We start from the raw sequence: 288,358 nt of genomic DNA on the forward strand, positions 1-288,358 counted from the left end.
ACAAATCAAACTTTCCAAACTCTTATTTTCTTCAGTAGAAGTTAGGCTCAGCTGAGCCAAAACCAAACAAAAACTCTGATCAAATACCTCTCTGCTGGGGCACAGCACTGGGAAGTAAAACGTGGTGTGCATCAGAAATCTGCACCTGGCACACACTTCCCAGCACAGGCTGAATCAATGTCCAAGATTCAAATACCTCTGGTGTGTAGCCATGAAATACTCAACAAAAAGATTCATAACCAAATGGTTTCCCTTGGAGCTCATTTCATTCCTAGTCATGCTTTTCCATTGCTTTGCTGAGTATCTGACACAACTTGCTGCATCCTACAAAGAGAAATGCAAACAAATAATGCCCATATATCCAGGCTTCACTCTTCAAAATGCAAAAGCTACAAGTTGGCTAAATGCCTTTAAGGGAAATGAACCTATAAATGAAAAATTTCCTTCTTCTTTCAACATAACAGAGTACATTCAATTTCCAGGACTGATAGCTTCACTAATAGAACTGAAAATTACTTTTGTCATTCGGCTTTTATTGATCTTGCTGTTGGACAGGAGCAAAGAAAAAGCAATTTTCTGCATGGAACGTTATTTTCTATATATGGTCTTTTGGAGCTCCAGCAGTGTGGTTAAGAATGAAAATTAAAAGACAAACCCCAAGCCAAATCCTGTGTATATGTATTCTCAAATGTGAAAATTACACCCACACTGGAAAGACTATAGTTATTTTAAGTTTGGGACAGAATCCAGCATTCATTTGAGCTTCTGGTCAAGCTCAGCTCTGTTATCCTAATAGTTATTTAATAAACAGTATGAGCAGTTTACATGCAGATAATTTAAAAGTCATTTATATTTTAGCATTTCCTGAGTTCCCAAGTGACACAAGATCTGTGCTACACATGAACAAAGAGAAACAATGAACTCTTGTCGGTTTACACTCTGGAGGTTGAAATCATAGTTAAGATTTGAGGAAGAAATAAGTGCAGCCAGAGAATTTAACACAGAAATTAAAGTTGGCCAACATCTCCAAAGAAATCCAAGAACTGAGCTCACATGCCCAACCTCTCCATGTTTTCTGAACCTTTTCTGAACCTTTTCTGAACCATCTTCCTTTACTACAAGGCATCAAATCACAACATTTAAATAAACATGTATCTCAACAAAACATCAGGAAGCTCCATGGTTTTGAGTTTGAAATTTATCTTTTCAATGATTTTCAGACACAGCCTGGATTACATAGTTAATGTGGCTTAAAATTAATGTTCTCAGTTCAGGTCCTACAAGAGATCTGCAGCTATCACAGAACTAAAGTTGAGTCAGAAATGTGTTGGCACCCTGAACAGAAAGATGGTGGATTAAATAGAGAATTAATGACTTGAAATACAGAAAAAAACCCCAGACTGACAGAAATCAAAACAGTTGGTAAACTGAAATTAGTAAACTGAGCATTCATAGCAATAAACAGGGGCACACACACACCCACACCCACACACAAACTCTTTAAATAACTCACACTTCCAATAACAGTGTTCCAAGTTTGTCCCAACTGTTACAATGAAATCAAGTGAGTAATCTGGACAAATACTGGTCTTGATTACTAAAGCATCAAATAACTTTTTCACTCAGAAATGGTGAAACAGTAATTTTGTGACAAATTAATGCTGACATAGTTTGATTATGTCAAACTTTGATCCCTTTCTTAGGAAAGAAAGTGATTATGGTGTTAAAGGACTGAGCCTCCCTACCCAGACTATCTCTGCTGGTTCTGTGGCCTTTGGAGCAGGTCACAGACCAATAGTTTTTTTCTCAAAACTGTAATTTCATGAAGCTTTGTGAAAGTAAAATTCCTTTTCAAAGTAAAGAAAAGGCAAAGAAAATATGAAACAAACAGGTAGATAGGCATGTTTATCTACATGTTGCAAATGTAACCTAGTTTTCCACTGACGTCCCTTTACATCTTATTTCTCTTACTCCTGACTGTTTCCATTTCACAAGAAGTCAGTTCCCTACTTCATTAGTTCATTATGTCTATTAGAAATGAGACATCAAGTTAGATGCTGGCAGCCACCAGCACATTCAGTAGGTGACTGGAAATATTTTGAAAGCATTTTGATTATGTAAAATTGATTTCCAGAGGGACAAGGGCAATATTTCTAACTCAAGGAAAAATCCCTTTTTATGTTTGCCTTGGAATTTTTCTATAGGATGCAGACTGGTTTTGGTTTTGCGGTAAAGCACTAACTATTCCAAATTCAGTTGTTTTTAACAGATATTCATTTATGTGGGAGCTTTCATTTTTTCTCTCCTTCCTTTGTCATTTGTTTCTCACTCCTCTGATTCATCTGCTTCACACTGACCTCTCTTTTTCTTCAATGAAATGCTCTCTTCCTAAAAATCATGGTTTGCTGCTGTGGATTGCTCTGCAGCTTTGTGCTTTTGTTTGCATATAGGAACACAGATAGAAACCCCTCCAACGTTTTGAAAGTTCTGAAGAGCCACAGCACACGTTCAGAGTTCTGAGAAATAGGTGTATAAATTTAGGCATCACACAGGAAGATTTCACTTTCCTGTGTATTTTAAAGTCATTAATGAGACCAATTATAAATAGGAAATCTCAGGAAAAATGCTAACCAAGTAAATTCTCATTGTGATTTAGAATTTGCTAAACAATATGCACTAAACTATTACTTCTACTTCCTATTAAATTCTGCTCTTGGAAGAAGAGAGAAAAAGCAATATACATGTGTGGGAGGAAGCCACCAATCCCTTTCTGAAGCACACTGGGAAAGGTCGAGGGAAAAAGTGAAAGAAAATCACCTCCAGAGAAAAGTGTTATTTTATTCTTGTGGAACAAAGAACTCCATTCTATCATTTCACAGAAGACATGATTTAACAACAACAACAACAACAAAAAAGGAAGAAATTTCTCTGAAAAATAGTCTCAGGTACCGAGACTATTAAAACTCATGTAGTGAACACCATCATAGAACCCTAGGATGCTGGGGATGGAAGAGACCTTAAAGATCATCCAGTTCCAGCTCCCCTGCTATGAGCAGGGACACCTTCCACCAGACCAGGTTGTCCAAAGGTCCATCCACATCTGGTCTGGCCTAACACTGCCAGACATGGGGCATCCCCAGCTTCTCTGGGCAACAGGTGCCTGTGCCTCACAATACTCATAGTGAAGAATTTCTTCTTCATATCTAAACTAAACCTTCCCCCTTTCAGTTTAATAATAGGGCAGAGATTCACAGAAATAGCTGTTTTTCTCTAAATAAATCTTATTAATTTTTAATTACTGTCCTTCATTAAAAATGAAGAAAGAACTTATGAGTAAGCAGATCTATCTTCGAGTGGAAGCAAAATACAAACTCTTTGTTCGGAAATCTTCTTCAGGCAAACACTCAGACAAGTGTTTTGGATTGGAACAGCTTATCTTTAAGTGTGTTCAGACATCTTGTGGCTTCAGCCACACCAGTGACCTCTATCATTAAGTCATTTTATGAAGCACATTCTCCAACATCCAATATAACATTCAGCCAATTAATCTCACATTGAACTAGCTCCTCAGTGCAACAGCTCCTGGTTCAATAGAGCCAGAGCAGTGCTGAGTTGGCACCTGAAACCTGGTAAAAAATCTCCCTTTTCTGTTCATTCACTCTCCTTTGCAGTGTTAAACAAACATTGACACATTTGGGGCTACCTGGCACAGCTCAGGGTGAATCACCTGAAGGGCTGCAGGCTATTTCCCTTACCAGCCTGACCTAAGGATATTCCTGATGCTCCCCTGCCTTCCTGAATCACCAGGATTCTCCACAACAACGCTAAACCAACTTTCCATTCACTCCTGACTGTCTTTGTGCACAAATGAACTTTTACAATCTCTGCATGATCTCACTGACCACCTCACACCTTAGTTTCATCTCCAGTATCTAAATAATGTGTTGAGTACTCCCTGTGTAGTACTTGCAGTACAAGTGTTGTGTTTTCCTCAGGGGAATAAGCTGAGTGCTGTGAACTAACCCATGCCAGTAAACAACTCGCGTGCTGGCTCCAGTGTGGTACTCTTCAGCAAATATTATTTTAGTTACTGATTTGGTTCAGGGCTGTTATGATGCTTGCCTTGTATATGGGCACTTGTATATAAAAGATTATTCTGCCTGTTTATACTAAAAGAATTACACACACTAACGAATAACCATAACAAATATCCAGCATTAATTTCCAAAAGATAGCCGGGCTAAAAGTCATTGGCCTTTCTTGGAATTCTTTCAAAAACCACAAATTAGACTGAAAACTAAGATTTGAATTGTTTTTTAAAGATTATTAGAAACAAACCAAAGATATCATCTTTCCTATTCAGAATATAAAAGAGTTTGCTGCTCAGGCATACAGACTTTTAGTTAGTTGATTTGTTTATTGACTACCAGGAATTGTTCCAGGCTACCCTCAATTTCTCCAGTGGGTAAAATTGACACAACAATTAGAGAGAAACAAAGCTATCAGTTCAGACTTGGATTTGGAATGTGTTTATCTTATGCTGCTATTTGTCAAAATTCTGCAGAAAATTAACAAAAAGGGTGCTGTAGTTTAATGAAGTTCTGCACTTCAAAATTTTCTTCTATTTATTTTTAATAGGTTGCAATATGGCATTTATTCCAGCTCCTAAAATAAGGATAAAATCATATTATGGATTCACAAAAACCCCAGAACTTGAGTAAGCACAAAGGTTTGTTCCTGTATAGCAAATACTGTTAATTCCCTGTTGTGATTTATCACATACCTAATTAATTTTAAAAGGCCTATTTCAGGAGACATTTCTCTTGAGTTCAGCCCACATGCAGGCTACATTTGGGATTTTCAGAGGCTCAAGGGAGTTAAAGCAAACATTGCTCATAAAAATATAAAGAAAATTAATTTAATAGTTTAGTAACAACATACAGTCAGTAGTATTTTTTCTTTTTCCTATTTTCATGATAACTTGAACCTGAAGCTCATTATCTCTTGGAGTAGATACAGTGTTGTTTTTTTGTACAGCAAAGTGCTGTACCTGGATTTGTAGGTGTGAAGCTCTGCAGGAGATTAAATTGGCTATGACACTCTTACCTGGCAGCAGTAATTCCTGAATATCCTCACTTAGGGCAGATGTCCACAGCCTCGGGCCTCAAACCAGCCAGAGATCCTCTGCTCTGGGTAGCTATTCTATATTCTGTCAGTATTTAGGAGGAGTAGCTTTTGTCAAAAGACAGAAAGAGATAGCTGTACAACTCCTTCCAGTATTGAAATTTGGCGTTATTTTTCACTCTCTACAGCAAGAGAAAAATTTATTTAACATAATTTATACATTTTTATAGTATAGTTAAAATTTTGTAATAACAATAAATAAGACTAACTGAGTAGCAAATCTTCAAAAATCTCCTTAAGCTGAGCAAAATAATGCAGAGTCAATGCAGCTAAAACTATTTGCAAGTTTGGATCACATTTAATTAGTGTTTTTAGCCAAAGAAAAGAGGGAAAATTCTAAACTCCTCCTCTAAAGGAGCAAAAGCAAATAACAGAAAATAACACCATGGCAGTCATGTTGGGACACAGGAAACAGGCTTTGCTGAGACAGGCCAGGCTTCCAGCCTCAGGATAACAAATAGGTTGTCCTCAGGATTCAGGGTCGTGGAGTGTCTCAGCTGTTCATACAAATGCCACAGGTCCTTCACACTGTGAATAGTGCAGAGGAGTCACCTCACGGACTGATAGTACCCTGGTATTTTGAACATACTCCACACTTACAATTAGGAATTCCTTAAGTGGCTGAAATAATGGGCAGATGGGAGTAGTGGATATTCAGAATGGTTTTAAAGTGTTACACAGTGCATTTACAAGTTGCCTTTTTAAAGAGCAAATAATAGAAACAAGAGCTTTGTACAGCCACAGCATCCCTCTAAACTGAGTGTAGTAGAAAATGGGTTGAAAATAGTTGAGAGATTACACTCAAGCAGCATTTAAAATAAAATACTACAGCTATCAGCAGTCCTGGCTCACCACGTTGACTGGAGGTTGGCGTATGTGACACACACCTACAAGAAGGTCAGGAAGGAGGATCCGGGGAGCTACAGACCTGTTGGTCAGGTGTCAGTGCCCAGGAAGGTCATGGAGCAGATCATCTTGAGTGCCATCATATGGCACAAACAGGACAACCAGGGGAGCACACAGGGGATCATGAAAGGCAGGTCCTGCTTGACCAACCTGATCTCCTTTCTTGACAAAATGACCTGCTTAGTAGATGAGCTTGTTAATGTTTCCTACCTGGACTTTAGGAAAGATTTTGACACCATTTCCTACAGCATTTTCCTGGAGAAACTGGCTTCCCATGGAGTGGGCAGGTGTACTCTTCACTGGGTAGAAAACTGTCTGGATGGCTGAGCCCAGAGACTGGGATGCGTGGATTCCATCCAGCTGGTACCAGCGGTGTTCCCCAGGGCTTGGAGCCGGGCCCAGTCCTGTTTAATCCCTTTATCAGGGCTCTGGATGGGGGATCGAGGGCACCCTCAGTCACTTTGCAGACACTCCAGGCTGGGGGGCAGTGCTGATCCCTGGAGGGCAGGAAGGCTCTGCAGAGGGATCTGGACAGGCCGGATCGATGGCTGAGGCCGCTTGTGTGAGGGTCAGCCAGGCCAAGGGCCAGGGCTGTCCTTGGGTCACAACAACCCCAGACAGTGCCACAGGCTGGGGCACAGGGCAAGTGGAAAGGACCTGGGGCTGCTCTTTAACAGCAGATGAACACCAGACAAGAGCGTGCCCAGGTGGCCAAGAGGGCCAGGGGCATCCTGGCCGGGATCAGCAATGGTGTGGCCAGCAGGGCCGGCCGTGATTGTCCACCCGTACTGGTGAGGCCACGTCGTGAGTGCTGTGTCCAGCTTTGGGCCCCTCACTGCAAGAAAGACATTGAGGGGCTGGAGCGAGTCCAGAGAAGGGAAATGGGAGCTGGTGGGGGTCTGGAGCACAAGTCCTGTGAGGAGCGGCTGAGGGAGCTGAGGATGTTCAGCCTGGAGAAAAGGAGGCTCAGAGGACACCTCATGGCTCTCCACAGCTGCCTGCAAGGAGGCTGTAGATGGGGGTTAATCTTCTCCTAGTAACAAGTAATAGGATGGGAAAAAATAGCCAAATGTTGTGCCAGGGAAAGTTTAGATGGGATATTAGAAAAGATTTCTTTACTGAAAGGGTTTTCAGGCCTGGAACAGGCTGTCCAGGGAAGTGGTTGAGTCTGCATCCCTGGGGTTATTTAAAAGCCTTTTAGATGTGGCACTTAGGGACATCGTTTAGTGGTGGACTTGGCAGTGCTGGGTTGAGGGTTGGACTTGATGATCTCAGAGATCCTTTCCAAACTAAATCATTCTGTGATTCTGCTTTTATTCTTACATAGGATTATTCTGTCTCTGAAAACAAGATTATTTGGAGGTGGGGCAGTATTTAAGACATATCAGGAATCTGATGCTGAATGGCACTTACATGCACTATTATGATACAAGAGGTAGCAAACAATTCTAGGTACCCACATCTGTTCAGGATATAAAGCAGCTGCAGATGTCTCTGTAAGAACTGCTTTAAAGAAAGTACAAGCTATTGGTAGGAATATGATGTGCCTATTATGAAAACTCATGTAATTAAAAAAACCACCCCTACACTGTTGTGGTAAAGAAAAAAAGTTGGAAAAGTTCCTTGTGTTCCTGATAATGGTTATTAAGAGAATAATTCCGGTTTCCTTGAGAAGTAGTTTTCCCCTTAGCTACTAACACGTATTAGTTTTTCCTGACTGTCAATACCACAAGGCTGAAGATAATGTTCTATGTTGTAAATCTCTTCTTAAAAGAGAAGTATATTCTTTGTTGCAGATTTTCTAAAAAAAAAATAAAATTCTCAAAGCTGAATGTTTTCAAACAGCATATGTTGCACTGTCTGAGTCTGTAGCATTAGATACAAAAACAATGCTGACTGGTGAGTGCAGCAGTCAATTTGTAATGTACAAAACCAGTAAACACAACTGTGATTGACAGAGTTGAAATCCCAGCTCTATCAGGATATAAGGATATAATGAGAATTGACCAGTAACATGAATGAATGTCATGTTCTATAGTTTTTTGAATAAATAATCTGTGAGACCAGTTTGTAAAACATAGTAGATAGAAATGCCTTTCTTTACAGGAATTAGTTTGTAGAGAGTTTGCAGAGTCTCTTAGGGTAGAGACTCATCCTAAAACAGTCTCAGGTACTTCCCAGCCTAGGTCATGGCTCCCAGTAGGTACCTGGGCAGCCATGCGATGGCACAAACACCCTCGGCTGCCCACCTGGAACTACCAGGGGATGTGTCAGAACCATCTATGTAGGGCATAGTTCCCACACTCTGATCTTCCCTCCCACATGGAATTATTCCCGATTCTCTCTTTCTCTCACGGCTGTAGGTAGCCTTTCTCAGCATGCTTTCCCCAGGCTATATTTGTCTCCTGTGATAAGGCAGCAATACGAGCCAGTGGAAACGTTCTGCACGTCTGCATTTTGGCAGCCCAAATGTGAAGGGCGATGTCAAGTGCTCAGCCGTGGAGGTTTTTCACGTGCAACTCTCAGCTGTCTGTTTTCATCTGCAGCATAACAGCAATGCAGTGGAGACAAGAACAACCACATCCAGCTGGAGAGCACTGACAAGGGATGATCCTCTTGTGTGTGCCAGGGACACATCCTCAGGACATGCTCGCAGTTACTGGGAGGAAAAAGTAAGATTGTTATATATTCCCAGCCCTGGAACTGGCCATGGCTTCTTTAACAAACTGAACTTAAGTTCTGAATTGACTGTTCTTTTCACCACGTCATAAAAAAGCACTTGCCATTTCCCCATTTGCTCATAGTTTGGGCAATGAAGGCTCAAGATATTGTAAGATAAGGAAAGGATTATGCTACAACTGGATAAAAACCCCTCTCTCTTCCACAATTAAGAACACAGCCGACTGTATTCATTGTGATCATTGCCCTGTGATTAAGAGACCAGATCAATATTATAAAAAGAATAGTTGAGATTTCATACTCAGGTGTTATCTACTTCCTAGGAAAATGATGATGTCCCTTGTATAAAAGTCACTTGTGTTGTCCTAGTGCAAAGAAGGGTAAGTATTTTGTCCCTTTGTATCATTTATAAATCTAGCCACTTTCCCCCATCTATTTACTATGGTATTTTAAACATCTGTTCATGTACTCATGGGTTTAAAGACATCACTAGAAAAGGCAATACCAGGTAATTTTACCCTTGAGAAGTTATACTATTCCTGATGTACTTCAATAACATAATAGAAAACACCCATCTCTGCATCTGTTTATCTGGCTAGAGGCAAAGAAATGTGAATACTGTCACAGTTGACAACAAACAAACACAGCTTTCCTGCAGCACTACAATATGGGACAAATCATTACAACTTAATGGCGACTTAATACACTCAATTAACTTTTCTCTCTGAATGATCCAACCACAAAATATGCCCACCACCTCTGTTTCAATCAGCCCTATGAATGTTAACAGAAATTTGTTGCAATCAAATTCTCCAAGAAGAAAAACAACATTATAAATTATGTTGCACCCACCTTTAAATTCTGAAATGACTGATGAGAAATTTATACTTCAGTTGGAGAAAAGACTTGTGTGTCCTCTCAGTCTGGATTCTTGCTATGTATGTCAGTCCTCTGCATTTAGATGGAGCTGCCTGATTTCCACTAAGGGAGAGTATGCAATTTCTTCTGTCCTAGTAGGTTAATAACATTCAGAGATCTGCTTCACCACAATTCTTTGTGAATAATCAAACTGGGAACATGCATTTCTCTTACTTTCCCTCTGTCCTTCCTTGAGGTTGGAGTTGCTGCTAATTAAAATCTGTTAATGGGTGTCTCTGCTCTGAAACTTCCACCTTTTATCCTGGGGAGGAGAAAGAATAAAATAACCACTGATATTTGCAAACTTATAATCTACTTAGTTTCGAAGGATAACCCTGAAAAGTTATTTCACCCTGTCAGAGAAATACTTATTACAAGATTTTAGTCACAGCTTAATTTTCTCTGGACTGTTTCTAAAAATGTTTCTTTATCTAGTGTTCTTTGCACTCTGTTAAGTGGCATTAATCCTCAAGAGCCTCAAACTGTTGCCAGCATGAACATGGGGTCTCAGTGCTTAAGTACCCACAACTGTTTAGGGGAAAGGCAAAGGGAAGTAAAATAATTTTCAGGAAAAGTAGTTTGAAATGCTCTTGGTTTTACATGAGTATTTGTAGCTTTGCATAAAGAATAACCATTAGCAACTTTCCCTCTCAGTTCCTTACTGTTTAGAAAAGTCCTTGTCTTCAAAAAGGCTGTCTGATTTCTATCTTGCTTAGTTTATGTTGGGAGAATCTCAGCCTCTTTCTCCCAAACTTTACTCTAAGCACCATATAAACAAACTCTGTTAGAGCTATTGAAGACTAATGAGTTTTACTGATGTCTGAAAGAGAAACGGTGAGAAAAGATAAGATGAGGACAAGCCAAAAAAATGGGCAGTGGGAGCTGGTGGGAGGAATAACCTTTAAAGATTATTTGAGAAAGTGAGGAGGAACTAAAATTCAGTATGAGTACTAGAACTTTAGCATTAACAAGTTTCCATTCTAAGCATGTCCAGGACTAAGGCATCAATTGCCTTCAGATTTTGACTTCAGGCCTCCATCCAGCAAAACACTTAAGCCCGAGTAGGATTACTGAACTCAACCTGTGTCAATGGGATTGGCTCATATGCTTAAATTTAAGCATGTACTTACATGCTTTGCTTGTTCCAGTCTATGATTGCTTTCTAAGTGGCAAACATCTATCAAGCACAATTCAGGTGCTGCAAGGCATTGCTTGCTAAACCATTGCTAATCATGCAGCAGGTTTTGTGAGCCATGAAGCAATTCTGTGCAGGACATCAGACTCCACATTTTTTTCCCACATAGACAAACACTCTGAGTTCAACAACAGCCATTCAGACTTACATATCCAATATGTAATATACCCTGCCAGTCTGCAACTTACTTAATTTCTTAAAACTTCCTTCTCGTGGCTTTTACACTATTATGGTATGCATCCATCATCACAGTTTGGAGAACACTTTTTTTCTTAACTGGAAGCCATGATTCTCTGAAGCTTCACTTGTCAAAAACTTCCTTTCTAGAGAACAAAAATTTTATTGATTGTTTTCCCTATGTTTGTCTCTACTTCCTCTTTCATCCTAGTTTTCAGTAGAGACCAAAAATAGCCCAAGTTACCTTGTTGCAAATATAAGTAGACCCTGATTCTTATCAAAGTGATGTGCTATTATGTGTGTCCTTCAATAACACATCAAATGTGGATCTCGTGATAGAGGAAGAAGTATTCCAGCTGAGGCAAACCTTTAGATGCCTTCCCTAAGAAGAAGGAAAGAAAGCATCCTACTCAGTCTCCTTAAAAATTTTGGATGACCTGTGAACAACTCACCTGGAGTCACCTCAGATTTCAAGTCTGCAGAAAAGAAATTTTGAACACTGTTACAGAAATTTCTGTCAGTCAAAAAGCAGAAGCCTCCTGACAAGGACAACAGCAAAAGATAAAATTGACAGACAGCAGAAAAACATCGAAGGTGAAACTCAGTATGAGGATCAAGCACTTATTACCTTATCATAAAATGATTACAAGAGACTCATCTGATTTATAATCCTAAAGGTCAGGTTCTTACATTTAAGACATTAGCTTCTCTACACTAGACCTGGTCCTTCAATAGTGTAAAGGTGTCTGTTCATATCAACAGAGATCCCAGGGGGATATTTCTGAGGTAGCTAAGATGGCTAAGAATTCCACAGCAGCTACCCAAAATGTCACACACTTTATCAGGGTCAACATACAGCTGAAGCAAACAGAAGGACCTGTATCAACTATTGCACATCAAGCTCCTTAAACCCAGATAGGCATCCTTTGACACAAAGCCATCATTTTTCTTTTTTTTTTTTTTTTTGTAGAGAGGGATTATAACAATTTTTATATATTCAGAGGTTATGTCTCACATTTGTGAAGTGCTGAGATTATTTGTACATGTGTGCTCCCCAAATTAATTTTTAAAAACCTTACTATGTACATGCATACACCCCTCCTTATGTTGTACATTTGTTAGTGAATAGGGCACTTGTTAAAAACCATAGCTTCTCTGAAATGTGTGCACCATTTCTAAAAGATGCCATGGCCACGTGAAAAATAGTAGCTAAATTATGAATTAGCAGAATGGCAGTAATAAATAGATCAAAGACCTCACCATGCTGATATCCATATGAGCAATAAAACATGATATTTCCTATCCTGTAATGCATGCCATGGTTCTGATCCACAGGGTCTCACACTTTTTGCCTGCACACAGGCACGCACAGGCTCACAGAGCAGATGTGAAAGTCACAAGTCTCTAATGTAATTCATGCTCCAGTTCAGCAACTGTGAGGGGTTTGCTAAAGACAACGTGGCCAAGAAATTCCTGAGAGAATAAGAATGGTTGTTAACAGTTCTGAGAAAGTCTTCCTCAGGGTTATTATCCCATAGAGAGAGAGCGGGGTTTGGCGGTCTTAACCAAACAAATAGCTCTGAGAAACTACACATATTCCCTCTGAGATTACAGCAAATGAAAAACAAAAAACCATCTTCTCTTAAAAGTGGTTTGAAGCATTCGTGATACTATCAGTGAAGTACTTGGACTTCTTCCTGCTTTGTGCATCAGGTCACAGTTTCCATACTCCCAAAGGAAACAGCATTGGCTGAACAAGAGAAAGTCCCATTTACTCTGTTATCTTTCCAAAGCTGGCCTTGTTGAACAGGGGTGAGGCACATACACATGTAATGACTGACAGCCACCAAAGAACAATGCAGTAGCAACTCAAAATGAGCACTCCTGTTTAAATTATTTACACCTGGGACACTGCTCACACACATCAAAGTAACTGAAAGAGAAGTTGCTTGGAAAATGTATTTTCGTGTAGCATTTTCCATCTCCTTGAGCTAGCTGGCAAATGAAAGATGGGATGCAGTTCTAGGGCACTGAAAGTCAGAAATACAGTAAAAAACTACCTGGCTAATGGCTTCAGATCATTTTAAGATTTCAGAAGCGTCAGGCTTCTTTCTTCTGACACCACCTCCTTACATTGCCTAAAGCAACACAGGTTAAACACTCAAAGCAACACTTTCTTAATATACCTGGAGTACTGAGCAGGAACTCTCTTCTCAACTGCCTCTCATGCATTTTAAGCTATATCCAAGCAAACCAAGTTAACAGGGTAGATGGGGGGAAGAAGATAGTTCTGTGACTAAGAAGCAAGGCTACAACTCAACTGCGGGTACTCCCACAGATTTCCCAGCTCAGTCTTCTGCGCTCCTTCTGTTTCTGAAAAAACAACACCACTAGAAATAGCTCTAATAACTAAACTCTAAGTTTTGTTGTGTTATGTTTCTTAGTGTGCTGAGACAGTGTTTAGCACAATCAAACAGTGAAGTTCTTTGCTGGTGCATTACTGTGGCTCTCTATTTGCTGGTACAAAACATTGGAGCAGTCCTTGGAGAACATTGGATAGCACCACTCATCTCTCTGATGCATTGTCATATGGTCCAGATGGTTGCAGTATGTAGGCAACTGAGAACCAAAGCAGCAGGAGAAGTACATCCTGCTGCAATCTCCTTCTGGTGCTGATCTTGATGCATTCAGCATTTAGATTAGTTTGTGGTTAGGAAGCCTAAAGGCCTGGCTAGACAGGTGCTCAATATAGCAAAAAATACACTGTAGCAATTGTGGTAGGTTGCCAACTACCAAATTACCAGATTTGCCCCCCAAAATGGTGTAAAAGATTACTGCAGCTCAGCCAAGGGAAAATTCCCTTCTATGCAGACTGAATTTCGAGTTCCACAAAGGTGGCAATCTCTTGCAAGTCGGTCTGTTATTGAAGACAAGCTCAGAAATCTGTCTTCTTTAGCAGATTACCTGTTACTATCATGTACAAATCCAGAGACAAATAGGAAACTAGACTTCTTCCATTTGGCAAATGCAATTTTATTTCTGGATTAGTTGTAAGAGTTCAACATTTTAAATATTCTAACATATATACCCTGTCACACACATTTATTGGCATACTGCAAGAATACTGCAAATAAAGAAAGTCAACATAAGTAAGCATCTGCATATAAGTACAGAGTTCTCAGGGATGTAATTGTTATTTTTATGTGCTGGAGAAGAGGAGGAGTTCCAATACTTGAAAAAGCAAGGCTTCAGTGGGAATGTGATATGCCAATGAACAGCTTCCTAGTAGAACAGGTGAGAAAAATCTAAACACAACACAAAAACCAGAACACAAACTGGGAGGTAAATGAAAGGAAGAAAATGACATTTCTAAGGAGGTATCTCTATAATATAATTACTATGTCTACAATTGTAATAATACTTAAAGCCAAGCTGGTATCGATTTTATGGTCTGGAGGATTTACTCAAACCTAAGGTACAGAGTCACCAAGAGCAGAAAGTTACACTTGGTGGCTTCCTGCACAGTTTAGTCACATATATAGGCTCACTGAGAACAAAGTACAAAACAGCAAACTGTGAATCACACCCAAATTTTCCACCCATGACTGTATGAGGGAGGAATTTTTGCCACCAATACAAATACTCAGGAGTATGAATGTGACTATGCATAATGATTTTATCTGAGCTACTTGCTAGTTATTTACTCTGCTGGTACAGAAGATTCTCTATACTGTATGAGCAACACAATCAAAATCATTCCTTATAATACTTGCATTCCTGGTATTACCAGTTCTTCCACCAGCAAGGTTTTTACGCTCAAAAAAACCTCACAACTGAGACACAAAAATGGACTTTAGGAGAGTTACAAGAATATGAGAACAGAAGTTACCTGTGCACTTTCCCATTTTCCCAGGAAAATCACTATCTAGGAAGCAAAAATATAATTCTTTTCACACCCAAACTGGCCTGTGAATATTTATTCAAGAGTGCTGCATGTGGGAACAGACATCTGTGTTCTATCTTCATTTGTCATTTTAGAGTCTATTTCCAAGAAAACTGAAAGATGATCTGCAAAATTTGGCCCCTCAAAATAGCAAAAAGAGATTGAGCGCTCACAGACGGAACTATGCTGGTCAGCAGTTCTTTTCAATCATCTTGCAAAAAAAGTTTTGCCGTATGTCTATAGAATGATAATAAATTATTCAAATTATCTGAAGAATCTGATGTCTCTAGTTCAGTTTACAGGTCAGTCAATAAAGATGCATTTCATGTGGTTATTGATTTCCTATTAATTTACTGAGCAGCGGGTATCTGCTGAGGAAAGATTCCATTTCAATAGTTGTAATCTTCCTTAAAAAAATGTCCTGTGGGAAAAAAGAAAAAGATAGTGAGAAACATACTGTTAGCTCTCGTGAAGCTTTTCATCTTTCTAGTAAGCGCAGTTTTTAAACTGGATCTTAAGTAGTTTTGATTTGTATTGTAAGTAATAATTGAGAAGACCCACATGCAACAAGAACCTTGGTATTTCTAGAGATCTATGACTATACTTACAGCAATTACATCCACAGAGAAACCATACAGAGTAAACTGAATCTCTAAGACAAGGATAATTTCAGAACAAACCTATTGTATATGTATATGATAAATTAACAGAGACAAACTTCAGTGAAAACCAAACACCCATGAATACTTGTTTACAGGCACACTGTGAATACTTCAAATAGAAACTTGTTCTTTGGACAAGCCTTCACAAGAATATAATTTGAAGTTGCTTATATACTTAGGAACTCACAAAGCCACAGCAGTGGTCCACAAATAAGGAAAAAACTTTAGGTTAATCCTACTTGTTTAGACAGGGCCTATTTATTCAATAGTCTGGCAGGTGATAAACCAATTCGGCAGAGGTTCTCTGAGAGACTTTATGAAGTAGAAACTAAATACTTATATTTTTATAGCACAGGCATGGCAAAAGCCCAAAGAACACTCCAGCTCCAGCATGCCAGGAACAAAAGCAAGGATGGCAAGCGACGCACAGGCAGGCACATGCTGAAAAAATAACGCAGGCTCACAATGGCCAGTCATATTAAGCCAGGTGTGCTATTCACCATGAGGGGCACTGCAGTGGCTACAGCTGCAGAAGATACCCTTGTCTGTACACAGGTGCACTGCCTTCAAAAACTTTCCTGTGTGTGTTGGGACTGACTGCTGATGAGGGTATGGTAGGGCTAAACATACAAGATATGAAAACAAAAATAACAGTGACAGTTATTTCCTTGCCCGTTAGTTTATGCACAGGCATTAAACAAAATTTCACATCAATCTACAGTTGGTGTTAGCCAGTAAAACTGATTCACAGCAACTAATACTCCAGTATTCTGCATAGAACAAGAGCCCAGGTTAACAGTGACTACAAAATCTTGCTCTGGCATTTTACTATCTTCTTCTTCAATCAAACTAGAAAACATGGGTTTTGCTTTTGAAACTTTGTCCAAAGTAAAGCAAGTTGTATAGACTTGATACCTCTATCACACTTGTAGCTGTAGATTCTTCTGTTTCACACTTATGCTGATTATCTTTAAAACAAGGATTCTGTGTACATTGCCAAGACACCCAAATCACTTAATCTCTTTTGAAAATGTTACATAAATTTGCTTAGACAAGAACAGTAACAAAAATCTAATTAAAAAAAAAAAACAACCCAAAAAACCAACAGCTCCCCACCTCTCCCCAAAAAAACTAAACCAAAGAAACCCCTGCATGCCCCACCCTCCCCCCCGCCCCCGAAAAAAACAAAACAAAACACCAAAAAAACCCACCAAACCAAACAACAGAATTAAATGTCTTTTGATGCAGGATGCTTATGGGGATTTGTTTCCCTAAATTATGATCTATGGGAATATACTAAATGATTCAGACTGAAGTTAAATGTAACTTTAAAAAAAAAAAAACAACAAACCAAATCCTTAAACTTTAAACTGAAAGTATGAGTGCATAGTCACGTACAACCAATTCTGAGAATCCCAATTTTGCAGTCTGGGAACCACTGCTGTAATGCATGACACCTACTTATAACTGTCAATTTAGCAACAATGTAAAGCTGGAGGTTATGTAGTCCATAAGAAGAAGATACTTGAAAAATGTGGAACAAAAAAGCAAACTGGCTATTGTTACTCAGCTTTTAATCCCCAGAGAAAAAAGCTTATGCACTTACATTTCATCATCATATTCTTTTGGTGGTGACGCTGCAATGACTAAGTCAATCCAATCCTGAAAAAGAAAAGCACAGGCAAACATCTGCTGCTAAATACTGCTTTTAGAGGTGGCCAGTGGATCACCTTGGAACATCAGACAGAGAATCAGGGAGGTAATCTATTCCTGAAAAACCACAGGGAGCAACAACAAGGTCTCTATTAAAACATTCTATAGGAAGACCATTTAAAGATTGAGTTGTTTGATTTCTATCTTGAAATTAAAGAAAAACCTACTGCCGCAACAAGATTTGTTTAAAAAACTTATTCTAAGAATTATCTTGTATTGGTCATCTGAGCAATGAGTACAGTTCTTGCTGTGGAAACACCCACTGTAGCTGAAGGGCAATGTTGCTTGTACATGAAGAAATCAAAGATAAGCTATTATCAGAAAATTCCAACCAGCTTGCAAGTAATTTTCAATATCAAAGAGTGATTCTAGATATAACGGTGTTATAAACACTCCGAATGTAATATGTTTAAATACCAATCTTGATGTGGCTAAATGCCACAAAATTTCCTAGTAAATTGCACACAAGGTTTTCAGAAGTGCTACATACCAGCACCTTCTGCAGATTTTAGCTTACTTTTAGAGCACCTGACATACCCACTACTTTTGACAAACCTCGTTTGTGTTGACGTGACAATGTCATGATAGGAAAGCAGCTCTCATATGAGCTCTGTAGAGAGAATGAAATAATATTCCAGATTACTTACCCCACCCATGTTCCAAGCTTTTGCTAGAGTTGCCTGTGCTTCTGCCAGCTTGCTGTCAATTAGTATCTTGCCATTTACAGCCAGTATTTCATCCCCTTTCACTATGCCTCCTGGGAAAAAGACAAACGTGTTACACATATATATAAGCAAAACAAAATTCTAGGAGTCTTTTCTGTGCCATATTTGTGCAGTACTGACTATAATGAAAAGTATTCTCACTGGATGTAAAGGTCTGCACTAAAAATTGTAGGAAGTTTGCTACAGGCAAAGTCAAACAAATCTCTTATTGATCATCACCAGTAAGAAACTAGTTCAATGTGATTTTCTACAGTTTGCCTGTTTGGGTAATCCAGCTATACAGCTTACACACTGTGACTGATTGTAGGATGTTACTACTATGTCCCATCCCTGGAAGTGTTCAAGGTCAGGTTGGATGGGGCTTTTCAGCAACCTAGTCTAGGTAAGATGTCTCGGCCCATGGCTGGGTCTTGGAATTAGATGATCTGTAAGGTCTCTTCCAGCCCCAAAAATTCCATGATTCTATGAAAATGGCAAAATTCATTAAATTCCTGAAGGAATAAAATGGCATTTGTCGAGGCTTTGCATGATGGTCATTTCTCTGCAAGTGTATGTGTAGTGTTTGTTCCTTAGAACTGATTTTGACTTGCCAATCTGCAAAGAATCACCACCAGTTACTGGAACTGGATTTGAAGAGTGGCAAGAGCCACCTTCAGCCAGCCTTAGTTATGTGAGATCCTGAAAAGAGTACTGAGGAGATCAAATGACTGAGATGCTTTCACAGCAAGAGTGACTTGAACTCAGGCGCAGGCTGGGACAAGGACAGCAAAGGCAGTATAAGGGAATATTGCCCTCTCTGCTGACCTGGTCATCACAAGTTCTCAAGAAAAGGATGGCAGATACTTCCCAATAGATGCAAAGCCCAGATGTGTTGGTTAGCATGTTCTTGTGCCTTCAAGAGCTAAGCTTCAGAGGCTGTGACCTTTATTTGGGTTTTGGGAATACAGCCAGCTGCTTAACTAGACAAATTACTATTTAAAGTAGCATAAAAACCAAAATTAAGCAGTGTAGTGTAGCTATGGTCAGGTAATGCTTTGCACGTGGAAGTACTACAAATGTCATTGCTTGGAAATTGTGAAATAGTGGAGACCGTATTCCTTGATTAAAGTATACACCCAGAGAATCAGATGTTGGGTTTACATACAAATTTTACATAATTATTAATTTAAGCAGCACATGTGGGCTGCCCCTAAACTTGAGACAGAACTTGGGTCCTTGGGCAATCTAAGTGAGCCTTTCAGTACCAGGCTATGAAATCAGCCAACCATTCTCAGCCAGTGTAAGGAGACACTTTGCAGCGGCATTCAAATTCCCCATTGCTGCTCACCATGTTTGTCTGCAGCACCATCCTCGTAGATGGCAGATACAACTATCTTTCCAACTGGAGAATCAATTCCTCCCTCGACTGCAAGGTCCAGTGATCCTTCCTATGAAAAAACCAGTTCTAGTTCAGAAAAGTCTGTTAATTTTTGCCATTAACAAAAGCTTAATCTTTCCTTCTTCCCAGTAAGTGGTGCTGTACATCAAATGCTTACATGAACCTTTTAAGTGTCAATCAACCAACACAGTATTTACCTTTTTTATTCGTAATAGCCGTACATCTTTTCCCATAATCTGGTCTGGGGTAAACTGTGAAAAGATATAATGATTAATCATTTCCACTTTGGAAACACACAAAAAAATAGGCTGATCTATGTAGTTTCTGGGGGAGAAGGGACCTTTCCCTCCTCTGAACTACTGTAAGAGGAAGATCAGAACACCACATGACCTTTTCCTGTAAGAACACTCCTGTTCAATATGACTAGACAAGACAAATACACAACACCCAGAAAAGCAACAGGCAAGAATCTTACCTACTCCCAGCCCTCAAAATCAAGGATTTGGCTTTTTTTCCAGAGTATTTCATATTAAACAATGAGTTATGTTTAAGTTCTCTCCTTACCATTGAATATGGGTCAAAATCTTCCACATATTTCTGGAAGCCCTGAGAATAAAATGATATTTAATTGCAAAAACAGCAACTCAAACATTTAACACAAAAATTCCACCTTATTTAGTAGTGAGAGAACATGTCATTCTGTAAGCTATGAAAGAAGACAGTAACTGGAGAAAAGCCCAGAGAGACAGCAGAGTCCATCCTGACAGTCAGAAGACATTTCAAAACCTCAAGACAGATCAACAATTTGAGTTGGTCATATCATGGAGCATTTCTGAGGAAGAACCTGTCAGCTCCACAGTTCCTCCGTACACCTGACGGAACAGAAACAAATCTTGAAAGCACCACAGGCAGGTATGTTCTGCCACACTCTTTGGAGCAACACTTCTTGGGATTATGAACATGTTGGATACTAATAGGTAGAAATGACAGGCTCCAATTCACCTGTCACCAACATTACTTCACACTGTCTGGGTTTTAGGATTCTTTTTCAGCCCCCTTCTCTCCTTCTCGATGTGGAGTTTCAAGGAGTTGGCTCCATACCACAAGCAAGTGCAGGACAACAATTTGTTGGACAATTTGCAGGACAACAATAGGATTTTTGTTTTCATATGGTTCTGTGGAGGACTGAAAAGTTTTGTCAGGGAATTCTGAAATGCAGATGATACTGCAGTTAGGCACAGCAAGATTTGAGTTTTGAGAGGACCCACAAACGTAGTGCTTAACCCCTGACAGACCAAGCCTGCAGGGAAAAGCAGGAGTTACCTTTTCTGCAAAGATGGGAGTTCCCACACCAGCAATCAGGAGTCAATGGTGTTTGGGTGGCAGTTTCTTGAGGAGAATTAGTAGCTGCTGGGTGAGACTGTATGGCCAATGCTGGGGATTCATGAAAGCACTGCACTTATCCTGCATGCTAAACTAAGGACTTCAGAACTTTAGAAAATCTCTGCTGAGGCACCTAGCTCCCACTCTTGTGGCCTCAAGCTGCAATCATCTGGTGACAGGGGAACACAGAACCACACAACCCTTTGGAGACACAGCAGGCAAGTCAATACCTTACACAGACTACTGGTTCAGTGCATGATCAAGCTTAATATATTCATTATTGCCCTCTTTTCTACTGGATCCATTTGACAACAAAGACTATTCCATGGTCAGACTCAGCTTAGCCTTTTTCCACTTGTAAACCAAACACACAAATATTCCCGTGGCATATTTAAGGGTGGCTGTTAAATGGCAAAGCTGCAGCAGAAAATACTAATGCCTCCTCTGTTATAGTCTTTATCACCTCTTTCAGTTGCCCAATTTTGATGTGACTATGAACCTCTGGGGTCTGATCTCGCCCATAACAGCACTGCCTTACATTAAGTTTGTTACACTGCATTACATTTGTTAACTGGATAAATGGGAATTTCATCACAGACACCAGCAAGAGCAGAATTTCATCCTGGGGGAAAAACTTCAATCAAGAATTCACTAATTTACAAAATGTATTAGTATTATGAACCATTTAACTAAAATTGTAAGAGAAACATTTTACAATGAAAGTTACTTAAACAATTAATACTTTAAATAACTGAATTAGTAATGCCTTTTGGAACCATGGCTAAAGTAGATATCTATGGGTTTGGAGCAAGCAATTCAGAGAAAAGAACTCCAATCTCAGCCAAGTCACTAAGTCATTATGTAATCTAATGGAAGGCAATGAACTCTGTCCCAGGTTGTCCTCATGAAAAACAGATGTTGCCCTTGAAGGAAGTCTTCCTGGGAAAATAATCATTAAACAGGAAAAAACCTCCAAAATACCCCACAAAAACAAACACACAAAATAAAAAAATCACCAGAAAAACCAATCTGCAAGCAAAAGTCACAGAAACATAGAATATCTCGAGTTGGAAGGAACCCACAAAGATCACCAAGTCCAACTCCTGGTCTGGCACAGAGTGACACCATGTGCCTAAGGGCACTGTCCAAACAGTTCTTGAGCTCCGTCACGCTGGTGCCTCTGCAAACTTCTTCCAGTGCTCAATCACCCTGTGGGTGAAAAACCATCTCCTAACATTCACCAAAACTGTTGTCCCCTTGGGTTCATATCACTGTGTACCAGAGATATGATCTGGATCCAATAACACAGAAATATTGTTAAGACAGAAGGAAGACATGCACTGAACTGTAATAGATCTTCCCTGAAATGGGCACCGCAAACTCAGAGGTCAGAGAGTGCACTCCATATCCAACCAGGGACCAATGAACCAAGGAATACCAAGAGGAAAGCACAGTCCTAAGCCAACCCTCCCACCACTCAGGATGTTTCAGGTGAAAGAGTCAAGACCATCCAAATCCCTTCTTGACTTATAAAAAGCATTCAGAGGACTGAGCATAAGTTGAAAATGAAACACTGAAATATTTGATTGCACCGAAACAACTCTCCGTCTGGCCTTCCAGGGGAAAGCTGAAGCTACTATTCAAAGAAAAAACAACCTCCAAAACACAAGCACTTATACTAATGATACTGCTTCCCTGGTTTCTAACAACAATAGTCAAGAGCAATGGAGACCTGAAATAACAACAACAAACCACAAACAAACAAACCCAAAGCAACAACCACAACAAATAATTGAAAGAGAAACTCACCACCAGAAATAACAAATTTTTCAAAAAACCACCTCTTTTGAGAACACAATTGTATATTCAGAACATGCTAGCATTTACTGGTAAATAAATAATCTCAAAGCTGAATCTTTTTCAGTCTTCCCTTCTAGATTTAGATTGAAACTGATTCAAAGAAGAAAAAAATATTATTAATCCTAATGTTTTACCACTCAAAAGCTCACACTGAGCTCACTACTGTGTGCCAACTTTTCATATAACATCAATGTATCTAACTTGGCTTGCACTAACAAAGGAGTTTTGTACAGAAACTGGCACATTTTACAGCAGCAGAGAAGTTTAGCATAAAGTTCACTTCTTCAAGGAAGCATCTATTGAACCACCAGCTAACCAAAGACAAAGAGATGAAAACTTCATCATTATGACAGAGGAAAGCAACAAAAGTAAAAATGCAGCAGGAAGATCCTACACAAAACAGGAAGGCTGAATGAACAAGGCTTTCTACCACTAGTTCCTATGATTTCCAACCAGTAACCATGTTGTGATGATAGCTCTATTTGTTAAACTGATAAAATATTTCATTACTGAAAGCATTGCAGCTGGACACTGAAAGAACCAAGGAAATCTTAGGAGTATCAGATCAGTTATCAGAGTTCAACTATCTTAAAGGTTTCACTTAACCATATAAGTAGTTACAGATGGTTTAATTTGAAGGATTAATTCTCATTCTTCCTCTGCCTAGACTAGCAGGAGTCATAGGCACACACTTAAAGCTTACAAAGACTAGCAGTTCTCATGCACTAGGGCTGTCTTGCATCTTCTGTTTTAAAAACTGAGCAACAGAATTGGAAAGGAAAGTTTAAAATCTATGATCAGTCAAACAAGAAGTACCACACAAAACATGGAAAATGGTTTTTTACTTGTTTTTTGTTAGATCTAAATGATGAATTGTAAACCACCATCCTTTTAAACATCTCTTGTGGCTGCAAAAGAAAAAAAAATTGCCAAACCAAGTATTAAATTCTCACTATAAAGAAGTATCACCTACTCATATATTATCTTACTGCTTATTTTGCTCTCCTAGGGACTGAATCACACTGGACTTGTTAGTGCTTGTTCCCTGTATCATTTCAAAATGGGAGAACACACACAGTGAAATAGTACTGAATGCAAAGTGGAAAGAATTCTACAGAACTACATAAATAATGCACATTTCCATACCACAAGATTTCTTAAAAATATTTTCCATGACTGCTTTTGCAACTGATTTCTAAAAACAGTGCTTGGGTCTCTCATCCATGATATTTGAGAAAAAACTGAGAAAAACCCCAACCTTAAACACAGACAAAATGATAGATAATAATTCCTAAAATATTGAGAAGTCATGATAAATATATGTTTATGCATTTAAGATTTGCTTTCCTACCAGGGATTTCCTACACTGAAGACGTGAATTCTATTATTAAATGGATTTGATTTTATTGTGTTTGGCTTCAAGGTCTTAAATTGCATATTCATTCTGTTTTTCTGTCACTTCCACTATTCTAAGAAAATGGTATGCTGTCGTTTGGAATCACTTAGAATACAGAATATCTAATTAGTCAACAAAAATTTTCAAAAATGAAATGGGCTAACCCCCATATTATTATACAAAACACTACTGACACTTCCCCAGTCTCCACTCAAAACCTTGCAGGAAACCAGGTGACACATTTGAGTCTTCTGAAATAAGAAGAACTTTCCACAGACCCAACTCTGGCATTTACCTTTTCAAATGTAATTTGCTTTAACATAAATTACTATATATCAGTTTCACTAATGTTTCCCTCAGTGTCCTACAGTCCTACCATTACTTGGAAAAATATAATCTAGAGTTAATGAAATGTGGTTTGTGTTTAATTAATACAAACTGAGTTTTTGTCTTGGAGGATGTATGGGCAAGTTTGGAATAATTTTCCACAAATCTCTTTAGAACCTCTTAAAAAAAAATTAAAAAAACATTTTCATAACAGTCCCCTCCTGTTCTCTGAGCTAAAATTTAATTTGCTTTGCCATGTATTGTCATGAATTCACTCTAGTACAGCTCACACTGATTTTGACTCAGAGCAACCCTCAGTGTTCAAGGCCACACTTCAGGTTTAAACATCTCCTGTCATTTCCTTATTTTTAAGTGAAAACAATTCCATTTTCATCAGCTGTAAAAGACCTGATAATTCTGACCTGAATTTAATTAATAAGATTACCTAAGCCACAGCAGAGACTATATGGCCCAACTACCCTCCATGTAACAGAAGAATTTTACCCATTCTTGCATGCCTATTTTATTTTTAAGTGCATGCTTTTTCATCTTCTTTACTAGTCAATTGCTTGAATACAGGCCAACTGGATTAGTTGCTTGAATCAAATAAATTCATCAACCTCAGTTTCTTGAGCTTGGTACTCAGGACAGTTAAACTCAAGTAAAAACAAGGTAGAAAAAGTGGTGTGCATTATGTCAAATTAAGATATAAAAGCTGGAGTTCTATAAAGTGTGTGGAATCTAGGAAGATGAGAAACCAGACAGCAAATGGTACATTGGCTTTGGTGATACCGTCCTCCACCAAGAGAAAAAGAACTGGTCCTCTATCTGAACAATGAACCTAAACTCACACACACAAAACCACACATAGCAACCAACCAAAACCCACTACTCTTTTGAATCAAGTCTAATTATAATTCTTATACACTTCTGGAGACAGACAGGTACTGTCTTGTTTTTTTGTCATACATAGACTTTTCTTTTTTTGACTAATAGGAACCATTTCCCTCTTCAGTATCCATGCAGGTTTTACTTTACATACCACTTGTGACTTCACTGCAGGGAGGATGAATAAATACCCTGAACTGCAGTAAGTCATCAATGGAAGTAAGAGGTATAAGATCTACCAAACCAATTTATAGACTGATCTTTCTCTCAAAGTCCTACCAGAATATTGCTCCCAAGTAAATTTTGATCTTCCAACTAATATAAGGCAGTTTGGGAAGGAAGACGGTTGAATCTGAAAGATTTTAGCAGACTTGTGATTTGGAAAATGTGCATGCATGCATAACAAATCGTAAGACGTTTCCCATGGAGGTGGATCTTGTTGCCAGTTTCTTAAACTAATTGTATGCAGTCAGTAAAAAAAGTGCCTTTTAAAATTCGTACCAAGACTGTTAGATCACACATAAAGGTATTATCCATTTTCCAAACTAGTTCACATATACACACTTTTTCAAGAACTAGATGATATTAACTGCAGATTATGACTTTGTTCATTCCTCCTCTAAGGGATTTCATATTGCTTAGAGAAGTTAAATTACTGAAGACAATAAAATGAGAGCTCAACTGAAGGAAACAACTCCACTAGAGGGATCTGAATTTATTTTTAGCTCATGTGCCTGCCTTCTCTTAAGCAACTTATTAAAACTGCTTCCAATTTACATTTCAATTCATTTATAATGTAGAAGCTTCAAGATGACTCTGGCTGTGGGAAAAGTGGTTACTAAGTATCACTTAAATTTGTTCCAAGTATAACTGGGGAAAATAAAGGAACAAGAGTATCTAAATTATTAAAGTGAAAAATGACAAAGAAATCCATCGTGTGTTAATAAAACACAGCTAGGAATATTGTGCACATAATTTATTGCCAGAAATAGCTTTTAATTAAATAAATAAAACACAAATTTGATGGTTTTTTTCTGTCACTTACTATCTTACAAATGCATATATATGTTTCCACACAGGTGCATGCAACAAACACAGAACTCCAAAACTAACAGCTTAAATCATGATGATCCTCAAGAAATAAATACTACCAATTAGTCTACCAGCTATTTTAGGTGAATTTCAAGGACTGTGAGCTGGGAATTATCACCTGTCTGAGCAATATTTCTCCTTTTTTTGATCAGTAAGCCCTGGCTCACCCCCTGTCACAAACTACAGTTCCCAAGGACACTATATGGTTGGACCTAAAATGTTTAGCCTCTGACTTTTCTCTTGCATTTGAAACAGAAATGGAAAAGAAATAAGAAAAAGAAGCTGATTGTGAGTTAACTTCGCAGAAACACTGCATGACCAGTATACTGGAGTCTGATATAACAACACAACTTTCCCCCCAAGAAATTAAAAGATAGACTTAATTATATATATATACATATACATATATATGAGACAAATGATATAATAAGGCATCTATCTTCAAGTATGTTCAAGACAAAGGAAAACAGTTGGACTATCAACTACAGTTCACTTAATTTCTATTATTTAATTTCTGATGAATTCAGAATTTTCAAAAATAAAACCCAGCAGCTGAATAAATGAGAAATAAGATGTACAAATTCTAGGGCTTTATGCTGCTCTAGAATTATGCACCCCTGTATAAAAATTGTCACTAAAAGTGGCTTTTCCACCATAGGAAAAAAAGAAAAAATACAGTTCTGTACTTACCATTAATGACTGCTTGAAAATATACAGGAATTTTAGTTAGCAGAAAATAGGACAAAGATTGATTCTTTGATGACATCTCAAAGAACAACACCAAAACCAAACCCCCACAGTACTGGAGCACTCACAAAAAGCATATGAAAAGGCTTACCAGGGCCTCTGATTTGATTGTTGGCCTGACCACGAAGTTTGGGTCAGGATGAAGCATAACTGGTTTAGAGACTATTGGTACCCCTGGATGACGCTGGGTAGGTGGACTTGGAGCAAGTTGCTATGGAGTTAATTCAAGAAAATTACAGTTCACAACCTAATTTGTGTAAATCCATCATTTCAACAAGACTCCTCAATTCAATGCTTTAGCATAAGGAATTTAATGACACTAATACAAAAAAGAGCTGACAGAGTTATTTTAACTAAGGCTTACAAAGTCAACAAACCAAAACACAATTTCTCTTATATCCAAGTAGCAGCTTTTCACCTAAATTCTGGCTTTACCAGCAAGTGTATGGAAAAATCTCAGCCCTGCTTTTGGCATTTTTCCCATAAAGGCAACAAACTGAATGAGAAGTTAGAGGAAAAAAACCCCAAAACTGCCAAAGTTGAGTGTAAGAACACAGTGAACCCAAAGTAAGATTTTAACTAATCCATGGCTAAAAAGTTCTTTTAAGATGAAATTCAGCAGGGCTGCAGTGAACAGCTTTCCTTAAGGAATTTCAAGTCAAATTATGTTAATTTAACAGCGAGGGTTTGTTAGGTTAATTCTCTACCCTTAACTCCACAAAGTAGAGATACCCAGAGGCATCTGAGACCTAATCATTCAGCATGTCATAGTCCAATCCTACCCTTCTCACTCAGCCAAAACTCCCACTGACATCAAGCACAGTTTTATTCAAGGAAAGAGTTCAAAAGTGAGCCCTGTGGGTTCAGTTTCTGACAACCCCAGCAACTCTTGGGACACTTTCCTCAATGTTTCTCATAGGACATGTGATGTATTCCAGAGACTGTTCCTATGGTACAAGCTGTAACCTCTGAAATTATTTATCTGCTTCCAGCAAATGGATTAAGCCACTTTTTGGATCTGGTTTTTTGTTCTTTTTTTTTCTGTGTGTGTGTGTGTATTTTTTCCCCTGTGAGTATTTCCCCCCCCATCCTTTCCTTTCTTAAATAATTTTTTAAAAAGTTTGAATCAGATATTTGAAAGTCCCTGTGTATATCACTGAACAAATGTTGTTCCACACTGCAAAATTAATTGTATCATTAAGCATTCTGAACTTCGAAGAATCAGAATCAACACAATCACAGATAACAAGTTGTTAAGCTGCATTGGAAGTGCATAATTTAGCAACAGATTTTTCTAGAGTGCAGAATGGACATCTGATCATTCTGACTCAAAATCAGTGCAAAGAGATATCAAACTACTGGCGGTTCTGAGATGAAACTTGCATCTTAGCACCCATAATATTTAAAGGATAGTTTGAACCTAGCAATTTTTGCCTTGATGGAAGAAAAAAGCACAGTGCTGTGACATACAGACATTCACAACATGCAAATATGGACTGCATTTTGCTAAACTGTTGAAATACAAAATCCTTGGACCATTATCAGTCACTTCCACCACTTGTGCCTTCAGCAGAGCAATGTTTCCACAAAGATGTGCTGAATTTTAAATAAATTAGCCCTGCAGAGTGAAACCCTTGACGATTCCTTGCCATTAGCACTACATGGGAAGTTCATGAAACTACAGCCATGATAAATATTACGTGACATACCAGTGGGTTGCTTGTCACAGGGGACGCTTTGCCAACGTGGGAGGTGTTTCTTACAACCTAAACAGCAACACACTTAGTACTGGGTTCATATAAAGTGTAAAGCTAATATTAATTTTTACAGAAACAGACAATTTATACCAGATATTTTAATAGCTAGTTCTCAAGAATGTCTCTGACAGGATTTTAATTCCTTTTGTCAGGTTTTGTTCAAGCTGAATTGAAAATTAAATTATCTGAGTTAAAACCAAAAATGGAGCTATGTAGAGATTTACCAGATTGAGTAATATTAGAAAAATGAACTTATGGGACAACAGTTGTCTTATTTTTTGGCTTTGGCAGGCATAAACACAAGATTTTTAATCCATAGTCACACAAATGCACTGCTTTTGCTTATCTGTGGGGTTAAAAATGGGATTAAAAATTGACTTTGTAAAAGGTAGTATGAATAAATTGTCAAGCTTTGTATTTTTCCTCCATTTCTGAAATGACATCAGCAGCTTTGGCTCAATTAATTTTACTAGGAGCCTAGTTATTTCCTCATATACAATAACTATATTCAGTGAAAACGGACATTAATTTTAAAGGCTAGGTTATTTGTTGTTACCTAACATATTTTTCTTAATTATTAATTTGTTTTCTCTAACATAGCTAGCAGTGACCAACTGCGAGAAACAGATATTAGAATATATTGATTTGGGGTCAGATCAGTATGGCAGTGCCTTTATTACTCTTTCTATCTGAATATTCTCTGCTTTCTTTAAAAGAGTGCATTTCTCCTCTCAACACAAGTTTTTTGTACACTTGCATTGGTTCATGTCATTTTTATTTTGCAAATAACTTGGGAAACCTGCTATCCATAAGAACATGATATTTCCATTTCAGTAGATCTAGCACATTCTTGGCACTTCAAATGTATGAACCACATAGATCAAGCACTATCAGAGGTCCACATAAGTTTACAAGAGATTCGTGGGTCACATCAGGGCATTTATTCACGGAGAGAGAATTTACCAGTTTCCACTAAGAAGTGATAAATTTGCATATCCTTCCCCACCCAAGGAGAATCATGCAAATACAAAGACTATTTAGTAAACATGCAAAACTCCCAAAACCAAACAGTGCAGTCAGTCAACCCATGCAGAAAACTGTGTAGGAAGGAAGTGACCATATGGGATCCTCTTCTGCTGCTTGAAACACGTAAGCAACTTTTGCCAAAAGAACAAGCACACGATTCTCACTACAGTGCTTAGCAAAGGGAATTATGATGAATCAGCTGCCATTTCTTTCCTAAAGTGAGATTTGCCAAAAGATTTCTTTCATTTGATCCTCTTTTGGACTCTAACTGCAATAAGGAGCTGATGTTTTCTCGAAGTGCAAAAAGTCAAACCAGGTTACCAGCACTTGCTTCTTCTTTTACATCATTTTGACCTTTCAGAAGTTTGACCTTCTGACTTTAAGTCAATTTTCTTTGTCCACTCTTCTCACTTAACAAAGCAATTTGATGAGTTATTTAAAGCACCTCTACAAGTCATTTTCACTACAGGCATAATTTTCTCAAATTTAACAATGAACTGAATCTGCTGCCTGTGATTGCCCTTTTTATGTTTTTTTGTCTTTAATCACTGAAGTCCCAATCATGTTTATTTTAACTGACATATTCTGCCTAGGACATCTGCAGGTAATAGGGCTACAAAGTATGCAGGCAGGAGAGCAAACTGCTCCTGACTTATGCTAAAAAATGTTAAAATGAAGCTACCTCTGGACTGCAATCACTACTGAAAAAATGAAGAAACCACCTCATTCCCTCTGTGCAAGGGGCAGAAGGGCAGATCCAGTTGACAAAGAGGGTGATGGATCAGGGCAGGGAGGCACACAGGGGAATGGTAAAGGCGCATGCATCCACACAGATCCCGAGGTCACCTGGGAAGCTGGTGTCACCAGCAGGGCTGGCCCTCGCGGAGCATTGGCGGCAGGAAGCGGATGAGCTGCTGGTGCTGGGGTAACAGAGGGGGGCGGTGGTGGCGGCGGTGGCGGTGGGCGCTGTTTGGGTTTGTCAACCTCGTCTAGGTTTATGTCATCGAGATCTGTGGTGTGCAGCTGAAGGCCCCCCGCAAAGCGCCGCATCGAGGTGGCGCAGGGAGAGGCACAGGGACGTCCACTCGCCAGCTACGTGCGACAGAACAGAAACCTGCCTCAACACCTCTGCCTGCAACAGTTCTGAAGAACGGCCAGCCCTAGAACACGCTCAGCTTCACTGCTCCTCCACAGGAAGATCTTTGCTTCTCCCACACAGAATATACACAAACATTTTCTCTGAAAGCCTTTCTAAAAGCCCTCCTCGGGATTCCAGTTTAAAAAGAAGAAAAATGGGAGTGGTGTGACAGCAGCTGTTGGGGTAAGGGGGTTGGCAAAAGAAACCCCATAAAACCCCGGTGGCATGAAGTTATCAGAAGGCAAAATCACAGGACAAACTGATATCACAACTTTTGCCTCTCTGGCTCTTCTGAGGAGAAAGCAAGAATTACGCCCCGCAAAGGTGATTATTTGAAGGAAAATAATCAAAGTCAGGCCCTGAGATTCAATGTCATTTAAAAAGGGAAAGCGGTTAAAGTTGTGTAAACATAACCACACATTAGTACAAGAAAGGGAACTAAGCTTAAGCAGCTATCAAAACAAGAAGTTTAGTGTGCTATGAAATTCAGAACCTCAAGGGGTTTGAGATCTTATAATTTATGTTAATCCACACCAGATCTATTGGGATACTAAACAACTTCGGAGTTTGAAGACAATGAGCAGCTCATCCAAAAAAATAAGGGTGTATGTGAGGAAGGAGTGTACATATGCTGTTAGAGTAGCTAACATATCTTTTACCAGTGATCAAACTGGAGTATTAGAAAATTCAGTCATTTTGCTATTTTGTAGACTCACCTGAGGAAACCTTATGTAGATAAGCTGTCTGACAGACACATTCATCTTACTCTAATATAGCAGCACTTCCCTCAAGTGGGTAACACTTCACACTCCTCTTATCTAACATGCTCATGGCTTGGTGCTGAAAAATAGCTATTTCTTTGGCAGAGGTTGAGATCTTGAATGCTCTTGCTCCCAAGAAGCAGCTCAAACGTGTAGCACTTGAGTATTTTTCAGCTGTATTTGCCCCTAAGGAGCACTCAGGTTTTGTGTTTTACATGTTTTAACTGCTTGGGTAGATTTGTAGAAAAACTGTAGAAGAGCAATTATATTTAATGTAATGGAAAAATTTACGGAGCAAACACAACACAGTGTGCTTAAATCCAGGTAGAGCTCTGAAAGTGTAACAGTGTTTGCAATCTGTAATGTTCCTTCTTACTTTACAAAGTAAGGGGGACAAAGTTCTAGCAGAACCCAAGCTGCCAAGTGTGGATAGTGAGAGAAAAACTCTGTATAATCATTCCACTAAAGACCTGTACTGAAAAACCACATGGATCTGAGCCTAGGGCCATAAGGAACAAAAGATCAACTGCTTTTTTCAGAGCTGCTCCATGTTGACCTGAAGGAAAATCATGTGAGAGTGTTCCCCAAGGTCCCTTTTGTGGTTGCAGTTTCTCGGGGATCCCACGGGAGCTCAGTAGACTGCAGTGTTCCTCTTGGAAGTGGCTTTCCTTGGAAGACAGCCAGAGCAACAGGATGGTGGGAAAGCCTCACTCCATGTCTGGCCATCAGGCTCTAAGAAACAATCGCTATCCGCAGCTCCCCTGACTAAGGGAGTCTACTTAAAGCCCAAGCCCAAACCCTACTCCTTGTGAGTTTTGTATCTTTTTGTAATTTTCTTATCCTGTTCCTTTATTCCACGCAATACAAGGAAGCCTCCAGGAGCTCCTCATCAGGGATGTTCTAATATTCACATGATACTAATAAATATAGCTGGATCTAGCTTTTGTTACTGCTAGCATGTCCCACCTAGCCCAAATATTTCATGAGACAATAAAACAGTTAATTTAGTGGTGATAATATAGTTAAAAGGGACAAAATACAATCAGTTCATTAAAATAATGTTTAAATCTTCATAAAATATAGGAAAAGCAAATTCTATAGGTTGTAAGTCATCAATTATTGACTTTTACCCCCCCCCACTTAGAAAGAAGACTGAGGGGGAAAGGCAGATTTTTTCACTGGTAAAACCTGTTGCTTTTAGAGGACAACTTTCTGTTATTTAGAGATCACACAATATATGGAAAAGCTAGAATTTTACCTCAGGAGACTCACTCTCCACAGAGGAAATCTGTTCTAACCGTGTTTGACAAAGTCTTTCCACCCAGTGCTGCACCTTTTCTGATTCTTCCAGGTCTTCTCGTTCTGTCTCAGATACCTTGACCGCAACATTGGTGCATTAGAAAAAGGTATAGGTATGGTCATAATACAAACAGGCTTCAAAAGTATGAAGTGCCACCTAAAATAGTTTTACAAATAATAATAATACTTTTAAGAAGAATTTCTTCTTTTGCTGTTTTTCATTAAATTTATCACTACACATGGACACAACTGCAGAGCTACCCTCATCTGGGCACAAGATGACTAGAAATAAGCAAATGTGGCAACAGAATTTTGCAGTAAAATAGCTTTTAAAATTTCATTATCTTTGACATAATTAAACAAGTGCCCTGCTAAAATAATTCCACTAAATATCCATCTAATTTTCTTTCAGTATAGCTTTGCACTTGATAGATCACAACATACCTCTTGCACAAGACGATTTATTTTCAGTTGTTTTTCTTTCTCCAGCATTCCTTCTTTCTCTTTGGCAAGTTTTTGCTCAAACTCCATTTCCTTTTTATTCTTCTTCTGTTCACAAAAACTATCACTTTTTGACTTCTTTCGTTCTTTCCCTTTCTGGGAATGTTTTTTAACAAAAATTTTTATTATCAGCTAAAAACACCACAGACTTCAATCTTGGTACATGAGTGTCTGCCTTCAGAAATTAATTACAGTCTATGCAAGTATGGAGATGGTATTTTAAAAGAAAATCCAAAGTCTATCTACCCAACAATTTGCAGGAAATTCAAACTTTTTGGAGGGCTTGTGCCCCCTAACATAAGCTGGATGAGATCAGAGAATTCAACTTTTCTGTTCCTCTGCGAAGTTACAACTTTAGGGCACACAAGCCCACTACAAAACTTTGAATATTCAAACAGTTTTGGTTTGGTCTTGATTTGCCATCTCCCTGTTTTGGCATTTATACACATACAAGACTGATTGCTTTCATGTGACAGATGCTCATGTATACATAGATGTGAAGAGTCCATGCACACAAAAGCTTCACGCATATTGCCCTAAAATCAGCATTGCATCCCCTAACAAAACTGAAATAAGGTATTATAAAGGAAAGGTTTAGATCAGTGCAGGAACTGAGTTGCTTCCAAGAAGGAACACTGCATCACAAAGACCATGTAGCTCCTACAAGCACTGGATAAAATCTACTCAGATGAGTTAACTAAGTGACACAAAGAGCACAAAGTGACTCTAACATTTTAGATGTAGGACACAAACAAAGGCAAAAACTACATAGTCTTTTGGAAGCCTCTGTTCCTGTTGTCTTTAAAATACACACTGCTCATTATTTCCCCTTTAGTGATGTCACATTTCTGCAACCCTTTCACATTTTTCAGTTAGGACTTAGTTTACATTGGAAAGGCCATGATCTCCTTTTATTTATGAAAAGTAAAGCAGAGGAGCAGGTGGCCACTTATTGGCAATTACTCCCCCTGCCAGAAAGGCTTCAGGTTTGATTTTGTTCTTATCATCATCAGCTATTGACTTTTCATGCTTTGAATTCCCAAAACCACCACAAACTGCTTCACATTAAATTGCACTATTTGTCTTCCTTTCACCTTTTGCACGGTAATATTGGTAACAAACAGACATTTTCCCTGGTAGCTACAAAAGCCAATTCCCCAGTTCCCAGTAAACTGGAACTTTGTACTGCTGAGTTCAGTGAGATGTGGTCCACTGCTTCATGGTTACGTGGTGGTGGTGTTGTAGGGAGGGAAACAGGGGGAAAAGGAACCCCAAAAACATTGGAGGTAAATCTAAGAAAATCTAGCTTTCCACACTAATGTTTTAACACAAACCTAATTCTGTGGTGTACTTTATTCAGGGATAATTAGTTTTTACCTTAACAACAATTGCCAATACCATCCTCTAAAAAATTCGAAAATACATTTATTACGGATAGATGTAACATCAGGCAGGTCAACTTGCTAGGTATCAGTATTTGAAGAATTACTGAATTCAAAGGCACACTAACCAGTACACAAGCCAAAGTCTTCTAGAACATGAACATACATCTGAATGTCTCAGCTGCATTCACAGCATTCAGATACAACAGGATGATTCATCCTTTCCTACATTTTTCCCCATGGATTCAGTTTACTTCCTATTATGAACATTTTTAGTACAGAGTGAAATTTTGTTTTTAAAACAAACAAAAAATCATTAGCAAATGGGAGTAGGATGAAAATTCATCACTGCCAAAAGCAAATGATTAAAAATAAATCTTTTCAACCTTCTAGTGCACACTGTGTGGTAAAGTTCAACAGGAATTGTGTAAGATGATTAGTATATGAGGAGGTATTTGGGCATTCTCTAAACTATAGTTGTCAGCAGCAACACAAAATATTACCTGCTCTCTTTGTGTGAAGAGTTTCCATAACATGAAATTATAACTTTCTGAATAAAATCCTAACTGCCCTGGCTTTCACACAGGTTACATCCATGATGATTTACAGTCCCTAGCAGTACAAAAAGGTATTGGAATGCACCATCTTCTCCCAATCTCTTTTAAGGGGAACAGGTATATCCTGGGCACCCACAGAGTCAAATAGTTCTAAGCAGTGATACAAATCCTTCATCTGTCTGAAACAATCCTGACCTCCTCTGATACCTTGCCAGATACAAGCAGTTCTTGCCAGATACAAGCACAAAATCTTCATGCTTCTTTTACCACAGTTTATTACCAAAAAACCCACCGCCAAAGCACACAACACAACAGCAATCCCCCTATTATATAGCTAAGATGTATTGCAAGAAATAAAGAGAAGGAAGAAACAGCAAGTATAAAATATTATTTAAAACTGTCATAAACTGAAACACTTCAACAACATCGCTACAGAAGTATTCTATCAGCTTAAATATGGATTTTTTTTTCTCATATGTGCATGCCTAAAAGCCTTTTTCCTCCAGCACTCCTACAGGGAGATTTGCAAAGGTGTAACTGAATATTTCTGTCTCTGTACTGTTTTTGTATACACATGATTCTGAGGACTTTTGGAGAACATGAACACATGCACTGCCCACCTGTAAAGAGCACCTTCTGAAAGTACAGTTATACAATTCCCTCTGCACATGGCAGAACCCAGAGCCTGAGGGACTCAAAAGGACAAAGTCTAGACACATGCACCCCAAAAGCATCCTAATTTGTGCACACGTTAAAAGAAGGAGCATTTGACTATAAGGAATGTTTACTAATAACAGAGAAGAAAACTGAGGAATTCCAATTCAAACACACACACAGCAAACAAATTCACATTTCAAACTTGGTACCTTGCGTATGGTGGGAAATTTTCCATCATACCGATAAAACCATCCAAAAGCTACAAAAGGTAAAGGAAAAGTTGTTTTTTGAAGAAGAGCCAAGGACAGGCTCGTACTCAGACCAATCCATGCTGATATATGTAACTGATTAAAATTTATTTGAAGACACAACACCAGAAGTTTGATATTACATGGTAAGTTCTTACCTAAATTCTTGATAAATGGTTCTAGTACATTTAGTCATAAGTTTCCCTTATTTTAATGATACATATTTTATGCTAAACAAAGAAAATGCAGTAAGTGATCTTCACACAGGCTTGGGCATTGCTTAAATTTCTATGGTCACACTCCTACTTTGCAGTAGTTTGAGCAAGCCTTATGAAAATTAAACAGGTATTCAAACTCATTCAAGCTTGTGGCAGAACATGGCTTTTGAGGAGACATGAAAAGCTCCATTTCCCAGGACAAAATATGTCAACCCAAGTTCATAAATATTACAAAATATATTGCTAAGTCAAAAAATACAAAAGAATATATTACTGTAACTTTATATAAGAAACATTGCTAACACAGAGCATTCAATACAGTCCACATTTCTGTAGAGTTGTTAGATTTCATACCAAGGTGTATTTAGATGCAATGACAGCAGCAGTGTCAAAATCTTTCATCATTTACTAAAGGACCACTCACATTGCCCTAAGAAAACCAAATGGTCAGTTCAGTGTTAAGACTGACTGTCAGGAGGAGGTGAGACACAGGAAGAATCTGAATCAGGATAGGAAGTCAGGGCTGAGGGGCAAACCTGTTTGTCCTGCTTCATGTTCACTTCATCCATGTCATCTGTGTCAAGTTGGTCATGTGCAACTCCCTCTAAATCTTCTAGAGAAACAAAGGAGGAAAGGGGTGAGGGGATAGAAGTGACAGTAACTGGAGGTTCCCATGAAATGAAAAAGAGATCAGTAATATGTGACTAGAAGTTTCCATGAAATAATAATAAAAAAGTAGTTAGTGATGGGATGTTTTGCTACGGAATTGTAAAAAAAAAAAAAGGCCCTACTTAAATCAATCTCCAACCTCCTCTAGTCCTGAAGAGCTGTTAGAATCTACATGTGGACAATTAATCTGCTATGAGGTGAAGGGAAACCTGCAGAGTTTGATGGCTTTTCCTTGAACAGAACCATCAGTAGACTTCCCCAAAGTCACACACAAAATAATACATTAAAATAACATCAGGTTAGGAGTTGGCCCAGGTCTCCTATAAATTACACAACAAGCACGTTTCACATTTTTATTTGTACAATGCAATTTTAGTACACTGTCCACATACAATTTACAGCTTCCAATTTAGCTTCTTAACTGCCAGCTAAGCTCCAGCTGCCTTAATTCCCTTCAGACAATAAGTCAGAAAGCCAGCAGCATCCTGGGCTGCACCAAGAGCAGCATGGGCAGCAGGCCAAGGGAGGGAGCTCTGTGCCTCTACTCTGCTTCCATGAGAGCCCTCCTGCAGTGCTGCACCCAGCTCTGGGGCTCCCAGTATGAGGTGGACCTGCTGGAATGGGTCCAGCAGAGGGCCATGAACATGATCAGAGGACTGGAGCACCTCTGCTGTGCTCCAGCACCTCGGCTGCTTCTGCTGTGAGGAAAGGCTGAGGGAGTCAGGGCTGTTCAGCCTGGAGAAGAGAAGGCTGTTGGGACACCTCAGGTCAACCTTTCAGTACCCAAAAGGGGCCACCAGAAAACTGAAAAGGAACTTATCAAAGGGACATGTAGTGACAGGACAAAGGGGAAAGGCTTTAAACTAAAAGAGGATAGATTTAGATCAGGTATTAGGAAGAAATTATTTACCATAAGGCACTGGAACAGGCTGCCCAGGGTAGGTGGTGGATGCCCCATCCCTGGCAGTGCTCAAGACCAGTTTTGGATGGGACTCTGAGCAACCTGGTCTAGTGGAAGGTGTCCCCACCCATGGCAGGGGGTTGGAACAAGGTGATCTTTAAGATCTCTTCCAACCTGAACTGTGTAAAGGTTGACAGATAAATGCTGGACAGAAACAACATGCAAAACAATGCACCAAACACCAAGCTATAGAGGTTGGTGCCTCAAACCATTTCTTCGTAAGCCTTATTATTTTTATTTTTCCTGCAATGGATGCAGATTTTGCAAGATAAGTACCTGTTAAAAAAGAGTTATTTAATTATCTATCATATGCTTCCAGCCTTCTGAAAAGAACCAATTCATGGCTAGCTTAACTTGGAGACAAACTGGTGGTATATTCCATACAGCTCAGTGACGTGTCTGAGACAAACAGAAGGAAGCAAGTTGACATCAATTACTTACTTTTGTGTTTGGAACGAGGGGCAGAGTGCACTTCTGCAGTTACAGTTTTTAGAGACTTGGGTGGCTCTTTAGGACCCCAGTCTTCTTCCCATTCCTTTTTAAATTTCTCCTCCTCTGCTGTTATCCTAGAGGAAACAAATGCAGTTAGACATTCTGAGTATAAAACCAATATCAGTATATATTCACTACTGTTATAATTTTTCAGCATATTTGTTTTTTCTCTTGAATATAAAGTGTAATAAATGGCTTCTTCCTTATAACTTAATTCTTTTCATCAATCAGTGTCATTTACTAAGCTACTAAGATAATTTGCAAAGTACAGTGTAGGATATTTAATATTTAGACTTATACGGCCTGTTATATAAACATCTGCACAGATACTAAGTCACAAGTGACACACTACAGTACTGACTGTCACCTTAAATTAACTAAAAGAAACATCTCTCACTTAGCAATTTTTCATTTTTAGGACTGCAATTACTTACTAGAAAAACTGACAGTTTTAACTGAAACACCGAGTTACAGAATTTCTACCTTACACCTAAATCAGATGTCACAATGGAAAATTATATCTTAAAAGTGTGCCTCCTCTCTAGATCTTTAAATATATTTTGATGATTGCTTCCTAAACATATACTTCGAGGTTGCCATAAAAAGTAGCTCTTCTCAAAAAGAAATAATTACTGCTGAAATGGAAACCATACTAAATTCCATATTCTAGGAAAAAAAGGGACAAAAAGAAAAAGAGAAGAGAGGAGAATAGATGGGTACAGATAGAGGATGGGGTTGTTGCACAGAGTGTCACACTTCAGGATAAGAGCATGCAAAACAAGTAAATTACCTAGTATGGCACCATGACCAGAGAAAAAAAGACATTTCAAAGAAAAATTCAGCAAATACCAAGTATGTCACAGCAGAAGTGCTGAATAACCTAACAATATGTATCTTCATATATGTTGCCTTAAATGATGCAAGACCTATTCTTGACTATAACCTGCCTTGAACTGATAATATGGTGCAAAAATTTACCAGGTCTTAGATATACATGATGCTATTTATATTTGGATTATCTTTTGCATCTCTAAATTAGCTAAAGTAAATTGAAAAAATATTCACATGGAGTCAAAACATTCTTAAATCTGTAATGAGCTCACTATTTAAATTTAGAGGCATTGTCAGGGAACAATGGACAGAATTTTTTCCATTTAATTTTAGTTTTTAAAAGTTGGTGTTACAATGTAACTTGCAGTACATAGAGTCAGGGACCTCTGCCATTTAGGCACATTTGAAATTTTTTCAAATTTAAGATACCAAAAAAGGCACAGTGAGTTTATCCAAGGAATTCCTGCAGAAAGGATTCTTAAAAGAAGGCAAGGAATAATCCTCACAAACAATTAATACAGAAAAATATTGTATTTTAGCCTGCCACAACTGCTCATTAAATCTCAGCTTTAGATTTCATCTAGGTTCTCTACTACTATTCTCCCTCTTTCTCACCCAGGGGATAGACACTGACTTAACAGTTTGGATTGTGATATGGAAAAGCTTAAAAGTGCCTGAGCAACACTTAAAAATTATACAAGAAAGTAAAAAGCTGTGCTAGACCTTACCCTGAGCAGTCCTCAGGGCATGAAAGCTCTCCCTGGGTGAGTAAAGATGCTCTCAGAGCAGAACAACACAGCAGACATCCAACATCCATTATAACAGACAGGCAATCTGGATCTGGAGGACAGAACCATCCTTCACCTGTGATGGCCTGCTTTTATAGCAGCTTTTGGCTATTGCAGGAATTCCTATAGTAGGCCACAATATAGAACAGGATGTTATCAATTCCCCGGGATCAGAAAAGCAAAATGCCTAAGAATTCATCCATGTGCTGCTGTAGAGCCCACAGCAGGACGTCCAGAAGATTATTCTCTTGTGACAGCTGGGGAATGTATTTCTTTTTGCACCTTACAAATTCAGAAATCCCTGCTCTTTTACTATTAGAAAATTTTAGCTAATACAGATACATGAAAAGGGACTTAAATGAATTAAAATGCCCTTAATATGTCAAAGGGGCAAAGCCAAAGACTTGAGGGTCAATTTTAGCCCTAAAAGGCTGAATCAAAACAGATATTATTCTGCAGCTTGCATTTTCATGTAATTTTCCAGCATAATTTAGAAGGAAATTTAGTTACTGTGATAACAACTGGTTAATTTCAAACTTCCAAATGTAAAAGAATGCTTAAGTTAAAAATATAGTACTGATCTAGTTTCTTAGCAGTACCACTTCTTTTCTCTTAGAATTAAATGTAGTGTTTCAGTGACAACAGAGTAAACAAGTTCTGGGAGACAGAACTTTCTTAATCTTAGGTTTCTCTACATATTAATAATACTTTTAAAATAAGGGCTCAACTTCAACTTCACAGTGAATTTATTATTGCCATAAGCCTCATGGTTACACGTGCTGATTTACAGATCAGTTTCCTATTCTTTAACTGTGGTGTACTTACTGATAAGTACTGGATCCTCCATTTAGCTAAGTGGAAATACTACACAATTTTATTTGAAAGCAACATGCAGACTGTTTTTAGCCGGATCTAACACACAAGGAAACCTTTTCCAGGTGGCACATTGCCTGTGTAACGTTTTTACTCACTGCTCTATTTCTCTGCGATATCTCTCTTCTTCCTCTGCAGCCTTCTGGGAAATCTCCAGCTTTCTTCTGTTATAAGAGGAATTAGGACAACAGGATAAAAATAGTATTTTCTGAGTAAGAACCTGAACAAAGTGTGTCAGGATACAATTACTAAAAGATACAGACAGTAAACACATTTGTATTGGGAGAGAATGCTCTGTTTCAAAAGTCATCTTTAAGATACCAAAGATTAAGTACGACTTCCTAGGAACCCTGAGGACATTCCTGAGCATCTGGATAATAAGGGCATATCATCTACTTAATTCTTTAAGTCACTACCTCCTTCTGAGGCAAGACTATAGAGTGGTTTTTCAAGACCAAAAGATTTCTAACTGTTTTGCTAAAAATAAAGCATGAGTGAACAGCATCAGAAAACTAATGAATATCACACTGAATCACTGGGGTATGGACAGTCAGGGAGCAGAGGGACCCTTCTACTCAAGATGGCTTTGAATGATAGTTTTGAAAGCCAAGAACATCAAGAGCATCACTGAACAAACATTTTAGGAACAGAGACTCTGCAAAAGCAAAGCAAAGTTTATCTAAGTTGAGAATCTTCTCACGTCTGTGAGAAGCATCACAGAAATAACTATGTGCTCCTGTCTTCCATGCCCTCTCCAAATCCAAGCCAAAATTTTCAGACCATCCTATAGAGAGTTCTCACAATCTCTCTTTCTCCTGCTGCTCTTTGATGATTTTGTTGGTCTCCAGTGCAAGCCGCTTCTGATGCATTAACTCCTGGCGCTCCTGCTCACGGAGACGTGCTTCCCTCTGCCTTTCTTCCTCGGTCATGAACAGCTCCTTTCCCTGCAATCAAAACCACCACGCCAATCAGTTGTGGAAATATCTCATGAATGCAGTTCTTCCAGGAAATAATTCAAACCCAGTTACATAGTAGCACATCTGTAATTTCCTCACACTGCTCTCCCTTTGAAAGATCCTCAAAGATCTGATTGCTTACTCCAAGGAGCTATTCTAGTTTCAGCCTCTAAGGTATTATGTGCTAAACACATCAGAAGAGATTTGCCACCACTAAAGTCAGCAACATCACCGTAGGAGTCACCCCAGATACAGGCTCAGTGTGTCACCGACAAAAACTTCACATTATACTTTCTTAAAATCTCACTGAGCAATGAAGTGCCAGACAACAGAACCCTGAATGATTCCCAGTGTGAAGACACCTGCAAGTTACTGGGTTTTAATGCTCTTATGCCTGGCTGCTGCAGAAATGTGTTGTCATTCAGGAACCCAAATACAGGGATTGTAGATCCCCAAAACACTGTACAGTTTATGTATTTCAGTTGATTTTGCTTCGTTTCATTTGCTTTATAATTAAGACACCAGCACTGTTTTCTATTCAAGAAAGGTATTTCCATACTGCTACAGGTAGAACACTTTGATAACATTAATCTAATTTTCATTTCTGAAATTTAAATACCAGGTTAATTAGGAGGCTAGGATTTTTCCTGTCTCTAAAGCGCAGATGTAGACATCTTGAATAAAACCAGGCATTGGGGAATGTCTTTGCATAGTAAGGAAACTGTTTCCTTATGCTATCTGCTCTCCAGACAAAGATGTCTATTGAGAAGAGACACACAAGGTGAAGGAGTGTGGAACAGAAGAGTTCCATGGCAACAATTTGCCATGCAGCGATGCATGCTGAGGTAGATCTCACATTTTTAAAGTTGTTAACATAACTGGGAGTTGAACTAAGTCCTCAGGATGTTGGATTCCTGGAGCTTTATCAACCAGCCCAGTGTATTTGTTTAAGCAACGTCTACAGGACCTTTGGACAACTTCATCTTCGGCTACTGTAAGAGCAGATCAAATAAACTACTAATTCCTCAACGTAGCTACACAATATACATGAGCCCTTAGGAAGCAGCTGAAGTGACTTATGAAATCTTTTTTTTCCCCATTTAATTCAGTTGCAAGGCAATTAGAAAACACCATCTTTGATTAGTCTATGAAACTTGATTATCCTCCTGTACACAACTACATGCTTTCCGTAAGAATGATTAAAGCAGTAAAAACATTAAAACATTTATTGAAAGTCACACTGAAGTCAGAGGGAAGATTTAATTAATTTCAGCTGGCTTTAGATTAGACCCCAAAGGCTTATAGTTCTGTTGCACAGAACGGTGGAAATAAAAAATTGAGCAATTTTCAGTGTGTCAATACACTAATGACATCAGATAAACAGTTACAAAAGGAACTCATTTGGAATAAGACTAACACATCAGCTATTCAGGATTAAAAATAATTAGTCTCCAACCCAATTCACCTTTCATGTTTCAGCAGAAGCAGATATCTATTAGAACAGAAACTCTCAAACATGAGAGACCATTACAATAATTTCCATTCCTTGTCAAGGAAATGGTTTTGCATTGGCCCACAGCCATGTTTTATTTGAGAATACTTTGTGTGCCATGAAAGAATCACGTGCCACTCAAAACTGTCCTGCTTTGACAGAGGTATACATCTTATAAAGAAACACAGCTTTTATTTTCATCCATTTATTTTTACCAATTATTTAACCACAGAGCAATTTTCTGCTTACAAATGCTTTTACAAATATACTACTTACAGCACCTGCTACCACAGAGATAGTCAAAGTACGGCTACTCTTGAGCACTCTGACAGCCTGCAAATTAAGACAAAACAAAAATCAATGTGAATGAAGAGATAAAAGGCCACAATAATGCTGGTTGACACGGCTGCAATTTCCAGAACTAGAGAGGTAGCTATGCAAATCTCTGAATTCCCATGTTCAATACACAACCCCTTGAGTCAGGAGTCTAGTATCAAAACATACTTTTTGTGGACAGGAAAATAGGACAGATGTTTAATAAGATGACAACTACAAATCCAGGGAATTAAGAAGACTTGATTTTACCTCTTTATGATCCACATTAGAAAAGTCCACTCCATTCACCTCAACAATCTGATCACCAACCTAAAGAAATTAAGCCAAATTTTAGTACAGATACTAAGTTAGTATACATATTAAATAAAACCAGAAAGAGACGTGCTCTCTAACACAATCAATATAACAATCATGGTTACTGGCAGAGCAGAAAGGAAACAGACTGGAAATTGGTCAGGCTTGCACATCCTCTTACACTAGGATCTCCTACTGCCACTGCTTGTGATCAAATCCTGGGCTTGAAGGAGTATTGGTCTGACCAGCTCACTCAGGTTCTTAAAATTTTAGAAAACTAGCTTTGTTTGAAATGTAATCACCAGATACTTCTTTCCCATGGGGAAAAACCCCATGAACCCTTGAAGTTGTGAATACAAAATAAGAATTCTTTGTGGTACCTACCTTGGAAGGAGCCAAACTTACCTCTAAGCCCACCTCTGCTGAAAGAGAGCCTGGCTTAACATTGCTGATAAAAATGCCCGGTTTTTGTGTTGGACCACTGGAAATACTGGAAATGTTAAAAACCCCAAACATTAATTGGATGATATTTATAGAATAGCATTTATGGAAAAACACAGTGTAATACAGTGAGTAGTTTCAGTCCTTCCTCATAATTTGTTTTTGCTTAAAGAATATTTATGGCAGTAGCCAACAAACACCAAAACTTTCCAGTACACAATGTGTGATAGGTTTATCATCCTATTGTTTTATTCTTTACACTACAAAACTAGTTTTGAAGAAAAAGCTAAAAGAAAAATATTCAAGCTTCTATATTTTGTCTTACATGCTGAAACTTAAACGTATGCTGACATACACTGTCTATAGGATTAGGACACTAATGAAGCAAGCACGTAACACAATGAAGAATTACTAATTAATCACTGAACTGCAACATACTCTATGTATAAAACAATGTTATTTTGTTCAGATTACTTATTAGAAGCAAGAAGGATGTTTCAACCAGAGGCCAACATCTAAGCCCAGGAACATTAAGCTGCCATCTAACACAGAAACTACTTTTATAGGTTATATATCCAACATGTAATCAGGAGCCATCCCCTCCACTTTGTAAATAATTTTTAAAAAAACTTTACATCCTCCAAATTACATGAGAGAAAAGTCCTGATAATTTCAATTATATATTTCTAATTATATAAGAAAACCTACAATATCCCATCTACTCCAAAACCTCCATAAGTATTGCAGAGACAGGAGTTCAAGAATCCCAGAATCATATTTCTAAAACATCTTGCAAATTCAACATTAATTTTAGAAACTGGATATAGCTTTGTGATAGTGTTTTAGTTTTGAAAAGGATCAGAGAAGGCAGGGAGTGAACCTGACAGTGGATAGTGCTGGAATTTGCTATGTCACCAAGCAGCATTTCTAAGTATTTAAAAATGTAGAAGCATTTAAAAGATCCATTTCCATGACAAGTTGTACTAAGGTGCTTTCAGTCCGCCCTTATTTTTAAATTTTAGAGTTTTTTTCTTTATGACAGAACTTTTAACACAGGTAGCTAAGCTTTGCCTAAAAATATGTAACATGTGCCACAGATACTCTGCTATTGCAGTTTGCCTTCCTGATCCAGGATAGATCTTTATTTTCCTGACATCATATTAAAGAAGTATAGAAATAAATGCCTTGAGTGTCTCATCTAAAAAACCAGTGACGTTATATATAAATTGTGTACCCACCTGCATCCCATGCCTTTTGTACCAATCAAGCTAATGAAGACTTTCTTCTCTTTATTGTCTCTCCCTCCAGAAGAAGCTAGTCCAGCAACACTGCCCTTTCCTTCCTGTGGAGGGATTAAACAATGCTGCAGATGTTAATTCTGTTTTGAATTTGCATCAAGACTACTATAAAATTTCGTGTAGCCAGGATGAATCCCAGCCAGCATCAAGATAAGATTCAAGGTCCTATTCAAGGCTCCAAGGTCCTATCCTGCTGGAAATGAATGTGAAGTAGAGTCATTTCAGTGAAGCTGCATGGCTGAGGTGAAAGACTGAACTTATCTATTTGGAGAAGATTACTTAAATAGTCAAACTTTGTCTTCAGAAAAAGGTGAAGGAAAATTAGAGGAAAGTGATATGGAAAAATAATCACTTAGATGTTCCCTGACAAAAGGGCTGGAGAAATGCATGATAAGGTTCATTATTTAACTAAGCTTTCTTCCCAAAAGGAAAAGAACAGTAATTGTGGTGTTTCCTTTCACTTCTGGAACCCTTAGAAGTCACTTGCATTCAAAGTTATAATTCCTCCACTAATATGCCTAAAATAGGCCAAATAATCTGATAAAGATTTATGCAGTAGAACTACAGCCTGGGAAGTTAATAAGCTCAAGCAAAATGAAGAAGCAATTAATGACTAAAAGCAATTTCATTTGTGTCCTGCCCTTTACTTACCTAATAGCTCTAGAATCATCTCATACCACAAAAGATATTCCTCACAGAATACTTGCAACAAGATATTGCATTATAGTAATGCATACAATGGCTTCCCTGATAAGGTCAGAGAAGAAAGTGTTTCAGAACTATTACAGATTCCCCAGAAGACATTTAACAAAATATTGATCTCTTACCCCAGACTCTGACACAAACTGATCCACATATTGCCATTTAAGGGGTTCATCTGGTGAACTGAAAGGAAAAAATAATTTTAAATAATGAGATAAAATAAATGTCAATGTATTCCAGAAGCTACTTTGAAATGGGGCCTTCTGTTTTGCATCCACAACTTTGTTTGGATATCATTCACATCTGGTCTATTTTCCAGCAATTTAAATAGAACACCAAACAAGTGTACAATTATTTTGGCTGACTATAAAATTGATAAAGCCCTCTCAGGTGAAACAATTTTAGGAAACTTAGAGGAAGACTGTAAAACGAACTATAACCACTTGAACATCTTACACAAATGTCTGCAGAAAAACACCTCCTGTCACTAACATTTCTCAAACGTTCCACTTAAAGATTCAGCTTTTCAACAAAAATTGGAAGACTAAAAAAATTTTAATTTTTTCTAAACTCTGAAGCCATCATCAAATGCTACGTACACAAAGAAGCACTGGAGCTCTATGTTAAGCTAGGTGCATTGATAATTAAATTTCCAGGAGATGTCCGTGACAAACGAGGAAATAGAAATTAGTTCATTTAGGCAGGCAATTGGTATAAAATCAGATTCATCAAACAAGACATCTGCCTTTTCATTAAAAAGGATGAGACATTTTAATCAGTATTCATACATTTTCATAATTAAACACAGATTCTTTGGACAGAAGAGGCTGTGTGAAAATGAATAATCTGTTCTCAGTTGAAAAGCCATTACCTTTTGACAGGTATCATGCCAATATCTGAAAAGGAAAAATATTTTGTTAAGTTTCTTCAGACCACGAGCAATTATTAATAGCAATCTTTGGTGACAGAGATGATTTTTTTTGTGTGTTACTTACGTCTAACTTTTATGGACACGACTTTCTTTGTCCGAATGAGGTTTATGACTTCTTCATGTGTGCATGAGGAAATGGAATATCCATTTATGCGCACTATCTCATCTCCAACCTCAAAAATGGAAGCGACAAGAAAAAGTAATCGAGAGTTAATAATTTTAAAAGTTTTTAAGACTGGATACAATCTGGCAATCATTTTGATGCAAAGGTTAGATAATGCTGATTCATGAATATATTCTGAATTTCAGTTAATGTCCAGATCAGACTTACCTGTATTTGTTTTGAATTAATACCAAACACCAAAAGGGCAAATTCATGGCCAAATAACAATTTTATAAATACTGTCTACTATCTATCAGCTTTGTAGTCCACAGATTACCTTAAAAACACGAGTGTGTCTCTTAATTCAAATAATTTTGGAGTTATTTTCTTCTTTTATGCTTTTACCATATGTTTCTGAGATACCTTCCTTAACATATTTGATCAATAGGAAACAAAACTTGGTCTTAGTATCTTGTCTGATTCTGGATTGAGAAAATGCATTATTTTATGGGATTTTACCTCTTAGTCTTTGTTTGGGGACCCCGCAAACATTTATCAGCAATCCAATGGCAGCACCCCAAGGACATTCCCTGGCAGTGTTCAATTTAATAGTGAAGAACAGACAGGGTGCTTTCAGCCACTTTGATAAAATTTCAAATTTTATTTATCAATGAACAATCAAAAAGTTTCTCTTCCTCTAACATAAATCCAAATTTGATATGGTATGATGACTAGAGCAAATTTTCCAAGTTTTTATGAGCTCTGTCCAATGATCCTCTTATCCAGGTAGGCTGAGAAGGAATCATTGATGAAGATATTGCCTACCTCATTTAAGGTAGTGCCTTATTATCTGCTCAAGATTACACTGAAAAATGCCATCTCCTGTCTAGAGTATCATAAGCAAAGACTTTTACTTGGTGTCAACCCCATGATGTGGCTGTACGGAAATCAGTGCATGACTTCTTCCATTACCAATGCAGATCCATCCACTGCACAATACACAAAATGTAAAATACACAAATGATTACCAAGAAATCACCTTGACAAACCATCAACAGTGTCATCTTATACTTCTGGTCTCCACGTGGACAAAGCCAAATACTTTGGGTTTACTCCTCTCCAGTAGCATTTTCTCTGAACTACTGTGAGTATTTGTTATGTAAAATGTATTTGATGAGACTTTTCTCATTAACATCAATACTATATGAATGTTGCTGTTAGTCAATGAAACTTTGGATGCACCCTCACAAATGTGTCTGGTTTCATGGCAGCATTATCCCTAGTTAATGATTGCCTAAAATGCTTCATTTCAAGACTCAAGTGTCAAGCTCCCAGATTTAATTTTAGGCCTAAGTTCTCCATTTTGGTACCTGCATTAGGCTGATTTCAAGTTTCAGCAAAGCTAAAGCAACTGTATTTTTATTCAACAAAATTTGGGTGGAACGCATTATCAAGCTCATTAAAAAACTAATCTACAATTATTTTGTTGAGAAGCTCTGTGTCATTTTATATGAGAGGAGTGAGTGGAAGTGGAAGTAGAAACTCCTCAATACAGTCTGTGTTCTAGAGACTGTAACACACACACACAGACACGACATTGGGTGGCAGGACATGAGGCATGCTGTCACCTTCTGCCTTTTTTCACAGTGTAATAATGACTATTGAATCTTCCTACTGTGATCTGTCCAACTGAAAAAAACAAAAAAGCACAAAGAAAAACCCACCAATGTAACTTCTTTATTTCTTTCGAAGGCTTTCCTAATTCTTCTGAGAAGCGTCTCATGCTCTGCAATACTACACAAAACATTAACATGTCCATTCTACCATCACTGCTCACGTGTCACACTTTCCACTGAAGCTGAGGATCTTTGTCTGACACAACACAGCATCAGAATGCTACAAAAGCAAAGAAAACTGTCCTGCAGAACGGAACACAACCGCAGAGGCCAAACAAGACTGTGGTCCCTAGCCCCTGACCTGTGGGACACCCACTCCCTCTGCTGGGCATCCAAAAAAATCTCACCCAGGGCAATGGCCTGCACTCCTAAGAGCTTGACAGTCAGATTTTTGAAATAATCTTTAATAAGAGCAGAAAAAGTTCCGTAGTGAAGGCTTTTGTACATACAACCTGTGGTAAAAATACAGAATGAGAGAAGAAGAGCACCAGAGGTCTGCAGTTTATAGTTACACCCCTGACAGCTCTTGCTGTCACTCAACTTGTTCCAAAGATTCAAAGCGACATCCATCCATCCCGTCCATTTTCTGCTGATTTTACATATGTGGTGAAGGGAGGTGGGCTTTTTGTTTCATTTTCTTTTAGTTCAAGATCCCTCCTTTACTCACATCTTCCACATCATGCAGACTGTAACAGACCATGGAACCTGGGTTTGCAGAAACCCAACTCTTTAAAGGGTAACCTGTTACTGACTGCAATACCCTAACACACAGAAACCCCCCAGTTTTAGGGCTGCTAACGACAATGCCATCATGGGGCTTCTGTATCACCAGAACTCGTGTTGTTATAAGGATGTCAACATTCATTGAGTCAAATCTGTTCTCGTCTCCCCAAGAGGCACCTGCAAAATTATAAATGCACACAAGAGCATATTTTATTTTTCCCTCCAGTACAGAAATGAGCTTTTTCCATACAACAGATATTTTTAACACTCTTCTTTACTAGACTGTCATCTTATTTCTGAAACTCAACACTCTTCACTCAACCTAATGACATTTGTACTGCTGACAGACAATGACTGAGGCTGCTTTACAAATAATACAATCTACGTTGAACTACAGGAGATGTATAGGCATACAGCAAACTGCTTCTCTTTAGGATACTTGAACAGCTTTTCCAGAACAATGGTATCTAATATTGGGGTAATTAATAGCTGTTTTCATGTATTTTGTTACTTCTGTACAGGTATCACTGTATACCAAGCTGATGAATCAGAGCTGTAGAGATAAAAGTCTGTGGGACTGAGCAGAGTAGAACAGTAACAATTATTTTGGTATTATATCACAGTTTCCCCTTTCCCTATCAAACAGAGAGATGACAGACTTTTTAGAAAAAAGATGCAAACCTAACTTTTCTGAAGTAAAATGCCTATTATTTCTAACTTTTAACATGAGAAATATAATATTTAGTGCTTCTAGGAAATTGAAGGACTTCATATAATAACATCAAGTGTTTCAAATTTCCCATTTGGTATACTGCTTCCACTTTCATCCTTTACACCAATCTCTTTGTATTCAGCAGAATCCTCACACACAAGTATCAAAAAGCAATGGGAGGGGAGGGGGAGGAAGATGCAGTCCATTTCTTAATGGAAGGACAAAACACTTGTGTCTTTTAGAGAAACTGTAGTCAAAAATGGGTCAAAACTACAAGTGCCACAGAGAACCTTCATTATTATTTGATCATTTTAATGTAACTTGGGAAGTACTTCAAGGAGAAATCATGCAATTTGAACTGGAAATTTTAAAAGCAGCAGGATGTAAAACTCATGGTACAATAGAAAATCATTATACATTTCTCAGGCCGCATTCTTGGGATTGAAAATGTGTAGAGATTTTGTTAAATAAAGCAGGTGGGTGAAATTTCAGAAGCAGTTGGCTTTACTGTGAGACAGCAATTTAGAACAATGGGCTGCCTGTCAGGTCTTGTTATTCAGTGAGGTTCAGAAAGTGCCAAGTGCCACCTATTATTCAGGCACTTTAGGCTGAGCTTTAACACCACATATCAAAAAACAGAAGGCAGGCAGTTACAGAAGCTGCAAAGCACCATCTGCCCATATTAATTCATAAACTATAACCCTAACAAATTCAGTCAGTCTCAAGCGTTCCTCTCCCTTATTGTGCCTACTTTGTCTGCTAAGCCCTAACTATGTTCTGAGTTGAAACAGAATTTGTACACTCCAGCCCAAAGATCCTTTAAAATCCCCTCATTGACACCAACATGTTCTATGATGACCTAGGTCACAGAAAGCCATGGGGCCTTTTTGTGTACAGAGAAAGCAGGAAAACTGACATCCTAATAGGAGCACAACATCACTCCTTATCCAGGGATCGTGTCAAAATGTTAGTCTGAAACAAGCAGAGCTGCAACACTGCATTGACATGAATGCATTAGAATGGCAATTTAAGGCAGTGGCTATTAAGTCCTTTATTGATCAGCGTCATTAGTGCCTTCCAATATTTTTCAGAAGATGTTTACAAAGCCATATAAGTGACTGGTCTTTATCTTCTCAAGTTTCTAGCAGTTGAGGAAGGAAGCAGATGGAATCTCTCCTACTGAGCTAGCCACAGCCCAGGAACAACTCCCTTGTCTACACTTGCTGGGTAATGTAGAGAATGAGGTACATGAACTTTTGTAGTGCAAACTCTTAGAGGGTGAATCCATGTCCTTTTCTGCAGTTGTCCATTGGCAAATCCCAACACATACAGCACAAGGTTTGTGCTGAGCTGTAACACCCTCTCAGTTCTAAACACACACAGAACTTGTGGTTTTGCTCTAAGGAGTTTCTAAAGCATCCCCCCGATGCACCTGTCATCCATGGCACTCATGCACCTGTGTAGGTCGGCTGACAAAGATGGAATTAATTCAAAGGTGATTCTGAATGGGATACAGAAGTATGAATGCACAAACAGAAGGGCATGCACGTGCATGCAAACAGAAAGAGGAACACTTTAAATTTTAGAAAGCCTTCAGCATGAATGACACAAACATGGAAACTTAACTTCAACTGCCTTGTTGACAGGTATTTATTTGTATTTTTTAATCTAAGATATTAGTGAGGTAATACTGAAGCGTATCTACAAAACATGCTAGCTTAATTAAGTGCTGTAATGAATCATGCTAGTCTAATATATTTTGGACTAGTGTTAAACATAATCCTTAGATATCAATACTTTCAGCAAATATTCAGATTTGACGAATTAAAAGTAGCCAGGCATATTGGCCTTTCCAGTCAGAAACTCAGATCTTTAATACACCTTGTCAGATTCAAACTCTGACTGAAAGATGCAGACACAGCACAGCAATTTCTCACTTCTCTTTTCACTAAGCAGTGCCACATTCAAAAAGAAACCAAACACCCAAAACTTCATTCATGCAAATTGCATAACTATTGCAGTGTTTCTATAATTATTTTTGCCAACCTTATTGCCAAGTGTATGTATCCAAAATTCAATCACAGAAAGTTCAATTTATGCAGTACAGAGGACACTGGGAATAGTCAAAAATATGTTTTTCTTTTATTGCATAAACCAAACCCCCCCCAATTTACACGTGAAGTTTAAGTAAAAATTTCATTACACAAATTGTATGTGTGCAAGATGGAATTAACACTTTTAGTGTTTATATACTCTGTTCTACATAATCAGAACTTGGCAACTTAAAGCACTCTTCCACAGTCTAGAGATCCTTCTTCACATCTGCTTACATATAAATGTTGCTACTCATGAAGTATAAACATTCCAGAAAAACCTTTAACCTTCAAAAATTATCATATTCCAAACAAGAAAAAAAAAAGTTTACATATCATTAAAAACAGCAAAATGAACATTTTTAATGACTTGATCCACCACTGATATAATGTTATTTATCATGGCATTGCCTTACATAACTTAGGAATTCTATTAGAAAAGACAAAGAGTGTCTTAGCAAAAGCAATTTCTAATTGTTAAGGAACAACCCTTAGCACCTAACATGAACAGAATTTTCTCACCTGAAGTCCAGCATTGTCTGCCTGTCCTCCTTTAACTAACTGGGAGATGAAGAGGCCACAGTTGAATTCTACTCCACCTCTTACACTTAATCCAAGCCCTTCAGGATTCAAACGATCCAATCTCACCTCTTTCAGCTTTCTGCAAAAATGGGAAACACTTGAGTGCTCAGCTGCATAACACCTTGTCTCAATAACATTTCGTATGAAGAACAGACATTATTTTTCTCTTATATAATTTAGGCATTACAAAAGCAAGTTCACTGAAGTTTGCATGGATGTGTGTTAACTAAAACCATCAAGTTTATTCTTATGAAAAGACATTTGCAATAACTGAAACGGCTTTAGAGGATTTGAGCTATGAGATTTTTTTTTAATTATTAAATGCAGGGAAAATGACAAATTATTGGTTTTGACTCTTTTATCCTGTTTTTACTAGATTAAACTACTTGGCAAACAATTTAATTACAGTAAAGATAGCTGTACTTCTAGCAAATATAGCAAAATATGCTCAACTCTACACAGATGAACACTATTACCCTGAATCTACCTTGAAATTCAGTATTTCCTGTGTGTATTTAAGTCAGCTGCATTTTTTGTTGTTGTTGTTCTGCATTCTCTTACCGTGATCGTTTGGGTGTAAGCTGATCATATTCCACCTGGTGTTTTAATGGGATGAGTGGGCGGATAGCATCGAACAGAGGCAACCTGCTTGGTTCATTAATCACGAGTTTCAGGTCCCCCACAAGCACTGGGAGGTTCATCGACCTGCAAAAACACAGTGACAAAACACAGGTAAGCAACACACCAACAAAAAAGCTTCGTTTTGTAAGTTGTTGTGCACATGGCTTCAATATTTGCATGCCTTTTCAAGCTACCAAAAAAGATATTTATGCAGATGCTGGTTTGATAAAAGCTAAATAGCCCCTGAGAAAGCAAATCTTCTGTTAATAAAGAATACTTGCTTCAAAACATCTGAAGTCTTCTATACAATCACTTGATCTTTTAAGGTCATGAGCATCATGTTTATAGGTGACATCTCCAACTTCATTCTCAGAGTAACCACAAGATTTACGCAACTGTTTGAAAAAAACTTTCCAGACTAGACATACATGCCTAATGGATTTTTGTTTCCTTACTGGTTAGGGATGCTTGTAAGTAAATCTAGGCTACAAGCTCCTTCCTTTCCTGAACTTACAGAACTGACAAATTGTTTCAATCCAGGGGAAAAAAAAAAAATCACAATATTCAGCCACTAGAGCAAACACTTAGCTGAAGTTTCAATTTTGGTTCAAAACCAAATTTGAAGGGTGATTAACTAATTAACAAAACCTACAGAAGTTAAACTGCTGGGAACATCTCTTTCATGAGAGCTAAGCAAAGCGGTCTCCTCGAAATTGTCAGCACTGAGATATTTATAGGTCTACAAAATATACTTTGTTGTATAGCTGCAGAAGTGGAGGAATAGCAAAGGTTCAGTTGAGCCATTCCTATAAAATACTGTTAAAATTTTTCTGTATTATTTGCTGTTCCCTTTCTTTTAATTTACATTTCCTGGGATGCAATATTTCTGAGGCATGGGCACTAAAAATACAGATCAGGAATACCCATATGGGATTAGAGGTCAAATACTTCTAGAAATGCTATTCACAGTGAAGCAGATACTAAGTGCTAACTCCAACAGCAGTTGCACGTATTTTTGCCCTGGGATATTTCATAATGTATTCCCAGGAAGTGATACATCATCATTATATGTTTACAGAGATACTGAAAATTTTGCCCAAGTCATTGCAATTGTGGAAATTGAAGGAAAGTTGCCATATGCATTGTTAATTTTGTAACTGCAAGAAGATTTTAAATAATTCAGATCTGCTGAACCAACTGGCTTTACAAACAAGAGTCTTTATGAATGGAAAAGCAATTAGACAGACCTGAGTGAAATTGAATCAGATATGCAGCTGAATACCCCCATAACTATAGCTCGGTGCAAACATCAGGTGGAAACGTCTACATTTCACTCAGCTGAGAAGCTTTTAATTACAACATGAATGGAAACAATGTCTATCAGAGCCACTTGTCTATGATTAGTGGAAAATATATTCTCATCTTTGAAAAACAATGGATCATAGGCTGATGGCATTTGCAACGAAACAAGTCCAAGGCAACTGTGGTTTAAATCAATTCAGTAATAGGCCTATCACCTTTCCAATTTTTTACCACTGTGTTGTAATAAGACAGAGTCATTAAACATGCCAAACAGATTCCAAGGCTAAATTTTTCCAGCTTTCTGAAGGACAGTTGCAAAATTTTTACATGAAAAGTTGGCAAAAAATCTTTGAGAAGTGATGCCAGTGAAAACTCTGTTTCAAATAAATAAACATTATTTGGAAATATTAATGAATTTTATTAGTGTTCTCTTCCTGTTTCCTAAGAACAGTTTTATCATGCAGGAGCATCCCTCCACACACCCCCAAATATGGATCCACCAAACTCATTTAAAAAACTGCCAAGTCATAAAACCAAAGTAACTTTGTAAGTGATTTCAGACATGCTTCTTCTTTGCCTGCAGGTTATGCTGTGAAACCACAAGATTTCATTAAACAGGATAAAAACCTCTTATTTCACCTACTTTTCTAGTACCATATAGAGAGACTATGTAAAATTGTGAATATTAATTCTTCAAATCTAAACATATTAGTTAAATTCTACACAAACATATATAAAGCTAGATCTTACTGGTGGTACATCCGCAGCACGTCATAAAGGTAATCCTTCTCCGCCTCATTGTCAATTAACAAATTGACCTGAAAACCCAAAGATATTATCGTTAATCTCTGACTTAATAGGCACAAAATGCTGAACACGAGAGGCTTTCACAGATTCTTAAGCCACTGAGCAAAGATTTCATCAAGGAAAAAGAATTTTTTAAAGATAAACATGTTTTTGCAACAGAGCATTACTTCACAATGTCACACTTACATCGGGACTTTCTAAAATTAGTATGACAACAATTAGACAAGGTGGTGAGTATTGATACACTCTGTGTGCTGGACTTCCCCTCAGCAGTAGTATTATTACAGTAAGATCATATTTGTCTTACCTGATAATCACTGTACTGTTGAATAAATGTCTTCAGAAACCTTTTTGGCCACTCGTTAATGTAGCACATGCTGTCACAGACAAAGCCACCACGCTGAGATATAATCTCTGTCCTGTGGTCCAAACCACCGATTTCAGGAGCTCACTAATGGCATTATGCAAACTGCTACACCTCTGCTCCTCTTTGCTCCAGCTCTTAACTGGTAGAACTTGCTAGTTATTCTTTCCTCCCCCACTAACACAACCTTTACTTAAACCAGTGTCATATTACTATGCCCGCTCTTGGATAATTACAGTAAATTAAAGCAAAAGAAAACCAAACCCAAATTCTTACATGAGGAGTTCAATTTATACTCAGTGATAGTGAGATCCCCACTAATCTTACTGGTAGTGAGAGGTCACATCACATTAGTTTTACATCTGGACAAGCCTGATGTTTAGGAAAACAATTTACATCTGACTTAAAGGGTAATATTACTCTGACGTGAAGACTGAGAAGTAATTTGCATACTTAAAGAAAGGTCCTTTCTTTCCAGGTTTGCAATGGTTTGTATTATGTTCTAAACTAAATACATGCTTCATATTCCTTTTGTCCCACTTGGCTCTCTAAAGCCAGCAAGACTTCACATACCAGTGGTTTTCTATTACTTGTACCTTCTGGCTCTCTAAAGCCGGCAAGCCTTCGCATACAGGGGGGTTTCTGTTACTTGTCTCCTCTGGAAAAAGACACTTTCAAAACACCTAAAGGCCAGAAAGCTACGCACAAGTCAAGACTGCTTTACAGTTATACCAGTGAGTAAATCCATTTATTTACAGTGAATTTCAAAACACACAGGATGAAGTCTGTCTTAAAAGGAAATGAACTGTTTGCAATTAAAACTTCAGCAATACTCTGCAGAGACTCAAGGCTAGGCTAATTGTAAAGGTAAAACTCAAAGAAAAACTAATTCCAGCATCCTTTTTTCACTTTCCTGACAGGTAATACACAGAGCTCAATCCCCAGTGTTAGCTAAGTGTTAGTGTGAGCTAAGATACCATATGAGCAGTGTCCTGCAAAGAACATTAAATGTGCATCAACCCTACTCAGCAAAGGGCAAAACCATCATCATCTCTTTTTCCTGACAGGGAAAGCAAAGATTAACAACACTCCATTTTTCTCCTGCTATGCTTGATTGTGGATATATCCCCATTTTCTCTCAGCAAATGGAGGTCCACATTTAAATTCTGCTATTTCTTCTGACAAAATATTCAGTCTTTCTGTTTGACTTCTGCACTTCCCATCCTACATTAGCAACTTCCTTATGGTCTGACAAAACCCAACACCCACATGATTTCTAATGAATGCTACAGCTGGGTTAATCATCCTGGGCCACCCCTAGTGATGGGTGATTCCTCTCCTGCTGCCTTCTATTCCATCAATTATCACTGCATCAAAGCCACCTCCACCTCTTGTCATTTTCCTAATTCTTTGACTCCTTGGGGCAAAGTCCTACTGTAGACATATGCTTTACCTGGACTTATCATCAGCTTCTAAAAAGCTGATTCTAATTTCACAAGTCCTAAAATATCATGCCCCCCACTAACTTAAAAAAAAAAAAATCAAATCAGTGGTGACATGGTACTTGGATCACAGAAGTATTTTAATATCTGTTTCTCAAGAAAATGACTGTAGAGTCATGGGACAGGTGATTTCACACCTTTTAAAGCAAGGATATTTAAGACAAATCATCTGGACACAGCCCTGGACAGTCACCTCTTGGTGGTCCTGAGCATGGGGGGTTGGGGCAGACAACCTCCAGGTGTCCCTTCCACCCTCAACCCTTCTGTGATTATTTAAAGAGTCTTCATACTAGTTGTATCATTGATAACCCTAGAATACAAAGAGTTGCTTATGCTCTATTTCTCGCTACATTTTTCATGTACATTAATAAAAACTCATCACACAATCTGCACCTGCATACATACATACATTAAAAAAAAAAAAAAGGTCTGTCAAGAAGTCTAAGTTTATTCAGTGAAATAGAAGTTGTGCGAAGAAAAAAGCAACTTTTGAAAAAAGTGCAGATGACAATAATGCACTATGTTAGCACTACTCCAATCTGCCAGGTTTCAAAGAAGAGTATGAAACCTGTTTAAGCTACACAAATTTTGGAAAACTAATGAAGGAAAGGGAAAAACTGGTCAATATGTTTGCATGTATTACATATTTTACATTGATGCTTGGTTGACAGGGAAACTGATTAAAATTGCTAAGAAAAAATAAAGTAAGAAAAAAGAAAGAAAATGGCCATTAACTGAGGAAATTCAGATCTTGGAGTGAGCATCTTCACTAGTATGTCACAGAAAAAGTAATCATCCAAGACTGTGGATACCACAGAGGTCACTAGAAGCAGGACGATACAAAAGAAAAAAAGACCTGTTTCAATGTCTTCTAAGTCAGATAAAGCTGTCACTGATATCTGCATCCCAGCTGACAATACATCTTACATTATCAGGGGTGGGGCTTGAATGATTTATGAATTATAGCAGCAATGAAAGGGAGAAGGTTTAAAGTTCAAGACAGTAACCACCCACCTAGAAACCAGAGTCTTTACAGAAATGTTGCACAACCCATTGTTGAGTTATACAGTAATAGGGAGCGAGGCAGAAACAACGTGCTAGATGGCTACAGTCATCATTATGGAATATCCAGGTCCTTAATGTTTCTGAACTCCAGTTTGACATACAGAGCGTTTTTGCTGTCCCTCTAATTCACCCTAACAATCCTTTAGTTAATGTGTTTATTACCAGGTGACAGATACTTCTATAAAAGCAGAATTACATTACTTTGCAGAAATTGCGTGTCCTTGCTGCCAATACCAAATAAAATCAACCACAACTTCCTTCACAAAACAAACCAAACCCCCACAAAACACTACAGAAAACTTTAATCTGAGAGAGTCCCAAATAGCTTGGCAAAAACATGTTTTACATACGTAAGCTATTTTCCTCCTCCTTTCCTTAACCAGAGCTTTTTGAGCGTTCTTCGCTCATACAATTTTGCGCTCCACCGAGCGCTTATTTAATCGGGTAAATGACAAAAGGACGGTGCCAGGCCGCCCGCGCCGCTCCATGGATCAAGTGCGTTCGCACATGAGCGCACAGCTGCGCCGGGCAATGCTACGGGGGAACCACAGCGGGCACTGCCAGCGCCGGGGCTTCGGCACCGGCTCCAGCGGGCTGTTAAACAAGAAATAAACTCTTCCGAGCCACGAAAAAACTCGTGCACTGGGCAGCGTTCCTCTTCTCTCCCTCTCCTTCTAAGGGTTCTGACACCCATCCCCGCCCAGCAGGCTGCCACCCGCGCCGCTGGCAGGGCAGTGCAAAGTCCCCGAGCTTCTCCCTTCCTCCCGCGCCGCTCACCGGCGCAGAGCCGTGCCCGGCCAGGGGGGCTGTGCCGCCCGCAGCCTCTGCTGCAGCCGGGGGGCGGCCCCGGCCGTCCCCGCCGCCTCACCTTGTGCCGGAACTCGCGGGCGACGCGGCGCTCCATGGCGGGGCAGGCGCGGCGGCGGGCGCGGCGCGGGGCGGCTGCGCGGGCCAGGCCGCGCCCCGGGGCGGGGGGAGCGCGCCCGCCGCCTGCGGCACCGCCGGCACGGCGGGAGCGAGCGGGAACCGAGGAGAAAGGAAAAGGAAGATAAACATCCATCCATGCACGGTCCCCTGCCCCGCGGTACGCTACCTGGGCTTTTCCCTGGGCGGATTTTTACAGCTGGTTCTCCTCGAACGGCACTCAGCTCCCATACCGATTTCTCTCCTGTATTTGTAGGTATGCATGCATGTCAGTAACACTAATAGTTAAGGAAAGCACGAAGATGTGAACTTTAAGCCATACTAACTCCTGGGTTAAAAACAAAACAAACAAAATCTAAGCCCAAACAGAAAAATTATTTGTATGGCAAATAATCTCAACCTCTTTATTTTTAGGTAAGCAGAGGGAAGCTGATGCACCACTGTCTAAATCAGACTTCCCCAGCCTTTCCCACTAACACAGTGTTGTTGCTTACAAATAGAGCCTCTGACGTGGTTGCTGTAAGTAACTGCAGAAGAACCAAGCTCGGAGCACCTGAAAAGGAACCTGTTTCGGACTAATCTCTTTCACTCTATTTTCTCTTGGGCTGGTTCTTCTCCCCTTTCCCTACTGTAGGACAAGAGCATAGATTTCCTCAGTCAGGAGGGTAGCGAGTGGAGGACACCTGCTCACCCAAGTCTCTTGGTCTCCACGCAGAATCACCTCTAAGCACAGAACTCCAGAGAGAGCAGGGTTTACTTAAGGACAGGTAACTTACCTCTCCTCCTTCCAACCGAGTGGAAACTTGTATGAATACATATAAAAGCGTGATTAAAAAAAAAATCCATACTGCCATAAGACCCCCTGCATTCTATTTTATTATTTCTGTGTGTTAACTTTTGTAAACTATCCCAGCTCCTTAGAAACTGCTCTTAGTCCTTTCAGATGGTTTTCCTATATTGGAGCGTTCACACTACCCATTTCTCATATTAGGTGTCAGGGATATGAGAGGAATGCATACCAAGCCTGTATACAAACAAATACAGTTGTTTTCAGAAAACTATTTTCTCTTGCAAAGTTGCAAAAAATTTGTAACTAATAATACATAAATCACTTTTACCTAACTTCCAGTTCCACAAAATACCAAAGAGCTAGTCTCTCCACACAGATATAAAATTAAACACACAGATATAGAACTTCTTCCATGCACATGCAAAACAAAATTATCTTGTATTTGAAATGAGAAAGAAAATTAAAAATTTACGGCACGCATTAGAACACATGCATGTTGCCTTTAAATTTACATATAGTCTAGAACAGTCATTGATATCTATCAATCGTTTCTAGAAGGATTTACAGGAATAGATCTTATACAAGCTCGAAGTTATGTACATTTGAAAAAAGTAACTGGGTTTTATAACACAGATAAACTTCCCAGGAGTCAGAAACTCCTCCACATAGTAAACAACTGTGGAATTAATTTCCCTTGGTGATGTGAAAACTGCTCTGAATCATCATGTAAAGGATACAGTGCAGACAGGATGACAAACTTGGTGGCCTGTAAGTCTGCTGTTACATGAATTCCTGTGCTCTACTGTGTGTAAATACAAAGCAAACAAACCCACAAAGCTAACTCATGCTCCAAAACTAGAAGTTGTATAATCAGTAAATTTATGAGATGTTCTAAGTTTTCACTGCTTCAAATGCAGCATATATTAAAAGATGGTGCAGTTACGACTGTTTAGTATTTTTAGATAATGAAACATTTCCTAGGAAGAAGTGAAATTGCATCTAAATTGGCTCCTAATTAGCTTCAATTCTTGTTTGCTACTTGTGGCATAAAGGGAAAATGAACAAAGTGAGCAGCTCATTTAGTAGGCAAAGAAATACATTAAAGTGTGTGTTGTGTAACCCGATCCCTGTTGCTTTTATCTACTTTCTCTGCTTCCATTAATGTAACTTGGATCAATGGAAGTGCACCAAAGCCAAGCACATGCTGTACTCATAGAAGATACAGGCTGAGGCTAGCACATAATTCTAAAAATCTGTTTGGGGTTATTTGGAAAAGGCTGTGTCAAAGTTAAAGGAAATCTTTTATTCCTCACCTTCTTTTCTCTCAAGCACATTCTCCCTCCAGCACGTACAGGAGGGAACAGAATTCTCAGTGAAAACATCACTAGTTTTCCATCATTTCATTAGAAATGAAACACAAGAAACACAATCCACAGGGACAAATTACAAAGGCAGAAAAGAGATCTTTTTAATGACTTACTGTTAACAGACTTCCCAAAGCAGTCAGAAAAGGCCCCTTTTTATCTGAGACAGTTTCTCACCTGGTATGGGCAGCTTCTAAAGCTTCTGTCATAAGATATGCAAACCTGAAGAATGATGGGGAGAGAGACAGCAGCAGATGGGAAAGGGAAAATAACAGAGGAAAGGTAACAGTGATAGGTGAAAAGGGAAGAAACATAATGGAAAGAAACAAACTTAAGGGCTGAAAAAAATGAAAGAAAAAAGAAGAGGGATAAACATAGAAAAGGCTCCACAGAGAACTCCAGAGTGTCAATTTATAGTAAAAAAAAGTTATCAGAAGCTATGGAAACCATCCACACACGTTAGCTGCATGCGGCACTCAGTGTTTGTCTCCCTTATGCCTGTCGTTATCCAAGGCCTGCCACCTGTTTCAGCGGGGCCACTGCTCCGTGCTGAGCACGGACAGGATTTGCCGCTCCCGGCAGGAGCGGGCGGCTCCGTGCCCGCCCGCAGGAGCGGCGGGAGCAGCCCGGCTCCGCTGGCCCGGAGGGTGCTTAGAGCGGCGGTGCCGGCTGCTGCTGCCGCGACACCGGCACACGAACCGCCTCCCAAAATCTCGGGTGGGGGGCAAAAGTGCAAGTGAATGAGTGCAGGCGGCGAGCCCAGCGCCCGGCACGGCAGAGACGGCCGGGGCCGGAGCCCGCTGTCGGCGAGGGGCGGTGTCCGGGTGGGTGCCGGGGCAGGGCCGGGCCGGGGGCGGGCGGCGGGCGGCGGATAAACCCCCCGGCCGCCCCGCCCGGGAGGGCGGGATGAGCTCGGCGCGCAGGTAGCGGCCGGAGCTCCGCGGGACGCCGCTGCCGCCCTCATGGAGACCCGGCTGCTCCTCGGGTCGCTGCTGTGCGCCTGGCTGCCCTCGGGTGAGTGTCCCGCCGGCGGGGAACGGTGCGGGAGGGCGGTCCTGCCCGTCGCTAACCTGATGGGTTAGTTACCACTAACCTGCCCGTCGCTAACCTGATGGGTTAGTTACCACTAACCTGCCCATCACTAACCTCATGGGTTAGTTACCGCTAACCTGCCCATCGCTAACCTGATGGGTTAGTTACCACTAACCTGCCCATCGCTAACCTGATGGGTTAGTTACCATTAACATGCCCATCACTAACCTCATGGGTTAGTTACCGCTAACCTGCCCACCACTAACCTGCCCATCGCTAACCTGCCGCCGTTGCCTTCCAGCCCTGTGTCCGTGGGGTGCCCGGGCGCAGCTCCCCGCCGACGGGGCCCTGCCGCTCCCCAGGTAAGAGCCGGCCGGGGCACAGCGGCCTCTTTCTGGGCTGGCTGGGTGGGTGGGTGCGCTGCCCGGGCCGAGCCAACCCTGCTCTCTTCTCCCCCCTCAGCCGAGGCAGCACCGCGGGACCCCGGAGCCAGGGCGGCCTGGCCAGGGCGGGGCAGGTGAGGATGCGGGCCGGGCTGAGGAGCGGCGGGCCGGGCTGAGGAGCAGCGGGCGGGCACCGCGGGGCCGGCACCGCGGCACCTCGCTGGGGAGACCGGGCCACTGGGACTGCAGCTTCCCGCCGGGCAGGCCCCGGAGAGAGGCACCCGCTGCAGCCAGGGCTCCTGAGGCTGATGAGTTCAGGGGGTGCCAGGTCCCAGCGCCGCTGCCCGGGCAGACCCCTCTCCTCTGAGGGGGCTGGCGGTGCGGGACAGAGGGACGGGTGTTCTGGTTGTCAGCAGGATAATGCGCTTCTGTCTTATCTCAATAATATATCTGTACATTACCGGGATACCATCTGTATTTTGGGTGGCTGTTTTACCCTTAGTGATTCTTCAGGACCTGCCCTCGAGTGTGTATTTTATCCCAGCCATGTAAGTACTGTCAATCCTGAATGAAAAATTAGTGTTAAAGCAGCGACAGAAGATGGTGTGACTGTATCTAGAGCTTTGGCTTGTTCAAGAAGTTGTGTTGTACGAAGCATCCCTGCTCGAGGAAAAGCTGAGGTCTGATCTGGCTCATCAGTAACAATTGTTTTGTGAGAGCCTTTTTGCTTCTCAGTAGAGGTAATGGAGCTGGCAGTGTCGGGTCACTGCAGCTCAGCACTGAGGTTTTTGGATGTGGTTTGTCCTGGCAACTCGACTGAGTCACTCATGGCACGCTGCTGAAATGTAGTTAGGGTGTGTGGCTCTCACTCCCTTGTTCGAGGGTGGGAAGAGGAGGGATTGCTTTGTAGTCCTTGTTCGTGGTTCCTCAGAGGGAGTCACCTTTCTCCCTGCTTTCTCCCTGCTCTGTCTGGGGAAAGCTCAGCAAAGAAAAAATGTCACATAACTGCAAACAGGTAACCAAATCAACCACCAATAATAGTGAATGCTCCTGGATTTAGCTCTCCCACCAAGCATTCAAGATACAGTAATAAATGTTTTGTTTGTTTCTGGGCTAGCCTACTGAGCAGAAATCTTCAATAAGAGGTATGTTTAGGAGGAAGGAAGAAGAAAAAATATTTGAGTCTTGAGTAGAGTATGCTTTTTACTTTACAATGGAGTTTTTTTAGTAAGCCAATAGAAAACAATGATCTTTCTAAAAATGGCAAATTTACTGACAGACTGAAGAGACTTTTAGGGATCTTGTTTATAGCTGCTGATTTCTTTGTTCTTTTTGAAAGGAGTCTGGAATGGCAGTTTATAACACTTCACCTACAACACTGTCCTTGTCTCGGAACAGGAGAATTCACAGTATGAAATGTGGACCATCCAGTAAGTTATTTATGTTTCTATATAAACTGACTTCTTTTGTGCCTTATTTTCTGCATTGTTTAATCATGCTTGTGAAGAAAAAAACATCATAAAATAACTATTACAGGCCTTAATGAGGCTCTACCTTGTTTTGTCTCAGAGGTACCTAGGAGTATGGAAATGTGTCATGGAGTTTCACCTAGCTTTAGGTTTACACCTGGTTCTGATTTAATAATTTGAAAGACTGTTCCTAACTACAGCTTTTGTAATAGAGAGTTTTCAAAAGGAAATCTTCTTTTATAGCGGTATACCTAAAAATGTGGATTGATGTTTAGACACCATTAAATTGCATGTCCTGTCCTTTTTTGTGCTTGGAGATTGGTTGTTGGTTTCTGCTGAGGTAACCTGCAGATGCTTTTTGTGTGTGATCCATGGGTTAGCAGGATAAGGTCCTTTTTAACAACAGCTTGCAATGGTGGGCATTTGCTTGAGGAATGTCCATCTTTGGTTTTTTGATTCACCTTATTTTCAGAAGTGAAGTGGACAGACTTAAAGTATCTTTGCTAAAGAGTAAAGATCTTGAGTCTGTGTCATGCTTGGGTCTATGTCATGCTTGCCTTGTACAAAGGAGAAGAATGAGGCAAAATAACTCAGAGTGATTTTAGTTAGTGATGCAAACTCTATAGTTTCTCTTCAGCGAGCCTGATTCCATTGGATGTGGGGTGTTCCTTATGCCTAGCTTTACAGCCCAAAAGGCAAGATGATGTATGGAATGGACCCGTAAATTGTGACCAGGGTTGTGTCATCCCCAAAAGCTTTTAGTGTCTTCAAGACACACTTTTCAGAAGCTTTTGGGAAGTGTGTAGCTGAAAATAGAGGAATGATGCAGGAGTTTAGAGAAGCATAATATTGCTCAAATAAATGCTGTTACCTATGAATCTCTCTCCAGTACATAAAAAAACCCATAGTTATATTGTGTGTGATAAAATTGCTTTAGAAACTTAACACTGTGTACTAATAAAAAAAGCCCTGTTTTTGAGGGTTGCACAGTCTTATTGACCAAGAACTTAAGTTGTGGGTTTGTGTTGTTGTTTTTTGTGGTTGTTTTGTTTTGTGTTTTTTGGTTTTTTTTTTTTTTTATGCTAAATAAAGCACCTTACAAAGAGAAGATATGCAGATCATGCTGGGAAATTTGTTGTCATAGTAATTGTTTGTTTCCCTGGGTTTAGTCTTTGCCTTGTGAAAGTTTCTTTAATTGGGAATAATAGGTTTAATTTTTTGCTTCAGATCTGGAAAAAAGCTTCTAAGATGTGTTACTCTTCAAGTGTGCAATAAAAACCTCCCACATAAACCCTTTGCAAATCTTCTATTAAAGAGCTTTTGTCAAGGGTTTATGTGAAAGTTTATTGCTTCTTAAATAGGCCTAATATTTAAGAAATGGAAGAACAAATGTGGAGCTGGGGAGAACAAAATATTTACAAATGTCTCATGCTAGCTCATCACATGGCAAAGCTTCCAAAGGAGGATGCAGTTATGATGGCAAGAATTAAATTTTCTTGCTCTCTGTAGATGTAACAGTAAAAAGTTTTTGTTTTCTTTCTAATTTGTATTTCTGTGAGGCAAAAATATTCCATATGGGTTTTCCATTTCTGATGTACTTGGTTTGGAAAGGTGATGTTCTTGAAGACATGCTTTAAAAATTATCAATGATTGTCCATACTTGAAGGCAAATAAAATCAGCATTATTAAACTCTTTTAAACAGTGGAATACATAGGCTTGGAAGTTTCCTTTTTAAATCACAGTAAAGTGTGTGGTAAATGGAATCTATTGTTGTCTGTGTGTGAAAGACACATTAAAAAACAAAAGGAAAACCTGATCTGTTTTGTACAGTACTCCCAATACTTAGAAAAATAGTTTTCCTTTTGGTCTCCAATTTAAAGAGAGATGCAAGCTGCTGTAACTCTGGAGTCAGATTTGCAGACATCTGGGGAAATATGAAATAGTAAACCCTCTTGTTTAAAAACCTTAACAAATGGAAACCCAAACCAATAACAAGGAAACCCAAACCAAAACAGCAAGGTAGGCTGTCAGCTGCTTTCTCTACTTTAGCGATGTCTGTAAGAAAATTACTTTTCAAAGAAATTCTTTGAAATACTTCTAGAACTGTGATTATAATGAAATTCTATTACAGTCAATTCTTCCTGCAATACCAGTTTTTCTTGCCTTCTGTAACTCCGGAGATAAATCAGTATTTTACGTGGAATAAGTGCATGACTTCTGCAAGAGATCCCTTTACCGTTGTGTTGTATTAGTCAACTGAAAGCATTTCAGAAAGTGATGTCATGTCTTATCTGTCAATGGAACAAAAAAATTGCTATAGCACAAGCAAATGCCAAGAGAAGTTCTGTGTTTGTTAGTTTCTTGTAGCCAGAGAACATAGGATTTGAAATGTGTATCACAATAATTGAAGTTAATGCATGGTAGCTGTTAAACTTTTAACTTCCTTCCAGACAAATGTTATTAATGCAAAATTAAAAAATCACAAACAAATATAAAAAACCCCAAGCCTGAAACAGGAAATTCCCAAATATTAAGAATATTCAGAACCTGGGATAAAATATTATCTTAATAAAATTTATCTTAATAAAAATATTAAGAACCTGGGACAGATAAACCAAATTATTTCTGGAAGTATTCAGGCTACTGCTGAAAAATTCTAATATTCTAAATACCACAGATTTCCTTATGTTGAAATGCTGTAGCAGGCATGAGTCACAGAAGTCATAGAAGACACTTGTCCCTTACAATGTGTGCTTGAGAACTGATTTCAGAAGATGTACCAGAACAGAAAATATGCAGCTAACTGGAAGGCTCTTGGAATTGAAGGGTTAAAATTGCATCCACCTCATTCACTTCAGAATCCCAGAGAGGAAAATTTTACATCCTAGAGTAAGGAGGTGCTTGGTCCTGGGCTGTGTTGCATCCTGTTGAAGCCTGTAAGCCAGGGAAAACCTGTGCCACTGCAGGCAGGTGCTTTCAAAGACTATGAAGTTAAAGGGTAAAAAAGAATGCGGGAAATACTTGTTGTATTAATTCTCTCATAGCTGAAGGAACACCTCAAAGCTTGCACCTAGAGAAATCTGCAGTGGAAATTATGCAGAGTTGTAAAATACAGAATTTCAAGGATGTTGCAAACATTTAAATATTTAATATTTAAATATTTATTTAATATTTAAATATTACATTTTAAGCAAATATTCTCCTCTTTTATGTGTGGCTCCAGATCTAATTTAGGTTTCTTGCAAATTCTTATCCTGATCGGCTTTGCTTTTTCACCTTTCTACATTCAAGAATAAAATTTGTTGATTTTTAAATAATTTAGAATTTTAGTACTGTGATTACCTTCAGACTCTTTAACTGAACTACTCTTCAACTCTCACATAGCTACTTAAAAAATGTGTCATTTTTAAAGAATTCTGCAAAATATAATTCCTGTCTATTTCTGTAAATCACTCCAAATTTCTAAAACTGTTTGGGTCAAAGTTGATATCTAGGCAGAATCATAAGAACTGAAGGCATGGACTGGGTTTTATATCTATCTTGCTTCAGCAACACTTTATCACTTCAGATCTCAAAATTAATCTTTCATATTTAAGGTTTGCTGTCCAAGTGAATCTAGTAATGAATACCCTGAAAGGAAACCTGTGTCTACTATTTTGCATTAAGCAATTTTTTTCATACTGTATCTTAAATAGTAGAAAAAATAGTAGCATTAGGGAGTACTTAATGTTTTACAGAAAAATACTATTAAGATGGTACACATCAGGCCCAAATCTTCAAGAATTAGTAGTGTACTGGTGATAATGGTGTGTTACTGGGAGGTCAGACCTGAGCTCAAGCATTTGTATTCATGTGATAGTTAAAGCAAAAATCAAGTATTTCAAAATGGATGTTTTCTTGAATGAAAGTGAAAAAGCTTTAATTTAGATGTCTCTCTGATTTAGTATCTTATCTTTTGCATGGAATACATAGAGAGGATTTCTTTGCAGTTACCTCCTTGTGCTCCAAGAGGAGAGCATATCTCCAGTGACTCCATCTCACTTCATGCTGAAGGGCTCCACGCTATATAAATTACTTATTTTATTCCTAATGAGCATGTTGAATCAGAAGACCAAATAGTGGATGAGCAAGTCAGGACATAGAGTTCAACTGGAACTGAAACAAATTCAAGAGATTTTAAGTATTCATTGAAGAAGAAGTAATGTAAGAAAGTGGATAAAGCTAAGTGTGCACCATATCAGAGATGCAAAGCCACAAAATATATTGCATTGGTAATAATATTCAAAGTAAGTGTGTATTTTGATGAAGAAGCCTTTGAACAGCTATGATAATGCTGCTAAGGAATGTCTCTGTGTGAAGCTTGGACACTGCTCTGCAGAGCCGCTTGCAGTGATGTGGACTGGATTACAGTCACACTTTTTCAAAGGCTGTGATAAATAATGGGTTCAAGGTTCTGCTACTGCTCATAGGAGATTTTAAAAGGGGGATGAACTGAAAAGGAGGTCTGTGCTCAAGGGACTAAAATAACCCTACCCATGGGACTGCAGCCTAGTCTGTAATTACGAGGGGTTAGAGTATTTAAGCTGAGAACAACAGAGAAGAATTCAGACCTGTGTTACAGGATGATCCCAAGTCTTCACCTTATTTGATAAAGAAGGAATTTGAGGCTGGTTGCTTCATCACAGCAATCGTGGTTTTATCAGGGTGATCTGCAGGTTCTAATGGCAACACTGGTTAGAAATGCCATTACACATTATTACTTACATGAGTCAAATTGTGCTACTTAGGCCTACTGTTTTCTGCTAGAAAAGTCTCACCAGTTTTCAGTTTCAGATTCCAGCCCAGTGCACTCAACTGGCATAATGTCAAAAGGGAAAGAGGAGCTGAGGAGTTTTTAATAGGTGTTGCTTTTGGGTTAATGGAGGACAAAATACTCCATAAGTTTTCCTAATTTTCTCTTTCAGTTAGGCTTGATGTCTTTTCCCTTTCTGCAAGTATTAAAATGTTTCTCACATTTCTGTAGGAGAGATGAACTTTTGATGTGGTCATATGGGTTAGCTTATTTAGAAAGCTCATATTCCTTTAATGACAAAGATTAGAATGAACCCCTTGTTACAGGATATTTATTCTGAATACTTCAGGAAGTATTTCTGTGTTCATGGAGCAGAATGGGATGATTAAAGAGGCCACATTTACAGTAGTAGGAGCACTAAAGGTGATCTGAAACAATGCTGCTTTCCTGATTACCTGCTTAAGGATAAGTAACGTTTGCACACACAGCTGTTCTATGCAGTGTAAGGAAGACACTTAACAATTATATAGAAAGGGATATAAACAAGTACAACAGCTGAGATGATCATATTTTCTTAGAATCATACACAGAAAGACGAGATCTTTATAAAAAAGAAAATGCTTATGATTGAGTCATTTGATTTTTTGATTCAGGTTTAACTAACATCCTTTCTGCCTAAAAGAGAGCCAGGGAGATCCTTCACAGTGACAGCAATGGTCCCCAGGTCAGCTGATTGTTTGCACAATCTGAACAAACATGGCTTGGACAGGTTACCTGAACCATGCTTAGAGTGGAATCATCAACCTGAAACATCAAAAGCGGGGTAGCTTCCTCTGCAGCTCAGAGGAGCATGACTTGCAGCCTAATTGCACATTATTGTAACTGGACAGGCAACAGGGCATAATGTTAGCGAAGCAAAGAACAGAGACCAGAGCTCTGGTTACACAGGTCTCACAACAGTCAAGATGAAAGAGATCAATGTCTGCCTCTCTTGACAAGAGGAACAGGCCTTTGCATTATTGACAAGATTGGTGGCTGTGAGCATGTAAATGAGATGGGCTCAGGCAGTGGAAGTAGGGATGTTTCAGCACGGTGCTTGCATTTGTTTTTATTGACCTGATGCTGGCCAGGCAGGAAAAGGAGCAGGATAGTTGGGCTAGCAGGCAAAAAAGCATTACCTTTTACTTTGTCTACCTGCTTTGTTCTTTTGAGCATGGCCTTCATTTTTTTCCCTTTTTTTTTTTTTTTTTTTTTTTTTTTTTTTTTTTTTTTTGGTTAGAGGGTGGGCGACTACTTGTTGAAACCAAGGGAATCAAAATTAATGGTTTGGATATTTGAAAATCTTCAAATAATTGCTTATTATTTATAATGCGATTGCAAATGGAAATGATAACGTCCTGATGTTGAAAGAGAGTAAGTTTATATGATGAATAATAAGAAATTACTTACATAAGGGTGATGAGACACTACAATACATTGCTCAGAGAAGAGTGGGTGCCCCATCCTTGGAGGTCTTCAAGGCCAGGTGGGATGGGGCTTTGAGAGACCTGGTCCAGTGGGGTTGGAATGAGATCATCTTTAAGGTCTCTTCCAACCCAAACTCTTCTAGGATTATTTTTCAAGAATGATGTACTTGTAAAGATAAAGAAAAGAAGTCTGAGCCTTCAGTTTGTATCTTCCTGAAACAGTTTCTTCTGGGCAACTTGTCTGCTTTTTGCAACAAAAGTAATCGGTTTGAATTGTGAAGTGCAAAAACTATGATTGCATAATAGTAAATTGTTCAAATTAAAATCTTTTCCTAAACAAACTTCATAGGAGCAAATACTAGCAAAATAAGTAAACGGATCACAATTTTTTAAAAGAAGGTTTAATCACGAAACTTAAATTTAGTAACAGGAAACTTTGTTTCTGCTTTTGCGCATTTTTCTGTAGACTGAAGACTTTTGTCATATTTTGATAGGGATCTTCACAGGGAAAATAGAAATTAAAAAACAAAAAACACCTCCCTCCCCCAAGCCCAAACCTGTCATTCCACGTCAGGAATCTGTCTTTATGGAAAGTGTTTGTGGTTGATATAGGTGGAAGTTGTGGGATGGAAGGAGGGCAGGCAGGTAAAGATACGCAGGTGGGATCAGAACAAATACATTTCTAGAGTAGCCTGCTCTCATCCTGGCAGAGCTTACCCACAGGGCGTTACTTGTGTGTGGTGGATGTAGGCACTGGGCTTCTTTGTGGTGCAGTAATTGTTCCCCTCCTTTATTGGTTGCTTAGGGGGCTGAGAACATGTCACACTAACAGATGTCACAGACGTTTTGATTTGGCTTCTCTAAAAGTGCAATAGATTTATTAATCTTGCTGTATAACTTGAGTTGAAGCTTTCATACTGTTTCACTTTTGTGGGGCTGGTTAGATTCTCCAGGATGCTTTAATGCTAAGTTAGCAACTCCTGTCATTCTGAGAGTTCCATTCAGTGAAAGAACTGGAGCTTTAGAAAGAAAACGATCAGATTTTATTTTTGGCATGCCTTATTTTTTTTTCCACTCAGATTCACTTACATGTTTTAATGGAGGTGAGTGTGTCTACAGAGAGCTGTGCGACTGCAGTCGATTTAATGCAACAGGACCAAGATGCCAGACAGGTGTGTAAAGAGAGAAATCTGACTGGGTTTCTGGGATTGCACTCGTGTTCCCACAGCTACAATGACTACTCTCTGCCTAAAGGTCCCCTTCATGCTGTAGCACTTTCTCCCTCCTCTCTTTTGTGTCCTTATATTTCACAGCATGTTGCATGCACTGCCCCAACTCAACTCCCGTCGTATCAAAAAGCCAGCGCTGTGTCTCAAGTGACTCTCCTTTTGTTAGTGTATAACACAGGTGCTGAAAGAGATCATATATGCAGGACATGGGGACAGTATAATTTCGAAACTTTTGATGGACTCTATTATTACTTTCCTGGGAAATCCACATATGCCCTTGTGAGACACACTGAATTAGATGAGCAGAGCTTTTCCATACAGGTAGGGAATGGTACTTCTACATTCTTTCGAACTGTTGTTGGACATACTAATGATGTATTAGTTTTAAGAGATTAAAAATAACTTGAGATGATAATAGGGTGTTGTAAAATGCAATCTGGATGTGATTTTAACATAATGTGGGCTACCAGTTACTATAGCATAGGGTATAAACAGCTGGAGTAAGACTGATGTGTGTCCTTCCAAAGCCTGCTTTGTTCAGTCAAAGCTGTGAAAAGACCACTCCACGACCATGCCTGTGAAAACACTGCTCAGTTTTTTCCACGAGAGGGGAACTAAACTTCTTGTTCCCATGCTGTGTGCAGATTTGGGGATATTAGTTCTGTTACATATTTATTACCAAGAATTTGATTAAGACGTTGACTTTGTGATTTTATTTGGCAGGTGAATAATGATCCTGAATGTCATTCTTCTCCTTATTCCTGCAAAAGGTCCATTAGTTTATTCTTTTCTGGAGATGAATGGATAAAGATGAGCAGTGAAGTCACTTACAAAGGATTTGGGTAATTGCAGTCATTTTCTAATGCTGTAGTTACACTGGAGTTAATATCATGGTACCATTTTGGTAACTGAGGTGTAAACTTATTCCTTGATAGGCTGAGAAATCATCCAGACCACAGCTGCAACAATGGCTTTCCGTTTACAGAGTAGTGTCTGAGAAAGGTGATTCCTAAATTAGTGGTAATAGAATTAAGTACAATCATTGGCATTCATGATTTTTGCTGTTTGTTATTTGCAAATTCATCTGGTTTAGCGGAGTTATTCAATATTTACACCAGTTGTATGAGGAAGGCATCAGCAAGTAATTTATTTTTAATAGTTACATTTTCTAATGTGATATTATTTTTGCTTCTGTATGTCATGCCAGAGTACAATTACCTTATGTTGGTGGAAACTTGCACATCCAGAAACTAGCTGGGTACTTCCTGGTCAGGCACCAATATGCCTTTACCCTGGCTTGGGATGGTAGATCAGCAGTGTACATCAAAATGGCACCTGAGTACCTGGGCAAAACCCATGGCCTGTGTGGAAACAATAATGCTATTCTGCAGGATGATCTGGAAACCAGTTATGGTGAGTATTTAAGATAGTTCCTGTTGTGTAATGTGGTGAGGTTTTTTTTGTTTTGTTTTGTTTTGTTTTTCTTGTGAAATGGATGTTACTTTGCTTAGCTTTCAGTTGTAATGCTGATTGAATTTAAGATGGGTGGCTTTTGAAATTGAAAATATGATGTGGAAATACTTCTGCTAAATGATATTTAGTGAAGAGGACCAATTTCAGTGTAGGTGGGGCTCTAGGGAGGAAGATCTTAAAGCTGTCTTACTCAATTACCTACAATGGTATTTGTACTTCAGTTTGCTGGGACCTGAAAGGTAAAATCTGTTTTTAAATATTCACTGCCCTTCTAGAGATTTTTGCGGCCTAGGGAAGCCTGAGGTATTGCTGTTGGAAATAAATCAATAATTAGTAAATCAAATTAATGAAAACTGTCAAATCCTGTTTGATCTGTCATTTCATATGTGCCAACGCTTTCAGAAATAATCAGTGATCTTTCAGTGTCAGCTTCAGACACTTCCAAAAGGCATGTTTCAGTAAATTTGAGTGAAGACATCTATAAAATGGGTAAGAAAAAAAAAAAAAACAGGAGGAAAAATCAAGTCCCTTGAAAAGTATCTCAAGTGAGGCCATAAAAACTTTGGGAAATCATTACTTTGGGCTGTTTAACTGTTGGCTCCTCCTCTTGAACTTGAAGATGTTTCTGTAGAGCATTGCTTCAAAGCTCAGAGTGGATGTGGTTTCCTCTGTTGTTCGTGCATTCCACTCAGGTTCAGAAAGCACTGTTAACAGTCATTACCCTCACTAATACTTTGCTCACTAAATCAAGTTGTTTATACTAATATCAAGATCAAGGGGTCATTTCCCCAGAGACTTTTCCCTCTCACCTTTCTCAGTGTCTCCATCCCTTAAAGCTGCATTTGCAGCACAAGTGGATTCACTGTGCATGAGCTTTATCCACTTGGCTTGGGGAGAAGTAAAGATGGGGCAAGATATGCATTTGTGGGTAATCCAAGAAGTAATCAATATCACATGTCCCAGGTGGATAATAATAATGATGGATTAGTTGATTTAACCCTAGTATGGACGTTTCTACTTCTATTAGTCACACCTGTATTTGGTTAGTGCAGACAAATCATTGCAGCGACCCAGGCATGCCTCATCTTTCTTGGGTTTAGACTCCCTTTTGGGAGACTTTTATAAAATAGCAGCATAAAATGTTATTTATTAGTTTATTTAAGCTTTTAGTTAAAGCTTTCTTTCCTTTATTCCATTGATGGACTAAGGCAGACACAGTCCTTCTCCCTTAAATCCCTTCCTTGCCAAATTGCTTGAGTAAGCTGCTTTCTGCCATCCAAAAGCCAACTTGTGTAGTTCCTTCCAAAAGTATTTTTTTGTTTTGTGAAAGGACCAGATTGATTTCAGCTGATTCACTTAGTAGTAGGAAAAGGGTTAGGTGTTCTCTTCTTGGTGTGCTTTGGTTTTTGAAATGTTTCCCTGGGAAATCCTATGGAAACACTTGTTCTTCCAAGTCACTGTGTGACTCTGTGTGTGTGTCTTGTCTAGGGAAACTGACAGATGATGTAACAGAATTCGTAGAGAGCTGGCAGGAAAATCCTCCACACGGAACACGCGATTGGGATAAATCTCTTCTCAATGAACCACCGTGCCTGGCACAAAGCCGTGAATCTCTGCAGGTTTGCATCAACACAAAAGGATCATTGCTGTAGCTGGTGATTCTAATGGAGCAAGAATTTGACTAAATTTTGGTTTTCAAATAATAACTTGATAACGTTTAATGCTTTGAAGGAGACTGGAAATATTTGCATCTTTTTTTGGGAGAGAGTAATTAAAATGCTTGCTGCAACAAATCTTCCCTTGTCCTCTCATCACCCCACTGCCCCCTTCCTCCCTTTTGTTCTGTATCTAATGCTTGATCTTTTCAAATATTATACTGTCTGCATAGCAGCCAATAGAAGTGTTTGACTATGAAGCTGAATGAGAGACAAGATGTAAAATATGGGATTCTTCTAGAACTTATCCATAGGAAGGATAGAAAGAAGCAAGGAAACAAAACTAGAGTCAGAGCACTGTTCACTTGCCAGTGTTTAAAAAGAAGGTTATTGTTGCTTTTTTCCATGACTTTGAAGTAATTTTACCTTTTAATTAGTATTTTCAGGATATAACCCTTAAATTAAAGTGCTTTAAAAATAAAGCTGATGCCAGGTATGGTTTATTTCTCTTGCTTTTTACTGTGTAATTTAATTAAAATGAAAGCTTTCTTCAGGTTGTTCTGGCTTAGTTGCAAAATTATCTGTGCCCTTTTTGGGGACGGGCTATATTTTACTACCATGGGTATGACCTTGGATAAAAGATTCAGTGTTATGGAAACTCTGACATGGAGAGCAACGTGTTACTAAACACTGCTTTGGTTTGGTGAGAAGATAGTGATTCCTAGACAAAGACAGATGTCTATTATGATTTTCCACAGCATTCTATTTTATTCTGCTGATGTTTATTTTTGAAAGCCTCATTACAACAGCTGTCTATTTCATTTCAGAGGGCATATGCTCTGTGTAATATCCTGTTACATCCCCCATTTAAACAATGTCACGAGTATGTGAGTCCTCTTTCTTTTATGGCAAGCTGCACAAATGATCTCTGCATGTAAGTGAATGCTTTTGGCTAATTCCAAAGCTATTATGAAAAAACCCATGGTCTCTCTATCATAAGAATGAATTATAAGTGTTAAATGAACTGATTGATTTGTGGCTCTCTCTGCATGTAAGTTTTTATTTAACATTGTTTCGTTATCTTGCTTTTCACACTTGTTCTAGTTTTACTGCTGTGGAATGCTGTCAAGTTCTTCCTGCTTTCTTTGGTACAAGAATGACCAAAGTCAGGCCCAGATATTTTCCAGTTGTGTTAGTCTATCTCCCTTGAATATGTCACTTGAATATGTCCCTTGAATATGTTTTGATTCTGAGTGTGCAACATCCTTAAATGATTCTGCCACTCTAAAGCCTTCTTGCTATAATGAAAAGTTATAGTGGATGGGTCAGTTGGGCTTCTGCAAACTATATGGTAATCCATTGAAAAAATGAATTTGATAATCATTTGAACGTATGTTAACATTTCATAACTTGCTGTACTCCTGGCCTGAGAAGTTTTGACTAGTTAAATTTTTTAAAAAATAAAGAAGCTCAGGAGATGATTTCTATTTCTTGTACCCTAGTGGCTCACTTATAGAAATTTTACACTTGCTTCTTGTGAGTTTTCTGCAAGTTGTTACTTCTTCTGTAAAAATCAAGACTTTTGTTGAGGTCTCCTTATACTGCTGTATTTCTGGCTTTTGTGGATTTATTCAGAAAAATAGTGTCAGGTCTCAAATGTATTGATACTTATATTGATGACCTCTCTTCAAGGGTGGCAGAAAGTTTTCATCCTTTTAAGACTTTTAACCCAGTCCAACAGCACAGTACCTTACAACATTGTTAAAGTAGCTTCAAACACCACGGGTGCATGCAATGCAGGAGCATTCATGTGGTAATGAGTGTGTGTTTGCATGGAGGTACAACATAATATGTCACTTTTTATTTGTAAGGTCAGCAGCTGATGATGCAACGTGGTGTCGAGCACTCACTGAGTATGCCAGAGCGTGTGCCCAGGCAGGAAAGCCACTTCATGGATGGCGTGTGCACTTCCAGCAGTGTGGTAATGCCTTTGCTCTTGTACTTGGAAATGCTCCATGGCCCTTGTATTTTGAAAAGGGTGCCCTTCGTAGTTTTCTTTGCCTTTCTCCAATTTTGTACTCCTGTAATTCGTAATGAAGCTGTTAAGTCAGTCAAACTCACTTCAAGGCTGCATAAATGCAATGAATTTTCTCTTTAATGTGTGCAATTTATACTGATTTTTTTTAAAGCACTAAGCTTATTACAATGTAATTCTTTAAGATTATTAACAATCTTTATTTTTACAGAGCTACTCTTTCACATATTGTCAAAGTCTTCATGGCTTTGTGATAAATGAAATGTGTGTCATGAGTGTCAAAAATAAATTTAAATTGCTTTTGCATAAGACTTCTTCTTACAAGTCAGATAATGTAAGTTTGAAAGAGGTTATCTAATTTGTTCATCTACATGGAACACAGGACCAAAACTCTTTTGTCATCTATGACAGAAGATTTCCACTGTGGTTCCAAAAAATCTCTGTTAATGGGTGTCCTGCCTGCTTCTGATGATGGTCTGAATCTAAAAAGCTCTGCTGTGCAAAAGTGTAATTCAAGATTATTCCTTCTTAATGCACCTTTAATGGAGAGGATGTGAATATGTAAATATGTATCAATTCTCTATCTGTTAGGAAGGCCATTGTTTTACACAATGTTTATCTAGAGAACAGCTACTGAACTGACATGCCAGAAGATACATACCTGAAAGAACTGTGTGCATTCCCTGTGGCAGTAGCTCTACACTTTTTCATTTCTCTGTTTCTGTATTTCAGTCATTACCTGTGCTGAACCCTTGACCTACAGTGAATGTATCGACTGCTGCCCTGTTTCATGTCACCAGCAATCACAGTGCATTGGCAGTGAGCTTCACTGCATTGATGGCTGCTACTGCCCAGATGGTGAGTTTGGCTTCTCAGACACATACCTGATTCCATGCAGCATTCACATTGTTCCTCCCCACGTTTACATCCTCCTCTGACCTGACTAGATTAAAAGCAGGAGCTCTTTATAAACTGAGTGGGTATCCGACCTACTCACAACAGTGTGGGTAGCTGACCTTGTTTTCCTTACTGACAAGAGCCTTTTCTTCCCCATAAAAAGTAGGAATAGGTTTCAGCTCAGATCCACATTCTAGCTGTAGAGCTGTACAATTTCAGTGAAAAACAGGGTTTGCTTTGTTAGTATAGAACAGAAATCCTACTGATTGTGGTGGTTGCTGATTGGTTTTTGTTGGTATGGGGAGGATTATTTTGGTTTCTTGGGGTTTTTTGGTTTAATTTCTTTTCCTGGTTAGGGTGCTTTAGTAAAGCTCAAAACCGTGACATAAATAAAACTCATTCCTGTGGCCAGAAACAGGTTTTGATACTGAGGTTTAGAGACTGTTGTATGATTCTGGAAAGTGAGGTATTTAGAAGTGTGGTCTGTAGCAAAACTTTGCCCTCATCCCCAAAATAGATAGATAGCCAGTTTTCTCCGAGTTATTGGCTTCTGTTGACTACAGAATTCTATTTACAAGAGGAAAAAGAAAGTTATAATACCATGGATCTTCAACCTCTTAAATGTGCCCTGATTATTTATAAATTTAATCATATTTGTCATAAATTATGTATTTTATGGTTTGGTTAACCTTTTTGTCTGGTCCTCTGGTCAGAATAGGATAATAACAATTACAGTAATAAAGGAAAAAAGGCAGAAAAAATCAGTAAAATGAGGACCATAGAGGAAAAGATTTGTAAATGTGTTTAAAAAAATAAGCCAAAAGTACTCAAAGCGGTCTGGCCTGTATGTTTGGGTTTGTTATTTTATGTGTATATGGTTGCCTCTACATCTCACCCAGTAATTAAATATTTATTATTTGTACTATGTTTACTGTATCTCAAGAAATTTAGTCATTTGATCCCTGAAATATAATTTATTTAGTTAATATAATTCAAATACAGTTATTTTGGTGAAAATGAGTAACAAACTGTCTAAAGATTTATTATACATGAATGACCATTGGTGTTTTTGATTATAACTGTTCGTGCTCTGTCAGCCCTTGTCATGGATATTTCGCTTTTTTCTTGTTATTTTATTTTTTCTAGGGCTAATTTATGAAAATGAGTTGTGTGTCAAGCCTACAGACTGTCCTTGTGACTACCATGGAAGTTCCTTTGAAATGGGCTCAGTGGTTTATGAGGAATGTAATAACTGGTGAGTACTTTTTCTTATTACATTGTGAACCAAATCGTTTAATGATCATAAGAAACAGCTTATTCAAGGCCTTTGTCAATTAGAAATTGGATAAACTTGGTAAGTACTCACTATTTCTACATAAAAAATTGTTCTGGGTATGTTTTGCAATTAAGGAAAATATAAGCTATTGAGTTATTAATGTGGAAGAAGAGAAAATGACAAATATTGCAGATAATATTGTAATATTTAGTACTGTTTTTCCCTTTGAACTCTCCCTTAAAAATAAAAAGAATTCAGATCTTAACAGGAGAACTATGCTGACTTTGTGTCCTGTTTGTGTTGTCTCACTTGGACATAAAGGGCCATTAAGCTGCTGTTTGGGAATTTCTAAGTTAATTCTATAAATCGGAAAGAAAAATTTGTAGGAAGAGTGCTTTTTATTGGATCACCTTAACTGAAGAAAATGGATGAGATTGCAGATGTGCAATTTCCCCACCACCCCCCAACAATTCTTATCTTTAAAGTCATAAGATTCAAATTGCTTCTGTTTATTCTTCTCAATAATGTTGTTAGTCCTTCACTTTTCTAATGGTTATGAAACAGCTAATAAGAAACTGTAGTGACACTGGAGGCATGGATGAAATTTCACATGACCATGTCCTCATGACAAGCTTCCAGCCATTCTAAAGACAGTGGTAAGTCTATTATTCCCTTTTGTAAGACTCAAGACACTTGGTGTTCATTCCAAGTGATAAGGAATCCAGGAAGAACAACTGAGGGACAGCTGTGTATAGTTCACAGAATAAAAGTACGAAAACTCTTTGTTTTGATTTCAGCACCTGCATTGGAGGAAGGTGGATCTGTACAAATTTTACATGTCCAGGTATGTGAGAGTCTTGAATACTTAACTGATAGCTCAATTCTTACTTCAGTAAATATTACTTCTAGAGGTTAATGTGATGTTTCATTATGTAACTTGCATTTTTATTTCAATCTACACACTCAGTAGATTAAATATTAAAATGACCTGGCTTATCAGTTAAATGTGTTAATGTTTCTGGAAATCAGTTTTGAGAGCCACAAATACCCATAATATAAGGATGACAGATATTATTGCCTCCTTCTGGGGGAGGAGCTGTTCAGGTGTCCTGGCCTGGCATCAAGTAGGAGCTCCATAACAAAAGCAAGGAAAAGTTTCAGTTCCTAAACATGTTCCTAATACCTGGTTGTAATACAAATGCAATTTATAAGTTACAGAATGTATCAGAGTGTATGAACTCTACAGCAGTAGTAACTGTGGCTAGTACACTGTCTTTACTACATATTCATTATTTGCATTATTTGTTTTCCAGCTGAATGCTCAGTTTCAGGAGACACTCACTTCATGACCTTTGATGGGCGCAAATACACTTTCCAAGCCACCTGCCAGTACATCCTGGCAAAGAGCCGCATGTCTGGAGTGTTCACCGTATCCCTGCAAAATGCTCCTTGTGGACAGGTGGGACTTGCAGCCTGCTTGTAACATTTATATCCTGAGTGGTCTGTTAATTGAGGGAGAAAAAAGCATTTAAGAAGAAAAGCAAGCTACCTGGGCATGTGTATAGCTGATGCTAAGGGTGCTATGAAAGGTGATTCCAAGGGTGGTCCTATTTTATATTTGAAAGTTTCTGATGCTGTGCACAGGCATCATCAAATACTTTGTCTGCCTGATATCCAAGACCCGTTCTTTCCTTTATTTTGTATGTGCATTTCTGAGCATGTACTACAAAACTGTGTGTGAGGTATGGAACACTGGTAAGGTTTTTGACTACAGAGTTTCAGTTTTTTCACAGTCTTGATAGGGCTTGTGGTTTTTAGGAAGTTATGTTGAATAGAACAGATCCTAAAAATACATACTTGGTATGGGAAGTGCAGGTAACTGAGCTTAGCTGTTTTCTGGAATCAGGCTTTTCTCACTTAGTTCTACATGTGCATTTAAGGGCAGGATTTGCCCCACATTTATACTGAAGTCATGATTACCAAGCTGCTGGACTCTCAATTGGAAAAAGAGTTTGTATCTTGGCCAGAATTATGTTCTGTCTCCAATGGCCTTCTGTAATAATTTTTATTTAGAAGCAGCTGTACCGACAGTTGGAGTGTATATAGCCTTAAATATGACTTTGCTTTAATTCTAGACCATCTACATATATGTTAGGCCCACATTATTATATAATTCACATAAAATCAGATTTGGCACCATTGCTTTGTACTTCTGTGGAGGTAACTACATTAGATTTCTTTTGTGCTCTAAATAAATGTATGATTCCGTAAGTCCTTTTACATTAATGATTGCAGTCACTCTTCTCTGAAGTTTCTATTGTTCATGCACTTGAGATTTCCTTGGGGAAATGAAATGGTTATATAAGTTGAGATGCTATGCTTTCTAAAGGCATATTTCAGTAGTCGTTTTCTATTTCTGCATTTTAGCCTACTTCTCTGGACGACGGAAAAGACTTAAGTAGAAAGTTAGAATAAAGTTGTGGTAACAAGTTTATTATAATAGAAATTATTTATTTGCAATGCAGGTAAGAGGTAGGAGACTGAGTGCAGGGAGTCCCCTCATCTCAGTGGTAGAATTTGAGATGTAAGGAAAATGGCTTAACTGGATAGAGACCAAATGTATTTTGAAATGTGATGATCCACAAATAAATGTCTCTTCCATGGTTCCTAGGAGAACTGTATCAGGATACCAAGTGAGATATGTGACAGGGCCTAGAAGTTACCACTTTTCAAAAAGTGGATTTCTGGGTAGCAAGTAAAATTGCTGTACAACACTTTACAGTCTTTAGCTCTTTGAGACAGAAGTATTTCAGTGAGGGCTGACAAGGACATGCACATTTGAAAAACTTCTAACTTTTAACCTGTGTGCATTGTTCTTGAGTATTTCTGCTAGTATTTCCAGTTTATAGGAAGATTGAGGCTGTTTCAAGATATATTTGGTTGTGTCAATTCTTCACTTCAAGTGCATATTTTAGTTAGCTTGGTTTTATTTTAGCAAGCTGGGCTGGCTTCATTCTGTGCTAATCTTGGAATCCTGAGGAGCTGATTAAGTTAGTATCATCTCAATAAAAGAAAGAATAGCTGTGAAGCAGAACATAAGCATATGCATGCATCTGTTCAGTCAATGTCATAATCTTAGAATTTTGCAGAGTCCAAGAAGCTTGAGAGAGGTGATTGTGTATAGTATAGCTGTACTATATCATGGAAGAAAAGAAAAGGAAATCCCCAGAGAAACTGTCTAGGCAGCTTTTTTATCAAAGGAGTGTTGAGGCCAAAGTGACTTCCTGCAGAAGCTCACAGGAAGGTACCTTGCTGCCTGGCCTGTTGAAAAGCCCCTCAATAGAGCAAATACCTGCTGTGGTAATGGGGAGAGTATGTATGTGTGTCTCATTCCCTTGTGTTAGGAACACTTCTCTTTGTGTACAAAATAGACAGAATTGTGCTTTTTGGTTTAAGTTGTTGTGGATAATTTTTCGCTGGGGAAAGAGTTAACCAAACTAGTTGGCTTTCTGCTGCACTGGTGAGACTGCAAAATGCTTTACAGTAACTCTTGCATTCTCCTTCAGCCTGACTTAGTAACTTTACTGAGTGTATCTCTGTGTCCAGGTGGTTTGTAGGTGAAAAAAGCCCAGATTCTCTTGGCTTTTACTGCATGTTGGGCTTCATACTTCACCTAGCCTTTAACAAAGGTAACCTGATCAGTCCCTAACAAGTATAGATTTTACAGAGGTCTGAGTAAAGCATTCTGGATGTTAACAATCAGGTGAGTAATCAGAGGATTATGGGATATGTCCCAGGGCTACGAGCTGCTAGTTTAATTATCAGTGTGCAGGTGGTAAGAGGGCAGTGAGAACATTTTTTGTAGTATAATGCAAGAATGTGGGGCTTCAGTGCAGCTATTCAAGTGTCTAATTATCAACCAGCTGGTACCACTTGGCAGAATATCTGCTTTTCAGTTCCCCAGGCACCCTCCATTATCTGTTTTTTCCCATTTATTAAAATTAATGAATTGAAATGGGAAGCTAAAAGATTTGTAATGTGGAATCTCATATTTCATGATGGTTTGAGATTTTACGTGCTTCTTTAAAAAAGCCTTATCACTCCCATCGCATTCAAGCAGACTGGAAAATGTGGAAAGAAAATACTTGGGGAGATTTTAGCTTTCTGAATCACAAAGAATCCAGTCATCCTGAGCCTTAGAGTTGGTGACATAAACACTCATCAGGCAACAGGTTATTTCAAAACGATGTGAAATTTTGTTTAAGCACTTTCTGGAAGGAGAATCAGTCAAGTGATCAGCACAGCTTAACCTTATCTGAGTTTCAGGTGACAGCCTCACTGGCTTTGTAGTTTGTATGATGAGAAGGTCTTCTGAACATAGATTTTTTTTTTTTTTTTAAGTGTCTAGTGAGAGAAATGGCCATTCCTGTGAAAACACCTGCCAAAAGCTGGCAGGGGCAGTGCTGTGAAAGAAATAGTCTATTGGAACAGAGAACAATTGTCAGGCAGAGTTTCTCCTTCAGTTTAAGCCTGAAGGAATAATAAAACTTTTGTTGATACTGTGTAGTAATGTATATACTATGGAGAGTTGTTTTCTTGGTTCTCTCCTGCTCTTCATGCCACCTGCCATTTTTTTATTTTCAGCTTTTTAGAAGACCAACAATATTGCCAATTTGTAGCTGTTGTTGCTGAATCAAATGCACAGAAACCTAATTTCGTAGTAAAGAGGCCAGACAGCAAGATAAGTTACAACTGCATGGCTTCACAAGGCACATGTCTATCTTCACTGTCACTCCAGGAGAGCTGGCTGAGCTGATGAAATATCTCCAGTTATTTTTATAATTTCCTATTTTCAAGTTTTATTTTATCATTTTACGTGCTGGTGAAAGATCACTGTTGCATTATTATCTAGAGAGAGGGAAATTAATCTTTACACACCACTTTGTGTTCTTGTGTCCGTGGTATTTGAAGAGCTGACAGATGATGTGCTCTGCTGCTAATTCAGCATCTCTCAGAACCACAAAGTACTGTCCAGAGATCCTTGTAGCTCTAGGAATGGTTTTCAACAAGCAGGGCAACTTTTGCTCTGTATTAGACAAGTCCCAGTGAAAGTCAGAGAGAGTTGAACTACAGTTCCAGATCCAATCAATGTGGAATTTTCTGCAGGGAGACCTAGTCTGCTCTTTAACCAAGTGATTTCAGAAATGTCTGTTTAAGTTTTGGTATATAAGACTGTTTTGAATTTGTGTTCAAAATGGTGTTGAAAAGAGATACTTTTTTGTTGTGACATTGAGATGTCGAAGATGCATAATCGAGATAAGAGTAAAATGAACAAATATTGTGACAAGAGCAGACCCAATTTTTGTCATTGTTCTAGAATAGCTGTTAAACAGTTAGGTCTTGCAGTGTTGGAGGCTGAACAGAAGAAACTGGAGTTGGGTGCTCCCCCCTTTCATCTGTAGATGGCAGGGAATGGACAGCCTCTTAACTTCATCCAGCCATAGTAAACTAGGTAAAGTAAGTTGGTGTCTCAAGCCATGATAAAAGAGATTTGGGTGCAGTAGGAGTATCAGAAACCTAATTTCCTTCTAGGTCAGTGAGAGAGTAAAACGTAGACTGGGATTCTTGTCTTTTAGCATGTGTCATGGTCAGTGCTGACATGAGGAAGTTCAAGTAATCTCTTGATCCACCCCTGTGCCTGATTCTCTTTGATAGAGCATTTAAAAAAAATTAAATAGTGATCAAATTAATCCTGTTCAGAAAAATCTGATAATCTACTGTAATTAATATACATGCTTTAACAAGCCTTCTTTCCATATTGACATTGGAAGCCAAAGTACCTGTAGTTACTCTAGAAAGTAGAAATCCTGTCCTGAAAATTTTGCTTGTAGCTGACTTCTGTTAATCACCTCTCTGACTTGTTTCCTTGTTACTTAATAGAGGTGTATTTGTTGTAGAATTTCAGTTAATTAGCTGCTTTTGATACTGTTGACAATTAAGTTTCACTGAAGAGTGTGAGTGTAAAAAAACTACATAGGATTGGTCTAGGATATTTTTTTAAACAATGTTTCATCCAGACTGCAATGCAGTATTCCTACTCACATGTTTTTCTATGTGACATTTTGACTTGGAGAAGTGAAATGCAAATAAGAATAAGCAATGGTAGCAGCAATAACTAAGCAAGCTAGGTCAGTTGGATGTTGTAATATTATATGCTGGCACAATGCTGCCTTTCTTATATCACAATAGTCATCCACAGAGCTTATGAACATGCTCTACTCTACAACTCCCCTCAGAAATAATGAACTTAAGTCCTATTTTAAATAATGGTTCACAAGATGTTTCTGTCTTTCATTAATATTTGTCTTTAAAAGAATTTTATGTCTTAAAATATGCTTTGAAGGAACTTGGGTATATCAGAACACGTTAAAATACAAATCTGGAGTTAAGTGCACTGCTCTGTAGATAATGCAGCATTGTTAGTGAGCATCAACTCAGCCTCAGTGGGTCTTTAATTAGTGTGTCTCATGGATTGTGTGTGTCTTGCTACTAAGCTGTGTGAGAGTTGTTTAAGTTTCTCTTTCCAAATCCCACTTTTGTGCTGTATTTGCATAGCAAGTTAGCGTTATTATCAAACACGTATGGGAAGTCATTCAGAATACTGGTTTTTCTTACTTAGCTGTAAAGCTGCATATTTTGTTAGTGCACTCTGCTAAGAAGCAAGGTATATCTTAAAATAGTCAATCCCCACTAAGTATAACTTCTCCTGTTTGCTTTGCTCTCACTTGCAGAACCAGGATGGATCTTGTATCCAATCTGTCAGCCTTATTCTTAAGCAGGACCCCAAGAGGCAAGTGACTCTGACTCATTCAGGAGATGTTTTGGTCTATGACCAGTACAAAATTAACCTGCCTTATGCAGATGGTAAGGAGTAATACATAAGCATATAACTCTTATCAAACACTAGGGCAATATTTCAGTGATATTTGTGTGTGCTGTGATACTGTCAATGTTGCTAAGTACTGAAGTTAAAAGGCAAGTTTAGTGTCAGTCTTGTTATTTCTTATTAAATGCTTCACATATTAACTTTTGATGTACTTTTTACACTAATAGTAAAGTTGTGCAGTAGCTGCATCAGACTAGTTGTCTCTTACATTGCAATTTTGTTCATTTTAACAAGTCCAAATGCCTGCCATCCCTCACATTTGTAAGGTTTTTTAGTTCTTGCCTGAGGGAAAATTCTTTCCTCTGATTCTTGAACTGAATTGTTTCTTCTCCCATTTTTGTAAGCAACTCTCTTTAATTTAAGCAGAAATAACCCTACTGCCCCTTAGAGATGAGCTACAGATTTTCAGACAAAAGATTAATTTTCTTTTTGCTGTGAGTTTTTAAATCAACCTGTCCTAAAGGTGTCTGGCATTCTGCATAGGGATATATGGCTGTGAGATTTAGTGTTATCTTTAATGAGAGTTTTATGTGTAAATCATTAGTACATTTGATGTCTGCAAGGCCTTGGCTCTTTGGGAATTTCACAAAAAAGGTTTTAACATAGGAGTTATGTTCCTGGTTTTAGGATTAGTCTACAAAAATGATCTGCAATGTTTATATCTTTAGATTGATTTAATTTAGTATACTGTCATGGATATTTCAGTGAACTCTCAATGCATTTTAAAAAAGTGTGGTGAGTCTTACAAGCTTCTTGTTTGTTCTTAAAGTTTGAATCAGTATAACCTTACATGAGAAATGTTAGGAGGAAAATAGGGCCTTAATAGGAAAAATACTTATATAAAAGTGATATAAACCAACACCAGTGAAATGACATGCATCAAGATGTGGATTTCAAGCCAGTTTCCTTTGCCTTTCAACCACCTCTCTTTTTGCTCCCCAGAGTTATTTGAAATACGGAAACTCTCCTCTGTATTTCTGCAAGTAAAGACACAGATTGGATTGCAGATCCTCTATGACAGAGAAGGACTGAGGCTTTACCTTCAAGTGGATGAACGGTGGAAGGACGACACAGTGGGCCTTTGTGGAACCTTCAATGGAAACACAGAGGATGATTTTTTGTATGCAGAGCTGCAAGATTTCTGTTTGCCAGTATATGAATATCCGTAGTTAGAGTGGTAGATGAAGTGTGTACTGAAGCTGAAAGGATAGATACCAAGAGTAATTTATTTTGAAGTTTTTCATTAGTGAGATAGATAGTAGGGTTCAGTTTGCTAATAGAAAATCTGTAGCTTCAAGTATAGGATATCAAGCTAGGTTTTGCTCAAAATACTTTAATATAAAGTTCTGATGAAATATATAGGATGCACAAGGCTATTGTACCAGAAAAATGTTGTCCAAAATACAGAGTGGCCTATATAAAGAACTTTCTGCCTCTCTGCAAGACTCTGTCTCTTTCCAGCTCCTTTTTCCTCCTGTGAGCCCTAACCTACTGTCTCTGACAGAGCCTCCATTGTTCAGGGCCTGCAGACCAGCAACAGGAACTGGCTGCTGCCCGAGCTTCCCTTTGTTGGGATGCAGGGAGAGGTGGCCAGAGCTGCCCAAGCACCACAGTCAAAGCTGCTGTTTGCCCAGTTTCTTTGCAACATATTTCTCACAGACACCAAAGAACAAACTAGTTTCCAGTGGATTAGAGTAGCCTAATGGAGCTGGGAGAAGACAAATTTAGGACATGGCAGGATAAAAAAGGGAAATAATAGAAGAACTTTATGCTCTCAGAAGAGCTGGAATTTTTTTACCTTAAAACTAATTGAAAAATGGAAAATCTTTCCATGATATTTCCCTTTTAATAGATATACCAGTGGAATTTTGACCAGTTTCTATGTTACAGATTAAAAAGTATTATCAGACTTATTTATAATGAGACTAGGAAATACATAGACAGCATCTCAAAGGAGAGATATTTATGCAAAACTACTTAAAATACTTCTCTGTTTGACAGGTGGTTTTGTAGTGTATTGTAGAGGACAGTCTTTGGATTGCTGTCACACAAATGAGAAGCTGTACAATAGTTGATACTTGTCAACTTAAACCTGGGGTCTTACAAATGGTGCTGAGACATTACACAGACTATGGTATCAAGGCATCTTGATACATACATAAACAATCTGATCCACAGTGGATTTGGGAAACTTGCCATAGCCAGTGGTGTCTTTTACAACACCTTCACTCCCATTTCACCAGTGGCAATACTCCTGGCTGTCTGCCTAATGCAGTCTTTTCCCTCAAGTATAACACTCCATATTTAAATGCACAGTTTTGATCATTCTTTCTGTACAACATTACTGTGCCTTAATTATTTTGGTCAAAGTATTTAGCGTTCAGCTTCGGTTACCTAGGTCTTACAGGTATCTGTTCAGCTACTTTTGCAGTTATATTTCTGGAGATGTGGATTTCTTTTCTCTTGCCTGCAAGGAATAAAGAGCCTGGGAAGTCAGCAACAGACAGGAAAGTATAGGTAGAAGAGAGATTAAAAATGGATCAGATATCACTAAAGAACCAAAAGGACAAATAAGGGAGATCAAACTATCAGGACAGTGATGCTCCCTGCTCTCTTATAAAAATGGAATTTGGCCTATTTTGGTCTTTTCTTCCTTAAAAACTCTCTAGAGGACATCTTCTCTTTTGTTTCTGGGTCTCTACCTGCAAGAAAAAGAGGAGTTTTATAGATGAGTGAATGAGAATATGGAATAGTGAGAGAGGAGCTTGAATCAAAGGGTGTAAGAACTGAGACCATTCTGCAAATTCAGTATACCTTTTCTGATGACTTCTTTTTTGTATAAGATCTCCAGTTGGAGTAACAGAAAGCACTCCAGAGCTGTTTGGAAACACATGGAAAACTTCATCAACGTGTGTTCCTGTGCATGATAGTTCACAGGTGGATCCATGTGATGTTCATCTGCAGGCAGGTGGGCAGTGAGGGCAAATTCTTATTGACAAATTCATTTCTACTCAGTACATCTGTGCCCATTTTCCTAGTTAGATCAGGTACAGTAATAACCAATCCTACCGATTAAAGCAATTAGAGGCAGCTGAGTTCAAGCTCTTTAAAAATCACATTGTGGATTGTTTGAGGATTTTGTAATACTTGCAGAGACATTTGAAATATGTAATTTTTATTTATTGCGGTTACACTGTGCTAAGTTAGACATGCATTAAAGTTTGGTAGAATGTCTTGTATTGGTGAAGCTGCTAGTTAAGATAGAGACTCAAAACTATGGCAGTATTCATTTTTGAGAATGCTGGAAAAAACCTAAATACTTGATGAATTGTCTACTATGAAAGAGAATGAGCAGGAGAAAGATGCTTATGCACTGCCAGCCTATAGATTCAGCTGAAAGGGTCTAGTTGGGAAAATATGCAGGTGGCTGATGCCATGAGTCTCACAGATGGTCACTAAGTCATCCTTTAATAATGATGAACTCTGTAGATCATCAGTTATATCTATTTCACAATTCCTATCACTTCTTGTATTGGACACTAAACGCTTGTAAAGACATAGAGGTAGAATATTAAGGTAATTTCAGCAGTGCTAGGGAATTGTCATGTCTCCTGCTACAACATCACCTGTCATTTGAGTATGTGCACACAATGTGCAGTGCTAAAAAGCTGCGTTCTCAATAACAGATTGGGACATGAATGTTAGTCCTTCTGTACAGCTGTATAGATATCAAAGATAAAAGGTTTATGTGGCAATACTATATAACCATGATTGGTTGCATTGTATAGAAGACACTTTTTGTTCCAAGTTTTTTAACTCCCTCACTGAAACAGTTTTTAATCTGTTATTTGTGTAGCCTCTTATGCAGCGGAAGCTTGTAGCATCCTTACGAAAGATCTTTTTGCTCCATGCTACCCCTATTTGAGTCCTGTTCCCTATTTTGAGCAGTGCAGAAGAGACACTTGCAAATGTGGACAGACTTGTTTTTGCTCTGCTCTGGCCCATTACGCCCATCATTGCCGAAGGTTTGGAGTTGTAATAGATTTCAGAGGAGCTGTTCCAGATTGTGGTGAGTTTCCTTTCACTTCTAGACTTAAATGATTACTGCCTGAGGACTTTAGAGACAATCAGAAGACAAAATTAAATCAATATAAGCTTTTAAATGAGAAAAGGATTCGTTCTAGAGTGACCTCTGTGCACTGAAGGTGGCACCTAAAGACAAGGTTCATTTTTAAAGAGTTTTCTGTCAGAACAGAATTTGTAGCAGTGTTTTTAGAGGATTTTTTTTCCTTTATAGTTTACTTTCTGTAATTCTTTGACTTATGAAACACTACAAATATTTTTCAAGTCATCAGAGAGCTTCAAATGTATACAGAATTCAAAGGATGTCTGTCCTTATTACATGGCTTTGCATATCTCATACCATATAAGTCTTATTTACAAACTGCCTCTTCCTTGTAGATGCTAGGTTTATCAGATTCTTTAAATGAACATGATCAAGAATGATAGTATTTAGCAGTTTTAGTTGGATTACTGTTGACTTCTTATTCTCTTACTGTCAGTGACACTGAAATACCTGAAGTGCTGAAGCAAGTGTTGAAACTTGGTATTGTCGTTATTTAATTTAAAATTAATAGAAGAGTATAGAATATATGTATCTTTATCTATAAAGTTGACATCTGTTATCTACTCCGTAAAGCCTCAAAAGCAAAGGATAATATTAAATTCTTTAGTTTATGTTAATTTTTAGTGATGCAAAAGATATTGATAGGACATCATGTGCCCTCACATGCCTTTAAAAAGAGTATAGAATTGGAAACCCTGTCAAGCAACCTGACACTCCTGATGTAGGTCTGCTCTACTATTGACTCTGAGAATCTTTTCTAAGGAGCATTCAAGAACTTAACAGTTAGCACTTGTCATCACATAATGTAATTATCCATGTTGTAATGCATGATAAAGAGGATTAAGTAGGTCCAGCTTAAGCATCTCAGGCTGGAGTAGCTGTATGTGTATCTGACAAGACTGCCTTGTTTGCACTTATTATGGCATGAATGTCTGTGTCCACTTATGATTGAATGGGTCACTCAAGCCATTTGATTTTATTTTACTTTTCTGGAAACAAGTATGGTTCTCTTACAGTATGTTTAAAAAGTCATGCTTGTAGCATTTAAAATACGTGAATCTGTTAGTATTTCAAGAGCTTCACTCTTTTTTTAGTAGAGCTTTATAACATATATCTATATATATAAAAGAAAATTTAATATGGTATTGTACAATATCTGCAAAGTACATGTATTTTATTTAAAGCTTTTAAGACTTTTTTAAGGTGCTATGCATTTCCAAAAGCCCATGCACAAATGCCAAGTATTTTTAGAGTTAGAGGCAAAAGGCTTCAGCTGTTCAGTTTGTGCAGTGTAAATCTGGATTAACTGCCCAGACTCATTGCACTTGTTATTACTGTGGATTTACATCTGTGTAGTTTACGCAGCATAGTGCCAAGATAGCAATTTTAGTGGAATTTAGTGTGATTTGGAATAAAAGAATGGAGATGTTTGTCAGAAAACTGTTGTTAGGTACTCGAGTCTCTTGCACCGTAATTTGAGAGATTTGTTTCGTTTGGACAGCTCTTTCATGTGAAGACACAAAGGAGTACAGTACTTGTGTATCTACCTGTGGCAGAACCTGCCAAGCACTGTCTGTGCCAGAGACATGCAGCAGGGATTGTGTTGAAGGCTGTGCTTGTCCCTCTGGAATGTATTTGGATACCAAGGCTGAGCGATGCCTACACAGGTGGGTAAAGTTGCAGTTCCAATAGTCACACTCGCTGTTTCAGACCACCACATTTGCAAGTCAGAGTGGAGAGCTAATGAACTTGACATCTACCCTTGTAGATGATATGCATCTGTAAACTTGACAGGGTCTCTTGGAGCTATACAGAATTGATGTGTGTGGTGATCCAAAATAGCTTTTCTATAACATGGACACTCATCCAATATCAACAATGCCAGTTGTTACATTCTCTCTGGTTTTTGGCACGTAAGAGATACAGAACATAAGTTCCATTTTCCTACTGATTTGGTTTGAAATGTGCTTGAGTTATATGGCAGTATTGAGATCAATTTCTTGCATTTAAAAAAAAAAAACAACCCTGAACAACCACAAAGCCACTGGCTAACCAAAAAATCCTCCCAAAACCAACAAAGCAAAGAAATTTGAACAGCAATTAAGTCGATGGGAATTCTGTCTTTTTTTTTCAGTTTGGGTTAATCACTTACATGTTTTTCCTCTATTCCAGAAACGAATGCCCATGTTATTTTCAAGGAATTGACTATCCCCCTGGAGAAAATGTCATGACATCTTTAGGCAAATGGTAAGATACAAAATTGTGTTTTCACATAATTAAAGTGTGTCAATTTAAGAGCTCTATCAAATAATTTTGGCTAGTTTGTTGGGTTTTCTTTTTGTTGTTTTAGTTATTTTTAATGAAGCCTACAGAATAAACCTGCATCTGTTTTCTCTGTGTTTGATAAAGGTCCCTTAGAGCTTAGGCTTTTCAGGCTGCTGTGCTTTGTAATGCAATATATTGAAGTGCAAAACAGAAAGAAAAGCCACAATATTTTCTTTTATCCGTGCTGATGTGGAGAGCTCCAGAAAAGTGCAGGCATCCCTGACTGTCCATAGATCTTCATTGCTATTCTCCTTCCCTTTACCAGATTCTAATCCATTTATGAAGAATTATTAAGAATCTCTCTTCCACTAGTATAGAATCATTGTAAAAGAGCAATGTGGCTTTTATCAACTAAGAAACAACACAAAAAGCTCTCAGCTGCAGCCAATGGTAAATAAGTGTCTCTGTTATTGTTCCTTACATTTGGCGGTTTTTCTTGTCCTCTTGCTCTTCCATTTGCATCATCGCAGTCACGACATTAAAGAAGAAAGCTTTTGAGATGATCCTGGCTCCTGCCAGATGCATCCTTTTCAACAGTTACTTCTGTCTGGAGAAGGTTAAGTAATGTGGATGACAAGTTCTGTAAATAACAAGCTTTCAGAGATAATATCTGAGCTCTCACTGCCTGTCTCAGTTGTTACAGCACTTAATTAAAAGCAGAGCAGACCAAATCATGACTGTGACAGATCAGTGTAGTACTTCATTTTAACAAAGACCACATTAGAGATTGGTGTTGTCAAACTCCTGGTGCAGTGGGGGCCCTTAATAAGCACACACAAACCTTCCCACTCTTGTCAGCAGTCCAGAAATACTGTTTATTACAAATTGATATCTTACTTATCAAGTTAGCTTATTTTTTTTACCTTAAGGCAGATGCCCCGGAGTGTGCCAGGCAGCCCATTGTGCATATGGGGCCCTGCAAAGTCTGGGTACACTGTTGCCTGCCCTCCCAAGGTGTTTTTGTTTACAAAACGTGCCAGACAGCCCTGGCAGTCAAGAGAAAGGGCTTCTCCTGATAGATCTTTAATCCTCCTCCTCAAATGTCTAGTTCAGCTAATTGTGCTGGCCCATGTGATGGATATATGGTTGAATGCAGATCATGTGATCATCCACAAATGTAATTTTTTAAAAATTGCTGTAGACAAAAATCCTCTTTACGTTGATTTCAGTGGAATTGTTTGGGGTCTGGCAGCTGATGTTTGTTAATAAAATTAAAATCTACTGGTTTCTAACTGCTAGAATTAGAGATCTGTGTCTCCCATTTAGTCATGGTTTTTATTGAGGTGTTTTCTCAATAAGGCTATATGCAGATCTGTGGAGAGGAAAAGCTTTCAAATGTAGAGGTGTACAGACTGTCGGCTCCTGTGAATTGCTTTGTGCTAAGTAATACATTAGGAATCATGTAGGAATATGTGTGGATGAACTGGAAAAAAATACTATGTGATGAAGACTTTAACTGTCACTTTCTATTAGAAAAAGTTGTTATCTTTATTATGGTCTCCCCATCCTTTATTCCTCTCAATTGCTTCATCTTTGGAAGTTTCCACTTTCAAACTGGAATTTCTCCTCTATGGAATAGCTTTTCTGTTCTGTTGCTTTCAACAATTTTTTAAAAATATTTTTATTGATGTTGTATCAGCCTTTGAGTTGCCTCCCTCTTGGTTCCCTTTGGCACTCCTTTTCCTCTTGCCTGAGTGATACTGCACAGTCCTTGAGCACTTTCCTTCAGGGCTTTAGGGTCCATGCTCAACTCCAAAAGCATTCACAGGGAGGCTGTAGCACATACAGAATTTGATTTTGAATCTGCTGACCAGCCGTAGGAGTCCTGAGGATGCTTTAGCCATTGAAAAAGGATTGGAAAATAGTGCTGGATTTCATGGCCTCAGGTTCTCTAGTGAAGACCAGGACCTGAAACTCAGCCAGCACTGCTACAGTTTTCCCCTGACAATGAGTTGCAATAGGAGCTGCTACCATTTTAGAAAAGTACTGGACTATTTTGGCTCAAATTAGAAAGGAGCAGGCAGTGTTAGGTTTCTCAGTGCTTCCCTGCATACAGTTTCCTGTTAGGGTGAGTTTTATGCAGTTTTGAACTGTTTTGTGCAGGGGAAATGTATTTTGGGGAGCGGTATGGGGGCATATTCCTGTATGTATTTTTTTGTCAGCCCATGTATTGTAACTCATAATAACATTATGCGTAAAGCAAAAGTTTGAAGTTAACTAATGTTCTTCATGTGTTAAGGCAATGCACACTCCATCCACAGTTACAATGTTCAGTGCAAACATTTATAAAATTATTTTGTATTGAATTGTTCTGCATTACTAAATAGAATATATTCATATTTTAGATCTTCTTGGCTCTCAGTACATCTTTGTGTATTTCTATTGCAGCCATTGCAGGGATGGCATAATGAACTGTGATAGCAACATAATAGGTGAGTGAAGAGAGAGGGAAAAGGTATTTCAGGTTCAGTGAATACATTTCCTCCAGTCTCTGTGGAACCCCCTGTCTGAACTAGAAGATAGTGCAATGTGTATAAGTTAATTTCTGGGAAGGGATCCATAATTATATATTTGTGTGTATGAAAGCAATGCTCCTGCTTTGTACCAGCCTAATTGTTCAAAATACTGTTAAATCTGAACAACTTTTTTCCTCCTGTACTTTAAAATAATATTTTTTTTTGATTGCTAATGCAGATAAGCTTAGCTGCATGACCAACAGCAGCCCTTCAGTAGGGCAAAAAAAGGTTAGCTTTGCCCCAAATAATGAGGAGAGGCAACTGAAGGTTACTAGTGTTGCTGGATGTTATAATTTCTGTGTTACAAATCCTTATTTGCAGAATACAGAATTTCAGGTATGAAGACTAAAGCATTCATCAATTTTTCCCTCCAGCACACAGCTGCCCAGTTGGACAGATTTATATCAACTGCAGTAATCCACAAGTGGATCCTGAGCTCAGCAGAGAGAGGACTTGTGAGAATCAGCTGCTAAACCTCACTTTCTCAGCACACCTTCCTTGTGTGTCAGGTTGTGTCTGCCCACCAGGGTGAGTACAGACAGATTTGCATATTTTGGTACACAAACATGATTGAGTAATTAATTTTACTTGGACAATTTGAGATATGAAAGGCTGAGCATCAAACTTGTGAAGGCTTACCCCACAATACTGTCTGTTAAAGTCATAATAAATGCTAAACCAAGAGACACGTGGAGTTAAATACTTCATAATAATATGATCAAAAAAACAAGAATATAGAGATGGCTTTGAAATAATTTTATTCAAACTGTTGCTACAGCAGAATTGTGTTTATCTAGATTTTTTTTTCAAATATCTAACCTCTTATTTCATTATTTGGCCGAGAGAGACAAGAATATTTATTCATAGGCATAATTTTCAGTATTTTTTCCCTCAAAAAGATCTCAAGTCTTGGATTTATGTTGATAATGTATAGATCAGCTGTTGTGGAATCAAGCTGTATTTTTGAGAGAATTTTGATTATAAAAATAACAATAATGCATTTAAGTTATGCAATTCTTGATGAAATTTAATTTCTTAAGCACATAGCCTGAAGTTTTTAGTGTTAGAACTCTAAACTCATTTAAACTCTTGAAATAGTTCAATTGAAGTCTGTGAGTTCAGACTGAGTGAAGTGTAGATCTTTCTATTTTACAATAAAATATTGCTAGTCAGGATTTTAGCATTCTGCTTTAATACTCAGAAACATGAGAAGGTTCATATGAAACGGAACCATAATTAGTGGAAGTCACATTATGGTACCATGTTGAAAAAGTGCAGTGCTAAGGTAGACTTTGAAATTAACTGGAGGCAGGTATTTTCAGAACAGCAAAAATTCACCCTCTTGGACCAGGCTGACATACTTCCCAGCTACCTTCAGCAGCCCTATATGGCTGGCCACTCAGATCATAAACTTCTTATTCTCTGCTATTTTGCTGTGCATGACCTCTGAGCTTGTGATCTCTACTGCTTCCTGATGTAATTTAGGTCTAGAATGTGAGCAATTACATTTATTTTTTAGCATTGGAAGACTCAGTGTCAATTGCTGGTGATTCTGAAGCTCTGATAATATGGTTTTATGGTTGTAAGAGGCAAACTGTTATGATTTCCTAGGGACAAAAATACAAAATTAAGAACATTTGTCTTTTCTGTAACTTTGGCAAACTGAATTATTTTCTACAGTATATTGGCTGCAGAGATACTAGCACAAAATTATTTGGTTTTGTTTCATTGGGTTTTTTTGTTTGTTTGGGGGGTTGGTTGTTTGGTTAGGGGTTTGGGTTTTTTTTTGAGGACATGCAAAGGGACAGACTTTTTTGTGTTTCATGATTTTACCCTCAGTGCTGCTCAAGGCAGAACTAGGAAACAGTGTAACAAGGGTTTGAATTAGCAATGTCAGTCTGTACTGATGAAGCCGAAATTAAAGTTACTTAAAAGCTTGTCAAAACTGGTATCTTTTAAATATTCAGCTCTAGTGGTCCTATATTGCTTAAACATTTGTTTTCATCTGAGGTTGCTTTAGGAAAAATTAGGATGATCCTGTAGGTGTGTGGTTTTTGGTGTGCTTTTGGAAAAGCGAGAGACTTATGCTATGGATTACCTATGCAGGTATTATTTAGATAATGAATCTTAATTGTTTAGGAATTTTTGTAAGAGATGCTTTTGATAGAAGCTGGATAGAAGTTGGATATGAAGAGCCCTAATGTTTTAAGTCAGTCACTGAATTCATACTACAATGATTCATGCTGCAGATTGAACACTTTAGAGTCAGAGCCAGTACAGCACAGTAATGAAATTTTTTAAATTAAATTTTTCAAAGAGAAAAATGGGTAAAATACTGTCATCTTTACACAGTACTTTGTCCTGTGTTCATGTCATTTCAAGCAGTGCAGGATTCAGTGTGCTGTGACTTTATGCAACTTTGAAATCCCTCTTCTAGGCTATCAGTTCTTACTGGTTGTCATGGGCTAGCACTGGCCAGATGTTAATGCACCCATGAATATATGTTTTTTCCCTAACAACCACTGTGGAATGTGATCAGGAACAGAGCAGAGCAGGCCCAAAACTTGAAAGCAGAAAACAAAACTTTATTACATTACATAAGAACAGAAATAGAAAAGAAAAAAAAAATCAGAAATTAAAACTTCCCAGAACATTTCTTCTCTTCCCCCAATTTTCACCCCTTACATGTTACCCTCCATGGACCAAAACCTTGGGTTTTAAATCAAACAATCACCACTCAAAAAAACTAATCTTCAATTCAGCAAGGGAGAGAGGAGTCTGTCTTGCACCACAGACTGCTCCTCAGAAAACACAGGTCCACCCCTTATGTGTTTCCATGTCACCCATGGCACTTCCTGGAGAAGTCTGCCATGGTGACACTCTCTTTTCTATGTCCAGTGCTCTCACCACTGTCCATGGGCCAAAGCTGCATATAGGGCTCTTTTTAAGGATGCTTGCATGCTGAGCTCTCCCCATCTTTTCCCCTGGGGCCGAGGGTTTCTTCTCTGAGGGCAGAGAGCACCACCATACCCTCTTCCTCTCTTCTCTGTTCACTCCACTGCAGCAAGTCGAGCCAGCTACATCCACCCAAATGCAGTTTATGTTCAAAAGAGACTCAAGTTCAGTTTATGGCTAACATTATGCAAGAAAAGTCCAGCCTAAAAGCCACTACTCTTCATCTCTGCCCATCTGGGGTTCTTTTCATCTTCCTTTATCATCTCGATCCCAGGCTGTCTCTCTCTCTCTTCTGAAGCCACTAGCCATGAGAATCAATGTCTGGGAAAAATTTCCTTCTGCCTCAGAAAGAGTTAACAGTTCTTGGCTCCCGGCAGGGCTGCAGGCTCAGGCACTCCCAGGCTTGGCAACTCCCACACGCAGCTGGGCATCTTCTCGTGGGTGGGGGGGGGACGGGACGGAAGGCACCTCCACAGTTTTCCACCCCTCCATCCTGGATGGGGCCAGCTCAGCTGCAGACCTCTTCACTCTCTTCCCTGCTCTGGGACCCCAGCTTACTTCAGCTCGGCTGCGTGGTTCTCCTCCCTGACTCAGCCTTGTAAGCTGAGCGGGGGAGGAGGCAAATATATTTCTCTGCTGAAACCGGAACCCAAAAGACGCAGACCCTCTGGGAGTCCTTCCTTTTAACCCCTTGTGTTCTCAGAGGCGTGTCCAAACCTCCCAGTGGCTGCTCCAGGTGCCGGCATAAAACCTGATCACTGATTGGTTTGCCCACAACTTCCTGGAAAATTCACCTCCCCCTCAAACCGAGACACTGGTGAAACAGAAAACTGAGGTGACGTTGTCCACTTTAAAAGGGTAAAACAGCCATGGAGTTTCTTTGATCTTAACATTAGTCCTTTACATGAAATAATAAGTTTGATTCCTTTATTCATGTTTTTGTTCCTGTTTGAGATCTTGCATCAGTTTATCTTGATTCATTATATGTAAGCTAAGCTGATTTAAGGAGAAATGAAATCAGTTTTAATGTGTTTGATTAGTTGATTTAGGTAACATAATTTAAAAAGTGAGTGAAGTGAATGTGTCACAACTAAAATCTGTTTAGGAAGCTACATTCTTTCAGGAGGAAAGACCTTTCTGATCTGTTTAGTGGGGAGATTATTCCTCAGTGATACTCTGAAAGGTGCTTAACAAAACCTAACAGAAGGGAAGGAAAGAACCTCTTTTTACAGAAGTGGTGTTAAGATTTCAAGGGGGCAATATTTTTGTTTTGCAGTCTGTTTTTCTAGTATCTGGAGTCTCAAATATTCTTTCAAATACTTTGCTACTTCTGTTTTTGTGCTTACAGTGCAGCTGTGCTTCATTCTTTTTCCTCTGCAGTGAGTAAATCAGATGCAAGTAGATGTCGGAGTCCATGTTTCCATGGATCCTCCACAGAGAGTGAAAAGTACAGAGATAGAAATAAAACCTTTAGAAAAATTAGAATATATAAAAGCTTTAGATACATAAAGTAGAAATCTAACCCTTAGCTTTAAGTCTTACATGCCCTAAGTCCTAGTTCAGTGTAGAAGGACACAGCTTCAGGCTTAGTGATAGAGTACAGACATAACAAAAATAGAGTAGGGTACTGTTTATAATTTTTAGTATGAGTTTTATGTACAACAAGGTAGAACCTTATGCTAGTAAGATAGAGTTTTATGTTAATAGATATGCTATGTGCGTAGGTTTTGACGCTGATTTTTGTAGTTTTACGAACTTTAGAATTGTACCTAGATTGGTTAGTGTGTAGATAAAAAATATGAATATGCATTTTGCAATTTGGGATAAAAGGCCTCTGTGTCAGTCAGTCAGGGGTCGAGTGATCAATCAGATCAATCGATCCAACCTCCACCTCCTGCAGCCTGAGGAAGGAGCCTTGCCAGGGAGCTGAATGGATTCTAAAGGTACCATCCATTGTAGCCTGGCATCTGGGCCCTGGGGTCCCGTTCCTTCCCCCTGCGAGGGTTTGGGACCCCAGGGACCCCTCCTTGTCCCTGCGACCCTGCCGAGTTGGGAACCCCTCCATTGCCACTGTGATCCCCGTGGCTGGGACCCCTGTCTGGGATCTGTGATCTTGTGTTCCCTTTCTGTTATTGTGACCCCACGGTTGAAAAATCCTGCTTGGGGTCAGATGGGAGGCTGATTTACCTAGAGGCTGTAATGTCAGATATGTGCTTTGCTTATAGTCTTACTAGTTTTGCTTGCTAGGAATTCTATGCTTTGTTTGCTGTTTCATTAGAGTTGTGTGTGTTAAGATTTCTATGCTTTGGTTATTGTCTTGTTTAGACTTTGTTTGCCTAGGTTTTTAATTGATTGTAGAATAAGGCCACTCTCAGAACTCTTATGCCTTCAGATATGTGCTTTTGTATAAATAAATTACTCTATTTAGATACTAAAATGCTGTAAGATCTTATAGATACTTTTTACCCGTACAACGACCTAGGCAAGTAACCATGCTTAAGTAAATATCTAAATTTGCAGGAGATAGTTCTATGGGTTAAAGTTTTTAAGGTACAAAAATTGATGATACACTTTACATCTGTTTTAGAAGCTGTTGAAATCAAACATTAATTCTCCTGGAACTCACTTTCTAATGTTGATTCACCCTACTTTGCCTGACAAATGAAGTAATGTTTAAGACTTTATTAATATTTTTTCTTACTGATTTTCATCTGTCACCATTTAAAGGGAAATGTTCTTTATTTCTATGTTGCATTTCAAAAAAATAAGTAATACTCTCTCAGTACATATTTTTTCAAGTATCATATTTGAATTACATTTTCTTCTTCTGGGTCTCTACAAATCAAATTATTTTTCCTCCTTAACTATACCAAATGGGCATGACTTGACATCGAGACAGAATCCTTAATCAGACTGCAGAAGAAACAAGGAGAAAAGACAAAATAAAGGCAAAGGAGGGGAATAAACAGTGGTATTTTCCTGCATTTCTGGATGCTATGTGATGTGTTTGCTCCAAATGGACATATGCTGGTTTGCGGATGTCCTGTTCTATTGCATTTCCATGATTTCCAGTATGACCAGTTATGATCTCCAAAACAAGTTCTGTTTATTGTTGCTTACAGTCTCCTCTTAGGCTTGCTATCAAGAAAAGCAGTCACTTTCCTGAAGGAATTACTTGTGTTTTTTCTCTTCCCCTATTGACAGGATTGTACCGTTTGACTGGAGTATGAGTTGGATTTAACTGATCTATATTTTATAAAGTGTACAGCATAAAATTTGTGCTGTATTTGCAATATATATGGTTTTGTGGGGGTGTTATAATGGTTGGGGTTAATTATCTTAGAGGTATTTTCCAGTCCACATGGTTCTATGAGTCTAACAAGAGCCCTGTCATACTTTTGAAGACAGGTACTTTCATTTGGACTACTCAAATTGTTTGATAACATACATAAGTATTTATTTTAGATCATGTTATCGATTCATATTTCCATTAGCTGAAATATTTAGCAATTTTCATGTCTATTCCATAATAATTCCATCTTGCTGGAAAAACCAAGGCCTGCCAGCCTCTAAGTATGAATAATAAATACAAATTCTGAGAATTGTGTCAATAGAGTGAAATATAAATGCAAATAGTAGTGGTTTTTATTGCTTCTATTACATCTGCCTATTAGATCTTCATCATTTTTCCCTTTTATGTTTTTGTTCCCTCTATAAAGCTATGTTCAACCAACCACTATACAATTAACCTAGATCAAACAGTCTCTAACTTTTCAGGATTTCAAAACTTTAGTTTCAAAATTTTCAGGATTAACTTTTTTTTAGCTTTAAATCACAGCCAAAATTCTCTTCCTAATCATGCTTATAAATTTGGCTGTAATTTTCTCCTTGTTTCAGTGACTCTTTAAAAATTTCCCTCTCAATGTTAGTAGTGCAAGGGAATAAAAAGTTAATCCTCAGCTGGCTGCTAGCAGTGGTTATCTATAAAGCCTGGTCACTTAATTTCTCACTGTTCAGCAACATTCAGTACCCAACTTGATATTTTATTGAGTGTCAACAGACTGATCTTACAAAGAAAGCAACACCACTCTAGAATAACTAAGAGCATAGTGTGCTCCATAATTCCAAGTATGTGTGTTTATTTTTGTGGCCTGTGAGTCTGTTTGAACCTCAAGAACTCGAGGCAATTGTATTGGAGTTTTCTTTTTTCCTTGCACTATATGTTTAATGGTTAACAACTACATGAGCCAACATTTTAAGCAAAATGTCTGACAAATTTTTTCTTATGTACGTTTAGGAAAAGCAAAATCAGTCCTTATTTATCCCACCCTCACACCCTGGAGACATTATTTATGACATAGAAGAATATCTTCTGTGCTAAAACTTGACTATACTAAATTCGAGAAAATTTAACACAATTAGAATTTCTATGGCTTTCTGTATTTTAATCACTTATTGCTGTCATAAAATAGATGAAGGAAGAGTTAGTAAATTCAAAGCTGTAGTATCCTTTAATTGTAATGAAGTTTTATAGCTAGGGAATATGATGCCAGATTTTCCTTCTAAAAATTTCTAAATTATCATTGTATTTCTGTGCTATGTATCAAGTGACACATAACAAGCTTAAACACATTTTGGAAGGTTTTATTAAAAAAACCTCTTCACTTTCTAATTTTCACACAAAGAAAACAATGAACGTTGCCATCTTATAAATGTGCCTATGGACAAAAAACTCTATTAATGAAGGATTAAGATGGGAAGAATACAGATGAGTTTCAAATATTTTTAGAAAATTAATCTTTATTAATGTAATTACGTTGACCATGTTATGTCTTAAAATAAGTCTCCTTAGATTAAATCAAAGTCTTGTGTTGTTGGTGTGTGTTTACTATAATTTTTCAGAAGACCTACTGCTCCTCAGTTTAAACTCAGAATTTACTATCAGCATGAAAATAAAAACTGTGTTCTGTCCAATCTTCACTTTTCTGGATGGCCCTGCTGCTGCTTTCAGGCTAAGTATTTTTAGTAAACCTAAACCTATGGTTTAGGCAGAGCTTTGGAGAGGTCTGTCGAGGTTTAATCTTTTCCAGGCAAATAAGAATTAACCCCCATGGGGATACATCCCATCATGGCTATGCAGTTGACTATTTCCTCAGGAACGTACAATTCTCTTACAAAGATTGCATCAATGGTCTTGTGTTTGGGTGTTTCAGGAACCAGTATTTATCCACACCAGATTTTATGCTGGTTTGTATTTCTGATGGCAATAGACACAGCATGCTAAAGGTGCAGGAGCTCATTTCCAAAGAAAACATCTATTGCAGAGCCCTTGCAAGACAATCCGGTTCTTTTCCAACCTCTTCTGCTTTGCAGACTTGCAACTTCCCTCGATGTATTTTAGAGTTCATTCTTTCCTCTTGGAATATTTATCAACCCTCTTGGTCTCCTACTTTCTAGTTTACCCCAGCTGCAAATAAATTTATGGGGTTTTTTTCCTGTACTTGTATTAATTGACAGTAAAACTTCACCAGTATCATTTAGGTTGTTGAGCACCTTTTCATAAGACCTTCTGCTTTCTGACTTGTTTTTAAGAAGAGAAATAGTGAACTCAGGTACTTAGTTCAAAGGAAAACTTCCATTATGTTCAGAGTTACTTTCTGAAATTCTGGTGCTGGTGGTGGAGCTGGTTGCAGGAAGGTTTCCAATCCAGGGTGAAGCTGCAGAAGAAGCTGAGTTAAAGCATCAAAATCATTCGTTAATACAGAAAGGTGGAAGGGCATAGTGAGAATAGTAAAAACCTTCCAAGCATTCTACAAAATAACTTAATATGTTGGTATAATAAACCAGGGGAAAGAGGAAGAAGAGATTTTAAGAAGCTCCCCAAACAAAAAAGAAAACAGCCAAAATGTATTAACTCTCTCTTTTAGACAGTGAGTGAACTGTAATGAAAGCATTAGGTGCTACATTAGTGTTACTAATGTTGGATTTTTCTCTGAAAAATTATCTTGTTTTCTGCTTAGAAAAGTCAAATGCTTCCTGCTGCTTATTTTGTTTATTTTTTGCTTCCCTTAAAATCTATTGCAGATGTTTGTAGGACAATCTGTGAAACCTTCAGAGAGCAAATTTAATGTTGTGGTAAAAGTACTTGTGGCTGCATAAATCAGTTCATGGTAGGCTGTTGCAGGAGAGAGGGGAAGGAGCTTGTACAAGACACAGACTGTTGAAAACTGCTCTGCTGGAAGCTGAGAGAGTGATTTTTTTAAATTGTTTTGGTCCAGATTTCTGATTTTTGCAGAAGCAAGGGAGTGTTTGATGAATCACAGGTCACATAACTTCTAATGGTGCCTTTACCAAGACTATTTACATATTTCTCTGTGTATGAATGCAGAAAGGTGTAGATAGTAATAGGATAATAATGGATGTTCAGCAGGGTGAAGTGGGATAGTTGTCCTTGTGTCTCTGCATTTCATTATAGGCTGGACAGTAAAAACAAGCATCAAGAAAAATGTCTGATACTTCAAAGAGGAGCTGTGCAAGGCTTCTCTGTAGGGTATTTGTGGTGAATTCTTAGATCATTGAAATCTATCCATTTGCTTGGCTTTACAAGAGAGAAAGCTGTTATCACTTTTTTTTTTAATCCAGTGTAATAACGTGAGGAAAAAACTGCATTTAGTGTTACCTTGTCAGTGTGATCTCTTTGTGTCTGAATGTGCTGTTCAGTTCTGAGCAGCTTTAAACCAGTGGGAATTTGTCTCACAGTTGATTGTCTCCAAGTGACACAATGCTTGAAATAAGAATGGATTACAAAGAACACTTCACCTACCCTGGAGGAAAATTACAGTTTTTCAGTTTAATGGGGGAGGAGGGTTTAGGGTATTCTGCATGTTCCCATTCATAAGCCTTACAGAGCTGTAAATTTGTCTGATACACAACACACTGAAGAAGAGTCAAATAAAAATTACAAGTTTGTACAATATAATTTGTCAAATACAAATTACAAGCTCATTAATATGAGGAAAATAAAATGCCCCATAATTCAATGATGAAATGTTTCCTTTTGGATAGCAGGGAAACAAAACATTATTGTTACCCTGTTTGTCATGGATATGCCTCACACCTATCACATCTTGTCCATGGTGCAGTATCTTGCCCAAATGTCAGTGCTAAACATCAGGAACAATGAATGTTAGGAACACAGGAAAACCTGTGCAAAATTTGTATTACTACAGAGAGGTACTGGGATTCCAAACAAACTTCCCTTGAAGGAAAAAATATTATCTGCCAAAAGTTCATTTCAAGAGACTGTTTATTTCTCAATACAAATATGTTTCAAACATTAGGAACAAGGATAATCCTAGACTGCATGGTGCCCATAAGGAATCTTTTTATTATGGAGCTGGCATGTTAGCTGCTCTAGATTCTTATGTTGTGTGGAATGGGGCAGGATCAAAACAACTTGGAGCTGCAGCAGTTGCAGTGAAAGACACTGCTGCAGCTTGTCAAGAGTTCAAGTTCCACAGCTTTCATTTGAGAGATGGATTTGTCATTGCAGCTGTTCTGTTGTTGGACCCTCAGGTCCCCGCTTTGCTTATCCAACAGTATTACAGTACCTGTGAAAAAATGAATTGGTTTTTGGAAGAAATGCAACTTTCTTGGGCTCAATGAAATTATAACTTATGTAATAAAATAACTCAATGGTTCTGGTATGTTTCTTGGCATTAATTTGTAGAATCTGCTTGAGATCCCTCGTTATCTCTCTCTATCGAATTTCACATTTTCTGAATGTTATCAAAAAGCCACAAACATTTTACTTTAAAATTAGGACTAGTTGCTCTATTTAGTCTTGCTAGGCAAGAATTCCTCTGTTCTTTCTCTATGAAAGTAATCTTTTTCACTTTACTTTTTTAATAGTTTCCCATCTTTATCTGGTTGTCTAGGAGTTGTGTGTAAACGCAAATTCATAGCATTTATCTTGAACTGTAAAAAGCTATGCATATGGTTATCTGTGTTATAATGAAAACCTCCTTTGAAGACTGTGAGGATACTTCTGCTACTAAACTTGAGTATATTTGTAATTGCTTGCATGAAGGTGGCTGTCATGCAGAAATAAATATTAATTAATGAATACTAATTTCATGCAGCCAGGGTAGCTCTTTTGGTATTGATGAAATTATTGATGGAGGAAGAGCCATAACTATAGCTGTTGTAAGCTGTAGAAAATCTGCAGCAACATAAAACTCTTTAAATCAGGGAAAGAAAAGAAGAGGACAAGAAGAAATCCTCATTTAAAATCCTTAGACTAAATATGCCAGTAATTTTGCATAGTAGGAGTACATACCACTGTAATAAAGGGCTGTGATGGCTCCCACATCTCATGGATTATCTCTTGGCTTCAGTTAAATGCAGTTTAATTGGCTGAGTTACAAGCAATTTGGTGAAATTTAGAGGATTTCTAGAAATTCTTAGTTTCCCTGACCTTAATATTTGTATATTAACAAGTCAGTCTTCAGAGGGTTAGTGATTGAAAGATTAGTCCCCAAAGTGTTGGCACTTAGCAGAGATAAAATATTCAGGTACCTGTGAAAGGAAGATACCAAATTGCTCATGCAGAATTATTAATACAATTGTGCCTTTTCAGTTTCAGAAGACTTTAAATATTATTTGGGTCTCAATACCAAAACTGGTAGTAACTTTAAAGTTTAGGAAAATATTTTTGTTTCTAGATATCAGCTATACTGCTGCTGGATGTCTATTTTCTGCTCTTTTTTTGATAGTCTTGTGAAACATGGGGACATGTGCTTGGATGCAGATGAATGTCCATGCTCATGGAAAGGAAAGGAGTATTTTCCAGGCGACAAAGTAATTTCTTCCTGCCATACATGGTAAGTGGAGGTCTATTTAAGTGATTAATTCATTTTAGTTGTGTATTTGTAGCTTGTTTATTTTTTCTTCATGTGTTTTAATCACAAATATCACAGCGGAGTATCTAAATCATCTACTTTGACTTAGTACTTACATTTCTTCAGAGAGCTATTGAAACTGGTTCAGGTTTTGTTGTTCCAAAGTGCTTTAGCAAATAACAAAATAATAGTGATTTGGGATCTTTGTAGTTTTTGAAAATCGTGATTTAGAAAATGATATTTTTTATTTTCAAGGTCATGACTAGTGTTCCTAAAGTACTGGTAAAATCCCTTAAATATGGCACCTCAGTGACATTTATTTAAAAGCTTTTTACTTACTCATTTTCACATTTAGCACTGAATCTGAGCAGTCTAGAGACCAGAACATAACCCTGTGTTCTTAAATATGCATCCACTACGATGTTGAATTAGGGGAGTACTGAGCAACATCATGTACTGAACAAAGGAACTGGTAACTTGGTCACTGATTTTGTGAATGTGGGTAACTGATGAGTCAATCAGCATTCAAAGGGAGAATTCCAATAGGCAAGGCTTGATAGGGTCATTTAAACATACGCAGGCCCCTACTCCATTTACTATCCAGTGTTGTACAGGCAGCACGTGCCCTGGCAGGTTTCCTTGAGCACTCTCAGTAGGATGTGTTCTACTGTCATTTTAATAAGTGTCTCAGGAGTGTGAAAATACACCCCACCTACCCGATACTGAAACAAGCTCGTTTCTTGACAATCTCTGCCTGTTTTCTTCTCTGACCATGGCTGAACCTTCCAGGCTGGCACTAAGCAGTGCTATTTGTCGTGCCAGTGCCTCAGAAAAATCAGCTGTACTGTCAAGCAGCATGATGCTGTAGTAGAGGTGTAGCCTCCAGATTCCCAGCAGAGCAGTTCCCTCTTTTTGTGCCCTCCTTGGAGCTCACCAGGAGCATTTAACTGGTGTCCCCTGGTGAGCTGCTGCTCCTGGCCTGCCCAGCCCAGGGAAGGCTTGTCCTGTCAGCACCAGGCTCTGCCTTGTCTGGATGTTGTGCCCCCTCCAGCCTTGTGCTGATTGCCTTCCTCTGCCTCTCGTCAGGTCCTCAGTAGCTGCTCTAGAAGAGATTTGTAGCCCTTTGGTCGACTGGTGAAGCGACTCACAAGCCATCTCCACTGGGCAGGCAGGTAAAGCGACCCGGGTTATTCACCCCCTTGTTTCCAAAGGCCTCTCCATTTGGATCTGGTGTGGGATTGCTTGCATCAGAGAGAATTAATTTATCCCAGCTAATCTCTAGGAGACGTCACCAAAGGCACCAGCAGTGCAGGCAGACAGACACTGGATATTACTGGATATTTAGCCTTCTCTTTTTTTTTTTTCTTCCTGAGGCCAGGCTCATTAATTCATGCACAAGTCCTTAATCTTGTTGTGGCTTTTGTAGTCTTCCATGTCCAGAAGCAGAGACAGATTGAGTGTTAATGGCTTTTTGGCAATCACTTGTTCTTGAGTAGAGGGGAGTCTGCAACAAGCTCCACTTGATATAAAGCATACAAAATCTCTGAGTCTGCTGAGTGTGTATGCAGGGGTGTATCAGATATGTTAAGGGAAAGGTGCAAAGCATGGGAGTGGTTCTGTACAAACACACATGCTTAGGCACTCAAAGAAGTTACCATATAGTGGGGTTGGTGCGTTGGATTAGTGTGTGTTGATAGTAAATGTCATCTTACTCATATTTGATGTAGTGTTAGCAGCATAAGTATGATCTGATTTATCTATTGAACAGTAACATGAAAAACAGAACAATTTCATAAGTTGGCAAAACTACCTGTGAACTGACAGGAACTTTCAACTCAAGCTCTGGGGTCTGACTGACCTGTGGTTCTAGGTTTCCCAAGTTTTGTTTTTAGTGCAAGTACCTGAAATATTTAGCCTGTAGTGGCAACATTAAACACAAAATGCTCTAATGCTGAGGCTATCCATGCAACATTTTGATGGTGTGCTGTGCCAGGTAAGATGGATTTCTGCAAGTAGATGTGCTGGTCTGCTGTCATCATGCTGAGACCATTGAGCAACTCCTGGTCACTCTGTGGGCTGCTGAATTTGGCCTCTCTCAGGGTTATTGTTTCCCTGAGATTCTCCTTGGGGTTGGTGTTCCCCAAGGTAATAAGGGTCTCCCAAGGTTGCTGTTCCCTGGGAGTTTCCTCTGGGTTGCTGTTCCCAGAGGTAATAAGGTTTTCAGTCTTCTCTTTGCCCTAAGTGTTTCACACCAGAGGTAGAGATGACAAACTGAGTCCGCCGGTGCACATTTCCAAGGTTGTTTATTCTTCATTATCTCAGTCCTTTCTCAGCTCTGCCAGGCCTCCCTGGCAGGGTACCTTATCTTAGTTCTTTCTCAGCTCTGCAAGGTGTCTCTGCAGAGCAGGACACGTGGCGGACTGGGCGGATCAGAGAGCCCCGCACCTTATGTACAGTACCCCTGACCCAATCACTGTCCACAAAGTACTTTTTATTTACAAAATTTTACCAATACCTACTACCTATACTAACATGTCAGTTCTACTCTAAGCCAATCTCTAAAACCCAACTCAGCACAAGATGGGGGACGAGAACAAGAACAAGGAAGACAGGGGCCACTCCCCAATTCCTCCATCTTGCCTCTTCAGCCCCATATACTAAGAATCCTAATTTCTATATTTATATTCTATAATAAACCATCCACTACTTATTTTAAATTCTTAGGATTTGTGATTCTTCCTGCATGTGAGTGTTCACTCCCATGGACAGCAATCAGAGTCAGTGTCCTCCTGGGATCTGTGTGGGTCTAACTGACCCCCCTGTACAGATCCCAGACCCCCCTGTCTGGTCTCCAAACCCTCCAGGGTGGCCAGAGGGATGTTCTAGACTCCAACAGGCCTCCTGTATTCTTTAACAAATACTTCGTGGAAATATGCTTTATAAAAAACTATTTCAAGTTTAGAAGATTCTGGTAGCTCAGCTTTTCCAACTGGGGCTCTCTGGATTCTGATAACTAAATGCTAGTTCACTTAGTATGAAACAAGCCTGGTGTAGAAGACTTTAAAGACGTTGTGTAGCTCTGAATCCCTTTCTTCTGACTATATATGTGTTCCTGAAAAAAAGGAAAGGATCTCCCTAGGCTTTATGTGTTAAGAAATGTTTCTGCACAGGGCCTTAAGGGTCAGCATATGTAGAAGGATTTGAAGAGGGCAAGAGTGAAACTAAAACCTAATGTCTCAGGAGAACATGAGAGGTAGCACTTACTTTTCCAGTCCAAACGTAATTTCTTCTGTTTGCCCCTCTCTCCATCAGCTTGATGAGGTTCCTTCCTTTGGTACTGTTCTGAGGTGATGGCAGTTAGCAAGTCCTGCTGCTATTTCCTTGTGCTTTGGTACAGCAAACACCTCTCCCATGTTGTGTTTTTAATTTACTTTAGCCATATGCTTCATGTATTGATACATGAAGTGATGGAAAACACAAGCAGTGAACCAAATCGGTGATGGGATCAGCAGTCTTGGAAAGTCTGGACAGTGGCTCCATGTAGGTGCAAGTCAGTTGCTAGGTGATCTGGATGAAGACTGATGCTTCCAGTAGCTGGAGATGCCTAGATTTTCTAGATATTTGCAGCCCTTTTAGAAACAATGGTGTACTGGCACTGTGATAGAAATATGAAGGAAAAGTTACCCTGACAAAAACTCATACTGAGAAAAAACTTCATACTGCCTGCTCCTTCCCTGTATGAGATGTTAAATGTTAGAGATTTATCCGGTATTTCTGTAAGTCAAATTAAGACTTGAATTGTAAAATACTCAGCATTCATTTAATGAGGAAATTAAAAATAATTTTTTTAAAGTAAGCTTAGGCATGTACCAAAATTATATCAGGTGCTGTATTTAGTTTAACTTACATTCTTAAAGACACCTATACCAAAGCTATGCCAGGGCACCAGCTTTGCTGTCTTTATCAAGGAAAATTTACCTGTCTGGGTCATTTGGAAACATAGAAATGTTATTTTAATGATTGCTTGTGGATGCAGGAAATTAAATTCTATCCATTATTTATAAAACTTACATAATTTCTGAAAATGTTATTTAGAGAGGGTGATTCAGAAAGAGGCATAATATCCAATGCTGCCAGAGCCTCTTACGAAGCAAAGAGAACCCACTTTTTCTCTTATGCTGCAAAGGGAATTCAGCAAGGTCTGAACAGTCATTCAGTAGAGTGTGGTGAAAACCCTTTGATGCTTAAGGTGGCCATAGACATAACTTGAACTGTTCTGGAAGCTCCTAAACTGTTAAGCTGGGGTTTGGGGGTGATGGCATCTGGTCATCTGCAAGAAGAGAAAGTCCAACAACATGGACTTCTTTTAAGGAACCTAAGCACCAAAATAATTCTACTGAAATGTTTCCTTGGTAATTCTGTGAAATTCTCATTCAAGCAGAGAAGGCATGATGAAGACTCTAATGACTCGACATGCTACTTTTTGACTCTAAGATTCAGCTTGTACAGAAAAAATGTTTGGTGAAAAGCTGAAAAAGAAGATTTTCACTTTGTGGCGTGTTATTGGTGTGCACCAATAAATAAATTGTTTTACATTGCACTGGGTGTTTTGTATTGTTGGTTTTCTTGGTTGTATTTTTGGGGTTTTTGAGACTTGTTGTGGCGTCTGTATATTCTGGAGCCTCTAAATTCTCACGGAAGAAGACACTTAGACGAGTTGAGTTCAATATGTGCATTTTTTTCCCCAAAGAATTAATTGATGTGTCCTGCTTCTAGCCAACATTTCAAAATGCTTCTGTCCACACTCCTCACACTTGTACAGCTTTTGTTTCTTTGCTTCTCAGTGCAATAGTTGTAATCGTTTTTCTGGGCTTGCAGCCGATATTCCCATAACTGGTCATGCATTTTTCAGCATTTGCCAGCATGGATCATTTCAGTGCACCTTCCAGCCTTGCCCGTCGATGTGCACGGCGTACGGGGACCGGCACTACAGGACCTTCGATGGACTCACCTTTGACTTTGTTGGAACTTGCAAGGTTTACCTAGTTAAGGTGAGCTCTTTTTGTAAAACCTCTCTAGAACTGGATTTCAAACTACCTGTTGAAATCTACCATTGTAGTTACTTACTGTCTGTGCATTTTGAGTCTGACATCCTATTTTTTAATTGTTGATTTTTTAAGTTGTTTAGGCTTTGAATCATACATAACATAAACATACACTGAGGTTTCTGCTAATTGAACTATGTAACAATATGCATATTTATATTAGTATATTTAAAAATTGATTTTAAAACAAACATTTGTTTGTTTTTCCTTCAGGGTACTTCTTCAACCAGTCTTTCTGTCATTATAGAGAATATTGACTGCTTTAGTACTGGAATCGTTTGCAGAAAAAATGTTTTCATCAATGTTGGGAAATCTTTTTTAGTATTTGATGATGAAACTGGGAATCCAGTAAGTTTCAATTCTTACTGCTGATCAAAAAGCAGCATGTGTACTTCTCTGGGTGTTTCATCCTTTCATAACAAAAAAAACTTACTGTGCTACTTCAGTAACAGAGGTGTAAATATCTTTACAGTGAATGCTGATCACATCTGGTTGTTCAAGGAAACCTTAAACAAAATCTTGTCTCTATTTGACAAAAATGTTAGATGATATAATTGTAGCTCTTTTGTTTAGACTTAATTCTTGTTCAGTATCTTAGGAGAAATACAGGTGTTTTGAAGTCAGTGGGAGTTTTGCTATTAATTCCACTAGAATAAAGAGCTTAGTCAGATGTGGAATGTATAGGAGGAATGTTTCTATACAGTTAAAAAATCCCAACAAATTACAGCCCCTGGTATATCCTCCACAGCCTGAATTTCATACTGTTTTGGCCAAATTGCAAACTCTAGTCTGTAAACGCTTAGTATTTTAGTATATTAGTAATTATAGTATAGTAGTACTATTTACAGTTTATAGAGTGACTACAGGAAGGAAGTTTGAGATATTCTGTAGTTAAACCAGGGATCTTAGTCCATGCTGCAAAGAAGTTGCAGTCTGATTGTTAGTAGGTTGAGAGAAAAATACTTTATGTAAATAAGATTGTAATCTAGGGACATAGTTGGACAATTTCTTATTTCCAGAGGCTGCTTCATGCATCTCTTTTACCTAGCCATATTAAAAAAAAGCACATGACTGAGACAGAATTACTTATAACTAAGTGAATATGATAATCAGGAGCCTTAAGGCTATTCATCTACCTCCCAGATGAATCATTCTAATCTTCAGTCCATTATCCATCCTGTACATTTGCTATAAAATCAACTTTTAAATTTGGAAAATCATAAAAATACAATACAGTTCACATTCAAAATCCAGGCCCCTTTTGCCTCAGCATGTCTCCCTCTGTGGCCTTCTGTCTGCTTTTGGATGTGTCTGAGAACAATGTTAATTTTATTTAGGTGTTTCATTTCCTGTCAAGTGAACATTTTATGAAGATACTATTTCCATTATAAGCTCCCTCATTTTATTTTTAACAGAGCTTATCTAGTTACATAGATGGCCTACAAAAAATGCAGTTATGGAAAGCTGGATTTTTCACTGTTGTTCATTTTCCTGACGAACATATCACCATCCTTTGGGACCAGAGAACAACAGTTCATGTGCAGATGGGTCACCAGTGGCAGGTAGGTGGAAGTCAACACTCTTGCCATTTCTTTGAAGTATTTGTGTAAATCTTCTTAAATAAAACATAATTATTCCGAGAACAGACCGTCAGAAATAAATTGAAGGATTCAGCTACCTTGTCAATGAAAATATTAATTCTCATTTATCTTTTTTTAGTTGCTCTTTTCTGTAACTTCTGTAACAGCAGAGACAAATATCTTTGGGGCAAAGTTCTTCAGTACTCATTCTTTACATGACTGAAGCCGATGTTATTTTGCTGAGGTTTAAAAAACCGCATAACTGGCTAACAGCTCCTTTCTCTGAACAAAAAAAGATCTCCTTTTTAAAGGCTTGGGGATACATAACTGAAAGGGCATAGTTGTGACATTGCCAAAATAAAATGTCCTCCATAGCTTTGTTACTGAATTCTGACTGAAAAGCTGAATTCTTTTGACTGAAATTTAGCTGAAGAAGGATCAAAATGTGGCAAATTTGTAAGTAAACAGTTCAAGATGCAAGTTTTGAAAATGGTCATGACTGATAGTATTTCACCTTGTGAAAATACATTTTTATATATGTGTATATATGTGTGTGTACATATATTTTTTTCCTCAGGGAGAATTGACTGGATTATGTGGAAATTTTGATTTGAAGACAGTAAATGAACTGAGGACTCCAGATAACTTTGAATTAACAAACTCACAAGAGTTTGGAAACAGTTGGACAGCTGTAGAGGTACATAGCAAAAAGAGAGTATGCTTGCTAGTATATTTTGTTAGTAGATTTTTTCCTGTTATACTATAAAATTCATCTCAAATTAAATCAGAAATTCACTCCTGGAAGAACCTGTCAGGTGGCAATATAAACAACAATATCAGGAGTTCTTAGATGTCATAATTTTTTAAAGAAAAGAAAATCATCACCTTTTTTTGCTGGAGTGTTAGAGTAAAGAAAAATGCTCTAACAATATTTTGAATGTTTTTGATTACATTTGAATAGTAAAGTAGTGGGGTTTTTTTATAATGGAAGAGTTTTGACCTCACCTTAGAGTGACAGTTTGTTTTTTCATAGCTGGGAGGTATTTAACTGTGCAACCATAGCAATGGAAAGGAAAAAATTCCATGTGCTGTAAAGTTAGAAATATAACTTTTTCTAAGGTCATGTTTCTAGTGGTGTTCATAGAAATGTACCTTCCTAGTAGTTAGGGTAAAAAGATCTGATTTCTGATGCTCCTAATGCACATTGAGTGATCTTTGTTATTTATATAAGGGAGACTGTTCAGGTGTAAGTACTGCAGGTTGGGCCTCTCTGGCACCTCTGCTTAGACCTCTAAGTATGTGTGTGTTTTTCTGCCGCTTTCAGACCAGTGAAACATTTCTTCAAATTGTGTAATTTTCCTTTTCCTCTTCATTAGCATTAGCTTTTAATTCTGTATCTTAGTCCTGCTTTAGTTTCATAAATGTTGCATTTGTTTCATGTTTTGCATCTCCCTAAAAAAATAAAAACCACAAAAATATGCTTTGCAAGTTCAAAACACAAAGTGGTTATGAAAAAGATTTCTCATCTTCATTTTGCTTCCCGCTTTAGTGTGTTGACAGCTCTGACATTCGAAATCCATGCAGTTTGAACCCCCTCAGAGAGCCATTTGCCAAGAAGGAATGTGGGATACTGCTAAGTGAAGCGTTTGAAGCTTGCCACCCAGTGGTGAGTTGTAGTCCTGTATACAATCAAGTGGAAGTGAACATAGCATCAGGGAGAAATGTTGCTCTTCAACATGAAGCACTTTGTAATCAATGAAGACAAAAATACACCCAATTTGGGATATTTCATTTTTAATCACAAACGTTATTTGTGTAAGCATAGCCACTTGCTTGCTTTTCATGAAATGTGCTACATGGCACACACATTTTTCATGCATATATAAATAAATATATTACATAGGGGGTGTCAAGTGGGAAGAACTCATTCCTAGAAAACTTAACTCAAATGTAAATCTGTGTTGAATGTGTAAAATTTCCATCAGCAAATTAGCATTGACAGTTTTCTTTGAAATTTTGTCACTTAGGATAAGACTTGAAGATACTGTAAGGAAAAATGACAAATTCATGTGTGAAATTGTCTGATAATATGAAGGGAATATGAACTACTCACATGTAAAGAGGAGCTTTCCTTCTGCTTTGATTTCTTACATTTTATGTGTATCTGACTTCCTTAAAATTTTGGGGTTTACTGATTTGTGATAGTTTAGCATAATTTAGCCTTTTATTTCATAAGGTTTTCACAGTTCATTAGGGCATAAATATTACAAAACAATACAAAACACAAGGATCTTAACGTGCCCGTTCCTAAGGGGTCATGGATTGAATTGCATTGCTAAGTACTGGACAAGATTTTATGGTGTTTTCCAATGATCATTTTTTCTCATGTTTTAAGAAGCCCTGAGAATGAAAATTTTAATACTTCTAAGTTTGATATATTGCCTTTTGAAAGAGCCATAGCTTTGTGTCGAGGTGTTGGTTGGCAGTTTCTGCAAGAGTGCTTTTGATAAGCAATAATTTTCATTTCCAGATTGACGTCACCTGGTTTTACTCCAACTGCTTGACAGACACTTGTGGTTGTAACCAAGGTGGTGACTGTGAGTGTTTCTGTACCAGTGTCTCAGCATATGCCCATCAGTGCTGCCAGCACGGAGTTGCTGTAGACTGGAGGTCTCCCAGAGTGTGTCGTAAGTTTGTTTAACCACTTTCGCCAAGGACTGCCACTGCCCTGCATTCATGGGGGCCAGACCTGAAAAATCAGTCACACCAGCTTACCTGGGGCCGTGAATTGAATCTAAGCCTCACTGGTAGGAAGATGGGTTGGTGCCTCTCACTCCAGTTTCATTCTGGTCTAGTTGGATTATGTGCATTTTCTGTGTTTGTGAGTGATACTTTTCTGCTTTTAATCCCTTGTCCTATGACATGAAAGGAGAAGTCCTGGGAAGTCTATATAAGGGTACAGAATGCATCCCTCAAATCAAAGGTGCAAAGTTAGTAGCTCAAGTGATTTGCATCTTCAGGGGAATTTTACTTCTTTATCCATGCCTTATTAGAGCCCCCAGAGCAGGTGTGAAATACAAAGGCCTTCTGAAGAAAAACAAGACAATTTTTAAGCAGGGCATAGTCATTACCTTAGTATTCCTTTCCAACAATTTTTAGAACTTAAAAAAATCTCTGAGGTCACCTAGTGGAAATGCCGAGCAGGAGGCTGTCATTTCCCCAAAGATGTGTTAGAAGAGGGGAAAAGCAAAGAATAGAAGGAAACAAGCATTTTTCTAACTTTGTAGTCATGCAGAGAGAGTGTGCAGCTTGCTCAGGGTCACACAGCAAACTGGCCACAGAGTGAGGGGACTACTCTTAACTTCAGATGGAAAGGGCGAGTTTTAATGTGAAGCTCAGTCATAGCCACTAGAGGTCACAAAAAGACAGCTGGAGGTATGTAAGCTTAGTATTTCCTGCTGGTAAGCAATGCTTTCTTTAAATCTGTGTAGTTTATTTTGTATTTTATCTAAAGAACAGCAAATATTTGGCAATAAATTTTTAATAAATATTTGTGTATGATCTAATTTGGCCAAGCATTTGACTCACATCTTAATTGTAAAGGGGAATAGAGAACCTGTTTTTCTATAGAATGACTGTAACTGCATTTTTTTTCTTTCTTTTTCCTTTTTTTTAGCTTATGATTGTGAATATTTCAACAAAGGTAGGTTCTAATGGAAGTGACAAAATATCAATAGAATCTAGGGGTGGTTTATTTAAGTCTTAGAATCTTTGTATAAAAACAATTGTGTTAATGAAAACATTTGTGAATTTTGTTCAACTAGCCAAGGTTCTGTTTTGCTGCTGTATTTTGCTCTTTCAAAGGCTTTTAATTTCATAATACTTTTTATTCCTGGACCTCTCCCAAGAACATTTGTCTAACTAATTTTCTTTGCAGTGATGGGGATTAAACAATTAAATCATTAAGTAATTAATGGCATATCAACTGAAAAGTGCTAGTGGCACTACTTGCTTAAGGCGCAGTGCAGTTCAGAGCTGAACAGACCCCAGTGGGTTGTTAAATCACGCACAGGCTCCTGTGCAGCCTCCAGAGGGAGGTAGCTGTTAAGCTATGACAACTTTTTGTCCCCAGATGGGGAATACCACTCCTTTTAACTCTGTCTGACCTAGCCTCACGATCCTGAGCAGCCAGCATTGCTGCGAGGCGTGCAAACCTTGGAGAAGGTGCTAGACCATACCTTGAACTGCTCTGGGTGCTGTAGTGCTGTGTTAGCCCTGGAATCCATATTCAGGCTATTTCCAAATTACCCTGCCTGTGTCTGCATGGTCAGATGTGGCACACAAGCCAGCTAGGAGTGAGGAGGGGTCAGGGCTCCTGCTATTAATGCTGTAACTTTATATCAAGCTTGGGTGGAAGCCTATCTATCCACATGGCATGCAGGATTTTGGTCTTCTGATCGATATTACAGCAAGTCACTCCTGGAAAGGTCTCAGAAAGGGACCAGGTTTAAATTAGGACAGACTTATGCACTGTGCCAGGCCCAAAAAATGTAGCCAAGAAATTTGCCTGTTCTCATACACTGACTCCTGAGAAGATTTTGAGTGGGGTCAAATCAATAATGCATGGGAATTTTATCTGAATCACCATTTAAGACTTTAAATTAATTCAGATAAAGAACAGTTGAATGTAAGAGGTGATTGAAGGTTTTAAGGTTTGTTGTTTGTTTCATAAAAGGAACATGGCCTGATAGTGGACAATCTTAGTGCAGGTAGAATGAAAATGCAGTGCCTCTAACGTCTGTGGTGGTAGTGAAGCTAGATGATAACACATACTTTTAAAGTGTGTTATTACCTTTATTTGTTACTGAATTCTCACTGGCAGAAATTAGTGGAAATAGTGGAGATATGTGCATGTGACCAGCCTTGCAAAAAGCATGGTTATTGTATACTTCTTACTTTGTATTTTTGTACTCTTTGCTAGTCCAGCTCATCAGTATTCAACATACGAGTTTTAAGAGCTGTCAATGGGCAAAAAAAAATCATCTCCATGCTGAATATTTTCTTGTCTGTATAACTTAAAGTAGGATGACCCAGAATTACTTAGTTTTGGTGACCGGAAGGTAAAAAAAGTATCTTAGACCAGAAAGATGTTTTCTCTGTGCAACTTTGTGAGGAATGCAGAGTGAAATAATTCCAGTCCTACTAGAAGCAGAAGCCTTTTGTCTTTGGTCAAGGGAAATCCGCAGGTGGTGGCTGTGGTCTCTCAACTTTTGGATGGGCCTGAAATGGGATACTTAAACATATAAGGATATTTCCAGAGCAGTGGATGTTTTAAGTATTAATTAAAGCATGTTTTTTCAACTCCCTGAGGGTAAAGAGGTAACTTTGTACATGTTTAGGTGGCCATGAACTTGTGTCCTAACTGGCTACCTATTTATGCCATTAGAATCCAAATTGTAATGCAGCATCCTTAGGATTTAAACTCTCAATAAATTTTAAGGTTTTAGAGAACCAGAGTATGAAGGCTGGCTGCAAATTGCAGTCCAAACTTTTAACCTGGTGGAACAGATTTTAGGAGTCAGTTCTGTTAACTTCCCAGATGATAGTGCAGTTGTCTCAGATGTGTACTTGCCTTGTGCTGGCTTCTGGGTAAAATGGGAATGAGGTGAACTGCACAGGTGAGGCATAAAATGCCTAATTTTAAAAGAGAACTTAACAATAAGAGTTTTGAACATCTAAAATTAAAATCCAAACTATTTTTCTGCAGTAAAGTTTGAGCTAAATGAGAAGGTGTGGTATTTTAAGGTGTGTAAAATAACTTTGCATGTTTTTGGCCTTTTTTACTTACAGAAAAAATATGACCATTCTTTGCTTATGATGCTGATTTCTTCCTGTCTTACTTCACAGTGGTTATGTTTGTATCTTCACTGTTCAAGCAGTTTTTTGATGCTTGTTGACAACAAACTTTTATTCTCTGCAATAGGCCTCATGATTTGGACATTAATAAAATAGGTTTTAAAGAGTAGTAAGAAGTGCATAATCAGTTCAGCCTTACAAATAAATAGTTTAGAAGGATCTCAAATCAAATAACTGAGGGGTCAGCTAACCTAAATAAAATGATTATGAAACCAAAGCATATGAGAGGGATGAAAAGGAGAAGCTAACCATGACTTTTGAAAATTGAAAGTAGGTATTCTTGATAATTTTCAGAACGTGTATTTTCTGAAAAAAGTTTGTTTTGGTTTTCATTCAAGTTTAGTGCATGGCACCTAGATCTATTTTCAGAGTGGTGAGATGTGGCTTTCTTCATGTGCTCTACCCTAATGTTTAGAGCTCAAGCATTTGTGACCCTTGACATAAAAAATAATTGTTTTTTCTCCACAGCTCTGGGAAAAGGCCCATACAAACTGGTCAGCTATTTGGATGGAAAATTTGTTATAGCAGCAAAATTGGTGGATGGTGTTGTTTTCCCTGTGAAAGAAGATGGTATTGTTCCTGGGCATGTAGTGAGCTTTATGCTGACTTCGGGACTTTATAAACCCAGAGCACATGGTAAAGTCATAATAACCTAGCATCTTAAATAAGACAGTAAACTCTGCCCTTGTCTTTAAGAATAGACCTGAGGAAAAAAAAAATCTTTGCTTTATCAGTCAGTTGAATGTGCACTTTAATGTCTGCCAATGTTTTCTTCAGTGGGTTTTAGATGGTAGCTTTGTAAACAGTTGGAAAGCAACTGCCTTCCCTCACCTCAGCCTTCAGAAACACCAAACTGGTATTGCAGCCCAGTACTCCATGTGTGTTACTCCCTTTCCCTCTCTTCTGGTGGAAGTGGGAAAGAACAGGAGAGAAATTTTGCAAGAAAACTGCTCCCTGCTTCCCTCGCTCTGCCACCATCACTCTTTGTCTGCCCACACACACAGAGTTGCCCTTTGGCACTGACTGGGCTCTGTAAGGGGGAGTGCTGCAAATTTGTGTCCTCTGAGTCCCAACTCAAGTTTCCCCTGAAGGAACTTGCTTCTTCATCAGATGCAAGATGTTTCACACCTTCAGACATGTGCAGAAAGCCTACAAGAGCATATCCAGCAGTTGTGACATTAATTAAATGCTGAAGTTGTCTGCAAACACAGCTTTAATGCCCACAGAGCACTTGGGTATCAATGGTTTTGCTGACCAGAGTGCCCTGATGAGCTCTTTGGACAGCCTGAAGGTGGCTGTCTTTGTGTAATCAAAGGAGGGATATGGATCACTTTAAAAAATGATAAGCATTTGATTACTAATACTGCTGTCTGTAGAACTGACACAAGAGCTCGTGTAACAGAATAGCTGGGGACAGATTTCTTTTATTAGTCATAGTTTTTGAGGCACTTGTACATTGCGTTCAATTTATGTTTGGAAAGGGAAGGTCAATCCTACTGTTCTATTCACCTATGAAAATCTCTTGCTCAGGATTTAATCTGGCAAATAGAATTTGTGCCTCATGGTCCAGCTTGAGCAAATGGTATTTCATCATTTGATCATGAGGAATTTATGCAATCAATATGATGTATCACTACAGGACATTCTTGACTCTTGGGTACCTCAGCAAAATGCATGTCTTACTGGTTTTAGGCAATCCCTGGATAGTGGAGAGTATGGGGCATTAATGCACTGATTGGCTGTACAGCAGGTGTTAAAAATCACACTGACTGTCCTTTGTTACTTATCAAAGAGCTACATGCTATAGACAATTCATAAAAAGGCATTCACTAGTACTGCTGGCTTTTTCAGAATATCTGAAGCTTTTATGCTCAGAAAACAAGGTGGTCTTCCAGAAGTGTTACACCAGAATGTGATAATATATCCTTTTAATACAGATCATTTGTTTTCTAAGCTTGCCTTTTTTTTTTTTTTTTTTTTTTTTTTCTTTTTTTTTTTTTTTGATAAATGCTACCCGGTCCTGGAGGGTTAGTTGATTTTACAGTAGATTAATAGCTGTTTTCAAGAGACTAGCAGAGTTTACAGCAAAATAGAATGAACTAATTCTGTGAGCAACAGATGCCTGTAAGAGGCTCAAGATCTGATGCCCTGCAATTGGCTGTGCAGAGGCTGCTTGGAATCAGAAGTACTGCAGGGTAAGGTATCAAGAGGGAACATTTGCCAGAAAAAAGTCTTTGCTGTAACGTTCTTAAAAGGAGAGCTAGACAGCTGAATGTAAAGTGCAGTTTTTTAAATTTATTTTTAATGAAAGGCTGAGCTTTTAAGCTATCAATTCCTGATGGCAAATGTTACTTTTAAAGCTAGTTAGATGGAGTTTAAGTTTTATTAAATAAATGGCTTAGTAAAGACTGTAAATTAAGTTGTGCTTGACTGCAGGGCTGTATTCCCTTATCCTGGTGTGGGCAAATGTCTCAATCTCTTTGTATTCCTGTTGGAAACTGTAGAGTATTTAGAAAACTAAATAACATCACAATATAGCACTCTGCAGTCCATACCTAGTGTATTTTCTTACAAGATTCAGGCTGTTTTCACTGGTGAGGCTAAAGTAAATTTTCATTCCTCTTTCTATTAGTATTGGTAGTAGTAGATCAGAATGAACTTGGTTTGTTATGCATATATCAGCAAATAAAGAAGTTCAATGTGCTTTCTCCTGTTTTCTTTTTTCAGATTCCAGCTTGATTTCATTTGAAACAGCTGAGAGACCAAATTATTTTCTTCAACTGGTCTCCAATAATACTCTTGTTGTTTCTAAATGGAAAAAATCAGAAGAATTTCACAACAGATCTACATTTGTCATTCACAAGAATACGTGGTTTTCAGGATACAGTTCCTTTGAGTCATTTGCAAAACCAGGATACTTCATCCACATTTCAGCCTCTTCAGTTGAGCTTTTGAAGTACCATCATTCAGAGGAGTTCAGACTATCAACCCTTTTTAAACTTGTAGGTAGGTAATTACACTTGAATGTTATGAACAGCAGTTTTCTCCCTGAGCAAATCCAGGCTAAGTGGTCGTGTTATTTTCAGAGGTGATGAGATTGCTTACCTCTCCCCTACATTACTGAGAGTTGTGGGGACTCCGGGACATTGAGGCTCAAGATACTTTTCCCTGAGCATTGTAGTGAAGATGAGATTCTGTTTTCTTGTGAAAAGCCATTAAATAGCTTATCACACATTTTTATTTGCCAGGGGGGTTTGAAAATACATATCCTAGTGTATAGTTTCTGGGCAATAATTGCTGTGCAGGTGATAAGAAAACTCTTTAGGAGCAAAACATTCATACTCATAAATAATGGATTCACAAAGGGAATAGAGAAGAACAGATCTCTAAAAGTTAAGGTGTGTGGATAACATTCTCATTTGCCTGCTGATAAGAGATTTCTGTACAGTGAATTCTTATTGCTAACCCTGTGGCCTTCTCAGAAATAGCCATCCAGTGCTAAGGACATGGCTAGTAGGTTACACCTTTCAAACTTCATTTTCTCCTGAAAAATACCTTGACTTTTATCCACTGCCCACTCAGAGACGCTGTGTCTGTTGGGGTGTTAACTGCTAGTATTTCAGTCATCATCTAGTTGGAGATATTCACCGCTTCTTGGGGATCCAGATGGTCATCCCTAATGTTTCCTGAATAGATAGAGCTTTTGAATACAAAGCAGACTGCTGTGATACTGTTTCTGCCTACCTGCAAGATTCCCATTCCCATAATAGTTCAATTCCACTGAGACATAAGGATCAGAAATTAAGAAGATATTCACTCTGAGGATCCCTTCATAGGAGCTGGCTGCAGATGTTGCTCCTACAAGAGCTGATGATAAAAACACACAAAAAAATCATGTCAGTCAAGCTATTTCTGCTTTTGGTCTGTTGGGGTTTTTTTTAGATTAGTAAGGAAAAGAAATAATAAAAATTAGAGTTTTTGCATATTCTTAAACAAGTGGAACTGTGCACTGAAATGAAGATGGTCTTGGAGGTCTGGAAAAACATGGAAGAAGTTATATTGGCATATAAAATAAAGCAAAGCAAATTATTCATGGAACTACTCTTTGCTTTAGCTTTTACTTGCCTTAACACATTAGATACATCAAACATACTCATTTATGAAAGTCAGTGAAAACAATTGCTGAAACCAAGTGTAGTATATACAATTCTAAAATCACTGCAAGTGATTATATTCTAAAACTTTTTTACTGTACTGTAGTTTTAAATGCATTATGTATTTATATATTTATTAAGCAGAAGTATTTTAATAAGTGTTCATAGCAATACCATGGTTTAAAACCAGTTGTTCATTCTCTGAAACTGAAATATGTTTTACAAGCAAACAAAGAAAATGAAATATTGTATCAAATAAAGCATGGCCTGGCCATGTTTTACAGTGACCATGTTGAATTATGGCACAGACAAACCTGAAGCAACCTCTGATTTCTGTGACAGAAGAGGCCAACTGTATGCCTCGTGGAGCTTCTTGTTATCAAAACACTGAATTAAAGTGTTAATGGTGTCATTGTGAATCTGCCGATGTTTTGCAGTACATTATGCTGACAGCCCAATGCAGCTGTTGACTGGCACACTCCAACTTCAGAAAAATGACAGATTTTGTCATTGCCAAATGCCTGTTGCCTCTTGACAAATGCTTGTAATCACAGAGCTATTGAGGTTTTTGAACGGCAGAATTAGAGGGCTAATGCTATTACCAGGATGTTCGTACAGCATTTCAAGTAAGGCACTTTTTTGGGACATAACAAAAATATCTCCTTAGTCTTTTATCTTTGAGAGAGGAATGAAGAAGGTTAAAACATGTTCCAATTCTCAGTGGTCGTCCATTAACACAGATTGGTATGTTTTTCAAGTGTGAAGTCTTTACTCTCCAGTCATTATACCAAAAAATCCTATTTATGCCAATGGAAAACTAAAACAATTTACCTCAGCAAGTGGGATCAGATCAAATGATCAAGAGGTATTTCATTAATCACCACATCCGAGGGCTTGGGTTTCAGAGTTTTATAAGCAGAGGAGCATAGGGCTCCAATCTTTCTCCAGTGCACTTTCACAAGGGCCAGCCTGCTGATGTCGGGTAATTACATGGTCTAAAAATACAGCAGCATTTGTTTAAGTTAATGGAAAAGTTACACCAGCTCCAGAGTGTGCAGGCAAAAGCGTATTGGGTTTCCTGCTGACTATTGTAAATGCTTTGCATATTAGATCAGAAACTCTTGAACCGGGAGCAGCTATTCCTGCGGAATCAGAGGATAAATATCAGGAGCAGAATAATAGGCCCAGTAAATCCCCTTGGCCAGAAAGTTCCTCATGAGACTTCTTCGTGTTCTGTGACGCACATTCAAAAGGAAAAATTTTAAGTGACCTGATCACCACAGCAGTAGACACATATCTGTTTAAAGTCAGCTGATGAGTCACTTTTTCCAGTTTCATGGCAATAAATATTGTCACATTGGGATACACCAAGGTTGTGAAGTATTTGCCATGAGAAGTCACTTCAGCTTTAAAATTGGGTTATTTTCATTATACTTCACTTTTTCTGCTGTCCCCATTTGAGGGAATGGAGTAGAAAACTGAATTTTGATATGTAGTGTGCACTCATTTGCAAGAAAATACATTTTTGCATTCTCTTCAGGAATTTTTTTACTGGCAGATGAATTGGTATCTTTTCAGTCAAAAGAAAGAATACCCTTACTCTTACCAGATGGACGAGCACAAATGTGTCATGTAAGAGCGATCAATTCCCATTTGAGATTCTAGGGAAATCAGTGTATATAGGGAATTGATGACCTTTTTATGGATATAGCTGCTGTTTTCTTACCCTTTCTAACAATAATGTGCTCAACCTAGTTACTTTTAATCATTCATATAATTGTCACCTGTTTAGGATCACTATGAGTTATTTTTATGTATGTTATGAAAATGTGACTTGCCCCATATAAATTCTGCAACAAAGTATTTAATAATGCTAATTATGTGCTGTAATAGCTAGCTTGCTGTAAATATAAGGCCTGTTTTAGAGAGAGTTTTCATATGAAATTAAAATATCAAGATGCACTAAGTATAGGCACAGAGGCATTTTTCAGTGTTTAAGTTTGATATAGAGTACTCTTGGTTCCTTTTAATCTTGGTGTTTTAATTAACTGAATCACATTCAAAAACATGGTGCAAAACTGAAAATTGAATTCATTTTAATGAAAGTTTTTTACAAAACCATCTTTTTACCTTAAAGTCAGTTTTACACATGATACTAATGACTATTTTAACGTAAATTTACTCTTACCCATTTCCATCAGTAGAATTAATTTTCTGGAGTGTGCTGATTCACTCATAATGAGTTGCTGTTGAGTTTAATTTGAGCTCGTGTGTTTAGTTGGCCCAAAAGATCATGACATGGGCTCTGGGGCAGGAAAATGCTGAGCAACTGTTGTACCTGCAAATCCCACGTGTGCCACTGAACACATTTGCTTGGTAGCTCCTGCAATCAGACTGAGGTTACTGTACAATAACTTCTTTCCTTTTTATGCCGCAAACACAAACATTTGACCTACCATTTTTGGCTGAATAAATAGGAGGAGATTAAAGAGCTGCGTTAACATTGAAATAGTAAACTGAACGCATAAGTAGATGAAAGGTAGGTAATTACATTCTGCTTCCAGTGATGTTTTGGCTGGGCGCAAAGTTTAATTTTTCCAGTGATATTTGCTTACATTTCTCATAGCAGAAACTTAGAAGTCATGAGCAGGGTTTGTTACTAGTTTGTGTGTGTTAAGTGGGTAGATAGGATTTCATGTTTCTAAACTTGTAACTGAGGAGACAGGGAAGCTAAGTTGCCAAGCAGAGTTTTGCCTCCATTATAAATAGAACTAATTCTGAAGCAATTTTTGTACCTACTAGATTTTTTTTTACATTTTGCATTGAAGTAGCAAAAAAAAAATTAAAAATCATCAGATAAGAATGAGAATTCAAATACTTGATTCTTTAAATTATTTTTTAGGCCTTTATTTTAAATACAGCCTTTTATTAACACTGGAACATTTCAAATTTTAGGGTTTACTTTCAAGTAAATAGCCATTTTTTGGCCTAACTTGAAATCATTAATATTACAGAGCTTCTAACAATGGCAAATTTTGTCCCTGTGACAGAAAAGTCAGCATAGAAAAGTAAGACCATGTGGACTTGTGAACAGTAGGAATTGCCAACTCACAAAAAGAAGTGGCAAAGTTACTAAGAATGGTGGTTGTGGCTCAGCAGAAACTCATGGTCTGTCAGTGATAAGAGAGTAAAAACCTTCATGAAATGGTGGCAACTACTGTTGTATCCCAGTTTTATTTTTGAAAGCCATGAAGAATAAAATCATAAATTACAGGGAAGAAAAATCTTCTCTGATGTTCAAGAAAGTATGAAAGCAATGGGGTTTGGAAATATCTTTAATATGTTGTCTTCAGCAGTGTCCATACCTGTGCCCCTGCAGGGGGTTTCTGCTGTATGCTGTAGTGTGTTGATGTGCTCAGACCCTGTGGGTGAGAGAACTGTGTGCTCAGCTGGCACGTCAGCTGGAGCCACTGTCACCCAGGACATGTCACCATTTTGGAAAGGATTTGCTGTGTCACCAAACAGGAGACAAATGCTGGTAGACTTGACAAGGAGACACATGGTTATCTCCAGATGCCATGACGAATCCTTTTGAGGAACACATGCCTGGTACGAGAAGCTTGATTCATTGTCTGTAAACTGTATCATTGTTTTGTGGTGAGGGAACTGTGCTGTTGCACAGGCTACAGTAAGCTCGTGTTACTGGTGGCTGGAGGGGGAATTCAAGTATTAAAAAAATGGAAAGCATGTGGTGGAGGTGGCTGAACACACCAAGTGACCTCAGTCTCTCCTCATGTGGCTTCCCCTCAAGGCCCTTCCCTACCTTCATTGCTCCTTTGAGCACTGTCTAACAGCTGAATGTCCTTTTTTATGTTGTGGTGACCAAAACTGCACACAGGGCTTGAGGTGAGGCTGAACCAGTGCAGAGCAGGTGTTTTTGTGCTGTTTTTTGTTTTGCTTTATTTTACAGTGGCTTGATCCTCGGGATGCTCAGGCATTCCAGAAGTTAGGTTGACATTAGTGAAAGCTTGAAATGTGATGAATTACTGAACTGATTTTTTCTTAATACTGTAAAGAATTTTCCCACAATTCATAACAAAGCACAGATATCATCATATCTTATGGGTTTACAGAGACATCCAGAAAACTTTCTGAGAGAAAGGAAACCAATTCATACAAATACTCAGCTCTCGCTGTGGTGATTCAATGTGCTTTTTAATGTTGTTTGCACACTAAAAATACTGGTACAGCTTGGCCTGGCATACTCTCTGAAATCCCTTGACTGGAAAATTAAATGTCCATTGATTCTACAGCTATTTGAAAGCAATTTTTTATGACCAGCTTCACAAATTCTTCCATTGTCCTTAGTTCTTTTGGTAGAAGTAGGGACAGAATTTGCAAACAAGCATTACTTCATTCTTGACCGAAAGCATTTATGAAACACTCAACAAATGCTATGCATTTATGTGGAGATTCACCCTAAATCCCACTGAGGCATGCAGCAGCACCAAACTCTGTGAGCTTAGTCGGTAGGAAGGCTTGAGGAAAATGTGGCTATCATTTCATAAAAGTCTAGGTTCAGTTGGGAAATGGGAGGTGGTATGTTAATCCCAGCACTTGGAAGTGTTAATTCACAGCCACTGTTCTGCTAAATGGAGAAACTATCCTTCTTCATCAGGTTACAGTACTTGTACTTCTATTGTGTTTGAAACTTACTATGTGGTTAATGGTGAGTTCTGTGGCCAGAGTTAAGTTATGGATTTGTCTCCATACTTAATCCAGAGTAGACTAATGAAGAGATTTCCTAGAAATGACTTGGGTTTATTTACTGTTACCACTACTTTTGGTGATGGTCCATGCCAACAGGTCTCTGATACGTTTTGCCTTTCTGCCATATATCTTCTTTTTGTCTTAAACCTTGTAGTTCTGCTATGCATTTTTTTTGTCCCTAAAAATTACCACTCAACCATGCATACAAAGCCTCTTACATCAGTTGCCAAAATGTATGGAAAAAATTCCCTTCCTCCATTAGTTTTATGTAGCTTATATTGGTGTCAATAGAAGGGGTCACAGAAAAATTCGGTCACATGTACTTAACTTCTTATGAGAAAAAAAAAATGCATATTTTACTGTCATAATAATTGTGCTTTTTAAAAGAAGAAACAAATTACATGACTGGATAAAGTGAGATGTAAAAGGGGTAACACTAGATGGCAACATACACGCCCTTTTGACTGAGTTGGATTTCTATTTTTAAGAGAATTATTTGTATTTTAAGAGAAGACATTAATGATTAATAATGACAGAGAGATAATTACTTGTCAGTGCAGATTCCCTAAATTGCAGGAAAAAAAATTTCTCAGTATCTTCATGCAAAATTTGACTGTCTTCAAGAAGATGTAAAAGAGGTACTATTTGTCTCTCAGTCAAGCAAAGAACAGGAAAACTTAAAAAATGCTTCAAAAAAACCACAAACTGGAAATTCTTTCTAAGTAGTTAGCATTTTCTTCCTAGTGTTTAATGTGAACATTGTTTAAGAGCTGTTACTCTTTGTGGGCTCTGAATAAATCATTCTGAGCTCAGGTATACCAGTTTAGAGGAGATTCATATATAGTGATGGTTGTCCTCTGCAGGCATAATTCTACAGGAAATGTCACTGCCCTGCCCTGGCTGCCACTAGAAGAGCTGGGGTGGGCTATCATAGTGCAGGGACTGAAATCCAGATGAAAATCTTACTGGTGTTGGAAGGGCCACTGAGCTAATCCAGCGTTGTGCAGGAAACCATTCTGCGTGGAGATGGGGAGGGCTGGAATGCATTTGAATTTGTGTTTCTATTGTGTGACTTGAGAGTCTTTCAATAAACAGTGTGTGTAGATGCTACAGTGAGTATAAGGCAGGCCTCTTAGTGATATCTCTCTCTGTGTTTCAAGAAGTATCAGAATAAAAGATCTTTGTTGTTTTTCAGAGGTCAAATTTAAGCTTCCGTCCCGTTCTACATGTGAATGGCGTTACGATGCCTGCACAAGCCCTTGTTTCAAGACATGCAGGGACCCTTTGGGAAAAAACTGTCAGACAGTACCAAAGTAAGTGTCTGTGTTTTTATGGAAAAGTGTGTAATTTAGGCAAGACACTCAAGCAGGATAATAGGAATGCGAGGGCCCAAATGTACACATAACATATCAGGACTGTGTTCTTGGGTAGGGAGGTAAGTGAAAGAGAAAAATAGAATAAAGCCTGCTGCTGCAGCCACACAGACTTGACATTTCAGCCTTTGGTGTACTGTCAGGTTATGGAATGACTGCTATATTTGTAACTTTCATTTTGGGAGCATTATAGAGTATTAATAAAGAGAGGTTATCACAACTTTGTTTCGAACAGTTGTGCCCCTGCTTTTCCATTATGTCATTGCAACAGCTATATTTGGCCTTGGTTTTTCCTGCAAGTGGAATATGTGCTAAATCTGGTAAAACTGACACTCAGATTTTGACATGTAAAAAAATTGGGTGTTTCTCATAGCAATAGTATTTACTCTTGAATCTGTGACTGTTCATTTCAAAAGCTGAGTGTCACAGAGCTCATGCTTTCCCTTAGATCTGAGTGGGAATGGAAATCATGGCAATGACATTTTGGAGGAGTATACTGAGGTGAACCCGAATGTCTGCTATTCTTCATATATAGACTCTTTTCCTGAAATTGAATGCTTGTTCCAGAAGATACTATTCAACTAGTTAATACTAATTATTTTTCTTTTAGAGTGGAAGGATGCATCCCTGCCTGTCCTCTCAATATGTTGCTGGATGAAATCACTCAAAGATGCGTGTATTTTGAAGACTGTATGTCTCAAAACTTATATGTATCATATATTAGACTTAGCTTAATAATTAATTAGTTCTTTAGTCATAATTTCAAATATCAGTTGCCTACATTTGTGTAACCATGACCTTAGGTATGTGAACCATGAGCTCACTAAACATACCTATTAGTTAAAATTAATTCCTCCAAAATGAGACAAATTTTAAGCTAAGAAAGATGTTCTTTCTTCATAAAACATTTCAGTAGCATTAGATGTCAAGCAAATGATTTAATGATTTTTTTTTTGTCTATGAATTTTAGAAGTTTAAAGGCAATTGAAAAGATCAGTTATACAAGTTAACCTAGAACTCTGCAGGCTCCATCACTGTAATTATTCATGAATTTCAGGCTGTTTTCTTGTCTGATTTCAGGCATTGAACCTGCAGATGACAGCCCACCTTTGCTTCCCAGCATTCACACCCCAGCAGTTCCACATGTAGCATCAGGCGCAAGTTTGGCAGTCAGTGAAGAGGTAACTTCGTTTCTTGTACCTGAAGCAAAGGACATGGAAACAACACTTGCTACAGAATTGAAACTCACTGCAGCCTCAGGGAAACCAGAATTTTCAGCTATTACATCCAATAAAACACTTCCAGCCGTAACTTTATCGCCAAATATTTCTTCACAGTCAACAGAAATGACATCTGGGAGAAGCACGACAGCAATGACTGGGACAACAAAATTTAATGTAAGCTTGTCTGCTTCTGTTGACATTTCTCCTTTGTTTCCACCTACTGTCAGTTCAGAAACTTCCACAAAGGTACAGCTGATCAGCAGTGGCTCCACTAAACTGCTGAGAGCTACAGAACCTCAGACAGCAACTGCTACACATGCAGTGACCACAGGAACAGAATCAGAGAGCAAACCCATTGCTACTTCTGCTTTTACTGGGACACCACTTACACTTAGAACAACAGAAATGCCAGTCAAAACTAAAATAATGGAGTTATCAGAAATGGCCCCAAGAACAGCTCCCACAAAAGAAGCCCAGGTAAAACCAGAAGGGCTTACAACATTTACACCCGGTTCATTTGAATCAATAACAGAGAAAACTACTGCATATGTCCCACAGTTGTCTACATCATCTCTGGATGTGCCTTCATACATACCACCATTAAACTTGACAGGAACTTCAGAAGGGACAAAAATGAGCGTAGAACAGTCTTTTACCACTTCAGCTAATGTTACAGTGACATCATTTTCACCTATACTCACTACTTCATCTTTGTTAAAGCCAATGTCTTCAGCAACAGCAGAAGCAGCAGCTGTTCTAACCAAACAGAGTGCGAAGACTACATTTTCACCAGCATCCATGCCACCTATCTCATTAGGAAAGACAACTACAGAACCTCCTCTTGGAATAGTTCAACATCTGACCAGTACTCCAGAGGTTCTTTTCCCTACAACTCAAGGTCCAAAGATGACAACTCTACAAACCCAAGAGAAATCATCAGAAACAACTTTATCATTTACAACTCATAAAAAGGAAATCCCAAAAATAACATCTCATACAGAGCATACATCAAGTTCCTATTTCCCTACCTACTCACCACATCCTAGTTCTAGTACTGAAAAATCCTTAATTCTTTCTACAAAGAGACCTGCAGTGTCTGCTTCTCCAGCTTCAGGTGAATTTAAAAAAACGTTTAAAACCGCTTCAACTACAGGATATCCCTTATACATGGTTCTAAACACAACTGAATTCCTGACTACATTATACACTAAATTTCCTGTCATGGCTGAAACTATCAGTGTGACACCTTTGTCTGTTAAGGTAACATCCAAAATACCATCCCCTCTTGAACTACCAACAAAATCAACTTTGTTTTCTGGAAAAACAGCTACTGAATACAAGTCAGCTCTGGTTTCAAGTACAGTGAAGACAAGTACTCCAGCATATTCAGGTAGTGTTACGACATCAGCAATGAAAAGAAAAGAAAGCAGCACAGCTCCTTTTGTAGCTACAGAAAGAGAGTCACCTCAAAGAACATCCATCCCTGGATCTCCACTTGCTCTCTTTAGTGGGACTGAAACCACACAGTTGACTACACAGCCTGATAAATCACAAGCAGAAAGTATTACTACCATTTCTGCTGGAAAGCCATCTGCTTTGTCCTTTTCACCATCAGCTTCTCTAATGTCTCTAAACATTTCGCTTCCTTCACTACCCTCAGATGGAAAAGAAGCATTGCTGACAACTCTCAGTCCCATGCATAAATCCCATGAAATAACATCTTCATATCCTACAACAACTGTACGAAAATCTATGTTAACAACAGAAAAGACTTCTCCAGTCCCAACTTTCTCTGTTTTGTCTTCTATATTAGAACAATCAATTTCAATAACAACAGCACCAGATGAAAAATCACTAGTGAATGTTACCGATTCCACGTTCTCCCCAACCTCTGAATTCAGCAGTCAGGTCATAACAACTGAAAAAATAACGACAGGCAAAGAAAAATCCTCTCTGTCCCCTTCTGTTGCACTTCCAGTAACAAAGTCTTCTTACACTTTCTCCACCTCTCAGTATCTGGGAGATAAATTAGTTTCTTCACCTTCTTTAACACAACTGCTACCAGAGGTAACAACCACACCGAAATATTCAGTGGAAACTAAGATGGTTTCTACAGGAATAAAACCTGCAGTCCAAAGTATAACTAAAGCAGTGACACTTCCAGGAGCTGCAGCTCAGCCATCGCTGCCTCCATCTTCAGCAGGCCCCTTCTCCTTGCAGACATCTTCAGGAGCTAAAATTTCAGTACAGACCAGAAGGACCACCATTATACCACCTTCTTCCACTCAGAAGACTGCAGAATTTGGTCATCAGACCTCTGAATATTCATTGACAAGCCAAGTTCACCAGTATCCTGCAGAATCTCTAACGAAATCCCCTGGTCAGCCACAACCTGTCTTTAGCACAACTGAAGCCACAGTAGAACTGACTTCCTTATACCCCTTAAAGACCTCACTATCTGAAGGCACCTATTCAAGTATGTTACCTACCCCGGTGGGTCCTACCAAAGTTATTTTACCAACTCAAAAATATTTGCATTTAACTGATTCAGTCACGCATCCACTTGAATTAAGAACTTCGGTTTTACAGCCTACAGGCGCAGCTAGAACAACAGATGACTTCATTTTTGGCACCAAATTTCCCCCTTTCTCACCAGAAGTGCTTGCCACTTCCTCTACTTTAACAACGGTTAAAAAAGAACAGATTCCTTCATTTTCCACACAAAAGGCAGCTACAGATCTAAAATTCACGTATCAGGCCGCGGTTACTAAATCTCTTGATTCAAGACAAACACATGAAGTATCACCTTCACCAGATTCCGAGTCAACCTCTTCAATGGTTTTGCTATCAGAAACAACAGAAATTCCTGTACCCTTGGGATCCACATCAAGGAGAAGGGGTACAGAGGAAACTGTGATGTTGCCTAAGCAGGTCACGCCTTCAGCCACCGCCTACAGTTCCATGATCTCACCAAGGACAGCCTTGTCGACTGAGGCCCATTCATCTGATGCAGCTTCAGCCTCTCTAACGATAAGCAGCGCTGGGCAAAACCTCAGTATTGCATCAGCAGCTTCAGACAAAGCAGCAGCAGTCACAGAGCCCGTCTCCAGCTCTCTTTCTGCTATTTCAGAAGCAGAAGGAGCCATGCCCCTTGACACAGTAAAGTCTGAAGAGTCAGAATTAACAACAGGATCCCAGTCTGTTCTTACTCAGGGTGTTACTGTTGCACCTCAGACATTTTACCCTCTGTATTTCACAAACACAACTTCAGTTCTGTCCACTGTGCATTTGCCTCCTGAATCAAAACTGTTTTCTTCTACAGCTCCATCATCAGTCAGTACTACTCAAACTTCAAAATTTGAAATAACATCTGAAATGCAAATGCCTTCCAATGTGAGTTCACTGCTAATGATATCTGATCATCCAAATGAGACCACAGCTCCACCAGTTTCCTCATTTCATTCTCTATCCACCAAATCACTTCATGGCTTGACTACATTTTCTGATGGACTGGCAATAGCTGAAGCTGTGGCAGGAGCTGCAGCATCACCTTTTATGTTGCCTCAAGAAACAGCAACTCTTCAAACTTGTACAGTGAGTAGATATAAATAATTACCTGCCACATATTCCTGCTTTGGCATATGCCTTAGTTACTCTTATGCACTGATTAAAAAATGAAATTGAGAGCCATGCCTTGATCTTTAGGATTTTAAGTATCTGTATCAAACAAGGGAGCCTGATTATGTTACCCATTGTATCTGAAGTCTTTGATAACTTCATTATGCATAACATTTTTTTCTAAATGTTATACTACACTGGGTTTCAGGCCTCAGTTTTGAGTGTGACTGTTATAAGAATGTTTTCTTTGGCAAAATATGGTGTTTCATATTGTCTGGTGTTAGTGTTTTGTCATATTGCCCTCCTTAAAGCACATCTTTACAGACACCCCTGTTATCATTCCTGCTTGTTTCCTTCCATATTTTCCCTTCTCAACTTTCTTCATTGTGAAGTTAAAAATTCAGTAGTGCTGTTCTCATCTTTATGATAGGACAGCAGTGTTAATCTGTCCACAGAATGGTCAGGTTTTCAAAGGTGTTCTTTTCTTTTAGCTTCCATCACCATCATGGGGATCAGTAAGTATTCTGTGCCTGAAGAATGTGAGCCCCTTTTTCAACAAAAACTATACAATATTATGATTCTGACTTGGTATTAATTGTAACCTTTATCTTGTATTGAATCTGCCTTAGCCGATCACAGAGAGTGAGTGCATAAAGCACATTTGTTTGGATGGACAACTGATCCAGGTTAATAAGTCACAGAACTGCCCATACAGTGCTACTCAGCCCAGCTGTGGAGTTTTAGGATTTGCTACTCAAACAAATGGTGACAAATGCTGCCCAAAGTGGGAATGTGCATGTAAGTTTTAATTCTGCAGTACTTTTGAAGCGTGTTCAGGTAACAATTTAATGCATGTGTAAAAAGGGTACGAACTGACGTTTCTATACCATAGCACAGAAGTAGAAGATGCACATTTTTTGTGTTACTCATTGTCTAAGGAAATTTATAGTAGTAATTTTACATCCAGGGAAATAAAAATAATCCTTTAAAATACTCAGCATTTAGGTATCTGCAGTGAATGTGTTTCAGTCTGACTTAGACACATCTTGTCATCTCTCGAATCTAGGGACACCTAATCAATACAGATTTTTTTGGTTCATTTTTTAACTACTTCAGGATGTTAGACTGTTAACTACTTCTGTTAGCAGTTTGGGGACTCTGTACTGTAGTCACTCCCATCAGTTACCTAGAATTGGGAAGAAAGTACCCAAACCTTAAAGAAAATTTGATTTCATCATACCAAATAAAGTATGCAGAGATAAGGAATTGTAACTTCTGCTTAGGCTTTAGAGTTTGAAATAACTTGGAGTAGAACTCCAAGCCCACTGAAACACAAAAGCTTTAGTAATAAGACTGAGGAAAAATGAAAGTTTTCACCTTATAAATAAGACTATTGGGAAACTGTGTATCTGGTATGATCTGCTGTCCCTCAGGATTTTTCTTAGTTTGAGGTTTGAAAAATTGCACATCTTTGTTGGCAAGAACCATAAGGAAATAGGTGATTGCAGAGGTCTGCAGGTTGTTCCTCTGAAAATGTGCAGGGTTTGATTCTGCTGTCCATTTACAAAGATGCACCGGTATCAAATATGTGAAAATATGTGCTGCATATATGAGTCTCTTAGTAAGGTAGTTCATTTATCTTCATATTTAGTAAAATTTACCAGAATTCTAAAATAAATTAGAAAATACATTTACTTTTTTATTTCCTTAGGTCGTTGCACCATTTTCTCTGATCTGAGCATTGTTACCTATGATGGAAGTCATTTGGCTTTATTCAAAGAAGCATCCTACATTGTTAGTCAAACTCCAGATGAAACTATAACCATCCATGTCCTTGACTGTAGAATGGTAACTAACATTTATCAGCTAACAAAAGGTGTTTGGTACTGCTAATAAGATGTATCTGAAAGGCAAGAGCATAATACTACTTTATATTGTGGTTATAAGTCACTTCTGTGCAATATCTATGAATTGTGCTTGCGTTTCACAATCCTTATGAATTGTGTAACTCTCTAATACCTGACTGTGTATGCATAGTTCCTTGTGAAGCAGCTGGAAGATGAGAGGTAGGTCCATGCTATCCTGTGGTGTGTGTAATATGGACAAGGTGGTGAGAGATAAGTGGATTTACATCATAAGGCACTTCTGTGAGTGCTGTCTTACTACAAATACCAAGACAGTTGTACCAGTATACCTCTAGTCTCTTTCAATGCAGGATTTTTATCTATGTTCATATGGGCACACTTCACTCCTTATAGCTCAGGAAGTATACGTTTATTCCTGATCTGTTACTTCTGTGCTGTACATATCACACAGACTCATCATTCCCTGTCTCATTCTTGCTGACCTTCAGATACGTAGTTCTATTTTTTTGTCCAAACAGCTAGTCCACCGTATTTTTTCCCGGAAAATCTGTATTTCTGTTCTAATTCCAAGATTGTATGATATAGCACAGTTGCTGAAAACAATGAGGTCATATTATTTTGATTGTTTACCCAGATAAACTCGGTAGTCTTGACTTGAATCTGCAATCAAGAATGGGTTTTCATCTCTTAGTAGGACAATCCTCAAAAATCCTTAATGTCCCAGTACCTAAAACCAGTAAGCAACCAGTGTATTCTGATTTTGCAGATCATGGCTATGGGTGATGTATTTTTGCTTTCTCCACAGAGTAATTCAAATGCAACTTCTTTGTGCCTGGCAGTGTTGAACCTAACTTATGTATCAAATCAAATTATTATCAACCGTTTAAGCAGAAAAGTAAGTTTTCTGAGGGGTTTTATTTTCTTGTAGGTAACACCTTATTTCTGCAGTTAGAGGAATAGAGTAGAACACCATAGGTTATATGATTCACTGTTCCAATTTTGTAATTAAGTTAATTTCTCCTGGTAAATTCAAAGAGCCAAACTGTGATCCAAGGGCAGTTAATGAGGTAGTCTCAGGACAAGGCACATAAATTGTTAGTACCTTTGGTACTTGTATTATCTTTCCTGGAGGAAAGCCTGACTGCTTCTGAAATTACTTATGACTTAGATTCCTAAGCTGTTAAAAGTCTGGCCTTAGTTCTCCTACCTGACAATTAACTTCTTTTCTGTGTGTCTTTTAGATAACAGTAAATTCAAGATCTGCTTGGCCTACAGTTAGAAAATATGGATACAAAGTTGAAGATTCAGGCTTTAAGTATGCAGTTGAGACCCCAACAAAAATCAGAATTCAGTGGTTTCACAACACAGGTCTGATGATTATTGAGTTGAATAGTACCAGGGAACCAGGAGCTTTGGGACTATGTGGTAAGTATAGAGGAGTGCAAAAAATAAAGATTTTTCAGATGCTTTGCTAGGGAGAGATATTTTCCTAATTATATAACTGTTTATTGTAGGGTCTGTCCCAAAAATGTATCGCACATCACTGCAAAATTTTAAGATACTGTTAAAATTAATCTATTACTAACTTTGTTTCTTGTTGGAATTATATTTGGTATTTATTCCTCTCATTGCTCTTTGCCCACTGTGTTGCTTCTGTCTGTAAGCTCTTTGAACCACAGGCATGATTGCAGTTACCAAACCCAAATAAGAAAGACAGGTCTAAGCCCATAATTTCAAATACAGTAATTTACAGATTTAGTGTTTGATATCCAACTGATAGGAAGTGGTACGTGCTATTTTCAGTTTCTGAAGGTCAGAATTCCCAGGAAATATAAACTTTAGAAACTAATCTGAGTTTAACTGTTGGAGAAAATACTTTAGAGGGAATTTCTTAATATTGGGTCTGTTCAATAGTTACCACTGCTTTCTCTTTTTCTGAAAAGTACAGCCTTAAATAAGCTGCTGGTGGTACAGCGATTGCAAGCGTGTGTTTGCTGATGGAAATCCCCACTGTGGTAGCTGCATCTGTAAATTTATGCTGTAAATTGGAGCTGGAAATCAGGATTAAGGAGATCATATAATTAAAGTGGATATCTTTCCAGTTTCAGAAAGGGCAAATGCCTGTAGCTCAGTATCAAATATCAGGAATAGCTCAGTCCAGTTTCCAGTCCTGCTGACAGAAATGTGCTTCTCACAAAGAGAGTTTGAATTTACACCATTTTGAAATTTGATAGTTATCTCTTATTTGCCCTAACTTCTGTTTTCAGTGTTGTTCTCACTCTGTTTGGCTAATTGTTATTGTAATTAGATCAAACAGGAGCAAGACAATAAAGACAGTGGATATTTATAATAAGCCTGATTCAACTTACCCAGAGAATCTCTTTTGCCTTTACCTGTTTGATTACTGTGGTAAGGAGGATTGGGAACATTACATTCCTGGTTTACAAGGCATTTTGACTAGATGACAACACACTTCTGTGGGTGGTGTTGCACGTACAACTTCTTCAGGGAATGTGCTGTGTATTTCTGGTGCTCACCTCTGGCTGGGAGGTTCTCTGCATAAGTCTGCCTGCACTGCACAGTGCTGCCTGGTGCCACTTACAGAGCCTGCCTCAAATCAGCTCGTTGTACTGCGTCTTTTCAGGGTGAATTAGTCCAGCCTAAACTCCTTTCTGTGCTTCCTGTGTTAGTGCAAACAAAACAAGCATATTTTCTTTCTCAGATAGCTTTTAGCTGAACTGCAGTATTGGAAGGTCTTGATTTCTCAGCTTCATGGAAATGCTAAAACTGAAAAGACCATTACAGATTTGTAGCATGAGCATCCTTTGGAAGGATTCAGAAACAACAGCGTCTTTTACAGTGCAAGGATTGGGCAAATGTGGCAGCTGGCAAAGAGCTGGGATGGGAGACGAGGGATGTGGGAGGGGAACATGGACATCTCTATAGCAAAACTGGTGAAAAAGATTTAAAGCATGTCAGTTCTGGTTGCAACCATATCCTGCCAAGAAGAATGTGAAGCTTTAGTTTAGCTGTTTTAAATCTCCTTGTCAGTGTGTAAGAGAAGTGAGAAAAGATGTCCCTGACATGACAGCAGTCCTTTGAAGTCTTTCAGAACCATCGCGTACTTCCTATCTATGTGGCAAACACAGATACGAAAGGTTCACTCAGAAACAGTTTGGAAAGCTATTTTACTCTCTGAATGCCTGCTGCTGTAACACTGATTGGCATCAGGAATTGCTAAAAATGGTAAAACAGACCAGTTCTTTAGAAAGGGATGGAATCCCCAAATAGTTTTTTGAACAGATTAGGATTGTGCTTGTGGAGACGATAGAAGGAAACATTCTAGAAGTCTGATACAAAAGTCTCAGAAACTGATTAGGGAGAAAGAATGGGGGATTGATCCATCATTCTCTTTTTTTCTACCTGCTGATTTTCAAAGGCTGTTCTGAGGACACTGCTGTGATATTTGAATGTTCTTTGCTGACCACAGTCACTGTCCATATTACGTTGCTCCTTTTGCTCCAAAATGTTTCAAAATTGCTGACTATCTTAGTTAAAACAGAAAGAAAAATGTGATACTGGTATCAGATAAGCATTTTATGGTTGTTCCTTTTTCTGATAACACTTACAGTTTTAATCTTTTATACACGGAGGTGCTTTGCAACCTTTTTTAAAATGCATTTTTGTTTAGCATTTGTACAGCTGAGGAGCAAACTTCCAGTTTCATAGCTGGGCTCTCTGAGCAGCTCTTTGATGTGCAGTAGATTTCCATTCAGAGATGCATCTTTACTTTTGCTTTCCTTCATTTTTCTGAATTTTGTGTATTTTGATCCCAACAGAGACTTTTTATGTCTGTTGTAGATTGTGATACTGTCATGTTGTATAAGATTTTGAAAATATGTTCACTTTCTTGAATATGCCACTTCAAACATATTTCACATGTGTTAACCTGCTTGTTTTTTGGTTTTTTTTTTTCTTTCCTTCTGGTAATTCATAGGGTTTTGTGATAGAAGCTTGGAAAATGACTTGATGCTGCCCAACAGGACAGTTTTAAGCCAAAGCAGTTCACCCTCGACTTTTATAGACAGCTGGCAAGTGCCAGACTCGTTAAAGTATGTTGGAGAAGACAGGCATCAGGAAAGTAATTGCTCAGTCATGGACTGCTCAGAGTGCTTAAGAATGGTGTTGAACCAGACCTTCAGCAGCTGTCACCCTTATGTATGTTAACTATTTCAAAGCTTACATTTTGGGAGAGCTGCAGTTCAGATATAGTTTTGTACACTTGGTAATTTCACTGATGTGAGGCTACATGTAACTATATCTGTTGAATGAGATGTATATTTTTGTGTGTGCTTACAGTTGCAAGGTAAAAGTAATTGAAGAGTATGGCAGCTTGATAGGAGAGTTGCAGTAAGCAGCTTTCAGAATTTCACCTGCTAGTTTTGAAATACCACAAAATTCATAAAGTCACGGATAATTCAACTCCATCAATAAGATGTAGAAAAATGTGAAAGAAAATAGTTTTAGGATTTAATTAATCCTTACACTTTCAGTAATTTAACAAGTCCCATACTGCAGTAGGTAATCTGAGAACCTGCATTCTCAAAGGCTCTAGAGACAGTGTTCCAGCTTGGAGATGTGAGCCTGCAGAAGAGACCCTGAAAGCAAGCCTAAAGCAAATAACAAACTCTTGGTGTGCAAATAAATTATTTGTGGTCATATGAGTACATTTACCATTTGGCCTTTCATTTATTTTGATTTTGATAGAGGCCAAAATAGATAAAAAGCATAGAGGTAAGAAGGAACAAATTAATTGTGCCTTCTACTTGAAAAATTGTATTACGTCTTACCTTGGCACTTATAAGAGATGAAACTAAGGAGTATAATCATGTCAGTGTTCAGGAAGTCTTACTTTTAAATACTTGTGGATTATCTTTGTACACTAATGAAGGCTTACCATGAACCAAGAACTCTTGGCTTCTTTGCAGTAGATATTTTTAGAAGTCAGTCTTTCCTACTTACCATAGCCTCTCTCTTTTTTTCTTTTGTTAAGATTCCACCTGAGCAGTTCTGTGATATATGGGCTCGAGACACTGAGTACATTCGAAATCCATGCATTTCACTCGCTGCCTATGTGGCAATGTGCAACAAATTCAATATTTGCATAGAGTGGAGGAGCTCTGATTACTGCCGTAAGTATTCTGCATGTATGCCCACCTCTAGTGTTCACAGAGACAAAATTTGCCTACTTTAAGAGTTATAAGTTGAAAATACCAATGCTTCTTGAGTTTTCATGTACCTTGGTGCTGCTGCAAAAATCGGCGCCTTTGGAGAAGGGATTAGAGAAATGAAACACCTCTGAGATTAGATGGAGTGTTAGGGATGAAACCTGAGACCTCAGTGCAGCACTGCAGCAGAATTCTCCCATTGCAACACTAAAATGTAAGGCCAAATGGGATCTGTAGCTGGATCACAGCATTTCCTTATGTGTTGTCCATGATCACCTAGGAAAAGCCCCCTTCAGTGATAACATGAGAAGGTCTGTGGTTTTGAGCCATTTTTTTAAATTCTTCAGTTTGTATGGATTTTATTAACAAGTAACTGTTAAAAGGAGCTCTTACAAAATATAGTTGTAAATATGTATTCTATCCATCATGAAGGGACACATCACACTTATTTTTCTACCACAGTGATGCATTTTCTTTGGCCACTGTGAGTTATTCTGAACGCTCTATGATTGATCTGTCTAGTATTTGAAAATGTTTTTGAAGTTTGAATTATTTTGTGTCAACACTGTTGCATAGTTTGATGTCTCTTCTGCCAAAATGGAAACTGAAGCTTGATGAGAATGTTATTACAAGAAGAAAAGTAGACGGGCTTGCAGATTCATTATATTTGAATTTGTTATGTAGGTAACTGGTCTGTGTTGGTGTTTCAGAATCGTAGATCCTACCCAATCGGTGAGCACAGAAAGTTGACAAGAAGACAATAGTGTGTTCTCTTAGGTGTTGCCTCATGAGATACCACTTTAACAATGTCTGATTGATTTGCTTCCCAGCCTTCCCCTGCTCTGAAAACTTCTCCTACCAGCCTTGCATAGCTGCCTGTGAGGCTCCAGAGAGCTGTCAGAGTGATGAGGTTGCTCCTCTGGACTCCGACTCCTGCTCAGTGCTGACAGAGGGCTGCGTCTGTGCTGGAGGCACCATCCTTCACCGGACCCATACTGCTGTCTGTATTCCTGAAGAAAAATGTGGTATATTTGGATGTGATTTTCTTCTTTATTCTCTGCAAGTTGGTGGTCAGATACTTCATTATTCATAAGTTGAGTTCTGGTTTGGTGTTAAGTGAGTTTTGAATATGCCATTCATTTTGAGGATTCTCAGTATTCAGTAAACATTAACTGTGCAGGTGGGCAAGCAGGGGATGTCCTTCTGATGCACAGTTTTGCTCACTTTCTCTCAGCTGGAGGATGCTCTTCAAAGTCTTTACTTAAGTTTATGTATTCTGTTATTGTAAGTGTGTTAGTCTTGGCTTCCTTTTTACTCAAGCCTTTTACCAAGGGTCCAACCTTTTGATATTCAATGGCATTCAAATGACATGCAGCAGCAAATTAAACATTTTGAATAATGCATATGTGTGTCCTGCCAGCATTCCTGTTCATTTTCATTGCAATTCTGCCTCACCACACCAAATAATGGACCAATTCTCCTCCCTTACAACATGAACCTTAAAGATTCAGTTTATGATAAATCAGACTACTATAGCACTGTAAATTAATAATAGTTTTGACATTTGTGAAATACAAAAGTAACTTCTTTTCAAATAATTACTTTAAAAACAAAGGATTGGATTGTGATTTTAAGTAACTGGTCTTGCAGTGGAGACACAAAACAAATTGGAGGTCTGGATCTTTTGGAAGGTGTTGAGTTTTGCTTTCCTATACAAACTCAGTCATAGACTATCTCCTCATTCACTTTTTTGTGGGTGATGGACATAATCAAGCCTTTAAAACTCTGGGATTTTAATGCTTTATAGACCCACAGCCACTATGGAAAAAATGGTGATCAAAATTGGAATTTAAAAGGAATTACTTCTGTTTTCTGATGTCCTGATCTAGCTTGTACAGACAGCTCGGGAGCACCTCATGCTGTGGGTGAGATCTGGAGAACTTCTTTGAGTGGATGCTGTATGCAAAAATGTGTTGACAGTGAGACCATTATTCCAGTGGAGTACAACTGTTCAGAGATCCACAATCTGGAGTGTCAGCGATTTGCAGAAGTGGCCTTGCTTGTTCCTGATGATCAGACATGCTGTCCTCAGAAGATCTGTAGTAAGTGTTCCTTCATGGTGGTGCATACTGCCCACTGGAACATGCAGATATCCTTTCTCTGAGGTTTGCTTTCCTGTGACACATGCTACTTTTGAAGAAAATGGAAATTACTTCGGTTTGAATTTGCAGATTAGGTAGAAAACTGTAGAAGCTCTTTGACTCAATACCTAATAGGTTTTGGGGTAGAGGTAGTGGATAGGAGGAGGACTGAAATAACGCTGTGTTTTTTTGAATATGAATTGCTTTTCCCTCAAGTTTAGAGATTACTGTTTTATTTTAATATCCAAATATAAACAAATGATCTGGAGAAGAAAAAGAAATCAGATGATTATTTATCTAATATATAAAGTGAGCAGTAAAAAATTATAGAAAAGCAAGGGTTTTTCACTTAACTCTTGCTTAGCTTAGAAAGTTTCAAAAAGAAAGCAATTTTCATGTTTTAATCGCCTGGTATGGTGTTGCAGTGAGTTTTCCAGAGGAGGTTGGGTTTTTTAATTCTCACAAGGACTCAGCTCCAGTTTAACGTTGCTTCCATGGAGAGTGTTGCAGATAATGATGAGCACGTCTGAATCCTAGTGGGAGTATTTGCTGCTCTGCTGTGCTTTTCATATGCCTGTAACTTGGAGTTTTGGGGTATCTGACTGCAAATTCTGCTTGCCACTGCTCTACTCAACTTACAAATGCATAGTTTAGAAGGTGCTTGTTCCCTTTTTTCCCCCTTTATGTGACAGTTTGTAATCAGAGCCTCTGTGAGCTCCTGATCCCCGAGTGTAGCAGCTTGGAAAAGTTGGTCACCTACTACAGTGAAGAATCCTGTTGTCCCAGCTATGTTTGCGGTAGGTTCCCTTTGAAAGGTAAAAAAGTACACTCTGTAAAAAATAAAAGGTACAAAAGATGTTCAGTAAACTAAACAGATCAACTCAGAGGGATAAGGCTAGTGTGGATACCATTGTTGGCATGGCCGTTTACAAAATCCACTGTTCTCTATAGTTCTGGGTTGGTCTGTGCCTCAGTTTGAGCAGATGTGAGGCAATCCTGTGTTTTATGATCAGGCAAGGTCTTGGGATACAAGGTAAAAGTTTGTCCAAGGCAGCTTGTAGTACCTCTGTACCCCACACTGCCTTTCCTTGGAATATAGTGTAACAAGGGAGGAATGCTGAGCTTCGTCTAAAGGAATATATCTGTCTCTCTTTTTTCAGAATGTGATCCAGAAAAATGTGAACCACTGGAGCAGATGCCAAGCTGCCAAGATGATCAAACACTAATTGCTGCTCGGGTGGAGAATACCTGCTGCATTTCCTATATATGTGGTACAGTAGCCTGACTGGTTGAGATTACGAGTGTGGTTTTGCATATGCAATTATATCAATTATTATCTTGCCAATTAAGGCTCCTTGTATTTCCTTTAGGTCTCCCAATGTAGTAAGGCTTGAAAGTGGTTAAAAAAAAATTGACATTTACTTTCTAAAATATAAGAAGTGGTGGCAACCATCAAGAGTCACAGAACAGCTTTGTAATATACAACTGAGTAATATTTCTTGGTCAAGTAAAGGAGTGATAGCGTAGTCCATGGATGAAGGAAATCAGGGCTTTGGAGATTGTCCATATGCATAGTGTGAACTAGATGAGCAAATATTTTATCCGAAGGAGGACTGAAGTTATATAGGCTTTTATTCCCTGTATCCTTCTGTCACCTATGGCCTGTCTTAATTGATGACAAATATCCCATATTAAAGTATTACGCATATTTATTCAGCTCTTTTGGGTTTAGCCTTTAATGACTTGATTCAATAATGATATTGCACTTTTGCCATTAGTATATGAGCTCCAGTCTTACCATGCAGTTGTTTTCTGTTTGATAATAATCTGATAATGAGGTGCTATTGAATTTATTTTATTTTTGAACAGATAATCTGGGAAGGAAAGGACCTTCCACATGTAAAAAATTGAGTGTTAATTGGAACTGGGAATTACAATTCTGTTATTTACAGTAATCAGATTGTTTTGATCATGTGTTAGCAATTGGCTCTTCTCACTGTCCGCAGAGTCCCCTTTTGACTCCTTTTTGATAAAATGAATCTTTGCACTGTACATATTGAAAAGTTCCTGTTCTGAGTGTCATATGTGTTCAAGTGGGAGGATAACACTGCGATCAAAGGATGCATTTTATTGAGGATCAAAGATTCCTGAAAAAACAACAGCATGACTTAGTAGGAGAGAAGACCTAGCAAAAATTTTCATAACAGGAGAAGGAGGGAAAATCATGTTTGCTCACAAAAAATGTATTAATTCTTTATAGCAGGGAACAAAGGAAGAAGGAGCAAGCTGCACTGAAAATCATCCTTTTGTATAGGGTCTGTAAGCAGTGAATGCAGAGCACCTCTGCTCTCTTTTATATGAGTCTGGGACAAACTTACAGCAAATTTTCTAGACAGTAGTAAAATTTTTTTCCATTGTTTTAGATTTCAATCATTGTTTTCTCCAGCATGCAGGGCTTGCTCGGATCAAATTCCCAAATGTCAAGAAGGAGAAGTTCTCATTGTGGATGGCAACACTACTGACAGGTGTTGTCCTACATACCAGTGCAGTAAGTTTGACTTGACTTTATATTTTAAATAACAGAGAACATGGGAAATTTTGTGGTGTGTATGTTCAGTGTCAAAGTGGTAGATTAGAGATACAGCTCCACTTGCTGTATAAGCAAGCTATCATCTGTAGTCCTCAACAAATAATCTTAATTTTTAAAACTTGATGTGTGTAAAACATTTTCCAATGTCTGTATCATGGAGACAAGTGAGTGGTTTCAGACCTCAAATTCTGGGTATTTAAAATTATTTAAATACTTGTCTAGAGTATTTCGTACTCCATACTGTTATTACCTGATATCTAACAGTCAGATTTTTACTATTAGTCTTGTAAACTGGGATGTTATCCAAATGTATTTATTGTAAGTCATTCACTGTATCTTGATTAATATTTCCACTCATCCACAATGACGAACATTGCGTTTCTTGTACTTCCTTTCCATTAATTTCAGTCTGTGAAATACATCGTTGTCCTGAATTCAAATGCATGCTCGGCATGTCTCTGGTGGAGGTGTGGAGCCCGGAGAAGTGCTGCCCCTTCCGGACATGTGGTAAAATCACTGATTTTCGCTATGGTTGCCTGAGACAACGAGAAATGACAGCAGCTTTGGCCCCTTGGATTTAAGCCTGGTTTCAGCCAGCTACACCATTGTGACCTGCTCATGAGCAAACAATACAGAAAAGTCATTTCAAGTTACAGAACTTCCTAATCTGCCTGTTTTGCTTTTCTTGCACCCTGTAGAATTTGTCTGTCCAAACTGGATTATCTCCCACCTTGAAAGTATTGTAAGAGTTACTGTACTGTGTTTGCTGACTTTTATAGCTGGGATTTTTATTCTCTCTGTTGCTCTGTTGTAAGCAAGTGGCACACAAATTGCTAAACTTCTGTTTCTGGTGTTGTATTTTGTTTCAGAATGTGCGTGTGAAACAATCCCCAAACCTCAGTGCAAACTGGTATGAAATTTATCTTGTCACTGTTCTTTTATTAATTATGAATTATTAATGAATCTATTTATCAATATCTGAAAAGTAGATTCATCAGTGAAATACGAAATTGCACATTATCACCTCTTTTCTAAAAAACTACTTACTTTAGAGTAAGGTATACAGTTTTAAGAAGCCACCTAAGTCTAAATACCTTGCAGAATAAAATGACTCTACAGCCCTGATACTTCCAGAGCTTTTTATTACCATATTCTGCCCAATATATTGATAGAGTAGGACTGCTTCCATGCACACAGGGTAAGTTAGAATAAAATTTGGGGTTTAAAGTGTTGAACTAAATGCATTCAAGCAATCACTGTTGCTATTATTTGTTATGGTTAATATGTTAACATACATCATATGTTAACATGCACTCAGGCTGCTGACTGAGCAGAACCCTCAAGAGATACTGCTACGCAAATTCTGAAGGAAAGCTGTTTAAAAGAAAAAGGTCATATAAATAAGGAAACCCACTGTTGTTTCATGTGTATTTTTTTCTTTTTCTATTTTTATACCCATAGGGGCAGAAACTTCAGATAGATGAACTGTTTCAGAACAGTACAGAAAATGTCTGTAACTGTGTGCAGTACAAATGTGGTAAGTCAGAAAATAATTTAATTCAAAGAAACATCCTTTCTTAGAGTGCTAAGGGAAATCAGGAATTAAAAATCAGGCGTTCACTTTGAACATGGCACCGAAGAGAACAGGATTGATTTATTTAATTCACAAATAATGCTAATTCTCCTCTGTGTCCTCTGTAATTAGTGGGGAGAAATAGGCACTCCTCAGGTACATTTCTTATTCTGAAATAGTCTTCCAAAATGAAACAGGTGAAGAAGTCTGCACTGTCACTCGGGTGCAGCTAAAAGAATATTATTTATTTATTTAGATTTCATTTATGGCTGTATTTGAAAATATTTGGCAACTACAGTGAAACATTAGATTACTATCACTGATCTGTTTGAAAATGTGGCCCATAATTCTAAAATAGGTGGAATAGCTTTTTCCACTTCCATTTCACTGTTTGAAATGTTTTTAGGGGAGTTTTGATGCCAAGCTGATTGTCCTGAGAATGCTGTTTGTGTTTTCTTGCAGTGAGAGACAAAGTTTGCCTGAGTAATGAGAGAGGTGTGCTGCTTCCTGGGCAGAGAATTGCAGAACACAGTGCAGATGGCATTTGCCATATTTCCTATTGCACAGATGTGATTGATCCCTCCACTAAATACTACAAAATAAACTCGTCTTCGATAGACTGCGCTGTTAAGTGCAAAGCTGTAAGAAACTCAGAAATGTAGACCTCTATGTTGTGTCTGGTGGCCTGAATCACTTTGTGATGGGTTTTCTTGAGCAGATGACAGTCATAGAGCAAGTTGGAAAGAGTAATTAGGATATCTCGCTCTAATGATGTGCTTCCACAATTCTGATGGAAGTTTATAAAAATTCTCCCTCCCTCCACTGTTTTCTCTGCTGCATAAATATTACACAAACTAAAGTATACAGTGAATGACTCCTTGGATTAATGGCATGCTACCTTCTTGCATCCCTGCAGAATTTCAGCTACATTATATGCAGACTGGTACAAATTCCTGGCAGACATTAGCTGAATAAGAATCAGAAAGAGAATAATTATAAATAGAAGAAGAATTCTAAATGTGGTGAAAACAGCTTTATAAAATAAGTAAATGTTACATTGTCATTTTACAAGATATGATACATTACCATGGAAATACTATACAGAAATTTTTTCTAATTTTATAATTACTTGATGTCTAATGTGTAAAAAGTTAAAATTTCAGTGCTTCTTGAAGTAAGCTGTCACATCTGAAAATGGTAGAAAGGCCAATTATCTCTCTCAGATTTGGAACTCTTCCCCTTTTACTTCAATTAAGATCAAAGTTATTTTATAAAAGCCTCATGAGTGTGCAGTGTGTGCAAATGTAAACTATGTGGTTTTGGAAGTTATTTAAAAAATATTCCTAAAATCAGATGCCTGAAAAAGACTCCTGCCTGTTACAGTAGTAAAACGTTGAACTGCAAGATGATCTCACACAAGGAATAATCTGTTTGATTTTGGCAGAACCAAGTCTATCAGCCTCCAAAAGATTTAACAACTTGCTGTGGTAGCTGCAAGAACTTGTCTTGTCTCTACACGTTCAGCAATGGCACAGTTACCAGTTTTAAGGTGAGTTTGCAAATTTGATTCCCTCAAAATATTTAGAACTAAACAAAAATTTATTAAATAATGTACATATCTTGCTGTATAAAATATGCAGAAAAGAGCTTTATTTAGCCAAATACTAGGAATAGTTTTGCATGTACACAACATTAATTCATTGGAAAGTCAACCATATAACTCTCAACAAAAATTAAAGGATTCTGATATATATGAGAGAATTGCCATCAACTAGATTATATTAGAACCTGCTTAACATTATGCATTTTTATTGGACTTTCAAATGCAGTACTTAAACAGAACTTGAATAGGCATCTAAATTGTGAAATTGTTTAATTAATATTTGAAATACTGGTTTTTTACTGTGAGTGAAGTTTCTGCTTTAAAATTTTTGGCAGCCCGGTGCTGTTTGGATTTCCAACTGCATCAGATACGAATGCACCAACACAGCGATAGGACCAGTTCTGGTTTCCTCTGCAGTTGGATGCCCGCCCTTTAATGAAACTGAATGTGTGAAGGTCAGTGTACAAGACATTGTTGGCATTCTAGCTGTGATTTGTGTTTGTATGAAAAGATTTAACTCTGACAAAAGGTGCTTTTAACTCAAGAAGGAAAAAATTATTAATTCTGGTAGTGCCTGTATTTTTTCCCAGACATTTAAAGGTAAAAGGTATAACCACACATCTACTGTGCGTGCCACCAGGCTGCTGAGTTACACAGCTGGACACTCCTCTTCTGATTCTTAGAATATATATTTTTTAAATTGGGGTTTGTAATATCAAACTAGTCTTCGTACAACTGTCTGAACTTGGATGCTTTTCTGGGCTGGACCTTCCCTTTCTAACATTTTCTGTGTACAGCAATGTGATTCAGCACAGTGATCAAAACATTGGAAAAAGGCAAGATTGTCTGAAAATCAGGAGCATCTTTTCCCCAGTGACACATAAAGTTTTATGAACTAGTTTTGGAACAAGAACAGAAATCCTATTTGAGTTTGCAAAATGAGATTATACTAAGTGCCAGGAAATGGAGGCAAGCAGAATTCTATTACTACTGTCTGTAATTCTACATTTTCATGTGGATAGAAAGCTACTTTCCTTGGTGGATGATGTTTCACAAACAGGGAACAGTCCTAAAAGAACTGAGTTGCTGTAGTTCTTCCTCACAAATAGCACTGGCTTGGTTCTTCAGAACAGTCTCAGTTTCGTAGCCCAACCTTCATCCATTCACCAGAGTGTTGCATTTGCCTGAATAATTATGCAGAGCTTTATATGAAAGATATTTCTAATAGTGCAGATACATGGGAATGAATGCTTGAAAAATATCAAGATTTTTCTCTTTATTTTATCTCTTGGTCAGGTTGGAGGCTATGTTGTGCCATTCTTAGAAGGATGCTGCAAAACATGTAAGTGATTATTGACAATTCCTGCCTCACAAGTCTCTCTGATCTGTTATCTTATGAATAAAGTGGATTATTTGCCATATGAAAGCTTGATTCACATCTCAAAGGCTGTACTTTTGCCAGGTTTACTCATGTAAATAACAGTGAAAATAGTGGAGTTAAATTAAAAGAAAACACTTTAATGTGGAAGCATTTACTCCACTGATAGTGATTGCAGCTGGTCGCTGAAATTTGTACCTCGAGTATTTTGTAAATTCTTGTGTAAAACTCCTCAAAATTTTAGGTATTGTATTTAGTAAAGTAAAAGGTACTGTATTTTAGAAGGCACCTCAAAACAATACTTCATCTACATTAATATCTTCATATTTTGTAAAAATTAAGATTGAGCTGTGTGGTTTCTAAGTTAATTTTGTAAATAATTAATATAGTAATTAATAGGCAGTTAAGAAACCTTCAGGCAGTATCTTTTAAAAGATCCTACAATTTAAAAATTCCCCTTTTGATTATCTGTGAGAGCTAATAAAGATTCTCTGGGGGAAAAAAAGCAGATTAAAAATTCTCCACAGAATAGATTTGAAAGATAGTATGGCTTAATAGAAATCAAGGAAATAGAAATAATTTTTTTCTTAACAAATTGGTACATAGGTGAAACATTTTGGCTGATTTCATGAAGGCCTTAGGCTCAAGTTGATACTGTTAGAAGCAACTGAAAAGGAGATTTTTGAACTGGGCAGTATAATAGTATTTTAAAATGCAAAAATCTGACTTAATTTGCATAAGTGGCTGAAATAGTGACCTGAAAGTGGGAGAGAGCTGGAGAAAAGTGCAGGTATTTCCTGCTGGGTGGGATGGAGCTTGCACAGCCATGACTACCTGACGTGGCAGCATGTGCACAGGTACTGCAGTGCTTTGTGTGCTGCCCACAGAGGGCAGGTACCTTTTGGTGCTACTGACTTGTATCACATTTTGTAGTAAAAAGTTTATGGAAACTGTGCAAGATTTATCTGTTGGTTTGTTTTGGTTTTTTTTTTTTTCTGCTTCCGCTGCAAGGGAATGATAATATCCAAGTTTTTTTCCCTCTGATGGACCTGTGCACTTGTCCTACCTAGTTCTTGTGGTAGATTCTCCATAGGCACTCTGAGATCAGTTTTTGATTATCAGACATTGCCCTTCAATGCCCTATCAGCCAAATAAACCATCCTCTGAACAAATTATTACTAATTTAGACAGAGGTGCATTTGATACTTTCCAACAGGGCAGAAGATCTTGCTGCTATGCTTAGAGAAAGATAGTAATCCTGCTCCTTAATTGTCAAAGACAAAAGTAAATTAACCTGGGGCATGCTTCACAAAGTCAAATTAAACCCTCGAAGAACAGAGTGACTTCTGAGATGTATTTCACAAGTACATTCCTGGAATTTGGATTTCACACCTGCTTGTGCACAACACAAAACCTCTGTGAATTATGTAGTTCATTTTGGTTCCAAGCAAACCTGCCATGAGAGCTGTCAGTCAGTTGTAACTGGGGGAGACGTTTTATGAGAAGTATTATCCGTGTTTTGTTTTCTTTTGAAGTACTTAAATTGCGAGTTTTATTTTCAGTTTTAATTGGTCTTGAAAATGAAGAGCTAGGAGCTCCATCAAAACATAGAGAGGAAATTACACTGTTTCTCTGTAGCCCCAAAGACATATTGAACTCAGGATACCAGATTGGCTTGGTTGTACCATTGTAAACCAGATTGTTCCTGGGTTGCACTTGGGGTTTATTACTTAGCAATGCAAGTAATGCCTGGATGTGGTACTTAGCTGCTGGAACCATGAACCCTGCCTGAGCAGGGAAGCAGGACCAGGTGACCTCCAGAGGTCTCTTCCAGCCTCAGCCATTCTGTGATCCTGTAATATACAGACATTTTAAAGCTGAATTCTGTTTTTCAAAATCTAGTAGCTCCCAAATGTTTTCATACTACCGGAGATCCTCTGTAACACGTGCTCTGTTCAATGTGTAATATTCTTACCAGGTTCTTCAGTGTCAGTGCTCCTCCCATTCCTTGTTAGCCCAGTCACTCCTACAGCCTATGTTGGCTGTCACACAGGTACCTTTTCCTGAAATAAGTAGGACCAACCCAAACAGCATCATTGTTGATTTCCAACAATGTACTCCCTGATAGGAGCGCCAGACCTCTCCTTACCCAATTATTGCCAGAGCTGCAGTGTAGCACAGCTGCTCATGGCTGCTCAGAGTGGCTCCCATTTTGGTTTGTTTTTCACTTTGCACTGTGTGGGCGGTGCATTGTTGTCAGCCAACAATGTACTGTTGGTAGTAAGCACTTGCATAGTCTTTAGCTTGCTGCATGTGTAAAATTGCTGTGTTTAAAAGGGTAAACTAATTCCATCATGTTTACAGTGCACTAGAACATAGAGACTAATTGCTTTGCTTGTTAAAGCTTGTCATGTCAGCCACATTTCTGCAGATGATGTGTCATAACGTTTTGCTTCCAGTGCCATGTACAGTAGAAGCAAGTGATTGTTTTCCCATCCATAGTTAGGACACTATACTGAGAACAGCAAGCCTGTGTTTAGTCCATGAAAATTGGAGATTATCTTTGTTCTTTTTCATAAAGCATGTTAACTCTTTGAATTGTAACATACTTGTTTTGGCATTTATTTTGTGAAAACAACTCTCCAAATTTCTGTAAGAGAAATTATGTTAACTGTAATTTTGTACACCACTGAGTGATACATCTACATTTAACTACACTTATGACTCCAGGACTACTAAATCAAAATCTGTGTTTCTCTTTCATATTGCTGTCACTTTAAGTGACCACAGTGCTATGAATCAACCAAGAAACCAAGCAAGGATTTTCAGCCATACAGATGGTGCAAAAGAATCTCATCATGTTACGACAAATAAAATGCTCCCATGTTTTGTAAGGTTCTTCATGTAAACATATATTTGTTGTAAACCTCATTTAAAAAGCACTGGATATTAAACCACATGCATGGAAATACATTATATATTTATTTTGTATGAGATACAATGTACTTTCACCATAGCCTGGATGAAGTCATAGTCACAGCTGCACTGAATTCTCCACCCTACACACCATGTATAATGTAGAAGAAGAAAGAACCATGAAAAGAACTGTGAAAAACAAGAAATAACGGTGAGTTGGGTTTTTTTAAAAACAGGTGGTTTTTTCTTCATTTCTCAATCCATTTTTTCCCTAAACAAACATAATTCAGTGACAGTCAAGCAGTAGCCAGACATTTTCCTGTCTATAGGTTTTTGTTTCCAAGATGATTTATTGCTGTCCTTTCTGGCATGTGGTAGAAAACTCCGCTGTGTCTAGAAAGAGTACCAGGCATATATAATTAAAGAAAAAAAAAAAAAAGGGAAGAAAACCCCCAAACAAACAACATTTAAAAACTGTTTCTCTAAGAAGCAGTACTACTACAGTTTAACAGAGCAGGGATTAGAGTGATTAGAGCAGGCAACTGGACATGGTGCATCAAGATGTAATTAAATTGTGTCAGTGTTCAATAATGGGTATTATTCAAACCAGCGAATCCTTTACTGCCCTTGCTTTTTTGGAGCTAACAGTATTCCCCTTCTGTCAAACTCTTTGCATTTCTTGGCTCAAAGAAAATGCAACTCTGTAAGAGGAGAGTCTTTGGGGGTTGCATCATGGCATGTAAAATCTGGTGTGAAACAGTGGAAACTCTTCTAATGTTCATTCTCTTACAGATCTGCAATGTGATGTGGTTTATCAGAACAGAGAGGATCATCCTCAGAAGATACTGTTCCTCCTGTTCTCTTACAACTGAACTTTACACTGAACATCTTTGTTTTTCTTCCAATGTTTGGTGTTTCCTTGTTAAATTAAATTTAGCTCCTCATTTGATTTCATGATTTCTTGTGATCTCTTTTATTTGATCCATGTGCCTTGTACATACTTCTATGAGAAACATTGTGGAAGTAATGTAAATGAAAATAAAAAGTTTCATTTGTTCACTGGTGTTTTTGATTTAATAAAAACATACAGAAATGTAAAGCCCCCTGAAACCCTGTTCTTCATCAGGTTCTGTTATGTATTCTGTTACATATTTAAGTTTTGTTTATACCACTGGAATGTGAGGGCTGCTGTTAAAGTTTGTTGTATTTATTTCGTGGAAAATGCACTTTAATTAACTAACAAATTTACCTTTTGATAATGATATAATTTGGTATCATAAACAAGTTAAATGAATTTACAAGTCTTCTCACAGGAGAGTGTGATCAATTTTACGGAAGTTTTTGAAAACAGTGGACTTGCTGATAAAAGGCTTCTGAGTGAAGAATAAGCTTTTTATAGTTGTTATTAAAGATTAAAAGAGACAGATACTCTAACAAATTAAATAATTTTAAAAGTGATTCAGTGTGCAGCTAATGTCCCTTCACCAAAGTTTTGTATGTGCAGTGATGTACTGGGTATTTTCTTCGTTGTGTCAGTTGAACCCATTAAACGGTCAGGAGTGTTCTTGTCTCTGAAATGTTAGAAGTTTGAGCTGATATTTTTAAATCTATGCCCATTTTGCAGGTAAGGAAGATGGTAAATTCTGTAAGAAGGTGACTGTGAGGATGACCATCCGCAAGAACGACTGCAGGAGTAACACACCAGTAAGTAGATAGCCAATGTAATTTATTTCAATAGATGAGAAAAAATAGGAGATGTTAAAAAGAGGGAAGAAAGGGAACTCAGATTCCACAAGGCCATGGTCTCCATTTCTGTCGTAGAGACACGTTGCTGTGTTTCACAGAGCTGTTCTAGTGCTTCCCTACATTCTCAGCAGTCATCTTCTCAATAATAAAAAAAGGATGTTGTTACTTCTTTTTGTGTGCATTTAGGTGCATGTCGATTTCATCTCATTTCACCCTATACTGCAATTGCTCTATGCAAATTAACCATTATAGCTGAACCTTGCCCTGATATTCTACAGCTAAACTGGCTGCAGATGTGTGTAATTTTTCATCTGCCCAGGGACAGTGCTTGAATGCCAACTTCATGAAGAAAGGAATCGTGGATCCTGAAAGCTTTTTTTAGGCAGCAGCCTGAGCTCACTGTAAAATGTGAAGGAAGAATGAGGCACTATCTGTGTGTCTATCAAAGGATTTAGTGTTGGAGGACACCAACCGTGTCCTGCTGAGCAGTGAGGCCGAGAGCAGCAGCAAGGGTGCAGACAGACGTCTCGTGTGAGATGTGTAAGAGCGCCTGGAAAAGCTGTAATAAAAGAGAGCAGGGAAACAGCTGTAGCCTCTAAAATGACTCCAAGAGTACATTTAGTAGAGAAAGCTGTTGAGCAGCCAGGACATTTATTCTCAGTGTTTCATTGAACAGAAACACAAATCCTGACTATTAAATTTGAAAAAAATTACCAGTTCCTTAAGCCTATTTGTCTTACAGTCTATATTACACATTTGGTATTGTTAGTAGTAATTCCCCTTGGCTTTCCAAAGGATCGGTTCTTTTATTCCTCCTTGCTGACACCCAGTATAGCAACGCTGCATCAGAGTATCACGGAATTGAATACTGTAGGGAGTTGTGGAAAAGAACATTTGGTGCTGTGCTCAAGCCAAGGTTGTTATGAATACTTTAAAATTCAAACCTGAAATTGCTTCTTTGTATCTGTTAAAATAACGCAAATCTGTTACTGAAATGGACAGAAAAGTCATCATTAACATTAAAATTGAGATCTGTCTGGGCACTTCAGAGCTGATTTCCAGATGTAGTGGGATTTCATAAGAGAAATATGTCCACATTTTTTGAGTGCTTTGCTATTGGATTTGGGTGCCTAATGTCTTCAGAATTCCTAGAGAGCCCCTAACTCTCCTACCTGCTGCCGTGTGTTAACGATTGCCTGTGTGTGTTGCCAGGTGAACATCGTCTCGTGTGACGGAAAGTGCCCGTCCGCCAGCATTTACAACTACAACATCAACACCTACGCCAGGTTCTGCAAGTGCTGCAGGGAGCTCGGGCTGCAGAGAAGGACTGTGCAGCTCTACTGCACCAGCAATTCAACCTGGGTCAGCTATTCCATACAAGAGCCCACAGATTGCTCTTGCCAGTGGTCTTAAAAAAAACAAACCAAAACAAAAACAAACAAGCCCCGCTATTCCCAGGATAACTTTATAATAGTTTATCTATTAAAAATATAATAGCCAGTTCTCTGAATTTCACTGCAAAAGACCACAAGTACATTTGGACTGTCTTAAATTTCTGAAAAGTGTCTTTGCATCATTTGTATTGTGATTGGTGTTCATTTTCCTTCACAGGGATTGTTTTAAGTGTTCTTGTGATACGTGCCAACATAAAGGTGATTTACATTAGTGACATCTAAAGAGAAAGAACACCATCTATTTTGTTCTGGAAGGCTGATTCACTCTTTGTCAAGCCCCCATTCCAGTTCTACATCATTGCCCAACTTACCTGGCAGCAGTCACTGTTTTGAAAGCATTGCAATTGTGCAAGTATGTTTAGTATCTATTCAGAAAAATTCTTTGGACAACACGAGAAGAATTTTCAGTTTAAATCATATTCCTATTGCTAACTAGAGCATGTATAAAAAATTTAGTTTAGGGGTTTTTTGTTTATTTTTTTTTAGTCAGGGAAACATTATTCATACTGGTAACTGTATGTAATATTCCCTGGGAATCATTTCAGTTGCTGTAGTGTATTTTATATTGTAGTGAAAAGCATTATGGCTAGCATGTGTTTATGGAACAGATCTGCTGTCTTTAGGCTGTCTAGATTAGCCAGTCACTTTATCTTTCTGCTAAATAATATGACATAAACTGAAAATACACAGATTGAAAAGTGAAAACCATTTTATATTCTTTTGTATAGATATAACTTAAATGAAAACTTTTGTCTTATGAAATGAACCATACTTAAATTGTCTCTTTAGGAGAATGAACATTGTTTAATGCTGATTTTAAAGATGTGACAGTTCATTAGGAAAAAGAAAATGAGGATTATATATCTGCCTCAAAAACAAAATTGAAAATCTTTGTCACCTGTATAGTAGATGCAACTTCTTATGGTAAGTGCTTGAAATTCAAAATGGACAACTGTAAGGTTTAAAATTTCAAAAGCAATTTTTTATGAACTTGAAAAATTACTTTTTTTTGTAATGAACTAATTTTTTCTTCTCTAAGTTAATGTTACTATTCTGTTCTTTAAGAAATGCCACCCAGATAGAGCAAAAATTCAGTAGCTTTTGTTTTGTAGATTAAAATTGTAGATAGCATGCAGTGATACACTTGAGATTTATAAGAGTAAATAGATCTCAGTATACCCTCTCTGGAAGCTGCTTGTCTGCAGTAAATGCAAAGAAAAATGCATTGTTAAAATCAATCATGTGAACATTTTTGATATTTTGTATACTGTACATTTCATTCTTACAATATCTAATAAACAACAGGAAGTCTTATTTTGTTACAATTAATTTTGCTATCATTGCTAGAGCAGCTTACTGCCTTGTAATGAAACACATTATATTTGCTAATACTTTTCTTCTGTGGCACACATGGGTAATTTTAGGGTTTGCTGATATCACAAGTTGTACATCCAGGAGGAAGACTTGCTTATGGATTTTTTAAAATCTCCATATTTTTCTGATTTCATCACAGTTCACTTTCAGCCTCAGAAATGCCAAATTCATCTACATAATTTTATTCAAAACAAAAATTGGAAAACACTTGTTCATCAGACTGTAACAACAAAACTCTGACACTATCTGACTATTTGTCCTGGAAAAACGGGGGAAAGGAGGTGATTTTCTGCACATTCCCTGTCCATATATTTTCTAAATTAACCTTCAGTTTGACTGCAATGCGTAGACTGTGTTTTGAGTAATTGTTGTGTACTGATGATCATCCTCCAGTACCTAGGGCCAAATGTGTCTTTAAGCTCAACATGTTTCTGCAGTCCCTGCTCACTTTGCAGATCATGCTTCTTTTTCAAACCTGTTTTCTAAATAGCAACAAGGGACAGAATTTGGGAGAAGTCCATCCTTTGGAAATCCAGGGGAAAAAAATGCTGTTCATAAGGCATTGAGCAGGGTTAAATCCTTGATGCCATGTGCTTAAAATTCATGCTTTGGCATTTTCAAAGAAGAAGTGCAGCCTTCTTTAGTTTACCAGCTGGCAGATGCCATCCTAGAGGGCTGGAATTAATAAAAAGACACGTTTCTTCTGCTCTCAACCAAGGTATTTGTTGTGAAGTGCCAAACACACCATGAGGGACAGGACTGAAGCAGGAATTAGGCCAACCAACATTTTTCCCTCTGCTGCAGCATGGTCCCTCCTCTTGCCCCTTGAGCAGAGAGCTCGTTGTTTCTAGCAGTTCAAGACAGTAACTCTAAAAAGCATTTGAGATCCAAACTTTCAGCTCTTGGTTGAAGAGAAAAGTCAATGCAGGTGGCAAGAACAGAAAGCTGACAGTACTGTGTCTTGTAACCACAATTAAACACTGCTGCTGCTGCTGCTACTTCAGCAGTAAAACAATAAACATCGTGGTAAGTCCCTACTTCTACTCTTGCAAACATTAGGCTTATGCTGGGAGAAACATGGGAAAAGATTCAAACTGCCTCTGATGTGGCAGGGAAAGTTACTTTAATCCAGCCCCAGTTTTAAATTCCTTCACACATCCTCAGCCTACCTGTGTGTGTTCGAAGCCACCCAGGCCCTTACCATGTATTTACCTTACACTGCATTTGCACAAAGGAGCTCAGCTGGAAAAAGATGTGCTCTATTTGTATTTACACTTCTTCAGAAACCAAAGGAACCTCAGTGTGGGTTTCATCTGGCCCTTCCATGCTGGAGGTACTTGGTAACAATTACTGAGTTCTAAAATAATTTTATTTTCTTTTTATTAAGTCCTTTGCTTGAAACTGATCTGAAACTTCTTGAGGCTTCTTAACATATCTTTGAAAGTCTCAGAACTTTATTCTGAGACTTTATTCCACCCCAATAAGCCTGTTCTCACAGGTGTTTGAATGCATGGAATTTCTTCACAAAACTGATTCCTAATGTTGGGAGGGAAATGTCATAGGCTTGTAGTTCATTAAATCTAGGAATTAAAATCTCTCTAATTCTAGGTGGTTTTCCATCTTTGAATAAAATGTTTCATGTTTGAGTACAGAAACATTGGTTGGTTGTTACAGTGCCAATTGCCCATTTTCATCTCATTTAAAAAATATTTGCATTACCTCAAGCAAGCTTACCCAGCCTTGATTCACAGGAAGATAAGTGACTTGGCAGCTGGACTCTTGAATTTTATGGATATTGGCCCTTGAGAAAGGCCTTTTAGAAAAAATAGAATGATATCAATTGTGTTTTCTAAATGCTCGCTGGGGTTATTAGTACATGATCTGGACTCAGGATAATGGCCTCTTGAGTAATGCTTCTTCTAATTAGTGGTAGGGCTGCCTGGTGGTTTGGAAAATAATCTGAGATACTGGCATCTACTGGGCTGCAGTTTAATGTGAACTATTAGTCACAAGTTAAATAACTTACACCCCCTCAGACAGCTCTCAAGTATGCAGCCCATGAAGTCAGACCAAAATCATTCAAAAAATTTTGCCCTCACTCTTATCTCTGCCCACACCACCATCTCTCTCCCCCGTACAAGTGGCTAGCTATGAATAATTAAAATGAGGTAACAGCTGCTATGCAGATGGTGATTTTTTGGAAAAATCCCCTCTTAGTGTGATGAAGACATCTGACCTCTTTGGAAATAGTGCCTGACAGACTGCCATCCCCTCAGATCTGCTTTCTGTGTGGACTTCTGACCAAGGCTTTGATCATGTCACTTCACATCAGCTGTTTATTACATAGATATCTGAATTAACTCAGGTGTCCAGGCTTGATGCATCACCAAAGAGAGCTGCATCCAGAGAGTGACTCAACCTATCCTAAAATAAGTGTCTAAGATTGTAATGGTGATTTATCCTCCAGATCCACCATCTTTCCTTTTCACTGTGGAGAGAACCTGGATGGTAAAACACGGTTGGGTAATTTGCTTTTGGACTATTAAAATTAGTTAGAATTAAATTCACCTTTAATGGTTAAAGAAAATTCAACAGGCTCAAAAGTCAGATACGCTGATAGTGTTTATGGCATATCTTATCTGACTACCTCATATGAGGTGATTAGTGGTAATATTTGGTTTCATGAAGCTGAGTTGAGTATCATTTGTCTTTTTTGGTGTCTCCTGTATGTTTCCAAGTTTATTTTGTATAACAGCTAAAAAGTATCCCTGTATCTCTAGAGCTGAAGACAGACATCATCATCAGCCAAACCTTCAAGATGGAAAAGCACAGCTGAATTTGCTAAGATGTCATGTGTTTATTTCCGTGACAATGTCTTCTATTAGCTGGAAAAGATCTGTGAGTGAATTTTAACATATTTCTGTTTTATCAACCTTTTATTGTGTAGATGTTGGCTTGAGATCTGCAGGTGATTTGTGATCTTGCTTTCTAAGCTTTTGGCTTCCAAGGTATTTAAGGTAATGTGATTCTTCAGAAAACAGTGAAACCCTTCTAGGAAATATAAATAAATTGTTTGCTTATTGTACCTACTTGGGACAACTTTGAAAAAAAAAAAAAACCAGCCCATATTTGGTTAAATTCCCTAAAATCTTAAAAATGGTTTTCTGGCAACTTCCTTATTTTCATATATTTAGTTGAAATACCAATATCTTGGATCCTGACTCTCACTCTTTTCATTTCTGCTCTGGAAGAGGAGTAGAAAAGAGGTAAGGAATAGTTTTAGTGAAAACATTTAGAAGTTTTCCTCTTCAAATTGGACTGGCAATCCCAATTATCACGAAGATGTTACACAGAGGAAAGTGGGAGTCAGTACCTGAGGGAGCCTCTCGGGATTTTCAGCATTAGAGATGAGAAAAAAGTCCTTCCCTTGATAATGAGTGAAAACTGGTATGTTCTGTGGTTACTGATGGCAAGGGGCTTGAGTGCAGCCCTTGTGTAGGATTACTGCAGGTAACAGAAGTTTCTCTCCCATCTGATTCATGTGTCAAAGGCTAAAGGAGGAGCGTGGGGGCCTTCAGGTAGCTCTAATAATGAGAGTCTTGTAATTACCTATAACTGACATGAAATGAAAGAAAATATAACCTAGTATCCTATAAATGCCGTATTTAAGCTGATCTCTGGAAGGAAATTTACAGCATTTGCACATTTTTTTTGTTGGCTCCAAGACTGGAACACAGGGGGAAGGGAAGGTATCATTTTTAGGCTTCAGATTTGGCCATATTGTAGCACTTCCAAATCTTCTGTCAACACTGGCGTGATGTTGCATTCATTAAAAAATGCACGACCTTTTAACATATCCATCTGTTATATAAATAAAAAATAATACAGCCCTCTATTTTTAAGGTATGCTAATCCTGCATGGCCATGGTCTAATTATCAAATGATTTCATGCTACCCTGGTGGCAGGCAACATCCAGACCACTGAACACTTGCTATGGATCTCTCATTAAATCCCTCTTGCACAGTTTCATTCATAAATTTACCATGGCTTTAAAAAAAAAAATAGTTTGGTGCTTATACAGCAATATCAAATAAGAGCAGTGTGTTTCCAGAATGCAGCAACATTTTTCAGATTCTCCACTTCATGCATGACTGAGTAATGGGTGGCAAACTCCGTTATTGCTGCCTTTTACCCTGAGTGGAAGCCTTGCTGCTGGTGGGGAGAGCGTAGTGGTTGTGCCCAGAGATGAGATGCCCTGAATGTCACCTTTGTGGAGCTTGGATATTCTGCTCTCTCCACAAGCTTCATCTTGATTAATAGGTGCCCCAAGCTGGGTACCAAGACTCCTGATCCTGGGCTCCTTTCTGGCTATGTTGGAGCTAGCACAGGGATGCTGGGATGCTCATGGCTCTTGCCTTCTCTGATGTTCCTCCAGCACTATCCTGTGCCTGTTCCCAAGTGAAAAATAGAGCCTTAGAGCTTAACATGTCATGTGTAAGCTTGGAGAGCCAAAACGCAAGAAAAATGGTGGGTTTGTTGGTCAAGTTGTTAATTTAACTTTGGAAAGGCTTGGATATTACTTGGTGGAAGTGGGTAGTGGAAGTGTTTGCTTATTTCCATATGGCAATTTTAAACTTTTTAATTCAGTGCAAATGGCTTATTCTCAAGCGACCATACGATTAACTCCATTAACAGTGGAATTATTAGAAACAGAATTAAAATATTTGTGCAGATTTACCTTAGACTGCAATTTACCCTAAATGATTTCATGCCATCTGTGCCAACTTGGTGCCATCTGCTCTTTTACAAGACAAATTTTGCAGCTTAACAAGAATTCTTCCTTGTGTCTAGTGGCTTGGAGTACTCTGATACTTTCCCCAGGCATGCACCACCCCTCATTGTTTATTTTTGAAAGCAGTATGAATCCCATAGCTCTATTTCCCTTGATCTCTCAAAGCACTGCTGGGCTGGAAATAGACAATTGTTTCTACCTCTGTGTGAGGGCCGGTAGACAGCCAGGTAGCTGGCCACAAGTCATGGGGGTGCAAAGAGAGCCTGTGACCCACCGAGGATAGACCAAAGCACCCTCAGCAAATTTGCAGGTGACATCAAACTGAGTGGTGTGGCTGACACATGTGAAGAACAGGAGATCATCCAGAGAGAAGCTGGTCCATGGGAACCTCATGAGTTCAACAAGACCAAGTGCTGGTGCTGCAGCAGCAGGTCAGGGTCAGGACAACACCTGGTATCAGCACAGGGTGGGGATGAACAGATCAGAGCAGCCCTGCCCTGAAGGAGCTGGGGCTGCTGTGGTGAGAGGCTGGACAGGACCCAGCCATGGCACTCAGAACCCAGAGAGCCAAACGTGTCCTGGGCTGCATCCAGAGCCCCGTGGGCAGCAGGGCAAGGAGGGGGTTCTGCCCCTCTGCTCAGACCCCACCTGGAACCCTGCACCCAGCTCTGGGGTCCCAGCACAGGAAGGACATGGAGCTGTTGGGGTGAGTCCAGAGGAGGCCACCAAGATGATCAGGGGGATGGCTCTTCTATAAGGTAGGGCAGAGAGAATTTGGTTTGTTCAGCCTGGAAAAGAGACAGATCTGAGCTGACCTAATTGTGATCTTTCAGTATCTGAAGGGAGCCTACAAAACAGATGGAGGGGAACACAAGAATATAGGGACAGGACAAAGGGGAATGGCCTCAAAATGAAAGAGAGTAAGTTTAGATGAGATATTAGAAAGACATTCCTTACTGTAAAGGTGATGAGACACTGGCACAGGTTGCCCAGAGAAGTTGTGAATGCCCCACCCCTGGCAATGTTCAAGGCAGCCTGGTCTAGTGGAAGGTGTCCCATGGTAGGGAGGTTGGAATGAGATGATCCCTTACAACCCAAACCATTCTGTGAGTCTATGATTCACTGATGGTAGCAAACTGCACCAGTGCTCAGCTGGAGCTGTCTGGGAAGGGGAGATAGGGAGAGATGCCCTGTGACTGTGAATTTGGATTAATTTTCTATCCTTGCTGCATTTTTTCCTCTTGCCTGATGAAATGTTTACCACTTTGAGTACTTTCATATTCTAGTTCAAATCTCTTGTATAGCTCAAAATATTTATCAGCCTTTTATGTTTCCCCCAAACTGCTTCAAATAAGAATGAAAAAGTACCATAGGAGTGATTTGCTTTAATGTGCTACCAGCATCCCTGTCTTCCTCCTAAAGTTTAACAAATTATTTTTTTCTCTTCTCTGGCACAGCTTATTCTGATTTAATTATTTGTAGTAATTTGGAAATTTCAGTGAGTTGTGTGCTTACTCACCGAAGTATGTGACTTGCTCAGTGCTTACAGAACTTGTTTTTGTTACCAGGTCATTTGAAGTTCAAAGCAGCGGAAGATCTTTGCAGCAGTCATTGAGATACTGCTGTTCTCTGTGCAAGAAAAGCCTTAGCCAAAGCAACTGAGAAATGTTTTTTGAATGTGAAATCTTCGGTAGCACACACTGCAAAGTTAGGGAGGACAATATCCATTATGGAAAATTTCTGTCCAAATTATTTGCTTGTCTAAACTGTAAACTTTCAAAATAAGAATTTTTACAAGGGAGGCTTCTGGTAAATTATGTGGGGGGTGGGCTGCTGCCTCCAGCTCTAGCAAATAGTAATGCATGAAGAGTTAATGGATGTGCAGCTGAAATTTGTGTTACTTGCTCTCCCATAAATTAAGCACCTATGGCTAAGTTAGCCTTCCAATAAACAGGTAATGTTTTCTCTTTCTAACTGTTCCATATTCCATTTAAGCACCATTCATTTCATATATGTATGTTTGTGCAAGAAGGTAAAATCATATATTGACGACTAATGTGTGTAGTAATAGGTTATTTATTTAAAGCACTGGTTACTAATTGGATTTTCATTTCACTGACCTTGTCACATCTCTGCTGAGTTCAAGATGTTAAGAATATTTTCCAAATGGTAAAATCTCATATTTAGAATTCTAATGTATTTTACATAACATAAGAAGTTTTTAGTACCAGAAAAATTCCATTTTCCTCAGTCCAGTTTCAGGTTCCTAACCTGATTTTCTGGGCTTAATCCTCTTCCTGTTGAAATCAATAAGTACATTGTAATATAATGATTCACGTTCAAGGTTCAACCATAGAAAATTAAGGCTACATGCTGATTTTACTGCCATTGTAGAAAGATGATATCTTAAAATGTGTAAAAGCACAATAAACTCTTTAACTCTTTCAGCCCTTTTTTTTTTCCTTCAGAGAGTCTAAACACTTGAAAATGGTTCTTTGTTTTAGACCTCGTAATGGCAAAGAGATAAAAGCTGATAGATGCTATTTTGATAGGAATTTCTTTTGTGGTTTCAGATGCTTTGTAGTGGGATAGTCCCTTCTTTCCTTAACTTATTCATGTTAAGCAAGACTAAAAGGAAGCAAAACCAGAGGAACACATTTTGTTTTTTTAATGGAGAACAATATAATTAACACTATGGAATTGTTGAGCTTTGATTTGTTTAACCCTTTGAGAGGCGTGGAGAAGCAGCCCCAGTCAGTCTGTCTTGCTGACATATACTGGATGTGCTGTGAAGGTTTGGATGCCCTGTTGTCATTGCACAGCCCGGTGGCGTCTCGTGTGCTCTGCACAGAGCTCCCCTGATTAAGAGGGTCCTGTCAGATGCTGGTGAACCAAAGGTGAAGATTTCAAAATGGGCTCTGGGATGTGCTTCAGACTGTCCTCAAGTGGCTCTTCTGGAAGCTGTAAGTGGCACCTTTTCTGCTTTGCTGTATCTCGTGCATGAGATAACCACAGGGAGATCAGAAAGGTGAATTCTGCCCTTGGCTGCCCCGGTTGGAGTGTGGGGGCCCTGCTCCCTGTGGATGTGCATGTGAGGAGCCTCTCCCACTGCTTTCCACTGGAGCTGTCTGGGAAGGTCGTTAACATCCTGATGCTCCTTCCTGGGAATAAAGGTCATACATTCTGTAGCTTCTACTTCTTAAATATGAAACTGTTGTTAATGGAACAAATGCACCTAAAGCATGAACTTCAGGCTCTTTGTCATCCTGGTGGAACAAATGTTTTGTTCTTAATTCCAAAGTCTCTAGGAGAGGAAAAAAAAATTAATCTCCATCTCTTCCTTGTTCCTAAGACACTCTTAGGAAGTGAAACCCTTTCCATTAGGTTTCCAGTCTCATTCAGGCACACTGACTTCCCCCAGCTGCCGAAGTCTCGTGTCCCTTTCTGCCTTGGGTGGAGGACATTATATGTTCCTTGGTGAAATACAGCCTTTCCACTTCCTGCAGGAGTGTGAGGACATTCTGTCCCTCTCCTTGCCTTTGGGACCTTGTATGGAAATACAGTATCTGAAAATGGGAGTCTGTGCCAGCTGTTTGGGGGTGCTTTCTTGTACAGAGGGAAAGGGAAACTGAGACTGACAGAACGAGAGATGTAGGCTTTTTATAGCACGGAGGCTTGTGGGAAACTGTGGACTGATCAATGAGTATTTCCAGCACAAGTGGAAATATGTATTTTCACAAGTGCAGTATCCAGAAAAATTTAGTTTGAGAATATAGGGTTACAGTACACACAGATTGTACAAGGATTGATTCCTATTCAAATGCATCCATTATACTATAAGATACCACTTCTTTTCTGAATCATCTGATCCACCATGAAAGGACTGTCAGATTGCAGAACAGCTCTTCCTCATCCCCAGATGATGGAGTGTATTGAATCAGTAAAGATAATTTTTTTTTTTTTTAAAAAACACTTGCTGATCCCCGTTAGACCAATGCAACTTAACTGAGGATAAAAAGGCTTTAAAAGGTAAAAGGCAGAATAGATACAGCTTGGTCTCCTTGCAGATGTTCTGCTCTGGAGGTGGAAAAATGGAGTTGGCAGTTTTGGCAACGGTGGTGGGTACATCTGCTCCAGGTCAGAAGATATTCCCTGTTCCATAGTTCCCACTGGAAAGGAAACTATTCCAAAGCAATGCTAACTGGGCTGGTGCCTCCCAGTGTCTTTGACTTCTCTAAATGCTGTAGTAAAAAGCAGTGATGAGAAAAATTGAAGAATTTTCTGTAGCTCATATGGTACAAAAGAACAGTGGTACAAACATGGTTTGATTTTGTGTTGGTTGCTTATTTGGGGGTCTGGTTTGGTTTTGGTTTGGCTACGGATTTTTTTAAGAGACCAAGAAATGATTTGGTCTACTGGTTTCTAGACTGGTTTTTGTGATCTCTTGAGAGAAAAATTTATATGTAGCCTACAGACACTACAAACAACCTCAGACACTGAGAGGCAGCACTCTGTGATGACTGTGATGACATAAAAACAGACTGAGACTGTAACATCAGAGGCACAACTGACATTTTATTTTCAAAGATACTTTCAAGTTCATAAGTTACTACTATACCAGAAAGCAAGGATTTGTGCTTTATTCTTTGGCAGAGAGTGATTCTAGCTTGTTTGGCATGATGGAAGGAAGATTGTTTCAAGGAGCTGATGTTGGTACTTTGCTTTGTGGACCAAAGCAAATTGACTTATTTTTAGACTGGTTTTGATGTGGCTGTGGGCTGCCAGTACACTTCAGGAATTTGTGTTGCATAGTTTTCCCAGCAATATCTAACCCTTGACTCCTAGGAGTGTAATACAATATAAGTCCTAGATAAAAACATCACAGTGATAATGCAACTTGGAATCAGAGTGAAAGTTATGGAACAAATGGAAACACTTCCTAGAAAGATGCTACAGCTTGTACTTGCAAAAGCTTTGATGAATTAATGTGTAGTGATATCCTTACTTTTATTAGGTAAGATCTGGAAACTATGAGATGTATGCAAATAGCTCAAAGTTATGGCTAATGAGTATTATGAATGGAAGAGCAGCCTAAAAATTAAATACAGGATTATCTGGGTGTAGGAAGTGTTTGGCTCCACACAGGACACTCAACGTGTTGCCAAATCACATTGTAGGCTGAACATGGAGGGTCACAAGTACTTTTATCAGGGCAGCTTATGATTAAAAATGTTGTAAACCACTTTAGACAGCTTTTTCCATTGGTAGAAGCAGAATAGAATTGTTTTGGAGTTTGTTTTCTTGTTAGTTTTGTTTTTTTTTTAAAGAAGCTGTCATTACTTTTTGTCTTGACAGCTAGAATCTAATTTCTAACTTTGAGGAGGATATTGCTAGTGTGCTTTCTGCATTTAAAAAATGTCTTCCTAAATCTGACCTATATTTGGCTGTCTGTTGGTATCTACAGATGAGATTTTAGCTGTCTTTAAAAAAATTATGAGATTGATTAATAGGCACACTAAGAGGGATGCCTACAAAGAGATATGAATGTATATTCAGTTTAGTATATATATATTTTTGTTGTTTGTACAGTATCTCTTATGGTTCAGGTTTTCAATCCACATGTATTTCCAGATCTTTTTATCAGCATGCACTTACAAATGAAGAACTAGAGAATGCATGAAATTTCCCTTCAAGTCCTATTTGAAGTTAGACTGAAGATACATATTTTAGTTGCACAAATGCATTATTGATATTAAAAGAGGCAACTCTCTGTGGTGGGGTCCCATTAAGGTCCCTTTCTATTATTTTAATTCTTGGTTTAGCTTTACTTGTAGATTCATGTTTTCTATAATGAGCGTGTTTGTGCATGAATTAGAGATGTTGACTTCTCATTTATTGTGATGTTTTAAATAAGGAGGAGGAGAACTTAGAGGGGAGTGAGCCAGGACCTCTGCTCTTGCAAATGGATAGGGTTGCTTGTAGTAGCAGAGGATGTGCTGCTGTATCAAAGTGCAGGAACTGGGCTTGGAGCAGGAATGCAAAGGTAGTACATGGATCTCAGCCAGAGGCAGGCAAGACAGTTTTAAATGAGGTACATGAAAAAAGCCTCTTTACATTGAAAATGTCTGCATTAAAGGAAAACATAAAAGGAGAAAAACAGAAGACAAAAGGGATTGATTTCAAATAGCTGGAATGTAGGTCTTGAAGGTCCATAGAGCTACGACTTCATTATAACTTAGATTTGTGAAAAGTTGGTAATCTCATTGGACCTGTATCCACAGTTTTGCCTTTGTCTTTCCCTTGGCTGCGTCCTCACCTGGTGCTGAACAGTCAGCAGTCAGCTGATGACAGTGCTTGCTGCCTGCACTTAGATTTATTTCTGTAGCTGCAGTGTTGCTGGAGTGATGCTTACAAATTTAGAGGTGGAAATGTTTCTTTGGATTGTCTTTGGCTTTAATGATGCTCCTTCATCTCCTCTAAATGCCAAGATGAGTATGCTGACAGCCAAGACATGCTTGGCATAATTACTGTACAGTTAGCTCAGTAAGGGTGCTGGAAGACTTCTGGGAGTTTAATGCAGCAGGATCCAAGAAGGGAACATGGCAAAGAGAGGCTGGAGGGATCAGTCCTGCATGCACTCATCCCCATCAGGTGTGTTTTGTCCCCTAAGGACAGGTAGCAAGTGGCAGATGTAATTCATGGAAAAAAAAGAAGTAGTCAAGAAAACCAGCCTGTGAGTGCAAATGGATGGACCTTCCAAGAAATTATTACCAGGAAGAAGTCACTAGTGATATCCAAACTGTCTCCATTACTGAGTGTATAAACACTTTTGGTAAATAAGAGGTTAATAACTCTGTTTATAGTAAGAAAAGACCCCTGCCCTAGGATACACACACTTCACTGTACCCAGATAATCCCTGAAGCAAGGAGGTTTAAGGTAATTTGTGGTGCAGCTGTCCTTTCCTGGAACATGAGCAAATTCTCCTGCACATGGTCAGCTGCAAGAACAAATGTCTATAGCAAATGAAAAAACAAGATGTTCAACCGCAGCCTTCTGCACTTCCAAGAGGGGCACGTGAGCTGGGCTGTTCCTCCTGCCGGAATCAAACTCCACAGCACGAAAGGGTTTAGTGTGCGGCTTAGGGCCAAGTGGGAGCAACGTGTCAGTGGTGAGGGAGGAATGCTGGTGATGGAAACCCAACTGATTGACAAACAGCGGCCATAAAGTCATAGTAAATCTATTGTTTTGCCAGAAGGAAGCAGGATTAGAAAATGTATAATCATTACAATCCCTGCACTATACAGCATCAAGTGACGGTTGCTCTCCTGTTGCTGGTGTGGCTCATACTTGGCTTAATCCCAATGAAGTCTATACTTGGGTGAAATCTTCCTATGCTCCATGTGGTTGAGGCCATAGCCATTCCTCTGTTTTAGCCAAGAAATGCCTCTATGGCACTGCAGAATTTAGCTCAGTATTTCCAAGGAGATGCTTTCTCTCTTGTGTGGATGCAGACACCCCCACACTGCAAGTTTAAAAATTATGATCTGGGAACTCATTCCCAATAGAACTGTTAACAAAAATCCAGCTAATCAAGAGAAGAAGAATCCAGTTCTCTGGAACAGTTATCTTTCATCTACAAAGAAGTGAGAGTAAAAACAGATTACAATGTCATTAATAGCTAGAGGCCAAACTTGCTTGTGATCAACTGAGCTGAAGGAAAAAGCTGCATTTTTAAGAAGCTTGAGGGGCCCGAAGAAGGTTGAGGAGTAAATGGTATATGCAGCCACACCTTCAGTTCCTTACTAATTGACAGACAAAACAATGGAGATGCATGCCCAAGTCTGCTGCATTTTTTGACACACCTTAAGAGATGCAAAAGTTCTGTATTTGGATTATATGTTGCCCTAAATATAAGGGTTTAGATTTCTGCCATTTTGCTTGCCTTGCTGGATGAACCTTGAGTCTGATTGACTCTCTTTGCACAGGCTGTGCAAAGGATACAGAGCTCTACCTCAGCACAAATCACATTTCATCCTTAGTTTCAGAGGGTTTTTTATGAGATGAATGAAAATGTTTGGTGAGATATTGGAATAGATACATGATGGATATAATAGAACTTGATGCTTCTCATAGTAGTGTGCACTGTCTGTGTTGTCATACAGGGTTTGACCTGATGATGATTTCTTGCTGCTGCATTTACACTGATGTTAGTTTGATGATGTCTTTATATTGTAACACCATGACTTTTGTAATTGAACTGTGGCTGGTTTTCTTTCTGAATGCCAGTGATATTGAGAGGATAGAACAGGTCTCTACAGGCACTACGGCTGGGTTGAGAGAAGATCTGCCTGACACTGCCCGAGAACACAATGCAAAGTCCATTCTGGTTGATGTCTGGGTTTTGTTACTCTTAATGCTCAAGAACAAGAAGTGTTGCTTGTTTGTAGGGAGATGCAGGCTGCATGACAGGATGTCAAGTGGTTCTTCTGTTAGTGTCCATAATAGAGGGGAAAGGAAATTTCTAATTCCTTTCTGTCTTATACTTTACTCAGAGCTGAGATATCTGTGGAAAGGGCATTTGCTACTTAAGGACTGCACTGGAGTACTACCTGATGTGGGATTGGGAATGTGCAACTGGAATACAGCCTGCAGCTGCTCAGAGACTGTCTGACAATGGTGATTCAATCTTTTTTTTTTTTTCCTAAAAGAGGTGGAGGAGTTCGATAAAACGCTTTAGACTAAAATAGTGACATACTTTATATACAGTGAAATTACTTCAAATCCACTTCTTCCTTTTTATGAAACAGGATTATTTTTAACTAGATTACCGACTCTGTAAGGTTGGTGGGTGTTTATGGCTACCCTGAGCTGTACATAGGAGGCCTTTTTGTTGAATGTGGGTAGTATTTGCCTTTTACATAAGGAAGCTAGGACTCACAAATCTTGTGAAGAGTGAAAATAATGGGGTTTTCGGTAGGATTTTAAGAGTTTGGAAAGTCAGTCATTCTGTTTAGAGTGGAAAAAAATTAATTGAGCTCTCTGTTGAGGAAAACTTTGAGTAAGTTATTAAACCATTTTGTTCTTGGAAAAAACCTTCAAAATGTTTTTCCTTGAGTTTCCGCTTTTCTACTCATACTGTCTGGATCAGCAACACTGAAAGTTTCAATATAAATTCAAAGTAAAATTAGGTATTCCTCCTTCTTAGGATGTTAAAATATGATATTTTGATGTGAATTAAGTTTCAGCATCTTAAGTCAAATCTGTGTTGTCAGACTTAGTTTTTTCCCAAAAGCCTTGACTTTAAAATATCCCTGAGTTGAAATGGGAGATAGACAAGATGACATTATTTTGAATGAATTTTAGCAACAGTTTTCCTGGAGTGAGAAGCTGTCAACATGAGCAGTGCATGACAAGTACCTCATGGCGTGATGTATGTGTTGTTTTGGGTTTTATGGTGTCAGAATACAAGTCTTGAAGATCAACCTGCAATATCTCAGTCATTTAATTTAGGATAGAGCTTGATTTTGCATTAATTGGTTGTGCCTCATGTATCTTACTTCTGAAGTTTATTTCTCCTTTTTTTTTTTCCAATTTGTCACTCATAGCTTGGAATAAGGAACTCCTCTTAATACTTACCTTGAAGGCTGAATTTGACTGAAACACAGAGCAACTCCTTGTTTAAACTGGGTTGTGCTGGATGAATACCAGGATAAATCTGGACCTGAGCTTTTGGAGAAGTCACTCGACTTCTCTTCTTTGATGTCTCATTAAAATGGAGCCAGGGTACCTGCTCCACCATGAAATTCCATCACCACAGTGGCTATTGACATCCTTGACTAGAAGGTGGAAAGGGAAGAATCAGGCTTCAAAGTAATTATTCTGATAGGCACGAAAGCCCTGAAATGAACGAAATGCAAGGGGGAAAAAAGCAGAGAAGGGGAACTGGGAAGAGCCATAATGCAAGCCAGGGTTTGTGCAAGCAGCTGAGGCCGCTGAGGCGATGCCGGGAAGGGTTAACTGGGCAGCAGCTGGCCACCAGCGCTCGGCCCTTATCTCACTCTCATCCTCTGCTATTAACTGGCCACAATTACAGCCCGTATCGCTTACTGCCAGCTGTTTTTTCATGAGGCGCTGCCGGGCCCGCGGCCAGCGCGGGGGATTAGGGCAGAAAGGCGCGGGTGGCAGGAGGCCTCGGCGGCGCTGCCGAGGGGGCGGCGTGCGGCCGGGCCGCCACAGCCCCGACAGCTGCGCGCAATTAGGCGGAAAGATAAACTGTGAAGGCACTTTCAAAGCTGCTGCAGGGGAAGGAAATGCATTTCTGCCTGCAGTTGTAACGCAGGGGTTGTGCAGAGGGAACTGAAGCGTGAAGCGAAGGTGGGCAGTGTTTTGGGTGGCCTTTGGCTCCCACTGTGCCTTGTTAGTGGTGCGGTCAAAGTCCCCCAGCCACAGGCAAACAGCAACAAAAACATGGATATTGGGTATGTTGAATAGGAGAGGGAATCCCCCTCCGACTGCTGATGAAACAGCCCCTCAGCGCTTACCTTTGCAGTAGAAATCACCATGAGGGCTCACGCTGAAACCAGGGACGGCTTCAATCGCCGCAGCGTGTGACCGGGGAAGGCAGCATGTTTCTGATTATCAACACTTTTAGAAGAAATAGGACTTTGGGCAGATATTAATTGACTGCAAAGCTATCTTTCTAACCTTCCCTGATATTAGACCATCCTGCAGTAATGAGAGAAAGGAAACATTTTCAGCGTGATACCAGGGATTCGGGAATCATTACAGCTCAACAGCTGTACTTTGATTCCAAATTTTACTAAGACCAGATTAATTACGTTATTCCAAAGTACAATATAGTGCCAAAATAAGGCTCTCCGGTATTTATTATTTTAGGTAAATTAAATTAAGGGTAATACAGAATTTAATGTTAGAAAATTAATACTTAACTAATATTTAATATGCTTTCTTAATTTTTAATTAATACACGGTAGCCAATATTATAAGGATTAACATCAATAGAGAAGCAAATCTAAGTCTTTATAGCACACAAGTTAGAGAAATAACTAGAAGTACCCTGTTTTTGGAAAGCTAATCTTTCCCTTTTTCTCTTCCTGATAAACTTGAGTAATAAATGGTGGACAGGGAAAATCACATTTTTATGCTTTTTGACATTTTCATTATTTCAGGTCAGGTGATGCTTTTTTGATCAGAGACTGATGCAGCACTAATGCCCTTAACGTGATCTGTGCTCTAGATTTGGAGGTAGGAGGGAATAAGTTTTGGTTGTGGGGTCTTTAAATGCCTACAGTTTCACTTAGTATTGATAATAAAATGTAAATTAGAAGCAAATTTAAGTTGATGTGGCAAGTTAGTAGTATTAATTTGACATGTAACTACCCTCTTGTTCTGTATTTAGTAATGATGATTATTATTGCGATACTGAGTATTAGCAAATATTCAGACTTACCTGCCTGTGGTATTTAAACTGAAGGAAGTAATAGGTTCCTAAGCCTTCACACCAACTTCCTTTCTTGCTTCTGTCCCAGTCCAGGTAATTGCTGAAATAATGTGTTTATTTTTATGCTGTAGGATTACATTATTATTATTGTTCCTGTGACCAAATTGGATGTAAAGTAGCTCAACATTTGTACAGAAATGTTCAGGTAGGTTGAGAGTAACCTTTTACACCTTTGTGCATGAATGAAAGCTGATGTTGAACTCTCAGATCCCTTGAGACTCAAGGTTAATCTGCCAAGAGAAGTCATAATGTAATGGTAATATATTCCACCTGTTGAAATCAGTTTATTGATTTTAAAACTTTGTACCTTCTTTTCTTGACTATTTATGTAGAAACACTAGTGAGCCCTTCACTTAGTAAAAAGCACACAGAGGAATATTGGCACTATATCCCTTTAGCTCCTTTAATATGCCTCTGTCAGAATTTCTTCCAGTATGATTAAAAGATGTGAAGAGTTGAGCACATAACGTTATGTTATCTACACAAGAGCATGTCTCAGGCTCCTATTGTACCCAAGGCTGAAATTTAAACTCTTCAAACATTTTTTTATATTCACCTATTTGATCACTGCTCTCTTTATATGCCTCCAGCTATGCGAGAGCTGCATTCCAGAGCTTTGTTGTACAGAGGAAACATCAAACTCATGAATGCAAGAAGGAATGTGACAATGTGATGGTTCCTGGTCTGCCTGACAGTAATAAAATTAAAAGCTGCCCCCTCCTTCAGTGTTTTACTGAAACTTTCACTTGAAAGAGGCAGAAATTTTTAAAAACTAGTCTGTGGAAAGAGCCTTTACTTAGTTGACAGTGCCGATGGGCAAAATAGCTGGAGGTCCCAGTCCAGGGGGGCCAGACTGAGCTGTTGGTGCTCTCTGGGTGTGGGGAGAACTAATTAATGCCTGCACTGCCAAAACTAATTAACACCCACACTGCTTCCTGGGTGGCAGCATCTCAGCCTGGGGCTCACGGTAGCGTGGAGGAGTGGAAATGATTTGTGAGCGACTGGAGAGTTCACGGGTGGAAATGATTTGTGAGTGACTGTAGAGTTCAGGGGTGGAAATGATTTGTGAGTGTCTGGAGAATTCAGGGGTGGAAATGATTTGTGAGTGAGTGGAGAGTTGCCGGTTCTCAGCACTCTTCTTCATGAGATGTAACTTGGAGATTGTGAAAATGGGACTGTGGCTCCTGCAGTGACTCTGCCCAGCAGGAGTGATAGCAGCATTCAGGAGAAATCAACAGCAGCATCACGTGGTCTCATTCTTTTATTATTTATCTGTTCTCTTCAATCTCCCTGGTCCTGTAGCAAGAGAGGAGTAAGTTTTCTTGCAGTGAAATCAAACCATGAAAGGTGCTGTGGTTCTGAACTCAGTCTGTACTGCCATTGATCATACAAGTGGTGAGGGAGGTGTATTTGGAGGGGGAAAAAGGGGAGATGAAATAATGTTCTTGAATTGCTTTTCCTGGGAAGGTGCATAGGCTAGCACTGGTTGCAGGGAAAGCTTTGGTCCTTCCCCCACCTTGACATCAGCCTTGTGAGGGAGCTGCAGCCTTGGAGCAGGCACTGAGGTGGGCACTTGCTGCAGGTCCACCCACGTAGGGCAGGGAGAAGACATCCGTGTTTAGTGAGGCATTCAGCACTGGCCGGCCTCCTTCAGCTGCAAGGCAAGACCGGCGCTTCCACAAGCCACGGACCACGAAACACGATCTCTGCTTGCCCCCGTGAAGGTATCTGGTTACTTTTCCAGAGGATGACATGGACTGGTGTTGCACTTTGCTAGATAGATGGGGCTGAGCTGACACCCCCTCACCTCTGCAAATCCTTCATGCCTCTTGACTAAGGGGAATCACTTCTAAACTGCAGAAGATGTATGGCTGTGGGCTGAAACCAATGGATTTATTTTCAATTTATCCTGTGGACATGGAAGCACTCCAGATTGTGTTTTCTGGTAATAGGCAAAAGAAACCTCATTTATTTTCTCATTTTATTTTTCAAAACACTTTTGCATGATCCTTTAGATATACAAAGCAACCTTTGAATTAAAAAAAAGAGTTCAATTTCTTTATAAATATTACTATGTTGTTAAGGACATCAGAGAGCAACAGGACTAAAATCTCAGTAGTGGAAAAATTAATGTACACGTGCAAAAATTAATGGTAATAATATGGTGTAATGGGATAACTTCACCTTAAGTTTGTCTTTTAAAGGGCTTCTCAAATTTTCATAAATTATGCTTAAACAATAGATGCAACAGTTTAAATTTAATATGAAAACTGAAACTGTGTTTCAAACTGAATCTCACAGAGATTTCATTTTAATCTTCTCTCATAACTGACTCTCCACTTGAGGAAGAAAGCGAATGTTTCTTTTTCTGTTTCCATTTGCTTTGGTTTTGTTTTTTTTTAAATACTAATGCTAACTAAAATGGTGAACTTATAAAACTGATCTCAACTCAAGACCTGGAAATTATGAGGCTTTGAGTATATCACTGCTAAGTTTAGGTCACTTTTTTGGCTAGAAGTTTGTTTCTCTGTGTTTTGTGGTGTGTTTTGGTTTGAGGTTGGTTCTTGCCATCATAATGAGCAATGGTTGAGGTGAAATGTTAATTATATTGCATTACAAGGCAGTTCCTTCAGCAAGGAGTTCCAAGCCAAATGGAAGGACTGTGGAGGGGGAGTGATTGGAGGCAGTGTAGAGACTGCCCTGGAAGTGTTCACATGAGTCTGGTGGGATAGGTGAGTGTAAGGATGGAGCTGATGCACGTGTCATTCAAGCATGTTATTCATCCCATTTTACAGCTTTTTAGATGGTTATGTTGCTATATTAGAAAGAAAAGTAAATCCTTGCTGACATAAAATAACTCTTAACAGTGAAGCCTGAAAAAGAAATTGTTATCCTTTATTCCATGAGTGTTGACAACTTCAAGACTTTGAAATGCAAGTTTGTCCTCTCCCACAGCAGAGAGGAGAGTATAAATTAGACTAATCAAAACTGTTGCCCCTTGTTCTGTTGAAAAATGAGTAATTGAAGGCTTTTAATTCAAAAGGGTTAGGGAAAATCAAAGCTTAACTCAAAATAAATAAATATTTATATAAAAATAAAAAGATTGTTAGAACCATTGGCTTTCAATAGGGCAAAAGGCTTCACCTCTATATCCCTAGTAAATATTCCTAATCAAATACAAGTTGGTTATGGCTTCTCTTCTAATGCCAGCATGACCTTGCATTATTTTTGTAGTAGGAATACCTGGTGACTACTCCCTTTTTCTCACACTTATATTCTGCCTTGTGCCATATGTCTGCTGCATGAGCAGCCTGTGAGTTTTTATGACTATGACTCTCCTGATTATGCAGACTGTGTTCTGCACTGCTTGTGAAGACTACCTGCCTTTAATAATACTGGAATTTCTGTGTGGCTTATGGGAAATTATATTTGTTGCCATGATGGCATTTTTTGCATGAAATGGCACTTTACATGCGCTTGGCTTTATGTGCTGGGATGAAGCAATGAAATGAAGAAAAATAGACTCAGACTGGATATAAGGAAGACATTTTTTACTATGATAAACACTGGGACATGTTTCCCAGAGAGATGGTAGATGCCTGCCCTAGGGTGACTTTATGATGCTTGTATCCCCAATTGCCTGTCCTAGACTGAAAAACCCAGAGAGACACTTGGATCTCACACTGGTGGCCCACTGGGGCCCAGGATGGCACCGGAGACACTGATAAGAGACTGGGTGAGTTGAGCTGCAACCCATGGCAAGGATGTTCTGAGTTTGCCATCTCACTTCAGAATGACAAAAAGTTTTATTGTGTCAGATTATTCATTTTTTTATGCTTGTGGGCACTTTGTTTGTTAAATAAGTAGCTTTTTCCACTTTTCTCTAAGGAGATTTTTCCCCACACCAGTTGGAGGAGGGGCCGTTTAGGTTTGCTTCCCAGAGGGACCGCATTCAGAAGTTTTCTCCCAGATTTGCCCTAAACCAGGACAAATACATTTATTGGCGTCCAGCGTCGGGCTTAAGAAAGTAGAAAAAACTTGTACTAATTACATTTTAGTTGTACTTTGTGTGAGAATAAAGCAGTCAAGTAGCCATGTTGCTACTTAAATTTGTAGTGTCTCTTAGAATGAAGTCCTTCCAGTGTTTCTGTTCCCTAGGCTTTTTTAAAGTTTTAATGCCTTTCTAGTCCCTAAGTTTATTTTCTTATCCAGAAATAGCTCCAGAATTGTCCCTAACACGTAGTTTTTACAATAAATGTGCACAAATTAGAATCACTATTATGCTAGGCTCAGTGATAATGATTTATTAAATGTTTATGAAAGTACTAAAGTTTATGCCAGCTATGTTTAGTTTATGGTTTCTTCATCCTACCCTGTGTCCTAATTCCAATGTTTTGAAGATTTATTAGTAATTGCACCCAGTCTGTTAAAAGAAAGATAAGAAAATAAGTTTTTCAGCCTTTGCTTTCCTTCTTCTCCTTTGAATTTGTTGCCACAATTTTTGAAAATGTTCAGTTTCCCCTGAATGTTAAAAACGGCACCCTCGTAGTATTTCATCTAGTAAACTTCCTCTATATAGTTGGCAGCTTCTCTAGAAAGAAGTCTAAAATTTCCAGAGGAGCTGATAAGACCCCTGACCCAGAAGTAGACACAAGAGTAGAAAATCCTAAAGAGTGTAAAAAATGAGAGGATATGGGCCAGACACTAAAAGAATTTTCTGACCCTATAGCCTAGGACTTTCCACATTAACAAATTCAAAACTGTGCTGAGGTGGGGAAATACTTAAAAGAGAACTTAATTACTCTATAATTACTCTAAAGAGAAAAAGCTCATTACAATAAACTGGACCCTGGCATATGTTTATTGCATGCTGCAAAATAGTGTAAAGCAGCAGATAAAGGCAGGGGGGCAGGGAGATAAATCAGCAGCTACCCCAGTCACTCAAGCTGCAGCCAACACCCCAGCTACTCAAGTTGTAGCTACTCAAGTTTGTAAACCAAATAGGGAGCCTGAACCAGCAACTAAACCAGATAATGAACTTAAGTCAGCAGCTAAACCAGATAGTGAGCCTAAGCCAGCAAGTAAACCAGACAGTAAGCCTAAGCCAGTAGCTAAACCAAATAGTAAACCTAAGACACTGGCAATCACTGTGAGAAAGAAGCACACACGCAAACCAAATCAATCAGTGGACGATGAAGAAAAAGACCCTCAATGCCTCCTGACACAAAATCAGAAGCCAAACCAACTAGCACAAGATCAGAAGCTACTATTAAGTCCTTTTCCCTAAAAGACCTTCGTAGGCTAAAAAAAGATTACACTCAACAACCTAATAAATATATAATTAATTAGTCCATCTTTGAAATGCTGCAAGGAAGGCTACAATACTAGACAGCAGTAAAGCAAAGCATTTAGGATCCCTGTCACATGATCCGGTTATCAAGCAAGAAATAATAAAAGAGGCTAACCCTCACAGTCTCAAGAATGAGTCCTAAGAAGTGTAGCATAAAAATATCTATGTGCAGACAATCTCTATATGGAGCAAACCCAGTAGAAAACCACAGAACAAAAAACTCAATGCTTAAAAGAAATGGCAGTAGCAAAAATTGTCCTCTCAGATAACCTGAACACTAAGAACTCAGACTTGGTACCATGTACATTCGTGATGTGGCAAAAACTTGTATGACTTAGGCCACAAAAATACACTTCTACTTTAGCAATAATGAAGTAAGGTAACACAGAGGAAACTGTGCTAGATACACCAAAAAAGCTCCTAGCATATGCGGATGCTGTGCAGTCCAACACATGCAAGAATCACAGCGAAAATCACAAGAAACTCAGAGAAGAGGTGAAAGATTTCTTCAAATCTCAGCAGTACAAATCAGAGATTCTAGCACCAAACACAAACACCTCCCAGACAGAGAGAGAGGGGGTACCCCACGAGCTGAGCTGTAGTCCCTTATGTGTAATTCTAGAGAAAACATGAAGAAATGAGATGGAAAATCTACTGCTGCTCTAGCACAACAGCTGCATGAATTGTTAAAGGCAAGATTAAGAAAGGGAGTTCCACCAGAACAGAAGCAGCTCCAGTTACCCAGAGAAAGAAGGATAACCAGGCTTAGAGGGGCCCTGCGTCTAGCCAGGTCTAGCTAGGGAAAACTGTGGTTTTTAGACTATGTAGATTTGTTAGCCTAGCACATCAGAACAACAAAAATATAAAGCCTTATTCAACTCTAGTGCACAGAGCACATTAATCCCATCGAGACATGTAAGAGTAAAATCTGTTTCTATCGCTAGTGTGACAGGAGGATCACAAAATTTTACTTTAGTGAAAGCTAATTTACATTACATTCTAGCCTAACTAGAAATGAGTAGCAGAAACACCCTGTTGTGACTGGCCCAGAGGCCTCATGCATTTAAAGCATAAACTTCCCCCACAATAAGTATTTCAAAGACACAAAGAGACTCAAGTGAGTGTTCAGGATAGCAGCTTTAGAAACAGAGGATGTCAAGCAATTGAACACCTTGCCTGCACTATCAGAGAACCCATCTGCAATAAGACTTCTAAAAGGAGAAGAACAATGAGTACCAATTGCCACTTCGACAGTGCATCACCAACAGTACAGAACAACTCGAGATGCTGTGATTCCCATCCACAAGATGATCCATGAGCTGGAGAGCCAAGGGGTGATCAGCAAAACACACCCTTCAACAGCCCCATTTGGCCTGTGCACAAATCTGACCAAGTATGGAGATTTACTGTGGACTATTGTGCCTTAAATAAAGTTTATGCCACCATTAAGCACTGCTGTGCCAGACATATTAAAGCTCCAGTATGAGCTGGAGTCCAAAGCAGCAAAGTAGTACACCACTATTGACATTGCCAATGCATTTTTCTCCATTTCTTTAACAACAAAATGCAGGCTTCAGTTTGCCTTCATGTGGAGGAGAGTGCAGTACACCTAGAACTGACTGCCCCAGGGGTGGAAGCACAGTCCTACCATTTACCATAGACTAATCCAGGCTGCACTAGAAAAAGGCGAACTCCAGAACATCTGCAGTACATCGTTAACATCATAATCTGGGGGAACACTGCAGCTGAAATGTTTGAAACAGGAGAAAAAATCATCCAGATTCTCCTGAAAGCCAGTTTCACTATCAAAACCAGCAAAGTTAAAGAACCTGCTCAAAAATTCCAGTTCCTGGGAATAAAGTGGGAAGATGGACAGTGTCTAATTCCCACCAATGTCATCAACAGGATCACAGCGATATCTCCACCAACAAACAAGAAAAAACCACAAGCTTTCTTAAGTATGATAAGCTTTTAGAGAATGCATATTCCTGAATACAACCAAACTGTGAGCCCTCTCTACCTAGTAACCCACAAGAAGAACGATTTCCAGTGGGGCCCTTTGGGGCAACAAGCCTTTGCCCAGACCAAGCAAAAGATCACTCATGCAGTAGCCCTTGGCCCAGTTAGGACAGGACCAAAAGTAAAGAACATGCTCTACTCTGCAGCTGGGAGCCACAGTCTGTCCTAAACCCTTTAGCCAAAAGTACCCAGTAAAACTCAAAGCCAACCACTGAGATTCTAGAGTCAAAACTGCAAAAAGTTCAAAGCCAACTACACTCCAACCAAAAAAAAAAAAAAAAAATAGCAACCTATAAAAGAATCCAAGCCACCTCACAAGCAATAAACACTAAAACACAGCTTCTCCTAGTACCCCAACTACCAGTGCTGGGGTGGATGTTCAAAGCAAAGGTTCCCTCTACCCACCATGACACCAATGCCACATAAAGTAAATAGAATGCTCTCATCACACAGCATGCCCATCTTAAAAAACTGAATTGCCCTAAGGTTTTAGAGATAATTACAAATTAGCGTAAAAGTAAAAACTTTAGTCTCACCAATAAAGAAAAACAAGAGCAAGTAACGCATGCTAAAGAAGCTCCACCGTACAACCAACTGCCAGCAAAAAACCCACATTATGTTCTTTTCACTAATACCTCTTGTGGCATTGCAGGGATGAAACAAAAGTAGAAAACAGCCCCACACAACAAGTTGCACAAACTACTAAAGAAAAAAGTCACGTCAACTTGCTAAACTCAAAGCTGGTCAATTAGCCAGATTAGACGTTACTGAAAGAGAGAAGTAGCCAAAGCTCTACCTCTGTACTAATTCATAGATAGTAGCCAATGCTCTGTGGGGATGGCTGGAGAAGTGAAAAAAAAGCTAATTAGCAGCGTAGAAATAAACCAATTTAGGATGCTAAAGAGTGAAAAGACATCACTACTAGAGTAAAAAAAACTACCTGTAAAAGTCCACCATGTAAATACCCATGTCCCCAAAAATCAAACTAATGAAGAGCACCAAAACGATAAGCAAGTAGATCAGGCTGCAAAGATAAAAGTGTCCAAAATAAACTTAGATTAGCAACACAAGAAAGAGTTGTTCCTAGCTCAATAAACTCATGATGCCTCAAGTCATCAGGGTAAAAATACCACCTCTAAGTAAGCACAAGACCAAAAAGTAAATTTAACCATAAGCAGTATTTGTCAGGTTATCCATGACTGTAAGACGTGTACTACAGTCAAGCAAGCCAAGTAAATAAAGCCCCTATAATGTAATAAGCAGTAGTCCAAATAGAAGTATAAAGAAGCCTAGCAAATTAATTATATTACACTACCTCAGACACACCAAAATAAGCACTATGTGCTCACAATAGTAAAAGCCACCACAAAATAACCAAAAACCTACCCTATGCCTCACGCTATGGCCCGTAACACCATTCTAAGCATTAAAAGGCAAGTTCTTTAAAAGCATAGTACCCCTAAAAATATTAAGTCAAACAATAAAACTCATTTCAAAAACAGCCTTATCAACACCTAAGCTATGAAACATAACATTAAATAAGTATACTGTATCCCCTACCATGCACCAACTACCAAAAAAATCCCCTAACAATAAACTATTAAAAACCACCTTAAAAGCACTAAGTAAAATAGCCTTCAAAAATTAAAAGCAACACGTAACAAAAGCCACCTAATTACTTAATACTCAAAGCTCCACCAACAAATCAAGCCCTGCCCAATCCAAACCCCTATATACAGTAGACAAAAATAAAGTCCCAGTAGTACATGTCAAAAGTTTGTTAAAGAAGACAGTTTAAATCAATTCTACCTCAAGCACAAACAAACCCATACGCAAAGTTCTCTATATTCAAAAACCAAGTTACACACAATAAATAATGCAGAAAGATAAAAACACAATGTGTACCTCAAAAAGATCTAATTATTAAGTAAAAACTATGTGTAAATATCATTGTTTACTAAATATCACTACCATTGTCTATATAAATCTGTATTCCATATATACATATGTGTGTATAATGTATGTATGTGTGAAGTTAGAATATATATTAGTTTTAGTAGTAAATATGGGGATAAAGAGTAGAATATCCTAAAGTGACTTTATAATACTTGTATCCCGATCATCTGTTCTATTTAAGTACTGTGTTCTGTACTTTTAAAACTAATTCTAAAAAAAAAAAAAAAAGAAAAAGCGGGCAGTTTGTTTTCAGAAACTGCTCAAAGTCCTCCACATTCTTGCTCCTATACTACGTTCGTCTAAAGCACAAACACAAAACAAAAATCTTCTTTACCTTTAATTAGTTTAACTAACTAAAGCAAAAAAGTTCCCTAGACTGTTTTTTCTATTTTTCTTAAAACTGTTTAAACCTATCCAAGACTAAAAAAACCAAAAAACACCTAAATCTCACACCTGTGGCCCACCAGAGCCCAAACCAGCCTTTTCCAACACCAAAAAAACTAAAAACACAGGTGAACTAAACTACAACCCACAACAAAAATGTTCTAAATTTACCATCTCACTTCAAAACAACAATCAGTTTTTTTATTTCATAGTATTCATTTTTTACGCTTATAAGCACTTGGTTTATTAAATAAATAATTTTTTCCACTTTTCTCTAAAAATTTTTTCCCAAGCCAATTTAAAATAAAGCCGTTCAAGTTTACTTCCCAAAAAGACCCCATTCAAAACTTTTCTCCCAAAGTTACCCTCAACCAAAACAAATACAATGCCTCATCCCTGGAAATATTCAAGGTCGGGTTGGATGGGGCTCCAAGCAACCCGATCTAGTTGAAAATGTCCCTGCTTATTACAGCGGGATTGGGCTCGGGAAGGGGCTTAATAGTCCCTTCCACCCAGAGTGACTCAATGAGATAGCAGGTCCAGCACATGGATGAGGAGAATTCCCTTCACGTTCTTTGTTGTATCTTCAAACACTTCTATTTCTAGGTGTTAATGAGAGAACAAACGATGGTATGAACCCAGAAACATTCCTTGCAGCTGCCATATTTGTTAGATCCTTGAAAATCCCCTCAGTACTTGGATATTACACACTCCATGCACTGCTGCTGCAGGCAGTGCGATAGACCAAAGCATTTCTGAAGGTCTGAGCAAAAAAGGAACCAGGCAGTGCTGCTGCATGAGGAGCTGATGACTGAGAGGGTAAAGTCTTTGCACTGGAGCAAGGCTTCACACTGAACCCTGGTGTGTAAGAACAGGGCTGGAAACAATTCATGGCAACCTTCAACCTGTGAAGGAAAGACGTGAAACAAGAATGAGAAGTTGCTATTTTTTCTTTTAATTAAACCTTTGGTGGTAAAGCTCTATTACATTAGCCCTTCTGAACAGATCTGAGACAAAGATCGGTGTGCCAGATTAAGCAATCCAAGTATGTTTGTTTGGGTTTGTGTTTTGTTAAGGTTTTTAACTAAAATGATGTCCTATATCATACAGCTTCTTGGCGTGGAGGCAGGGAAGATAAAACACAGACTCAAAAATCATCAAAGGTCCTAGTTTTGCTGGGCCTGTACTCCATGTGCATTTAGAAAAAATCCTTGCAGGACCAGAGGAGAAACTCCATGGAACACATCTGGCTGTAGGGTACTCTTCTGGCCCATGACAGTCCAGCTTCACCCAAGGAGTGATGCAGTGTGCCACTAAAGTGAGTTTTGTGCAACTGCATGTGCTGTCAATTCTACCAAGTGCTCCTTAATTTCTGGAAGTATTCTGTGCTTCAGAGCAGTACAGCAGTGCCCTAAGGGGCCAAGAAGCCCACACTGAACGTATCTTCCCAGATGGAGAGAAGGATCTTACTGTGGTTCTTGGCAAAAGCATTGTCAAGTAAATATTGCAAATGGTTAAAATGTTATCAAATTCAATTTAGGTAGTTCCTCAGTTAAACATGGTGCCAAGTTAAATATAGGCTATGCAGGACACCTTTAAAACTTAGATCTTCTTCCCACTGCGAAAGAATCGGGAAGCAACAGATACAGTTTCCAAAGTAAGGTTTTCAACATTTCCTGGGTTTGTAGATCTTGAACTGATTGTGCTTATAGTGACAAGCCCCTAGAGGCTTTCTTATTATGGAGTTGGCATAGTAAATTATTTCTACCTGTATTAATTATTTCTACTTATGATCCAGTTACAAGGATATTATGAAAGAAAACAAAGCAGAAAGCCAGGGTGTAGCCTGCAGGAAATGGTTAAGGAAACCCTAACTCAAAGGAGATTGTGCTTCCTTGTGCGTTCTTGAAAAGCAGAAACTGTCATAAATAAAAAAATAAATTAATAAAAAAACCAAGACAAAGCACAATCTAAAATTATGACTGTGAGATTTAGTGGCCAACAGTTGCTTTTTTAAAGAGATATGTGGAGCTGAAGCAGTTGCTTGCCCAGACAAGTAGAGTGCTGGGGATCTGCCTGTATTAGATGGTTTGACTCCCTGCCACTAACACCATTATTTATAGGGTGGCACAAGCAAAGTGACTTATTCCAACAGGCACCAAATAGGTGGGTAATATTTTTACACTCTGATGTTTCAGTGGCAAGTAACCAAAGAGGACTCGCATTAGTCATGGTCACTTAAAAAAAATAAAATTATGATCCTTCAACTCTTTCCTCTATTTCATCACTTATATAAGTAACACATTTTTGTGATTAGAGCTATAGATTTTACCCTTCTAAAGATGTCACATAACTTTCAAAAGACCACAGTGTTCAGTTTAACAGCTGCTCTTGCTTTTTTAAACCAGGGCTTCTTCATTCATAAGTAATGTAAGGGGAGCGTGTCTGTGTGGCATCTGACAAAGTATTCCCCTGACCTCTACTGGATGGGTAGATGCCACCAGTACTTAGATACGCTTTGCTTTATCCTTTTTGAAGAACAGTTTTATATTGTTCCTCCATGAAGTGTTGGCTGTTTGAAAGTCCCAAAAACACCAGACACAGCACATGGACAGCGGAATGACCAGTTCCTGTTGTGCAAAACATTTGTCCTTGGAGCTGTGCACTCTGCTTTTCTGCTGGCAGCATTTGCATTTGCCTTTGACACCTGGATGTGGTGAGGAGGGCAAATGCTGGGCATCAGAGGAATGAGCTACTTGCAGGTTCAGGCTTTGAGCACTTACAAGAGAGAAATGGGAGGATATGGCCAACAGGACAAAAAGGTTTTAAAAACACAGCGCGGTATGTCACTGCCTTAACCTGGCTTTAATATATGCCTTGGTTATAGTCAGTAGTGATACATGTTGCTATTTTCATAAGTGGGATAATGAAAATCCTCAACTCAGGACAGTAATATTTAGAAAAAAATCCTTTCTTATTGGTTATTGCTTGTATTTTTGCCTTTCTGAATTATGTCCAAGAGGAATACAAGTTTTAAACTAAGATATTTTGGATTTGAGCAGGACAGGCAGTGTTACATGTGTGTGACAACTTTTTTCACATCTTCATTTTAGTATACAAGGGTTTTAGCAACCTAGAGTTAGAAAAGTGCTTTTGTCCTCTGCCACTGCCTTTGTGAACATCTCCTAATATGTTAGACATCATTTAAGCTTCTCAGAGGAAGAATAAGCACCCCAGGAAGTGATATTCCTCACTTCTGAAGTGGCTGTATAATTTTCAGGCTTGTTCTTTTACTAGTTCACAACTCAGGTTCTAAATATAAAAGTCTGTACTGAGAGATGGGACTAGCTTTCTCTCTTATTCTGAGTTGTACCTGAACATATTTGCCAAATATCTGCTGAGCCCTGGCAATGACACTTCTTCTCAACAATGTACCAAATTTTGCCTAATCCACTTGGTTTTGTTTGTTTTGTTTGTCTGTTTGTTTATTTGCTTTTTTTGTGGGTTGGGTTTTTTGGGGGGGGTTGGTTGGGGGTGTTTTTTTGCTGGTTTTCTTTTTGGTATTATTATTGTTTTTAAGATGGGGAATGTTATCATGCAAAGATAAAGATAAAATCCAGCAAAATGAATTTTGCATCTTATGGCTGCAGCTGCATCTGAAGGAAAATGCTCAGCTGATGTCTTGCTGCAGTTTTTCATTTTTCAGTGGATTTCTGACAACTTTCCCTGGTGAAGGGCTTGCCCTTTCCTCCACAACTATCAAGTTACATTGGCCAAGCATTCTGCATGCAACAGAAAAGTGCAGCAAATTATGATTAGTAACATCAGCTGAATACCAGCTCTGAAAAAAAAGGCTTCAGTTATATTTTTATGACTTATTTACAGTGAAAAAGAAATGTAGTTTATCGGGTATTTTAGTACACTCATTAAGAAAATGAGTCAGCTGCTGTAAAGACTGCTTACACTGTTTTGCAAGGGTTGAGTGTACTAATAACTCATAACACAGAGTGCTAAAATTTTGTATTAAATCAGGAAAAATGATCCAAGAATCTGGAGAAAAGGACTAAAAAATCCCCAAAAAAACCCAAATCATCCAAATAATCAAAACCCAACAGACTCACCCAATCTGATTTTGTGCCTGTCTTGGGCTTTATATGGTCTCTTCCTAAAGCTTATGGCATAAACAAAGTGCAGAGGAGCTTAGGGAAGAGGTGCCTCTTTGGCACCAGGGGAAAGGGATTCTTTGGGGTGTCAGGGTCTTGGTCGCCTCCTTTTTGGCTGACTGTCTCTGCCTTCAGGCAGACAGGAGATATCCCACTCTCCCGGCATTGTGGAAATGCTATTGGTGAGGGGGTTCAAAGTCTATTGTTTTGGGGCACTTGAGTGGGGGTTTGTCACCACTGAGCAAATCACTTTTTCCTTCTTGGACCTGGTGTGCCTAACCCAGGCTTCCCTTGATTGCATTGTCTGTGGCTTTCTTGGGGAAGGGAAAATTGTTAGTGGGGAACTCAGCAGACAAAAGCTTTAAGCACTCCACACTACAGGGTTTTTTCACTGTTTGTGTGGGGTGATGAATGTAACACGAAGAGCAATTGCAGATCTTATTCTTCCTTTCTTCATGTTTTTAATTGGGTTTAACTTCTCCAGATGGAATCCCATATGTTTCAGCATTTGGCTAAAGCCAAATCAGTGAGACTCCTTGGCCGTAGTTTTTGTTTTGGAAGGGAAGGGCTGTGTGTTTACAGGCATTTGTGACAGTGCATTTTCTCCTCAGTGTCTTCTCTGCTGTGTATAAACCCTCTGGCTGCTGATTGCATGTTGTTGTTGATGAGTGGGATGCTTTTGTGCACAACAACAGGTCTGAGAATGCAGACCTGAAAACTCATCTCTACAACTCAGCCTTCGAGCAACAGATAAAATTCTGTGTGACTGTTGCAGATGTATTTTGTTTCATTTTTGGGATAGCACATTGTAAGATACACAATTTTTACTGGCTTACAACTTGAGAGCGACTTCCAGAGTTCAGGTCTATAAGCCTCTGGGAGGGTTTTGCAATAGCTTGCCTTTTTTTTTTTTTTTTTTTTTTTGAGGGGGGTTTAGGCATTTCAGCTATGATAGGACTGAATTTCATGCTCCTCTAGTACCAGACATTACTACCTAAAATAGTTCCACCCTACTGTGGGCCGAGCCAGTTTCCCTTCTGCCGCAGTGGACAGCAGCTCGCTGGGAGAAGGGCAGTGCAGGGGCACACCCGAGCTGCTCAGCAAAAATCCACTCACACAGCCATCTGCAGATGAAAGCTAGGGATTGCAGATGAAATTTAGGGATTACTCACCAGAAAGATCAGTTGATAACATTTAATAACACCTCTGGCAGGATTTATGACAGAGAAAGCCCCATGCTGTTGGCTAACCTTTCCTGATGAGGTATTTCTAGCCAAAGCAGTCTCTGATAAGATTTTGAGTTGTTCTTTCAGGTTTTTCCTAAAATGCTTCACAGTCATCATAAATGGCTTGTTTTGGAGGGGATTTTAAAGGTCATCTTGTTCCAACCCCTTGCCATGGGCAGGGACACCTTTCAGCAGGTCAGGTTGCTCAGTGCCCCATCCAACCTGGCCTTGGACACTGCCAGTCTTTTGTCACATGAGAGGTGCTTCATCCCTCTGATCACCTTGGTGGCCTCCACCAGACATGCTCCAGGAGGTATGGGTTCTATTCATCTTAAAGGGGACTAAAATATCTGAGTATTTTTAATGCAGATTTAAAAAAAAAAATTGCTGAGACTGTGGAACTGCCACAAAATGGATTCTTTAACCCACTGATAATGGCACAGCATTTCCAGTATATTCTGTGGAAGTCGGATAAATGTAGAGGTTTGGCACCCAGTGAAAGTTACCCAGGCTCAGAGCAGTGTGTGGCAAGCAGTTAAAGAGGATCCCTCTGTTTTTGCTGATTTCAGGATGACCACTAGCCCAGTGTTGCCCATGAAGCATCATCCCTCTCTGGACAGATAGATCCTCCTCTTCAGTGGATATTTTTCCTCCACAACAGACCCAGCCACAACTTATTGTCAGATGAAGACGAATGATGAGTGCTGCCCTAAAGCTGATGCATTCCAGCTTTATTTCAAGAGTACAAGCTGGAGCTGGGGTAGCACCCAGACTTGTGACTGAGCATGGCCAGGAGTATGCAGGGAGCCTCTGGAAGTGCCAGCCAGTGCTGGGGAGCACCCAGCGATCCTAGAGGTACCCAAGGAGTGCACATGGGAAGGTATGACCATTAAAAGAAAAAGTAAGGTAGCTATAAACCTATACTGTCAAGAAATTATTGTAGAAAGATTGTATCTGATTTAATTATATGTACTTGGATGAAAATGTATTAAAAAAACCTGTAAATCCTAATGGTTGAGTCAAGCTGCAAATAAGAATGAATATCCTCATTACTGTAGACAGCTACATCTTATAAACTAAAGTTCCAGGTATGAATTCACTATAAATCTTTGCTGTACATATGCATGAAAGGGTTTCATTTGTTGTTAAATGGAACTTACCTAGTTTTCAATCTAATAGATAGGAATTTTGCTTCTCTAGTCTCCATCAAAGATCAAGGCACCATTTCTGTAGGTGCTAGAGAGGTTGCTATGAAGAGTATTGTTGCAGGGGCCTTACAATGCCAAGGTGGTGGTTGCAAATGAAAGATAGCTCATTCTTTCCTCTCCCCCATCAAAACCCCAGCCAAGACAATGTTCTGTGGATAGGTAACTTAAGAGGCATAAAAAAATTGTCTATGCCAGTGCTGATGCCTAAGCTGCTGTGAAAAGGAGGGGAAGAATATCTTATTTAAATCCAAATACGCCTTTGGAGGTGGCTTCAAGTCCCTGCTGTATGGAGTACCAGGGGTTTCACATGGACTTTCCATGTCACACTATCTGTGTTGTGGTTTCCTGCTTTTGTTGAATGAACCTATCTTTTGTGTTTGGGAGTCTTGCATGAGTTTTCAGTTTAGCACAAGGGCTGTGAATGGATCTTGAAGGAGTTGGGTTTGGAGTGTTTAGCTAAACTCAAGTAGAATTGAAATAAGCATTCTAGTGACAGAGTTGGTCTCTTAAACACAGTGTGCCAGGCCCTGAGAACACCATCTGCGACACTGCTTCTAATTCTTCACACTGCCCTTTTGACATATTACTTTTTCTGTATCAGTCTTTGAGGATGGAAAAACAAAGCCTTGTCGTGAAGGTGACTGCACAACCACAGAGAGCAGTGGTTTCAGCATGCTCCTGGCTGGCTCAACGAAGGGAGAAAACCTTCAAGTAATGTTTGCTGCTGTGGTTGGTGACATTATCAAATTTCCCAGTGCAAATACCTTTGAGAGGAGCAAGCCTTCAATTTTTCTTCTTAGGATCATTTAATGAGTCATTATTTACTTTTGTCACATAGCAATACAGGACTTGATTTCTGGGAAAAAAAACCTGTAACTCTGCCAAGGTTGTTGCTGAACAGAAGCAGCATATTTACCATAACAAAGTTTAAGCTCCTCACATGGGAAGTTTCCAGATATAACTTTCATTGTGGTTTCATATTTTCCACCACGTTCCTGAGGGACAGAAGCTCTTTTCAGATAAGGTCTGCTCAGTAATTAGCTTGAAAGCTGTTTCTACTTGGAAAGGAGAAATCTACTAACAACACAGGAAAATTACCACAAAAAGTAAGGATGTGAAAGCTGGGAGCCCTTCAGTTTGGGTTATGACACCAGGAATTTTAGATGTAGAGTATGAAGGGAGCCTGTGCATTGGTGCCCTCCTGCCACAGGCTGGGACAGGGTGTACTCCCCGAGTGTGGCCTTGGGCTTTAGTTTCATTACAACCCTTTAAGCCAAGTAGTTTCAAAGGTCTGCCTTGCTGTTGTCCTGATGGAGTTTGGAGAGCCCTGAGGGAAGAGACTCACTTTTGCTTGCTTTAATCTTCACAGATCTGTTTCCCCCACAGGATGGAGTTTGTTTTGGGGTTTTTTCTTCTTTTTTTTTAATGTTAAGTGATAAAGCTAAGTTTATTGGGTGTTTTCCAGCTTAACAGGAGTAGGGTGGATCACACTGTGCCCAGTCAAGCCTTGGAGTGATGGGGATCAAATGTTCCTGTTGTTTAGTCACACCATGAAGAAGGAGACCCTTTAATCTTCCTGAGCAAGAGTGATTTCTAATGCTCAGAAGGTGTCCTTGCAAGCCTGCAGTGCCAGAGCTGTAAGACAAATAGGCAAAGGAAGAAGTGAAATGTTTTGTCCAGATTAGCCTGGCCAGTTTACTACAGTGGTTTAGGAAGAAATAGGGAGCAACTTTTGCCACTGAGATAGTACGTGAGGTTTGCTGCTGTACCCTCCTTGGCCATGCACTTTTAGGAACTGCACATGTACAGACTTGAGGTTCTGCACGACTGCAGTGCCAGGTCCCATCTGCTATAAATACAGGCAGCTTCTGCAAAGCTGCTGTGATTTATGCCAGTCGGGACTTGGTCCAGGGGCCATGCTAAAACATTGATACAAGGAAGTCTCTCTGACTTTTATTTTCAAATACTCTAATTTCAGCAGCTCTGCTTTCATGTTAAGGTTGACTCTTTATCTTCCCCCCTCCTTTGTCTCTTGCTGGTCTTGTACATTCTTGTTTGACCTTTACAACTGTATCAAATGGGATCCAAGCAGAGGTTTGGGGGTTTGGTTTGCTTTGGTTTGATTTGGTGGGTTTTCTTGATGTTTGTTTGTTCAGGATTTGTTGTGGTTGGTTTTTTAGGGTTTTTGTCCATGACCTTTTTTACCTTTAGAGTGTCTACTCCAGTGGAAATAGAAGAAGTTTTGGCTTGACCACTGAGGTGTGAACTGACAGTAATCTGTTCTTAGCATGTCTTTCTCTTAATCAAAATAGTAATCAATACGTTGCAGCACAAGTCTATAGAAACTTGCGGCAGCTTTCTTTAAAATAGATCTCACTGAGCAGTCTGCAATCTCATACATGTACCTCCCCAGCTCTTGGACTGCTTGGTTGGAAGCTGGGAGTCACCCATGGCATCAGGTCTGTCACCTTTTACCATTACCATTTTGTACCATGTATAAAATCTTACATTAAAGATACAGAGAGTAAGAATCACTTTTCACAAAGGGAAAATGCTGAAATTTGCAAATAGAAAAGGGAGAAAGCATCTTTGACTCATGTTATGCTTAAAAGGATGCTTCTCAGCCAAAGACTACAATTCCGAAGTGTCATCATGAAATCTTGACAATTTGCCCAAACTCCATTTTCATTCAGGAAGTTTGTGATTAATAAAATTAAGCACTAATCATGCAAAGCATAGGAAATTATGTGAGAATACCCAACTTTTATGGCATGGCATTTGTTGGCACTCTCAGTTTGGTTGTAGCAGACAAGATTAAAGGATTAGAAAGCAAGCCAGATACTGAACTGCTGCTGCTGAAATTGTATTTTGCCAGTATATTGATTACAGAGGATTTTTAAAGCCTTTAGAACAATGTCCTGTATCTTTATTTCTATGTTAGCTTGTAACTGTATGTCTTTAATGAAGTGGAAAGCTTATTTCATACAGTAAGTGTGAGGTGTCCTTTTTGCCAAATCTGTTTGGTCCATTCCTTTGACTATCTGTGTAATTTGTTGGCTTTTTATTTGTTTGTTTGTTTTTGGTGGATGGTGTTGGTGGTTTGTCTTTGGTTTTGGTGGGGTTTTTTTGTTGTTTGGTTGTTTGTTGTTTGTTGTTTTTTTTGTCCTACGAAGTTTTCTGTGAAAGAGAAGCAGATTTTTGACAATGTTGGCACAAGCAGGGAAACCCATGCTGAGGTCTGGTCTTACATTGAGACAAGAGCAAACTTCAGTCTCCTTTGGAGGATGCTGGCCATACCTGATACTGTCTGTCAGCCAGCCAATTTCTTTTCTGGAAGATGTTCCAGAACAAAGCCCTAAGGCCCGTTCTCCAAATCCCTGCTTAATCACAGGATAGGCTGAGTTGGAAGGGACCCATCAGGATTGAATCCAACCCCTGGCCCTGCACAGGACACACCAAGAATTGCACCATGTGCCTGAGGGAATCGTCCAAACACTTCTTTATTCTCCTTGTGTCAGAATGAATTGTAATGGCTTCACTTTAAACAACAGAGGATTGCAGCATTTTTTAAAATTAGCAATATGTAAGGAATTGAATGTTAAGCTCCTGACTTTCTTTTCTTTGTGTAAGGCTATGGTTGGTAGGATGCTTTTCTGCAAGTCTCTCAGTTTGGGCTGTTGTTTTTTCACAGCACCAAGCTGGTAGGAAATGCTCGTGGATGGATTGAGGTAGCAGAAAGGTAGGGTGGAGCAGGACCCAGGCAAAACTGAAATCCAGGGAAACTGCTCCATCAAGTGTTGAAAGGTAAAACTGGCACTGCAGGATGCTAAAAACAGACGGTGCAGGTCTGCCTTGGGCCAGGAGCAAGGTGATCTGCTCATGTCCAGTACAGATCAAACGAGCAAAATCCCTCCTGATCTTCACAAGGCCAGATTCCACTCTGAGCTGCACAACATATTATAGGATGGCCTTAATTTTAATTTGATGTTTACTTCCTTAAAAATATCCACTGCTGTGGCCAGTTAAAGGCTGATCTATTTTTTTCTTCCCCAACAGTTCTAATAAAAGCAAATGTTTTGCATATATGCACATCAAATGCATGCTTCCAAGTAAAGCTATACTTGCTTTCCTTTAAAATGGAACAATAATTGTTGAAAGATTTGTAGGGAGAGAAAACGAAGCGCTTGTTTTATCTTGAATTTTAAGAATGTATTTAATTATTCTGTTAAATGTTGACAGATATAAAGGCTGGTCTACATGTATGAATGTCACTGAAATAACTGTTAGATTTTGCTATTCAGGCTTTCTTGTTTTCACAGTGGAAACTTGAACCCTTCTGACCTGAATCTATATTTTACTGATTCATTTAGGATATCTGCACTGCACACTGCTTAGAGAAAATTTACCATCTACATGGTAAGTTTACCATCTACAAGTAGACCTTGATGTTTATGCTATTTTTTTCCCAAAATGAATCTGCTCTTACACAGCCACTTGAATCAAATGAAGTAAATTTTACTTAAAGTTTTTGGCTTCCAGGGTTTTCTGTGGAGAAACTACATTGAAATTTTATTCAAATTTCAGAAGAGAATAAAAATAATTATTAAAATCTTAGTTGGAAAATCCAACTAGGAAATGAACAGGATTAATGTAATATAACCTGATTTTCAAGCAAATGCAGTGCTATAAAGAATTGAATTTTTTGTAAAAAGAGGTAAGAACTTTCAAATGTTAGTTCTTCAAAATGTCATTGCTGTTTAGATTTAAAAGCTTTTAATAGAGTTTCATTTTGTTTGGGGTTTTTTTGTGGTTTCTTTGTTGCTGATTGTTTGGGTTTTTGGTTTTGGGTTTGGTTGTGTGTTGGGTTTTTTTTGAGTGACAGGAAATTCTTTCTTCTGCTATTTTTGCTTAAAGCCATTGAGCTTTTGGCTATTTCTGCCTCTTCTCCAGGGGTTGTCCCAGCATTTATGTCATCCTGACTGGTACCTTCAGGAACCCCAAAACTTTGGAGAGTCATGGAGTCATTTAGATTGGAAAAGACCTTAAAGATCATAGAATCCAACCATAACTGTTCGATATATTGCCTCCATCTCCAAATGCTGAATGAGCCTGGGGGACTGTAAAAAGCTAAAAATTTCCTTGAAAGCCTCAGAAACAGGTGCCTAACATTCACAAGCAGGTACAATTCAGGGTGTGCTCCCTCCTCACTCCTGAACACTGTTAGCAAATAACTATCAATAATATATTCTATAAATAATAGATTTTTTATTAAAATATCCCCAAATCGCAATTTTTTTGTAAATGCAAGTTAAACCATGGTATGAGAGCGACCCTAGATGAGCAGCACTGTGAGTTTCTGTATCTGTTTTAAAAAATACACATGTTTACCAGCACCTAAAGGCTTCCCTGAATTTTGAGTTGGTGTTACTTAATTCTCTATGAACCAAATGATAAATTTATAGAGAAATAAATAACAACCAACCCTAACTTGTTTCAGAAAAGGCATGGAGGGAGAGTTACCAGCTCAGTACCTATTGCCTTCAGTGGGGTGCAAAAAATGTACATTGGATGGCTTCAGGTGCCTCCCTGAATTGTGTTCATCTTCAATTTGTCAGCATGGTTGAAAACCAGCCTGAAGGGGAGAGTGATAATTGCTGGGGACCTGTCAGCAGAGAGCAAAGGAAAGGATGGTGAGTCAGTGCAGAGTGATACTGTTTTTCATCTAAAATCCCAAAAACCCCCTCCACTACTATGCAGAGTAACAGATGTAACCACAAGCTTTCCTAGCTCCCTCCCCCTGCCCAAGCTTATTTAGGTTTCTAAGCCTATGGAATGAGTACAACATGATGGAGCCAGAATTTATGAAAAAATATCCATGTTAATATAGGCTGTAAAATAAATGCTAACAAAAGCTGAAGTAAAACAGCTTTTATTCACATGAAAAAATAAACCTGTTAGCTCTGATAATCAATTAAAATATTATAGAATCAAGCAATCACAGATGTAGAAGCTTATCCTCCTTAAAGTCATTATAAATCACATCCTTTCCTAAATCTCTCTATTCCCTTTTATTGCTTACATTATAATCCCTGTCCGGGTATCATTTTCATTGCTAAACACACTGTTTGCCAGTCAGTTTATTAAGGTTTGTCTTGATAGTGCCAAAACAAATGCTCCTTTTCAAAGATAAAAGGACGGCTAAAATTAAAACAATAATTTCACCTCTTTGCTGGCAGAGCCTACTTATTGAAGAAATTGGCACATGAAATCTCTGAGGTGACAGGGAATTAGTGTGTCAATAGGAGCCTGCTTTGAAGTTGACCCACTCTGTTCTTGGTGGTGTTGGGTATACCCTGTCTCTTGCAAGAGGATGTGGGCAAAGAGAACTGTTTGGGGTGGGAAGCAGCTAACAATGAAAGTGTTCTTCACTGGTTTTAATTTATTAAAAGCTTTAGTGAAAAAAAGGATGCAACACATAGGAGAGATAAAAAATAAAAGCAGAAAAATGATAGACTTGAGCCTGCAGTGACAGGACAAGGGGACAGGACAACAACTTCAACTGAAAAAAAGCAGGTTTAGATTAGATATTAGAAAGAAATTCCTTACTGTGAGAGTGGTGGGACACTGGAAGAGGCTGCCCAGAGAAGCTGTGGATGCTCCATCCCTGGAAGTGCTCAGGGTCAAGTTGGATGGGGCTCTGAGCAACCTGGTCTAGTGGAAGGTGTCTCTTCCCACAGCAGGGCTTTGGAGCTACATGATCTTTGAGGTCCCTTCCAAACCAGGCCATGACTGATGAGAACAGCAAAGAGGCATTAAAGGCCTGGGGCAGGTAAAGGAAATGTGTAACCCTTGTGTTCGTACAGGAGGGGTTTGGTGACATCAGGCTCACAGCAATGACATCAGTAAAGGGCTCTGAGTAGTGAGGGCAGTAGGGCTGAAGAGTATTTCTTGACATAGTGAGGAGAGCTCTAAAATACTGCTATGGAAGTAAACACTTGTATTACCCCCAAAACTGCTATCAGTTCAATTGAAACCTGGGGGAAGCACGAGCCTAATGGCTTAACAACTCTTCTGATTTATATGCAAAAACTACTGTGAACAAGAAGCAGAGCTCCCAAAAACATGACTTAAACCCAAGCCTGAGAACAGATGAGATGCAAATGAAATGTGCTCTGTTTTTCTATGGTTTAGCTGTTGGCAGGCAAACTCAGAGCCAAGGAAAGCTGACAAGCCACACTAGGGCTCAGAGATCTGAGCACTGGGAGACAGAAGCTGCTGCTAAGTGGGAAGGCTTTTAAACCCTGAGCACTAAATATCATTTCAGCTTGAAATTCTCAGATTCCATGAGTGCTTGATGAAATAAAATCTAGCTAACACATCATCCAAATATGTACTTTATGTATACAATATACAGATATGAAAGAACTTGAGGAAATGGCATGAAGTGATCAGGAAAAGTTCAGGGTGGATATCAGGAAAAGGTTCTTCATCCCAAGGGTGGTTGGGCACTGGAACAGCTCCCCAAGGCAGTGGGCACAGCACCGAGCCTGGCAGAGTTCTAGAAGCATTTGGACAATGCTCTGGGACATGGTGGGATTCTCGGGGTGTCTTGACCAGGGCCAAGAGTTGGACTCGATGATTCTGGTGAGTCCTTTCCAACTCAGCAGATTCTATGTTTCTATAAATCTGATTGCAACAAGACAAGCAATGTTCCCTTTTTGCATGAGTAAGACTTATTTAAAATAAGGAACAGAAATGGCACCATGGCAAACAGCTGATAGATCACTACAGTTGGACATGCATGGGCATCAGAAAAAGAGGCAGTCTCACCTCTAGTTGACCAAAACATTAAGAACAACAGTGCTTGAAATAAAGAAATAGGTCAAGATGAGGTAGCATGGGGAAAACATTTAAAGGAAAAGAAAAACACCTCTCCAATAAGAGCAGTTAAGTGTCTTCCTATGGAGTTGCATTTTGCTTCACATTAAATGGAAAACTCTCTGTTCTTTGATGTTCCCAAGTTCCTTTAAAGATGAGGCCAGAGAAATGGTTGATGGTTCAAGGGTTTTCCCCTGGAATTGTAAAGGTGGTCTCAGTGATGTTTTGCCAATAGATACAAACCAGTATTACATTTCCATTACAGGCTGGTAATCTGGACATGAAGAGAAGAATCTCTGTAGCTCCAGAGATTTGCAGTAGATCAGAGAAAGGAAAGTGTTAAAAGTGGAGTAAAAAGGTTGAGCTTAGTGTTTGTATTAATGTAACTGTACTGACTTTGGTGTCATTCTTTCAAATTTTTCTCTTAAGGGTAAGATGTCTGTTGTGATTTAATGCTGGGGAATTACCAATTTACCTGAGGGGAAAACATCTTTAATTTAGAAATACCTTTTCTTCTTGTGATGGAAAATGAAATGTTAGAGTTTTCATCAGATTTGCAAACTTAGGTTTGCAGTATAGAACTTGGAAAAGAACGATCCTGACAATCGGGAGGAATTTCATCATGACTTGTCCGGCATTGGAATAGGCTCTCCAGGCAGGTGGTGGAATAACTATCCCTGGAGCTGTTCAGTGCCCCTGGATGTGGCATTTAGTGCCATGGTCTAGTTGACAAGATGGTGATGAGACAAAGGTTGGACTTGATCTCAGGGGTCTTTTCCAACCTAAATGATTCTGTGATTCTGTGATCCCTGGGACACTCATCCCAGTGTCCCTAGGCTTTCTTCTGCTTTTTAAAAGTCACACAGAAACGATGGGACATTCAAATCTCAGTGCAGAGGTAGAGGGCTGAGATTTCATGTCTTTTTGAGTCTTCATCACATTGGTTACATAAAAATTTCTATTTTTTAAAGAAATATGACTGCCTGAAAGAATGTTTTTCAGATTGTTCATCAGATTATTGGTGTGGAGTTATATTTTGTGACTGCTGATGATTAGTAAGGCAAGACCTGAGTTTCCCTGAGATACTGGATGGGTGTTTCTGGCAGTCCTCTTAGTGAAACTCTGTTTTTATTAAATTCCTGGTCTCTGAATGTAACAAATTCCTATATCAAATTTGATGGAACTCCAACATCTCCTACTATCTTGAGCCCTGTCTCAAGATAGTAAGTGAGCTCTAAATTCTCAGCGTCTTCAGGACAAGGATGAATCGGCTGTGAAGTTTCATTTGAAAAGATATTTTAAGTTACTTCATTTTCAGTCACAATTTTTCCTGCCTACATGAAGACTCAAGCATCTTGGTGTCCCATTCATTTAATAGAGCCATTGGACATTCAGTGATACTGAAAGCTGCTCCCAAGGAGCTTTAAGTGTGTAATTTCAACTCACAATGCAATAAATTTTTCCTAGAGCATACGTAAACCACTATAAAGAGGTAAGTGAGATACCAGTTCTTTTCTTGAAAATACTAACAATGAATTTCTGGAGAAAATAGAAATTAAATTTTTAACATTCTCTTGACCTGGGAAGTGTTAAGTTTTCTGCTTTTAAATGCATCACTCTGCTGTAGAGGGAAGGATATTTGAGTTGGTAAGTTTGAGATGTTCATGGCAGAGAAAAGTTGGTCTAGTGATGAGCACCGTGTGCTCAACACTGAAAATGCCGCTCTGACCTTTCCCTGGCATACACACTCTGGACAGAAAGATATTTTGACATTTTAATGTGATATGAAAGGATATGGATATCCTCTTGTGAAATACAATGAACTTATGTGTTTTATGTCAGTCTGCTTTGAGACAGCTGGAGCTCAAAATGGGCTGTAACTATAAACACCATTAGTCCTTTATTTTTCATCTGTGTGGAGCACAGCCACCCCTGCTGCTGTGCTTTTAGACCCATAAGGATGACAATCTACCTGCCCCACCTGCACTCTATAAGAGCATTGGAAGGTATGCTTAGGTAAATTGAGACACTGGTGGCTGGGCTTCTGTTGTGCTAATATTTCTTGGCTGTGCAAAGAAAATGAGTGTTAATTACTGCTCATGCCCTAAGATTTTTATGAAAAGTTTATAAGGGATCCTTCAGGGATCCTTCCCTTGTGGGAGGGATGATGACCAGTGTGGTGAGGGGTCCAAGGTGGACATGTTCAGTGTGGTGGAGCAGTTTCCTGGGCTTCCATAACAACAGCAGTGAAGGCTGTGGCCTTAACCTGGCCACCATCTGCAAAGCCAGCACTGGGGAACACCAGCATGGCCAGCAGGAGGGTGCTGCAGCCCTTCCAGCAGGTTTTTGAGAGGTGCTGGGAGAACCAATGGCTGCTGGAGAGTGTTCAACACAAGTGTGCTGTATCCAGATGAACCCCCCAGCACAGCAGCTACTTAAAACACTCCCCAAACTCCCTCAAAAGAAGGACAGGGATCACCTAAAGGCAGCTTCTAAAAGCATTTTGCAGTCATTAGTGCTGTCCCCTGTGCTGCAAGCTGCCTGCAAGGAGCATGTCCATATCTGCAATGTGCTCACATTTCAAAGGCAGTGCTCCTAACCAGCTGCATCTCAAGAAATCGAGCAATTTTTAAAATTTTTTGTTCTTTCTTTCTCTTTTTCTTTTTTTTTTTTTTTTTTTTTTTTTTTGAAGACACCATGCCAAGTCTTTTGAAATGAAAGCTGGGGCAGGCCTAGTGGAGATTAATGTAGGAAAAATGCTGCTGGCTTGATAAGCCACAGATGTCTGTGAGATTTGTGGACGTTGCTGACAGCTCATGATGGTTTGCAGCTTGCGAGGTCCCCCAGCTCCAGGACTAATTTGCTGAATCCATGGCTGGAGGTGCAGGGCGGGGTTTGGTCCAGTGTGGGTGAAGGGTTTGAGAAGACCTGGAAGGAAAACGGGTCTAGAACCACTGTGTCATTGCAGAGTTGTCTTAAGTATTGCACCTATTTATGGAAAAGAATGGCCTTTTATTTTTAAATAATGTCAGTACTGGCAACTGTTTTTATAATACTGTAATGAGACATAAGTTGGTGAAACTCTGTGAAAGCGCAATATGGTGCTGGAAACTCAGGTTATTGCACCAACCTTGGAAAATTGAAAAGGTGACTTATGTTGGTGGAATCATTCCTAGTGGCTGGACAGGTGGTATTTAGTGTATACATTTTTATAGGAAAAACTTGTACATTGGTAGCTCCCATAAGCTGATTGAGGCAGCTAAGAAACAATTTCCATAAATGATAGGAAAACTTTTATTCCATGTACCCTCAAAAGTAGCAATAGTTTTAGTGGCATTTGAGAGGAAAATCACAGAACAATTTGGGTTGGAAGGGACTTTAAAAATCATCTCACTCCAACCCCCCTGGTCAGGAACACCTTCTGCAAGACCAGGCTGCTCAAAGCCCTGTCCAGGCTGGCCTTGAACATTTTCAGGAATGGGATATCCATAACTTCTCTGGCAACATCTTCCAATACCTCACCACCCTCAGAGTAAAGAGCTTTTTCTTAAAATCTAACCTAAATCTGCCCTCCTTCAGTTTAAAACCATTCCCCCTTGTCTTGTCACTATTTCCCCACATAAAAGCTGCTCTTGCTTTCTTCCATAACTTCCCTTTAAGTACTGGAAGGCCACAGTGACGTCTCCCTGGAGCTGTCTCTTCTCCAGGCTGAACAGCTCTCAGCCCAGATTCACACTGGCAGTGTTCCTACCCTCTGATCACCGTGGTGGCTCTGCTCTGGACCTATCTAACAGGTCCACCTCTTTCCCAGGTGGGGTTGCATGAGGGCAGAGTAGGGGAGCGGAATCCCTTGAGAGATTGGGAAGCCTGATTGCCAGTGAAGACTGAGGCAAACAACTCATTGAGTACCTCAGCCTTCTCCATATCTGTTGTCATCAGTTCTGTCTCATATCCATTCTGTACACTCTCCTTGGCCTTTCCTTTCTGACCGATGGACTTAGAGAATCCCTTCTTGTTATTCTTCACATCCCTTGGCAAGTCCTATTCCACTCTGCCTTAGCTTTTCTGCTCTTGTACCTACACATCCAAACTATGGCTCCCGTTATCCAAAATAGTTGGGTATTTGAGGAAGAAAACTGAAAATTTTTTCATTTCAATTCCTCTATAAAAACAAAAATTCAAACATTTTCTTTGGAGGAGGCAAACAGGATGGAGACTGGTTTTGTTATGTAGTATATTATATATAAAATGAGCTTGAGCCTCTAGACCTTTACAATATTACGTGCTCAGAGTTTGGGGTGGGAGGGTAGAGGGGATAAAAAGTGCTACACATCATGTTCATCTGATATTTTTGCTTATGAGCACAAAAAAGCCTGAAATAGCAATAATAAATACCTGCTGTCACCTACTGCCACCATATTAACAAAGGGAACTCTGATTCTGCATTTGCGAAGGGTGAACAGAGACAATGCTCAAGTGAGCCCCAAGGAATTATCTCTTGTTGTGGGCTCTTATGTTTGTGACTTGCTAATTTCTGCATTGTTCAAGACCTTATTGTGTGAGTCTGTAGGATAACACATAAGCACACTTTAATGAGGATCTAAAAACCAAGATTTCCCACAGATTGCTGTGCTGTAGCTCAGCTATGACTTCTAAGTAGCTCTTAGTGCCTTGAATCTTATTTTCATGCTGTTAATGGTTATGTTATTTAAATCCATTATATCTGGGGTGGAATGGTTCTATAATCTGAAAATGTCCTAACACAGCAGCTATCTGAATAAAATTGCTTGTGAAGATTCCATCACGGGAATAAGAATATGAAATTCACCATATAAAACTGGTAATGCTACATAAAAGCCCTGCAGGACTGGGTGGGGGGATATGTATGTTTGAGGTTTGTTTTATTTTTTTTTAAGAATAAGGGAAATGTGTAATTTATGCCTGGATAATTAGTGGTGTTTTATCACTGAAATGTACACCACTTAGAGGAACAGTCACTGGTGCCTTTCACACCTGCGCAGGGTATGAAATTCCAAACAATTAAAACAATTGATGTTTCCTCCTGAAAAAAGTCTATTGTGCTTTAGCAAAAAGTGTATTGTGGGACTTGTAAAAAAAGTGATAAAACAGAGTGTGTGATAAATGGAAAATGTGCTGTCAAAGACCTTGACACATTTTTTCATTCCCAAATGTAGATATGGATAACTTTGTGAACTAGTGTCATTTGCCAAGATGAATTTATTGCAGTATTCCATGTGAAAGGCTTTTGCTTTTCAAGAATTGCAACAGGGAGCTGTTTGGGGTTTTGTGTTCTGCTAGAAACAAAAGTGTGGTGCCATTTGGTCTTTTGGTTAAGAACTGAAAACAAGTAGTAGGAGTTAAAAGTCATCTTAAAAGTGAACAACTTGGCTTTATTTCTACTTTTCTTCTATCTGAAAGGAACTCTAAAAGGGAGGGTACCACAGAAGTTTTTATATTAAATATTACTTCATTGTGTCCTGGCCTTGCTGTTTAGGTGTTGAATCTCAATTTCTTCAAAGGGCAGGAAGACTGCAGTGTATCAATCACTTCATTTTTACACTTTGTGCCTTCTATGAATGTCATCAGACTTTAAGTCATCGCACAGAAAATATGTTATGTGTACCCTGAGAAAGCAAATACCTAAAAAGAAGACTCTTTTAGCGGACAGCTCCTAAATGTCATTCCTGAGTGTTTGAGGCAGCATATTAAAATTATTTCTTTAGAAGAGAAATTTAACAGAAATTGTTTAACAGAAAGGGGGAAAAAATGTTAGTGTTTCATGGCCACTAGTGTTCCATTAGTTGTTGTTTCATGGCCATCTTTCTAGAGAAATGGTGAAAAAGTATTTGAGAAAATGAAAGTTGAAATCCTCTGCATCCCTGGTGCAAAGCAGGAAAAGCCACCAGCACTCCATGGACGCTTGGTGCCATCCCTCTCCCAGTTCCCTATTTTTGGAAGGCTCTGTAGAAGGTCAGTGGGAAACATAACTCCTGGATCCTAAGGCAAAAGCAGCCTGGATTATCATCCATGTGAAACCAAAGATGGGGTGCTAGCAGAGAGCAAATAGTTACTCCTGTTAGTATTTCCTAGATGAATGCAAGCAGCTTAAATTTCAGTTGTTCTAAATTAGCTGCTGAATTAAAAAAAAATATTTAGGTCTATTTTGTTTCCTCTTGGTCAATCGTTCATTATTTCCATCTAATGCTTGAAACCTAATCACCATTGCTGAGGAAATATTTCAGGAAACTATCTCGACAAAGCATTTTAATGTAAATATTAAGAGAAACATTTGGTCAATTTGACAAGAATAAATCATATGTCATACATTCAAAATCATACACTTTGTTCACTAGTAATGTGCAGCTCCTGCATTTTTATTAGGAAGACACGAACACTAATATTGATATTTTGTGTTTTATTAGAAATGGCAATTGAAGGGAGAAATTGCTGGAAGCTCCAGCTCTCCAACAAGGATGTTTTCATGAGCACAACAGCACCAGGGGAAGGGTTTAGTTGTCATGGCTGAGACTGTGGTCACCAGCACATCCCTTGTTAGGAATTGTGGCTTTGTCCCCCTTGTGCCAACCAGTGGCTGTGACTTTCTTGAGGAAATCTCAGTACATGCTTTCTCCAAGAAAATCGGAGTTTGTCTTGTCTCTTAAAAAAACCTTTTAAATGCTAACTAAAACAATTAAACCTTAAAGGAATATTTAGAAGCTGTGTTTGAAGTTCCAGTCCCTCAGACGGGGAGAAAGCACCAATTTCACCATTCGATGCATGCCATAAGCTGATTTATGGCTTCTTTTGACACTTGGTGATGTGGCAGCAGCAAAGGAGCAGCTGGTAATGGAACCAGTAAAAGAGGAGGAAATGCTATATTACAGAAGCAGAGGGATATTATTAGCTCCTGCACTCTGCTAGAGATAATGCTTGGGATGAGAGAAGCTCTTTAGGAGGCCAGACAAATTTCCCCAAGGCTTTCAGAACTGGTGTTTCCCAGTGGGAGCTGGTTGGGACCAGGCTGTGCCGCACAGAAACGAGTGGCCACAGATGCAGCAAGGTCCTGGATGATCACATAACTGAGCCCAACATTAGCAGTGTATTCTTGCTAAGAGGGATTTCTTTACTGTAATTGAGTGTGCTGGATAAGAGGTTAGAAAATCATGAGCAGAGGAAGCTTGGGGAATTAAAATTTGAACTTTTTCTGAGTGTTGCATTATCAAATTGGGAAGGACCAAGGTGAGCGTTCACTTTGCAGATGGTGAAGGGCAGACAGTGATAACAGCATCTAGATTGCCATGACAGTAACACATGGAAAACCATGGTTCCTGTCCTTTAAAGCTCTCTGTATGGGAAATGTGGGCCATCCCCTCTCTTAATCTTACCAGGCTCACCCTTACAGCCTTGAGTCTTGCGCAGACATCTCTCCATGAGAACCTGTTCCAGATATTGATTGCTCTGACAGCACAACCTCCTTCTCCCATTTTGCCACCCATGTCCAAAGATAAGCCATCAACCCCCTGAGTGGGCTGGCAAAGTGTGTGATGCTATAATATGTACAAATTTTAATGGTTATAAGGGGTGAAAAGGCAAGAAAAGTTAACATTAGTAATATTTAGCTTTTAAAAAACTCAATGAAACCCCCCCAACCTCCCATTCCAACTTTCTTAAAACAGAAAGAATAGGAAGGAATAGGAAGAACAGGAAGAATAGGAAGAGGAATTCATGTAGGAAGAGGAATTCATTTCATTCAGAAATTAATCTCTTCATTTTTACAGAAGGAGCATTTAGAAGGGCAAAGAAGGAAGAATTCTAACACTGAAAAAAGTGCATGTGATGGCAAATGAGGCCAGTTCTGCATCAATATGGGGTTTTTGTGACTCTTCCCTTCGTGTATTCCAGATGAAATTCCCCTTTCCTAATACTGAGTTGAAGCATACTGTTGACACTTCTGTAGTGGCTTTTTCTTTTTTACCAGCTAGAAGTATCTGTGAACTGGAAAGCTTATCATTAATAATTAATGTAGCTTCTTCTGCCTTTCATCTCTGAGTCTGCCAACCTGGATATATTAAATTTCTTGAGCTTTGCTTCTATCTTAGTTTTGATAATCTCATATCCCCATTGCCATTATTTATATTGCCTTGATCCATCTTGCAAATTGAGGTCAAGTTCTCATTTAAAGCTGCATCAAGATCATCCTTGATCTATGTCCTATCTCTATCATATAAAACTTCTTTTTCTTTGCTTCCTTGCTCTTCTCCTCTTATTTGTACACAACAGTCTTGTTGCTGTTTGTTCTGAATTACAACTCTTCAATTTGTAAAATAGCACTTCAAAAAACAACTTCAAGTTGTGTTTAAATTATATTCAAAAATAGAATTCTTTTACTATACAGTGGTGTATTTTTCATGTACCCTAAACTTTTCTAAATCCATTTTGCACTTTTTAAAATCAAGTGTATATTTCTGTCATCTTAAAAAATGAGCTATGTTTTATTTATTTATTAAAAAACCCCCCACAAAACCAAAACCAAAAACTGAAAAAAAATGAAGAGGAAAAGCAACAGCTTCCAAACTGCAGATTGAAAATTAGCTTGTCCTTAGGAAGTAAGATAGTTTTGGCAGCAATCACACTAAACAGGGATTTTCCAATCTTGGCTGCTAACATGAGATTCCTTGTTTAGGATCACATTGCTTGTAGATTACAGAATTGGCCACAGAATAGACACACTACTCGAATGACAGATTTGTCCAACCTGTGCTGTGTTACAGGAAACTGGGCCATGTTTTGTAAACCAGAGCTAATATTTTCCATCTGTAACCAAGTACAAGACTGATGAAGGACATCAAGAATATTCTGAAATGGAGAGTGACTGGAAGAAGAAATACAGAGTCTTTTAAAAAATCTTTTCTGTTTATTTCTTTTTCTTATGATCTTGTAGCCTGAAACTGGAACATGTGAATACCTATCCCGAGGGCAGGGCTCCAATTTACAGACCAGGAGCTGAATGGCAGGGAGGTGACAGGACCAGCTCATCGGTGCTCCCAGACTTGCCTCACAGGCCCCTAATGCCCTTGGTCTCTGTTTGATGTGTTGCAGTGTCCCTAAGTGGATTAGTGGCAGATGACCTTATGTCTTTGGATAGGTGCTAGTATGTGGGCCATTTAGTGCTCCTTGTTCCTTTTGAATAAAAACGTAATAGTGCCAATTTCAGATACTTTTATGATTTGTCTTTGGTAGAGGACAGCTTTCTTGGCAAATGCTGTTGCATTTTCAAAATTGATTTAAAAGGAAGGGGAGGCTCTGTGTAGGGAACAGGGAACTCTGTCAAGAGCTCTGCTGAACTCATCATGTGTGGGTGTGGACAGGAATTCTTATTTTCAAGACAAATTTTAGAAGATGGGGCCAGAGGTGCCAGTGTGAGAGCTGTGTAAGATTGAAAGAAAAAAATCTTGTAATGGCTCTCAGTGGCTGATGATGGAGGTGCTCACCAGGCTGGGACTTCCAGGGCGCTGAGGTGGTGTCCCCAGCAAACTGTGTTTGTGCAGAAGAGACGGCCACAAAAGTTTCACAGTTGTGGAAAAGGATTTCTGAAAGGGCAGAATTTGGCTCAAAGGGTTTCTCTGAGGTTGTGGTGCGTGCAGCAGTCATGGGGCTGTGTTTTAACCACAGGGTGAAAAATGCTGCCTGTGTAAAGTAAATACTCCTCTGCCCACTTGTATTCAATGGCAATGACTGTGCAAAGCCCGTGACTGGCTAATCCTAGTGTGGGTTGGTTTGGGGTTTTTAGCATAAAGACTGGCAGTCCAGTACACCACACACACTTCCACCCTCATTTCCATCTGCTCAGAGTAGCACACGGCTGACCTAGGACTGTGGTGGAAGTGTATAATTATTTTAAAGTACTCTTAGAAAGTAGGTTTTAGGTATAAAGAGTGTCAAATCACAGGTGGGAAACACAGCTCAGTTATGTGTTTCAATACAAATGAAGTGGCAGAGGTGACTGTCTTTTACCAGACAATGGATCTGGTTGTAATTTTTTTATAATTATGGTACAGGGAAAGACCACTTATTTAACTTCTCAGTGTTTATAAAACACAAATATACTTTACTTGAAAATTTAGTATCAAAGAGAACGCTTTTCTTTTGCTGAGTAACAAACATTTTTAGGAAAAAACAGATTGTAGTAATGTTACAGCCCCAACCTACAATAGGTTATATAACAGAAATATTGGTACCCTCTCAAATGGAATCAGTATTTGGGTGTGTTACTCCAGTGACTCTCTAATCATACCTTAGGTAGTAAATGTTTATTAAAATAGTGATGGAAAACATTAGAGAGTGCAATTAAAAGGTGGTTCATTAGGGGGAATGGGTGCCCTCTTAAGATGACTGCTGTTCCAAAGTGCTGGTCTTATTGTAAATTAAGACTTTGAGCAATGCTCTGGGACACATTTTCATGTTTGTAACTATAATTTAAGTGTTGGAATACTAACAATTCAAATTAGCTTTAAAGAGAAATTTTGAGATATCTAGTTATAAATGTGAACACTGGTATTGTTTTATTATAATGCCTTATTTTATTAAGAAATAATAATTGATGCTTCTTACTGCTTTTGGTAAGGTTAAGTCTAGAGTTCAAGTTTTGCTTAAGTCTGATTTGAGAAAGAGAGAAGCCTCATTATTAACAGCTCACATTAATTATAGGGAGACAGCAGAGCTGAGCATCATTTCCCATATCTTCACCCAAGAGGAATTTAACGAGCAGCACTTTGGTGGCTGCTGTGTGGGGATGATACTGAGTTTGGAATTGAAGCACTTGTTTCAGTTAGACAACAGACTTCCAGTAAAACACATCCTCCCAAAGCAAGAGCTAGTGTTGGACTTGCTAAATGCTAACCTTCATCCTTAGCTGTCACTAGATCCAGACTGGTAACTCCTTCTGGAACCAGAGCTAGCAAACCAGTTACAGGGTCCAGTTGGGGTCCTGGTAGTGGGAGCTGCAAGGCTGGCTCTATTTAGAAAGATGGCTTTATCCCTGACCAGCACTGGATGGGATAAAGCATTCTCCCTCTCCTCATCCAGCTTATTTTGAAGTGCAAGGACCCAAGAACCTTTAAAAAAAGTTCATGGACAATTGATTATCTCTATTCACTGGGTAAGGACCCAGGGTGGTGGTTTTTTCTGGCTGCTCCAGATGAAGGCTGGTTCTAAATCTGCTACCTTATGCCAGTCTTGGTCAGTCAGTTTCAGGGCAGACACTTCTTGTCCCATGCACAAGCTGCTCCCCTTGTCTGCTGTTGATTTTAGGATTAGTACCAAGCCTGGGAAACAGAGGTGTTTCAGAAAAATAGAGGTAGCTGAGCCAGTGTGACTGGTGGACCTTTAAACCAAAGGCAGCTACAAGATAAAGACCGGATTTAGCAGACATATTTCTGCTCATCATTTGCCAGAAAGACCCATGCTGATTGTGACTAGGTTCTGCTGATTGTGGCTTTGTTTATGAGTGGAACTGGAACTAGCTTTAAGGCTGCCAACCAAAGGGTTCAAACATACATTTATTGTGGAGACATACCCTGCATGTGTAGGATGAGAGCTGACACCTGCAGGAACCTGCTCCTCTTTAGAGCAGGGTTAAATTTCAGTTTTCTTAAACAGTTCTGTAAGGTTTAAAGCAGTGGTTAGTGCTGAGATGGAGGCTCCAGCTCAGGAAAGCTGAGGTTGTTGGTTTTGTTCTTGGGTCCTTGCACTTCAAAATAAGCTGGATGAGGAGAAGGAGAATGCTTTATCCCATCCAGTGCTGGTCAGGGATAAAGCCATCTTTCTAAACAGAGCCAGCCTTGCAGCTCCCACTACCAGGACCCCAACTGGACCCTGTAACTGGTTTGCTAGCTCTGGTTCCAGAAGGAGTTACCAGTCTGGATCTAGTGACAGCTAAGGATGAAGGTTAGCCCTGGGACTGCAGATTTCCTTCTGCTCTTTGCTGGGATTGTGTTGCCTAGGGACTCATCCTGGGACAGTGCTTATAGGTGGGATTAATACCAGATTAAAGAAAAGTATAGGATAGGACCAGAATGAGCTAAATTCCTTATTTTTCAGTTCTTTGCACTTTTGGTAAATGGAATTTTCTGCCTGTGTCCAACTCACTCAGAAGCTCCTTTTGTGGGTGATAGCATACTCTGTGCATATCTCTGACCCTTTACATTTCTTTTCAATGGTTGTTATTTATATAAAAGTTTGACAGAGGCTGTGAAATTACTAGCCATATGTTTTAAGAAAGCAAGCCAGATGAGGAATAAAAATAATTTAGATTCAAATTCTTTTAAGTCTAAGCTGTGTTATTAGCTCTGTTGCTATTCATGGGATCCACTAAAAATCTGTATTGTAGCCTTTTGGATTTGTTCAGTTCTTCTATCTTGCAAAAATTTGGAACTTCAGCCTAATTAAATCCTGGGAAAATAGGAATTTGGTCAAGCTGAAAACTTGATAAGCAGACATGGAAGAAGCTGGTGCATAAACTGTTAATTGTTGCCATGTGAAGCTACAAAGAGGAATATATGGAGCAAAGTGGACTGTGGCATTACTGTTTGGGGAAAGCTGTTGTTTTGCAAAATATTTCTCTGGATTAGGGAACGACCTGGGATGCCCTAGAGACATACCTGGGCACCCAGTCAGAGTCATGCACAAACACATGGCAAAGCACTGACTTGCACTTGGCCCTGACCATTTGCTTTTCCATTTGCACAGCAAGATGGGTTGGCCAGCCACGCAGGCAAAGCAAGAGGCTGCCACCTCCCCGTGGCACAACCACGAGCTCCTGAGGCAAGGAAAGTCTTTGAGGGGGCAGTAAAAACAGCCAAAGCCAGATGGGATTGCAAGCTGCTGGGAAAACATTAGGGAAGGATGGGGGAAAGCTGCAGTATTTGTAAATAGTATTATCTGCATCGAGTTCAGAGTGCCTTGGTGTTGTGAAAAGCTTTGGCAGTGCTTTCCAGCGAATTACGTCTGCAGTGAAATGTGAGCAGATGAAAACTGGAAGCAATCATGCTAAACACTCCTGAGGCTTTACCCTTCCAAATGTTTATGTTTATGTCGCTCCTGTTTTGATCACCTGCTTGCAGCTGAGTATTTTGCCTTTCCTCCTTGGATTTTAATGGAGCAGAAGACTAATAAAGGGTAGGATTTTTCTCTTCCTCCTCTGTTCTCATACCCTGTTTTGAAGATGAGTGAAATGCCCTGGCAAGCAGACCTGAAGCAGGACCCTAAGCTTTTTGAAGACCTAATGAGGGTGTCTGCGTTGTGTATCCAGTACTCTCCGGGGGCCTGTCAGACTAGAAATGGGAGTTTTGATGTTGTTAAAATGTGAGAAAAAAAAAAGGTTTTATTTCCTGCCTTCATAAACGCCAAACTGGCTCAGCCCTGCATGTTATGGTGGCCTATGCTCAGGTGAGCCTGGGCTTTCCCAGTCCATCCCTCATCCTCCCACACATTTTCTGTGCAGTTAGACAGCCTGGGCTCATGTGTTAACACAGAAGGTGCTGGGGGCCATTCCCCTCCCTGGTACACACCATCCACACCACCGCAGGGGACGCTCCTGGAGGCTGATGTTTCATATCACCACGTTGCCATGCCCATTTATGACAAGGAGAAAATTTTACTCACTCGCCTCATTGGGTTGCAAACCTTTATGAATACCGCAACTAATAGCCCCGGTAAGTGGAAGATTAATTTCTATACCACCTGGCAGCAAGCTGTGGATTAGGCTGCTGTCCCTCATGTGGGTTTAATGTTGGAGGAATGGGGCACTTGAGCACCCGGACAATCAGACTCTTGTTTAAACAATGAGCTTCTCGGTCTTGTTAGCCAGCGCTCTTAAATTTTCATTTTATTCTGGTATGCAGGCTTGTGTGATGTGGAGAATTGCTTCAGCACAGAGAGACTGCAAACCTGTTCAATTAAAGGAAATGCTCAGATCCAGCTGTTGGAGTCCCCTGAATGCCAGTACTCCTCCCAGAGTAAGGCCAGCGCTGCTCTTGGAACAGATACGATGATTTGTGCCTTAATTCTCCTGAAAAAAAAGGGCCTTTGTTGGGAGAGGACGACTGGGGAAAGGAGGAGGAATGCGAAGTGTGGTGCAGAAAATGCCCAGTGAGACCAAGTTTTCTGCAGATAACAGAGAGGGCTCTATAGCACGAGCATGGTAATGAGGCACCATCAGAAGCACGTACGGTACAAGCTCCTGTTACAGCTATAGAATTGTCTTGCAAGTTTTGTAAATGCTTTCCTCTCATGAAAAAACACATGTTGTGGAGTAACTTATCCTTATGCTTTCACTTCCAAGGAGCAGGCCAACACGCACAGCCCTGGTGTGTGACCATACACTGCACTATTTGTGCCTGGGCTTTCAGTTGCCCTAGTTTTGGTGACAAGTTTCTGCACCCATTTGTAGGTGACAGAGGTGTTGGGGCAATGTCGAATGGTCACCTGGATATGCCAAATGTTTCTGTACAGGTCTTTTTATAAAAGACCTTGTATATCTTTTATGTATGTCCACACATATCAATAGACATACTATAATCTAAAAATATAATATTATATATATTTATACATATATATAAGGGGCTGTAGCTGTTTCAGTAGGTGCTGAATACACTTCAGCTACAAATGCACAGCAGCTTACCTAATGCTCATGTCTCAACCAAGAGCTGAGTTCCTAAGACTGAGGCAGGGGAAGGAAGATATTGGGATGGGATAAACCATAGGAAGAAACGATGGGCTTCACCTGAGTGGCAGAAGCCATCTCCCCATGGGCACCTCACCCCAGAGCAGGGGCTGGTAACCTCTTGTCTGACTTCAGGAACCATAGTATCTCTGGAAATGCAGTTTTCCCCACTCCTGCTGTTGCTTTCCCCTCAATCTCACTTTGTTGACTGTTTAAAAATTGTGACATGGGGGCTCTAAAAAGATACTAGGCACAGTCTCAGCTGCTGAGGTGGAAATGGCTTTCTGACTGGCCCCCAATGGCAGCCAGGCTGCTGCTGGCCCCTAGGCAGCACTCGTGCCATTTGTCACATAGGCTGAAACAGAAATGGTTGCATTTTAATTTACTATCTGGGCCTGTGAGGTGCACAGGATTGCACCCCGTGCTGAACTGGATAATAAAAGTCTTGACTGTTAATTGGCTGCCCCAAGAGTCTTTTTTTAGTCAAGTATATGTCCATCTTCTGCCTGATATAGATATAGATCTAGATATGTACACATATATAAATACATATGTTCTTATGTGTGGCTCTGTATGTGTGTATATAAATACACACACATCTCTATAGAGACATCTTTTATGTACATATTAAAAAATATAAATGCCTGACTTTATTGCCAGGTTGAGAAAGGGCTCTGGTGCTTTAAATCAATGCAGAAGATGAAGCAGCTGTTGGGTCAAATCTTTGCAGCTTTTCTATTGTGTGATTCTTGTTTCAGGCAGCAGCTGAGCCCACAGGCTCAGTGCAAAAACTTTTGCTGAAGAAATCCCCTCTGCACGTGGCCAGCAGCCTGAATCAGCCTTTTCTGGTGGATGGTGAAACAGTGGAAGGCCTTTGAAAGAAACTGCTACCATGGGGTTTGTCTGGCTGTGAGGTATGTACAGCACCCATTGCACCTGCTTAATCTATTTGCTGTTAAAGTATATTTTATAGACACATTGCTAGCAACAGATTGAAGGAGCTGCTTTGTAAATCAAAAATAAATAATTCCAACTGTCTGCATGATATGGTTTTCTTTAAAAAGAAATGCAAAAAATGCAAAACCAGAGAACAGTTGTGGTCCAGCTGATGAGGTGGTATAAATCAAGAGTTGGGACACTAAGGTGAGTGGGCTGAAAACAAACACTTAATGCCTCCCAGCGCTGTTCCTCTGTGTTTGGGGCAACTGAAAACAGGGTAAAAAGTAAAAAACAGCTCCAGAGCCCAAGCTTTACTGAGCTTTTGGCTCACTGACTAGTGTAGATGCCTGTAAGACCTCTCCCATGGCAGGCTGGCAGACTGACCCTCCCTTAATTTATAAACCCAGGTCATTGCAATGAGAAATGCTCTATTAATAACCTTGCTTTGGATTTAGGTTTTTTGCAGATGTGCTTCCCTGAGGAAGAGCAGACAATGTGGCTCCAGGAGCTACAGCTCTGTCCCACCCCAGCTGAACATGCTCCTGCACCCTCAGCATCTCTCCTGCTGCAGTCTGCCATGCCTGCACCTCCACCTTCATGCCTGTGGCTGATGGGTGGCTCTGCAGTCACAGAAGCCTCCTGTGTGCAAGGGGACTGTTAGGCCACTCTTGACAGGGCTTCAGCCCACACAGAGCCAGGGCTGTGCTGTGAGGGGGAGTGGGACACACAAAACCCTTCCGGCCTCGAAAAACCAGCGGGACTGCAGGCAGGATCCTGCTGCACAGCAGCCAGACTGGCTGGCACCCCAGCAGGGCACTTCACCCAGACAGCTGCAGCTGGCCATGACAACAGCCATGCTGGGCAGCGCTGGAGCAGGCTGCAGGGCAGCTATGGGGGAATGCAGTGGCACCCAGGGGTGCTGCCTCTTGCACTGCACAAACCCCTCATGCTGTACGTGTGAGACACAAAACCCTCACACATGGCCCAAGTGCACACCACAGTGGAGACACAACACACCCTACACTCCTAAAACACACAACACTCTCTGCTGCACAGCACTTACACACTGCACACGTGGAAAGAAAAGTAGGTGTGTGCTGCAGACAAGCCACATCAGCCACTGTTCTGACAGGCAGAAGAATTATAAAAGAAAGGCCTCATGAAATCAGGCCTGCTCTACTAAATTAATAGCAAGCCTGTCATCTCTTCTAAGTGTAGTTAAGCAATTTTCAAGTTCCCATGTGAAAACAATCTTGGTATGAAAGGTTCATTAACACAACAGCCTATTCCTGGGTTGAAAAATAAGTGCATCTGTGTAAACATTAAGACCTGTTCCATGAGAACCCATAAAGGGAAAATGTAAACAGCCCGAATCTAACCACGTACACACAAATCACCTTCTGACCAAAACATGAAGTAGTAAGAAAATACCAGCCAATAGGTGTTGCACGTGAGATCTGTGAAAACTGTATCAAATAAGTGATGTGAATAAAGAACTGGCTTTTCCCGCATGAAGAAAACGGAGCCTCGGCTCACTTCTTACAATATCTGAGGACCCGAGGCGATCGCGGGAGGCGACGGCCGAGCCTGCCCCGAAAAGGGCGCGGGCCCAGCCGAGACGGGACCGAGAGCCGGAATACGCAAAGTCACGAACGAACAGCCCGCAGCGAGACGAAATTCAAGCAGCGAATACACAAAGAAGCGAAAGGCTTCGACTACAGCTCCAGCCGGCCGCGGGACGGCACAAAATACACAGAGACAAGGAGCGGGCGGCGGAGCGGGACCCGAGCGGGGAGGGCACGGGACGGGACAGCGCGAACGCACAGAGAAACAAACACAGAAACAAACAGAGAAATAAACAGAAATAAACAGACGTCCCGGGAAGACATGCCCGGGGGGAATGAGCATGGAGCGAAAAGTGCGGTGCATCCACCGAGACGGGGGGAGACAGCGGTCTCAAGAACCGCGATGAGTGCACGGTCAGAACCGGAGATGCGGGAGACGCGATCTGGAACCGTGGGACAGCACGGCCTGAGGCCGTGGGGAACGGCCCAGAGCCGGGAAATGCACTGCGGCCGAGGAGACGCGGGACACGGGCTGAAGAACCGCGCACATAGGACGGAGCGACCCGCGGAGACGCGATCGAGAATCGCGGGAGAGCTGCGGCCTTGAGCCGGGGAGACAGCGGCAAAAGGAGCCGTGAAAAATGAACTAGGGGAGAGCCGGGCTGAGGGAGAGCCGGGCTGGGGAGAGCCGGGCTGGGGGAGAGCCGGGCTGGGGGAGAGCCGGGCGGGGGAGAGCCGGGCTGGGGGAGAGCCGGGCGGGGGAGAGCCGGGCTGGGGGAGAGCCGGGCGGGGGAGAGCCGGGCTGGGGGAGAGCCGGGCGGGGGAGAGCCGGGCTGGGGGAGAGCCGGGCGGGGGAGAGCCGGGCTGGGGGAGAGCCGGGCCGGGGAGAGCCGGGCTGGGGGAGAGCCGGGCTGGGGGAGAGCCGGGCCGGGGGAGAGCCGGGCCGGGGAGCGTCACACGAACAATGTGCGCGCGTAGGGCCTGCGGGTAGCGCAGACTGAGAGTCTAAACCAGGGGTAAAATACGGGAAACCCTCGGTCACGAATTTCAGCTGACCAAAAAGCGATCGTACGTGTGTGGGCACTTAGAGCGCGCAAACAGGGGATAAAACAGGATAAAAGGAAACTGCGAACTTTATTGCTACGGCATAGGAAACAACGTGAGAGCAGATGTACAAAATGACTTTTCTATCGAAAGGTGGGAAGAGCTGGGGCAGTTTTGGTGGGCAGCGGCCATAGGGGAAGATATGGTAGCCACAAAATCGTTACCTACATGGTATTTTATTAAAAATTCGTAACAAAAATTACAGTCTGCTGAAGGGACCGCAGCTGCTGCGGCAACCGCCCCCCGCGGGCTCCAGCGACCTCTCGGTCAGTACCTCCTGTGTCTGTATGTCATTTTCTCTTCCCTCTACTCACGACGATGGAAAAGTTACCTTTTATTTCGGTTTCTCATGTTGAAAAGACTATTAAAATGTTACAGCCACTTTGAAACGGCGTTCAGTCTGAGCCGTGTGAATTCCGCGGCCGCACAGACAGCCAGGAAGCGGAACCTGTGTGCGTGCGCCTCTGTAAAAGGGTTCCGGCGGGACGCAGTGCCCCGGGCGGCGCGGGGTGGCCGCTCCCGCTCCCCGGGGGCCGCGGGGGGCCGCGGTGGCGGGCGGGGGCCGCGGTGGCTCCGCTCGGGAGATGTTTTATCCTCCAGGAACCCCCGAGCCGCGGTCGGTCCCCAGTCCCACACGGAACGCGCGAGCCGTGCAGGCGGCAGGAGCCGGAGCGCGTTTCCCGCCCCGGCCCCTCCCCTCAGCGGCGGCTCCGGTGCCGCTCCCTCGGTCCCGCCCGGTCCCTGCGCGGATCTCCCGCAGCCCGGGGCTCTGCCGGGCCCATCGGCCGCCGCTCTCCGCCGAGCTCCGCAGCCGCCAGCGCTGTGTGTCTTTTTAACCCGTTCTGTATTTGTTTGCGGTGTTCCCCCCCTTTGCTACATGCACTCTTTAGAGGGTTTTGCTGGTGCTTTTCCCCTCCGCTTTCCCCCCGCGGGTGTTCGGGGGTGCGGCAGCCCCGGGGCTGTGCCGGGTCCGCAGGGCCCCGCTGCCCGGGCAGTGCCGAGTGCAGGGTCCGGTCCCGCGGGGGGAGCCCAGCACGGCGCCGGTCGGGGTTTCCCTTCCCGCGGCAGCTGCGAGGGGCAGCGCCCGAGCTCCCGGGCTCTTCTGCCCTCTCCTCCTTCCCTGCGGGCAGCACCGCCCCGCTCAGCACGGAGCGGCTTCGGACTGCTTCTGTTTAATGAAGCATTGTGTTTGTAGGCCTTGGAAACGTGTTGATACAGGGTTTTTAAAGTTAATTTTGTTTTCTGACTGAATTCTGATTTTTTACAGTTTTACGGTTGCTGGAGAGATAGAAAGCAGTAAATGTAGTGTCTTATAAAAGATTTCAACGTAGTCTGATTTCTTTAAAAAGAATGTTAACAAATTTGCCAGAAAACAATAGAATACAACTGCGAGAAGCTACTCAGCTGTTCAGCAGTCTGCCAAATTACACATTATTATATTTGTTTCAGTAACCTTGCACTCTAAAAATTCCCACTAATTTTCTGTTTCTGTGAAATTTGCATTTGCCGTGGCTTTTTCTCATAACTAAATTACTTATAGGTTTAATATACTTGTTGCACTTTTATCCCTCCAGTTCACCATCATGCTGTTACTTCTCTTACAGATTGTTCACTTTTCATTTGCTTTTTGTGTTAATAACAGTAGAATAAGCTACATCTTGTTGTATCTGTAACTTTTAAAGGTACTAATTTGCAGTTATGTTTAGTTAAGGTCCAATAATATAATGCCCTGTTACCTTCTTTTGAGTAAGGCTAAGTTCTATTAAGTTGATTGTGTAAATCTGATGTTTGCTAAGTTTCAGTATTATTAAGTTTAGGCTCTTACAAGCTGGAGACTGACACTCATTTCCCCCAAATATTTAATCACAGTGGTTAATTTCAATGGCCTCCCTGAGTCACTTGTTTGAAGCCAAGTAACCAAAACCAGCAACAAAAAAGCTTTTATACCTTAGCATTATGGAACACAACCATCCCTCTGCAGTGTGGGCTTCAGGTTGGTTAATTCAATTCACAGCTGTCTGATCAAAGCTCCATTTTATTTGCCAAGTATATGCGCTCTTTCCCAAGTACAGCTTTCCATCTCAGTAAGGTGGTTAGCAACCCACGCTCTCTCCCCTCTGAGGAGCAGCAGACGCACACTCCAGCACTCTCAGCAAGCATTACCTCCATAGAAGCAGGTCAGAGGGAGCCCCAAACAGCTCTCTGTGCCTGTGCTGTGGCACAGCAGATGCTCAGCTAGGAAAGAGTCAGCCTGCTGCCCGCTGTAACCCAACTCCCCTGTGCCACAGCTGAGTGTGCCTTAGCAGGAGTGCTGCAGGACAGTGCTCCTGGCTGCTCAGCAGAGCTTTGGTGGTCACTCATCTTCCTTCTCGCTGCAGGGACTCGCATGCCCAGCAGGCAGAGACCTGCCTTTCCCACATAACTGCTCCTGGTGCTGTCGATAAGCCAAGCCTGGAGCAAGAGCTGTATTTTGGTTGATCCTGGACAGAGTGACTCACCCAGTTTGCTGTGATGGAAGCCTCCTGGAACCTTAAAAAAAAAAAAGCTATTAAGCACAATAAGCTTCTGCATGTTCTACCTCAGGGTGCAAGTCTGTGCTGGGGCTGAGGAGACCACAACCTACTGTTTTGGGGTTTTAATTGTTTGTGTATTGAGTCAGAAACAGGTGAGGGCACTCTCCTCCCCTCCGGAGTCCCTCAGCATCTGAGTGTCACTCGCTCTGTTCACCAAGAGCCACCCACCAAAAGCCACTCCCTGCTTGAGGCCACCAGCAGCACATGTCCTTGGAGTTCACTGGGGAAGAAACAACAACTTCACATGCAGAGTTTATGAAATTTGGAAGCACTGAAGAGCTCAGAATTTGCACAAAAGGAGTGCGCATCTTCAGTGAAATGGGAGTATGAAAACTACCTGCACCAATACCCTTCTGAGGTACCAATTTCATGAGTATTAACAACAGTGGGGCACTAGGTAGTTTCTCCCAAGCCTTGTCAAAGGGAAAGGATGCTGGGGATCCTTTGTTTTTTCTGAATAATCACATTACACATCCAACTCCTGTTTTAGAAGGGATTTTGACACCAATGAGAAAGAAAGCTGTTGGTGGTAGGGGTGAGGGGGACCTGCGTGCCTTGCTGGTGAAGGGTCACACGACGTGACAGGTAACACAAGGTGTGCTGGTGACTCCTCCCATCCTGAGAGTCAGGCAAATCCACTGCAGCCTGCTGGCCATCACAGGAAGCCTCGCAAGTGTGGACAGGTACACTCAGCAAGCAAACTGAGAAATCTAAATCAGGTACAATCACATCAAACAGCAAGTTCTCACAAAAAAGAAAAAAAATCAGATTATTATAGGTACAATCTAGCATAGCATAACACCAGCTCATGGTGCCATGGTGCCATGAAGTCCAAACATCTGCTGAACTACCAGCACAACTTGACTTTCTATGACGTACTGAAGTTTGTATCTCTAAGCTTGAGTTTAATGCATCTTAAAGGCAAGTTTCCATGTTACACTACTATATTCTGACATGCGCATACCAAGGTATACAATACTTGATATTTGAACACTTAGGCTCAAGAGCAGAGTTCCAGAAACTGAACAAAAGCATTTTCATAAGTTATCTAGTTTATCCCACCATTATTCTGTAGTGAAAAATACATCCACAATGGTCCCCATAGATTCATGTGCATCCATACCTGATCCATGCTTGCCAGCTACATAATGCACTCTATGAAGCCCCTGGTGAAGTTTGTAAATAAAGCAATGCTGGACAATCTTACTTCTAGGGACGTCTTTTATATTGTCTAAACTTACTCCTTTTCTTTGGCAGTTGTATTTCATCTTTCCTTCTCCTCTGATTGAGGCCAAGCAGATAATTTCCTTCATTGCCCCCGCAACTTGGGTGTCACATTTTCTAGACCCAGGTATGGATTTAATTCCAGTGATACAGAGCAAGGAGCAGCCTCTTGCCTCTTAGTTTAATGGTCAGAGAAGTCAAGCAGAAAATCCCCCATAGGAGTCAGTAACATTTATCCTGTGACCCAGGAGATATCATTCATGTTGCAACTTGGGTAATATTTCTGGAGCAAGACATGAATTAATTACTGGAGGCTTGGCCTGTGGAAAGCATTCCTGTTTGTCACCAGCTGCCACCCAGAGCAATGGGGGCTTGATGCAAATGTGGACACAGCCACGTTAGAGTGGTGGAGCCCAAACTGACAACTGCTAAAGAACCAAACCTGCCTTTGTGCATCCTGCGAGGGAGTGATGGGCATCACCCAGTAAAGCCTTGGCACATGCAGTGCTCAAATATACCTTTGTGTGCTTAGGAGGGTAAACATTAGATTGTGGGGTTTTAGGAAACGAGAAGTTTTTCCTGCTTCTTAACATGTTTCTGTGATATTTTAACCAGCTGCTTATCTGTTGCAATACAGTCTGGCTGTATTGACCTAATCATCTAGATTAGCACAGGTTTATTCTCATTTCCAGGTGGCACACAGTCATTTATCCCCGACCTCAAAAGCAGTGGAGGAGAAAAGGAACTGACCCCTTGTCAGTCATCCTCAAATGATGAGGCTTGTATGGAAATTATGGCACACATATAACCTGCCATCAGGGTTTAATGCACACCTCCATTTTCCAGAGCTTTACAGAAGTTTTGTCAGTCACATTGCAGCAGTACCATTTGCTTGGGCCCACTGTTTGAGACTACCTCTAGTCCAGCACTCCACATGAGATGGTTACTCCCCAGGTACCATCTAATAAAGGTAGTTTTTCTAACCTAGAAATAGCTTTGGACCAGCTGCCTTCACTAAAAGAAAGGCCAGAAAGACTTATTTTGCCTTCTTTGTCCCCAGCATGCAGCTACGTAATATGTTCTGGAAACTGTGAATATTTGAAACAAGAGATAGTAATTTGTCTTTATGGGCTGCATCAAATGGTGGATTTAAAACAGTTGGGAGCATACAGAGCAAGGGTAGGAACGAGGAAACTTGGTTTGCTTCCTTGGTAACAAAATCTACAGCACAGCAGGAGAACAGAGCATGATAATTAGGGAATTACAGCTGTTAGTCACAGAAAATATGCTGCAGTTGCAGGTCAGGGACCTGAGGTTGTAGCACAGGAAGGAAAACTGTAATTTAGAGTCCGCGAGGAACTCACTGCATGCATTAAGCTTCTTGCTACTTATAGCATCCCTACACCTGTTTTCCAGGGTGGAAATCAAACAGGCAAGAGCAGAGATCAGCAACAAGCCACCAAGGAAATAGAGTTTCCCAACAATAGTCAGGACAAGAACTATTTTTAATGAGAAATGGATATTCCACTGACTCTTGTTCATTCTCCCTCTTTCTAAGCAGGGCAATCAGAAGTATGAACTTTAGGATGAGGGAGATGACAAAACTTGATCCATGTAGTTATTCTGGGAGCTAGCAGCTCCCTTAAGCACCACCAGTTGTTACAAGGGATGAATAATGCGAGTCCCACCGAAACAGGGCTTGGCTTGGAGACCTCTGTGTATTAACCCAGAGCCTTGTATTAGTTTCCTGCAAGGAAACGAGTAAGTTCTTGAAGGGAACTGAAGGATACAAAGGGAAATACAAGCTTCAGACTGAATGCAATACCACTTGATTTTCCTAGTCTTCACCTTGAAAATACCAAACTCTAAGCAAGTGGTCAAGAACAAGTCCAACAGATACCCACAAAAACATCATTAAAGATGCTCTGCCCACAAGCCTTTAAAAGGAGAGGATCAGCTGGTATGGTTTAAAGCAAATCTATTACTCATGGTTTGCTGTAACCTTTGATCCAGCTAAATCCCCCATAAGAAACTCTTCATTGCCATTCCACTCAAAAAGAGAATTTTTATTTGTTTATTTCACCCAGTCTCCTCCACCCTTTGTTCCAAGCTGGTTTTGTCCAAGCTTTTGAGACAATCTTTCTTTCCAAAACTTTTAGTGTGTGGAAAAGCATCTTTCTTACTTCTCTGTCCTTAAATTAAGTTGCTTCAGGAATAAGGAGCTGACTCTTAAAGGTGGGAACTGCAGCATAAGGTAACTTGAGGCAACCTAAACTTGCTGAGCAACAGAAGAAACACCCACCACTCCCTGAGGCTGACCAAGAGCTGACAGCTTCTTCTCTTCAGAGCTGCACCTGTGCTGCCCAGCCACACAGCTCAGATCCAGAGGCCAGCACCAGGAGGGAGACCTGAGGCCATGAGGCTCAAGGCTCTCCATAAGGCATCGTGAGCTCATTCAAGTGATAATAGCCAGCATTTGCTTGCTGTACCAGCTAGCAGCTTTACATCACATCTAAGCCAAACTCATTCTTTCCATGGAAGAGCAGCTATTAATAACTTCCTACCACCCAGTCCAGCCTGCTGACCAGTAGCCAGGCCTCCCTAGTTCTCCTTGGAGCCTGGCAGCAGGCCATGCAGATCAACTCATTCAAACTATTTTGGACAGGAAGGTATTTCAGTGTCCTAGACCCTCACGCTGTCCTAAGCTAGCCTCTGTTTCAAAGGAGATGAACATGATTCACTCACTGCTCTCCCCTGGGTGAGGTGTCACAGCAAGAGCTCAGAGCTGAGCAAAGCCCCTGGGCTCTGAGGTAAAACCCTTCCCTTGGTACTCTAGCAGCTCTCTGGATGTCAAGTTTTCCTGACCTTGTAAGCTCTGAGGAACAGTGGGAAGCACCTATGGTCAACCAAAGGGATAGAACACTTCTCTTGGTGAGCTGCTCACCCTAGACCTGCTCCTCAGCCAGAGTTAGGTGTCAGTCAGATGGTTTATGCACTTGCAGACTGGGGCAGTCGTGCAAAATGCTGGTGGAGCCTTCCTCCTTGCCCTGTTTCTGGTCAGCAGCAGACTGGCAAAGGCAGGTTGGCTCCCAATCCCTACTCAGAACACAGCCTGTATTCTCCACCTTACTGAGACACAACACCTCAAAGGAGAGGCACTGCTGCCATTTGGGACAGGATTTCTTTACATTCAGAAGAAATATTGGCTGAGATGCCTTTTCACCACAGCCACTTAACCATAATAATGTGACATTTGGTTTTAAAGCCTTCCAGAGGAACGCTGAGATTTGCACTGACTTGCCCTAGAGGTACCTCCACCCACTTGCTGGTACTTGTGCAGTCGTTTCTCTAGGGGAGAAAAGGATTCACCATGTCTTGGTGCAATGCACCCAATTCATCTCAGTAAAAGTTTTGAGTCCAATCCTGATAGTGCCAAGTGCTTGATGCCATTTTTAGAAAGCAGAATAACCAAGTATTTAAGGGCAGATCCTTCCCCAAATAGACAAGAAGAGCCAATCAGCAGCTGTTTCTCTGGAAAGATTTTGCCAGGGCTACAAATGCTCCATATAGAAGCAGAAAGGAACTACTTCTGAGCATAAATGCACATTAGATGACATTGCCACTAAATATACCAGGTGACTGTTAGCACAATTGGTTTGCTTCCAGTCTGGTTCCCCTCTTTGGTGTGGGCAGCAAGGGCATCTTAAATGAAAAAGCCTCAAGATGAATTTAGTTTAATGACTGAATGTGAAGGGGGGGCAGGAAAGAAGGAAGGAGAACCAATATTAAGTGTGGAAACTAATACAAAAAGCTTCTGGGATATTAATAGTGTGCTGAACTAATAAGATGCAGTCTAAGCTATGAAGTTTCTGTGGCACCGCAGCAGCTGCTACTGTGAAGTAAGGGACTAGAGTGGATCTGTGTATTTACAGCAGTTAGCTGAAAGCCTGGGCATGTAATTCCACTCAGAATCCCCACCAACACAAATACCTTAAAAGCAGACTGAAAAAGCTCCTGTAAACCCACTAAGCACAATAGCTAAAGTTTCCACAAGGAATAATTCATAGCATTACAGTTATGCTCACAGAGATGGCTAAGACCCTCTCTGGACTGAAAAGAGAGCAGAAACTCTTGCTGAGAACACGATATACTGCAGCAGCTCAAATACCTTCCAACCCTCTTGATTGCTAAAAAACCCTCTGGGACAGGAATCTGTAACATAAAGATGTCCCATAGAAGTTGGGCTAGACAGTAACTGCTAAAAAACCTTAGATCCACGTTGCTTTTTTGGTTTTTGTTTGATTGCTTGGGGTTTTTTTTTTGTGGGCTTGGGTTATTTGGTTGTTGTTTTTATTTGGGTCTTCTGGGTTTTTTTTGCATGCACCTACAGAGAAGATTGGTTTGTCTATGATGAGATGAGAAAAGGCATCCATTTCCTTCAAGTGTTTGAGAGGAGGCCCATCAAAGACAACTCCTAGACAAATCATTTGGACCTAGAGCATAGCTCCCAGCACCCACCACACCAGGTGAGAACTCCCTACATAAGCTGGTAGATGGCAGCAATTTACAGCTCTGTGGTCCCTTCTGTACAAGCCTCCACAGCCTCTCTGAAGGCTGAAAGGCTACGTGATTGAGAACTCCCACGAAGCACAAGAAAGGCAGTGTCTGCTTAATCCCACACAAGAGCTGAGGGAACAACTCCACACCCTGTCCATAGGGCACCTGCCATGCCAAGGGCACACCAGGAAAAGCTGCAACAACAGCACACAAATACTGCTCTTGCCCAGAAATGCCACAGCTCTGGGTACAGACAGGAATCCCTGCAAGGAATGAGTGGGTAAGCATGTAACATGAATTTACTATGGATTTGAGAGCAGATGAACGTGGTCTGTACACAACAAGAGACTGAGGTCACAAACAACATCACCATGATGCCCTTGGACTCTTCAAGATAAGCAGTAGCCCTGGAGTATCTAAAGCCCTTGCCTGGTTAACTATTCCAGTCAGAGCTCTCTGTAGGCTGAACAGCAGCCTAATGTTAGCAAGATATTAAGAGAGGAATACATGCCATTTTGTTAAGGAAACTTAGAGAAGAGTGACAGTTTTGAAGACTCATTTTAAGCTTTCATCACTGGCAGGAAAGAGGAGAAGTCAGGTTACTTAACTGCTGTTATGACAATTATCAAATGGAAGAGACCAGTGACTTGAAGAGAACATTGCAGTTCATAGCAAAATTCCACGATGCTTTTCATTAGGTGTGTCCAATTACTTCCAGTATAAATTAGCTAGACCGTTGAAAGCAGGTTTGCAGAAAATTACTTTAATGCTGTTATCAAGTGGAAAAAAAAGAAAACAAGGAAAGATTTGTTTCCCATGAAATAGTCACAAAAGGCTAAAGCTATGTTGGAGACCTCTCAGACACTGCAGAACCTTTCAGAATTCCTATCTGCTCCACTGGGAAGATCCAGGATTCCAAGACAGCACTTGACGTTAACTTTGTACAACAGTTCTAGGAATGAAAAGCAAGAACATACGAGGGCCAGCTCCAGTAAAGCTGACTTCAAAGTGCACTTTCAGGCTGCTGAGTAACTGCAGATGCAGGCAGATGGCTCGTAACTATTCTACCAAATTACACAAATTGTTGCTAACAGAGTCATGTAAGCAGCATTACAAGCCATCTCCCCAGTCCCACTGGGCTCAGTAACCACTCATGTTGCAAACTAACAAGTCAGCACCTTCAATTAGGCCAGAGGACAAGTAAGGAACATAAAACAGGAGTGACATCATGCAACTCTACTATTGGTAGTGTGGTTTGCAGTTGTCTCTGAAAGTTTAGGCAACCCTGCTGAGTTAGACAAGCTTCTCCTGAAAATCTCATGGTTTTCTATTGTACTGATGTGCAGAAAGAGAGCCTCATCCTGTTTGTGATACTCAGCTCCAACAAAAGCAGAGGTACATACATCACTCTATTTGGAATAGGGGACTTCAAAAGCAGAACACCCCAAAACCTTGTTTAAAAATGCTTTAAACACTTCACATCTGGCAAGACTGCACTAAGGGTTGTCTGTGCTCCCAATTTGACCATTAGCTGCCTGAGCACCATGAGACTTCACTCTATTCCCTGGAAGCAGAAGAACTGGGACCTGTTCTTTCAGTATCAGAAAGAGACAGGGAGGGACCTACATGGAGGGCAAACAAGAGCCCAAAGCACTCCTTTCTCTAGCTCCCTCATTGCCTTCATCACCTCCTGTCTGAGGGGAATGAAGTCTGGGGAAAGCTTGGTCACTTGGAACAGTGCTGTGACCCCACATTTGCCTGTTGGTGGATGGGTGGAACCAGACTGGGCACAGAGCAGTGCAGGGAGAGCCATGCACACCTGACTGAGATAGGAAGAGACACTAATGAAGCATTCAGGGTTTTCTCAGACCATCCTGTCATTTGGTATAAAAATCACAGAGGAAAGAGCTCCTCCTTACCTGAACTGGGCAGTGAAAATACTCAAGCTCTGACATTCAATGAGCACACACTTGCTCAAGCTTGCTGGTCATAAATTTAAACCCTATATATGATAAACTTCAGTTGGTGAGTCATGAACTGAAATAAATGTTGAAAGCACAAGTAAAGTAAAGGATTAAAATGTTCACAAGGAAATGGGCAGATTGACCAGACAGGAGAAACTGAGACAAACAGGTCAGAGAAGTGATATTAGCAGAACAGCAAATATTATTTGCAATATTGGGACCTCACATATAAACACTAAAATCAGAAATTTACCTACTCTACAGGAAGATCAGACATCACATTTCTATTTAGTTCCATTTAATCTCAGAACTCTCAATTGGAATTGAAATAGATGATCATTGTTGATCCCTTCCAACTTAAATACTCTAATTCTCTTCCACTATGATCTCCAGACAAGGGAACCTGGGCATTGTCACAAGACTGCACAACATCACAGGATGACTTTCCCCACTTACAACTGGGTTTTTTAAAAATTTTTGATGTCTCACCAACCAGAAGAAGACTTCCAAGCTGTCACAAGAGCCCCATTCTAATAGAATGTTATTGATTATTTTCTTGCTTTAAGTTCTACACAGTGCAGAAGTTGCATAAAAACAACTGTGAATGGAAAAAAAAAAATCTTAGGAATACCAGATTTGAGCATTAAAATAAATTTCACGAAAGAAACACTGCCTAAGAGGCAAAGGTGACAGTAAGGTGAGGTTTAGTATTGCACTCATTTCTGTCCTTATTTTTTGATTCTTGTAGCATCTTTCGTCCGACTGTCTAACGAAGAATCAGAGGAAGCAATGAACTTGCATCCCCTAAACAAATTTCTAGTGAGGAGCAATCACCTTTTGGTGCTCATTTGGTGTTTTTGCTAACTGCTCCCATGATGCAGTGACATCCTAAACAATGCCAACCAAATCTGCCAGATTTTTGGAAGCCTTAACTCCAGAGACCTTGCAACACCCCCGTGCGGTTAAAAAAAGGATCTTGGCTCATGCCACCCACCACTGAAACAGACACCCTTAGGCTGGGATGAAGCAGCTGTATGACACCACGCAGCAACACTTCACAGCATTTTAGGGTAGAAAGCAATTAACCTTTGGCTGAATCCCCTTAGCTCCAAGCTACAAAAGGAGTGTTTGTTCTGTTTTCTTCTCTACCCCCCACCTCCCCCGAGGCTGCACGACTCTGGTGTTCTCATTAGCTCACTGCCCAGGCGGCTCTCTGGACCCTGAAATGGAGAACAACAGTTGTCATCAAATTAATAGGCTGTTTATCCAGATATTAATTTTGTTTTTTCTTGCTTCTGCTCCAGAGTAGTGGCAGCTGATTCCAGTAAAATTAGGGTGAGGCCATAGTGCATTGTTTCTGTTCAGAAAATACACTGGAGCTGAGATCTACCTGAGGCCTCAGATGTACTTTAAAGCAAATTAGGGAATCTGGGCAAGGTCCTCTTCACAGGTATGAAGAGAGTAACTACTTCAGCTGAGGGAAGATATCTTTCAGCCTTCTACTGTTTCTTTCTGGGTTTAATTGACATTTAATCCTACTTTCTGTACTTACACAGAACCTTCATCCCCAAGTCCTGCCCTAAGACAGAGCTTCCCAGGATCCAAGTTTGACAGTGACATTGTGGAAGCCTGGAAATCCCCACAAAGTCAAATGTCCCTTAGATTTTTAACTCCTAAATTAGCATCCTCTATAGCACAGGCAAAAAATGATCGAATTGTAACATCTGAAGGCAGTTAAGCAAAGATTTGGGAATATAATCTGTGTTTGATCCCCCGACTTCACCCTGAACACAAATTTCCAACTTCATTTGCTGCTTATCAGCTTCACTCCAGTAGTCTTCCACACCCTTCCATGACAAAGCATGTTCCTAAACAGACACAGCTGGGAGCTGCACCACTTCAAGCAGTTCGAGACCGCTCTGACATCTCCATTTCAGTGCATGATTCTAACATGAAGCTTTACCAGAGGTGCTCTGCTCTGAGCCATCAGAAATGGGGAGCTGTGGCTGAGGCTCTGGAGCACTGGGCAAGTACAGCCAGACCAGAACAGGCTGTGAACTGCAAGGGAAGGGGCAAAGCCAGCCTGGCACAGGGGCAACAGAACTGGTGCTCTGTTAGCACCCTCAGGAGTGCCCCTTCCAGCAAGCCTCAGGCACAGCCCAGACCTGCCTGGTCACAGGACCTGCAAGTGCACACCCCCTCTAAGTGGGTGAGAGGAGCAAGCCCACTGCAGATCCTCAGCCCCAGGCCAAAATCTGTTTCCCTACCTTTTGTTTCCTTCACCTGCATGACATGAGAACTTTCACCAGCCCTTCCCAAACAAGTGTTCTCAGCTGAGGCTGCGAGAGTAGACCTGACACTTCCAGTATAACTTGACACTTTCCCACTCCTACCGTGGGTGTGGTGTCATATTCAAACGTGAGTGTTACATTCATCTCCACCAGTGCCTGAGGTCAACATTTTGCCTTGGTTATCTACAGAAAAGGCTGCTGTAAATGCCCCTTCTGCAGGCAAACAAGAAGTCAGAAAACAAAACGAGTCCAAGCAATGCTTTTCCTAAAGCCAGCCTCACTAGAGTGATGCAGACAGGAAAAGGCAGCCTGCACTAGCAGATACCCTGCTAGTGGGCTTAAAGGGGAAGGAATCCATAAAACCTCCAGGCATTCCAGCAGCCTGGGTACCCGGGATCACTTTCACAGTTTAGGAAACAGTTTCATCTCAGCCCCCACAAACTGACCTTGGCAGGACATCGAAAGTTTGCACATAACAGCCATGTTTGTGCCATGAGTAATCCAGTCCTCTAAGCTAATGCTCCATTTTGCTGGAACAAAATATCTTGTTATCATGTGAACTACATCACATTAAAATGATATTTATGAGAATCTCCTAATCTCCCACTTAACGGGATCCTTCTACCCATGGATTTTCATCATTTTTTGCATCTTCATGTCTTTCCCACATAATTTTCTGGTTTAGACATTACCACATTTTTCCAATACACCAGAAGCAAATCACACATGCTCAGGCTGAAACAACCACCTATGCTGGCCATTAAACAGGGGAGTTTTTTCTCCAGAAATAACCCAACATGAATCTTTTGATTAACCACAGCTCAGTGAAAGAAGAGACATATACATATCTCAACAAGATATATGGTCTTACAGTAATATCTTCCTTTTGCTTTTCCATATCCATTAGCAGTCCAGGTTAGAGACCCACCAACAACTGAACATGACAGGACAGGACACTATTGCCTGCTGCTGGCCAGCAAGGGAAGGAACAGCACACTGGGACAGCCAGGAGTGGGACGTGTTACTTCCACACTTGCTCTCTTAAGCACTCAGCTGGGTTCAAACATGAGAATACTACATTTAGGACTTCGTAGCTAAATTGCGTTTCTGTTTTTCATGAATTTTGTGTTCCAGCTGTAACTACAGTTAAATTGGTAGTTACAGCAGCTCTTCAAAAGAAAGAGGCTAAGCTTGCTCAGACATAAGCAAGCAGAGAGAAAATTCAGGAGTCTCATTCTATAAATGCTCTAAGATGACACATCAATGCTCTGCACTTCCATCTCTTGAAGAAAAAGCAACTTCATTAAGTAATCTAGGCCAGGTACATGAAAATTAGGTCAGGTACCTTACCTGTATTACCTTGTAATCAGTTCAGAAGCCCTCTGAGATATAGCAGTTTATGGAAATAAGAACTAATGAGCTTGGCCAAAGAAGGTATAACTTGAGGGGTGGGAGCAGAGTGAAATATTTCACAGCTAATGAGGAGCTTGGATCCAGTGGAAGAGAAATGGCTGCTTTTCCAATGAGTCAAGGTGCCCCCTTGTTGTGCAGCTGGACCAGGAAATATGAACTGTTATAATTCACTTACATTTAAAAGTCTGAAGAGAGAGCCTCTAGAGCCAGAGGGAAGCTGGCTTTGCCACAGCTAGATGCTGAAGGAAGCAAAAGCATGAAGCACAGACTGAAGTTGTGGTATGTCTTTGAAGTTCTTGGGCCATTTGGCATTAGAGGGATCTGCAGACAAAAGGAGAAATAATGCTTTAAGAAGTGTGTGACAACCAAGTTCATATAGCTCCTGGCTTTGCAAGTTCTCACAGAATGAAGCACATTCACATGCATTAAAGGGTGGGTGTATGAACAGACCATACCTTTGGCTGCATTAAACCCATGCTGATTTGTACTGCTAATAGTCATGGGCACCCCTTTTCTCCTGCTTCTTTCAGGCAGACACTCCAATATAAGGAACTGTATTAAGCAGCTCATGGGTAGATGTTTCCAACAGTGTCTGAGGCTTTGCCTTCCAAAACATCATTATCTGTGCCATGGATTCAGAAGTGCAGGACCACCTTGCATAAGCTGAGTGCTCTCTCACACAAGGAATTTGGGATCCATGGGCACAAAGACGGGAGCTGATGTGGTGATGAGAAAGTTAGAGGTGACTGACGTTTTCCCAACATCGGGAACATTCCGGCAGGGACGAGGTCAGCAGTCCTCAGGCAGTGGACACAGCCCAAAACCATGGCCCAGTTTATGGCTGCCCGAGGCAGCCAGAGGGGCAGGCCATGCCCAGAGGGCTGAGCAGCTGCACACTCCACGCTGAGCTGCTGCAGCTTTCAGGCTGACATCATGCAACTGCAGCTCTTCAGTATGGAAGACTGGAAACAGGAAAATAATAACATGACTCCTGATGGTCACTCATGTCCAAGTCTGCACAAGGAAAAGAAAAAACATGCTCTGTTCTAGTTGTCCCTGTACAAATAGTGACTGTGGGTGTGGATACAGCACTGAAAACCTGGGTCTGAAGAACAGCCCATCCACAGGCAGGGATGTAGAGGGAATTTACTCCTCTGGAGCAGAAAGGAAAGGCACAGCTCAGAGGCACCCCAAAACAGTGCAGCAGGCATTCTGCACTGCCTCTGCTCCCTCCACACACACAGTACAGCACAACACAGCACAAAAGCTTCCCTAGCCCTTCTCCCAGACACAAGTCAGCTTTTTGCTGTTGCAAAGAGAAGGAGGGAAGCAAACAAGGAAGAAATGCACTCAGCCCAGAGTTAGCTGGCAATGCTGAGTGAGAGAACGAGTATGAGGCATCCACTGAAATCCCACTGTGCAATAACTGACTGACAAGCCCCTGGAAGCTCTATAAAGTGTCCTTTCATTGTTGCTGCCCTCGGATGGGCAGGTGCAGGCAGTAAGGCAGGAGTGCAGAAAGAAACTCTTAGCCCTGCAGACAGTATAGTCTCCAAAGCTGATATTATGGTCAAACAGCACAAGCCATAAGCCAGCCCTTCCCTGTCTGTCATCGTTCCTGCCTTATTGTCCTGGGCTTTGCTTTGTTCTCTGGGAGCAGGCATGCTCCAGTTCTCAGGCACATGCCAGCAAAGGCGCTGGCGTGCTGCCCACCCTAAGTACCGTGTAGGCAGGATGGCGCCTCCGATATTTAAAACAATATTTAATGTTTTACATCACTGCGGGCCTCTAGATTATTTTCTAAATCCATGAAGCAACAGTGGATCAGCATGTGGTGTGTTAATGCTGCACAAGGAAATAATGCATGAGGAGGAGAGATTAGGAGAGAGCACTTGAAATTGCAGTTGGCATTAGCTATAGGGTAACACATAGCATGGGATGACCTGTTCATCCCAGGCTCTACAGTGCATTTAGCACTGGGCTCCAAGAAAGAAACATACATAAGAAAAGCCTGCCCTAGTAGCAGAAAGTTTCACTTTTCTAGTTCTACCCACCCAAACCTTTGAGGAAAAGCTTCTTCAGGAACTGCTTAGGGAATAGAAATGTTAAATATCGTTGTTTTCAGAACAAAGGTCACAGGTCCAAAGTGAAAACCTCAAATACAAGCCTGTTTCTCCTGTACAAGAAAAAAAATCAACAAAATGGACAGGGAATGACACCCCCTGGTTGGTGACATACCATGGATTTCAGGATTATACTCACAAAGCAGCAGTGGATCATTCCTCCTGCTAGTAGTGTTAGAAGTCACGTTAAGGACCTGAGAAAACACCTTTGAAGCTATTAAAATAGTGGTATAAAATGTAAGAGTTCAAGAGTGGTATTATAAATAAAATATGTTACATTTGTTAATCAGGAAAAAGTTGGCTCAGACCAAACAGGGATATCTTGACACTGTCTGCCCAGCTCTATTTTGTTCAGTGATCAACTTCATCATGAAATTAATTTTGCAGGATTAGTGGTAAGTCCTTTTTTGTTGCCTTATATTTGTCACTCATGTGGAGAGAGCAAGGATTGTAACTTCATTTCCAGAACAGAAGCCTGACAATATAAGAAGAATTTGTCCAAGATGAACGGTGAGGTTCACTGACCTCAAAGTCTGGTGACGCTCAAGGCTCAAACAAATACTGCAGTTCAAAAAGCCACCATTTGCACACCAACTGCTTAGTAAGTATGAGGGCTGAGACTATCCCACAAAGATGAGAAGCTGACAAGAACAGGGGTTAACCTCTGGCACATGAGCAACCGCCTCCAAAACCCAAATACCTTGGTTGCATTCAGACCCCAATACAAGTACAAGTTGTTCTTGCTGCCGTGACTATCCCTTTTCCACAGAGTCCCTTCAAGAAGACACTGAGGATTTAGCACTGGCTATCAGGTTGCAGTCACTGACCAGAAGTGACTGAGCACGCCATGAACATGAGATCCAGCAGGGAGAAACATCCAGTCCTTCCCAGGAAGCAGGCAGTGGCAGCAAAGCAGCTTATCTCTGTTCCAAAAATCCTGGCTTCAAAGAAAGCCTAAGAGTACTTAAGAGCATTTAATTACTTATCTGCACTTGTCCTAAATGCAAGTAATGTTGGGCTAGGTTTGACTAGGAGAGCCTTCCCAGCTTATTTGGGGGTGTCCATCCTGCCCCTACCCCATTACTCCTTTTCAGTGTAAGAAAATGTTACACATGCATGGGAATTCATGTACTGGTCACTATGGTCATTCTTATCAAGTTTTCCTTCATATCCTTCATTCAGTGGTCAGAACTATTTTTGGATGCAGAAACTTGAATTCAGACCCTCCTTCTGCTCTGCCAGGCTCACAGGAGAGCATCAACAGCTTTCTGACATGAATGTTAGCCCTGCTGGACATATGTAAAGAGGTAGGGATGCCCACGCTCCCTCCCTCTTGGAGCTGCACATGACTTCTGAATTTTACTTTGTTAATTAAAAAGCCAAAAATCCCCAGAAAAATAAACAAACAAACAAGACTCCAGATTTAATACTGTTACTTAGGAAAAAAAAAAAAAAGAAATTAAAAATACCAGGATTTGAAACAGTGTATTGATCTTGAAACATATTAATGCTTTCTTCATTTTCTAAAGGCTTTTCTGGTCCCAAATGATTTTTCCTTGCCTGTACAACTATCAGAATAAAAACTGAAGAAAAATAACCAATTATTTGCACAGCTCTGGAGATCAGCGAGAGTCTGCTCAAGGAGATCGTACCCATGAACACTTCCCACCCCTTTTCCTCTTGGAAGAGGACTGGCTAATGCAGTCACCTCTGCTTGGTTACAGTAGTGTAGCCAAACGCATTTCTGAAGTTACCTGCATCCTTCTAAGCGTCATTACCTCACATGTGGTGCAACAGTTTTTCTTTTTGCACGGAACTATTCTATTCTACTTAATGGCATTTTCCTGTAATTTCTCTTTGGGACTCGCAACATTTGCTGGATACAAAAGTGCATCTAAAAGCTATGCTCCAGAGACATGCACCTCCCCTGTGAAACTAAGATTATTTCCTCTAAATTTTGATAGGGAGATGTGGACTACTTTGTAGTATGATCCATTTCAACTGTTCTAGCAAGGTAGGTAATCTTATACTGTCCCAGTTTTATAAAAATCCAGGCAATTTGAATTAATAGCATAAAAGTATAGCACTTGCCATAAACATGGAACAGTTGCTTTATTGCACTTGTCAAATGCATTCCTCTCTTTGGTCACAGTTATGGTCGAAGAATTTTAACAAAAAATTAACAAGCCATTCACAATAAAAAGGAACTCAAAAAAAGTCAAAGCTGGAGAAAGCATCACATACCCTGCATATTTGAACTCTTATGGTTTTTCCAGCCCAGTTCTCACTCTTAGTTCCACAAGTTTTTTGTAAGTACCACCCCTGTTCAAGTGGAAAGGACAGCAGAGAGGTGTCGACTCAGAAAAGTGAGTGGATGCCACACACAGGATAAAGATCTGTCCTATTTCTGAAACAGGAACAGAAGCAGTAGCCACAAACAGAAAGGCAGACAGCATTGCCCAGGTCATTAACCTAGATGGCTCATCCTGTGCACAGCCATCTGCCCACAGCTTATCCCATATCCCAGGTAGCCAAGGGGAGCCTGCAGCCTGCCGTGCCCACACACAGCATGGCCAGAGCAGACAAATCCTGCAGCACTGCTGGACCCCCCCTCACCCTGCTGCCAAGCCTCATCACCAAGAAAAGACTTTAAAAATGTCTAAAAGCTTCTATTTTATAGCAGTCAAAGAACAACAGTTAACAGAAAGAAACATCTAACACAATGTTTAGAAAACAAACCCCTTTATTTTTAACCCCTTGCTACAAGCAAGCTGAGAAATTCACGTCTGCTGCGGTAGAACAGCTTGACAGACCCACTATAAAACAAACAATTTACCATTTTGATGTGGCATGAAGGCAGTAGGAAGCATAATTTTATCTGCTTTTTCTACAGTGACCTCTGACCCCGTGCATCATAATTTGAGAAGCAGCTGTGCACTCAGAGCCCCAACACCCTGCTCGTTCCTGTCTGCCGGGCAAGCGAGTGTCACTCCCGTGTCACTCCTGGTGATTAGCACAGCCACCGAGGAGGCTGCCAGGAGGAAGACCTGGTAACCCCTGCCCCAGACAGGTGCACAGCCCTGTCACATCCCACACATGTGTGCTTTGGCTTGTTTCCACTGCTGTCATCAAAGCACACTATCGTCGGCAAGTGCAACATCGCACAGGAGACTCCCAGCAGCTGGAATTCAGCATCTTCGTGGTGCCCGTCAAAGGCTGATGTTCTTCCAGAAGTGTAGTAGGAACAGTTTAAAGAGAAGGCAGTGGGGTGAGAGCAAAAGGTGCTGGAGGAATCTTTGTTTTTGTCCTCAAACAGAAAAATAAAATATCCTCTTAAGAAAACCAATTTGAGGTCGGCAATAGGGTTTCTTTTCAAGTCTGCCACAGGTCTAGTAAAGAACTATTTGTATGTAAAGTATAAAAATCATAGTATAGCAACATTGCACAAAGGTTTCGCTGAAAATGAAAAGTTTAAGAACAAGTGTCCAATACTTGCCAGCCATGGGTGTATTTCAGTAATCCTGCAGACCCTGGGGTCCACATGAAGTCCTGAACACTGCAGTTACTTGAGAAAGGGAATCTCCATCACATTAGCAGTTTGGCCCCAATCCAAGAAAGCACTTAAGCATGTGCTTAACTTTAAGCACATGAGTGCTCCCACCCACATGAAAGGACCACTTATTCACTGAAAATCAAGCATCTGCAGAAATACTTTCCTGTATCAGCTTTTTTGCTGAGTATCTTACAGGATTACCCTATCAAGGGACTCCCTGGAAAAAGAAAAAAAATCACCACCACCTAAACAGAAGTCGACTTCAGGCAGGGTTGCCAGTTGCCAGGGGCTGCCTTAGCACATGTGGCACTTGGCTTTGGAGCCCCACGTCCTCCCCAGCTCTCACAACAGCTGCACAGCAGTGAGGAGCCTCCCCGAGGCCAGCGTGTGTTCAGAGCTGCTGCCTCAGCCTTTGCCCTCCGGTTCTAAAAAAAGCCATGTAAGAGCTATTGCCCCTGAGCAAAAGCTTGCCTGCTTCTCCGAAGGCTGGGATGTAAAAGCACAGACCTCCACAAGGCACTGCAATGCCTACATAAGGTGAGAGTTGCTGCCAGTTAACACCAAGGTGTTAGGATGAAAACAGCAATCTACTACTGGCTGGTTGCTTTGCATCAATCCCTAAGGACCTTAAATTAAATTAGAAGGAGGTGGTGAGGGGGTAAGGGCAACTCAGGAATTAAAGTATACAGGTAGAGGGTAAGGCAGTGAAACCCAATTCTAAGCAGGCAGTGGAAAAAAATTGTGTCATGTTTCCCACAGGCATTTTTGGAAGGTCATCACCATCACAAATGCTAACTATGGTTCAGGCTCCCACAGCAGAGTAATGCTCATCAGTCATCCTCATCAGTTAGAAATTACTCACAGGGGTAGATTAGATATTCCATAAGAAATTTCTATGCCCAAACACCCTGAATCCCTTCCAGGATGTGAGCACTTACACCTCCCTCTTGCATGCTGGATCTCCCTCCTTGGGAAAGCTACATGGGTGCTGAAGGGCCAACCCTTTCAGTAGGAGCAATTGGGGAACTGCAGGCTCAGTTTTGTGTTTCACAAGAACTTATTGCCTGAATGCTAAAAATTAACCTTAAGGTTATCATGATTAGTAAAGAGTGTGGAATTGCACCCTACCTGAAGTCAGAGCACGAACAGCACTCAACCCAATTTAAGGAAAAGCAAGTGTTCCTAATTCTGCACCAAGCTGTGCAACAGGCTGCCCCTGAGCAGAGAATTTGAGTCATCTGTACAATCTGGCCACCCAGCACGCAGGTTTCCTACCTGCTGCTGCACACCAAGGCACACCCTGGTGCAGGAGGCAGCGCAGGAGGCAGCAGAGGCACCTGTCAGCCCTGTGATTTGTGACCCTGTGACGGGGCGGCCGGACGCTCTGGTGTCACTTGGGCTGTGTGTGTTCCAGCTGCTGCGCTGCAGAGCGCTTTCCTCACCCAGCCACATCAAAGCCTGCACCGACACAAACACAGGAGTTCTACCAGTCACTCAGCTGTGTACTATAACAAAGGTGGGCTGGGATGATCCTTAACACTTCTCTTACCATGCCCAAAATTGGCATCAGCTTGTGTGAGGTTTAAGATCCAGGAGACAGGAGCTACCAGCCACAGTGTTGGTGGGTGACTTTAAACAAGGCTTAGGAAGTGGTTTTGAATGCACACACAAGACAGAGACATTGTTCTTACTCAGCTTTCTATTGCAAACTAAATGCAACTGAGCTTTTTTTCCTACCTAATCAGATACACAGACTACTGGGTATCTGATGCATCAGGTGTGGAATGAAGACCAGGCTGAAGGATAACAAAAACCAAAATATTGTGCATCATTATTTTCCTGTGGCTCATAGCTTCCACGTTCCCCAGGGAATATGACAACCATTTCCACATCTGACTATTTAATTTTGAAAGAAACGTAAACTAGACTTAACTATTTTCTTTCCATATGTGTCTGGTGGATATATTTATCATCAAGAGATTCTTCTCCTCCTCTTCCCCCCACTTAACAGCTCTTGACTTTGTGTGGCCCCTCCATACCAGCATATTGTTTGTGCTTTTTGCAAGACCCTGCTTTAAAGTATGACATGTTTATGTAAGAGGCATTGATGGCTAACACAGGCTTCAGCGCAGTAGGGCATTTGGGATGGTGTCAGCGAGGAATGCTGTCCCCTGATTTATGAGCATGTTATAGTTATTCAGGTGGAGTGGCAGGACCTGGCAGTAAGCACCAGCATACAGATCAAATGTGTTTTAAGTTCATAGATCAGGCTGAGGTGCTGCCAATCGCCACAGGGCTGTGGCAGGGGAAACTGAACCCTCAGTTTTTAAAAAGAAAGCAGTCTCTGAAGACAAGGAGCTGGCTTCAGCCTTAAGCTGTAATAACCAAAATCTTAGACTGCTCTTATGAACCCTGTTCTGCAATTTCACGATGGCATATATGCAGGTTCAGAGACAACGCTTATGGTAGCCTACAAGACTGACTTACTGCACCATTCTTTTTGCAAGGCAAGTCAGATTCACTTGGCTGTTTCCAGATACTTAAGCACGTGAACAAAATTCTTCAGCTTTCTCCCTTTTAATCTCCTTTATTTATAATAGGTACAGGTTGAAGAGATGTTCGTTGAGGCACATGATTGAAGTGCTCAGATTTATAAGCCCATTCAACTCTACACTGTGCCCCCTAAAAAAATCTAGCTGTGGAGCATCACATGGTTCCCCAGCAGGCAAACCCCATCCGCAGTGTTTGTGGGCATCCTTTCTTCTCAAGGTGCTTATTTAACATCTTCAGCTCTCAGTGAAATCAGTTCCCCTCATTTCCTTCACAGACTGAATAGTTTGCAGTTTGCTCACATCTGCAGTTTGCACCTTTAATTAAGACATTCAATTTCGTGTTTGACTTATGCTGTTACAGCTTCCTCTGGTATTATCAATTTGGCAACACAACTCTGTAAACCTGTTCATATAGAAAAGCCTATGCTGAAATAGTATATCTCCCATGAAGTAACAGGAGTGCAAGTCCTTCAGTTTTGTAAGGAGAAGGGAAAGAAAGGCAGAAAAACAAGTGCTCCTCAGCATTCTTCAAACACTAAAGAAATCTGACAGGCTGAAAGAGTTGGGGCTGTTCAGCCTGGAGAAGAGAAGGCTCTGAGGAGACTTTATAGCATCTTCCAGTACCTAAAGGGGGCTTACAAGACCTGGAAAGCGACTTTTCATCAGGGCATGGTATGGCATGGGATGAATGGTTTTAAAATGAAAGAAAATAGGTGTAGATTTGAAATTAAGAAATTCTTTACTGCGAGAATGATGAGACACTGGTTGCTCAGAGAAGCATGGATGGCCCATCCATGTGTAATAAATGTAAAGCCAATTCCAAATTAATTAATGATTTTATTAATTTAAAAAAAAAATCAATGAACAGAATTTCGGGTAAGCCAACAATCAAAGAATCAGTGTCGAGTCCCGGGATCGGCACTGGGTGAACCTTAGCTGTGGCCTCTATCGCACCGCAGCTCCCCCTGTTCATGCTTTCAGTTCTGTGAGCCCAGCTTTTATACAGTTCTTTTAGCCAGACAGAGCATTACTTCATGCTTTCTTTGTCCCTTCAGTTTTCCTTCATACTCATGGGGATTCATCTTTGCCATTTGGTCCATTGAATAGTCCTTGCACGGGGAGATGAATATTAGGTATGACTTCTGGGAATCTCGTATTGAAATGCGTGTCCCTGGTGGGCAGCACGGCCCATCTAGCTGTTCATGGTTGGGTCATTTGCAGTTCCATCTCTGGAGAGGACCCATCTTCATCAGACCTTCTCTCCTTTCTCTTGTAAATTCGGTCGTGCCAGTTCCTGGCAAAGTTGTTTTTCAGTTCCCGAATCTGTCTACTCCAGTCCTGAATGATTTTTACCATTTATTTTAAAGGGCACAACCTGATTTATATTATACATACATTATAAACATGAATTATCCCACATCATTTATCACACATGGAAATGTTTCAGGGCCAGGCTGGATGGGGCTCTGAGCAACTTTGGTCTAGTGGAAGGTGTCCCTGCACATGGCAGAGAGTTGGAATGAGATGATCTTTAAGGTCCCTCCAACCCAGGCCATTCTGCCATTCTAGAACTCTTGCAGTTGCTTGAGTGAAGCCGGGTAGGATACTACTTCTTTCTAGGAGAAAGGTATGTCCTTTACCCATAAAAGTCCATTTCATAATTATGTGAACCTTTTGCTGCTGCTCTCACAGTGCCAGTGAAGGTAACTTGGCACACATTATTTCAAGTTAGGGAATTACTTTTCTCAACAGTGAGCACACAAGTGAAATAACACATCCCAAGGAAGTTTTTCATTGTTTCTTTTGTCTTGATCAATTCAAAAGTCCTATTCTCTTTCCATGAAGGAAGAAAACACACACACATTAGGGTCAATAAACAGACTCAGAATTCAGCTCCAGCCCCCCAAAACACAGGCAGAACTAGCTCGATGTATGGTCCTGTACATAGCAGCCATACACACTAATAACCAGCCCATGGCACATTCAACCATTGCACCCAGGTTTCCAGGCAAGCACTTCATGTTTACACAAACAGGAAGATTGATGTCCAGACAGGCACCACTCTGGCAACTATGGGAAAATGCCAACATAGTCAAAACCTGAAAGAAGTGAACTATTTTAAACATACTCATAATGCAAGACGCAGAAGAAGACCCAAATCTCGATGCATTGGAACAAACCTGACTGTTTTTCTGCAAGATCTTCATCTGCTAGAGATCAGGTTTTTGAAATTATTTTTAACTTCCTTTTCACCAGCTAAAAATCCAAAACAATAAATCAAGCTTCCAGAGTCAGTTACATTATAGGCATAGTAAGAGGCAACAGTTACGATATTTGCTTACATGCAAAGAAATCCAAACCCACCAAAAAAACCCACCCCAGCCAAACTGCCATTTTATCATTCAGAAATGACCTTGTATTGATTGTTTATTACTTTAAGATAAAAGCACCTTTTAGAGGCTCACTGCTGCTTTGTTAACTGTTGATTAAAGACAGATTCTCTTTCTCCACTCCCAGAAGAAAAATGTGAAGAGGCAAAGCCTAGAAATACATGAGATTGCAGGGGCTATCCTGCACTGATTGGGGTGAGTAGAAGCTTCCCTAGCTTCATTTTGTTTGATTTGACTTGCTCATTTGAAATGCAAATGAAAAGTCAAGATAGAGTCCCAGCCATTCTAAATTCTTCTAAATATTATCTACCAATAAAGTGAAAGAGTAATCAAAGATTAGAAGTTAATGAGTAAGAGTCTGTTTTCTTGAAGAAATACTGAATTCCAATGTTACTTTCAATTTGAAGTTCTTCAAAATAGTCAGTGTGTTTGGTTACTTTTTTTTTTTCCTCTCCTTGCAAATATTTTTAGTAATTATAGAAGTCTGAGCTACTGGAAAGAGTAACACAAACCATTTTAGGTATCTAAAGTAAAGAAAAAAAGAAAAAATATTAAAGAAAACCCTTAAAACCAAACAAACAATTTACCTGCAGTAATGATGACACTGAACACTGTGCAGAGGGGAAAAACTGCTGCCCTTGACCTGCTGCTCCTGCTGCTCACGCTTTGCACTCAGGGAAACTGGCTGCAAACTATTTGTATGAGCAACTCTATTTGTAAAAGTGACCAGAGCAAATAAAGTCTGTACAAATCATTGTGTTTGAATATTAGGCTGCATAATTGCGGAATACATGTACAATATTGCATGGATGTTTCAATTTATTTCTAATAATTATTGGGTGTCCAACATTAATGGGAATTAAAATTAAATTGTGTTCCCAAACCTGAGGTTCGTGCCATTAAACTCACATTTTCCCTTTTAGAAAACATAAGTAGTGACATACTAGTTTTTAATTAGCATGAAAGAGAATACAATAGTCTGTGTGGCACATCAGATGGTAGTCATCATCAAAATGTCCTTGGGCATTTCTTGGCTAAACATTCTCAGTGCATTATTCAGGTTACATTGCACCAGCATTTAAAGAGATCTAGAAGCTGAACAATTTGGAGAGGCCTGGTGAGCTGGGTACTCCCTCAGGGCTCACAACTCATGTCCAGGTGTTCTGCTCCCATTCACCAGTGGGTGATTGTGTGGTACACGGGCAGGCCACGTAAGACTGGCTGGCAATCCCATTTTGGGTCCAGGCTGTGGGAAAGGAAATCAATTTCCTTTTTTGATCTACTGAAATGCTTTTAGCTCCTTTCAGATTTGTCATAACAACAATACACTTAAGGAATAATCTAATGCAGGCTTAAACCTCTGTTCAGTACAGACTGCTAAAAATGCTTGTCTCAATTTGATATGCTACACATTGCACTTTTCTGTATCTGTTTCATTCCCTTATGGTGGATGAAATTCAAATGTATTACACAAAGTAATAGCCATCCCCAAGTGAGGCAGCTAAAACCACAAATCTAGATGTACAATGACTATGATGTAGTCAAAGCTAATTAATTGTTCCATATCCATCATCATTCTGTCATTACAAAGTTCCTTCCCCTTGCTCTCAAGGGCTTTTCTCCTTCAGTCTATAGCATTTCTGACTCCTTTCCACTGATGTACAAAGCTCTGAGTTCTCTTACGTGAACCTAGGCTTCTTCCCCATGGCATCATTTCCATGCATGTTTATCTGAGTCTCTTGCTGTTTTCTTCCAAAGCATGTGGATCCTGAGTTTAGTCCTGGAGATCTGAATTGAACAGAAGTCCTCAGTACCTCCTGGATGTAACACTGTAGGTGCAGGCCGCTCCTGCTTCACTCTGCAAGCCCTGCTCTGAGCAAGGCACTGCAAGTGCCTTCCCTCAGTGTCTCCTCTCCTCCTGTTTCAGTGGAGGAGCAGATCTGAGCCTTCCTCAGGGCCCTCTCCCTCCCGAGCAGAGGCCCAGGCACACCCGCAGAGGCACCACACCAATGGCAGCTGGCACTGTCTGTCTCCCAGCAGCAGGGCATTAATAACCATTAACAAAATGCTGTACAGTTCCAGCATGATGTCAGTGGTATTAACCTCTGTCATTCCTGTATCAGCACTCGTGAATGACTGGTTTTCCTTTTTTTTTTTCTTTAAAACTTACCTCTGAAATACTCAATAGCAGTAAAACCAATAGTGATTACTTAAAATAGGTTTTATTTTCCAGATTTGAACATGAACACTCAGTTATTAGTACAGACTATGTTGAATAACAGCTGAATTTCTCATTCATATTTTTTTAACAAGCTTTACAAAAAATAAACCAAAGCAAAGCCTTCATGCCCTGCAGACTTGTGAGCATTTCTGAGAGCTACTAAGGATTTGCCACCTATTAGAGAAAATAGTGGGGAGAGATTTGGGAATTTTCTGGAATGGATCCTTTATGAGCAGATCACTCAGAACTGCAGAGCAAGCCTGCTATTTCTTTCAGGAGTATGAAATATGAGTATCTTTTCTCAGTTCAAACAAGTAACCACAGCAGAAACAATTCCTTTTTAAAGGTATGTTCATAAAGCCTCTACAACCTTACACTATCTAGGTATGCATTGTTCCTCAGCTCAAAACAAAATAAATGCCAGCACTATAAACGGATGAGATAAAGTCTGTAGGAAGAAAGAGTTGGTATCATTTATTGTAGTAATAAAGACAACTGGAATAAGATACAGTTTTCCATGTACTCAACCACATTTATATTTTTAGATCACTAACAAGAACACCCCTGTTGAATTCCCCTTTGATGATTCAGGATCAATATGCCTTAAGATGATTTGAAAGACTGATGGATATTTAAAACTGTCCTTTCCTTTTTACAGATTAAGAAGGACATATTGCCATTGCTCCTATACTTTGCTATTTACTGGCAGACTCCAAGATATGAGGATGCAAATCCAACCCCAGATTAAGTGCAGTTACATCCCCCCTATCTCCACCAATGCTTTAAAATGTCCACTTTATCACACTGAAATCTTTAGTTCTAGAAAATGGGATGGGGCTCCCAGATAAATGTTTGCATGGCAAACTGCTCCTGCCTGTCTCCATGTCTATGCTCATGCCTAAAAGCTATTAATAGGTATGGGGAGTGGATGTGCAAGACCAGGCTGGGAATGCTTTGTACTCCCATGTACTGTATGGACAGTCACACAATGCAGTCGTTTCTCCAACTTGGGTGCAATGTGTGGGGTTTGATTTTGTTTATTCTGTCGGTTTTGGGTTTCTTGGGTTTTGGTGTTTGGATTTTTATTTGGTGTTGTTTCTAAAACAACAACAATAACAACAACAAGTCTTTACCTCTCAAAAAACCCCAAGAAGGTCATGTGATGTAGAGCTTCAATTGAAGATTAAAAAAGGTTATGGAAGATTTGCCACTTTTGGTGCTGCGGGTAGAGCAGCTGGTCCCAGTGGAATAAAGGCAAGGATAAAGCCATCTTCTTCATGAATGACATGGCAACAAGGGAGACTGCCACCAAAAGCAAAGCCTGCTGCAAGGCAGCTCTGTACAAACCATCACCAGGAACATTTCAGGGTGAGGGAGCCGAGAGCATAGCACAGGCACTGCAGTCCTGTGAAGCAGGTGACAGGAAGGGATGCAGTGTTGGCAGTCTCCCAGCCCTGCTGCAGACCTCCTGAGGAAGTGCATGCTTCAGGTTAAATCAGGTCTTAGATACACCCTCCAGTGAACCAGCCAGCAGCACCTCGGTGAGAGGCAAATCCGCGTCCCTGTGGAAACGGCAGAAGAATGATTAATTTAATCCCGTGCTCTTCCTTAGAAAAGATAGTAAGAGACGGTGAGGAGCAAAATTTGTACAAATGCACCAGTTTCTTCCTCCTCCTTTTGCAGAGGAAAGAAGGAGCAGATTCCACATGCCCATCCCTGTCCTTATCACAGCATTTAGCAGAAGGGCTTTTCTGCAGAGCCTGTGCCTTTGAGGCGGCAGCAGGGCAAGAGTTCAGTTTTACGACTCTTGGCCCCAACACAATTTACCATTTACAAACTAATCCTCCTCTGCTGGAGAGCACAAGGCCTGCTAAAGCTCTCATGTCCACTTCTGTGATTCTCCATTGTCCACAGGGACAGGGAGAAGCCGAAGACCTAATCGGTGTGTAATTCAATCGCTGCCCAGGCTGTGTCACAGCACAATGCTCTGCTTGTAGTGCCACGGGCTGAGGCAGCCAGCTACTGTTATGCCCCACAGCAGGTGTGAAGAATGTCACTGGCTCTGACTGTGTGCTGCCCCTCTCTCCAGGTCCATTGCTGACACTCTGTTCACTCGCCACTTAAAGACTGTTTTTCCTACTGGCAGCAAGCTCATTGTTGGCTCTCTGGTGAAAGGGCACTCTCAGTATTTTTGACCCCGAGAGCTCCTGCACAGCATAACATGGGCCTCATATAAAGTAAACCTCTTTGCTCTCCACATCCCCTAAATGTGGAGGCCTGCTAACAAGCTCTTTATTTCCTTAGTCTTAATCCAGCAGCTAGTAAATTATGATCTACCACACCAAACTGTTTCATTCCATTGTTCCTCACCAGACAGGACACTGGACATGGCCACACATCCTTTCCGATGTTTTAAATCCTTGGTACCTAAATACATTTTAATCAGCAAAAGACAGATGCTTCAAAAAATTCCTATCCACGTCTAGGTCATTAAAAACCTCTGGAACCAGATTAAATGCACTGCTACACTTAAATACAGGGCCACTGTGAAAGTGGTATTTGGACTGGTTTTTAGCAAGAATTTACTACTCCACCAAGATTTGAAAAGCTGCACTTTCATTCCAGCTCAAGGAAGATGAGGAAGAGAAGTGCAGAAGAAGGAGGCAGGGCAGCAGCTGCCGCTTGATCAGTTGGTATGGGCATCACCCAGCCATGCTATCAGGCAGAGAAGGAGCACAGAACTATTGCTGGTACATCCACGGGAGCCCGTCAGAGGACATCTCCCCTGGCACAGAGCTACATCACACACCAGTAACAGTTCTGTGTGGTGTTTCTTTCCACTTGTAACAGTGACTTGTCCAAGGGATGTGAGAACAGAATGAGCACAGAAACACCCTACTCCTAACACATCTCTTTCTTTAACAACCTTGAGAATTTCATTCATGTAGAGTTTCTGGTACTATTTTTCCAATTCCTTAGTTTTTGTGTAGAAGCAAACCAAATAGCAGGAATACCTGATGAAGAGCTACACTGGGACAGAAATTGTACAGGCCTGTACAGCTGAAGATTTTCATCCAAAAGAATAAACAGCTAAAGTCAGCTGCGTAACCTGACCAACCCAAGAAACAAATGAACCAAAATGGAAACAATTTCCCTGCCATCACACAGGTAACTTTAAATCAATATACTTGGCTATCTAGACTATTTCTGTTCAATGCTATACATGAGTTACAGTTACCAATCTTACCTAATCCTGTAAAGGGATGAAATACTTTGTCACACTTGCAGATTCTGTGAAGGCAGTGAGCAGATGAAGAAAGATGATCCAGCTTCTTACCACTTGCTACAGAAAAGTTCATAATATTCATTATTCAAAATATGAATTGGACATCTGTATTTACAATGTTTAACAAGTCTTGCTTAGTGTTGAAGCCAAGCTGCTCATTTCACCCATGCTCATCTACTGTCATCATCGACGGCTGATTTCCAAACATGGCCAGACACCAGTTTTCATGGCAGGGGTCATGAGACATTCTTGCCTCCTGAATCAGAATTCAGCAATGCCATGTGCCAAGCCTTAGAAGCATGCAAAGCATTTACAATTGAGCACCTGCGGAAATCCCATTTCCTGACAAAGAGAGGCCTCGGATATTCATGTTTTCTCCTACTCTTAGGCTATGCTGTAATGAAATATGGCCTGAATAATCCTTTTACAGCTGTACAAGGAAGTATCCTTGCTTAGCATTTACCCCTCATGGAGGTTCAGTGCAAACCTGGTTGAGCAATCAGCAAAGATACACAGAATGAAAAGTCTGGCTGATGAGATATGACAAAAACCATGCACAGGACAGGGCACAAAGTGAGCCTATCAGAGAATGTGGAGGGACTCTGGCAGCTTAAATGAATACAGGAAAGAGGATGGGACCCTAAGGAGTCACATTAAACTTGTTGTTAATGCTGACAGTGACATATGCAGACACATCCAGAGAGTGCATGCTCCTGGAAAGGGAGGCCAGTGATGGAAATGACTTTGAACAGCTTGTCCTGTGAGACTCCATGCTCTGCAAGGTACTCCCCACTACCTCTTGCTGTAGGTCTCAGTTGCCCTTACCCCAAGCTGCCCTCATCCCTTTGAAGGCTATGATTCCCTTACTCCACAAAACCTGCATCCTTGTCCTGTCCCTGTCACTCTAATCATGGGTTGCTGCTGCTTCATCTCTGACATGAACTACCTGTGCCTCTTCCTCAAACTCTGACCTCAAACTCCCAACCATCACATCTCCATATACCCCCAGGTCATCCCCACTGCCTCCATTCCCTGGCACTGTTCTCTGTAGCTCCTTCATACCCCAGATTATCTCTGCTTTTGTTTTCCTCCCTCTAGCTGTGTGAGTGTGAAGCCCAAGCTACCACAAGTAGCAAGCCATCAGCCTGTGCACTGTTCTATGCCCAATCTCACTTTTGCTGGGCCACTCACTGGAGCTTTAAACCAGTGACTACAAGCAGCCCTGCTGGTCTTTAGTAGTCCCTCGGCCTCTTTTTGGGAACCATAATCCATCACGGTACTGGGCAGGCTCAGTAGATGCAGAGTGAAAGCCACTGTTCCCTATTCCCATGAGGAAATGCTAGAACAACTTTTATCTGCTGGGTATAAAAACCAGGTCTCCGTGCACACTCCCCTGTTCCTTCCTTGCTGCTGATCAGTCGTTCCTCTGGGCACTCCAGGGGACGTCCCCCCTCCTCCTGGCCATGACAGTGTTCACTCAAACAGCTGCTGGGGCTGGATGAAGCACCTGCTCTGGGCAACAGCAGCTGGAGTTCATTTTGGGTCCAAAGGGCCGAGGCCAAGCAGGCTGACCGCATGTGCACTAATCCAGTATCATCACCAACTCCACCAACAACAGGTGCCCTTTGAAGAGGGAGGGAAAAACTATTTGGGGAGGAACCAGAGCTTTATAAAGGACATTATGGGCCAAGTCCTCAGCTGGTACACGATCAGTTTAAAGCATGTACCCTCTTGAAGTTATATGAGTAATGCTCACATACACAACCAAAAGATTTGGCCCACTCTCAGTGCTGCTCCTCTTCTGATTTTAGTTTTCCTAAGAATTTTTCACCTCCTCTCCTTGCTCTGCATTTATCTTCCATCAAGAAAGTCCCTTGCTTCAGACCAGACAGCTGACAATCACAAGCTACACATCCCAGATTTCACCATCCTCCTGTGCACAGGTAACACAATCTTACCATGTGTCCCTCAGTCCTGCTCGAGTCCTGGGGTCCAGATCATGAGCCTGCAGCAACACGAACAAGGGCAATCCCATTCTGGAACAAATCAAACCAAACCTTGTCAAGGTGCAAAGGTGCATTAAGAGAAGTCTTTAAGCACATAAGGTATCATAAGAATTGTCATGCACAGACTCAAGCCAGTGGTCCCTGCAGGACAGAGCATAATTTCAATGTATGATCCCTACAAATGACATAGGAAAAACAAAAACAAAAAACCCTGTCAGAAACTATTGGCCAAACTGTCTCCAAGGGAAGTTTTATTCTCCCCTCATTTTATTGGAAATTTTTTTGCCATCCAATATATACAAATCTCTTTTTAAAGTCCCTCAGTGTGTTTCTGATAAACACCTGAACTAATGAAAGCCTCTGTGTTATCTTTTTTGAGTCCTGCCATTCTGAGCTCCAGAGGGCAGTTCTGTAAATCTGGTCTCACTCACTGTAGTTACTCTTGTGCTTCTTTCTAGAGAACCTGTAAGCTCTCTGGAGCCTGAGAATGGAGCTTCATTCACAGAGACAGCACTGCAGAGCACGGCCAAAAGCACTCTGCTCACACCGCCCAAGTAAAAGCAGGATTTCCAAATTCCTTTTGATGCACTATCAGAGGAAAACAGGACCTTGTGCAAATTGCTCATGTGAACCAGTCACAGCCTTCATAACTTTGTATTCTGAAATTTATTTTCCTGAACTATGCATCTTTTAATTCTTGACTTTCCAAGATTCAGATTTAAGCCACTTTTCCCTCAGGACCATGTCTCAGCTGGGTTATATTACAAAGAGAAGCACAGTGATGAGAGACACTTGGATGAACAGAGCTGGTAGTGAAAACAGCACGGGCAGAAAAAACAGTCTGCAATCTGTAACAGTTCCTGACATGTCACCCACAAGTACAGACAAGTGTAACCTGCACTGCATTGGCTTGAACATTTAAAGAAGTCTCCAAGAATTTCCCTTGACAAACACCACAGTACAGGTAAGACAATTCCTCACCCAGGACGGGACAGACACTAAACCACAGGGGAACCTGCAGTGCTGGAAATGTATTCTCAGCTGCTGCAGACTCACACACTCCCCCTTTGTGGCTTTGACACAGTTCCAAAGTTGGAAAACACCAGAGCATGTACAAATGTATGCAGAAGACAACCTGTGCAGCAGCTTTGTCCACATACATGCCTGAGGGAACCACTTTGCACCCTTACACTGAGCAGTGGGGATACCTACACATTCCTGCCCTTCCCAGCCGAAGCAATAAAACACTGCAACATCTGACAGCACAGAGCTCTCCCTATCCCTCGGAATCCTCGCTGCTGCTCGCTGTCACTGGGCACATTTCACGCAGGCCAGCTGCACAGGATTTATTCAACCACTTCTGGAGTATCAAAGCTAACTTTTTTTTTTTTGTCTTTGCCCCAGGCAGGCACTTGGTATGCAGGATTTAAATCAGAGAACAAAATGTTCTGTGAAATTTGTAAATACTCAGCCCAGTAAATTCTAAATTCTAAAAAAAAAAAAAAATAGAGATAGCAACTGGAGTGGTTTAAAAATCAAAAAGGAAAGAATTTCACTGCATCACTGTGTCCTAAAGATCTGAATAAATAACTTCCCAAGATTAATGGTGCTGACTGCTTTAAGTGATAGGAGCCAAACATACTCTGAGTTCTACCTTACAATCCCAGAGAAATCAGGAGAATGCTAAATTCAACAAGTGCTGTACATAAAGACACTGAAATTGAAAAAACAGATTGTTTGATCCATGCAAATTGGCAGAGAAGACTTTCCCTGGGACATGCTGCCACAAACTTACTACAACCTAACACCTCTCGTAGTAAGATTTTTAAAATGTTTTTAAAGCCATTAATATGGAATTAGGCAGAATATGATAGGGAAAGAGATAACCCAGGGAATCACAACACTTAGACAATAAGGATGCTCTAAAAGAGGTGTTTTGACCAGAAAGCAGCAATAAAGGGTCATCAATGACTGGAACTAGAAGAGGCATGACTTCATTGGAATTTAGCATTGCCTTTAAGGTCCATGATGTTTGAGTGAAATTATCCATTTCTGCTTTGTCCGATTCACCACCATGGGCTCCATCTTAATACAAAATTTAAAACAAACATTTAGCCGATGAATGTTCACATTAAAATTTCAAATCTCTTTTTACTCAAGCAGTTTCACCTAGACTTTGAAAATTTTTACAAAAATTATGGTTCCTTATTTTTTGGTCACTACAAAAGCCAAAACATTTAGAATAATTTCCTCTTCACCTGCAAACACTTCACACTCCTCTTACCACAACTGTGGCTTTAATTTCTTCTCTCTCAAGCCAAGTAACAAATGGTATCAGTCAGACCAGTTAATTCCCAGGAGTCCCTGTGCTTCAGAATAAGGTGCTCCTGGTACTAGCAGGAACTCTATGAACACTGATTATCAGTAGCATACAGCAGCAAGACAATAAATGGTTTCTGGATCTTCATTCCTTGCCCACAGTTTATTTCTGCTAGCCCAGATATTCTGAGTATGTACAAAGTGCACCTGCTTATGCAGAGCTCAGAGAGGTCTGATGTCCCCTCAAGGGCCACCTGGAGCACTGGAGTGCACCTCCTGAGGTTTACACTGCCTGGAAGGCAGTACCTGGTCTGATTTCAGATGCCACAGGCTGCACACACACAAAAAAGAGCTCTGCCTTTTTCAATATATCAAGTCTTATTTTCTCATTTATCCAAGAGTAAGTAGAGATTCTCACCCACAGCTGTGGAAAGGAAGGCAGAATAGAAAGACAAGTACACAAAGTATACAAATTATGACAGACTTTAGGCAGTTTGGCATTGCATAACTCCCTTATGCAACACATGGCCTCAGGCAAGCCTCATGTTTTCAGAAATTCCACAGAATCCTCTTAAATATGCTCCAGTGCTGAGGCCCTGTGCCTTCCACCTGCAATTTCGGACTGGACTTATGATATACCACAGAGAGATTACATGGACCAGCCTTACATGTGCTGGCCTATGCTTTTTTAGATGTGACCTGAAATAAAAATTACAAAATCTCAGAGGCAGATGAACCCTGCCAATTTATAGACACTTACTCCTAAGCACGGCCTCTTTAGAAAAATCAAAGGCTGCTGGCTGCTACTATCAGCCAGTGGCACTTGAAATGAATAGTCCACTTACAACTCAAGTGTATTTACAAGAGCAGAAACGGAGATGGAAGGGCCAGTGCTGCCGGCCAGGCTGGAGCTCACTTAGCCAGGCTGCCAGCCCTCTGCAGCCACCAGGCTGGAACACAGACTGCCCCTGGGCTCCAGCTCTCCCTGCTGCCTCTGCCCAGTCCCAGCCATGGCCTTCCCCAGTGCTGCCAGAGCCTGGGCTCCTACAGACACAGGTGAGCTGGCAAACGGAGTCAGGACATGTAATGATGCTGTAAATACAAGGAGAAAAGACAACGGTGAACAACTCAGTGTATGTGACTTGTCAGCATTTAAAATTGCAGAGAGAGTGCTAAGTGCTTAAGAGACAGTAGTGACATACAGCTTCTAGACATGAGCTAAAGAGTGGCCACAGCCCAGGTTGCCTGCAGCCCCACACATGCAGGCAGTCACACAAACACGGCCATGTGCAGCTGCACTGGAGGCGCTGTGGGCAAGATGAAGGTGGCAAACGCAAACCAGGCTGGGGCACAACAGTCACAGCAAGAGTCTGTCAGTGCACTTGAGATGCACTCACATCATCTGGGCTTGACTGCTGAGGCACACACAGACCCCAAACCTCCTGTTAGCACGGCATTTTCCCCAGGGTCCAGAGAGGGGAGAGTGGAGCAAAGGGAGAGGACAAGTCTGCCTGAGCACAGTGGTTGGCAGGAGTGGGAAAGAGCCCCCAGGGAGAGAGAGAAGAAGGCGGGGGGACCTGGGGACCAGCAGGAGGGTGAGGGTTGGTGGTACACAGACAGGATGTGCCCTGAGCCCCCTGAGCCCCAGAGCAGCTCCTGACTGAGAAGCAGTGGAGGCTGTCTGTCTCCAAACTCCTGCAAGGGCCCCATGGTAGGAGCAAGCATTAATTACAGATAATCTAATTTAAATACTGCAGAGAAGAAAATAGCACAGATTAGAAAACCCTTCTATACATATTCTGTGACACAAGGTTAAAGATAAGATTTGCTTGCATTTCAGAAACTCTTACAAGCCTGTCTCCTATGTTAGCTTTAGACACGGCAGATATGCCTGTGGGCTATCAGCACATTCTCTTTGAAGGACAGATTTCAATCAGTGAAGTTTCAAAGAATTCTATATATATCACAATATTTTATGTTATCCAGCATTTGGGAAGTTCCTTAAGGAAGAACTTCATTGCAAAAGAAGAGAGGCAATGAGCCAACACCTCAGTATCTGTGCCATGCAGACTTATGCTGAGGGAGCCTATGGAAAAAAGTGCCAGAGATAAAAGTTACAACAGAAGCGAAAAGTGTTGCAACTTTATCAAGCTACTGAAGCAACGTGGGAAAACTCAATGGTGGCAAAAAAGACATGGCTGTTTCCAGTGATGGGAACATCCTCAAATATCTCATCTGGCTTCAAATACTGCAGTAATGGATATTTGGCAAACACAAAAATCTCAATGACAGGACAAAAGGAAAGCAAATGAAAACTAACTTTGGTGAGTGCCAAAAAAGGCATTTAAAAATTGCTGCCAACATTAAAAGTTAATCCAAGTATTTTTCAAACAGGATTTCATTATGATACCTCATTTCATTAAACTGAATATATGCAAAGTACATGCAGATTTGGCACACTATAGTAACTTTCAGGACTTATAAACCCAAAATTCAGACTTATGTCGCTCTGTTTAACAGCAACAAGACTGACTGCAAAGGGACCAGGCTTTATTTTTGAGCAATCTTTCTCTTGTATCACTAAACATGCTGATTTCAGAGGACTACAGCACACTGGCATTTTCCTTTTGGTCAGTGACAAAGAGACAAAAAAGATTTTCCAGAATGTCCATGTCGCAGCCTGGTCACAACACTGTTGCCTCCCCAGGGCCATCTCATGTTTTGCTGATGACCACTCCTACTGAAAGTCAGTTAAAATAGGTTATTTTGCTATGCTTGCTCAAGTAGTAATATCCCAAATGTCAGGCTTCTTTTTTCACTTTATGAGTTATACAGTGCAAAAAGGCAACAAAACAACTCAGAAGTCTTGCTGGCTTTTTCCTCCATGGATAAAGGAAGTAAAAAAAAAAGTGGGACTGGATAAAATAGTGAGATGAAGCACCTGTTGAGACCAGAAATAAGAAAAATGGGTTAAGGGACTTCAAGTCCAGTAAAAGCAATCATGAATTCACAGGTGTTCATATGAATCATTCCTAATTTCCTGCCAGAGAGGAATTTGGTTTCACTTAATTACAAAACAAAATGATGAATGAAGAAGGCCAATTCACAAGCATATATAGCGTACATTTATTTGTTTATTACTTTTTCCTCACACAGCCCTCTGTTTTCACCATAGCTATTGATGGGCACTGAATGAGAGAAAAGCCCAGCAGCATTAGATTGACTATTTTCAAAGCACATGAAAAACCCATCATAGCTAGAAAGAAGGAAACAGATGGTAGCTGGAGAGAAGCAACAGCCACAACTCCTACTACCTGTGGTGAAAGAATAAACAATACCAACTCCAGATCACAAAGTGCAGCCTAAAGAATCTAGCTTTAAATGAGAGAAGCGGGGTAGAAAACGGCTGGATACAACTGAATGTTTGCAATGTAGGCTCAGGAGAAAGAATATTTTGATAGCATTGCTAAAGCCCACTGACACAAACTCTGCCACTCTCTACTGCAATCTGCCAAAGAAAAAAATTAGGAAAAGGAGCAGGGAGGAGTAGAGAAGGTATGGGTTTGTGTACAGGAGAGCCTATTTTGATGGAATTTAAATTGTAGTTCTGTATACCACATTGTGGTGGTTTGGCTTCCCACTCTGCCATACATTTGCAACACACTTTAAAATGTGTTGTACCAAAATCATGCCAAATCACAAAAATGAAAAGATACCTTTCATCAAGGCATGTGCCTGTAACCAACCCTTTGATGATCCTTGTAGGTCCCTACCAACTTAGAATATTCTGTGATTCTGTGCTGAAAAGTTGTGACTAAGAAACTGAACAAAGTGCTTGCTCACTGGAAAGCTGCATTTCTTGAGGCCACAAGCTTTTGGAGCAGATGATACCTTCTCCAGCCCAGATACAAAGAGCATGTGATAGCACCTCATGGTATGCAGCAAGAATCCCTGTATTACTTTGTCATGGGGTTTTTCCATAATACAATTGGTAACAATGCAAATGGTGTGTACTTCCTTTAGTTCTATGAAGAACAAAGCAAAATAAATTGAATGGTGTTCTCATGAAAGGAACATAAGGAGTACAAAGAATTTTAGAGTCAGTTTTCAGATCAGCTCCATGCATCACAGATGGCCTTAAGAACTGCCCTTGTCTCTCAGCTATCCACCACTGAAATGGGATAACTTAATATTGTTTTCCAAGGCTCCAAAGTCCACTAATGCAGAGACAAACCTCCATGAGCTGATATGCTCAGATATTAACATAAGAAATGCCCAATTAACAAAATACAACTACAAATGTTTCCATGGGGACACTGGCCAACTTGCTTTCTATTGCTATTTCACACTTCAAGTTATTCAGACTGGCCAAAGAAAGGAAGTCATCAAGTATTTATTTTGGTTGGGATGTCAATGCATGCACACACAGAGGCACCACACTTGCTCCTTTTCTCCTCTGAGGGAATGAAGGGATAATTCTGGAATAATAGAACACTAGCAACTACTTTACAGGCCAAAACAAGGACACTTGGAATGGAAGGAGATAAAAGCTACTTGACAGAGGTACATCCTTCCAGCAAAAGTCCCTAGTGCTAGAGTGAAGAACAGGGGGCTTACTGAGAACTTCAGAATAAGGTCACACATTGTTCTAGTGTCTTGTCAATATATTGACATTTAATGACCTTGGATACTTACTTTAGCCTTGCAAATATTAGTCATACTTTACTCACATAAAATTTTACCCAAATGCTTAAGTGCTGTTTGACTTTTTAAAATGAAACTTCTAATTTAACAACAGGAAGAATCTGAACTAAAAAATGGATAATTGCATCAAAGAGGACTGAATAGCATATGAGGTGGAGGCACTGAACAAGAATTATTTAAGTTTCTCATGAGCAATGTTCTCACATCTCTACATGACTACTCTCAGATGCATGCTGGGCTCTAGGCAGTCAGATCCAATAACAATTAAAACAGGCAATGGAAAACAATTCTGCCCTTAGCATCCTGGGTTGGTGGGGGAGTGATCTGCTAGAAAAATATTCCATAAAACAGCGCATAACATTGAGCTTACTAAACAAAGTCACTGAACAGAAAATTATTGATTTCGAAGGGTGTTGAGATTACTCATATTTCTGCTCCACTGGTCTGAATTTATTAAAGGTACAGAAATGCTCAAGAAAAGCCAAGCTCCATCCATGTGGTAAAAAACAGTTGAAAAAATCAGTCACGTGTATTTTGAAGTTACTGTACAAGCTGGGGATTATTGGTTACTAAAATACTGAAGATAGTTTAAGAAGCATAGGTAGGACTAATTCAGCAGAGATAATTTTAGCATTAAATCAAAAAACCTAAAGAATTTACACAGGACATAAACACACACTGCTGAATTCCCAGGACTTTTCAGAGCTCACTCCCTTCCCAGGATTGCCTCTGCCAGCATGTTCTCACCAGCCACTGCAGCCTCGGCCCAGCCTGGCCACACTCTCACATGCTGCTGATGGAACTGGAGGTACTGAATGTGACTGCCTGGAAAAAGGGCTCAGCTCTTACATTACAAGAGTTTTATCCATGCTGTCCCATAAAGACAATGTATTAGAGACAGGAAGCAAAGAAGATCCAACAGGTTACATTGGCCCTGCACAGCTCTGATGTCAAAGAGAATGAGAAGCAGCAGCTGGGACTATGCCAAGAACCAAACTGAGGGAGCTACAGCATCCTCACTTGCCACTGCCCTGACCATGTGTGTGCAACACAGCACAGCCTCTGTCCCTTGCACACGTGTGTGCAACACAGCACAGCCTCTGTCCCTTGCACACGTGTGTGCAACACAGCACAGCTCCTGTCCCTTGGACACGTGTGTGCAACACAGCACAGCTCCTGTCCCTTGGACACGTGTGTGCAACACAGCACAGCTCCTGTCCCTTGGACACGTGTGTGCAACACAGCACAGCTCCTGTCCCTTGGACACGTGTGTGCAACACAGCACAGCTCCTGTCCCTTGGACACGTGTGTGCAACACAGCACAGCTCCTGTCCCTTGCACATGCTCTGCACCAGAGCACACAGAACCGCATCCTGAGCTGTTGGCTTGTAGCCTGCCTAGGAGAGGCAAGCAACAAGTATATGCACTTTCTAAGTTCTTCTGCTTCTGGTTGTCGTCCCTGCTTCCCTCTATTACCTTGCTTAAATAGGAAATACTTTCACTTCAGCTGTGTTGCTCTGTTTGGAAAGGAAATTAAGGCATGACAAACGCACAAGTTTATATTTTTCTATTATGAGTATAGGACCATCTTAGGATACCCCAAACCTGTGACACATGTACACATGTGTAATCATGAACCACTGGAGAGAAAGTACATACTGGAATGTTTTATTGAGAACACTCACTGCAGAATCCTTTTCCCCAAGTCAAGATTCAGTGTTTTATAACCACTTCTTCAGCACAAGTGTGCGGCACGACTTCCAGTGGAGCCCAAGCTAACACATCTACTTGTTACTGTAAATCCTTTATGTAACTCTTCACTGTTTCGGATGTTTGCGGGCCCCGTACCGCGCCGTTCTCGGGCATGGCCGGAGCCGGCCGCGCTCCGCCGCGCCTGCCCGGGCCCACGCACGCCATGTCGGCCCCCGCCGGCCCCCCCGCGCCCGCACGCACATCCTCCTCCTCCTCCTCCTCCTCCTCGCCGCTCGGAGGGCGGGCGGCAGCGCGCAAGGTGTGTCCCAGGTGCCCGGCTATATCAGGCGGCGCGGCGGCGGCGCGGCGGGCCCATGGCGGCGCCGGCCATGGCCGAGCCGCGCTCCAAGCGGCCCCGGGGGACGCTGCCCGCCTGCCCCGCGCACCGCCCGCTGCCCGGCAGCCGCGTCCGCCACGGCTTCCCGCCCGCCGTGGAGGAGGCGCTCTGCGGCGTCACCGGCGCCCAGCTGGAGCTGCACTACTGCCTGCAGGCGCTGGTAAGGCGGCGGGGCGCGGGAGGGCACGGCGGGTGACCCCATCGCCCTGCGCTGCGGAGAGCAGGTGCCGGAGCTCGGCTGAGGAGGGTTTAGGGTCGGGCCGGGACGGCACAGCGGTGCCTGTGTCCTGCCCAGGGGCTTTGGAGGCTCTCCGGGCTCCCCGACCCGCCAAAGGCGCGCCGCGGCCGCTGTGCCCGCACGGCCACGAAAGGAACGAGGAAGGTCCGTGAAACGCGGGCTGCGGAACGAGCGCTCGTGTGCTTTGGGTGATTCACAGAGGCGCTTTTGCCTGCGGAAAAGCGACAGGAACAGGGAATGCTAAGAGCTCTGGAGTATAACGCTTGAGTGGGTTTTCCCTCAAACTTTGTTGAATAATTGCATGTGGTTAACTATAGTCTGTGAACGTTGCGGATGGCTTAGGGTTTCTTGCTCCACAGGCATGAACTTTGGACATGAAATTATAAAAGGTATCACTGATACCATGTCAAATTCATGTCAGAATTGCATCTGGCTACATATCAAGTGTTAAGGCAAACATATAACTTAACAGAGACTTTAAAATTAAAAAATCAAAATTATCAATGTCATACCTTCTGATGCCAACCATCCACTGGGAAGCAACACAAACTATATCCAGTATATCCCCACGATCCTTCAGTTGAGTTTGGTGTCAAGTGTAAGTTCAATGAAAATTTAAGTATGCAGTAAAACCTGTTAAGCCTGTGGAAGAAAAAAATTGCAGCGATCAACAGCTGGATGGGATGGAGAAAACTCAGAAATTGACTGTGGATAAATCAAACCTAGAAATGTGAGCATCCTAAATAGTGAATGATTGACATAAAAGATTTACCTTAAGAGTTAACTTGACAGATGCGTTAACTTGAGCTCCACTTGAAGTTGTGCTGCACACTTGCACAGAGGAAGTGGTTATAAAACAGTCTTGGCTATGCTGTCAACAGAAACAGGAATGAGTGACTTGAGGAAAAGGATTCTGCAAATAAAGCAATGAATGTTCTTAATAAAACATTCCAGTATGTGCTTTCTCTTCAACGGTTTATGGTCGTGTGTTTGTATGTGTGTCACAGGTTTAGGTTATCCCAAGATGGCCCTAAACATGTAAGAGAAAAACATAAATTTTTGTTTTGTGTTTAACATGTCTTAATTTTCTTTCTGAACAGAGTAATATAGGTGAAATGAAAGTATTTCCTATTTAAGCAAGGTAATAGAGGGAAGCAGGGACGACAACCAGAAGCAGAAGAACTTAGGAAGTGCACAAACTTGTTGCTTGCCCCTCCTAGGCAGGCTAAAGCCAACAGCTCAGGATGCAGTTCTGTGTACTCTGGTGCAGAGCATGTCCAAGGGACAGGAGCTGTGCTGTGTTGCACACATGTGCAAGGGACAGGAGCTGTGCTGTGTTGCACACACGTATCCAAGGGACAGAGGCTGTGCTGTGTTGCACACACATGTGCAAGGGACAGAGGCTGTGCTGTGTTGCACACACGTATCCAAGGGACAGAGGCTGTGCTGTGTTGCACACACGTGTCCAAGGGACAGGAGCTGTGCTGTGTTGCACACACGTGTGCGAGGGACAGAAGCTGTGCTGTGTTGCACACACGTGTGCAAGGGACAGAGGCTGTGCTGTGTTGCACACACATGGTCAGGGCAGTGGCAGGTGAGGATGCTGTAGCTCCCTCAGTTTGGTTCTTGGCATAGTCCCAGCTGCTGCTTCTCATTCTCTTTGACATCAGAGCTGTGCAGAGCCAATGCTCAAACCAGTGTAACCTGCTGGCTCTCCTTTGCTACCTGCCTGTAATACTTTGCTTTATGAGACAGCCATACCATGGACAAAATATTCTAAATATAAGAGATATTAGATCTGTTAGCATATGGCATAGGTTAAATATGGCAGTGGTTTCAGTTGTTACTTTCCCATACAGAACAGAACAAGGCCTGCAGAGGATTTAGGATTGTAATACTTCTGAAATTACAGAATGCCCTGGGTTGGAAAGGACCTTAAAGATCATCAGGTTCCAAAACCCCTGCCATGTGCAGGGACACCTTTCCCAAGACCAGGTTGCTCAGAGCCAGCTTGGCTTTGAACGCTTCCAGAATGGGGCATCCACAGCTTCTCTGGGCAACCTGTTCTGGTGTCTCACCATCCTCATAGTAAAGAGTTTTTTCTAAATACCCAATCCAAACCTGCTCTTTCAGTTCGAAGCATTCCCCCTTGTCCTGTCACTGCATGCCCTTGTAAAAACTCCCTCTTCATCTTTCTTGTAGGCTCCCTTCAGGTGCTGTAAGGACACAATTAGGTCACCAGAGCCTTCTCTTTTCCAGGCTGAACAAACCAAATTCTCTCAGCCTTTTCTCACCGGAGAGGTGCTCCATCCCTCTGATCAACTTTGTGTCCCTCCTCTGGCCTCACTCCAACAGATTTATGTTCTTCCTGACATGCCTTCCCAGGCATGGGCTACATCTAATATTGAAGATGTATAGTTCAGTAGCAGTATCCATTATTTTGGAATAATAAATAATATTATAATATGGATATAAATAATATCCATAATAAAGCTGATAAACAGGTGCAAGTTGTGCTTGTTCTCTTTTTGGTATTTTCCTCATCTCTCTCATACCTTTGAAAGCTAACTTTTGAATGGAATGCAGGCCTGCAGGGATAAATTTTATGTTCCCTATCCTAGGAGTATGTTTAAAAAACAAAACAAAAATCCTTCACAAAACACAATTACAAAACACACACATGCTAAACACTCATAAATAAAATATTCTGAAGATCTTAACTGCTACTGCAAGAATAACATCAGTTCTACAGTTGCCTGACCAATATTAAAGGATAGGAGTTCTAGTAGAAGTATAGATTTTTCATTTCATACTCTTAACTACTCACTTCATTTATTGTAGAAATAGGATCAAAGTCTGCAAAGTGATGGTGCTTTGTGAACAAAACACCTTTCATTGGAAGGGTCTCCCAAGTTCTGTTAAAGCCATGTTCTGCTGCAGGGGAATCCCCACTCTAGGAAATCTTAACACTCCTGTTTTGTGTGCTTAGGGTGAATATTTTGATCAGTCACATGTGGCTCTACCAAATATTTCGAAGTTCTTCCTGCATCAAGCTCTGGAAGAGAGAAAAGCTGCAGAGGCGTTGATGAAGTATCAGCAAGAAAGAGGAGGCCATTACTGCTCTAAAACCATCCAGGTGCGTAGTAGTCAACAAGTTCTCAAGCAGCTGTGATCCGTTTAACTTACTGAATTATATTGTTGGTACTTCAGATCTCTGCATTCACCCACTATTAGATTTCCAGATATATCTGGCCTATACGGTTTTGTGCACGGTTTTGTTCTTGATTGTGGTGCCTAGAAACTGTCAGACATACAGTCCTAACTCTGTGGGGTTGCTTTGCAGCCCAAAAGAATCTGGACAGTGTTCCCCTTTTCTTTTACTCTGCTGGACACTGCTGTTTCCAGTACATGCTGTAATGGATTATGACTCCTTAAATTGTGCTGAAGCAGCCAACTTGTCACCTTCACCTGAACCTAAGTGGAAGCTTAGACATGATTAGCACCTAAGAAGAGTGGTAAGGAAGGAGAACCATCCAGCTTGGGGCAGTAGTTGGTTTCCTAAAGTACAGCTCATGACAGAATTTAAACTAAGATCTAACTTGGGCTTGCACAGGTACAAGGAACAATTCAAAAGTTTTCAGGAAAAAAAATAACCCACCTCATTTGTTTAAGACCAAGGGGCTGATTCTCCTCTACCAAAGCAGTTAATACAGAATGCTCCTCTTTGGTCCATCACAGCAGCTGTTAAGCTGCAGAAAGTAAAAAGGCTATTGTAAAAGTTTTTCATAATACTAAGTTTACATCAAGGAGGAGCTCTGGAGTTCCAGTACTTAAAGGGGACCTGCAGGAAAGAGAAAGAGGGACTCTTTGTCGGGAAATGCTGTGTTAGGATGAGGGATAACGATTCTTAACTGAAAGAGGGGAGATTTAGGCTAGATATTAGGAAGTCCCTCTTTACTGTGAGGGTGGTAAGACACTAGAAAAAACTCCCCAGAGTAGTGGAGGATGCCCCTACATTCCTGGGAGTGCTCAAGGCCAGGTTGGATGGACCTTTGAGCAGCCTGGTCTAGTGGAATATGGCAGAGGGTTGGGACAAGATGATTTTAAGGTCCCTTCCAACCCCAACCATTCTATGATTGGGTTGCCTGGTGTAAGAACCCTTTTCAAGCATAGCTGCTGCTATGTAAAACTGTTCCTTGAAGAAGTGCTTGGGTTCTGCTACTTGTGTTTACAGCCTGCAAAAAACAACAGATGCTCCAAACTAGAAGCAGTTGTTGCAACATCCTAGTACAACTTTGTTTAGAGTACCAGGTTAAGCTGCAGGAATCCATTGATGAATACAGATACATGAGCTGTTCTTTTGACTAAATACAATTCTGTTTTTGTTTTCAGAAACCAAACTGTGATTATGCAGTCGGTCTAATGAAAGCCCTGGAACTAGCAATGGTACAATGGAAAACTATGCTACGATATTTTGAAGAGCTTTATGCCCTGAGTGTTGAAAATGCAGACCCTCATAGCGCAAGCACTATCAAGAAACAATTCATTGGGCCCAAAATCCAGAAGATCAAGCTGATGGGAGATCTGCTGACCAACGCTCGCAGGCTTGACTGTTCCCAGGACGGCAGAAATAGTCTTGGGGATTACTTCATGGACCGGCTGCAGAAAGAGTTCAGGATCAGCATAGAGCCAGAGTCTAGTGACCACTGCAGCCCCTGCCCACCTCTCCAGCAGTGCACAGGAGCTGCAGAAGGTCTGAAGAGACCCCAGAGAGAATGCTCCCAGCACAGAAATGGCATAGGGCCAATATATGCAACCATACACTGCACAACGATGGTGCCACAGTTTAATGATGGCACAGGAGCAAAGCTGAAGCAGGGCAGGGAGGGCCTTTAATGCTGAGGCTGCTGCAGCTACAGGGCAGCTCCTCAGGCAAACCTGTCCCAAGGGTGAAGCTGGGACCAGAACTCAGGAGGCACGATGCTCTATCACTCCTCCTGCTTTACACCCCATCCCTCATCTTCTGCTGAGTCACAGCTCAAAATCTAGCCCATAACACTACTTGCTTTAAATGATAGCAAGGTTGCCAGCTAGATTGTCACATTTATCTATGCAATTCTTCCTAAAAGCAAAAAGTTCTTAAGCTTCTTCCCTCTCTTAAATGATTAACAGGATTAGTTAGTGCAAATTAATTTTAAGAATATATATACTTTTTATTAAAACAAATAGAAAAGAAACCACTGCACCTTTAGTGCAAGGAAACTTTTACATGGCAGAAAATTGAAATATTTTGTTTTATATTACTGAATATTTTATATTACTATTCAGTATTTTAAATTACTAACAGGTATAATAACATAATGAACTTTTTAAAAAGACTTGTTCAAAACCAAAGGTTTTTGCCTTATTTCTATCATAGCCATTTAAATAAGTAGTCTAATGCATTTACTGATCAGCTATTTCTAATGGTATACTTCTTCAGGATGAAAGATGCAAACATTTCCTCAACAGTGGGAATAAGAAAATGTGCTGATTTCTCTATAGTTATTGCCTGTTTGGCTTTTCTCATCCTCAGAAAGGAGATGAGAGAGAAATTAGGAGTTCTCATTAGATGAGAACTTTAGACATTCTAGGGCATATTTTTCAAGTGTCACTGAAGAGAGTAGCTCTAGGACTTTGTCCAGACTTAATGTAGGATGATTGCTTTAATTATGATACAGAGCTCTATCTAAGCTAGCTCACTAAAGGAATTACTGTGGCACTCTTGCTATTTCTTATATTCCCTGTTTGGTCCAAGTAGGGGCACGAGATCCTAGTGAAAAAACAGCAGACGTAACTAGAATTGCATCACAGAGAGCAGCTACTCATTAGTTTTGCCTTTAAACCAGGGCAGTGTTAGGCAGCTTGGTTCAAGTGCAGAGCTGTCCAAATTCCTCTCATTAGTCTCCCACCAGAGTGCCTCATTCTGTACCCTGGCTCCCAAGGTCACCTAAGAAGAGCAACTGGCTAGATCAGCTGCCTGCAGTTAGGGATGTTTTTTGTCATTATATACATCTTTTATGCAGTTGGGGCTTGATTCATTGGAAGATTGCCTTACACTTTTGTGTAATACTTTAGCTGATATTGCTGTTTTGCTTAAAAATAAATTCAGTTCCATGTCTGCATCTCCAGTGTATTCCTCAGTTCACCACCCTGGCATTCTTCTCCAAGAGATTTTGCATATGTATACAAAACTGCGCCACTATTGTTCTACATCTAAGGAAGTTGTGCACAATGGAAGAGTAGAACAGAGTGAAAATAAATGCCAGAAAACTGCATTACTATAAAAGCACTGCACAGTGAAACCTTTTTAGTAAACTCTGACACAACTGCAGTTAAGTAGCAATTTCTGCAAAGCCCCCCTTCTGTTGGTGGGCTGTTGTTGTAACATGGGACAGAAAATTCCAATGCAGATGCTTTCCCAATCTTTTCTGTGAATGTGGTTCAACTTTGGGGTGGGGATGGGGAACACAACCACTTTAAAACAACCTCTATATTCATCTATAAAAATACTGCTATATGCCACAGGAAGGGCTCAAAGCCCTTTTAGAATCATGCTAGATTTGCCTGTGTTGAGATTGCTGCTCTCTAATACAGCAGGAGTTTAAGATATTTCCATCTGGGCTAGATTCCATCACCCATCCTCATGCTGAGCATACCTTATTCAACAATTAGTTCCACTGACTGCAGCTCAACATGAATAGGAGCAATGGAATCCATCCCTCTCAGTATTAAATGCAGCCTGCTAAGTGTGAGCAGGGCAAAGCTGCTAACTGAATTCTACTCTAATGCCGTATAAAACTTCATGTACTACTGGTAATATTTGACTTACTGGTACAACAATCTTCACCTTTTAAAAGCTGATGGCCTTCTGAAACATAGTTACAGCCTCCTCTGTGGTTTACAGCACTTCAACTTTTACCTTAAACATAGTCCAACATAACAAAGAACCCAACTTTTAAAATTTTCAGAGCAAGACTTACTTGCCTCTTATTTTTCCATGAAGTAGTGCCATGTCTGTTCCTCAGAATTCTCACATTCATCTTCTAATCAAATGTATCCACACACTCTAAGAATTTAAGGTTTTTTCTCTCCCTTTTCTTTTGCCAAAACATGTTCTGGGCCCTCTGCCTGAAAAGACAATTCTGTTAATTTCAGATAAACTCACAATCAGCTGTTTCCCCAGCCTCTATCCTCTGAAAAAGAAAAGAGAAATCAATCAGTTCTTGTTGATAATAAGCTCTTCTTGTCCACATGCTGCTTCTGCTGAGAGGGCACACACACTTGTGAATATGGTCTCAGATTTAACAATACCTGTCAGTTGTGTATAGGATGAGTCTATACATGTTTGTCAATGTAGGAAGTACAATCTGCTGCTGCCTTCCCAGTTTCCTTTTCAATCACATCCTGAAAAATATTATATCAAGTATGAATGTAGAATAGGTTAAGGGCAATAGCTCTTACAGAAACTTTGCAAATTCTCTGCTGAATGCTTGTTGATCCACACTCTCTGTATCTGTACTTCCAAAGCAGTGCCCAAACAATCCAAACACACAACCTGAGACAGCTCTGAATAGCTAGTGCAGCACCAGTACCCTTAACACAGCACCCAAACTGGAAACTCAGGAGGGACCTAATTTTTACTGAAATTATGAGTTATAGCCCCAGAGGCTTCCAAAGAGGTTTAACATGGAATCCTTGTAAATGCTTGCCATAAGCAGTACGTAGAGTTGCCTGCTCTCAGAGTGAGGAATGCACTTAAGGTCTCCAAGTGGAGATTATTCTGAGCTTCATCCTCTCCACTGTGGCCACACAAAACCGAGAAGAGCATCTCAGCACTTGTTCTTTGCAAGGATGTTTTTTCAGCCTCATTGCACATGGCAACATCTTTCTGGAAAAAACTGTCTTTGGGAATTACACTGGGAAGTGGCTGTTAGTGGTGACAGCAGCAGGGAATCACAGAATCAGAAATGTTAGGATTGGATGGGATGTCTGAAGATCAGCATGTCCAAGCCTAAAGGAAGGTATCCTCAGGGGCACCTTTACTGGAAAACCACTGTGTGGAATTCACTGTGTGGTCACAGGTCTGCTGACCTTTTCACTTGGAGGAATTGATGCACTTCATTCATTGCCCACATTCATGGGCAATTATTGGCAAACTCTTCATAGTGCACGTCCAAGGCCCATTATTTGTTACCACTTTGCCCAAGGTAACCCCTACTCATTCAATCCCTGAGTGCCTTTTTCTAAGGCACTTATAAGCTAGAAATACACAGAGGCAGAATAGGATACAATACTGAATAAAATTACCTTTTTCCAAAAATTCAGCCAATGGTCTGGAGAGAGTTTAAATGGTTTGAATGGTTTATCACTGCTAGCACCAAGCCTTGATATCGCATTTCACCTGTCCAGTTGTTACAGCATAAAACTCTTTCTCATTTAAACTTACTTTACATTATTGTATACCTTGAACTATTTTGAACACAAATTATTTTTGCTTTGTTAGCTATTCAATAAAATTTAAAATCAGCTACCTTTATTTCTTCTGGATCAGAGAACTTCTGTAATAACATTGAAGTGTCTCCACAAATTTGCCACTCTGCCTCTCAGAAACAGCTGGGAGATACATTTCTAGATGTGTAGAGGTGGTCAGTAGCTGATCTCCCTCCTTGGGACATATTGCTTTTCAGCACTGAGTACAGTGAAAAAATGAATTTCTACAGAGTTCAAAACATACTGTTTTATCTTGAAATAAAACTTTTATTTTTTAGGGATACTGACAGAATCCTACTTACAGTTATTATCTTGGTCTGTATTCAAACATATTTAGCTAAGTAGAAAATGGGGGCTGCAGATTAGGAATTTTTGCCAAAAAAATGAATCATGTAAAAGAAGCCACCATCATGACAGCCCATCTGAAAAGTCATATTCACAGGGACTGGGGATTGATCGTTGATTGATGTTTTTTACCTTTTGAGATTCTGTCAGTCCCACTGAAGACAGAGCTTTGCTGCTGATTTTGAATGAGCTGAAATTTCACCAACGCTTATAACTGCAGAAGAGAGATTAATTTTAGCCTGTGGGACATTAAATATATGCAGTACTATTTTAATCATTAAGTCAGTGAACTCACATAGTTGAATGACTGAATTCCTCTGAGAAGAACCTATTTTCTCATCTCAAATGGTACTCAAAAACAAAGCAAAAACTCTGGCACCCTTGAGAGACGTTACCAAAACCCATCGCATTTCCCCAAGCTCCAAACTCTCCCACTGCTAGAAATAAATCGCGCCAGCCATCCAACTGCAGCGCAACCGCAGCGAAACGCCACGGCACGGAGCGAGGTCCATCCCTCCAAAGGTTTCCGAGTGCAGCTGAGCAGAGCTGGCAGAGGAGCCCGGAATGCCAGCGTTCGCAGGGACTCCCGAGGGCAGGCGCACCGCGGGCACGGCCGCGCCTCCCGCTGCCACGGGTCCGCAGCGCCACCGGGTGGCCGCCGCCCGCCCGTCCCGCCGCCCGCGCTGTCCCCGCGGTGTCCCCGCGGTGTCCCCTCTGCCCCGCACGGTCCCGGGTCTCCGCGGTGCTCCCGCGTCCCCTGCGCCCCGCCCGGTCCCGGCTCTCCGCGGTGTTCCCTGGAGCCGCCCGCCCCCACGAACGCCCCCGCAGTAATTACCCGTGTGGCCGCAGAGCCGCGCTCAGACCTGTCCAGGGGCTGGCGCTTCCTCCCGTGAGGGACCAGCACAGCCATCCCCGGTGCGTGCGGGGACGGCGGGGCGCGCCGCTGTGCCCCCGGGCGAGCGGCCGGCAGCACCGGGCACCTGCGGGCATCGGGGCGCCTGCTCTCCCTGGCGCGGCGGCAGGGCGGGCTACTGGGAAAGGAAAAAAAAAAACCAAACAAAAACAAAACCAACAAAATCAAAACGGGGAAAACGTAGCCCTGCGCGCCTCCGAGCGCCCGGGCTGCCGCTGCCCCGGCCCCAGCGGGACACGGCGCCCCCCCCGCCGCCCCGGCCCCCGACCCGCCCGGCCGCGCCCCCCGACCCGCCCCGTCCCGACCCGCCGCGCCGGGGGCTCGGCCATAAATACGGCCCCGAGTGGCGCTCCCGGACCGGCGCGGCTGGGGAGGGGGTCGGGGCAGCAGCCGGCGCTGGTGGCCTCGCCTGGGAGAGGCTGCGACGGTCTCGGCTCTGCGCACCCACCCGGCCGCAGAGCAGCCCGGTCGAAGGCCCCTCCATTCTGAGCCCCTCGCTGTCCCCTCTGGCCCAGCCGCTGTCCCCTTGCTGCCCCCATGGACTTACTGGGCCCCATGGAGATGACGGAGGGCTCCCTCTGCTCCTTCACAGCCGCCGATGACTTCTACGACGACCCGTGCTTCAACACGTCAGACATGCACTTCTTCGAGGACCTGGACCCCCGGCTGGTGCACGTCGGGGGTCTGCTGAAGCCCGAGGAGCACCCGCACCACCACGGGCACCACCACGGGCACGAGGAGGAGCACGTCCGGGCGCCCAGCGGGCACCACCAGGCCGGCCGCTGCCTGCTGTGGGCCTGCAAGGCGTGCAAGAGGAAGACCACCAACGCCGACCGCCGAAAGGCCGCCACCATGAGGGAGCGCCGGCGGCTCAGCAAGGTCAACGAGGCCTTCGAGACCCTCAAGCGCTGCACCTCCACCAACCCCAACCAGCGCCTGCCCAAGGTGGAGATCCTGCGCAACGCCATCCGCTACATCGAGAGCCTGCAGGCCCTGCTGCGGGAGCAGGAGGACGCTTACTACCCGGTGCTGGAGCACTACAGCGGGGAATCGGACGCCTCCAGCCCCCGCTCCAACTGCTCCGATGGCATGGTGAGTGCCCCAGGGAGGACTGCCTGCCACCAAGGTGCCCTGGATGCTGTTGGTCCAGATCTGAGCAGGGCAAGTCACCTCTTCCCGCCCTTCCCATAGCAGCTGCCTTCTGCACTTGCCCAGGCAGATGACAAAGTCCTTCCTTGTGCCTTGAGCACCCGCAGCAAAGGGAGGTGGGGTCCCCACATGGCAGGATCTGAGGGAAAGAAGAATCTCTTATGCACTTCATTCCCTGGGATAAGAAGTTAGGCAGGTTCCCAATATCCTGGAGGAGCCAGGGCAAAGCTGCTGGGGAAGGACTTTGCAAAGTGCCTGAAATGGGCACCTGGGGCCATTACCTGTGCTCCCATAGCTCCTGAGGCACCTCTGTTTCCTTCTTCTAATGTATCATTACCTTTGAATCCTCCAAGGATTGCAGAAAGCAAGGGCCCCCTAGGACATGGTAGTTACAGGGGAATGGGTAAGAGTCTGGGTTTTGTTTTCTGCCATTCATGATGACAACAGCAAGAGGGTCTAAGCAACAAGAATTGTTTTTCTTGATGCTTAAGAAAATGATGCTCCATTTCTCTTCCCACTCATGTCATCCTCTCCATAGATATTTACAAGCAATAGGAAGGAGAATCCAGGGTTTCAGTCCTGTTTGTTGCATTATGGGCATGGGAGAAAAAGGGTGGGTGCCAGAGAGGCTGTCTCATCCCCACATCTTTTAGCTGGGGCTTGTAGGTTCAGCCTCTGGTCTGACTCTGGGCTGGTGGGATGTGGTGATCAGAGTCCAGGACAGCTCTCTGGATAGGCCATGAACTGCACTTTTAGATCAGAGGTTGCTTTTTGTGCTCCGGTGGGGATAATCGTTACAGGGTTGAGTATCTCTGATTATGAGATACCTAACAGATTGGAGAGATTTACACAAATGAGTCCTCTCCAGCTAATTCCTTTTAATAGAGGCATTCCATTGTGGATTAAAGTATTGGAAACAAATACATTAGTCATAAGACAAATGTTCTAGAGCGTTTTCTATATGAAATGGAAATGGGAAGAGAAACTGAAGGAAATACAAAGGGACAAGTTAGACAGAGGCTTTTAAAGAGGAATTCACGTTTAGAAAAATCTTCAAAAACGAAATTAAAAAGACATAATTCCCCTTTCGGTTTCCCTGTTGTAAACTAAAGATACATGAAGGGCTGTATCTGATCAGAAATGCTGGAAAGCTTCATCTCATCTGTAAAACTGCAGCATTCGATGCAATAGCGGTAACTTTCCTGTGGAACAGCTGTGCCACATAAAATATTCTGGGGTGGAGCCCTTCTAGCCAAGTTATGTTCTTCCTTACTCAAAGAATCTACAACTTGCTGGCATTTCAGCCAGGACTGGAATGACGGCACAGACCAGAGGCTGAAATACGAAATTAGATGATTGCTGGGGTTTGAGTAGGAGTCTGACCTCGCTGGGATTTCTCTCCCTCCAGATGGAGTACAGCGGGCCTCCGTGCAGCTCTCGCAGAAGGAACAGCTACGACAGCAGCTACTACACAGAGTCCCCCAATGGTGAGTACGTGCCCTAAGGGCGGCGTGAAACACCGAGACAGAGGCAGGCAGAGCAGCACCTTCCCTGTGCCTGCTCTGTGTCCAGCTGGGCTCAGAGGAACCTGCCTTTCCAGCCAGTGGGCCATTGCTGCTGGTAGAGGCACTGGATTTCCTTTAGGTGTATTTGCAAATAAAGGGATGTGTTATAGCTGTATTTCCTATTTTGCAAATCTAACAGTTGGCTAAAAGTATGTTGTTCTCTGCAACTAATTTCAGCATTTAACCATATTCTACATGAAGACTTCTTACTCTATCATTGATTCAAATTGGAGTAATTTATGATTGATTTCAAATCTGTTCTTCCCTTTCTATGGACTCAGTGAGGCCTTGGATCCTCCCTGTCCCCAGAGCAGCACACTATGGTCGGGCCTGTCTTCCATTTTGAAATGACAGTCTCTTTTCTGATAATTGATAATTTTCTGATAATCCTTCACCACTATTCATTTCCTCTGAGTCCTCACATGCTCACAACTGTGTACTGCCCACTGATGTTAAGTACATATTTGATAATCTGAGTGCCCTTTTGTCTGTTTTTTAGATCCAAAGCATGGGAAAAGTTCTGTTGTTTCCAGTCTCGATTGCCTCTCAAGCATTGTAGAGAGGATTTCCACAGATAATTCCACGTGCCCTGTACTGCCTGCAGTGGAAACTGTCGCTGAGGGGAGTCCCTGTTCCCCTCCAGAAGGAGTGAGTCTGAGTGATAGTGGTGCCCAAATCCCTTCCCCCACCAACTGCACCCCACTTCCCCAGGAGAACAGCAGCAGCAACCCCATCTACCAAGTGCTATAAGGACCCCTCCAGCTGGACTGCACCGAAAACAATCTGCTCGTTTGGCCTCGCTCAAGACCTGCCTTCCAAGGCTGAAAAGACTTCTTAAGACTTGTTCCAGTTTTAAAATACCACTGAAAATTCCTTCAACTATATAACTTTGCAAACTTGTATCACTTCAAAGTACACATAGCTATTTATTGGTTGTTAAACTAAAGTTATTTAAGACGTCTAGAGATAAAATTGTATACCGTGAAATGGCCAATGTTTAATCTGGGCTGTGGGGAATAGGAAGTTGGCTCTTGAATGTGGAGGAAAATAGAAATCTGCAGCACTAGTGGCATGACAGATCCTTCCTATTACTCCTATTCTGGCCAAAATAAGGTTGTGGACCATTTTTTTATAAAACTTTTGTATAATTGTAAATAAGAGTTGCTTTCCAAAAAAAAAAAAAAAAAAAGAAAGGAAAAAATAGCAAAACAAATAAATTTGAAAAAAAGAAAAAACAAAACTTAAAAAGGGGAAAAATTTAAAAATATTTAATATTGCTTGGTTTGTTGTGTCAAACTTTAACTTTATATATTTATACGATGTGGTTGCCAAGAATGTTTTCAACAGTATTCTAAATAAAGACCCTTATTTATAAAATCTGTGGTGTTATCTTGACTTTCATTAGGGCTTCTAGAATTACTAGTGTGTTTAGGAGTGGTATTAGATCTCTGCCTTGGCAGGAAGAAGATACAGGCTCTGATTCAGCAAAGAAATTAAGAACATACTTCAGTGGCACTGCTTTGCATAAATATGCTGCTGAGAAGGGGGTCTCCTTTCTTCATATTCTGTCATGCTCATTGCTAAACCTAGACCTGAGCATCACAGGTCATTATTAAAGGGATCAGTAAATAAGCATGTTTCTCCTCCTGGCCCCAAAATTTACAATTGCATTGGAGAACTTAATCTTACAAAGATGTGTTGAAACTAAGAATCACAAAAATTTAGACTCTCCAAAATTCCAGTGTAGCTACTGGAACATCATACGATCATACAACAGTGTCTCACAAGAACAGGTACTACATTTTTGGACAAATGTTCACATTTTTCATTCAAGTTCTATTTTTCAAGTGTTTGTATCAAGTTCATGTATTCTCAGGTATTAGAAACTAATCGCAAAGGAGTTTTTGTAATAAAGTTCAAGTTACATATCACAGGTTTCCTCAAGTTCAAGTTGGAATTTAGGCCAAAGATAGGCAGTTTTAATTTGGATTTGAACTTTATGCATCTCTGGCAGCAATGCTCCAGGGATTTACTTCTTGTTTAGAGCTTCTCTAAAAATAACCAGTGGGCTCTGTTTCATTCAGTATCTATGTGTAACCTTGAAAGCTGGCTGTGCAACTGAAAAATGTCAAGTCCTGAGCTGGTTGTCATTGGAAGGTAATAAACAGGGCATTTCTGTGCAGCTGGACAAGAATAACCAGCAACTCTAACCTGTTTCTTATCATATCCCTATGATTTACAGATTTTGTATAAACTTCATAGTAAAATAAAAACAAAAAATGACACTGAAAACCAATCTTGGTATTGTCATCATCCCTAAATACTTTGATGACAGACTAATCATTGTATTCTCTGTTAGGTGCCTATTACAGAGGGAGTTTGTGCAGCTTTTACCTCTTAAGCAGGAAAAAGGAAGAGGGAACAGCTAATTCCAGGGAATGTCTCCCACTCCTTTAATCATGTATGGCCTTGAAGATCAATGTTCTGCAGAGAGAGGAGCAAGCTGCCACGTGTTGAGCAGAGAAATGCAGTTGCTTCTCCTTCTTCCTGGGGCAGTCATGCTCCAAGCTTGGTGACGTGTCTGAAGCCAGAGGGGCAGGGATGGTAGCAGCCATGGCTATTCCTTCCTCATCCATGAGCTTGTGGTCATAGTGGATGATAAATCAGGGTTGAGGCCCAGGACCATCCTGTGGAGCAGCCCAGGCTCCCACAGATCAGAGAAGATTCCGAGGCAGGACTGGCCACTCAGCATCTTCATCAAAGTCCAACTTTGTAAAGGTCTCCCATTAATTTCCTTGTGGGCAGAAAACACTCCAGCCCATAAAGACTGAGCTTACCCCTTTCATTTTTCCATTGAAAATAAAAATCAAACTAATCTGAGAAAGCACTAATTCATACTAACATGAATCAGGAGGGTCTCTTCTAAGGAAAAATGGCCCACTTGAAAGCCTGTATCCCTTATAAAAGCTAAGGAGAGACAGTTGCCTCACAAATCAGGACCTCACACATCCTCAATATCATTTCATTGCCTTCAGCAAACAATTGAGCCCACAATGCAAAAGAGCAGCAAAAGAACAACATTTTATGAAATACTAAAGATCTTTTAATCCCCATAATTTGATGCTGGTAAAATATCAATTTTACTGCCATTAAATGGCAACCAAAAAGTATTTTGCCAGCTCAGGAATGACAGAGGCTCTGGACATGCTGGCAGCACACAGTTCATGCCTGCCTTGCTTGCACCCCACTCCTGAGAGGCACAATGGGGTACCTGGTTGTAGGGCTGGCGTGGCAGGGTGGGCACAGGGCATTTGTGCCCAACAATGTACACTCAGTTCCATGTGAAGTCATGTATATTACATTTCACTGATTTATTTTAGCCACCCGAGTTTCCACATACTGATGTTAATGTTACAACAGAGAACAGGCATTTAGCACATCCCAAAATAGATGGATGGATGGATGATGAAGAAAAAATATTCATAGGTTTCCTATGCAGAGCCCAACTTTCTCCCATTGATGTCAGTGAGAAAAGTTCACTGGAGTAAGGCCAAAGGGCATCAACACTGATAAATATATGTTTAGGTTAAAAATATTTTTTTATTTAGATAAGGAAAATTGTTCTCCTGTGCCATTTCTTCGTGTTTATTTCTAATGTAATAAATATATTTAAAACAAAGCCCTGTGCATCAAGAGGACAGCATGTAACTGATAGAAATACATCCCAGTCTATGAGTAAATATTTTGAAGCTAGTAATATTTGGTTTCAGAGCTTTAGCTTAGAACTAACAGCCAAGGAGCATATGCAAGACTGATCCAACATTTACAAACTTTGGATCTTAAACTGGGCTCCTGAAGATGAGTTTAGGCATTTGGGGTTGATCCTACAAGACAAAGTGCAGCCTACCTTGGTCTACAGCAACACTCCAGCATGGGCTCAAAGCATATACTGGTAGTCTAAATGTTTATATCACACAGGTTCCACTTCAATATGATGTTTCCTAAGGAACAGCTTCCAAAGGGAAGGTCGTACAGATAGAAACAATTAAAGGAAAGTAGCTGCCTTCGAACATAATGATAAGGGTGCATTTAGGAATGTTTGATTTGATTTGGTAACTTAAGAAAGCTCTGCATGACAAACAGTATTACTGGTTTATCTCACTCAAAACACCGCTATGGAAAAAGTGAAGAGGAATAAATTTATACCTCACTTACATATACATAACGCTCCAATTTTACATTTCATCAGATCATTTGCAAGTATGAGAATGAGGAGGATCTTTTTCCTACTTTAATATTTCACAACGAAATGCAATAAAATTGCTGGGTTTTCAAATAACAATATTAAACACCATTTCCTGCATTATCATAGCAATACTGCTACAGATGTATTTCGCATACTGAACATTCAATTTTAGGTAAAAGATATATGAACTATTCCCGGTACATTTTTTTCCCATTTAAAAAGATTTTATTATCTGTATCCAAATATATAAAAGAACTATTAAATTGGCAGTTGCTTCATACCAGATGCTGCTCTTCTAAAATGACTTAACATTTTCAACTCAAGATAAGGAGCTTTAAAAAAAAAAATCTTGAAACTTTTTTCATTTTACATCTTACATTTTGCAGCAATATTTGAAAGGTTCAAAGTCTGCAAAGGGCCAAAACTGCTATCTTCAGAAGAACTACAACCAAAACAGACAAGGAAGTGTTTGTACTTCATACCTCATGAATTTTAATGACTGAATTAATTAATATTTCCTTTTCGGTTAAAAATTTCCTTGAAATCAGTAGGAATATTTCCAGCTTTAGCAGGAATATTTTCAGACTACTGCAGATAATACAGTCTGGGATAGTGTTCACGCAGCAGTGCAAAGCCAGGACAAACTCCCTGCTGTGACCCTTTGCTCGTGCTCTGGGCACTGACCCATTTCTGTCACGACGCTTTCAGATGTGCCGATCCCCCGAGCACACCCCTCTGAACAAGCTGCCAGGCTTTAGTGCTCACCTGATCTTGAAAGTACAACCCAAACCTGCCCCCGCAGTAGTGCTGAAAGGCTCCGGCCGTTCCTAAATGAGTGGCTGACACGAGCCTGTGATAGCAGGAGATGGTATGAAGGTCATTTCACATAACTTGCATGTGGCAATCTTGGCTTCACAGGCAGTAGGGAAAAAGGCCTGTGTAGAGTCAGAGTGCAAATCTCTGACAGCATGACCTGGAGGTCTTGGGAGGCACATCCAAGTACCTCATTAAGCACTATTTACTATCAGCTCACCCTCCCTCAGCCTTTCAAATCACTGGTTTTCTAGTAAAACTGTTGAACAGCCATGACCTCCTCTCCTTGATGGATGCAGCATGCTCCCTTCTCAACAGGCTTGTTGCACAACTGGGAATGTCATTAAGTGGAGACCTTTCAGTACTTGACATTTCAGGGCTGGGGATGATCCCTAGCATAATACAGAAGAGCTGCCAGATAGTCCTTTCCCTCCCAGGACCCTCTGTGTCTGACACAGAGCCACTTGGGCCAGCACTAAGAGCCCAGAAATTTCCCTGTGGACCCAGAAACCTGCATTTTCATACACAGACACTTTTGAATTACCTTAACATCGTAAGCTAATGGTGAAAACTGACCTGTCCTGAAACCATAGGGTGATAGAAAACCCCAGGGGTTTCCCAATAAATACAATCAACATGGCACTGAAGTCACATCTTCTTCCTACAACACCAATAACCTCTACCATCTAGGGGCATCAATAAGTGCACTATTATTATTATTATTATTATTATGTAGTAGTAGTAATAGTCAATGAATAACCTCACATTTGCCAACAGTGAGGAAAAATCTATAATTATTTATTAAAAGTTTACTAAAAACTCCAACAGACAATAACCCACTTAATCATGCGATTAAGGGAGGTTGCAATTTTGGTTGAGGTGGTTTTTTTTGTTGTTGTTGTTGTGAGTCAGATTCACTCAGAAGTCTGTGTCTCAGCACTAGCATGTCCATGGCTGTAAAAGGGGGTCTCCCAATCTCCACAGTCCTCCTAACCCACCTGAACTGACCCTGAGCCTTTTCTGGTCCAACAGCCACACCTGCTGGGAAAAATTTAAATTGCAGTTCTTCCTGAAATCGTTGCTTGGTGAATTCCATGTTCTATCACTTTTCCATTATAAGTAATAGTAAGGTTTGTTGGTGCAGAAACAGAAAAACAAAACAAAACAAAACAAAACAAAACAAAACAAACCACCACAAAACCAAAAAAAAAACCAACACACACAAAAAAACACCACTGTCTTCAGTCAGCACCTGGAGGCCCATACACCAGGAACCTCAAGAAAAATATATTGGAAAAATCAATTTCTTCCCTACCAAGAATCTTCTATAGAAACAGAAAATTTGGAAGAATGGTATGGTTGGGTTGGTTTGGGATGTTTTATTGCTAGAAAAATCTGGGGGCACCACTCTATTTTTCTTTGTTTCAAAAGGAGGGAGGAAATGGAAGGTCTTTGAAGGCATTGTATGGCCTGTGCTGAGAGCACTGGTCCTGAGGGAGACAGACGGCTTGCCAAGAAGGCAGGTGGGGAAGATGCACAGAACTGCAGAGGACAGCAGGATCACTGTGAGATTCTCTGGTGAGAAAGTCCCTCAGCAGGGCACAAATCTTGGCCACCAGACCAAGGGAGGTGATTTTCCACTGTGCTCTGGTGAGATCCCACCTGGAGCTGTGCATCCAGCTCTGGGTCCTCAGCACAGAAGGGATATTGACCCATTGGAGAGAGTCCAGAGGCAGCCACCAAGATGATCAGAGGGATGGAGCACCTCTCCTACAAGGAAAGGCTGGGAGAATTGGGATTGTTCAGCCTGGAAAAGAGAAGGCTTGAGGGTGGCCTTCCAGTACCTGAAGAGACAATACAAGAAAGATGAAGAGAGACTATTTAAAAGATCATGTAGTGACAGGACAAAGGGGAATGGCTTCAAACTGAAAGATATTAGGAAGAAATTTTTACTATGAGAGTGGTGAGGCATTGGAACATGTTGCCCAGAGAAACTGTGGGTGCTCCATTCCTGGAAGTGTTCAAGGCCAGGTTGCACGGAGCTCTGAGCAGGTGAGAGGTCAGAGGTGTCCATAGGAGAGGGCTCGGAAGGAGATGATCTTTAAGGGCCTTTCCAACCCCAACTATCTATGATTCATTTTACACTTCGGCCACACAACATTCCTTTCTTTCACAATGATGCTCTACTTCTGAATCCTAAACCAAATAAAGAAATACCTTTCTGTTCTGATTTTTTTACTTGTTTTTATGACATCTGTGGGAGCCTAGACAATCCACATTTGAGAGCTGCTGCTTGCTGCAGTGTCAAAGCACATTATCGAACCGACAAGCAGCGTGTAGGCTTTTCTCCAGGCCACCGGAGGGCAGCCTTTCCATAAAAAACAGGACTTTGACATCTTTTTTAGTGCACAGATTACTTTTGGGTTTTTTTTCCCCTCCTAAACTCTCACATCTAACTCTTTCTCAGCTCAGGGAAAGACTACCATTTCACACCGTGACAACTAAAATAGAAGAGCCGAATTCCTACCCAGTGTAAATTCATCAGTCTGGCTGGCAGTTGATGCAGTACATTGGTACCCTGATCTGTTGGGATTATTACAGCAAGTACAAGCTCATGGTTTGAGTTTGGATGCTCAAAGATGCACTTTTATGGAAAAACGACAGGCTTTTGTGTCTATATGGCAAAGTATCCCTGTCTGTGGCCTAAAGTTCAGGATTAAGACCACCACAGGGCAAAGCATTTACACAACAGTTTGTAAAGAGAGACCCGTTCTTCATCCAGGGCACGTAATGCTCTCATTACAGATCTAATGCCATAAAAATACAAATGGATGCAGGGGGGTCCATGTGTCACACACGTTCTTTTGTATGGGACAGACCACACTTACATCCCTTTGTTCTCTTTGGAAAGGAAGTGTGGTATGTGCTGGGCACACATGCTCTACGCTCTCAAAGGCTGTCCTCACAGAACTACTCACTTGAAACAGCTTGCAGTTGAAAGCCAGCTGCACAAAATGTAGTCCCAAACATGCCTTTCAAAAGCTTCACAAATGCCAATTACATTAAGCGATATGAAGAAAAGCAACCGAGTAATGTGCCTAATTAACAAAGCTAGAGATGGAGCCAGCCACTTGGTTTGAAGTACTTCCAAGAGAGATGTTAAATGCAATGGTCAGAGCAACTCTGGAAGAAATAAATTAACATGCTGGGTTAATATTTCAAGCTCTGTGGGAGTAAAAACTGTGTGTGGTGAGGGGAAACAAAGGTAAAAATATCACAGGGTGCTATTCTGTTTGTTTGTTTGCCAAGGACACTTTAGCTTTTGCCATTTTTTATTCTTCACAGTATGCTCGAAATTATGCAAGAAGACATAAAAGTGTCAGCATTGAGTCACTGACCTTCCTAAATTTATCTTTTACCCACCTGTCAAATCTCAGCTCAAGGTCAAGAGAAAAAATCATTTTGAGTGAATGAACTATGATATAGACACATTCATGGAAAATATCTTAGTAGGGTTCTTTTATCTTTAGTACTATCTGCAACCACAGCTTAAAAGATTCCCCACACCATAGGACAACAGTGGGTTTTTTTCTGGTCCTCATAAATAAGAGCTGACTGACAGCTGTATGGTTCCAGATCTCAGATAGCTGTGGTTGGGAAAGCTCAGGCCGTCACAAACTCTCAAGTTCCAGCAAGTAGTGTGGCTTGAATCCATTCCAGTACTCATCTGTTGGCAGCTGTTTCCATCTGCTCCTTGAACCATCCTGCTCCGTCCCTAGGGAAGAGCAGGGAGATTGTCACGCAATGAACTCGCTTGTTGTGAGCTGGCTGCTCATGTTTTACCCGAATCTGTCATCTCACCTCAGCTGCTCTCTGGCCTTTCTTTGCCACAAGAATTCTGAATTCTGCTGTGTTTCCAAGGGGGAAAAAGAAACCCCAAACTGACTATTCCTCAAATATGGGTGCCAAAACATTATTCCTTCTGTTAAGTACAAATAATTTTTATGAACAAGAGCTACAGAAAAGGTTGATCAGGTCACTTAGTCCTCACAGCTGAATCACACAGTGATTCGAGCTTGTGTGTTTTACAGCTGAAAGTGTCTGACATACCTTCACTTTTTGATGAGGGAAGGCAGATGCCCTTCAAGCACTCCATGACCATTACCTGTGGCCTTTTTTTGTTCAGTTTTGTGGCAAAGCACACAATGGAGAAAGAGAAAAAAAATCAAAAATAACATTTTCTATTTTAGACATCAGTGTTTATGTTTCCATACTTGCAGCTGAACCTTTAGGAACTTTGGTTGACTGAGCAAATGTCTATGCACATTAAAGCTCCTCTCTTAATTTGTCCCTTTGCTATTTTATGTACTCGTTAACTTGATATCTACACATTAACATTAATTGGCCAGAGTAAACAAAAGACTTTATTTTTTCTTAACCAAGATAATTAGTTTTATATTTTCATCTTTGGAAGTTTTGTTTCATACTTTGATATATTATCTCTAGCCTCATTTCCAACTGGACCAAATCCCCCCAAATCTCTTGGGCCTTCAAAATATACCTGAAAATGTAAACTTTTGTTCAGGAACATTTTTTTTTTTTTCAGTCCCAAAGTACCTGAAGGTACATTCCTAAGTATAAGTAGCGTTCTGCAGATCCTATTCAGCCTAGTGTTCGGAGGGGAGAAATAGTCAATAAGAGAAGCAATACAACAGAATATGGAAACAAAGCTGAAGAAGATTCCATTAGTAACACAAATGCAATCATCTGGATTTTGCCCTAACCAGAATTATACATATTTGTGGATATATTGGTCAAAATAGCTGCTAAGGGCTTGTTAAACTCAGGAAAACTGAGCGTAATTTCACTGACTTCCCTTGTCACTTTTTCAGCGGTGCACTTTGCAGCACGCATTTGTCTGCCTGGACTATGCAGTGGTCAAACTGGGCCACCCAGGCACAGCACCACTTCAGCCCTTTGCATGAAGACCTTTCTATATCATGAAGGCTTCTTGAGGGGCTTGGCATGACAAAGCAAATAAGAAACATCTTTGCCCACATCCTGAATTAGTATCATACAAGCAATCATTTCCTCCATGTTTTAACAGGCAGGATAAGCTGGAGAACAATTTCAGAAGAACCTGTAGAAATCTATTGTATTTTTTATTACAGTTGGAAAATTTTCAAAGAAAAAAAAGTGTCTTATAGATCTGAGAACTAGACACTGCTTTTTTTCTCTTTTCTTCATATGAAAGCAAATGAACATGCTATTGTAGGCCCTCTTAGGATGAGAATCCATCCTAGAAGAAGAGAAAGGTCTAATTTTGTATGAGAATGGAGCATTTCTGAAGGAAGACCCAACTGATTTCTTGCAGGCCAACTCTGAGTATCTTCTCCCATTGGGGTCTTTCTGTTTCCTCATTATTCCCCAATTCCTTCTACTGCTGGACTACCTAGAGGCAAAGGCTACAACTGCAAAACCTGGCAGAATCCACAGATGAATCAGACTGAATCAGTAAACAATGACTAAAAGTGCAGTGTCATAGGAACAAGCAAATCACTGTGCCTCAAACGAAATCATTTAAATACAAACCTGCTGCAAATCTTAACACAAATTCCAGCCACAGTCTGGAGGGCTGGTATAATCCTACCTCACTAGGATTCCTACCGAAGTCTTCCCCAGGTCCTGGAAATTCTAGGTAGAGCGTGTTCCTGCTTCCTGGAGTGCAGAAACCATTCATTATAGCGTGTCCCAGAAGGGAAGGGCAGAGAACAAGCTAATAGAAGTGCCATCCCTTCACTATTGCCTTTCTTCTAGCTCTCAACACTTCATTTAACTAGAACAAAAGCCTGATGTTAGTGCTAAGGCATAGACGCATAAAGAGACAGGATAAAGAAACCTGCATTCCCAGCAGCTGGTCCAAGATTTGGGACAGAAAGTGGATTTTGCTTTCCATTTTCTCACATTTATATTCTATAAACCCTGGCTCTTGACAAAAGAAATGCAGCCGATTTCATCCTTAGTGCCAATTATTTAACTAGCATCACTGGAACTATTATACTTTATATCTCTTCATATGCAGCATTCAAATAATTACTTCAACAGGATTAAATGTCATATTCCATGGGACTGGCTGCGTAAATATTTACAAAGCTAGAGAAGAGAAAAGACATCCCAGAGTTATTGATTCATGTCAAATATTGAGAAGCTGGGTTAATCAAGGGATTTAAGCAATGCTTTAAACCTTTGAGTCAGCATTGTTGAGATTTATTTAAACTACTCTTACCTTTCAACATCTAAAATTTTACAAATCATTTATAACAATAAATACTTACAGGCCATTTTCCCATCTGTTTGTCTGAGGACATATCAGTTCCTATTGTGAACTCAGAGTGGGCTGAAGAAGTAAAAACAGCTGTGAAAAGTGAATCATTCAACAAAAATAAAGTTCTCATTTCAGTAAAAAAAAAAAAAAAAAAAAAAAAAAAAAAAAAAAAAAGAAAAAAAAAAGAAAAAAAAAAGAAAAGAAAAGAAAAGAAAAGTTCTAATTATTTTGATGTATTAGAGAGTCAGCTGATGGGCAAGCACACACATTTTATAAAATGAAGCATATATTACTCCCTGGTCAGAAACAGACCCTTTTTTTTTTTTTTTTTTTTGTGGTTAAATGAAAAAGATACACTTTCAGCAGTAAGAGCTGCATGCCTTTTTCAAGAAAAGACTAGCACCTCCTGTTCTGTATTCTGTATATAGTAGTTGTGAAATACATATGTCTGTATCTATGTGTTTGTGTCTGTTGCTATGTTCATGCACCTGCAAATTGGCTGAGATCTTAAAAACATAATGACAGCATTAGTAGAGTTTTGTTTTCAGAAAAGGCTGACTAGGCCAGTCTGAGATAAACAAGGACCTTCTAGGACTCCCCAGAACAAATCAGCTAATAAAATAAAGCCAAGTCCCTAGCACTTTCTGAAACTCTGGCTGTAGCACATGGTAGGAGTTAAATGTTTCCAACCTATGTGCACCCTTTTGGCAATGCAGATTTGGAGCCCTCAGGATGACTGAGCTCAGCTCATAGTAACACAAGTTTAGGTAAGGGTGTTTCTCTTATGTGCTGACAGGAAATTTCCAATTGTGTAAGCTCAATTTTCCTCATCACCAGCTGGTTTTTTGCTGGATCACACCTAGGTCAGCACGAAGAAGACTAGGGACAAATCTATATCCTTCCATGACTCTGCATTGTAACAAAGAAGCACATTAGCTGTGTGCCTCATTTCAGATGCTTAAACTAGATTTTGCTGTGATTTAGCCCCATGATTTCTTGAGGAACAATTATTTTTGTTTTGGGGAGTGTCTCATCGAAGACAAATCCTGACACTTCTACTGCAGCCTTGACTCGAGGACGTGCTCCAAGAGAAGAACAGTGCCTCACCCAGGCCAGCTACATACCAGATTTAAGAAGCTGGGGGTGAGACAGACAACAGAGCAGTTTTTTGCAGTGCTTATTGCCCTTTTTGCCAGGGAGGTGCAATCTTTCCCCACAGGTAAGCCAGTTTGGAAATCTCCCTAGTCCTTCAGCGAACAGCAGAACACCACTTCCACCACCTCACCTTACTTGCAGGCACCATCTCCATAATTGTATCTGCTCAGTTCCATCTTCCATAAATTTTCAGCAAAACCCAATGGATTCAGATGGGAGTTTCTCTTAGTTAGTGGAGTGGATAAAGACCAAAGATGATCTCTAACATGTCACAATATTACTTCCATTTTTTTTGAGAGAAGCTTCCATTTATCTCACAGTTTGATGCACACTTTTTAAAGGATGTCAAAGGAATTCGCAAATGAAAAAGAACCTTCAGTCAGAAATGTCAGCCCAGTAGAAATGGATGAACAAGTGCAACTGATCAAGCAGAGCACGGAAAATGCTTCTCAGCTCAAAGCAAAGCCATGCAACAGTTGGAAAACATGGATGGGAATGAAGTACATATTCAAGCAAAACTGAAATAATTAAGATGAAAAAATCCAGCTGTAAAAGTGCAGGAATAAGCATTTAGCCCTAACTTCTGCTGCTCTGGTTACTCTCATTAAAAGCATCATGACTTCTTTGGATCAGACTTTGGGCTACACATCTCTTCAGACATGCAGCATCTCTAGGACTCCCTCAGTCAACATCAAGCAGCAACCCACAATTTTTTCCTCCATTCTCATTCTTTCTATTGAAAGGCTTTCATCCAATTAATGACAATTCAGAGGGGTAAATCCAGCCCTTCAGAAAAGTAATAACATCTGTGCAATTGCAGCTGCTTTATTTTAAAATTATTTTCAAGGACAAAATGAGTACATTGCATGCTGAAGTGCATCACAGCTTTCCATTTGAAGACCTCAGACCAAATGATTTACAAGGATCAATGCTAACAGATAGAGCAATTCACAGTATGATGTAATCTAAAACTGATAAAGAACTGCACTGAAATACTGTTGAGCTGTCATGAATTTAATACACGAGAGCACAGGCTGAATTATAGCATTCAAGCATTGCAAAACTGGTCTTCCAACTTGGGCTGCCTTTTCTTTTGAGATTATAACTCTTACAAATAATTCTCTCAGCCTCCTCCAGCTTTAAAACATTTTGAATGTAGTCTCCAGTTATCGTCATAGTTGTGCACAAAGTCACAGGTTTTCTCAATGTCTCATTTTCCTCTTCATGCTGTTACAATGGGTCATTCTTTTTCTTTGAAGATAAACTGACTGGTGAAGTCAGAGCTAGGCTTACATTTCAGGAGCGGGAGCTTCTTCAGCTGTCACGGTGTTGGGATTCTCACTAGAAACCCCAGTGAAGGAAGAGGCTACAGAGGAGTGCAGAATCAGTGCTCTTGATACACCAGAAAGGCACCAAAGCATCCAGCAAAGCTTCCTGACGTGCACTTCTGTGCCTGTACAGCACTGGGATTAGGATCTGTCAATCCAGCATCTTTGGTAAGTGGCAAAATACCTTCACACAATGATGAAAATAATGAAATAAAATTTTAGAGAAAGGTTAAAATTTCACTTCAAATTAATGAGTTACTAAGTTTAGGAGTATTAGGGAATGTATGCTCAGTCATCTCCCACACTAAGAAGAAAGATCCTTTGGAGTTAGACAGAAATCATTGCAGTTCTCAGCTAAAGTAGAGAGCTGGGGGTTTAACAAAAGAATAGCATGTGAACCCACTAGTTTGTAGACAGAATTTAGGCTTCTGTCTGAAAGACAACCTACCTTTTCTTGTATATGATTACCCTGGCGATGCTGAAGTATAGGGCAACAAAGGTGATCCCAGCACATCAAACAGAGAGGGGAAAGAAGGACTTATTCTTCCTGTGTCATCAGAACGGTGAGGTGACCTAACACCAGTGACAAAATTAGTAAAGGGACTCACTCCTTAACTCAGCTACACAGTAGTTTCAAAACTAAAATATATCTATGGCTTAAAGTTATTTTTCCACTATCACTACTAAAACTTTTGAGTAAGAAGAACAGCTAAAATTATAGATAGACTAACAGGACTCCTCAAAGTGCACATATACTCTCCTGAGTAGTAGGTATGCCACAAGGGAGACCTTCAGAGAGACCTTTCTAAACTCTACAGCTTATTTTCCTCACTTATGCCAGATTTTGGTCAGCCCCAGCTCAACATAGATGATTATCAAAATCTCTCACCAGTTATTAGAATCAGTTCAGGAAAAAAAAATTATTTCCAAGGTGAACAGCTTTTAATCCATTAAAATTTTCTGATAACACCAGCTGCTGCTGCTATACCATAATCCTTCTCCAAACAGACTGTGAACTGTTTGGACAACCTACCAACTCTCTGCTTCCTACAGAGGTCTCCCAGCACTATTAAAGCTGGTTTAGTTCTTTTTAACATGTAAAACTTAGTACGATTAATTATTAAGTTATCTTAAAATGACAAGTAGTATCACAGAAAAGCTAGACAACTTGTGGACTTATACATCCACCTTCACATTAAGTCCTCCTTAAAGATATGAAATGTAAACCAGACATTTAAAGACTTAAAGATGTCAAACATAAACTAGAATAAACTCCAGTTATAATATTGTTGTTTTTCATGGGACTAGGAGGATAGAAGCACTCCTGTCAAGTTTGGGATTAATCATAATTCCATAGGAAGTTTTTGTCTACAAATTGGAACTTGGAAAATTAGATGATTTGGTTTGTCTATCATAATCCAAACATTTCTAATGATGGAAATTTTTTTTTTAAAAAAATAAACTAGAATTTTATATTGCTATCCGGCAAGCTTAAAGCAAAACTTTGGTCAGACACAGCAGCTGCTAGGCTGTTCTTAAAACATGCAAACCAACAGCCATCTATGCGGCATTATCAACTATGGCTAATTAAACAAATGCAAATCATGCTATAATCTACCATGAAAAGCAAACTCTTTGTGCCTTAATATGCAGTTACTTTGTGCCATGATCCTTGTTAAATAAAGATACTATTTTTGAACACTTCCGCTCTCCAGCTTCAATATAAACTTCAAACATCATCTTATCTTTCATTTTCCACATGAAAATAATGTCTAAACTTACATTCCAATTTATATTTTTAAAATACCTCTATTTCAGCAGCTATCTTGCTCCAGATCTCACAAGCTTCTGCTTGCCCATCAGTCTCTGATTTGGGGCCCCCTTTCCTGTCTTTTGAAACATCCAACTCTTCTGTTTCTACAAATGCTTCTTCATCAATTACAGCTTTAGTACCTTCAAAGAAACCTTGCAGGTCACTTAAGCATGGCCTCCCTACCTGAGTCCAAGAAGACTCTCTTTAAACAAGCTTTCTAGCTTTTAACATGTACTCCCAGATGACTTTTAAGGTCTTCCACCACCCTCCTCCAGGTCCCCAGACAAGAAGGAAAACCCAAGCTGCACAATATCCCTTTCATCCCCACA

At 40.2% G+C, this 288,358-nt stretch overlaps 4 protein-coding genes and 1 long non-coding RNA gene across 6 annotated transcripts; 3 read left to right on the forward strand and 2 right to left on the reverse strand.

Annotated features, from left to right (window-relative positions):
• Window positions 1-14,068: 14,068 nt before the first annotated feature.
• Window positions 14,069-60,293, reverse strand: USH1C (USH1 protein network component harmonin). 2 transcript variants are annotated; one of them, XM_063398099.1, is made up of 21 exons: window positions 60,200-60,293; window positions 56,344-56,411; window positions 54,232-54,375; window positions 53,611-53,749; window positions 47,846-47,954; window positions 47,722-47,746; window positions 46,976-47,033; window positions 46,089-46,192; window positions 44,815-44,899; window positions 44,365-44,424; window positions 44,056-44,112; window positions 42,133-42,275; window positions 41,430-41,495; window positions 38,789-38,913; window positions 37,254-37,330; window positions 20,045-20,086; window positions 19,678-19,731; window positions 19,430-19,529; window positions 18,025-18,134; window positions 17,271-17,326; window positions 14,069-15,423 (listed from the first exon to the last, which is right to left on the reverse strand). In XM_063398099.1, the coding sequence occupies exons 1-21, from the start codon at window positions 60,233-60,235 to the stop codon at window positions 15,411-15,413; spliced, it is 1,671 nt and encodes a 556-aa protein (XP_063254169.1). In that variant the 5' UTR covers window positions 60,236-60,293; the 3' UTR covers window positions 14,069-15,410. The 2 variants fall into 2 exon arrangements, with proteins under 2 accessions (XP_063254169.1, XP_063254170.1); XM_063398100.1 differs by lacking the exon at window positions 60,200-60,293 and adding an exon at window positions 56,708-56,917.
• Window positions 60,294-63,316: 3,023 nt separating this feature from the next.
• On the forward strand, window positions 63,317-159,443 carry OTOG (otogelin). Its single transcript, XM_063398102.1, has 56 exons — window positions 63,317-63,423; window positions 63,743-63,803; window positions 63,904-63,958; window positions 65,164-65,254; window positions 72,632-72,724; window positions 72,948-73,102; window positions 73,505-73,623; window positions 73,989-74,194; window positions 75,743-75,873; window positions 76,737-76,843; window positions 77,781-77,890; window positions 78,677-78,802; window positions 79,988-80,096; window positions 80,915-80,961; window positions 81,431-81,576; window positions 86,909-87,041; window positions 88,006-88,183; window positions 89,907-90,031; window positions 90,920-91,132; window positions 92,691-92,856; window positions 93,362-93,436; window positions 95,903-95,946; window positions 96,405-96,558; window positions 107,760-107,867; window positions 112,798-112,936; window positions 113,204-113,338; window positions 114,406-114,552; window positions 115,148-115,267; window positions 116,120-116,236; window positions 117,101-117,257; window positions 118,247-118,273; window positions 120,955-121,122; window positions 123,214-123,492; window positions 130,606-130,723; window positions 131,394-131,473; window positions 131,864-135,600; window positions 136,254-136,422; window positions 137,336-137,472; window positions 138,295-138,384; window positions 138,731-138,914; window positions 141,487-141,707; window positions 142,543-142,681; window positions 143,548-143,742; window positions 144,607-144,819; window positions 145,551-145,655; window positions 146,019-146,129; window positions 147,305-147,406; window positions 147,857-147,955; window positions 148,318-148,358; window positions 148,910-148,985; window positions 149,484-149,662; window positions 150,466-150,570; window positions 150,960-151,079; window positions 151,921-151,966; window positions 156,543-156,622; window positions 157,877-159,443. The coding sequence occupies exons 1-56, from the start codon at window positions 63,372-63,374 to the stop codon at window positions 158,075-158,077; spliced, it is 10,641 nt and encodes a 3,546-aa protein (XP_063254172.1). The 5' UTR covers window positions 63,317-63,371; the 3' UTR covers window positions 158,078-159,443.
• An 85,864-nt stretch (window positions 159,444-245,307) lies between these two features.
• Window positions 245,308-262,828, reverse strand: LOC134551035 (uncharacterized). Its single transcript, XR_010080503.1, has 4 exons — window positions 260,358-262,828; window positions 250,448-250,525; window positions 248,451-248,546; window positions 245,308-246,765 (listed from the first exon to the last, which is right to left on the reverse strand). It is a non-coding gene; the product is annotated as an uncharacterized LOC134551035 (long non-coding RNA).
• Window positions 259,490-266,011, forward strand: LOC134551034 (ferritin light chain-like). The gene is made up of 3 exons (XM_063398103.1): window positions 259,490-259,767; window positions 262,835-262,981; window positions 264,238-266,011. Exons 1-3 carry the CDS (start codon window positions 259,585-259,587, stop codon window positions 264,739-264,741), a joined length of 834 nt encoding a protein of 277 aa, XP_063254173.1. The 5' UTR covers window positions 259,490-259,584; the 3' UTR covers window positions 264,742-266,011.
• A 3,996-nt stretch (window positions 266,012-270,007) lies between these two features.
• On the forward strand, window positions 270,008-273,541 carry MYOD1 (myogenic differentiation 1). The gene is made up of 3 exons (XM_063397320.1): window positions 270,008-270,727; window positions 272,193-272,271; window positions 272,849-273,541. The coding sequence occupies exons 1-3, from the start codon at window positions 270,173-270,175 to the stop codon at window positions 273,097-273,099; spliced, it is 885 nt and encodes a 294-aa protein (XP_063253390.1). The 5' UTR covers window positions 270,008-270,172; the 3' UTR covers window positions 273,100-273,541.
• The last annotated feature ends 14,817 nt before the right edge of the window (window positions 273,542-288,358 follow it).

The sequence above is a fragment of the Prinia subflava genome, chromosome 5 (genome assembly GCF_021018805.1).
Source record: "Prinia subflava isolate CZ2003 ecotype Zambia chromosome 5, Cam_Psub_1.2, whole genome shotgun sequence".
NCBI classification, from domain to species: domain Eukaryota; kingdom Metazoa; phylum Chordata; class Aves; order Passeriformes; family Cisticolidae; genus Prinia; species Prinia subflava.

Coding starts and splice junctions, on each gene's coding strand:
- MYOD1 (XM_063397320.1), top strand. CDS start 270,173: ATGGACTTACTGGGCCCCATGGAGATGACGGAGGGCTCCCTCTGCTCC. Junction 270,728..272,192: donor CCAACTGCTCCGATGGCATG/GTGAGTGCCCCA, acceptor CTCTCCCTCCAG/ATGGAGTACAGCGGGCCTCC. Junction 272,272..272,848: donor CTACACAGAGTCCCCCAATG/GTGAGTACGTGC, acceptor TCTGTTTTTTAG/ATCCAAAGCATGGGAAAAGT.
- OTOG (XM_063398102.1), top strand. CDS start 63,372: ATGGAGACCCGGCTGCTCCTCGGGTCGCTGCTGTGCGCCTGGCTGCCC. Junction 88,184..89,906: donor AACACAGAGGATGATTTTTT/GTATGCAGAGCT, acceptor TTTTTGTATAAG/ATCTCCAGTTGGAGTAACAG. Junction 156,623..157,876: donor ACTGCAGGAGTAACACACCA/GTAAGTAGATAG, acceptor GTGTGTTGCCAG/GTGAACATCGTCTCGTGTGA.
- LOC134551034 (XM_063398103.1), top strand. CDS start 259,585: ATGGCGGCGCCGGCCATGGCCGAGCCGCGCTCCAAGCGGCCCCGGGGG. Junction 259,768..262,834: donor ACTACTGCCTGCAGGCGCTG/GTAAGGCGGCGG, acceptor TTGTGTGCTTAG/GGTGAATATTTTGATCAGTC. Junction 262,982..264,237: donor ACTGCTCTAAAACCATCCAG/GTGCGTAGTAGT, acceptor TTTTGTTTTCAG/AAACCAAACTGTGATTATGC.
- USH1C (XM_063398100.1), bottom strand. CDS start 56,776: ATGTGCTACATTAACGAGTGGCCAAAAAGGTTTCTGAAGACATTTATT. Junction 42,276..44,055: donor TCTCTGTGGTAGCAGGTGCT/GTAAGTAGTATA, acceptor TTTTGATTGCAG/GGAAAGGAGCTGTTCATGAC. Junction 20,087..37,253: donor ACATGAAGCAGGACAAACAG/GTTTGCCCCTCA, acceptor TTTTATTCTCAG/GGCTTCCAGAAATATGTGGA.